Source organism: Lontra canadensis, unplaced genomic scaffold (genome assembly GCF_010015895.1).
Source record: "Lontra canadensis isolate GAN:19392208 unplaced genomic scaffold, GSC_riverotter_1.0 scaffold41, whole genome shotgun sequence".
Taxonomy (NCBI): Eukaryota; Metazoa; Chordata; class Mammalia; order Carnivora; family Mustelidae; genus Lontra; species Lontra canadensis.
This window is the reverse complement of record NW_022631035.1, coordinates 12,955,044-13,203,328: the sequence shown is the minus strand read 5'-3', so window position 1 is coordinate 13,203,328 and position 248,285 is coordinate 12,955,044. Positions and strand designations below refer to the sequence as shown.

Here is a 248,285-nt window from a genome sequence, read left to right as displayed (position 1 = left end):
TGAGTAGCACTGAAGCTTTCGTTTCAGGCTCTGCTTTCTGAGGAATCCAGGCTAAGACAGTTGGTATTTTCCACGTGATTATACCGACTTTAAATGAAGCCATCTGTAAATCTTTCTAGTGATCAGCGTTGGAATAGGATCCCGAGTTCTTGGGATTGTGCAAAACTGCTCTTTACTCCTCTGCGTATGAGGAGTGAGAGTATAGAGGAGTCCAAGAAAAGGCAGAGACTCTGACATAAACATTTACCACAGCTTTACTCACAGGTCTGCTTTCTCTCGTCAGCATACTGCAATGGGCTTTCGGCTCTCTTCTCTTCTGAAATGGCCCTTTCGAAGACACCAGTGCCCACCATCGTGTCACACAGCCAAAGGTCTGATATTCTGTTCGCATTGTACATGATCTCTCAGCAGCATTTGGCTCAGTTAACCACAGCCTTATTGAAACATTTTCTTGGGGCGCCTGGGTGGCTCAGTCGTTAATGGTCTGCTTTCGGCTCAGGTCATGATCCCAGGGTCATGGGATCGAGCCCAGCACTGGGCTCCCTGGCATTGGGCTCCCTGCTCAGTGGGAAGCCTGCTTTTCCCCTCCCACTCCCCCTGCTTGTGTTCCCTCTCTTATTGTGTCTCTCTCTGTCAAATAAATAAATAAAATCTTAAAAAAATAGAAAAGAAAAGACACATTTTCTTCTTTCAGCTGCCCTGATGGAGTTGCCACCGCACCCTACCTTGATGGCCGTTCCTCCTTCCGTGCCTCCAGACCCCTGGCCATCGAAGAGTGCCATGGTCTCTCCTCAGCCTTCTCTTTTCCAGCTGTGTTCTCTCCCCAGACAATCTCATCCAATCCCATGGCTTTCAATGTATCTCTAGGCTGATGACTTCCACGTTAGTATTTTCTACCCTTGTTCTCCTCTCGAACCTCAGACTCCAACTATCCACTTGGATCTACTTGGATATCTAAAAGGCTGAAATTTAACAGAGTCACAGCAGAACTCCTGGCTTTGCCATCGACCTGCTTCCCTCTGTTCTCCACATTTCAGGAATTGACACCATACAGTAGCTCAGGTAAAAAAAACTCAGATCACATCCCTTTGCTCTCTCCCCTCCTCTTACCCATAAGCAAGTCCTGAGTCTTCACAATTCATCCCCAGTCCAGCCGCTTGTCACCACCTCCACGGCTACCACGTGACCCAAGCCGATGTTGTATCAAGTCTGGACTACCGCCAAAGGCTACCAGACCGGTTTTTGTAAAACTTAAATCTGATTGTATCTCATTCCTGCTAAAAACAAAAACAAAAACAAAACTTCCAACAACATCTCTTGGGAGGATAAAGATCACCAGCCCCTACCTGATCTGTCCCTGGCTGACCTTTCTGATCGCATATCCGGATCCTCTTTTCCCTCTTCTTTTCTTTCTTTCTTTCTTTCTTTCTTTCTTTCTTTCTTTCTTTCTTTCTTTCTTTCTTTCTTTCTTCCTTCCTTTTTTAAAGATTGTATTTATTTATTTGATACAGAGAGAGAGATCTCAAGTAGGCAGAGAAGTAGGCAGGGGGTCAGTGGGGGAAGCAGGCTCCCCCCTGAGCAGAGAGCCCAATGCAGGGCTTGATCCCAGGACCCTGAGACCATGACCTGAGCCGAAGGCAGAGGCTTAACCCGTTGAGCCACCCAGGCTCCCCTTCCCTCTTCTTTTCTGACACACTAACATGTTGAGCTTTTCTTGGTTCCTCCTCTTTCCATGCTAATTTCCCGACACTCTTCTCTAGACCTTGACATGGTTGGCTCTTCTTGGGCTCTTTCTTATTACCTGGGTCTCAGCTCAAGTGTCATTTCTCCAAAAGGACTTTCCTGACATCTGGTTAAAGTCCAGTGGTTAAAGTGGGCCTGGTCCTCAGATCCTCCCTATTATCTAGGTTTATTTGACCAAGTTGCTTATCACTTCCTGAAATTACCTTGTCATTGATTGTCCTCCTTCCTTATCCCTTTGTGCAAGTACTGATGGTCTCTGTCTCCTAGACTCCTTCACCCAGGATGGTAGCTCTTGTCCGGTTCCCTGCTACATCCCAGGAATTTAGAATAGAACCTAGCCTAGAACCCAATAGGAACTCATACTTTTGGATATGAAATACGTATTTGTTGAATGAATGAATGGTGTGTGGTAGCATTCTTCTCGTCCTTTCCCTTCAGCAAGCTGTTTAAAAGACTTTGGATAAAAGAGGTCAGAGGGTGGTTTGCAATCTTTGGAACTAATTGGCTTTTTTTTTTTTTCTTTTCTTTTTTTTTTTTTTTTTTTCCCATTAAGAGATATAGTTCTCTGGCTTTTCTTTCATTACTTTTATAATTTTTTTTTTATTTATTTAAGCAATATCTCCACCCAACCTTAGGCTCAAATTCATGACCCCAAGATCAAGATTCACATGCTTTACCTACTGAGCCAGCCAGCACTCCTACAATTATTATTATTATTTTTTTTTGCTCAGAGGGTCAGGGTCACCGGAGAGCTTATAGGACTGTGAGAAGGAAGAAACATCCTGTGCCTCCCCTCCATATCTCGGGGGCTTGGAGTGTCAGAGCTTGGAGGAGGAACTTGAGACACAAAAGACCAAATATTTGGTGAGTTCAGCCTGCAGGAATTTTTCAAGAACCCTTGACCTTGGTGCTGGTCTGGCTCAGCATAGGGGTTAATATTCGATCCTCTTGCTGGAGCCCAAACACCAACCCAGACTCCAGACTTCCTTATTCAATAACTCTGTAACCCCTGTGTAGGTCACGTACCCTCTTGGTACTTTAGTCATCCTATTTGTATGGGTATGATGATGATAATGAGATTGAGATGATGGTGCTTCCGAGGGTTGTGTAAGGATTAAATAAATTTAACTATCCCCGGGAAAAATTTGGCACCATTACTAGGCTGGATTCTGAGCTAGTTTGCTAAAAGGAGCCAGGCTTGAGATGGCAAAGAGCAAATGGCCTCATGGTGCTTTTAAGGAAATATTAAACTTTGCCTCACATTTATTAAACAGGTAAAAAATTCCCTCAGTCCTTCCTGCACCCCTCCCACCTTGCTTCTTTCTCTCCTTTTCTGTCTCCTTCCTCTCCTTCTCAGAGATATAGGGGAAAAGAGGGAAATAAGTGCTCCTTCCAACATTTAATATATTTTTTTAAAGAACTCTTAATTCCAGTGCACTACTTCCTGGAAAAGCCTGCATGGCCCTTAGTTGCCACTAGGGGGAAGCTCTGTTCAGGGGTCCCGGCTGCTCTGGCGTGGGGGGTAAGGGGGTTGTAAATGGTGCAAGGAAGGTTTGAAACCCCTTCCACTCCCTTCCCACTCCTGTTCTCCGCCAAGGAAGGGCAGAGCATGTGCTGGGCACACTCTTGGGTCTCTCAAACGACAGCAGGAGACTGATGCTGTCTCCTTTTGGTGGCAGCCGATGGCCCCGATGATCAGGACGTGGCGTTGCCCAGGGCCTTGGTGTCCATCCATTCCCTGCAGCCCCAAGAATGCGTGGGGGCTTCCGGAGGCACAGGGGCTGAGCCCTTGGGGATTTTCCTTGGTGACAAGGAGGGACAGGTGTTCTCTCCCTCTTTCCCATCACCCACAAGGTGGGGTTTGCCCACAGGGTGGGATGGTTGTCCCTCTCTCTCCCTCTAAGCAGGGAATCAGAGGGGACCCAACTCATGTGGTTAACCTCCTTTCATGGGTCTTTTCTGAGCCCCTCCGCCTCCACCCACAAACCCCTACCCGGCCAGTCGAGGGGAGGGCAACACCGCCACAGCGGGCTGTCTGTGTGTGAATGGGGGCGTGTCTCCCCAAGACAGAGTCCCGAAACCACAAGTTCTGCCAAGGACCGTATTCTCTTGCTCAGACTTTGGTAACAAAATACCACGGACGGGGTGGGAGGCTGGAAATCCAAGATCTAGGTGTGGACAAGTTGGTTTCCTCTGAGGTCTCTGTCCTTGGCGTGTAGAGGGTGGCCCTCTCACTGCCTGTCCATACGGTCCTGATCTGGCACCAACCCTTAGAGACCCATCGTCTTCTTTCGAGGACACCAGGTGTATTACACCAGCCCGCCCTGCCCCCCAACAGCCCCATTTTAACCTCCTCACCTCTTTCAAGGCTCCTCTCCAAATCTGCTTCTTTACTGAGGGACTGGAGGTTAGGCCTTTGTTGTAGGGACACTGGGGACACAGCTTAGCCCACAGTACACTGTGACTCACTGGGCTCAGTTCTCTTCAGTGTCAAGGACAGCTAAAGAGACCACCAGAGATTGCATATTCTCCCCGCTGGGATGACAGAGGCGAGGAGGGGAGAGGGGAGGTAGGGGACTCCTTGAGGATCCGGGTGGGAAGGCCAGGGAGAACCACGAAGGTACTAATTGTGGGGGGGGGTGGCAGGTGGGCAGGCTGAGCTGTGCTGGGCTGCGGGAGGGTAGGGCTGGGGCTCTCACCCCGTTCTATCTCCCTACCCCTACCCTTGCACGGGGGTGGTAGGGGACAAGGGACGGCCCTGCAGATACACACACAGTCTCCAGCTGCAGTGACTGTCTGATGCCCGGGGTGGGGACAGGGATGCCTTTCTCAGCCTCACCCTCCTGAAGTGTAGCCCCTTCACGTGGTGGGGGAAGGATACCAAGAGTGGGAACCCTATTCAGAGTCCAGTTCGGTCCAAGGGAACTCACTGGAAAAGGGTCACTTGTACTGCCCAGGAAGCTAAATAAAGGGCCTTGACCTGAGAGGAGGGCAGGGGATCTAGGACCCATTTGAATATTGAAACCCGTCCCCCTCCTCCTGCTTTCCTTCATTCCTTCTCGGGGAGGCTATACTTCATAAGATCCTAGCAGGAGGGCAGCCCCCAGCACGGTGGTCTGAAGATGCCGTCTCTTCCCATCCGCTGTGATGTGTGTGTGTGTGTGTGTGTGTGTGTTACACCTGGAGCTAGCAACAGCTGCAGGGCTGGAAGAACTTTCTAGCTCTCCTCACCTCCTCACCAAACACTTCTCTCAAGCCAGGGGCCCTCTCCAGTGCTTGCCCAGCTTCAGACGTCCCCGTGTCTCCTCACGGTATTTTTAACTATTAGACCATCTCCCAAAGCAACTGGAACATTCTCCGGGCTGTATTCTAAGGCTCCATCCAGCCCACCTGACCACACCACGTGGACTCTGAGAAAGCAACTTGCCTGATTGTGCTATTCTGGGGAGGTCGTGATCTAGCTTCACTATGGTGTGGATGTGAAGAAAATCCATTCTTGGGGAAACGAGGGCCTCTGCAAAAATCTAATGACAGTCAGAAGAAGAAGAGGAAAGGGGGCCAAGCACTAGATTTCTGCAGAATCCAGAGATTACTGTACCATCCCCGGCTCTCTCCTTTTCCTTGGGATGAGCTAAGTTTTTCCTTCCAAGGAACAAGCCAAGTGTTTCCAAAGGACAAACTGTCTATGTCATTTTCCACAGCTGCGGCTGGTGTTAGCAACGTGGTCCCAACATGGCTGAGGAGGCAGGAGGGATGGTTTAGATCGAAGCCCAAGGAGCATGGGGCTGGGGAAACAAGCAGCCCCCGCCAGGCACTTAGGTCATATTCTCAAAAGTGTCAGAATGTGGATGTCTGAGGACCACGCAAAGGAGAACCCTTTGCGGAAAGTGTTTCTGGAATGTCAGGTGAGGGGGATGGGAGGAGTGGGGAGCAGAGGCCAGAAGCTAATTCTGCTCTGGGAGTTGGGTCTACCTTCCCCGGGGACAATCGTGTCTGCTATGGTGTGGCTTGGTCTGCAGGACTGGAGTAACTCCGAGAAACGCTATAAGGCAAAAAAGCCAGGGGTGTGCTCTACCTCTACCCTTCCAGACGTTTCCACTCTTCCCCCTGGGGAACAAGCTCTCTACCACTGCCAGATCTTTCCAAGAGTGTTCCCCACCCAATTTTCCACAGCCCACACCGCCCCCCATGCCCAGGGGCTGTTGGGTTGGTAGAGTTCAAAACGTGTTTATTGCCATTTAAATAACACACTCTAGTTGCAGAAAAATTTAAAACCACAGAAAAATGTAAATAAGAGATAAACAGGGCGCCTGGGTGGCTCAGTTGGTTAACGGTCTGCCTTCAGCTCAGTCCAGAGATCGAGTCCGCATCGGGCTCCTTGCTCAGAGGGAAATCTGCTTCTCCCTCTCCTGCTGCCCCTCCCCTGACTCATGATCTTTTTCTCTCTCCCATTCTCAAATAAATAAATAAATAAAAATCTTAAAAAAGAGAGATAAACAATTACTTGTTATCTCCAACCACCCAGAGAACATCACTGGTACAGTTGTAATGTATTTCCTCCTGTTTGCTTCTCTCTCTCTCTCTCTTTTTAATTAAAAAAATATATATATATTCCCCCCAACATGGGGCTTGAACTGATAACCCCAAGGTCAAGAGTTGTGTGCCCTTCCCACTGAGCCAGCCAAGCACCCCCCTGGTCTTGTTTTTCAATGACGCTTTAAACATTTCTTTAAACAAAGACGCAATGTCTACTTGGATTACGTTCATACATATGTTACATGTGCATCATCTTTTTATCTTGATTTTTTCATTTAATGTTATATCTAAGCATTTTTCCATGGGTGGCGTCCTTTTGCGAGAATTCCGCAGACATCAGGGCAAGCGACCCGGGGAGGAGCCTGCACGGACAGGCTGCCTCCCTCTTTCTCTCCCTGAGAAAGCACAGGGTGTCGGCCAGTGGGGGCCGAGCAAGGGGCCCTGGTTCTTCCCCCAGCCCGGTGCTCCCTTCCAGGGTCAGGCCGAGCTGCTGGCCCTCTCATGCCAAGCTTCCTCCCACGGGGCCCTTCTGAAGCTTTCCACAGCAGCGGCATCAACGACACTTTTGTCTGCTCCACTTGGGGGAGAGGGCTGGATAGTCTATTTTTTGTGTCCTTGATGGATCCAGCCCAAGTTCGATGGACCCGTGGACTTGCTCAGTTTCCCTGGATGGCCCGGCTCCAAGCACAGCTCTGAAGCCAAGGAAACCAAAATCCCTGCTTCCAAAGCCAAAACAGACAGGCGTTTCCTGATACTACGTGTGTGTGTGTGTGTGTGTGTGTGTGTGTGTGTGTGTGTGAGAGAGAGAGAGAGAGAGAGAGAGAGAAAGTCCCGACCTGTGATTTTATTTCTGCGATACTATGAAACAGCTTCTGTGCATAGCCCAGCGCTGTTTCTCGGTTGTTTTCATGCAGGAAAACACGATCTCGCCCTCCCCAGCTGACTCAGTGGGAAGGAAAAGTAAGTGGCTTTGAATGAAAATTTTCTTACAAAGCAATTGAACCTACAGCTGGACCAGAGCTTTGTGGCTGAAAATAATTAGTTTTGGGGGTTTTTAAAAAAACATTTATTTATTTATTTATTGGTTGGGGTGCAGAGAGAAAGAAGCAGACTCCCCACCAGGACTCAATCCCACAATCCTGGCTGAGCTCACGACCTGAGCGGGAACCAGGACTAGAGTTCTCAAAGGACTGAGCCACCCAGGTGCCCTGAAAATAATCAATGTTTTAGGAAAAGCACTGCTTCCTCAGGTGTGAATGTGTTGTAGGTGACTTATTCCATAGCATAGCTAAAGTACCAAGGTTTACAAATAACTGATTCTTGTATTATGATAAAATATACGTAACATAAAATTCATCATTTTTACCCTCTTTAAGTGTACAGTTCTGTGGAACTAAGCACACATGACTTTTTTTTTTTTTTTTTTAGATTTTATTATTTATTTGATGGACAGAGATCACAAGTAGGTAGAGAGGCAGGCAGAGAGAGAGGGAGAAGCAGGCTCCCCGCTGAGCAGAGAGTCCCATGCAGGGCTTGATCCCAGGACCCTGAGATTATGACCTGAGCCGAAGGCAGCTGCTTCACCAACTGAGCCACCCAGGCGTCCCTATAAAAATAAATCTTAAAAAAAAAAAAAAAAGTTTAAGAATGGCTTAGAGCTTAGAGCACCCTTTCTCAAAGATCTGGAGAACCCTGGGAAATTTCCAAGACCCTTTCAAGGTGTCCGTGGAATTAAAGAAGCATTTTCATGATAACACCAAGACCACCCTCATCGTTTCATGAGTGCAAAGTGGGAGAGTTCCAGTGCTTATGTGGTCTGTGATATCACAACAGATCGGGTACAGAAGCAGGTATTAGAATCCAGCTGTCTCTTGTTAATTCAGACATTAAAGAGATTTGTGGAAGGGTGGAACCGCCGCTCTTTTTACTGATTTTTTTCCTTGTGGAAAACATAATTTTTTAAATATATATTTTTTAAAGATTTATTTGTATTTTAGAGAGAAAGGGGGTGGTGTGCAGAAGGAATCTTAAGCAGACTCTGGCTGAGTGCAGAGCCCAGTCGGGGGCTGAATCCCACCGCCCTGAGTCCCATCATGAGATCATGACCCAAGCCAAAACCAAGAGCCGGACGCCTAACTGACTGCACCACCCAGGAGCCCTGAAAATATAGTTTTCTCGTGAAACCATGTTGTTTGTATTAACATGAAATGGGTTTATTATTGTTGTTTGACGATAAGCTAATACATAAATATTTAAACTTCTCTCTTTCGGTTTCCAATGCAGTAAATCTTGAAGCATTGCGCACATAAATGAAGCTCTTTGGGGTGGTCAATAATTTCTAAGAGCTCGAAGGGGTCCTGAGGCCAGAAGTTTGAGAACCCCTAGCTTAGCCAATTAGGATATTGTTATCTCACATAACAGGAGGTTCGAAGGCAAACTGGTGGGGTCTGGGGTAGAGACAGTATTTCAACCATGATGTTGAGGACCCAGGGTGCTTTCCAAATTTCCAACTTTCCATTTGGCCACGCTCAGCTTTTAGCAACATCCCTTCCTCGTGGTCAAAAGACAGATGGTCGAGGAGTTCCAGGCATTGCAGACATGCAGACATCAAGCCAAGAAAGGCATTTCCTCCCATGAATCTGCATAGGGGGAAACCTTGCCCAAAAGCTTTCTTACAGGTCCTGTTGGCCAGGATCAGGTCACATGTCCGTCGTCCAGCCCTAAGGAGGGTGAGAAGAAAGTCTTGGCATTTTTAGCTTCTATGGAAGAGGGAGTCCTGCAGCAGGGAAGACTGTGGGGGAGGTTGCTTGGGCTGGAGCACTGGGGCAGTTGGGCCTGTTGGAGAAGCAGCAAGCAAGCCCGCATGGGAGCATGGGAATGCCATTGTCTCCTCGCATGCAGGAAAGTGGGGGAAAAGGTTGGGATCCACTGCTTTAGCCTGGAATCCTTGTTATATCTAGGTCTCAGGTTGACTGTAGAAAAAGTTCAGTCCATTGCAAGAATGAGGCCCAACTGTTTTGCTGGGGGGAAATGTGATATGAATTTGGAATCCACTAGGCAGGTTTCCTTAATACCTAAGGTATAAACTCAGCAAATTAAACAATTGACTTGTTAAAAAGGAAATGGCAGGTCCCAAAATGGAGTCACCTATGCTCAACCCCACATCAGCAAACCAAGACTTAATACCTAACCTAATTGCAGCTTCAGCCCCCAAGGAATGTCCCCTTGTGTCACAGTCAACACAGAGTACCTGGTCAGCAGCCCAAAGCTAATCCACCTGAGAACCCCTCCCATTCCCCCAGGAAGGTAACCTTGCCTGAAAGAACAGTCTTTGCATTTCCTTTATCTGACCTCCCTTCCACCTCTAAAAACCTTTCCTCTTCAAAAAAAAAAAAAAAAAAAAAAAAAGAGGGGAGTGTGGCACCTGGGTGACTCAGTCGGTTAAGGATCCAACTCTTGATTTCAAACTCAGGTAAGTGATGATTTCAGGGCTGTGGAACAGAGCCCAGTGTTGGGCTCCACACTGGGTGTGGTGCCTAGTTAGGATTCTCTCTCTGCCTCTGCCCCTCCCCACACACTCTCTAAAAAAATATTAAAGTAAATAAAAATCCTTTCCTTTTCTGCAACTCAGGGGAGCTCCCTTCCAGGGCTAGATGGGATACTCCTGGATTCAGCAATTGTTGCATAAAGCCCGTTTGATCTTCAAAGATCCGAAGCGAAATTTTTGTTGTTTAACAGATTTAGTGTCATTGACTGGGAGCAAAGGAGACTTCCAAGGACTTGGGGAACAGTAAGAAACACAGACGAGGTACCCTGCAGGCACTTGGGAGCTCACTGCCTTTCTCATCCTTCTGAGGGCTGTGGGTGAGCTCCTGTCGGTCCTGAGTTCCGCTTTCTTTGCTCTGAGCTCCTAGTCTAATTGGCTTTCCAGTCCCCGGGCTTAGCATGTCAGCTTGAGCTGGCGAATGGTTCCATTCAGAACTCTTGGTTCAGTGCAAAATTCCTCTGTTGTTTGCAGTGTCTTTTACCAACTCCAATCTCCAGTTCTCACTTACTGGGATTTGGTGGTTTTGTCCTTTCCCCAGTTCCAGTCTGCGATACCTATTTACCGGAGTCTGCAGAATTTTTTTTTTTTTTTTTAAGATTTTATTTATTTATTTGACAGAGAGAGAGAGAGAGAGCACAAGCAGGCAGAGCAGCAGACAGGAGAGGGAGAAGCTGATTCCCCACCAAGCAGGGAGCCTGAAGTGGGGCTCCATCCCAGGACACTCCGAGATCATGACCAAGCTGAAGGTAGACGTTCAACAGACTGAGCCACCCAGATGCCCCCAGAGGTTTTTTGGTTTTTGTTTTAAGATTTTATATATTTATTTGACAGTCAGATATCACAAGTAGGCAGGGAGGCAGGCACAGAGAGAGGGGGAAGCAGGCTCCCTGCTGAGCAAAGAGCCTGACTCGGGGCTCGATCCCAGGACCCTGAGATCATGACCTGAGCTGAAGGCAGAGGCTTAACCCACTGAGCCACGCAGGCACCCCCCACCCAGAGTTTTTTTTAAAAGATATTATTTATTTATTTGAGAAAAAGAGAGCATGAGGCAGAGGGAGGAGGGGAGGGATGGAGGGAGAGGGAGAAGCAGGCTCCATACCTAGCAGGGGGCCCAGCGTGGGGCTTGATTCCATGACCTGAGCCGAGGGCAGACGCTTAGCAGACTGAGCCATCCGGGTGCCCCTGGAGTTTGCAGACGAAATCCACGCTACGGGAGCTGCTGGTAGGGCCCACAACCTTCTCTTGGCCTGTCCACAGTAATGCCTTTTGGTTGCCGCTGGTATCCAAAGGTGCACATGTTTGTCTGTCTTGTTTTGTGTAGATAAACGCTGTTGCTAATGGAGATCTCAGAGGCCAAAAAGCTGCAAAAATTGGTGGTCATGGGTCAAGCACTTAAAATCTATTAGACTGTTTGCCCATCACTCAAAGACTCCCAGGCTAGAGTAAGCTGCTAACCGGAGTGCGTTAGATTGACACTAGGTCACCCACCAACTTCAGAAACACTGTCACTCAATCCCCAAACCGGGAGCAGATCCCCCGTAGGTGTTATTCTGCCTCCATGAGACCCCAAGGCTTAGCTGAAAAAATATAGAAACGGGATTTTTCACATCTATAGAGTCAAACACGCCACCTTCTGGCACACCTTCTTATTTTATGGCCAAGAACTTTGGCCCCGGAAGCTCTAAGTATGCACAAAGATAACAACATCTTATTACCCTTGTTTTGCGTCCTGAGAGTGTGGCTTGGTCACCTGTAGGTGGCCGTGACTAGATACAGCTGGACAGAAAATGTGAACTAAATTTCTTCTGCCGCTGGGGTCCTGCCAAACTGCGGCTGTCCTCAGGGGAATTACAACCTAGAATTACAGCCTCCAGAATGAGGAATGGTCCTACTGGGTAAGATCAGTGAAGAAGCGCATTTAAAAGCAAGGTCTAGGGCGCCTTGGTGGCTCAGTAGGTTAAGCCTCTGCTTTTGGCTCAGGTTATGATATCAGGGTCCTGGGATCGAGCCCCACGTGGGGCTGCTTAGCGGGGGGCCTGGTTCCCCCTCTCTCTGTGCCTGCCTCTCTGCCTACTTGTGATCTCTGTCTGTTAAATAAATAAATAAACTCTTAAAAAAAAAAAGTGTCTGTCTTCTGCTCCAGTCTGAAGCCCAGGGTCCTCAGATGGAGTTCTGCATGGGGCTCCTTGCACAATGGGGAGCCTGCTGCTCCCTCTGTCTGCCGCTCCCCCAGCTCATGCTCTCTCTCTCTGCTCGCTCTCTCAAATAAATAAATAAAATCTTTAAAAAAATAATTAAAAAATAAATATTAAAGTTTTTTTTTTTTTTTTTTTATTCATTTCAGAGAGATACAGAGACAGAACACAAGCACGGGGAGAGGCAGAGAGAGAGGGAGAAGCAGACACCCCACTGAGCTGGGAGCGGGACGTGGGGCTCGATTCCATGACCTGGAGATCATGACCTGAGCCAAAGGCAGACGCTTAACCATCTGAGCCACCCAGACCAAAATAAATAAAGTAAGAGAGATTTGTTGCAAAAGACTAGTGAGAAATTAAAGACATAGTGGAACCTAAAAACCAAGAAGCAGTAAGTTTGAGGTAACTTTCCCTGCTCCCTTCTCTCCCCCTTTATCTGACTACTCATTCCATTAATCCTGTCTGAATTGCCTTTAGATGACTGTAAACAGAAGTCTGCCATTAATGACCTTCCCTAGAAGAAGGCCCCCACTTACGGGCCCCTCCCAAAGTTGCTGGGACTCTGAAGGATTTTCTGGTAAGCTTCTATGTTACTCTCTTAAACAAGCAAGGGAAAACTAAAATTAAAAATAGTGAAAACCCTTGCCAAACTCTGGTAAATACCAGAGCTACAGATGGGATCCTGGAAAGCTGGCAGAAGCTGGCCAAGGGTGAGAATTCTTGCCAGAGTCTCTCTTCCAGATCTTTGTGTGTAGCGGCTGGGAAGAAGGGCAAAATAAAATCCCTTCTGCACCTTCCTCGGGGACGCCTCTGGAGTCCGAGGGGTATTTGATGCCGTCAGGAATATTTACTGTTTTCCCAACTGAAAAGTACAGTGGCGTCCTGTGGTCAGGGATTGGCCGAATTACAGGAGCCTGACAAAATTCTTTTTAGGCACTCTTTCTTAAGTTAAAATAAAATTAGGAACCCAGAGGGAAAGAAAAGACTTCTGCAGCCATTGTAAAAGGATTTATGGGTGAATCAACTTACCATGTCATTTCAGTTGCAACCCTAGCCCTTCGAGGAATCTAGAACAACTGTCCTAACTTATATTTCTTTGCAAAACTAAAAATGCAGGTCTAGAGGCAGGTCAAATGTTATATATTCATTTTTCACCAATCCCCAAACTTCCCCTATTTATCTTCCTACAAGTCTTTTTTTTTTTTTTTTAAAGATTTTATGCATTTATTGGAGAGAGAGAGAAAGCACATGCAGGGGGAGGGGTAAGGGGTGGGGCAGGGCAAGGGGGATAAGGAGAAGCAGGTGCCTCACTGAACAAGAACCCTACGAGTGGGGGCGCCTGGGTGGCTCAGTGGGTTAAAGCCTCTGCTTTCTGCTCAGGTCATGATCCCAGGGTCCTGGGATGGAGCCCCGCATCGGGCTCTCTGCTCAGCGGGAAGCCTGCTTCCTCCTCTCTCTCTCTGCCTGCTTCTCTGCCTACTTGTGATCTCTGTCTGTCAAATAAATAAATAAAATCTTAAAAAACAAAACTAAACCCTATAAGGGGCTTGAACCCAGGTCTCTGGGATTAGGACCTGAGCCCACAGCAGAGGTTTAACTGACTGAGCCACCCAGGCACCCCTATCTTACTACAAGTCTTGCAACTTGCCTTCTTCCCTGTGCATTTGAGATGTAAATATTAAAGTAAAAACTTTAGGGAGGTCATTCTCAGCAGAAAAAAAAAAAAAAAAAAGGCAGGGATTGCAGTAGGTCACTTGGCCTAATGGGAAAGCTTAAGTGTACTGAAGCTGTGACATCTCTGTTTCCGACCGTCTGTATGATATATAAATATATATAGATTTATCTATATCTATATATGTATGTATGTATTTGCTCCCTCTGGATGGTATTATTAACGTTAATTTGTAAAAGAGGTATATTTAGGGGCGCCTGGGTGGCTCAGTGGTTTGAGCCTTGCTTTCTGCTCAGGTCATGGTCCCAGGGTCCTGGGATCGAGCCCTCCATAGGGCTCTCTGCTCAGCAGGGAGTCTGCTTCCCTTCCTTTCTCTCTGCCTGCCTCTCTGCCTACTTGTGATCTCTATCAAATAAATAAATAAAATCTTAAAAAAAAAAGAGGTATATTTAACTGGCTTAAACAAACAAGCACATATAAATTGAGTATTCACAAAAATTCTCAAAAATGTAATAAAAACTGACCCAAATGCTTTTCAGACTCACATGATCTGGGACAATATCCAATATTAAATCTAATTTAATTTGGGAGGCCAATTAACTATAGGCATTTTTTTAGAGTTATCAACATTGAATATAATGCATGTATATAATATAGAACATATGTAATATTATTATATAACAATATATAATAATGTAATGCAAGTTTTATCCTACCTGGGTTCATTAATCAAGTAAGTTCATGCTATCTCTGATACCAAATTTGGGAGTAAGAAAAATTAATTGGTTTGATAAAATTTTCAAAAAAGACATAAATATAATTGTTAAGAACAAGTAAATAAAATAGAAGTAAGATTAAAAGTGTATTTATTTATTTATTTATTTAGTATAGAGAGAGAGAACATTTAAGTAGCGGGGAGGGACAGAGGAAGAGGAAGAAGGAGAAGCAGACTCCCCACTGACCAGGGATTCCCATCCCAAGCACTTGGGGCTCAATTCTCAGGACCCTGAGATCATGACCTGAGCCGAAGGCAGATGCTTAACTGACTGACCCACCCAGGCGCCCCTTTTCCATTTTTTAATTTAATTTAATGTTTAAATTTTATTTATTTATTTATTTTGGGATATACATTTTTTAGGTGAACTTTTAAGGTAGTTTCCCAAATCTTTTTGGTAACCTGAAACCTTAAAGTTTTGTCAGTTTAAATGAAATGATGAGTCAAGTTAAATTCAGTAAATATCCAGATCATGTCCAAAAAAGATAAAATACTGAAACATTAATTGCTAGGTTTATCTATGTTTCAAATTTCCTTCTACTGAGAAACTGAGGATATTTAGGTCTATTAGTAAATGTGTTTTACGCACGCTGAGAAATTGTCTGTGAAAAATAATAAATTTCTAGAAATTACAAAAAATATTTTTATGGGTGCCAATCCATAGAATGCTAATGTAAAAGATAGTTCATAATTGTTTGCTTCTTAGATTTCACTAGAAACTAAAAGCTTCTCAGGGTTAAAAATTATAATGTTTTTAATTAAAATTACTAAAAATAGTAAAAGAAAGGAATTTTATGTGTGGTTACGATTGGAATGAATTTAATTAAGTAAATGAGTTGATTTTTTTTTTTAACTGAAGTGTATTTGATATAAAAGTAAACGAACTTTTGGGCTGCGGGGCTGGCTCAGTTGGTAGAGCATGTGACTTTTAAAAAAAAATTTAATTCATTTGTTTGATTGAGAGAGAGCACAAGCGAGAGGGGCAGAGGGAGAAGAAGACAGAATCTTAAGCAGATTCTCAGAGCCCCATATGGGGCTTAATCCCACAACTCCGAGATCACAACCGCAGCCGAAATCAAGTGTCAGACAGCAGCGGACTGAGCCACCCGGGTGCTCCCGAAATTCCGAAACTCTCTTTTTTTTTCCCTAAAAATTTTATTTATTTATTTGACAGAGAGAAAAACAAACAGCGAGAGAGGGAACACAAGTAGGGGAAGTGGGAGAAGGAGAAGCAGGCTTGCTGCTGAGCAAGGAGCCTGATGCCCGGCTCGATCCCAGGACACTGGGATCATGACCTGAGCCGAAGGCAGATGCTTAATGGCTGAGCTGCCCAGGCGCCCCCCAAATTCAGAAACTCTTAAATACATATTTTTAAAAATATTCTTTTGGGGTGCCTGGGTGGCTCAGTGGGTTAAACTTCTGCCTTCGGCTCAGGTCATGATCCCAGGGCCCTGGGATTGAGCCCCGCATGGGGCTCTCTACTCAGCAGGGAGCCTGCTTCCACCCCTCTCTCTGCCTGCTTGTGATCTCTCTCTCTCTATCAAATAAATAAATAAAATATTAAAAAATGAAATAAAACTATTCTTTTCATAACAATATAATTAATTATTCACATAAATTCAAAAAAGAATTTTCTCGTGACAAGACGGAAATGGAAATATTGTTTATATCACCGAAGTTTTGACTAAAATAAGTCATATTTTTTTTAAAGATTTTATTTATTTATTTGACAGACAGAGATCACAAGTAGGCAGAGAGGCAGGCAGAGAGAGGAAGCAAAGCAGGCTCCTTGCCGAGCAGAGAGCCGGATGCGGGGCTCGATCCCAGGACACTGGGATTATGACCTAAGCCGAAGGCAGAGGCCTAACCCACTGAGCCACCCAGGTGCCCCTAAAATAAGTCATATTTGAGAGAGATGTGTATAGACTCAGATAGGACCAGACAGTTTTAAGGAGCTAATGTTGACTCTTACAGGACCCGTGGAAAAATTGGCCTGTTATCTTGCTCACAAGGTTCCAGCAAAACAATCTATACCCCACGCCCCACCCCGAGCAAAGCAATGTTAAAAAGAGCTTATATGGGTGCACCTGGGTGGCTTAGTTGGTTGAGCAGCAGCCTTCGGCTCTGGTCATGATCCCAGGGTCCTGGGATCGAGTCCTGCACGGGGCTCCCTGCTCAGCCGAGAGCCTGCTTCTCCCTCTCCCTCTGCCTGCTGCTCTGCCTACTTGTGATCTCTTTTTCTCTCTGTCAAATAAATAAATAAAATCTTTAAAAAAGAAAAAGAGCTTATATGATTAATCATCACTTTTTTTTTTTTTTTTTGCCCTTATATAAATAAACAGGTCATGTCTAATGCAAGCAAAGTGGTTTTACTGTGACTACCTTCGGTCTTTATTTATTTATTTGTTTATTTTAAGACTCATTTTAAAAACGATTTATTTATTTATTTATTTTAGAGAGAGTGTGCAAGGGTGCACTGGAGCAGAGGGGAGGGTCTGAGGGAAAGGGAGAGGGAATCTTCAAGCAGACCCCCTCCTGAGCCGGTGGGCATGGAAGCCCGGTTTCAGGGTCCAGTCCTAGGACCCTGAGGTTGTAACCTGAGCCGAAATCAAGAGTTGGTTGCTGTGGCACCTGGGTGGCTCAGTCAGTTAAGCATCTGCCTTTGGCTCGGGTCATGAAGCCAGAGTCCTGGGATTGAGTCCCCCCTTGGGCTCCTTGCTCAGCAGGGAATCCCCGCCTTCTTCTCCCTCTGCCTGCTGCTCCCCACCACTGTGCATGCTCCCTCTTTCTGACAAATAAATAAATAAAATCGTTAATTAAAAAAAATAAGAGGTGGATGTACAACAGGCAGAGACTCCCTTGTCTGTCTTTAATAAAAAAGTTGAGAGTAGTTGAGAAAGGAAACTGACGTTTGCGCTTTTGTAGATGTTAGATTCTAATCCTAATTGCCTTTGTGATGTTGTTACGTACCTGTAACTTGAATTCTTTCAGTTTCCTCAAATATCTGGTTGTGACTCATCAAACTAACATTTCCAATTTTCTCCCACCCTCTGGTCTGGAGTCACTTAGAACAAAGACTGCCTTTGAATCTCCTTGGAAAGGACTATGCCAGGTCCTCCCCACTACTCAGATGGCAGCCAAAGTTCAGAGAGTTGAAGCTTGAGTATCTTTCTCACAGCTGAAGAAGGCTCTGCCTGATATGTGGTCCTGGACAAACACTGGAGACCTAGAAATCCAAATCTAAATCCAAATCCAATTGTCCTGGGAGAGAAGTGGCTAACACCGAGGTAGATGGCTTTTCCCCAAGACTTCATACGTAAACCACACATGAAACCCTTTCTTCTCCTGCTTTCCTTACCCTGGCACTGGCCTGGGAAGATAATACCATCATCTGGATCTCCCAGGCCCTTGCGAAGGCGGGGTAACCTCTGGAATTTAGAACAGTTTTTTTGTTTGTTTGTTTTTTGTTTTTAAGAATAGCTTTTTATTTTTTTAAATATTTTATTTATTTATTTGACACAGAGAGAGAGACAGTGAGAGAGGAAGCACAAGCAGGGGGAGTAGGAGAGGGAGAAGCAGGCTTCCCGCTGAGCAGGGAGTTGATCCCAGGACCCTGAGACTGTGACCTGAGCCGAAGGCAGACGCTTAATGACTGAGCCACTCAGGCGCCTCAAGAATAGCTTTTTTATTTCAAGCTGGGGGGAAACTGACCCTTGGCTTGAACAGGCAAATGCAGCAGTCTGTGCCAGTGGATCCATTATGGTGCCCCCTAAGTGAATGCGACTGGTATCCCACAGGGTTTATCTTGGTGGTGTTTGCCATTCTCCTTGTGCCTGTGAATGCCTAGGTAGCTGGTGCACAGCTGCCCTCAACTTTCCACAAATAAACTAAAACATCTCCCTGGTCCATGCCCCTGAATTTACATTGTTGAGTCAGAGAGGAATTACACCAGCAGGCATTCGTGACGCAAAATTCCCTTCCTTTGGCAGGGCCATCTTCTCTGATTAGGAATAAATGAGAATAGGGGCGCCTGGGTGGCTCAGTGGGTTAAAGCCTCTGCCTTTGGCTCAGGTCAAGATCCCAGGACCCTGGGAGCAGGGAGCCTGCTTCCTCCTCTCTCTCTGCCTACTTGTGATCTCTGTCAGTCAAATAAATAAATAAAATCTTAAAAAAAAAAAAAAAAGAAAGAAAAGAAACCTCTCCTTAACTCTTGGAGATGTTGCAAACTCTGTTGCTGAGATGATAGCAGCCCAGCCCAAACCCTTAGACGGAGTCATTCTCCATCGTAAGCTAGACCTTGAGCATCTTTGAGCTGTCCAACATAGCCGGCTGGACCTGAATGAACATTGCGGGGGGAATTAGAACTCAGTTACATAAGATCACGGGGCAAACCACTTGGCTTACTAGGGGACTTCTTAGGGCACCTGGCTGGCTTAGTCGGAAGGCATGTGACTCTTGATCTTGGGGTTGTGAGTTTGAGCCCCATGTTGGGGGTAGAGATTACTAAAAATAAAATCTTTTTTTTTTTTTTTTTTTTTTTTAGATGACTTCTTCAGCAGGGTCTTTCTTTGACTTGCTTAAAAATTTTTTTTAAGGGGCGCCTAGGTGGCTCAGCGGGTTAAAGCCTCTGCCTTCGGCTCAGGTCATGATCCCAAGGTCCTGGAATCGAGCCCCACATGGGGCTCTCTGCTCAGCGGGGAGTCTGCTTCTCCCTCTCTCTCTCTCTGCCTGCCTCTCTGCCTACATGTGATCTCTGTCTGTCAAATAAATAAATAACATTAAAAAAATTTTTTTTAAGATTTATTTATTGGTCAGAGAGAGAAAGAGAGCACAAGCAAGGGAAGGAGCAGGCAGAGGGAGAAGCAGGCTCCTCGCTGAGCAAGGAACCTGACGCAGGGCTTGATCCCAGGATACTGGAATCATGACCTGAGCCGAAGGCTGACATTTACCTGACTTATTTAATTTTGGTTGGTTTGGATCTTGGAGACCATGGCTGCGAAGTATACTTCAAATGTTGGAAATTATCCTGCTTATAATAATCATAATAACCTCTTGGGTGTGTTGTATAATCTTGAAACTTAAAATGCGTGTTCACAGCTGCTAACTGCCAAATGATCTTTCCAAGACTGGAGCTTTAGAAAGGCAATGAAAAGAATGGCCAACTTAAAAATTGTGAACCTGGGGTGCCTGGGTGGCTCAGTGGGTTAAGTGCTTGCCTTTGGCTCAGGTCATGATTCCAGGGTCTTGGGATGGAGACTAGCCTTGGACTCCCTGCTCAGCGGGGAGCCTGCTTCTCCCTCTGCCTGAGGCTCCCCCTGCTTGTACTGTTTCTCTATTTCTGACAAATGAGTGAATCAATCTTAATTTTTTTTTTTTTTACTCAGTTGTAGTTTTGTTGAACAGACTTCTTGTGATGTAGTTTAATTTCTTTGCCAGCCTTTTAGTTAAAAGGTTATGTGGTCGGTGGAGGGGAGCAATGACGGTTGGTGGGAAGTGTGGATAAGGCATTTTAAAATCAAGGCAGGTGTACCAAGCTTTTTTCCTGGAGAATCTGGGTTTCCAGGCTGTTCCTTACATCTTGGACTTTGGTTGTAGTTTCTGTAGGAAAAAGGGCAGAAGCAAGAGATCCCTTAAAGACAGTCTTTTTTTTTTTTTTTTTTAAGATTATTTATTTATTTATTTGACAGACAGAGATCACAAGTAGGCAGAGAGGCAGGCAGAGAGAGAAAGGGGGAAGGGAAGCAGGCTCCCCGCTGAGCAGACAGCCCAATGTGGGGCTTGATCCCAGGACCCTGGGATCATGACCTGAGGCAAAGGCAGAGGCTTTAACCCACTGAGCCACATTGGTGCCCCTAAAGACAGTCTTTTTATGTGTTGTTTGCACATTGGGTTTGGGATTGGATTCTGAAACAAAACAAAACAAAACAAAAACCCAAAGACCAAAAACCCCCAAATAAATCAGGCCATATGAATCACAGTTCTGATTGCCCTATAGATTACCATTTCCCTCCAATGAATTTTTTTTTTTAAATGATAAAGCCAATGTTTATTGGTGATTTTGTACATCCAAGGATAGGGTTGGGCACCAGCTAACTGGCACCTGACACAAAAATACAATTGATTGGGGTACCTGGCTGGCCCAGTCTGTAGAGAGGGTGGCTTTTGATCATGTGGTCCTAAGTTCGAGCCCCACGTTGGGTGTAGAGATTACGCGCATGAATAAATAAATAAATAAACGTCAGTACAATTACTCAAATGTGATAAGCTGAAAAAATCGCCAAATGGAAAGATTTCATGGCCTTGAAAATATTGGGTTTGTAGATACAGTTTCATATGATTTCTCTATTTAAAAATTTTTTAAATGTAATCTCTACACCTAAGGTGGGGCTGGGATTCACAACCCCAAAATAAAGAGTTGCATGCTCTCCCAGCTGAGCCAGCTAGGCACGCGGCATGTGATTTCTTTTAGTTAAAATGGCTTAGCAGCCTGCATGATTATCTATCTCTGTTAGGATATACTTCGCTTAATTTTACCAAAACCATCAAAAGGCCAGTCATGGGCTTTCATGATAGGGGTTCTGATTTCGGTTGAGGACCTGTGGGTGCCCGGGTGGCTCAGTCGTTAAGCATCTGCCTTCAGCGCAGGTCAGGATCCCAGGGTCCTGGTATTGAGCCCCGCATCAGGTTCCCTGCTTGTCGGAAAGCCTGCATCTCCCTCTTCCAGCCCCCCTGCTTGTGCTGCCTTTCTCACTCTCTCTGTCAAATAAATAAATAAAATCTAAAAAAAAAAAAAAAAAGAAGAAGAAGAAGAAAGTGAGGACTTGGGAGGGGCATCCGGCTGACTCAGTCAGTAGAGCCTAGACTCAAGGTTGTGAGTTCAAGTCCCACATTGGGTGTGGAGCTTACTTAAAAAATTTTTAAAAAGAAAGAGAACTGGAAATGGGAAGGAGAGGGTGTTTACAGTGTGTCTGTATCCCAAAGGCAACACAGGAACATTTGTGTAGTAAATTTGGTTATCTGGCTTAACCTAGGTAATCACATTATGTAGCCTGGAAATATAGATTCGTTGTTGTTTTATCAGTGTGGTTTTTTGTCGTTGGGGTTCTATTTATTAGAGATTTACTATTTAGGTCAGACATTTGCTGACTCAGTTTTCAAAGAATTTGCAAACAGTGGTTCTGCGCGGGCCCTCCCAGCCGGGTGGCTGGGGGTGGGGTGGGGGCGGTGGGTGGAGGGGGTGAGCAGCGGCCTGGATTACAATTGTAATTGTAATGAGGCCGGGCGATCTGAACTTCCATCTTGCCCACAGCCCCAAGGCGCTAGACCTGTGGTCAGGAGGGAGAAACTTCCTAGCAATTTGGGCCTGCCAGCAATCACTGTCTGCTGAGGTGGGATGCTTTGTCATGCAACTGTGGGCAAGCAGAATGTGCGTGCTCTCGAAGCTTGGGGCTTAACGGATTAGTTCACTGGAAACAGCCAAAGCTGTGTTAATAGAAGGAATACAAATTTCTTAGGTCGTCCAGACAGGAGAAGGTTTGGGGAGAAAATTAATCCTCATCAAGGCAAGAGGTGTTTGCTTTTGAATACAGAAGGAGAAATGGGCTGTAGCTCCAAGAGAAATCTGCCCCCATCTTTGAAACCAGAGCCCGCTCTTCCCGTCTCCCTGGGAAAGCCGGCAAGGACCGAGTTCCTGGAGCCCTCCTGCAGCTCTGCACAAGCGGGAGGGACTGGGTCAAGGAGGAGAGGCCATCAGCATCTTTTGACACCGGAGGCTGGTGAAATTTGCAAGACACAGAGAGAGAAGGAGTCCAGGGAGGCTTGAGCATTTCTGGGAGGAAGGGTGATGGATGGGGGAAGAGAGTGGGGGGAGGGCACTGAGAGGGGAGGAGGTTTAAGGGCAAGGGCTGCCTGAAGAGAGAAAAGGGGAAGATTTGCAAGAAAAGAATTCTCTACTCCATCACAGAATACTTCAGAGGCAATTTCTGAATTACCGAAAGAAAAAAAAAAAAAAAGAAACTGAATTATATTCAGGGTTCTAACTGCCTTTGTGTACTTTACATGTAGCAAATGGCTAGGTGTTCATGATTAGGGGCTGGAGGTGTAAGGAAGGAGGGATAATCTGCATGAATTCCAGGTATAATCTTGCACTGTCTAGCAAGCCTTGGTTCATCACAAACCCCAGAACTGCCCTAAGAGAAATAGTGAGGAGAACTTGGCAGGATGAGTACCTGATTTAGGCTTCTTCAATAAGGACTGGGTATAGACAGGAGTTGTTCTTAATTTCCTTTGCAAAGGCGAAAAAAACATGGTGGTGGTGGGAGAGCCCATCCTTACCTCTGAAAGAAGAGCACCTAGGAGACAGATGGTTGAGGTCAGTGGCTCAGGTCTCGGCAAAGGCAAAGGTGAGGACACTGGCCACCCTTCTCTTCCTGACAAATTGAGCTCTGGATTATGGCCCAGGCCAGGAGCTTGGGAGGCAGGGTTGGGGTGGGGGAGGGCGTCTTCGGTCAGCAGTTAGAGGGCAAAGGAACAAGAGTGAAGCTGGGTCCTGAGCAGGGGTGGGTCAGGCCCATTCTCTGGCTCCTGGTGCAAAGGGGAACGGGTGTTGGGTCTTGAGAAAGAATGAAGTAGGAAGCAAGTTTGGACTTAAAACTTAAAATCACACCCTAAGCCAGGATTTGAAGGGGGTGAGTTGGCCGTCCTGGTTGGCAAGAAGATGAGGCTGGGGAGAATGAGCTCAGGAAGATGTCAGAGAAAATCTACATAGGCGAGAAATTGGATGAAGGGGAAAGGACAGAAGTGGTAAGAATCAGCATGAGGATCGTGGACACTAGGACTTGCGGTGGCTCTTGGAAAACCTGAATGGCTGCCCAAAAGAATGAAGGATACTTCCCTGGGAGAAGAGGGAAGGGCAAAGTCTATTTGCATTCATGGACCCCAGCCCCCTCCAGGCTGTGCTTTGTTCTCTAGTGGTGACTCTAGCGGTTCTTTGTGGAGCTGGTGATTGGGCAGGTCTTCCTGGTTGTGTGCTCACCCTTGGGGGTGGGGTGCTCTTTGCTGCTAATGATCCCTGAAGATGGGGTTGCTGATAACTGGAGGGGATCTTGGACAAAGGAGCTACCCTTTGCCTGCTCTGGGTAACTTTGCTGGCCCTTCTGTAAACCAAATACATATTCAATGCTACTTAGTGTATGAGCACCTCTTTGGGAAGGGTTTAGGAACACACCCAAAGTCCCCTTGAGTGGGAAAGGGTGGGTAGTTGGGAACCATATCCTTCTCTGGCTTAGTTGTTATCAACTGGATCAGACCCAGTGCCTTCCTTTTAACCAAATCTTTTGTAATGCCTTCTGTTCTCCTGACATGAAATTCATACATAAAACAACATACTTACATACAGAACTCCCAGAACAGAACCCCACAATATAAAGCCCTAATATAAAGGAGAATTAAATGATAAGTCATTTACAATAAAATAATATCAATGGGGGCTCTTGGCTGGCTCTGTCAGTAGAGCATGCAACTCTTGATCTTGGGGTTGTAAGTTGGAGTCCATTGAAGACCAAATGCCCAAGGTGATGGTATTAGGAGAAGGAGAAGGAGAAGGAGAAGCTGACAGTCTGCAACCCGAGAGACAGCCTTCACCAGAACCCAACCACGCAGGCATCTTGATCTTGGACTTCCAGACTTCAAAACCGTGAGAAAGAAATTTCTGTTGTTTATAAACCATTCAGTTTATGGTAATTTTTTATTTTTAAATTTTATTTATTTATTTTAAAAAGATTTTATTTATTTACTTGACAGACAGAGATCACAAGTAGGCAGAGAGGCAGGCAGCGAGAGGTGGGGAAGTAGGCTCCCTGCTGAGCAGAGAGCCCCATGTGGGGCTCGATCCCAGGACCCTGAGATCATGACCTGAGCCCAAGGCAGAGGCTCAACCCACTGAGCCAGGCAGGAGCCCTATGGTAATTTTTAAAAGTAAACTCTGCGCCCAATGTGGGCCTTGAACTCACAACCCCGAGATCAAGAATCACATGCTCTACTGACCGAGCCAGCCAGGCACCCCTACGGTATTTTGTTATAGCAGCCCAAATGGACTAACACACTTATACAAGACGTAGCACCATTGTCCCTGAATTTATACGACAGCTGGATTCCCCAAAACCTTTATGTTTAATGAAAATAAGATAAGATACCCTGAGATTATAATGTAAAGCAGTCAGGTTCATAGGCTGAGATAGATAACTACATAATTAATACCTACATGATCATTTTTGCCTCTGTGAATATCCAGTGGGGTATTTGAAAATCCCGTGTTACCATGCATATTGCGGGATGTCTGCCATCCCTGGTTTCCAATCATTAAATGATTTTCCAACCATTCCCCACTGATAATGAAAATAAAAAATGTCCCTACAGATTTCAAAAGTCTCATGGGGAACAGTACCATCCTCTTAGAGAATCTCTTCTCTACCTACAAAGATCCTCAACGTGGAGTGTGGCCAGTTGCCTGGGTCTTTGGGACCCTCTGGAAAGTGATGTATTGATATGTCCTTGTTCTCGGTAAGAGGTTTTTTTTTTTTAAGATTTATTTATTTATTTGACAGTCAGAGATCACAAGTAGGCAGAGGCGGGCAGAGAGAAAGAAGGGGAAGCAGGGTCCCCGCTGAGCAGAGAGCCTGATGTGGGGCTCAATCCCAGGACCCTGGGATCATGACCTGAGCCGAAGGCAGAGGCTTAAAACACTGAGCTAGCCAGGCACCCCTAAACTCTTTTTTAAAAGCTTTTATTTATTTATTTGAGAGAGAGCGAGAGAGCACAAGAGGGGGAGGTCAAAGAGAGAAGCAGACTCCCTGCTGAGCAGGGAGCCTGATGTGGGACTTCATCATGACCTGAGCTGAAGCCAGTTGCTTAACCAACTAAGCCACCCAGGTGCCCTCAAATAAATAAAATCTTAAAAACAAACAAACAAACAAATAAGTAAACTCTACACCCAACATGGGGCTTGAACTCATGACCCTGAGATCAAGCGTCACATGCTCTGTTGAATGAGCCTGCCAGGTGCCCTCACCCCTGAAATAGTCTAAGCCAGTGGTCTTCTCAGCTTCCTGAGAGCAGAATCTGTCTTACCCTGTGACAGTAGCTTCTCCCTCCAAGTTTCCGTTGTTCGGTGTGAGGTAATGGCACTCGCCACACATGTGCCTTGTGTTAGCAGCTGTCTCCTGCACCAATTTTCAGCCCCACTGTGCCAGGAGCCCACCTTTCTGGAATGCAGAACCAAGCATCTCTCTGCCGTTTTCTAAAAGGCTGGTCAGCTGGAAAATCACCCAGTTTTCCTCTATATCCTACTACAAGATCACCGAGACTCCCAGTCACAATGTTATCCTTGGTTTCTGTCTCAAGTGTCTCTTTCTTACTATGCTCTTGTCTACACTCAGTGTCCCTGTTGTGCCCTGCCTTCCTGGATCCCGACATTTGGCTCCTGATAGATATCTTTGTTTCACTCCTGGGTTTGGCTTTGGCCCATCTATGCTCTTTTGGCCTCAAGTTCCAGCTCAAATTCCTGACCCTGGTGTATCCAGCTGGTTTCCTCCCGTTTGTATCCTAGGTCGTGACAGGTTGCATCACCAGGAAGAGTGCACGGGGCCCCCACTGCACACTGTACACATACACAAAGTACATAGGGAATCATTAAATAAGTGCCCAAATTTTAGCTGCTCTGAGCTCTCACTTTTTCAACCATGCTCTTTCAACCTGTTACAGTAGCCTCCCTGACTTTTGCAAAATTGCTTCAGGAAATGCTGGCGTGCTTATACACAAACCAGTGGTGGTCCCTGGTGGCCGTGGTGGCTCCCTGAGCTTGGACCTAATGGTTCCAGGTCCTGACGGTTATACACCGTGCTACTCTGTGGGTAATTCTTAGAGTCCATCACGATGATCACCGTCAAGGTGATGATGGAACTGGAAACCAACATGCACAATGCCAAGAAAAAATGGAATACCACTGGTGATCGAAAAAAAAAACCAGAAATCTTTGTGGCCGCCTTGGGAAGTGGAAAGCCGCTACCCTTCCCGCGGGATTACTGTCTGCGAGCTCTGCAGGACTGGTGTTCAAAAGCATCAGCAGTGACATCATTCCTGGAAACAACCACTTTGTCCTGATGTTCAGATCCTGCCATTAGATTTGGCTTTTAGGACCCCTGTAAGATTCAGATGCCTGGACAAGTCTTGGGGGAATGAATAGTCTTTTCAACAAATGTTGCCAGGACAACTGAATATCTACATGTACGAGAATTAAGTTGAACTCATATCTAGGACTCTACACAAACATTAACTCAAACTGGGGTGTAAGCCTAAATGTGAGAGGCAAAATGATAAAACTCTTAGAATAAAACATAGGAATAAATCTTCACGATCCTGCGGAGGCAATGACTTCTTAGCTATGACACCAAAAGTACAAACAATAAAAGGAAGAGTTCAGGGGTGCCTGGCTGGCTCAGTCAGTGGAGCAAGTGACTGGTGATCTTGAGGCTGTGAGTTTGAGCCCCACATTGGGTGTAGAGTGTACTCAAAAATAAAATATTTTGGGGGCGGCTGGGTGGCTCAGTGGGTTAAGCCTCTGCCTTCTGCTCAGGTCATGATCTCAGGGTCCTGGGATCGAGCCCCACATCGGACTTTCTGCTTAGCGGGGAGCGTGCTTCCTCCTGTCTCTCTCCACCTGCCTCTCTTGTGATCTCTGTCTTATGAGCTCTGTCAAATAAATAAATAAAATTTTTAAAAAATGGGCAAAGGATTTGAATAAATCTTTCTCAAAGAAGATACACAAATGACCAAAAGCATATGAAAAGATGTTCAACATCATTAGTCATTAGGGAGATGCAGATTAAAACCACAATGAACTACCACTTTCTATCCACGAGGATGGCTGGAATAAAATACAGAGCAAGTGTGGGTAAGGATGTAGAGAAAGCGGAACCCTCATTCACTGCTGGCAGGAATGGTGCAATCACTGTGGAAAACAGTTTGGCAGTTTCTCTAAATGTTCGCACATGACCCAGAAATTCCATTCCTAGACAAATAAAAATATATATGCACACAGAGACTTGCACAAAATGTTCACGGCAGCATTGCTCACAATAGGCAAAGGGTGGCAACAACCCAACTGCCCAGCAACTGGGGGAATGGGCAAAGAAAATGTGTTCTAGCCATCCTCTGTAATACTAATCAGTAATAAAAATGAATGAAATGGGGCACCTGGGTGGCTCAGTGATTAAACGTCTGCCTTTGGCTTAGGTCATGATCCCAGGGTCCTGGGATCGAGCCCTGCATCGGGTTCCTGCTGGGTGGGAAGCCTGCTTCTCCCTCTTCCACTCCCCCTGCTTGTGTTCCCTCTCTCGTTGTCTCTCTCTGTCAAATAAACAAATAAAATCTTAAAAAAAAAAAAAATGGATGAAATGCTGACACTTGCTACAATATGGATAAACCTCAAAAACATTAGGCTAAGTTGAAAGAAGCTAGTCACCAAGACCACGTATTATTATATGATTCCATTTATAGGAAATGTCCAGAAAAGGCAAATCTATAGAGACCAAAAATAGTTATGTGGTTGCCAGGGATTAGGGAAGGATGGGGAGGGACTTTCAGTGGGCACAAGGTTTCTTTCTGAAGTGATGAAATGTTCTAAAATTAGATAGTGCTGATGGTTGCACAACCCTATACATGTCCAAAAGATCATCGAATTGTACACTTTGAATGGGTAAATTTCATGGTATGTAAAGTAGATCTCAATAAGACTTTTTTTTTTTTTTTGAAGAAGTAAGTTTGATCTGTTCAAGGACATTTGTCTCTAAGATAAAGTAAGTAAGACTTCTTGTAGCTTAAAACATTCATCATCACCAGGGAGAGTGCACGGGTTAAAGAGGTCAGTGGGTTAAAGCCTCTGCCTTTGGCTCAGGTCGTGATCCCAGGGTCCTGGGATCGAGCCCCACATCGGGCTCTCTGCTCAGCGGGGAGCCTGCTTCCTCCTCTCTCTCTGCCTGCCTCTCTGCCTACTTATGATCTCTGTCTGTCAAATAAATAAATAAAATCTTTAAAAAAAAAATTCATTAGGTAGTTCAGGGGCCGACCCTCACTCCTATGAGCTGTGTAAGAGCCTACAAAAGGATTTGAGACCTAAAACGAATGGATTGGCTTTAAACTGTAAAAACTTACTGAAAATCTAATGCTGACAAAATATGCCAATGCCAACGAACCCATGAAAACCAACTCACGTAATGCTAATGTAAATATGTATCAATTGATGTAATTATGGGAAGTGGGTGTATTTCCCATTTGGCACAATGCCGAGGGAGACCTCCCCAGGTAGGTGCTGGGACCATGAAGGTCTTGGGATGGGGAGACTGACTCCTAGCCAGTTCTTTCTTTCATTTTTATTTTTATTTATTTGTTTGTTTTCAATTCTTTCTTTCCTTAAAGTGAGATCTTACTTAAGTCTTCTGTAGTTCTCTCCTGTAGTCTTGCCCCTGGGTAAGTTATTTTAATTTACAGTGTTCATGGAGACAGTCACTATTTGCCCGGATTTTTGCTTTCATGTTCTAAATTTCAATTCTTTCATTTTTTTAAAGATTTTACTTATTTAGGGGTGACTGGGTGGCTCAGTGGGTTAAAGCCTCTGCCTTCGACTCAGGTCAGGATCCCAGGATCCTGGGATCGAGCCCCACATCCGGCTCTCTCCTCAGCAGGGAGCCTGGTCTCTCTCTGCCTGCCTCTGGGCCTACTTGTGATCTCTGTCTGTTCAATAAATAAATAAAATATAACAAAAAAAAAAAAGAAAGAAAGAAAGAAAAATGTGGATTGTAAAACTATTTGAAAAAAAAGTTTTTATTTGTTTATTGGACAGACAGAGATCACAAGTAGGCAGAGAGGCAGGTAGAGAGATAGGAGGAAGCAGACTCCCCGCTGAGCAGAGAGCTGGAGGAAGGGCTCTATCCTAGGGCCCTGGGATCACAACCTGAGCCCAAGGCCCAGGTTTTAACTCACTGAACCACCCAGGCGCCCCTAAATTTCTTTTTTTTTTTAAGATTTTATTTATTTATTTGACAGAGAGAGATCACAAGTAGGCAGAGAAGCAGGCAGAGAGAGAGAGAGGGAAGCAGGCTCCCCGCTGAGCAGAGAGCCCGATGCGGGACTTGATTCCAGGACCCTGAGATCATGAGCTGAGCTGAAGGAAGCAGCTCAACCCACTGAGCCACCCAGGAGCCCCACAGGTGCCCCTAAATTTCAATTCTTGTATGTAAATCAAGTGGGTTCGAAAGCAAATAAATAAAAATTAAAAAAAAAATTTTTTTGATCGTCCTTGGAAAAGAAAAACTTATGAAATTACTATTGGGCAACCATCAGAGTAATAACTGATTCATACAAGAACCATCAGTGGTGTTAAAAAACAAAACAAAACAAAAAACAAAACAAAACAAAAAACCATCAGTGAATGCTAAACTTAGTGGGGAAAAGCTGGAGAATTAGCAGGATATTTAGTCTCAAGGTAACTTTCCACGAGATATTTATTAATTTTTCGAAGAGAAAATAATAACTTTGTGGTGGGGAAACCCAGTGGACACAAAAGTAACCAGTGGCCCATGTTCACATTATGGGTGACAGGACAATTGCTACCGTGTGACTCCTGATGTGATGTGCTGAGAATAATAGAACATTAGTTCTATGAACCTAATCATAGAAAAGCATTGGATGTTCTCAACCGGAGGGACATGTCACAAAATAACCAACTCCTCAAAAATGTCAAGGCTATGAAAGACAGGGTAGGACAGAATTTTTTCCAGATTAAAGCGGAATGGAAACCGCAACATGGGATTTGGGATTATCTTTTGTCATAAAAGCCTTTACCTGGGCAACTGGTAAAAACTGAGAAAAGTCTATTGGTTACGTAATAGTGTTGCACAAGTGTTAATGTTTTGATTTCGATAATCTTACTGTGGTTATGTTGTCACATAAGCCTTATTTTTAGGAGATACAACTTAAAGTATTTACTGGTAAAGGGACAGCGTGTCTGTAACTTACTCTCAGATATTTCAGGAAAAAAATTGACATCCAGAGAATGATAAAGTGAATGTAGTAAAATGTTAACTTCTTTTTTTTTTTTAATGTTAACATTTGAGGAATGTGAGTGAAGGTTGTATGATAGTTCCTTGTACTTGTTTGTTTGTTTATTTATTTATAATGTGGGGCTTAATCTCATGACCCCAGGGGCTACCTGGGTGGCTCAGTTGGTTAAGTTCCTTTGGCTCAGGTCATGATCCCAGGTCAGGTCGGGCTCCCTGTTCCTTGGGGATCCTGCTTCTCTCTCTCCCACTTCCCCTGCTTGTGCTCTCTCTCTCTGTCAAATAAATAAGTAAGATCTTTAAAAAAATAAATAAATAAACTCGTAACCTTGAACTCAAGAGTCGCTTGCTCCACTGACAGAGCCAGCCAGGGGCCCCTCCTTGTACTACTCTTGCAATTTGTTGCTATGCCTGCAATTATGCACCCCCAAACCCTGCTCCGAAAAGGTTATAGAACGTTAAAATACCTTCTGCTCTGGACATAAAGGCCATATTATTGCACTTCATTTGTGATACTGAGGGAATCTGATAAACCTATGAAAACTGGTGAAAAGAATTTTGAGTCATTAGAATTTCTTACCTTTATATTTGTTCTCCCCGCAAGGCCCATCCTTTTGCATGGGTCTACATAAATTTGATTTATATGCAACATGACTTTATAAATTCCATATGTTAGGGGTGCCTGGGTGGCCAGACATGAAGCGTCTGCCTTCGGCTCAGGTCATGATCCCGGGGTCCTGGAATGGAGCCCCACATTGGGCTCCCTGCTAAGCGGGAGGCCTGCTTCTCCTTCTCCTACTCCCCCTGCTTGTGTTCCTGCTCTCTCTGTCTCTCTCTCTTTCTCTGTCAAATAAAAGAATAAAATATATATATATATTTTTAAAATTTCATTTGACAAAGAGAGAGAGAGGGAGAGCACAAGTAGGCAGAGCGGCAGGCAGAGGGAGAGGTAGATCCTGGGATCATGACCTGAGCCGAAGGCAGACGTTTAACTGACTGAGCCACCCAGGTGCCCCGAAAAATAAAATCTTAAAAAAAAAAAAATTCCATATGTTGGAATGTACATTTGGCTACACATATCTTTGAAAAATAATAGTGACTTAAATATGATAGAAGTTTAGCTTCTCCCTCGGCCATCAGTCCACGGCTAGAAGGGAGGCTCCCCCAATCAACAGAGACCAAAGACCCCCCCAAACCTCCAGTCTTATTGGTCCAATCTATGGCTACTCAGGCTGCAAACAACGCATCCATATTCTAGTCAGTCGGAACCAGGAAGGAGCAAAGAAGGGTGCCCCATGCCACCCTTTGAGGATGTTTTCTAGACATTCCACACAGCCGTTCTGGTTCCTCCTCTTTGTTCAGGGCAGCACAGCCGCAAGAGAGGCTGTGAATCGGCCTCTGAGCCCGCATGTTCCATCCACATTTCAGGAGGAGGAGAATGGATGTTGGGGCGTGTGATAAGCCTGCATTCCAAAGCAAGGAGAACGTAATCCGTAAGGAATATCCGACAACCCAGACTCAAGGGGTCGTCTAGGGACTGCCTGGTGGCATAAAGGACACTAGATTTGGGGGCGGGTGGACTAGGACATGTAAAGGGAGACAGGAGATGTTTCGAAAGAGGAGAAGGAAAAGGGGGCAATCCTTAGGATGTTCTGGAAAGTAGGACGGAGGACAGTTCAGACCTCTGGTTAGGAGGGGTGGTACAAGTAAGACTCCAGCCGCACAGGGAGGAAGGGGGAGAAGGAAAGCAGGAAGAGTGAGAGGCAAGCAAGAAGGGATGACAGCTGCCAAGCAAGGGAGAGACGTCAGGAATGACAAGGGAGAAAGTTCAGCTGTTCTAGTTGGTCTGAGGCTGGCTCCTTGGTCTCTGGGGCTGTGGCCTCTGACGTTCCAACAGCTTTAACTGGTGCCGTGAACCACCATCAGGTGAGCAGACTTGACACAAGGATTGGGGGAAAAAAAAAAAAATTAGACCACACCGAAAAGAAATCTAACTGCGTGCAAGTAGGAATTTTAATAACGACTGAGAAATCAACCTGTGGCCCGGCTGCTCAACCCCAGGGCTGTGTATTATGGTAGGTCCCATGGTTGTGGCTCCTTGGAGGTTGGCTGAGTACCGTGAAAGCTGGTTATAGGATTTTGGGTCCAGAAGTTTGTTTTTGTTTTTGTTTTTTATATAGATTTTTATTTATTTATTTGACAGAGATCACAAGCAGGCAGTGAGGCAGGCAGAGAGAGAGGAAAGGAAGCAGGCTCCCTGCTGAGCAGAGAGCCCTATGCGGGGCTCGATCCCAGGACCCCGGGATCATGACCTGAGCCGAAGGCAGAGGCTTAACCCACTGAGCCACCCAGGTGCCCCTTGTTTTTGTTTTTTTAAGGTCCCTTAAACAAAAACAAAAACAAAAACTGCCTTCATCCAATATCGATGTAGCTCCTTTCTTGTGAGAAGAATCACAAGGGATATTACATCCAACCTATGGAGCAAAAAGAGGCATTGGGGTAAAATTAGGTTCTTGAAGTTTCTGAGGGAATGGGCAAGTGTGTTCACAGAACACTTCATTTATAGTAAGTGTTTACATTATAGCATCCTAGAGCTGAAAAGGACCCTTTTCTTTGGGTATAAATATTTCTACAAAAGGCTGCAGAGGGAAACAAAAAAGGGGGGGCTGCAGAGATCGGAGTTTGCTTTGTTTATAGAAATTTGCTTTACCCCACTCATGAGAATTTCACGATTGCAGACGCTTGCCTGTGCCAGTAATTTCAAAATCTAAAACTGGTGAATTCTTGCAAGTTTTGCAAAATATTTTGCAGGGCTGGATGCGAATTCCTTTGAAGAGTTTCGGTCATGGTCAAGGGCCTCAGGAATTCACTCTCCTGAGTCCCCCAGATGGTTCTTTAGAAAGGCAGAAGGAAACCAAGATACTAACCAAAGTAATGACAACACAGTGGGAAAGTTCTGGTGTCTCTGAGTCCAGACCCAAGCATTGTCATCAAATAAACTGCTTGGCCTATTAAAAACACACTGAAGGCAACACATTTTTGTTTCACAACATATGAGAGGGTAGATTGCCAAGTACTTGGTTATGAATGTGGAATCCATAAAAAAAAAAAAAAATCCCTGCACTTTGTCACTCTTCTCGTACTGGATTAACCCTATAGCATCAGAAATGGCAGAAGAAATTTACTCAAGATGTTTGAACAGGGAGCTTTCTTTCTTTGCAGTGACTTTATGTGAAAATGGGAAATCAGCTCCCAGCAAGCTTTCTCTTGATAACTGGCCTTAGATAAAAAGTTTGAGGAACATGGTACCTTTCTTCTGAAGAGTTACCTGCGGGAGAGAAAGATTACAATTAAGTAGAACAGAAAAAGCCTAAAGGTTGTTTTTTCCCTTGAAGCGAAGTTTGATTTATAATTAAAACACACTGTGTTTTTTGTTTTGTTTTGTTTTTTTAAAAGGACTTTAGGGGCTTTTTTTTTTTTTTTTTTTCAATCTGGTTTTTTAAAAAAAACTTTATTAATACCTTTCCTTTTTTTTTTTTTTTTTTTTTTTTTTTTGGTGGTGTAATTAGAGGAGTAGGATCCTTATTTTTTTTTTTTAAGATTTTATTTATTTACTTGACAGATAGAGATCACAAGTAGGCAGACAGGCAGCAGAGAGAGAGGAGGAAGCAGGCTCCCTGCTGAGCAGAGAGCCTGATGTAGGGCTCGATCCCAGGACCCTGGGATCATGACCTGAGCCAAAGGCAGAGGCTTAACCCACTGAGCCACACAGGCGCCCCCTTATTACAAAAAAAAAAATTTAAGTAAACTCCACACCACATGTGGGGCTTGAACTCACAATCCTGAGATCAAGAGTCACATGGTCCACCAACTGAAGGAGGCAGGCCCCCCTCCAACACCCCAGCTTGATAGGCAGGAAGGTCCAGGAAAATGATAATCAGTCCAAGGTCTCACGGCTTCTCCAGACCTAAGCTATCCATCTCTGAGTGGGCACTTTTCCCAGGACCTCCTTACACTTCTAAAGACCAGGCTTGCCCCATAAGGATTCATCCCTGAACTGTACATTTTTTCTTTATCTTTTTATTTTTATTTTTTTCTAAATTTTTTATTTTTTATTAACATATAATGTATTATTAGCCCCAGGGGTATTAGGTCTGTGACTCACCAGGTTTGCACACTTCAAAGCACATACCTTCCGCAATGTCCATAACCCCACCACCCTCTCCCTACCCACCCACCTCCCCCCGGCAACCCTCAGTTTCTTTTGTGAGAGTCAGAGTCTCTTAACGTTTGTCTCCCTCCCGATTCCATCTTGTTTCATTTATTCTTTTCCTACCCCTAAATCCCCTACAGTTATCTTTTTATTTTTAAATATTTTATGTATTTATTTGAGACAGAAAGTGTGTGAGCATGAGTAGGGGGCAGAGGGTGAGGGAGAAACAGGCTCCCCACTGAGCAGAAAGCCTACGTGGGGCTTGATCCCAGGACACTGGGATCATGACTGAGCCGAAGGCAGTTGCTTAATCCACTGAGGCCCCCCCCCAGATGCCCCTGAACTATACATTTCTTGCCATGTCAGCTGAAGGACAGACTCCACTCTGAACATCCAGCTACTAGAATATGGGACTTGGGCTTGTGACCCTCAATTCCAGTTGCAACAGGCTCGGATGAAAATGTCCTCAGACCTCACCGTATCCGGGTGCCCTTTCCCTATGGAAGGAATCTTGGTTCCATCGCAAATGCCAAAAGTAGGCCAACAGGGTTTTTCTGGTTTGCTTCGTTTGTTTGCTCATTTGATATTAATTATTAACTGGAACAGGAGAGAGGAAAGGCAGGAAGAAAATAAATGGGTATTTTCAAATTCCCTACTTTCAGAATGAAACCTTTGGGGGGCGCCTGGGGAGGCTTAGTTGGTTAAGCGTCTGTCTTCATCTCAGGCCATGATCCCAGCATCCTGGGATTGAGTCCCACATTGGGCTCCCTTCTCAGCGGGGAGCCTGCTTCTCCCTCTGCTCCTCCCCCTCATTGCGCTAACTCAGGCACAAGCTCTCAATCTCTCTCTCCCTCCCAAAAATAAATAAATAAACAAATCTTAAAAAAAAAAAAAAAAGAAAGAAAGAAAATGAAACCTTTAAAAGTAATAAGAGGTAACCCTGTTACAGACTTACTCTAATCAATCTTATGGATTGAGATGCCTATTATCCTCACGGCCATCAATGGGAAAGGCTACTTCATCATTCCCATTTTACAGATGGGGAAATTACAGCGGGGAGAGGCAAAGGGCTTGCCCAGGGTCATTTGATCATAGGAAATGGCACTGCTGGGGTCTTGCTCTGGAGTCTGTGCCTCTATCCACAGATGAGGGGACCCAAGCATAGCAAAGTTTACTCTTCTCTGCCTTATCCTGAGAGGTGTGGGTGGATTCTGCTTTCAAGTTGTCTTCTTAGTCTCCGACAGTTCTGTGGCCTTTATTTCCTTCCTGCTCTGCTTATTCAGGACCCCAGGAAGCCTCGCTTCCTGTCCTGATCAGTTTGTGGACTGTCTGCAGAAATGCAGATTCAGCAAAGCGGGGCTCACCGCAGGGAGAGCCTGCCAAAGGTCAGAGAACTCAGGCAAAGGTGGCCCCACAGAGGAGCCTGTGCGTACCCACACACTAACCCATGGAACGTACCTGACTGGCAGAGAGAAAGGAAGGTGCTGGAAGCAGGACTGAAAAGCAAAAACATGGGGGAACCTGGAGGACGTTACGGTAGGTGAAATAAGCCAGAAGCAGAAAGATCCTGTGTGAGCTCGCTCATACGTGGAATTTAAAAAAAAGTTAGACTCCTAGAACCAGAGTGGAATAGTGCTTGCCAGGGACTGTAGGCAGGGTGGGGGAAGTGGGGAGATATTTGTCAAAGGGCATAAACTTTTGTAAGTTTCTTAAGATGACTAAGCCCAGGGTGCCTGGGTGGCTCAGTGGGTTAAGCCGCTGCCTTCGGCTCAGGTCATGATCCCGGGGTCCTGGGATCGAGCCCCGCATCAGGCTCTCAGGGAGCCTGCTTATTCCTCTCTCTGCCTGCCTCTCTGCCTGCTTGTGATCTGTCAAATAAATAAACAAAATCTTTAAAAAAAAGAAATTTGCTAACAGAGTGTATCTAACCACCATTGCCCTTCCAAAAAAATGGTAACTATGTAAGGTGGTGGATGTATTAGTTAACTTGATTATGATATTCATGTAACAATGTATACACATATTAAATCAACACAATGCACACTTTAAAAAAATCACCTTATATAGCCTTTAAAAAAAAAGCAACTTGGTAGGTTTAGGGATGCCAGAAACTTTAATTTTATTGATTGATTGATTGATTATTTGTTTAAGATTTTATGTGTAAGTGATCTCTACCACCCAACGTGGGGCTGAAACTCATGACCCTGAGATCAAGCGTCGTGGCATGGTCTTCCTACTGAGCCAGCCAGGGTTGCCAGAAACTTGAAAAGTCTATTTATTTCCTTTTAGAAAGTTCTCTCTTTATTCCAAAGGAAAAATACGATCTTTTGCTTGTTTGTTAAGTATGTCCACTGAGTTTTACATTTTTATTTATTTAAAAATTATGATAAAATTGACATAAGATTAACCTTTTTAAAGTATTTGTTTTTTATTTGTAAGATTATATATTTTAGAGAGAGAGAGAGTGAGAACACAAGCAGGGGGACAGGCAGAGGGAGGGAGAGGATCTCAAGCAGACTCCCAGCTGAGAGCAGATCCTGACATGGGGTTTAATCCATGACCCAGAGATCAGGACCCAAGCCAAAACCAAGAGTTGGCCGTTTAACCCACTGAGCCTCCCAGGTGCCCCAAATATTTGGTTAAAATATTTTATTTTTTTCTAACTTAAAAAAAAAAAAAAAACCACCTGACTTTATTTATTTATTTTTAATTTTTCAAAGATTTACTGGGGTGCCTGGGTTGCTCAGTGGTTTAAAGTCTCTGCCTTCTGCTCAGGTCATGATCCCGGGGTCCTGGGATCAAGCTCCACATCGGGCTCTCTGCTCAGCGGGGAGCCTGCTTCCCCCTCTCTCTCTGCCTGCCTCTCTGCCTACTTGTGATCTCTGTCAAATAAATAAATAAATAAAATCTTTAAAAAAATAAAAAAAATTTTTTTCAAAGATTCATTTATTTGAGAGAGAGAGATAGCGAAAGAGCGAGCAGAAGCAGGGTTAGGGAAAGAGGGAGAGGGAGAAACAGACTCCCCGTGGAGCAGGGAGCCCAATGTGATGTGGCGCTCTATCCCAGGACTCTGGTACATGACCTGAGCTGAAGACAGATGCTTAACTGACTGAGCCAGCAGGCACCCCAAGATTCTATTTATTCATTCGAGAGAGAGAGAATGAGAGAAAGAGAGAGAGAGAGAGCACAAGCAGGGGGAGCAGCAGAAGGAGAGCTCACTGATGAGCAGGGAGCCTGACTAGGGGCTCAATCCCAAGACCCGGAGATCTCGACCTGAGCTGAAGGCAGACTCATAAAGTACTGAGCCACGCAGTAGCCCCTAAAGATTTTATTTTATATTTTTCAATTTTATTTATTTATTTGACAGAGCGAGAGAGCGAACACAAGCAGGGAAGTGGGAGAGGGAGAAGCAGGCTTCCCCTGGAGCAGGGAGCCAGATGTGAGGCTTGATCCCAGGATCTTGGTGGGATCATGACCTGAGCGGAAGGCAGACGCTTAACGACTGAGCCTCCCAGATGCCCCAAGATTTTATTTTTAAATAATCTCTACACCCACTGTGGGGCTTTAATTTACAACTCTGAAATCAAAAGTTGCGTCTTCTACTGACTGAGCCAGCTTACTGGTTTTGTCCAACTTTTGGCTATTACAAATAAGGCTGCTATGAACACTCTTGCGTATGTCTTTTGATACACATTAGGTCACTTCTTTCTTTTCTTTTCTTTTTTTTTTAAGATTTTATTTATTTATTTGAGAGAGAGACAGTGAGAGAGGGAACACAAGCAGAGGAAATGGGAGAGGGAGAAACAGGCTCCCCACGGAGCAGGGATCCTGATGTGGGGTACAATCCCAGAACGCTGGGATCGTGACCTGACCCCAAGGCAGATGCTTAACAACTAAGCCACCCAGACACCCCAGTTCTCTTATCTCTGCAGGGGGGTACTCCTGAAGTGAGATTGCTGGGTTATTGAGTTAGGTTCAACTCTAGCAGATACTGCCAATTTTTCGAAGTGGTCATACCAATTAAACTCCCACCCAATTGTGTCTGAGAATCTGTCCCACATTCTCACTGCTGTGTGCACTAACGATTTTTTAGATTTTAGCCATACGTCTGGGTGTGTGGTGATGTCTCATTACGATTTTCATTTGCATGTCCCTGACGAGAATGAGGTTGAACATTTTTTTTTTTTTTTAAGATTTTATTTATTTGAGATCGAGAACAAGCAGGGTGAAGAGCAGCGGGAGAGGGGAAAGCAGACTCTGCTGACTGTGGAGGTTCTCCAACATTTTTTTTTTAAGTTTATTTATTTATTTTTAGTAATTTCTACACCCATGGTGGGACTTGAACTCACGACTTCAGTATCAAGAGTCTCATGCTCTTTCCACTGAGCCTGCCAGGAACCCAGTGGCCAAACACTTTTAAGCATGTTTATTGGTCACTTGGATATCCTTTTTGGTGAACTGCCTGTTGAAGTCTTTTATTTACTTTTCTTTTGGGTTGTTTGTGTTTTTCTTATCAATGTATGGTTGGTTGTATATTCTGGAAATTAGCCCTTTCTTTTTTTTTTTTTTTTAAGATTTTATTCATTTATTTGACAGAGAGAGAGACAGCGAGAGAGGGAACACGAAAGAGGGGACACAAGCAGGGGAAGTGGGAGCAGGAGAAGCAGGCTTCCTGCTGAGCAGGGAGCTAGATGCAGCACTCGATCCCAGGACCCCAAGACGATGACCTGACCTGAAGGCAGAGGCTTAACCCTCTGAGCCACCCAGGCACCCCGCCTCTGTGCTTTTTTAATGACATCTTTAAATGTACATAAATTCTAGGGATGTCTGTGTGGCTCAGTCAGTTAAGCCTCTGCCTTTGGCTCAGGTCATCCTGGGATGGAGCCCCGCATGGGGTTCCCTGCTCAGCGGGGAGCCTGCTTTTCCCTCTGCCTCCCCCCTCCCACCCCGCCGCTATTCATGCTCTTTCTCTCAAATAAATAGATAAAATCTTTTTTTTTTTTTAATTTGACAGAGAGAGAGATCACAAGTAAGCAGAGAGGCAGGCAGAGAGAGAGGGGGAAGCAGGCTCCCTGCCAAGCAGAGAGCCCGATGCAGAGCTTGATCCCAGGACCCTGAGACCATTACCCGAGCTGAAGGCAGTGGCCCAACCCACTGAGCCACCCAGGCACCCCTCAAACAAATAAAATCTTAAAAAGTACACATCTTAGTGGGCACCTGGGTGGCTCAGTGGGTTAAAGCCTCCGCCTTCAGCTCGGGTTATGATCCCAAGGTGCTGGGATAGAGCCCCACATCGGGGGTCTCTGCTCAGCGGGGAGCCTGCTTCTCCACCGCCCCCCCCCGCCTGCCTCTCTGCCCACTTGTGATCTCTCTCTCTGTCAAATAAATAAATAAAATCTTTAAAAAAAAATTTAAAAAATACACATTTTAGGTGTGCCTAGGTGGCTCAGTGGGTTAAAGCCTCTGCCTTCGGCTCAGGTCATGATCCCAGGGTCATAGGATCAAGCCACACATCAGGCTCTCTGCTCAGTAAGGAGCCTGCTTCCTTCTCTCTCTCTGCCTGCCTCTCTGCCTAATTGTGATCTCTGTCTGTCAAAAAATAAATAAAATTTTTTAAAAAAATACACATTTAAAAAAGTGTACATAATTCTTAATTTTAATGTAGCTAAATTCAGTGTTTTCCTTTTGGTTAGTGTTTTTTTGTGTGTGTGTCCTGTTGAAGAAGTTCTTCTCATCCTTGGGTTGTAGAGAGAGTTTTGGGGGTTATCTTCTGGTTCTGAATTGTCTGATATGGTAGCCACTTGTGGCTATTGATATGAGACTTAATTAAAAATTTTTAAAAATGAAGAAAAAAAATCTGTCTCTTTGTTCTCTATCAATCTGCCCCATTGAACTTCTTGGTGGAGCTGGTGTCTTTCTGACCTGCCCATTCCTTAAGGCCTGGTAAACGGTGCATCTTGTGAGCCTTTCTGGTGAGTGTAGCTCTTCAGTGTTCCTACTACCCTCAACCTTTCAATTCACTTCACCTTCTATCTTGGCAGTTCTGGATCCTTACCAGAACATTCCATCCTGTGTCTCAGCAGAGGCACTCTCAAGTCAATAGACTCCTCTTCACCCAATTTTATATTTCTGGTCGCTTTGATCAAGCACTTCTTGAATGCAGCTCCTGGCTGCTGCCAGCGACTCCTGGTGAGGTCTTGCCACCCACTTGTGGGGTGTGGTCCCTTTGCGTGTCCCTGGCTGGCCTAGGCTGTGGTAAGCTAGTTACAGGCAACGTGGCTGAGGAAGTGTGGTTCTCAGAGGGGCCTCTACTGTGGTGTTCCAGCAAGCAGGAGTGCTAGCTCTTACTGGGGGATTGCTGGGCATGACTGGCCACTTTGGCAGGATCAGAAGGTTCACAGGAGTCTAGAGAGTCAAAATCTTCAGAGCCATTGTCTGGATGTCTTCATCTCCGCTAGTGTCTTGACATAACAGAATTGGCCTTTTTTGGGTGTTTAATGTTCTTTGGCTTGGTCCTTGGCTTTCTCTGCCTTGCCGCCTCAGATGAGAGTTTCGTTGTATGCAACCCAGGGGGCTGGTTTCCACACCGGGCTTTCCATTGCCTCTTACCTTCTGCTGGTCATCGTCTTCTTGTGGAACATTCATGATGCTTATCAATCGGCATCCAGATCTGTTTTCTCTCTAGCAATCATCTCCTCCGGAAGTCTCAGGTGCCTGAGACACCTCCTGCTAGTGCTTTCACTTCAACCTGGACACACTTCTCCTCAGGTATCAATATGAAGGCCTTGAGCCACTGAACCAGCAGCTCATGCCAAGGGCGGTCTTGAGACCCACCAACTTCACACCCGTGATGGGGACCTCCTCACTGGCCTGTTCCCAATCTGTCTTATCGCCTGCTCTTGAAAACCACAGGTGTCCACTGTCATGGGTCAGATTCTTGGGAAGCAGAGGCAGAGTCAGAGTGTGGGGTGCGAGATGTTTACAGGGATTGATACTTGTGGAAGGAAGGGGATGCAACAAAATCAGGCAGAGGAAGGGGTCTGATGAGTGATACCGACCCAACAAAGCTTCAGTCAGTAATGTGGCCGGGAGTTGCCTTCAGCCCCCAAGGACTTTGGAGTGTCCTGTGTGAGGTCTTAATGGCGCTTTTATGTTCCTGTCTCATTCAGTCACTGGATGTGTGCTGCTCTGGGACCCGTGTGTGCCCTCAGGCGAGGCAGCTGTGCCGCTGAGACAGATCCTGAAGGAGCTGGAAGCTGGAGGGTTTGTGTGGACCGCAACTGCACGGCTGAGCAGAAAGTTCCTTCCTGAGGGTGTCTGGGTGACTTTTCCATGTCTGCCACACATCGTGTACTCCAATTTATTTAGGCTTTCCTTTATTTCTTTCAATAATGGTTAGTTTTACATAGAGCTCTGGCATGTGTTTCATAGATCCGTTCCTAGGTACTTGGTATAATATGACACAGTGGTATCTTTTAATCTTATTTTTAAAGATTTTTTTATGGGGCGCCTGGGTGGCTCAGTCGTTAAATGTCTGCCTTCGGCTCAGGTTATGATCCCAGGGTCCTGGGATAGAGCCCTGCATCGGGCTCCCTGCTCAGCAGGAAGCCTGCTTCTCCCTCTCCCACTCCCCCTGCTTGCGTTCCCTCTCTTGCTGTGTCTCTCTCTGCCAAATAAATAAAGTCTTTTTTAAAAGTTCATTAAGAAATTTTTTAATTTGTTAATATATTTGAGAGAGAGAGCGTGTGCAAGAGGGAGTATGGGGTGGTAGGGGCAGAGGGAGAGGAGAAGCAGGCTCCCCACTGAGCAGGGATCCCGATGTGAGGCTGGATACCAGGACCCTGGGATCATGACCTGAGCTGAAGGCAGACCCTTAACTGACTGAGCCACCCAGGGCCCCCGTGATATCTTTTTAAGCTTTATATGCTTCCCCCGATTATTGCTTTAAGTGATATATACTATTATGTAGAAATGCATTTTAACGTTAATATAAGCCACCTTCCTAAACTCACTTAATAATTCCAATTATGTGTTTGCAAGTTTTTCTACATACATAATCAGGTTACCTGGTGAAAAAGGATAGTTCTTCCTTTTCAAATTTACAACTTTTACTTTTTTCTTGTACTACTCACTGCCCTGACTTTGTCCTTCATTATGATGCTGGACAGGAGTGGTCAAAACAGAGACACCTGGCTGGCTCAGTTGATGGAGCACACGCCCCTTGGTCTTGGGGTTTTGAGTTCAAGTTCCACATCGGGTGTAGAGCTTACTTAAAAAAAAAAAAAATAGAAGTGGTCAAAGCAGGCATCCTTGTTCCCAATTCAAAGGGAACTCTTACAACATTTCACTACTTGGTATAATGTTTATAGGTTTTGTACACTTACACTTGGAGGTTTTGTATAAGCTTAGATCAAGTTGATAAAACTCTTTTCTATTCCTATTTTGCTAGTACATATATTTTTAAAAAGTTATAATTGGTGTTGAATGTATTCATTACATCTATTAAGGTGATCATAGGATTCTTCCCTTTTATTTTATTTATTTATTTTTAAAAAGATTTTATTTATTTATTTGACAGACAGAGATCACAAGTACGCAGAGAGAGAGGAGGAAGCAGGCTCCACGCTGAGCAGAGAGCCAAATGCCGGGCTCCATCCCAGGACCCTGGGATCATGACCTGAGCCAAAGGCAGAGGCTTTAACCTACTGAGCCTCCCAGGCGCCCCAGCTTTTATGTTTCTTATTGTGCCAGTTTGGTAAACTGTATCTTTAAGTAATTTGTCTATTTTAATCAAATCTTTAGACTTATTGGCATAAAGCCTCTTATGGTATTGTCTCATTATGTTTTAATGATTGAAAAATCTGTAGAAATGTTCCCTTTTACATTTCTTGACATTATTTGTGCTTTTTAAAATTAGTCTCACCAGGGGTTTATTAATTTTATTAGTCTTTCCAAAGAATTAACTTTTGACTATGTTTCCATTTATTTGCACTTTCATTGTGCTTAAATAGCTGTTCTTTTTCCAATTTCTCATGACGAATACTGCTTATTCTTGTCTTATTTTCCATTACATGCATTTAAAAAAAATAACTTTCCACGTTAGCATGGCTTTCACTACATCTTAATTTGAGGATGTAGTAGTTCAAGAACATTTCAGTTTAAGATATTTTCTAATTCCCAGTGTGATTTAAAAAAAGAAAGATTTTATTTATTTATTTGACAGAGAGTGAGATCACAAGTAGGCAGAGAGGCAGGCAGAGAGAGGGCGGGAAGCAGGCTCCCCCCTGAGCAGCCCCGTGTGGGGCTCTATCCCAGGACCCTGAGACCATGACCTGAGCCAAAGGCAGAGGCTTAACCCACTGAGCCACCCAGGCGCCCCCCCCAATTGTGATTTAAAAAAAAAAAATCTACAAGTTATTCAGGAACATATAGTTTTCAACTCTGTAGGGTTTTTTCTTTTTTTACTTACCTTTTTTCTTCTCATTTTCTAGCTTAATTGCATCATTGTCTGAGAATGTACTTTGTATGATTTAGAGCATTTGAAATATGTTGAGACTTGCTATATTGCCTGGCATTTTCATAAACATTCCATGTTCACTTAAAAAGAATTTGTGATCTGCAGTTGTGAGTGCAGTATCCTCTATGTATCTGTTAGGTAAAGTTTGCTTATCCGGTTGTCCAAATCTATTTCTTACTACTTTTCATCTGTATGTTCTAATAGTTGCTTATACACATATCTTCTGCTAGAATTGAAGTATTTTCTCACAATTCTGTCTATGCTTTTGCTTTATATATTTTGATGATATGTGTATTAGGCTCACAGAAATTTACAATTGTTATATCTCCTTGGTGAATTAAACATGTTATCATTATGAGTTGTTCCTCATGAAGATTTCTAGTAATGCTTTTTGCCATAAAGCCTGCTTTCTTCTGGCAAGTTTTTGCATGGTTTGTCTTTTTAATTTTGTTATTTATTTATTTATTTATTTATTTATTTATTTATTTATTTTAAAAGCTTTTATTTGTTTATTTGAGAGAGAAAGAGAGAGAGAGAACACGCTAGGGGGAGAGGCAGGGGGAGAGGGAGAAGAAGACTCCCTCTCCCTGCGGAGCCCGATGCGGGACTTGATCGCACGACCCTTAAATTTGTTTTTATTTAAAAAATTGTGGTAAAATATACCTAACATACAATTTCCTGTCTTAGGGCACCTGGGTGGCTCCGTGAGTTGGTAGAGAAAGTGACACTTAATCTCAGGGTTGTGAGTTTGAGCCCCACATTGGGTGTAGAGATGACTTTTTTTTTTTTTAAGATTTCATTTATTTATTTGACAGAAAGAGATCACAAGTAGGCAGAGAGGCAGGTGGGGGCAGGGAGCAGTCTCCCCACTGATCAGAGAACCCAATATGGGGCTCGATCCCAGGACTCTGAGATCATGACCTGAGCCGAAGGCAGAGGCTTAACCCACTGAGCCACTCAGGTGCCCCTATCCATTCATATGTTGACAAACACTTGGGATGCTTCTCTGTTTTGGTTCTTGAGAATAATTCCTGTGTGAACATGGGTGTAGAAATACCTGTTTGAGGGGCGTTTGGGTGGTTCAGTCATTTAAGCATCTCAGTCTTGATCTCAGAGTTGTGAGTTCAAACCCAACACTGGGCTCCACGCTGGGTGTGGAGCCTACTTGCAAATGATAATAAGAGCAAAAAAGCTGTATTTGTTCTTGCTTTTTGCTTTGGGTATATACCTAGTAGTGGGATTGCTGGGTCATATGGTAATTGTTTAGTTCTTTGAGGAACTGCTATGGTGTTTTCCATTGAGGTGGCACCATTTTACATTCCCATTAGCAAAGCAAAGCACATGGTTCCTCATTTCTCTACATCTTCTCCTACACTTGTGATTTTTTTTTTTTTTTAAGTAATTTCTCTGCCCAATGTGGGGCTTGAACTCAAAACCCAGAGATGAAGAGTCACATGCTCGGGGCACCTGGGTGGTTCATCAGTTGTGTGTCCATGTTTTGATTTCAGCTCTGGTAGTGATCTTGGGGTTGTGAGATTGAGCCCAAATGGGGTTCTATGCTCTGCCCCTCCCCTGCTCTCTAAATAAATGAAATCTTAAGAAAAAAGTCATATGCTTCATTGACTGAGGCAGTCATGCAACCCTTCTATACTTGAGATATATGTATATATATATGTATATATTTTAATATATATTTTTAAGATTTTCTTTATTTATTTGGCAGAGAGAGAGAGAGAGAGCACAAGCAAGGGGGAAGCAGCAGGCAGAGAAGAAGAGGGAGAAGCAGGCTCCCTGCCAAGCAAGGAGGCTGACTCAGGGCTCCATCCCAGGATCCTGGGATCATGACCTGAGCTGAGGCAGATGCTCAACTGACTGGGCCACCCAGGGGCCCCAGTTTTTTTTGATAATAGCTATCCTAAGGGGTTTGAGGTGGTACCCTTGACTCAAAGAGTTGCCAAAAGGAAAGGGCTGTAGCATACAATGACTCCAAATTTCAGAATTACTTCCTTTTTCTGTCTACCCTGGTGTTTTCCACTTTTGTCCACCTTCCAGATGTGTTCAAGCAGATGTTTTGAAGTATATATTGTCCATTTTGTTTGGGTTGTCCTCAAGGGAGGGCAGAAGCAGATGGTAAGATTCCAAGAATTTACTATTTTTTTTTTTAAGATGTATATATTTATTTTAGAGAGAGAGCATGAGTGGGGCTGGTGGGGAGGAGAGGGACAGAGAAGACTTCTGCAGACTCTGCTGACTGTAGAGCCTGACACAGGGCTCAAACCCAGGACCCTGAGGTCATGACTTGAGCTGAAATCAAGTCAGTCGCTCAATCGAATGAGCCACCCAGGCACCTGGATTTACTATTCATTTTTTTACTCCATGTTACCTCCCACTTCTCTCTCTCCATATTTATTTATAAAGATTCATTTTATTTTGGGGGGGGAGGGGCAGAGGGAGGGGGAGCATCTTAAGCAGACTCTGCGGTGCCTGTGGAGCCCGACTTGGGGCTTGATCTCCCAACCCTGGGATCAGGACCCGATCGAGTTGGATGCTTTTTTTTTTTTTTTTTAAAGATTTTATTTATTTATTTGACAGAGATAGATCACAAGTAGGCAGAGAGGCAGGCAGAGAGAGAGAGAGGGAAGCAGGCTCCCTGCTGAGCAGAGAGCCCGATGCGGGGACTCGATCCCAGGAAACCTGAGATCAGGACCTGAGCCGAAGGCAGTGGCTTAACCCACTGAGCCACCCAGGCGCCCCTCGAGTTGGATGCTTAACAGACTGAACCATGCAGGCACCCCTCACACATGTATATTTTGAGTGACAGACATCCTAACCGAGTGCTCACTGGTCAAATCAAAAGGCAGTAAATTCTTTTTTTTTTTTTTGAATTAAGTTTTAAATTTTCATTTCAGTATAGTTAAACATACAATATTAAATACGTTTCAGGTGTACAATATAGTGATTTGGCAATTCTGTACATCACTCAGGGCTCAGAAGTGGACTCTTAATCCACATCACCTATTTCCCACATTCCCCACCCACTTCCCCTCTGGTAACCATCCGTGTGTTCTCTATAGTTGAGTCTGTTTCTTGGTTGGTCTATTTTTACTTTGTTTTGTTTCCTAAATTCCACAGATGACTGAATGCACAAGGTATTTGTCTTCGTCTAACTTATTTTGCTTAGCACCCTACTCTCTAGCTCTACCTGTGTGGTTGCAAATGGCAAGACTTCATTTTTTTTAATGGCTAATAATATTCCACTGCATATACATATCATCTCTTCTTTCTATATTTATCTATCGACGGACGCTTGGGCTGCTTCATAATTTGGCTATTGTAAATGATGCTGCAATAAACATATCCCTTTGAATCAGCTTTCATAATTTTTTTTTAAAGCTTTTATTTATTTACTTGTCAGAGAGAGAGAGAGAGAGAGAGAGATAGCACAAGCAGGGGGAGTGGCAGGCAGAGAGAGAAGCAGGCTCCCTGCTGAGCAGGGAGTCTGATATGGGGCTCGATCCCAGGACCCTGGGATCATGACCTGAGCCAATGTCAGACGCTTAACCGACTGAGCCACTCAGGTATCCCAGTTTTCATAATTTTTGGGTAAATACCCAGTAGTACTATTTTTGGGGGGAACCTCTATACTGTTCTCCAGAGTGGCTGTACCAGTTTGCATTCCCACTGACAGAGCACAAGGGTTCCTTTTTTCCCACATCCTCCCCAACACTTGTTTCTTGGGTTTTTTATTTTTATTTTTATTTTTTTAGTCATTCACAGGTGTGAAGTAATATCTTATTGAGGTTTCGATTTGCATTTTCCTGATGATGAATGATGCTGACCATCTTTTCACGTCTCTTAGCCATCTGTATGTCTTCTCTGGAGAAACTTCTCTTCCTATCTTCTGTCCATTTAAAATAATTAATTAATTAATTAATTTGACAGAGAGAGATCGATCACAAGTAGGCAGAGAGGCAGGCAGAGAGAGAGGGGGAAGCAGGCTCCCCGCTGAGCAGAGAGCCCGATGCGGGGCTCGATCCCAGGACCCTGAGATCATGACCTGAGCCAAAGGCAGAGGCTTAACCCACTGAGCCACCCAGGCGCCCTGCCCATTTATTTTTTAAGATTTATTTATGTGAGAGAGAGAGAGAGAGAGTGGGAGGAGGGGCAGAGGGAGACAGAGAGAACCTAAAGCAAACTCCCTGTACAGTTTGGAGCCCAAAGTGGGGCTTGATCCCATGATCCTGAGACCATGACCAAAATCAAGAATCCGATGCTTAACCGACCAAGTCACTGAAGCACCCCACTTGTGCCATTTTAAAATTGGATTATTTGAGTTTTTTTGGTATTGAGTTTTATCAGTTCTTTTTAAGTTTTAGATACTATGCCTTCACCTGCTATGTCATTTAAAGTATTATCTCCTGTTCAGTAAGTTGTCTTTTAGTTTTGTTGATTGTTTCCATTACTGCACAGAAGCTTTGTATTTTGATATAGTCCCAATAGTTTATTTTTGCTTCTATTTCCCTTGCATCAGAATTCACATCTAGGGGCGCCTGGGTGGCTCAGTGGGTTAAAGCCTCTGCCTTCGGCTCAGGTCATGATCCCAGGGTCCTGGGATCCGGCCCCACATCGGGCTCTCTGCTCAGCAGGGAGCCTGCTTCCCCCTCTCTCTTTGCCTGCCTTTCTGACTACTTGTGATCTTTGTCTGTCAAATAAATAAATAAAATCTTAAAAAAAAAAAAAGAATTCACATCTAGAAAAGTTTTGCTATGGCTGATGTCAAAGACATTACTGCCTTCTACGACTTTTAAGGTTTCGGAATAGGCAGGAAATTCTTGCCAGATTATGTGGGAAGAAATAGAAGACCATTCATGAAAGAGAAAGGAAGGGGGAGAATGAAGGAGGACTTGGACAGAGGAGAGTAGAGAGTAGAGATGGATGAGGGTGGAAAAGTAGGAGGAAGAAAAAAAGAAGAAAAAGGTGAAAACAGGGAACAAAATGAAAGGGAACTCTTCGTGGTTTTATCAACACCTTGTAGCCAAAGGTTCTCTCGCAACCCACAGTTTCTGTTTCTTTAGGCAAAAACAAGCTAAAATGTCTTTCCTATTGTCCTTTCTTTGTCAATCATCCACTAATTTTCATGATTGGTTGTGGAAAAAGGAATTCATTCACTCAACAAGTACTTATTAAATACTTACTGTATGCTAATTTTTGTTGTGGGCACTAGGGATAAACATACAAATGAATGAAACATATAAAAATGCTTTCCTTCATTGAACTTGCATGCTAGTGGGCTAGAGTGACCACAGTGTAGTCATTAACATGCTAGATGGTATGGCTCAGCTATGGATGCTAGAGGATTAATGGAATAAAGGTCTAGTGTCTGTTCGGCTTAGTGTCAGATGCATGTATTTATTGTTATTATTACTTTTAGAGAGAGAGTATGAGAGTTCGAGTGAGCAAGAGAGGGGTGGGGCAGAGGGAGAATCTTTTTATTTTATTTACTTAATTTTTTACAAACATTTTATTTATTTATTTGAGAGAGAGAGACAGAGAAAGAGAACAAGCAGGGGAGGGGCAGAGGGAGAGGGAGAAGCAGACTCCCTGCTGAGCAGAAATTCCTGATGTGATGTGGGGCTCCATCTCAGGACCCTGGGATCATGACCTGAGCAGAAGGCAGGCGGTTAATGACTGAGCCACCCAAGTGCCCCTTTTTATTTTATTAAAAAAAATATTTTATGTATGTGTGTATGTATTTATTTTTTAAAAGATTTTATTTATGACAGAGATAGCGAGAGAGGGAATGCAAGCATGGGGGAGCTGGAGAGGGAGCAGGCTCCCAGAAGCCGGATATGGGGCTCTATGCCAGGACACTGGGATCATGACCTGAGCTGAAGGCAGATGCTTAATGACTGAGACACCCAGGCACCCCTAAATATTTTATTTATTTATTTGACCAAGAGAGAAAGACAGCACACAGGCACAAGTAGGCAGAGCGGTAGGAAGAGAGAGAGAGAGAGAGAGAGAGAGAGAAGTAGGCTCCCTGCTGAGCAGAGAGCTTGATGGGGGGCTTGATCCCAAGATCCTGAGATCATGACCAGAGCTGAAACCAAGTGTCAGACGCTTAACTGACTGAGCCACCCAGGTGCCTCATGATGCATGTATTTTTGATCAGGTCGGTTTCCACAGTCATCCTTTTGCTCTGAGTCCATCTGCAAGATGGAGTCAGGAGGCCAGAGCCAGCTTCAAGGGCATGGCTGGGAAATGTGGTTCTCAGCAGGAAACCTATGTCTTTCGTGATCAGCAAGCTGACTCCTCACACGGAGAGAAATAGACAAGAAACCGAATAACTAAGCAAATTATCATATTAGGTGGTGATGAATGCCATGGAAGAAAAGCAGGGAAAGAAATAGAGAGTGTGTGTTTGAGGAATATTGGAATTTGAAGTAGGACAGTGAGAAGCGGATTCCCTGGGGTGAGCCAAGCCTTGAAGGAGGTGTGGGAATAAGCCAGGTGGATGTATCAGTGAAAGAGGGAACACTCAAAAAGGAGGCCATCCAGGCAAAGGCAGAGCAACAGTGAGAGAGGTGTGGGACTAGGTCAAAGAAAGGAGAGGAGGCCGATGGTGTGGGACTCTGGCTTTTCTTCTGAATGAGAGGCATGGAACTCAGAGGGTCCTGTGCACAGGAGAGAAAAGGTTTGATTTGCATTTAATCTGGACCAGGTGTGGTGGCTTCCCTGAGAATGCACTGGAAGGTGGGAAAAGGAAGATGACAGTGGCGTGGACCAGAGTGGCAGCGATGGTGATGATGAGAAAAGGCAGGATTCAGGATACGTTTTGAAGGCAAAGCAGGATTTGCAGATGGATTGATGGGTGAGTCTGAAAGACAGGAGGGACTGCGGCCTGAGCAGTTTCTAGGATGGAGCTGCCAAGAATGGAGCTGGGGAAGACCGTGGTGGAGCCTATTTGTGGGCTAAGATGTCTCTGAGAGATCTAAGTGGGGAGGCAGATGTCTGAAGTGGGTTTAAAGTCCTACTTCAGAGAAAAATGGTATTTAAAGCCTTATGACTGAGAGATGGGGGGGTCAAGGAAGTGTAGCTGAAGATAGCTCTAAAGATCGTCTCGGGGTTGAAAAGAAGGGTTGGCCAGTAAGAAGGATGCAGAGGAAGGGGTGGGGGAGTGGTTAGGGACTTAAGGTGGGGCAGTGTGTTTATCAGATCAGAATCACAATGGAGCGCCATTAATGTTGGCCAAAGAGCCTGTGTCCTCCCCATTCCATTCCAATTTGCCCATCTCTAGCTGTACGTGGTCAGAATGGCCTCAAAAGATGGAAGGCAGGGCCCTCAGCCCCTCATTCCATGCTCCAGCACTTTCACCACCACTGCCCTGCTCTGATAAATGTCTGCTCATTCAAGGGTACCTGGCTGGCTCAGCTAGAGTGTGACTCCTGATCTTGGGGCCATGAGTTTGAGCCCCATGATGGGGGCAGAGGTTACTTAAAACAAACAAACAAACAAAACTTTAAAAAAATGTGTTGTCATTCATTCAACATCTTATATATGTGCCAGGCCCTTGTCTGAGGGGACAAGCCAGATGAGGCCTGTGTCCTTGGGAAGCTTATCCTCTAATGGGGTTGGAGCCCACAACAGACAGACATGATCATTTCTAATGTGGGTAAGAGAACAGTGAGTGACCTCTTTTGGTTAAGAGGATCAGGAAAGTCCTCTTGGAGGAGGTGACCTTGAGCTGGGAGCTGGAAAGATGATGCTTGTGAGATGCAGGGCAACCAGGTTCTCACTGGAAGGAAGTTTGGGGTGCTGCAGGGGAAGACAAGGCCAGTGTGCTAGATCACGGCGAGGGAGGGAGGGAGGCCGGACCTCCCCCCTCCTTACACAAGAGTGTGTAGGCCACAGTGAGGGATTCGGATCTTCTTTCAGTTGTGAATGGGCCACCTCTGATGGGGTTAAGCAGAAGACTCCAGCATTAACATTTCAGACATATGCCACGGGGTTGGTCAGAGGGAGAATGGATTGCAGGGGGCAGAGCGGAAGCAGGGAGAAGAGCGAGGAGGGCACCTAGTTCAGGCAACGGGTCGTGTCTTGGACAAGGATGGACCAGAAGGCACCCTGGAGGAGACGAATGGGCCGGCAGTTACACAGTGTGAACTTCTCTGGGTCAAGACCTCTGCGAGGCAAGAGAACGTACGTACTAAAGAACCCTTGGGGAGGCCTAGTTCTTGGCCGCTTGAGCCTGCCCCTCATTCAGTGGGTAACTACAGACAACTGAGACCACACACCTAAAATGCCCTGTAAGGACAGAGCAACCATTACGTAAGTACATAAGGGTGTTGCCAGTGCACAAGGAGAACGGGGAAATGAACAACGAGGATGCCCTGTGAAAAGGACACTTTGGAACCTTCTTTAGATGGGAGGAGCAGCCCATGTTTCAGGGGGCAGGAACAGAGGGTCCTCTGAGTCCTCTCCCTCTAGTGCACAGGTCCTGCGTGGCTACATGTGCTGGAAGCTAAGAACCTGGCTCCAGGCTCCGGGTTTCCCAAGTTCAGAGAAGCGGGTGACTCAAGGGAGGTCCCTCCCCAGCACGCCTAGTTCTGTGCAGGCTAGGAGTGACTCATTACCTTGTTCCCTCCCTCAAAGCTAACCCCGGGCCAGTCCCTTAATGAGTCTACACCTCACTCTACTCCTCAGGTCCGCGGGGACCATTGCCTGGTGGATTTTTTTTTTTTTTTCCTGCTCCCTGGGGGCAGGGCTCTGGTCAACAACCATCCAGGTTCCTGGAGAGAAAGGCAGTGCAGAGGGACGAGTTGTCATAGGGTCTGGAGGGGAGCAGAACCTTAAGGATAGACCTAGGTCCCCGAAGAGGGGTGCTTTAATGCCCATGCATTCTTGTAATTTCAGAACCCTTAAACAACATTTAGTAGCGAACAGAGTTTCGCAAGCATTGATGTCCTGGAGGATTTTCCCTTGGACACCTCCTTGTAAAAGCTTGCTTGGAGGGGGGGGGGGGGAAGCAATCAGAGCAGGCTCCCAGTCTGCAAAGCAGAGTACCAGAGTTCCTGGGAAGGGAGAGACCTGGGGGACTGACTAAGCGGCTCCAGGGGTCATGGGACCACTGCTGAGGGTGCGGGCAAGTGCTGTGCTCGCCCGGTGCAACCGAAAAGCCCGCGGCGGGTATCGGGGACAGCTCTGCGCTTTGCAAAGGGCCTGCGGGAGGGAGCAGAGCGCCGGGCGGCGTGCGTGGACTGCGGGCTTGCTAGCCCCGCGTCTCTGCGCCCCCTACTTACAGGGTACCCCGTTGCAGACAGGCGACTACGGGCGTCCCCCGACAACTCCCAGGCGGGAGTGGCGTGGATAATCCTCCCCTTGCCCAGCCTCTAAGGCTCGCCTTCCCGCCGGGATCCGGCAGGTGGACCCAGGTGGGCGCACCCTCCTCCCAGCCCCGCACCCTCTCCTCTCTCAGACTCTCCCAGGGCCCCAGCGCGCCTTCCCGTTCGGGTCGGATGCAGCAGCCTGAGCCCCCGAATTACCTGACCCGGGAAGTCACAGTCCACATTCTGCCTGGAATGCGAACCGGTGGACTCGGCAGTGCCCAAAGCCACATTCCTAGGGAAGGGGTCTCCACCTAGAGGGTTGCGGATCCCGTTACCGGCGGAGGGGAGGAGCCAGCAGGAGCGCGATCAAATGGGTAAAAGTTGCATTTAGCTTGTTACTTCTTTCCCCAACCCCCAAACGCGCGTTGACGCCGGTTGACTCGGGGACAGTGTCCGCCCAGGTCCTGGAGCCCGACGGCCCCGGAACGCTTTGCCCGGGTAGAGCCACCTCTCCGCCAGCGGATGCGGGAGTCTGAGCGCCGACGGGTCTGCGGTGCTGCCCGGCTCGCGGGCCCTGCAGGCGACCCCCGGCTGCCCCGGGGCAGGGAGCTGGCCACAGAAGCCCGCCGCCGGGCACTGAGGATCTAGAGCAATAACAGACGCATAAATGCGCATAAATAAATCAATGAGCAGCTCTCTGCTGCCAGCAGCAGGGAAACCTCGGGCTGATTAAATGCAGACGTGGGGTGTCTGCCAGGGCAGGAGGGCGGCGGGGCAAAGGGAACTGGCGTGGAGGCGAGGGGTGGGGGGAAGGGAACCCAGAGGCAGGAGCCAAGAGGAAAACCCAAAGCCACATTTTAAAAATGGGGGTGAATTTTAAATGCAAACAGCGCGGAGGAGGGGAGGGGGCCGGGCTGCAGACGCCCGGGCCGGCCAGCCAGCCGGGGCAACTTTCCGGGCGGGAGGTGCGGCCGGAGGGGCGGCGCCGGCGGCGGGAGGCGGGAGTCGGGGGCCGAGTGGGGGAGTCACTTTAAAGGCTCTTTCTTACCCATAATGCTTTGTGGGGACGTTGACAAGTGGATCCAAGATGGCGTAGAAAGTAATGACAGGTAAGTCCTGACTTCCCCCTTCTCTGCTGCTGGGACCGCTCCGCGAGCTGCCGGAGCCCTCTGGGGAGGAGACCTGACTCCACTCAGGTCCCCGGGGCCCCGGGAGGGGCGGCCCTAGGACGGGCTGGGGACCCAGGCGGCCCGCGGCGGGGCCTGGGAAGCGGGGCTCTTCGAGGCGAGGCCCGGACGCTGGGGCTGTTTACAGCTTCTTCCCCTCCTCGGTCCCCTTCCCCTCCGCTGGGGGCCGCGGCGCCCGGGGCCCAGGCGGTGGAGGGGGCTTTGCAGACCCCGACCGCGGGCCTGCGGGAGGTTTCTCCAGCCGCGGGCACTCTGGAGCGGGGTTGGGGGGGGGGTGTCGAGCCGCCCTGCACGCTCCTCTTCTCCGGGTCGCGGCTGGGGGTGGGGAGGGTGCGGGCCTCCCACGCCCCGCTTGATCGCCCCCTCAGGGCTCGGACTTGCTGAGGTGGGGCGGGGGCCAAGGGTGGGCGTCAGCAAAAGTGGGTCAGGGGTGCGCCCCCTCTCTCCCCCGCCGGGGGCTGTTGCCAGAGCTTCACTTTTTCCCCCCTTTTCTCCGCCCCCTCCTCGGAAATTCTCATTGGCCTACAAGCGCATCAACAAAAATAAAAACAGACTATCTTTTTATGGGAGATCTTTTAAGACTCCCCTTCTCTAGGGCCAGGGGACTGCAGTTTTATTTAGGGAACTTTGGTTCTTCTACCCCCAGATTATATGAGCTTTCTGCAACCTCTTCTCTGAGGATCCTTCAGACAGGGTTGGAAGCCAGGGTCTTAGGGTTCTTCTTGGATTGAGATCCTCAGGTTTTGTTTGAAACTCAAAATTGTTATTGCTTCTCTCTCGCAGCTTAGACTTTTCAGGCAAATCGTTAATATAATGTGTATAACTCTAGGGACAGTGGATGCCGGGTGTGGGTGGGAGTGTGGGGTTGAGGCGGGGAGGAGTTGTCCTGGCTAGTTTGTTCTTAATTTTGCCCTCTCTAAAACTTACATTAATGAGGTTTCTTGTCCTTCATTTCTTTTCTTTTCTTCCTTTTTTTTTTTGGTCTTCTTTTTCGAAAGTAAGATCAGTCAGTGCTGAAAGAGATCGCTTTTTTAATGTTTTGGCTCTTAAGAGCATTTTATAGTCTGTTCTTCCATCACACAGAAAGGAAATGTTTTTATTCGAAAGCAAAACAGTTCATTTACAGAACTGTATACTGTACCATTTTGGTAACTTTTTCCATTTGAAATTTAGAAGCCCTCTCACTTGGGGCTGATGAAGTATTTGCTACTGATTGTTATTGGTGTTGTACAGACACATTTTACTTTTCTGTTTGCCTCAGGAATTGGATGAAGTAATTGATCACTAAAGAACTACAGTGCTGGTGAGATGTGTAAGGTGAGACTGCAGTTAAGAATGATTTCCCTTTTTCCTTTCTTTATTTTAATCAATGCATAAGGGTGAGGCTGGGACTAGGTAATTTGATGGGACCGTCTTTATTTTCCAAGTATCTCAATCAGTCAGATGGGTCTGTGGGTAGGGCTAGCTTTAGAAAGGAAAAATGTGTCAAGTGTCCCAAACTTTTAAGTTGTTGCAATGGTGCTCAACCTTAGTGGAGCTCATCCAGAGCCAAATGTTATTTGCTGCTATCCTTGATCAGTATCTTCACCACCGGTAATTATATGTAAATTTCCTTGTGTAACCTTAATTGGATGTCTTAATTTCATATGTGTATTGGTGTCTATCACATACTCAACATTGAATGTTAGTGATTGTTTATATGGATTTTCTATGTCCGAGTTACTGGGACTCTTGTTAAGAACACCCTTTCCATTGGAAAGATAGATTATAGGCATCAGTCTTTCCTTTTCTTTTCTGAAAAAATGGAATAGTATTTGTCTTTCCCATAGTTATTTTGAAATAAGAATGATAGTGTTGAATTTTGTTTAATTTATTAGGGATAAGATGGGTTTGTCATTATTTTCTGCTCATGTGTTGTGGGAATTGGAAGTGCTGCTTTAATCTAACTTCTAATGCTTTGGGTTTGAAGGACATTATTGATAAAGTGTTAGTGTACAGTTAGTATTCTATAATGGGGAGGAGGAGAGGTTTGCTGATTTTACATTTTTCACAAGCAATTTTCTCAGCTTTAAAAATATGATTTATTGAAAAAATGTAAAGTTATTAGGCATGCTGCAGGGGTGTGTGTGTGTGTGTGTGTGTGTGTGTGTGTGTGTGTTTTCCCGAACAGGTATGGGTAACCTTTGGATTTTGAAATCCTCTCACAAAATTTTCCTATCTATCGGAACATCTGATTAAGAAGAATAAGCTGTGCTTTATTTTTTTCCAGATTGAGGCATTCTATTGACATTTGCCTTACCAAAAACAAAAAACAAAAAACAAAACTTGGGAGAGGAAAGTGGACGTAAATCAAGATCCTTTTGTAAGTGCATATGCCACATTTGCTTGTCTTTGAAACTTCAGTGCTTGTGTGTATTATATATTTTTATTTTTATTCTTGGCAGAGCAAATGTGGATTTTAAAATTTATTTATTTATTTCAGTGGCATATTCATGCCTTAGACCTTCCAATCAGAACCTTTTCTTTTTATTTATTTATTTATTTATATTTACAGATTACTTTGTGGAAAGGAACCAGTGATCTGCTTCTTAGCCTATGGAGATGTTTATTTGTAGTCCAAAAATGAAATATTTAGAGGCATCTGCCTGGCTCAGTTGGAAGAGCATGAGATTCTTGATCTCTGGGTTGTGAGTTTGAGCTCCATGTTGGGTGTAGAGAATACTAAAAAAAATAAATAAAAACTTAAAAAAAATGAATATTTAGAAATTGGTAATCTCTTGTGGCTAGTGTTATTTGGGTTGAATTATGTCAAGATATTTTCCACAATTTTTATGCATGTAGACCATGTGAAGTATTAGTAGTCATTTGAAAATGAAGTTAGAGGTTGGTTATCAAACAAGTTTGTACAAAAGTATTCTAAAATAAGAAATACCATAGTATTAAAGGTTAGGGCTAGGTTGAAGACAGTGTCTTGTAGCCGAATAAAGACACAGCTTTTTTAGTCTATCCTTTTGGCTGAGAAGCTAGGACACTATTTTTAGGTAAGGCTGTAGTTTTGGGGCATCATTAAGTACCTCTCTGTCAGGTGGCAAACTTTGACTTTTGCCACTGTCAGGAAGATTTTTCATTTTCTAACATCAAAATTACTCAGTCCACATTGTAAAGTCAGTGTACATTTATGGACTGTCCAGTTTTTATTGAGGAGGGGTGTGATGCCGAAACAACAGGAGAGATCATTACTACTTGCAGAGGGCCTTGTGTAGTTTAAAAATACGTAGCATATTCATGAAAGGCTAAGAATATTGCAGAGGGATCTACAAATAAGTAGACCAGATCTTTTTTTTTTTTTAAGATTTTATTTATTTATCTGATATAAAGAGCAAGAGAGCACAAACAGGGGGAGCAACAGAGGGAGAGGGAAGCAGGCTCCCACTGAGCAGGGAGCCTGATGCGGGGCTGCATCCCAAGACCCTGGGATCATGACCTGAGCGGAAGGTACAGGCTTAACCAACTGAGCTACCCAGGTGCCCCAGTAGACCAGGTCTTATACATGCATTTTTATTCCCTGTTTATGAGGTAGTCTTGGTATTAATATTCAATAAAAGTTAGTTTATAATTGTCAGACTGCATTTAACATTCAGATACTGGCTCAGCACAAGAAGTACGGTTCTTTGCCTGTTACTTCAGAATGCATAGAGGATTTTGGGTCAAGTATATCAACTTGTTGATAAACAAGATAGGGTGAGGAGCTACTTAAAAATTATAAGCAAATTGTTATGGTTATTTTCATAAACTTAGATAAGTGTACATTCGAATATAATTTGATTTCTAAGTAATAATTCAAAATGTTTTCTGGGAAAGAACTATGTTATGTGTGGAGAATGTGGCCACACCAGCTTACAGTGCATTTAAATTGATGGGTGTAGTCAGGATTTATGTAGCATTGGCTAGAAGCTACGTAAAACATAGTGAACCACTTCAGGAGCGACTGAGATAATACTTTTGAGTAATCCTGAATTCAACAGAGTTAATATTCCTCTTTTAAAAATAATACTGTAGATGTAACATGAAGACTTTTATATATATTAAATATATAAGTATGTATAATATAATTTTTTAAAGCTATCAGTTGTCTAAAACAAATTGAAAGTTTTTCAACATACTGCCAGATAGTCATACCAACTTGTTTACTTGTCTAAATTATACTGGGTCATTTTCTCTAAGAGCAGGAAGTTGTCTGGTAAAACCAGAGTTTGTATATTCATCTTGCTTTTGAGCCAAAAACCCCCTGATTCATCATTAGATCTTCAGAGAATGCATGGCATATTTTTTGACTGAACCATTCTGAAGTGTGAATGTTTGTGATTTTTTGTTATTTATGTGCCATATTTTAGGTGTTCTCAGCACATCTGAATTTGCCTTTTTCCTTTCTTCTGTGGAAATTCTCCTTGCGGTAAAAATATTCCTGTAAGGCGAACTTCCTGTCACTAGGCAATATGTATAATTAATATAGTTTTAAACAATTTTTTTTATTTTTAAAGATTTTATTTACTTATTTGAGAGAGAGTGAGAGAGATCACAGAGGGAGAGACAGAAGGGGAAGCCAACTCCCCGCTGAGCAGGGAGCCCAACGCAGGGCTTGATCTCAGGATTCCAAGATCCTGACCTGACCTGAGCTGAAGATAGACACTCAACCGACTGAGCCACCCAGGAGCCCCTTAAACAGTTGTGTGTGTGTGTGTGTGTGTGTGTGTGTTTAAGATTTTATTTATTTGACAGAGAGAGATCACAAGTAGGCAGAGGCAGGCAGAGAGAGAGGGGAAAGCAGGCTCCCTGCTGAGCAGAGAGCTCTATGTGGGACTCGATCCCAGAACCCTGAAATCATGACCTAAGCCGAAGGCAAGAGGCTTAACCCACTGAGCCACCCAGGCACCCCTAAACAGTTGTTTTTAATACAAAAACTGATGTATGCTATGGTAAACAAAATTGAACAGTACTTAAGTACATAATGTTAAAAATATTTATTACTTTTAAAGATTTCATTTATTTATTTGAGAGAGAGTAAGAGAGGGGAGGAGAAAGAGAGCATAAGGAGGGGGAGTGGCAGGCAGAGGGACTGAGCAGAGAACCCAGTGCGGGACTGGATCCTGGGATCCTGACCTGAGCTGAAGGCAGTGCTTAACCGGCTAAGCCACCCAGGTGTCCAGTAAAAAAAGATTAAAAAAATAAGACTTTGTTCTCCTTTCCCCATCTTTAGTTGTGTTCCTCTGAGCTGACCATTAGAAAACAGTTGGTGTCATTTGGCTTCTGGAGGGCCTCTCTGTTGTGGTGTACACTAGTATTAGTGAAAGCAGAGGGAGAAGTCAGGGAAGGCCTGGGCAGTGAACTAGTTCAGATGTTACGCAGGGTCTATTCTGCTCCTATTTCCTATGATGTTAAGTAATATTGATAATCTTAAACTACCATCAGTTTAAGCTAACTGTAATTGAGGGACGCCTGGGTGGCTCAGTGGTTAAAGCCTTCGGCTCAGGTCATGATCTCAGGGTCCTGGGATTGAGCCCCGCATCCGGCTCTCTGCTCAGCTCCTGCTTCCCCCTCTCTTTCTGCCTTCCTATCTGCCTACTTGTGATCTCTGTCTGTCAAATAAATAAATAAAATCTTAAAAAAAAAAGATAACTAATTGAATTGTTAGTGAAACAGTTAATTCCATTGTCAGCTTGGTACAGGTTTGATTTGTTGATATTTTAATGAAATAAATATTTGAGAATTGAATTCGTATAATCTTAGGGCTGGGGTAACAGTGGTAATTACTGTCTGTAGAATTTTATGATAAACTGCACAGTATGTTTACTATAGGCTTTTTATAACTCATTATCTCTCCTTTAATTCTCATAACAACCCTAAGAGAGTTGTTATTTCCGTTTTGCAGAGGAGGAAATTTAGGCCAAATGTGAGCTAGCTAACAAATGTCATAAAACTGGTAAGTTGTGGTGCTAGTGTTCTGTCTTGGAGAGCCTGTGCTCTTTCCATTGTAATGTATTCTGCTACTTCTGTCTGGTCTGTTTTATTTTCCACATGAGGAAATTTAGGCCTCCAGAAGTCAAGTGACTTGCCCAAGGTCACACAGCTAAGTAATAGCAACAATAAACCAAACTTCTATCTCTGGTCTCTTATCTCAGGACTTTTGGTCCAGCTGGCTATGCTACATTTTACTGAAATACTATGGACCAAAAGACCATATGCCGTGAATACTGGATACAAGTGCTTCAGAACTGATACATCAGCAAAGGTGTTTTCTACTATGTATTTAAAAGCTTCCTTTTCTCTCTTTCAGAAATTATAAAGAGCTCTGATGGGCTATTTGGGTGATCCCCAGTGCAGTGAACTGCAGGTGAGTAAGGTTTAGGAGAGCTTTATTTAGAAAACAAGACCTTGGTAATGCCTGAGAAGGCAACAAGAGAGGCTTAATCTAGACGGTGATTCCGTCCAGAAAGAATAAGGTGGGGGTGGGGGCTACCGGTGATGCTGACAGTAGTGAGACAGAGAAAACCTGAGGATGCTGGTCCCGATGGATGGAATTGGCCACTCCTGGAACAGACGGGATGACGATGAACAGAAGAGACTGTTTGCTGCTTTGTCAGAGTTTGTTTGGAGAGAAGTGAGGGTGGGTTAATCTTCCACTCATGTTCTGAATGAGTAACTGCATAGGGGCTCATCCTATCTGCATATGATTGGATCTCGAGAGGCCCTTCAGTTTTTGTGTCAACATTCTGGAGTGGTAATCACCCTGTGCTCTGATGAACTTGGTTAAGTATGAATAGTTTGTTTACCCTGGTATCTGCTGCGTATGTATTGTCATGAATGATTGTATATATCTGCATTTTTGATACTGAGTCTAGATACTGAGAACACAGCAATAGAAACAAAAGGTTAAACTTTTTTCCTAATGGTTATATTTATTAGTCCTTCAAATTATTTATCTTTTGCTGAAATGCCCTTCTAAGAAAAGCAATTTAGTCTCTATTATTTCTGATTCACAGTAACTAATTTTTTTGGTCCATTATTGTATCTTGGTCTTTCATTATTAAACTTAGACAATGGTGATACTACAGAAAAAAACAATGAGAAGACTGCTTTAATATCATCCTTGTGGGACATCAGTGCTAAAAATTATGTTTTGATATGTTTTAATATTGAATAAAATGACTTGCCGTCCTGGCTTACGGACTCTGGCTGCATGAGACTCATGAGACACGGCCAGCTGCTTTTTACCCAACTGCTTTGTAGTTAAAGTAACTTTTCTTTTTTCTTTTTAACTGTACCTTGGTCTCCTGGCCCTTAGTTCTTTGATTTGTCTGTGATTCCATACTGCTTTCTAATTCTGGTGTAGTCCACTACTCAGCAAGTTGGCTTTGAGAATCCCAGAAACCTTAATGTGACAATACTATATACTTTCAGGGCTTATAATTGAATTTGGGCTTGGCTATTTGCTGATTGCTAAAGTAACACACAGTTGTAGGCATTCTTTGTTTTAGAGTTTATGTTTGTTTTGCATGATTTGGGAGTTCAAAACAGTTGAGGTGGTTTGTTGGCCTTGGAAAGCTGGGGTCTGAGGGTGTCATAAAGAGGTCATTGTGATAAGGAATGCATGAGATTTCTCAGTTAAGGCCAAAATGAGCTGTAAAAGGGAGGGGTGAACCTCTTCTTGAGGCTCTACCAGCTTGTATCATGGAACCCCTCTGTTTCCTCAATATGGTGGAACTTTCTTTTTCAAAAGTTCAGAAGAATAGGGCACCTGGGTGACTCAGTTGGTTGAGCGACTGCCTTCAGCTCAGGTCATGATCCTGGAGTCTGGGGATTGAGTCCCGCATTGGGACACCCCTGCTCAGCAAGGGGTCTGCTTCTCTCCCTCTGACCTTCCCCCCTCTCATGTTCACTCTCTCTCAAATAAATAAATAAATAAATAAAATCTTTAAAAAAATTTTCAGAAGAATACCTATTAAATAAGTTGTTAAAATATTTAGATTATTACCCTAAAATAGTTGATTTTTTTTGTTTTGGTTTCCATTAAAATACATAGTTTTATGTGTAAGCATATATATGTATGTATGTATATACACATGTATATTTTTTACTCATGTTTAATTATGGTACATGTAATTTGAATTTTTTCTACTTACTAGATCATGGAATGTGCCACAATTTTAATTTATATGCTTACTTTTTTTAAAAAAAGATTTATTTGTTTGAGAGACAGTGTGTGTACACATGTAGATACGGGGAAGGGCAGAGGAGGAGGGAGAGGAGCAGACTCCCATTCATGTGAAGCCTGACCTGGGGCTCGATCGCACAGCCCGGAGTCACGAGCCAAAATCAAGAGTCAGATGCTTAATCGACTGAGCCACCCAGGTGCCCCTATAGGAAAGGCTGCAAAATATTTCATCAAGTCATGCTCCCATAATTTACCTAGTTCTTTCAATGTTAGGTATTTATGTTGCTCCCTGGTTTTCACTTAATACTTTACGTTGTTGTGGATACTACTGGTTTTATTTTTTTGACTATTTATATTTCTGGGGTACATTTCTGAGTGTATTGTGTTAAATGGGATGAATGTTTTTATGGCTTTTTGTATATGTTGCTATACAACTTTTCAAGAATGTTGTACCAGTTTTTACTTCTAACAGATACATGGATATACCTGTTTTACCATAGCTGGACAGAAATACAGTTTTTCATAAAAAGTTTTTGCTCATTTAGTAGTGTAAAGTGGCATTGCATTTCTTTGTTCTGTAATGTTGAATTTTACTTTGAGTCTCTTTGTGGTGCATTGTTTGTGCATATCCTCTGTTATTTTATGCACTACGGTGTTGATGTGAACTCTGGATGGTAAGGCAAGTGTAGCCAGCTAATAAACCAGTGATTATTAAAAAGATAACCAGAACACATTCAGTGGAAACGTTCAAAGAGGTCTAGATGGTAAGTGATCTTGGAGATAGTGGTTGAAAGGGAACAGATGGGTTATTCTCACATTCAGTTCAGCAAATGTTTATTGGGCATCCACTGTGTACAGTGTGCTGTGTTGCGTCCTCTGAGTGTGTCCAAGTTATCATGCAGTGTGTACCTGGTTGAAGGAGGAAGCTACTTGAGAATGCTTGAGGGCCGGCCGAGATAGCTCAGGTTGGGAGAGGGTTAGACTGGAGAATGCTTGAGACTTGACTGGTAGGGACTCTACTCTGGCTGCTGAAGGCCCTTTGTGACTGCTTGGAGGGTTGATTACGGCCTGGAACATCTTTAACTCATTCATTGGAGGCCACTGTGCCTTTGCACAGTCTTTGAGAAGCTCTGTTCTGGGGAATACAAAGATGAATAAGAAGTATTTCCTACTGACAAGGAACGAATTATCTAGTAGGGAGATTAAAGGCACCAGAAAATGAAAGGACTAATAGGTGCTATAAAAGAGGTTCAGCCCCAGTGCTTAGTGGTTAAGTAGAGAGTGTTATACTGCCCCCTTGGGGAAATCAAGAAGCACTTCAACCGAAGAAGTGGTATTTAAATGGCATCACCTTGAAGATGAGAAGCAGAGGGAAGAAGAGGGCATTCTGGAGAGAAAGAGAGCTTGAGCAGAGGTGGGGGACTGGTGTCGGAAATGAGGTTGACCTCAGGAAACTGCATGTCCAAACCACTTGGACCCTGGGATGCATAAAGGAACATAGTAGATGTTGAGACTGCTAAGAGGTTGGGACTGAGTTTTGGAGGGTCTTAAGTGCCAGACTGAGGATGAGTAGGATGGATTGGCAGTGAGGAGAAATAGAGAGGGTTTTTTGTTTGTTTGTTTGTTTTTTAAAGATTTTACTTATTTGAGAGAGAGAGACAGAGACAGAGACAGAGCACGTGAGAGAGCACGAGAGAGGGGAGGGTCAGACTTAACAGCTGAGGGGGGGGCCTGATGTGGGGCCCAATCCTGGGACTCCTGGGACTCCGGGATCGTGACCCGAGGCAAAGGCAGACGCTTAACTGACTGAGCCATCCAGGCGCCCAAGAGAGGGACTTTAGTTCTATTCATGGTAATAGTCCAAGTGAGGGGTGATGAGGGCCTGAACTGAATCTGTGGCCTTGGGGATAAAAAGGAGTTAGTGCATTCAGGAGATATTTTGGAGGCTGAACAGAGAGGCGTGGTGACTGATTAAGTAGGAGGGGAAGGGAACAGTCAATTCCAAGTCTCAAGTCAGAGATGATGTTGAGGTTTTCATGCTCGGGCTGCTGGCAGAATTAGGCATCAGGAATAGGGAAGTCAGGAGGAAGAACAGGTCTTAGGGGTTTGGAATAGAGGAAAGATGAATTTGGTTTTGTTTGTTGAGTCCAGGGAGTAAGGAGAAAGCTGAAATCAGAATTTTAATCTTAGAAGGACCAGAGGAGGAAGTTTGGGGCCCAGAGGTACTAGAGGAACCAGTGAGGTCTCATACTTAGTAAAGCCAAGCACGAATGAAGCTTCCTGATTCCCAGTCCGGTGTTCTCTTCCCTGCCTCTCATTGCAAAGTGTTGAAGGTTCTCATGTGGGGTGTTTTCCTCACACTGGGATGCGCTCAGTAGAAAGCTGGAAGTGGCAGAGTTTATGTTGCAGAATGAGGACTTTATCTTTTAATTAGAAAAAATTTTTTAGAAAGATTTTATGTGTCTGAGAGAGAGCAAAAGGGAGGGGGAGGAGCAGAGGGAGTCGGGAAGCGGACTTCTGGCTAAGCGCAGAGCCCCACGTGGGGCCACCTGAGCCAAAGACAGACGTTTAACTGACTGAGCCACCCAGGCGCCCCTTAGTTAAAATTTTTTATTATGGAACCTTTCAAAGGTTCCACACGAAGTGGAAAAAGAGTATAATCAGTCCCGCTGTACCCATTGCCCGACTTCAACAGTTGTTCGTGTTATGTCATCTGTTTCTTCCCTCCCCATCAGTTACTTTAAAGTAAAAATGGGAAGATGAATCTTGTTGGTGACCTTGAACTTGGTGCATTTGCAGGTAGGGAGAATTTGAACAGTCTCGTAGGGTATGTTTTGAGCTACGTGGTCTAGAGGGAAAAGAAGTAGGATTAACTTCCAGAATTCTGTTCTGCCTCAGATTTTGTGTTTTTGGGCAAATCGCTTAAGTCTTTTGACTCTTGGTTTGTCTGTGATATGGAGATAAATGATATCAGCTTTGCAGAATCACTTGAGATAAGGTAGGTGTAAAAAAATTCCCAAAATGCTCTATGAACTCTAAACTTTGAAGCTAAACTGATGCAGGTTTTAGTTGTCAGTAATAACAAAAAGATAGTGCTGTTTAACTTTGGGATTCTGTGTTGCTGGCATAAAATTTATCTCATTCAACAAATTTTTATTTTTCAGCACATACTTATGTCAGGAACCTGGGGCTTCAATAGGATGAATATGGGAGCTCATATTCTAGATTTGTGAGCTAATGCTTTTTTTTTTTTTTTAAGATTTTATTTATTTATTTGACAGAGAGAGACACAGCGAGAGAGGGAGCACAAGCAGGGAGTGGGAGAGGGAGAAGCAGGCTCCCTGCTGTGCAGGGAGCCCTATTCGGGGCTCGATCCCAGAAGTCTGGGATCATGACCTGATCCGTAGGCAGATGCTCAGCGACTGAGCCATCCAGGTGTCCTGTGAGCTAATGCTTTTATTATAGTGGGCCAGGCACTGTTCTGAGTACTTTTTTTTTTTTTTTTAAAGATGTCACTTTTTTTCTTTAGGGAACAATTCTTTTTTTTTTTTTAAGATTCTTATTTATTTATTTGACAGAGAGAGATCACAAGTAGGCAGAGAGGCAGGCAGAGAGAGAGGAAGGCAGAGAGAGGAAGGGAAGCAGGCTCCCTGCTGAGCAGAGCGCCCGATGCGGGGCTCGATCTCAGGACCCCGGGATCATGACCTGAGCTGAAGGCAGAGGCTTAACCCACTGAGCCACCAAGGCGCCCCAAAGATATCACTTTAAAAAAAAAAAAGATTTTATTTATTTATTTGACAGACAGAGATCACAAGTAGGCAGAGAGGCAGGCAGAGAGAGAGAGGGAGAAGCAGGCTTCCTGCCAAGCAGAGAGCCCGATGTGGGGCTCAATCCCAGGACCCTGGGCTCATTACCTGAGCTGAAGGCAGATGCTTAATGGACTGAGCTACCCAGGCGCCCCTCCATTCATTTGTTAATTGACACTTGGGTTGCTTCCACCTTTTGGCGGATGTGAATAATGCTGCTATGAACATGGATATACAAGTATTTGTTTGAGTCCCTGCTTTTAGTTCTTTTGGGAATTAACCCAGAAGTGGAATTGCTGGGTCCTGTGGTAATTCTGTTTTTAATTTGTTGAGGAATCACCATACTGTTTTCCATAGCAGTAGCATCATTTTATGTGCCACTAGCAATGTGTTTCTCCACATCCTCACCAACACTTGTTATTTTCTGGGCTTTTTCTTTTTGAGAGAGAGTGCATGTGCAAGTGAGATGGGGGCAGGGGTGGGGGAAGAGGGGGAGAGGGAGAGAGAATCTCAATCAGGCTCCACACCCAGAGTCCACCTTGGAGTTGATCTCACACCCTGAGATCATTTCCTGAGCTGAAACCAAGAGTTGGATGCTTAACTGACCTAACCACCCAGGTGCCACCTGGATTAGTTTGGGTTTCAAATCACTTTTTTTAAGTTAAAGAAAACCATTAGTTTAATTTATTTTATGGAAATGTTTATGCATATAGGAAAGTTGAAAGACAAGTATAGTCAACACTCAGTTGTTAGCATTTGCCATAATTTACTTTCTCTCAATAGAGGGTTTTTTTTTTTTTTTTTTTTTTTTTTTCCAGAGCCATGTTGGATGGTACTTCATTTATATGGGTTTGAATTGTGCAGGTCCATTTATACATGGAATGTTTACAGTAGAGTAAACGTATTCTCTGTCCCTTCTTCTTCTTCCTTTTTTTCTTTTTCTTCTTTCTTCTTTCTTCTTCCTTCTTCTTCTTTTTTTTTTTAAAGACTTTATTTATTTATTTCACAGACAGAGATCACAAGTAGGCAGAGAGAGAGGAAGGCAGAGACGGGAAAGCAGGCTCCCCGCTGAGCAGAGAGCCCGATGATCATGACCTGAGCCGAAGGCAGAGGCTTTAACCCACTGAGCCACCCAGGCGCCCCCTTCTTCTTTTTTTTTAAAAGATTTATTTATTTAAGTAATCTCTACACCCAACATAGAGCTTGAGATCAAGACTTGCATGCTCTACTTGACTGAGCCAGCCAGTTGTCCCTCTTGTGATTCTTTTTTTTTTTTTTTTAAGATTTTATTTATTGGGGCACCTGGGTGGCTCAGTGGGTTAAGCCTCTGCCTTCGGCTCAGGTCGTGATCTCAGGGTCCTGGGGTCGAGCCCCACATGGGGCTCTCTGCTGGGCGGGGAGTCTGCTTCCCTCTCTCTCTCTGCCTGCCTCTCTGCCTACTTGTGATCTCTCTCTCTCTCTCTCTCTGTCAAATAAATAAATAAAATCTTAAAAAAAAAAAGATTTTATTTATTTATTTGACACAGAGAGAGACACACAGTGGGGGAGTGGGAGAGGGAGAAGCAGGCTTTCCCCCTGAGCAGGAAGCCTGATGCGGGGCTTCATCCCAGGACCCTGGGATCATGATCTGAGCCAAAGGCAGCTGCCTAATGGCTGAGCCACCCAGGCGCCCCTCTTGTGATTCTTTTATTTTTAAAAAGATTTTATTTATTTATTTATTTGGCAAAGAGAGAGAGAGAGAGTGTGTACACAAGCAGGCAGAGTGGCAGGCAGAGGCAGAGAGAGAAGCAGGCCCCCTGCCGAGCAAGGAGTCTGTTGTGGGACTTGATCCTAGGACCCTGGGATCATGACCTGAGCTGAAGGCAGTGGCTTAACTGACTGAGCCACCCAGGCGCCCCACTTGTGATTCTTTTAATAATATTCTCTTTTCTCTAGTTTACTTAATTCTAAGAGTACACTATATAACATACAAAGTATGCAATAATTGACTGTTAGCAGTAAGACTTCTGGTCAGCAGTAGGTTATTAGTAGTTAGGTTTTTGGGGAGTCAGAGTTATACACAGATTTTTGACTTCATGGGGGTCAGCAACCTGAGGGTCAACTGTATCTCTTAAGTATGAGGACATTTTTCTTCATAAACATAATATCATTATCACACCTAAGAATTCAGTAATACTAACAGTTATACTATCAGATATCAAGTTTATAGATGTTTCCCCATTTGTCCCCCAGATGTATTTTTTTTTTGATTTTTTTTTTTAAGATTTTATTTATTTGAAACAGAGAGAGAGATCACAAGTATGCAGAGAGGCAGGCATAGAGAGAGAGAGGAGAAAGCAGGCTCCCCGCTGAGCAGAGAGCCCGATGCAGGCCTCGATCCAGGACCCTGAGATCATGACCTGAGCCGAAGGCAGAGGCTTAACCCACTGAACCACCCAGGCGCCCCCCCCGCCAGATGTATTTTATTTCTTTAGGTTACTATGTCTCTTTAGTTTTTTTTTTTTAAATTTTATTTATTTATTGGAGAGAGCATGTGAGAGCTGGGGGAGGGGCAGAGAGAGAGAGAGAGAAACCCAAGCAGAGCTTGGAGCCTGTTGGAGGGGATGATCCCAGGACCCTGAGATCATGACCTGAGCTGAAACCAAGAGTGAGACACTTAACTGACCATGGCACCCAGGCACTCGTTTAGTTTTTTTAAAATCTAGAATAGTTACCCCTCCCCTTTTTGTTTTTCACGACAGTGAAGCATGGTACAGTGTTGGTGACATAGTGGTCAGCCTAGCTGCCTTCCATGACAGTGAAGCGTGTTGCTTGTTGAAAAATGCAGCTGAATAGAAAAATCCATAATCCACCAGAGATACCCACTTCATTAATTTTTTACTTTATTGTTATTATTATTTTAAGATTTTATTTATTGGGGCACCTGGGTGGCTCAGTGGGTTAAAGCCTCTGCCTTCTGCTCAGGTCATGATCTCAGGGTCCTGGGATAGAGCCTGCATCAGGCTCTCTGCTCGGTGGGGAGCCTGCTTCCCCCTCTCTGCCTACTTGTGATTTCTCTCTGTCAAATAAATAAAGTCTTTAAAAAAACCAAGATTTTATTTATTTAATTGACAGAGAGAGACACAGCGAGAGAGGAAACACAAGCAAGGGGAGTAGGAGAGGGAGAAGCAGGCTTCCTGCCAAGCAGAGAGCCCGATGTGGAGCTTGATCCCAGGGTCATGGGACCATGACCCGAACCGAAGGCAGATGCTTAACGACTGAGACCCAGGTGCCCTCACTTAACTAATTTTTAAAATAAACTTTAAAATTTGGAAAAATTTTAGATTGACAGCAAAGTTGTAAATGTAGGCCAGAGTTCTCATGTATTCTACCCAGTTTTTCCCATTGTTTTTTTTTTTATTGTTTTTTTAGTTTATACTTGAGTGGAGATTGCTGCTTATCTAAAATCAAGGTAAATATTCTAATTCACAGTCACTGTTCCTGTTGTTTCTCTTTTGCAAGTCAAAATTTTCCTAAGAGGTAGTTCTCCCATTGTTAATATCTTACATTTCTATGGTACATTTGTCAAATCTAAGAAGCCTTCATTGGAACATTAGTGTTAATTAATAACCAGATTTTATTTGGATTTTCCTAGAGTTTTTCCACTAAAACTCTTTTTCTGTTCAAAGATCTATCCAGGATCCATGTCGAACATAGTTTTCATGTTTCCTGGGCTATGACCGTTTTTCAGAGTTTGATTGTTGAAGAGTCCTGGTCTTTCCTTCTTTCTCCCCTCTCTCCCTTCCACCTTCCTCCCTTCCCCTTCCCTCCCTCCCTCCCTTCCTCCTTCCTTTCTTTCTTTCTTTCTTTTTTGAAGATTTATTTATTTGAGAGAGAGAGCACCAGGGGTGGGGGAGAGGGAGAGAAAGAAAAAGAATCCCCAGCCGGCTCCATGCTAGGCACAGAGCCCTTCCAGGGGCTCCATCTCACGACTCAGATCAGGACCTGAGCCAAAGCCAAGAGTCCAACACTTAACTGACTGAGCCACCCAGGCCTTGGTCGGGTATTTCATAGAGTGTTACAGAGTTTGGGTTTGTCTGATAGTTTTCCTCATGGCTAGACTGGAGTTAAGGGTTTTGGGAAAGAAGATAGTCACTTTTGATATATTGTTTCATATCTTGGCTTTTTTTTTCTTTTTAAAGATTTTATTTATTTGAGAGAGAGAGAGAATAAGAGCGAGCGAGCATGAGGTGGGGAGGTCAGAGGGAGAAGTGGCTCCCTGCTTGGCTGGATACCGGGACTGGATACCGGGACTCCAGGATCATGACCTGAGTGGAAGAAAGTCGCTCAAGCAACTGAGCCAACCAGGCGCCCCATATCTTGGCTTTTTATATAACATATTCAATACATGTTTTATAAAATGGGATTATATACTGTATTATTTTATAATCTACTTTTTTTTTTTTTTTTTACTTACCAAAACTTTTTTTCTTACATATGGGAGTAGGAAACTCTGTACTGAGTTTCAATCACCTACTTGAAAATGCAGTTTTAGAACATAGACTGTTGGTAAATTAGAGACAGCTTTTAAGAAGGATGATGGTGGTGGTGGTGGTGGTGGTACCATTTTGTTTTAATTATGCAGTTGGCTTTTTTTTAAATTGATTTATGTTTTGTTTAAAAAAGCTCAACTGTTTGGGATTATGATGTGTTTACAAGTCTCCACAGATAATCTAAAAGGGAAAATAAATACAAAGAATAGAAAATGTTTTTAGTAAAATTTTCTTGGTAAGCAGAGAACTTTTCTTGAAAGTCAGCCTTTTGATTTGATTGCTTCATAAATATGGGATTTAAAATATATGCATTTTTATTGATTAGTAAGCATGTTAGATGATTTGGGAGGAGGCTCAAACTTTTTAAGAAATAATTTAGAATTACTGAAAGAAGTCTGTCTCCAGTGCCCTGCGTGGTTCAGTTAGTTAAGCAACTGCCATTAGCTTAGGTCACAGTCCCGGAGTCCTGGGATCGAGCCCCGCATTGGGCTCTGTGGTCAGTGGGTAGCCTGCTTCTCCCTGCTCCTGTCCTCTCTTCTCTCTCACTATCTCTTTCTTGTTCTCTCCAATAAATAAATTAAATCTTTTTTTTTTTTTTTTTTTTTTTTTAGATTTTATTTATTTGTTTGACAGACAGAGATCACAAGTAGGCAGAGAGAGAGGCAGACAGAGAGGAGGAAGCAGGCTCCCTGCTGCGCAGAGAGCCTGATTCGGGGCTTGATCCCAGGATCCTGGGATCATGAGCCAAGCCGAAGGCAGAGGCTTTAACCCACTGAGCCACCCAGGTGCCCCAATAAATTAAATCTTAAAAAAAAAAAATATGAGTCAGGAAAAGTCAAACTAATAGATGGGGAAAACCCCCTCAATTTTAGCTGTTGATACAACTTTTTTAAAATTTAGTTTTTTGGCGGGCGCCTGGGTGGCTCAGTGGGTTAAAGCCTCTGCCTTCAGCTCGGGTCATGGTCCCGGTGTCCTGGGATCGGACCCCGCGTCCGGCCTTCTGCTCAGCGGGGAGCCTGCTTCCTCCTCTCTCTCTGCCTGCGTCTCTGCCTGCTTGTGATCTCTGTCAAATAAATAAATAAAATCTTAAAAAAAAATTTTATTTATTTATTTTTTTTGTTTTTATCATTTTAGTTACTAAGATGGTAGAAGGTCCATTAGGATGTTTCTTTTACGTATTTAAAACATTTTGCTTTGCTATATTGAATTCCATGCATTCTGGAATTTAGGAAAATTTACCTCTTCATGAAAGAGATTACTCAAAATGGAATACGATTGATGATCTTAGTTTCTAGTTTTCTTCTCGATAGGCTTAGTCTCTCTTCTAATGCTTCTTGCATGCTCAGAGATCTTATAAGAGTTTTAGAGAAAAATGCAAGTCTGGGTGAATATTAAATACAGTACAATGAATAAAACTTTCTTTACTTTGCAGAATATTTTGCTTATGTATTCCATAGAACCATGGCAGATTCCAGTTTTGGATAAAAACAGATAAATTTAAAGATAATACAACATTCCTCTTTATGACTTGGAATTCTAATGAGAACTGAATTTGGTACAGGACAGTTCAGTTCTTGGAATGCTTGGCATTCAGGTTATTTTAGGCCATCTCTTTGGGAAATTCAATTAAAGCATTTATTGAATGGCTTTAGTGAATTGAATGGTTGTCTTGGGGATATCAATGATATAAAATATGACCCTATTTATAAGATGGTTGTGTGGGCAGCCAAAGCATCTTATATATTTAATTCAAAATAATAGATGATTAAGAGGCGAAATCCTTCTATAGGAAGTAGTGCTGGTTTAGGAGGGAGAACATTTTAGAGAAGTTAAGTCTGGGAGCATTCATTAAAAGCCGAGTAGGAGTTAGCTTCAGAGAGAGAGGGAAAGGACATTCAGGCGGTGGGAAGGGGCACTGTCAGAGACTCAGAAGCTTGACTATCCTTCAGGCATGGTGAGAAAATTAGGCTCTAGCCAGGCCGTGGGTGGCCTGGAGGTCTAGTAGTGAGCCTGGACACTAATTTATCAGCATTTCAGAACCACCATGCCACCCCTGGAGTAATGGTTCCGAACTTTTTGTTCCCCGAGGAAGCATAACACACTTCTGCTGGCGTCACTGTCTCCCCACAGCTGGGCTGCTGGGTCTGGAGAAGGGGAGATGCTCTCATACGCTTTCCTCAATCCAAGGGGCTAGGTCATATGGGTTATTTTAATAATGTATCAATCTGGCTTTTCTGCTCTTGTCACAATACATTTACTTTCCAGTAGAGTCTTGTTTTCAGAGTAATAGAGTTTCTACTGGGAAAATAACAATGCATGAGGCAGATTAAAGGCAAATTATTGATTTTGTAAAAAAAAGTGAATCTCTAATTTTTTCCTAGCAGTTCTTCCTTTGTTTAAATTTTTGTTCTGTACAAAAAAAAAAAATTTTTGTTTTGTTAATCATGTAAAGAAACGTATTTTATTGTATGCATCTTTCAAGTTTTCCTATGGTTTTATTGCTTATATAACTTAATAAATTAAGGCCAACTTGGAGTCTAATCGAGACCTGATTGTATGGCTGTTTGTGATTTCTGTCAGAGTAGATAGTGGTGATGTTCATTCAGCACAGCTCATCAGTCTTCTCAGATCTCGACAGATCTCGACAAATGCAGTCCGATTCATTCTACCCAAGTTACCTATGAGGAAGATATTTTTGTTTGTTTGTTTCCCATTTGATGGGAACAAATGTATAAGACAGAGATACAGAAATCCTCTTCAGTTTAGATTGAAGAAATTTTATTTACTACTATTTCCTGCTGTTTGCTCACAGTTGATTTTTCTTCTTTGACGTCTGTTTGTAATCAAATACGCTTTAGCTCTTTTGAAGTAAAAGAGGAACATAACTACATTAACAAGAAAAGTTAATTTAAGGAAGATAACTGATTTTTTTTTTTCAGTAAACCACATTTCATGACTTGATTTCATGGTTGTCGGATGGTTATACTCATACAGTTACAGAACAAAGTCCACAGTGGGAAAAGAATGATGCTTTTAAAAATCACTTTCCTTTTTATCATCTGTTACTGAAAATGTCTTAGTCCAGGCCTGTCTCCCTACCACCTTTGTGGCGCACAGTTGATTTCATTTTTCTTCCATTATTTACTTTTGGTCCTGGACAAAGTACCTGGCGATAACGGAATTCTTCATAAGTATCCTATATTTGGTGTCAAGTGAGCTCAATGAGTGCTGTTTGGAGACTTTCTTTCTGAGCCTCCGTTCTTGCCTTTGAAACATACGTGGATGGAAAGGGAGATGTGTGTAGGTTTTCCATTTATTAACAACACTATCCTTCTGTATCTGTTTCTTTACAGTTTTTAAAAAACATGTTAATTGTGATATTGCGATTCATATTTTAAAATTTTACTTTTAAATCACCATACTGTAAAAGTGGCTTTTTTCTTTTGGTAAGAAAATTTTTTCAATTTAATACATGTCTAGTTTGTGCAGCTATCCCCACAGTCTGGATATACGCTATTATCATCCCAAAAAACTCCCTCATGCTCTCCTTGTGTAATTATCCATCCCCATCCCATAACCCCTGCAACCACTGACCTTTTTCCAGCCCTATAGTTTTGGCTTTTTGAAAATATAATACAAATGAAATCATACAGTATTAAACTTTTGAGACTGGGCTCTTTTACTCTGTCAAAGAATACAAACTTATTCTTTTTTTTATTGCTGAGTAGTTTTTTATCATCACTCATTAAGGGACATTTAGATTGTTTCCAGTTTTTAGCAGTTATGAAGGGAGCTACTATAAACATCTGTGTACAGATTTTTGTGTGAATATAACGTTTTCATTTCTCCAGGGTAGCTATCTGTGGGGAGAGGGGGATTGCTGGGTCATATAGTGAGTATATGTTTAACTTTTTAAGAAACTGCCAATCCTTTTTGTGGAGTGGCTGTACCATTTTATATTCCCACTAGCAGTGTATGAGAGTTCTGGTATTCCACATCACTGATTATATCAATATTTGGAATGTAGTCATTCTTATAGGTATCTAGTAGTAGTACCTAATCATGGTTTTAATTTGCATTTCTCTGATGACAAAAGCCATTGAACATCTTTTCATGTGCTAATTCGCCATCATCATATTTTTGTGCGAGCGTGTGTGGAAATTTTTTATCCAGCTTTTAATTTGGTTATTTTCCTATTATTGAGTTTTGAGAGTTCTATGTCTGGATACAAATCCTTTTCCAGATATGTGATTTGCAAAAAATTTTCTCAGTCTTTAGCTTTCTCTTCATTCCTTTAACGTGGGCTTTTAGAGGACAGAAATGTTTAATTTTAATTAGGTCTAATTTATCTTTTTTTTTTCCTTTTTTTTGGATTGTACTAAGATTGATAGATTTTTAAAACAAGTTTCTTTCCTATAAAGGTAGTGAAAACTAACTTAGTGTTAGGAATGGTCTCATAAAGTTGACTTTGTGGAAGGTGCAAATGTTATCATTTTACGGAAAGGTGGTGTTAATTAAAATACTCTGTAGTCTTAGGAACGTCCCTGACTTTTGCTTAACCAAAAGAGTTGATTGGCTTAGATTTGGGAAGATTTTCCTACTTTCTTTTCAATGGTAATGATACTTTTATGATGCAGAACTATGTAGGAAATCAGTCATGAAGACTGTGAAGATATTTTACATTCACATTTAATATTTTTGGAAGTGCCTGGGTTTGAGTTTCCACTCTTGGAAAGCATGGGAACCTCCATTGTGGGTTCAGAGTCAGTGTCATGGCTAAAAGCATGAACTGGGTCATACTGTCTGAATTTGAATCCTGCCTCTGTTGTTTATGGTACAACTGTGGGTAAGTAACTTTTCTGTGCTTCAGTTTCCTTCTCTGTAAATGAGATTGGAAAAATAATAATATCTACCTTGTAAGGTCATTATGGGGATTAAATTAGATTATGTAGCTCATTTTCAACAACATCCATCACACAGTAAGTGTTCAGTAAATGGTTCTTATTATTGCCGAAGTAGCTTTATGGTGAAGTCATTTAAACACGTTTTAGAATTATATTTTCAACAGGCAGAATAACCAAATATCACACTTTTTTTCCTCTTTACACTTACTGTTATTAGTAATCAATAACTGTGGCCAGTGCTATTAGCAATCATGTGTGTAGATACTGTTTTATGAGACAATTACCAGCTCCTTCTGTCTTTCACTTCCTGTAAAGTACTAATTAGATGTACATATACATCAGTTAGTTCCAACTGCCTGAAGCATCAACCTGAACTGTCTTAAACTAGAAAGAAATTTCTTGGCTCACCTAACTGCAAAGTTCAGGCGTAGCTAGAAGGAGTCAGGCTCAAGTCATGACATCAGGACCCAGTTTCTCCCCATTAGTCAACTCTGCCTTTTTCTGTATAAACTTCAGTTGTAGGCACTATATGGTAGAAAAATGGCTGCAGCGTATTCATCCCCTGGAGCCTCAGATTTTAGGTTCAGCAGGAAAGAACACCTGTCTCTTTCCCAGAAGCCTCAGCAAAAGTCTCCTGTCTCATTGGTTCTGATGGGGTCACATGTCTTACCCTGAGCCAATCTTGGTGTTTGGGGCTGTGAGGCTTGGATTGGCCAGTCATGGTCACATGACAGCCTTAGCTTCCTTGGTGCAGTCAGCTCTTCAGGAACTGCATGGATGACAGTAGGGGAGAGGTGACTTCTCAGAGGGAGAGGACGGGCTCCTATTACCAGGAAGAGGAATGGGTGCTGGTGGCCAAACAACTAATGATATTAGTCTCTTTTATAGGTCAGCAGCGGATTGCAGGAGTTCATGGATTTGGATTGGAACCTTGGTTTCTGATTCCTGCTTTCTTGCCTGTGAAGTTACATACTCTCAAGCCCATGTTCCCCACAGGGGTCAGAGTTTGTAGAAAATTACAGTGTTTTATGTTCTTTTTATGCAACTTGAATGTTTTTCTTTTTTAAGACTTTATTTATTTATTTGACAGGCAGAGATCACAAGTCGGCAGAGAGGGGAAGCAGGCTCCCTGCTGAGCAGAGAGCCTGATGTGGGGCCTGATCCCAGGACCCCGAGGTCACGACCAGGCAGAGGCTTAACCCACTGAGCTACCCAGGCGCCCCGCAACTTGAATGTTTTTAACAGGAAGAGAAGAATCAAGGCTGGTAGAGGGTAGCTTTCACAATAGGCAGATGTGGTACTTCTTCCTATATTGATGTGATTCATGGGACTCAGCTCCTTTCCCTGGACCTCCCTGTCCCCATGGGAGAGGTTCTCCTAGAGCCAGCTTGGTCAGTGTCTGCGCTTGGATCAGGCCGTTCTGGCCAGGCAGTGGATCGCGTGCTATTGATGAGGCTGCGTCTGTATCCCAGACAAGAGGGTCTGTCGCCCCACAGTGAGGTGTAGCTGGGTGCTGGCCTCTTCTAGGAGAAGTAGTTCCAAATCTCTTCATACCTATTTTCTACAGTCCATTTTAGCATGGCCTGTGACATTGTCTCACTCTGACTGGCAGTTTTTATTTTATGTTTGAGAAAGCACTTCATCTTTAGCAGCATGTGTAGCAAGGTCATGCTGTTTTCTGAAAAACCAGAGAAAACAGTTGAATAAGACCTGCTTCGTCCTGATCTACTCTATAGCCAAGTACCCCTAGGAGGTTCAGGTAGGACTTAGGCAGAAACTAATGATCAGGACCTGATTAATGAAGGTATTTGTGGTAGAAACTTTCACATCCTCTTCTGAGGTTGGCACTTGAACCTAATGAATCAGATGTTAACTCTTTAAGTGATGAAGCCACAAAACTTCTGCCTCTAATCTCTACTTACATGTTAATGTTACTGAGATTTCCCTGGCGAAAATGTTTGGTGACTAATGTTGGTAGGCGTCTTTGTGATCTCTCTTTGTAGTCCCTTTTAGGGGTTATCTCGTCTAAATCAGTGACATACAAACTTACTTACTTCTCCAAAGGCTGTTCTTCCATAATCATTATCAATTTATTGAGATGGATAAAAGGGATGAAAATAATACCTCTGTTAAGTAAGTAAAGTAGTTACGTAGAGTGCTGTTTTGTTTTCTATAAATACATTATTGTATGTTGAGATCAGTGCAGTGATTCTACTTTATTTAAATTGAAAACTTGGAATTTTATTTTTATTTATTTATTTAATAAAAAAAGATTATTTATTTATTTCACAGACAGGGATCACAAGTAGTCAGAGAGGCAAGCAGAGAGAGAGGAAGGGAAGCAGGCTCCCTGCTGAGCAGAGAGCCCGATGCGGGTCTAAATCCCAGGACTCTGGGATCATGACCTGAGCCGAAGGCAGAGGCTTTAACCCACTGAGCCACCCAGCTGCCCTGAAAACTTGGAATTTTAGGGAAATAACAATAGCTGACACTTAACTGAGCACATACTGTACCAGGCATTCTTATAAGTGTTCTATACATATTATTTTACCTCATCCTGCATTAACCATAGGAGGTAGGCATTAGTTGTTTTGCCATGTTAGAGGTAAGTTGAGATACAGGAGGTTAAGTCACTTGCCCCAGGCCATGCAGCTGGTGAGTGTCTGAGTGACAGAGTGACAGGACTGATGATGAGTGAGGGGGTTGGTTAGCGAGGGGGGCTGGTGGGTTTTGAATGCAAGTCCTCTGGCTCAGCCTGTGCTCTGGATCAGTGTGCTGCATTCTTTTCCTAAGAAAGATTTTAGCTTGTGGATTCTTAGTTTCTCTTTTCTTTTTACTTCTTTTTGTAGTATTTTCTAGATGTGGGCTGAGAGTTTTATAGGAAAGATTTGCTCATTCTGGGGCCTGTGCCCCAGAATGATATCTGTGGTTTATCTACTTATTGTTGCTCTTTTCTCGCAAGCAAACACTATATGCTTGTTTGTGTTGGTAGTTCTCAATCAGGAATGATTTTACTCCCCAGGGGACATTTGCTCCTGTCTGGAGACCCTTTTAGTTGTCATAGGGTGGAAGATACTACTGGCATCTAGTGGGTAGAGGCCAGAGATGCCGTTACACATCTTAACAAAGCACAAGGCTGTCTCCAGAAACAAAGAACTATTCGGGCCATAGTGTCAGTAGCATTAACTGAGGTCTGTATAGTAAGTTAGTGGTTATCTTGTCATGCCATTCTTATGCTTAAGGGGCAAAGTCACTGTAGTAATATAGAAATCATTATTTTTGATTTTTGTTTGGTAATTGATTTTATCCAAATTAATGCATGTTTGTATAAGGGGCATGAATACCAACTGTATCCTACATGTTTCAGCTCCCCTAAGTCGAACTGGGTCTTGTGGTCCATTGAAGGAGGGCTGAGGTAGTTGAAAGGGAGGCAGTGTAGAGACTGAGGACACAGTACTCTAAATATCTATTGGATTATTTATTTATTTAAAGATTTAATTATTTATTTTAGAGAGAGAGGAGGAGAGGGAGAGAGGGAATCCTCAAGCAGATTCCCTGCTGAGTATAGAGCCGGACTTGGGGCTTGATTTCATGATGCTGAGATCATGACCTGAGCTGAAATCAAGAGTTGGACACTCAACCGACCAAGCCACCCGGGCGACCTTATTTGTTGGATTATCTTGTGTAATTCACAACAAATACGGGTGTTTTTGTTTTTGTGGTTCTTGGTAAAAGTTAATTTTTGTGGTTCTTATTAAAAGTTAGTTTGTTAAATGTAAACATTTAAAATATCCTGTAATTTTTAAACTATGCTTTGGTATTTTTTTACTTAAAATTTCAAACGGAGGAAAGTAGAGAATATCGTATCCCATGTGCATACCAGCCATTTTAACATATGTTAACAAAGGCTGAAGTCCTTTTTGACTCTTTCTTGGTCCATTCCTCGGAAATTTCTACATTTTTTGACATACAGGTATCTCGAAGTTGAAGGGGCCCGGACCTCTGTGATGTCTGTCCTCCTGCCTCACTCGCTGCACCACTGTGTTTTGGGGGCCCATCCGCAGGTGTCTCCTCTCGGCTTTCGCTGCAGCGCAGAGGCAGCATGTGGCCGAGGAACAGCTGGGAGAGCGTGGGGCCAGGTGGTCATCAAAGCTGGAGAGGCCAGGCAGGAGCGTACACATGTGGGCTGGAGAGAGACAAGAGGGACAGAGAAGTCCCTGGGGCCAGTTGGTAAGGTGGAAGGTGGGGAGGAGCAGGAGCGAGTAAGGGGGGAGCGGGCAAGAACAGCAATCTCCATGCTTGACGGAGCTGGTGGCTAGAGGTCAGCAAGATTGACCCTTGGAAACAGTATCGTGATTGTCGGGTCACAGGATTTTAGGTCTTGTCTACTTGGCTTTTGTGCTCTTGCTGTGTGAGTGGTCCAGCCAGGGAGAGGTTGCACTTGAACCCTCAGTCTGTCTTCCTTGGACTGCCTCCTAGTGATCCCTTATTAATGGCAGTGCCTGCTGGTTCTTCACAGGACTTCTATATGAGAGAGTCCTTCCTTCCTTAATTATTTTTAAAGATTTATTTAGTTGAGGGGGTAGCCAGAGAGAGAGAGGGAGAAAGTGAGCCTTAAGCAGGTTCTGCACTCAGTGCGGAGCCTGACACGGGGCCTGATCTCACGACCCTGAAATTACAACCTGAGTTGAAACCAAGAGCTGGACACTTAACTGTGCCACCCAGGTGCCCCAGATTCTTTCCTTATTTAAAAATCTGTCATGCCCCATCGCCTGTGGAATAAAGCTCTCACTTCTTGTGGCACGTGAGGTCATTCATCTCTCCTCCTCCTCTTTCCCTGACGCAGCTGGAGTTTAAATCACATAGTTTGTCCTCTAGTCATTTCACTCAAACTCTTCTCTCTGAAAAGCCCACATACATTTTTCCTATCATCTCTGTGTGGTGAACTTCTGTTCACCTTTTGAGGCCAGCTCATGCCTTTCAGCAGATGGAATAAGTCTTTCTTGTAATTGTTCATTTGTGCTTTGCTGCTCTTGCTAGAATCGCAGTTTCTTGAAAGCGGTGATGCCATACTCCCATCCCTGACTTCAGTGCTCTGAGCACGGGGCTTGGCCTCAGGAAATCCTTGTTGAATTGAATTAATCAGCAGTTCAAACTTGGACTTTAGCCATTTTTTTATGTTGGTGGGGAAAATCCTGCTTGGTAGAGCTTTCGATGCTCTGCAGTCACAGTCACAGAATTACAAGACTGAAATCGGGAGGTTTGGATTATGAAACATTTCTGTGCCTTCTGGTTAAAAAAAAAAAAAAAAAAAGCCTTCATGGTTTGTTGCCCTCTGCAGTATTCAAAGTCATGTTTCATTTATACATTTGCCTCATGTATACATTTGATGCATTGTTTGTATGATACGGACTTATGGTTGACATTTTGCTTGGATCTTGGTAAAGACTTTGTAAAATATAAAAGAGAAGTACAGATTTTGTGGTATCAGTCACCACTGCTCAGCTGCAGCTTGATCAGAAGGCGGATTCAGAGTAACTACTTAGATAGATAATTAAACCAGCGGAGGTAGGAATGAGGTTACAATTTAGTAAGATTTTATTTCTTTTTAATTTTTATTTTTTTAAATAAAAAATTTTTTTTTAAGATTTTTATTTATTTGACAGAGAGAGAGAGAGAGCACACAAGCAGGGGGAGCTGCAGGCAGAGGAAGAGGGAGAAGCAGGCTCCCCGCCGAGCTGGGAGCCCGAAGTAGGGCTCGATCCCGGGACCACAACCCGAGCCAAAGGCAGACGGCCAACCGACTGAGCCACCCAGGCACCCCTTTTAGTAAGATTTTAAAACCTTCTCTGACTTGTTCTTTCTTCCTGTAGGATTTTTGTCCCTGAGTCATGGAAGACAGAAGAGCTGAGAAGTCATGTGAACAAGCGTGTGAATCACTTAAGAGGCAGGACTATGAAATGACCCTCAAGCACTGCACAGAGGCCCTCCTTTCTCTTGGCCAGTACTCCATGGCCGACTTCCCAGGGCCATGTCCACTGGAGATAGAAAGCATCAAAATTGAGAGTCTTCTTTACAGAATTGCCTCATTTTTGCAACTGGTGAGTAAACACTGTTGATAAGCCAGTTACGAACCATGTAAAAGGGACTTTTTCACAGAGTGGGGACAATTGTTGGTCGTACTCACCTAATTCTGGGCTGAGGAGATGAGTGACCTGGCTAGTGATTGCTGAATATGTTTAATTGCAGCAGCAGTTTTTAAGCCTTTAACATTGTACTACTGTGTAACATTTTGGATTATTCACTCATTCAGCAGATATTTATTGAGTGTATACTATGTGTTGGACACTGGTCTAGGTACTTAGTATACATTGATGAAAAAGAGAAAGATCTTCATGGTAATTTTTGTATTGGGGGACAGATAATAAACAACAGATATTATATGCAGGTAGAGACTTCAGATTATTAGAAGGTAGCACTCTGCTTGAACAAAAAGGATGGACAGGGCAAGGGTGATTGTGGATAGTAGAGTTAGGGACAGGTTGCAGTTTTAAATTGAGTGGTCAAGGTTGGTTTCACTGATGAGGTGACGTGAAGGAGGTAGGGGAGTGAGCCTTGTCAAAATCTGGGGGAAGAGCATTATAGGCAGAGGAAATAGTCTGTGTAAAGATCCTGAGGCAGAAGCCTGACTGGCATGTTTGAGAAATAGCTAGGAGGCCAGTGTGCTGGAGAAAAGTATGTAATGGGGAGAGGGTAACAGAGCTAGATCTTGTGGGGCCCTATAAGGACCTGTTTTTCTCCTACTTAAGACAGGGAGCTCTTGCGGTTTTTTAATTTTTTGTTTTTTTATTTTTAGATTTTATTTATTTGTCAGAGGGAGGAGCACTAGCATGGGGAGTGACAGCCCGAAGGAGAAGCAGGCCCCTCACTGAGCAAGGAGCCTGATGTAGGACTCTATTCCAGGGCCCTGGGATTGTGACCTGAGCCAAAAGCAGATGCTTAAGTGACTGAGCCACCCAGACGTCCCTCTTGTGAGGTTTTGATTAGAGGAGTGGTATGATCTGATTTGGCAGGAATTCTTTGGCTTTTGTTTTGAGAACAGGCTATAGAGGGGCAAGTGTAGAGGCAGGAGGACTAGTTTAGAGGCTGTGGGAATAATCCCAGCCAGAGATGATAGTGACTCAGACAAAATGGTGGCAGTGGATTGAGAAGTGCTTTGGTTCTGGTTCTGAGATGAAGATAGAGCTAGTAAGATTTCTTAATACATGAATGGAGGGAGTGAGAGAAAGGGAGAGGCACGGATTCCTTGCCTCAGTGTTGTTTTGTCTGAGCACTCGGAAAGTGGGTTTTCTTCAACGGCGATGACAAGGCTGAAGATGGGAGCTCAGTTTTGGACCTACTGCGGCGGAGGTGTCATTTAGATATGTAGCTGGAGATGTTGAGTAAGCACTCAAATACGCGGGTGTGGATTTGGCAGGGAGTCTGGGTCAAAGACATGGACTTAAGCGTTGGAGGCCAGTGGGTAATATGTACGTAAAGTCTTAAGCCTGGGTGAGATCACCAAGGGAACGAGTGTACACAGAGAAGAGGAGAGGACTGAGGACTTAGGTCCACAGTGTTAGGAGGCTGGGGAGAGGAGGGACCAGCAGAGCAGCCTGAAGGGTCACCCTTGGTGGAAGCGGAAGCTAAGGGAGGACGGTGTCCGGTAGCCATGTGAGGAAAGTGGATCCAAGTGAGGGAGTGTTGAGCAGTGTCAGTCGCTGTGGACCGAGTAGTGAGAGTTGAGAGTTGGCTGGGATGTGACAGTGTATCTGAATGGGAACATGGAAATGTCGTGTGTGTCTAACTGGGTATTGTTCAGGTCACTGGAGACCTCCATGACAGCAGCTTCCATGGAATGGGGGCGAACGTCTGACTAAAGAAAGTTTAAGACCGAGTCACGGGGAAGGACTCACAGTACATGAGTAAGACAGTTCTTGAGTTTTGTCCCAAAGGGGCACAAAAAGTGGGAGTGGTAGCTGGTGGGAGAAGTGAAGTCAAGAGAAGATTTTTTTTTTTTTAAAGATGGGTTGAAATAGCACTGTATTTGTTTCTAGGACTGAACCAGTAGAAAGCAAAAAAGCCAGTGATGTAGGAGAAATAGAGAGCTTGCCGGAGTGATGTTCCTTGAGTGGGCCATAGAGCAGGTACGCGCAAGTGGAATGATAGGCTCGCGAAAGGAGACCTGGATGGCTTGTCTGGTGACAGAGGGAAGGCAGAGTGTGCTGGGAAGCAGGAAGACCTGGTGTGACAGTTCATGGAAGTTCTCGTCTCATGGCTTTGGTTTTCTCAGTGAAGACTTTAGCTGAGGGTGATCATGAAGGTGGAGGTTCTGGTGATGTGGAGCTAGAGAAAGTGAGAAGTCAGAGTGAGTAAATGGACGGGGAAGTGCATTATAACGTTTATTTGTAGAGTGCTAATGTAAATCTTAGAGAGCATATGACTTGGTTTTGCTCTGTGAATGGTATGTTTGAAACATTAATAATTAAACTTTGAAACAAAGCTGAGCTTTTTTGGATAAAACCTGTGTTAAGCAGCCCTTGAACTACTTAATTTTATCTTGTATCTTTTATTTTGCAGAAAAACTATGGGCAAGCTGATGAAGATTGTAGGCATGGTATGTTTAAAATGGGACTGTTTTCTACTTTGAGAATTTTGAGTTACTTAAATTGAGCATTGTTTGAGATTTGATTTTTTATATGCTAATTTCAAGAGAGATTATAATATTTTAAACACTCCACCTTACTGTGGTGCCTACTAATTCTTGATGACAATATCCTTGCCTTGATGGGTATACACTCGAACATTGTTCCTAGTCATGAGTGGGAACATTGATAGTGTCCTTTTCAAGTTTGTGTATTTTCAGTCAATAAGAGCCAAATTTTAAAACTGTTAACACACATCAATTAAATGTTAAGCTTGAATAAATTGAAATGCTTGCCTGTCCTTCCTGAATGTGTTTTTCCCTTCAGTAGAAAATTTCCCTTAGAGAGGAGAGACTAAGTAGGGTGCTCTTTGGCTTTTTTCCTGTTTTCTTTGGGCAAGAAATTAATTAAAAAGATTCTTACTCTTGGGGTACTCATAGAATAGGAATCCTTTTCTTCGTAAGTGCTGCCTGTTCACTGGAGTGAATCGAGGAGTGAGTGGGAGAAGGGTCGAGCCTACGTGTTCACACACCCGTGGTGGGAATTTTGCGCAGCTCAGTGATTTGAGTAATGTAATGTTTCAGTTATCCAGAATTTGGGGGAGGGGTGCTGCGTTAAACGGGAGTTAAGCTTTTTATTATGCTTTTGTATCAGAACTTTTAAAAGTATTAACTGTTTTTGTTGTAAACTTGAAAGAACTATCTTACTCTTTTGGCATGTTGGATACAATTTAACCATTCATTTAAGAATGTGAACCTCCTTTAATAAAGTCTTTACTACCTGTGGACATTTAAAGTTACCAACAAGCCAGATAATAAGAAGTCAAATAACAGAGGACTATGAAGAAGGGAACCCTCTCTCCCCTTTTTATCCCATCTGAAGAGGTCATTGTTACTAGTTTGCTCTATCTTTAGTACTTTTCTCTATAGTGATAAACATAAATACTTAAATAATGTAGATAAGGGTTTTCCTTTAAAAATTAAAAAAGATGTATGTGATGAATACAGAGCATATTTCCTACATGTCTACAGATCATGGAACTTAGAAAGTTCCAGTTCCTGCTTAATATTCCATATGATAAATGTTTCATATTTACTCAAAAATTCTCCCATTGGTGGGCATTCAGCTGGTCCTAGTTTTCTAGTTTGTTCATTATAATTCATCCTGTAATGAACATATATTCTTTCTTACTGTTGTTTGTTTCTGTAGGATAGTCTTAAAAGTTGAATGTCTGGGCGAAGGAGGTTTTTTTTTTTTTTTTTAAAAGACGAATTTAGGGGTGCCTGGGTGGCTTAGTGGGTTAAGCATCTGCCTTTGGCTCAGGTCATGATCCCAGGGTCCTGGGATTGAGCCCCGTGTCCTGGGATCGAGCCCCAAGTCCTGGGATCGAGCCCCGCATCGGGCTCCCTGCTCACTGGGGAGTCTGCTTCTCCCTCTCTGTCTGCCTGCTGCTCCCCCCACTTGTGCTTGTCTCTCAGACAAATAAAAAAAAAAAACCCTCAAAAAAAAAGAGATACATTTATTTTTAGAGTGAGAGAGGGAGGGTGGGGGGTGGGTAGGGGCTGGGGTAGAGGGAGAGGGACAGAGAGTCTCAAACAGAGTTCCTGTTGAGCGTGGAGCCTGCCCTGAGATCGTGACCTGAGCCAAAATCAAGGGTTGGGCACTTAACTGACTTCGCCACCCAGGTGCCTCTGGGTGAAGGAGTTTTAAAAGTTGGATATCTGTGTTAAAATTACATGCTTATGGTTTTTAATTTTTTTTATTTTTTAAAGATTTTATTTACTTATTTGACAGCGACAGAGAGAGAGAGAGAGAAGAGGAGAGAGGAGAGAGAGAGAGCACAGGCAGGGGAGCAGTAGAAGCAGGCTCCCTGCTGAGCAGGGAGCCTGACACAGGGCTCGATCCCAGGACCCTGGGACCATGACCTGAGTGGAAGGCAGCTGCTTACCCCACTGAGCCACCCAGGTGTCCCAATATATGCTAAGAGTTTTAACAGACATTGTCAGATTTGTTTCTGATGCACACATGCTGCAGCAGTATCTGAGAATGCCTGTGCCCATGACCTCAGTAACACTGGAACCCATCAGTCTTGACATTCTGCTAGTCTCATGTGTTAAAAACAGAGCCTCTTTTCTTTAATTTTTACTCCCTTGAGTAGTGAGGTTGGTAAAGTCTTCTCATTTTGGAGGCATACAAAGTCCCAGAAGGTTAAATGACTTCTGAAAAATCACAGAAGAGTAATTGCTGTTAGTGAAGGAGCATATGGGAAATTTTTCTGTTGTTTTACTTAGCATTTTGAAGCTAGATACTATTTTACAACTACTGAATTTCTAAAATTAAATGTTTAGCCAGGAAACATGGATATGTTTATTACCTATGTCATGATGATAGTAACATGTGTAGACATATATGCTATTGCCAGATTTATACATTAACTATATGCAGTGTTTTGTATACCAATTACAATTACAATTACAATTATATGCAGTGTTTTGTATACCTCTATAATGTTGGGGGGAAAAAGTATAACCTATGTCTAGGATAAAGTTGTAATGAAATGAGTATACTCTTGTATTCGTGGAGTATGAGGGAGAATGCAGCTTGGTAATATGTTTATACCTTTGACCCACTAATCTCATTTCTGGGATGCTATCCCAAGTAAATAATCCAAAAGAAGGAAGAAATTGTGTGTGGATTGGTGTTCATTGCAGTGCTGTGTGTGAAAGTAAAAAATCAGTTGGCTTCCAGTAAGGGAGGACATCTTTAATTAAATTCTGTGCATTCCTTGTTACCATTTAGGTGATATGGAAGAACATGGAAAATGCTTACTTTCATGTAAAAGCAGTGTATATAAAGTTGTTTATTTGAAACAGATACTTGGGAATATTGGCCAAGTTTATATATATGTATTGCTAGTTGTAGAGTTCTGCTATTAGATGAATTTTTTTTTTCCTTTTCAACTTTTGGTAATCTTACTTAAGAGAAAATACCATGGTTAGGCAGTGAGTTAGTAATAAAAAGCAAGTTAAGAATCTCAGGCTGGGGCATCTGGGTGGCTCAGTTGGTTGAGCGGATGCCTTCAGCTTGGGTCATGATCCTGGAGTCCCGGGATCAAGTTCCGCATTGGATTCCCTGCTTGGCAGGGGGTGTGCTTCTCCCTCTGACCTTACCCCTCTCATGCTCGCTCTCTCTCATTCTCTCTCTCTCTCTCAAATAAGTAAATAAAATCTTAAAGAAAAGAAAAAGAATCCCAGTCTGTTAGGTATTACACGGCTTTGTAATGCTGGAGAACTCTGGCCTAGCTCCTGTCCTACTGGCTCCAACCCTATGTTTCCCTTTTCTATACCGTATTGTGTTGATATCTGTTCCCTTCCTGTCAGGCTGTCAGTTTGCATTCCTTGCAACTCTCAACATGCCTCTTTGTAACTACCTTTTCCCTCTTTTCTGTTTGCTGCTTTGACTTTCGGATTTCACTTTCTCAGGCAGGGTTAGGAAATCAGCCAGCCAGTCTTTGTTATAGAATTTAAAAATATTAAAAGTTTTTTGTTGTGAAGAAATTAAAATATTTTCCTATAGGAAAATAGATGTTTTAATGAACATTCATATTTTCAAAACTTAATTGTAAGATTTTACCATTTATTTTTTTTCTGAGATATTTGAAAATAATGACAGACATCACATTTACCCCTAAATATGTTAGTATCATCTCCAAAAGTAAGGCCATAACTGTATAATCACAATTTTATTATTAACCAAATAAAATTGGCAGTGATTCTCTAATATTACCTTAAGCCCAGTCTATAATCACATTTACTTGGGTTGTCCCTGAAATGTTTTTTATGGCTGATTTTTTCAAGCCAGAAATTAATTGGAATCATAAAATATAAAGTTGGAATTTTACTTCAAAAAGAGTAAATAGACTCTGAGTAAGGACATGAGGGTATCTTAAAAATTAACTACCTAGGCTTTGAATTCATGGACCTTAGTTCTGAGTTTGGTGTTGTGCTGCAGAGAGTGACAGTTGCCACCCTTGTGAGCACTGGCTAAATGAGGTAGGCAAGTCTGTTTTCCTTATCTGAACCTAAGTTGTATTTGGTGTAACAGGATGCCTGTGAAATATTGATTATATAGGAAACTTACAGTTTTTACATTAACAAAATAGAATAACACTGTATTTTAACTAACTGGAATTAAAATTAAGACTTAAAAAGAACCAAAATAGGGATGCCTGGGTGGCTCAGTTGGTTAAGCCGCTGCCTTCGGCTCAGGTCATGATCCCAGGGTCCTGGGATTGAGCCCCGCATTGGGCTCCTTGTCCAGCAGGGAGCCTGCTTCTGTCTCTGCCTCTGCCTGCCACTCTGCCTGCTTGTGCTCTCTCTCTGATAAATAAATAAATAAAATCTTAAAAAAAAATCTTAACAAAAAAATAAAAAGAACCAAAATAGAATGAGATAAATGGCAAAAGTGAAATCAAAAGAAAATATTATCAACCAAAATTATGCTACAAATTCAGTCATCATAAACATCAATGAATGTTTTTCATAAGGTTGCCGGATTTTTAAACCCTAGCTGAGAATGTTGTTATTGTTTTTTAAGTACTCTCTGTATTCAGTGTGGGGCTCAAACTGGCAACTGTGAGGTCAAGATTTGCCTGCTCTACTGACTGAGCCAGCCAGGTGCCTGGTTATTAACTTTTTTTTAATTGATGTGGAGTTGACACACAGTATTATGTTAGTTTCAGGTGTATATAGCATAGCGATTCAACAGATCTGTATTGTGCTGACCACAAGTGTAGCCCCCATCTGTCACCATACAATGCTATTAGAGTTCCATTGGCAATATTCCCTATGCTGTACCTTTATCCCCATGACTTATTCATTCCATAGCTGGAAAGCTGTAGTGTCGCTCCCATACCCCTTTACCTGTTTTGCCCATTGCCTCTCACCCCCCAACCCTCTGGCAACCATCAGTTTGTACTCTGTAATTATGGGTCTGTTTCTGCTTTTGTTTATTTGTTTTTATTTATTCATTTATTTATTTTTAAAGATTTTATTTATTTATTTGACAGAGAGAGACACAGTGAGAGAGGGAACACAAGCAGGGGGAGTGGGAGAGGGAGAAGCAGACTTCCCGCCGAGCAGAGAGCCCGATGGGGGCCTGGATCCCAGGACTCTGGGATCATGACCTGAACCGAAGGCAGCCGCTTAACGCGTGAGCCACCCAGGCGCCCCTTGTTTTGTTTTTTAGATTCCACATATAAGTGAAATCATATGGTGTTTGTCTTTCTATGATTCATTTCACTTAGCATAATGCCGTCTGGGTCCATCCATGTTGGCGCAAATGGCAAGCTCTCATTCTTTCTTATGGCCGAGTAATATTCCATTGTGTGTGTGTGTTTGCGTGAGTTTGTATGTGTGCTCACATGGCATCTTTTTTTTTTTTTTTAAACATTTTATTTATTTTAGAATGAGAGAGCACATGCGAATGAGAGAGGAGAGAGGGGCAGAAGGAGAGAAAGAGAGAAAGAATCTTGATGCGGGGCTCAATCTCATGACCCTGAAATCAGGACCTGAGCTAAAATCAAGAGTCAGACACTTAACTGACTGAGCTGCCTAGGTGCCCCTGTACTACATCATCATCACCACCATTGTCATCATCATCATCTTTTTTTTTTTTTTTTAAGATTTTATTTATTTGAGAGAGAGAACAAGTGAAGGAGAGAAAGGCAGAGGCAGAGGCAGAGGGAGACGCAGGCTCCCCACTGAGCAGGGAGTCCAGCACGGGGCCCGACCTGAGGATCCTGAGATCATGACTTGAGCCAAAGCCAGATGCCCAACCAGCTGAGCCACCCAGGCATCTCTGTATTGCACTGTCTTAATCTTTTTTTTTTTTTTTTCCAAGATTTTATGTATTTGATAGAAAAAGTGCAAGCAGGGGGAACGGCAGGCAGGGGAGAGGGAGAAGCAGGCTCCCTGATGATCAGGTATCCCAGTGCGGGGCTCAGTCTTAGGACCCTGAGATCATCACCTGAGCTGAAGGCAGTTGCTTAACCCACTGAGCCACCCAGGCGCCCCTGCATCTGCTTAATCTGTTGTTCCATCAGTGGACACTTGGGTTGCTTCCATATCTTGGCTATTGTGAAGAATGCTGCAGTAAACATAGGAGTGCATTTTTTCAAATGAGTGTTTTTGTTTTCTTTGGGTAAATAGTCAGTAGTGGAATTACTGGATTGTTTGGTATTTCTTAATTTTTAAAAAAATGATCTTATTTATTTGTCAGTCAGAGTACGCGTGCATATGTGCACAAGCAGAGGGAGCGGCACGTAGAAGGAGAAGCAGGCTCCACACCAAGCAGGGAGCCCAGTGCAGGACTCGATCCCAGGACCCAGGATCCTGACCTGAGCTGAAGGCAGTGGCTTAACCAACTGAGCCACCCCGGCGTCCCTAGTTCTTATTTTTTGAGAAACCTCCACACTGTTTCCTACAGTGGCTGCACTGGTCTGCATTTCTACCAACAGTGCACAAGGTTTCCTTTTCCTCCACATCCTCATCAACATTTACTATTTTTTGTCTTTTTGATTGTAGCTGTTCTCATAGGTATGAGGTGGTATTTCACTGCAGTTTTGATTTGCATTTCCGTGATGATTAGTGATGTTGAACATCTTTTCATGTGTCTGTTGCCCATCTTTATGTCTTCTTTGGAAAAATGTCTATTCAGGTCCTCTGCCCATTTTTTATTTTATTTATTTTATTTTTTATTTTTTTTTAAAGATTTTGTTTATTTTTTTGTCAGAGAAAGAGAGAGTGCACAACCAGGGGGAGAGTCAAGCAGAGGGACAAAGAGGCTCTCCACTGAGCAAGGAGCCTGATGCAGGACTCGATCCCAGAACCCTTGGATCATGACCTGAGCTGAAGGCGGATGCTTAACTGACTGAGCCACCCAGGCGTCCCCTCTGCCCATATTTTAATCAAATTGTTTATTTTCTTGGTGTTGAGTTACATAAGTTCTTTTTATATTTTGGGTATCAACCCCTTTTTGGGCATATTATTTGCAAATATCTTCTCCCATTGTAGTTTGCCTTTTTGTTTTGTTGATGGTTTCCCTTGCTGCAAAAGCTTTTTATCTTGGTGTAGTTCCAGTAGTTTATTTTTACTTCTGTTTCCCTTTCTTGAGGAGGCATATCTGGAAAATGTTGCTAAGGCCAGTGTCAAAGAGATTACTGCCTGTGTTTTCTTCCAAAAGTTTTGTGGTTTCAATTCTTGCATTTAGGTATTTAATCCGTTTTGAGTTTATTCTAGTGTCTGGTGCAAGAAAGTGGTCCACTTTCGTTCTTGTGCATGTAGCTGTCCGGTTTTCCCGACACCATTTATTGAAGAGACTGTGTTTTCCCCATTGTATATTCTTGTCTCCTTTGTTGTAGATTGAAAGTTTTGGGAAAATACTTAATTAGGCTTAGCTTTTTTTTCTTTTTTTAAGATTTATTTATTTATTTTATATATAGAGAGAGAGAGTACACGGGGAAGTAGGGGCAGAGGGAGAGAATCCTCAGTTAAACTCCTTGCTGAGCACAGAGCCTGACTCAGGATTCAATCCCAGGACCCTGAGATCATGACCTGAGCTGAAACCCAGAGTTGTACACCCTACTGACTGAGCCATCAAGTCGCCCCAGCTTAGCTTTTCAATGAAAGATTTTAGAGATAACCAAGGACTTGTTGAAAGAAATCTTCTACTATAGTGTTGTGACTGAAAAGATACAGTTAGACTCAACATTTATTGTATTTAAGCCTTATTTTAAATCACCTTTCTCATTGCAGGTAATTCTTTACAAGTAAAAGGAATTACATTTTAATGTTTGATTGTCTCCTTTTGACAGCCAGAGGCTGTTGGACTCTAAGAGAGGCTATTTTGTTGAAATAGTTGAATGAATCTTCCTTAAATATTACACATTTCAAGTAAGACGTATACAAGAACTGAAGAATGAGAAGGGATGGAGACCTGACTATATATAGTAACAGAGGTGAGGTGTTAGGTCTCCTCCTTAGTAACTCCCAGTAGGCAGGAAGGAGCTGTTCAGTTTGGGAATACTTGTGTGCTTACAGTAAAATCTCATAGAGTTGGTGGGAAAATAATTTTTCTGCAAGGCATTGTAACATATTTACAGTGCTTGAGATTAGATTCTATTTTTAGTGTCCTCTCTTTCAGCAAGTTCATTATTTGAGCTAAGGCAAGTTTAATAATACACAAGGCTATACTTTATTTTCTTTCAGGTTTTTTCAAGATATTACAGATAATGACCGATTAGATTGGCAATATCGCAGTTTAATTTTGTTACATGATGCAATAGCAGGAGAGCTTTTTATCTATAATTGTTGAGTATTTTTAGGTGATAATTCTTCATGTGGGATCCTGTAAGACAAACGGAATTGAATTTTAGGGCAACAGTTGGCAAAAAGTAAATCAGTACTGATTTTTGTCTAAAAAAGGGAAAGAGAGAAAAAGAAAAAACAATTTTGACAAATATTGAGGCCTTTAGACATCAGTATAATGCAGGAACTTTTGCAGAATGGAATTTGGCAAATACCTTGTACAAAACCAAAGATCTGCGAAAGGTGTTTGTAACTATGGTGTGATTTAGTACTCTTTAAACATGACACAATTTCCTGATTTTGAAATATTCTTAGATTTTTTTGTTTGTTTGTTTGTTTCCCTGAAACATTCTTTAATGCTTGAAAACTGGTTTCTTAATAGTGCAATTACTGAAAAGGAATTAGAGCATTTCCTTAGCAGTTCCCAGTACTGCTGTATGATTTTTAGAAGGGGAAGGTAACATGCAGGGAACTTCTGTGATAAGACTGTGTTAGATACTTTACATAAGTAATTAACACAATTAATCTTTACCACAACCTTCCTAGGTAGCTTCTGTCCCTTCCATTTTATAGGGGAGGAAGCAGTCTTAGCCTAAGTAAGTAGTCCAGCCCTTAGTAGGACTATTGTTTCTTCTTCAAAGCATTTTATTATTCGATCCTTAAAACAAATTTATGTGTGTTTCTGTTTTACAGATGACCGCACTGAGGGCCAGAGAGATAAAGTAATTTGCCAAAGGTCATATTTGAATAGTTTTAGGAATAGTAAGAGCCGAGGGAGATGTGGGCTTACTAGGGAATTTTATAAGATGTTCAAGACATTCTTAATGATACTGTGCTGGAGTTAATCACTTACTGGAATTATCTGGGGACATTGAGTAGATCCGTTATGTGGATGGAGTGAGACAACAGGTTGGCCCAAACTAAAAGTAATTGAATAAAACCGTCTTAAATACAGAGAGACTGCAACTTTCAATTCAGTAATCTGCTTCAATAGGGGATATATACATAAAGATGTTTATTGCATTGTTAGTTTCGATAGTTAAAAATTGGGATCATTCTGGAGCCATGGAGTAGTTAAGTAAATTGATGTACATACTTGATGGAACACCATATGGGCAATAAGATGAGAAACGTAAACACTCTGAGAACCATGGAAGATACTGAATGTGGTGAGGGGAAAATAAAGCAGAATACAAACTATTACATTTATATCAGTTACAATCATGTATAAATTACACAAATATTGATAAAAATTGGAAGCGAAAATGAATAAGTGAAGACGGTCTGTTTAGTTGAGTGATGAACTTATAGGGAATTTTTAGGTAGAATTTTATTAGTGTTCCTGTAATGTTATTTGTGTAATGGAAACATTGAACAACATAACGAAAGGATGTGTTCAGTACAACCAAAATAAATACATTATGAACAGACTCAGTGGACTTTAAATATGCAGTATATTATACTGATATTTAAACATTTCCTTGGAAATAATTAGAAAAAAATGGGGGGCGCTAGGTGGCTCAGTGGGTTAAAGCCTCTGCCTTCGGCTCAGGTTATGATCTCAGCATCCTGGATCTCTGCTAAGTGGGGAACCTGCTTCCTCCTCTCTCTCCCTGCCTGCCTCTCTGCCTACTTGTGATCACTGTCTGTCAAATAAATAAATAAAATGTTAAAAAAAAATTGGAATTTCCAAAATATTTTCTTTCAGCAAGTTACTTTCTTGCAAAGGAAGCTAAAGTGTGTTCAAACTAAAAATAGAATCTTGGACTTAGCAGTGAAGAGGAAGATACAGATTGTTTTACTAGTTGAGCCATTAGCAGTTGCTGTGAGAAATCATCTCAAATGACATGGCATAAAAATGAGGATATTCTGTATTGTTAGAAATGTGTGCTCCTGTGATTGTATTAAATCTGCAAACACATGCAGACAATTAGGTCAGCATTTTCTGTGGCCATGTGACAATTAGGTTCTTAGTTAATCTTGCTGGTTTTGATAAAAGCTAATTCTTAGCTTAGGAATACGACATGTGGAGATTTGCAGTTTCTATTCTTACGCATTTTAATGGCACTGGATCTCTCGTGTCACTGTTAAAAATGTGGAAACTTTATTCAGAAAATATTGGCGTTTTCATAGCCCTCACTTACCCAGGAATTACAGGCTGAATGGTGTTTTACACTGGAGAGAGAGGTTTTTTTTTAAAGATTTTATTTATTTATTTGACATACAGAGATCACAAGTAGGCAGAGAGGCAGGTGGGGGGCGGGGGGGGACAGGCTCCCTGCTGAGCAGAGACCCTGATGTGGGCTCGATCCCAGGACTCTGGGCTCATGACCCGAGCCGAAGGCAGAGGCTTAACCCACTGAGCCATCCGGGCGCCCCATGGAGAGAGAGGTTTAAGATGAACTCATGTTCCTGTGACTTTGATGTGCTCCTACCTGGCTATAGGCCGTGGTGGGTTAGATATGTGGATTGACCCATGTTTCTTCTTGTCTTCGTGCATATCTTGGACAGAACTGAAATGTCACAGCTTTCTACCAGTACTTGAAGTTCATTCTTTTAGCGCATAAGAATTTATCTTTGTGATAGTGTGCTAATGTTATAATCAAGACAAAAATGTGCATTGAACGTTACATGGTTGATGCTGGCTATTCTTTCCTAACAGTGCTGGGAGAAGGCCTGGCCAAGGGAGATGGGGCCTTTCAGGCAGTGCTCTGCTGTATGCAGCTGAAAGGAAAGCTTCAACTGGTATCCAGCATTCTTGCCAAGTCACTGACAGGAGAGTCCCTGGTACGTTGACGAGCTCTAATTCTGAATGTGTGAAAATGGATTCATTCACGTGACTCCTTAAGCATATTGTGGGGGAGAAGTAATTAAGTTTGCATTTTTTCTCTTGCTTCCTCCTATTAGAAATCAAAATTCATGAGTATCTTCAGATGCTCATTTCTCGTCAACAAACTGATGTTTAATCATTGGGTTCTTATGGTGTGTGATAATATATATATAAGAATAGCGCATACTTTTTAAAGCTTTGAAAGTATAGGATAACTAAATGACTTTCTTTAAAGATGTCATTTTATTAGAAGCTGGGAATATTTTGGGGTTTTAATTAATGATTTTTTTTGGTGAGTAAAGCAATAGAAGTTTATTAAGTGAAGATATAGAAAAAGCTCTCAAGAGTGAGAGGAGTCCTAGGATGGTCGCCCTATTTATTTATTTAAAAAAGATTTTATTTATTTATTTGACAGGGAGATAGAAAGCACAAGTAGGCAGAGAGGCAGGTAGTGGATGAGGGAGAGCAGGCTCTTCGATGAGCAGGGAGCCCAATGCAGGGCTTGATCCCAGGACCCTAGAGTAACGACCTGAGCCAAAGGTAGCCACTTAATGGACTGAGCCACCCACGTGCCTCTGATTGCTCTATTTAATTGATTTTATAAGCAAGCTCTAGACCCAGTGTGGTGCTTGAACTCAACAATCCTGAGATCAAGAGTTGTGTGCTCTACCAACTGAGCCAGCCAGGTGTAGTCCTTATTTTGGGTTTTACTTATTTATTTATTTATTTATTATTATTTAGTTGAGAAAGAGAGAGAGGGAGAGAATGGGAGAAAGTGGGGTGGGGGGAGTGGGGAGGAGTAGAAAGAGAAGCAGACTCCACGCTGAGCAGGGATCCTAACGTGGGGCTCGATCTCAGGACCCTGGGATCGTGACCTGAGCTGAAGGCAGACACTTAACTGACTGCGCCACCCAGGCGCACCTATAGTTTTGGGTTTTATTTATTTATGTAGTTTTTTTTTTTTAATTTTTAAAGATTTTATTTATTTATTTGACAGAGAGAGAAATCACAAGTAGACAGAGAGGCAGACAGAGAAAGAGAGGGGGAAGCGGGGTCCCTGCTGAGCAGAGAGCCCAATTCGGGGCTTGATCCCAGGACTCTGAGATCATGACCTGAGCTGAAGGCAGTGGCTTAACCTACTGAGCCACCCTGGTGCCCCTGTTTTGGGTTTAAAATTTTTTTTTTTTATTATTTATTTGACAGACAGAGATCACAAGTAGGCCGAGAAGCAGGCAGAGAGAGAGGAGGAAGCAGGCTCCCTGCTGAGCAGAGAGCCCGATGTAGGGCTCAATTCCAGGACCCTGGGATCATGACCTGAGCTGAAGGCAGAGGCTTTAACCCACTGAGCCACCCAGGTGCCCCTAGTTTTGGGTTTTAAAATGCTCCTGTGGACTGAGCATTTTAATCATACAATATGATTGTATAGGGTTCTTACAGTTGTAAGGGTTTCTTATAGTTGTGCTTACACTATACAATCAGCAGATTGTATAGTGTTCTTACAATTTCTTAAAATTTATTTTTCGCTTTGCATATCTGATCTTGCTCTTCAGTGACACCTTTTGTGAATATTTTATTGAATTGATTTTAAACTCTTATACAAGGTGAATAAAGTGTTTTAGGCCACACTGTATATTTTGTCCTGTTAGCTTTTTAAACTTTTCTTACAGATAGATTAGCTTTATTATCACCATTAATGATAGTGGGATGGGAGGTGAGGACAGCATTGTCTTTTTACAGATAAACCTTAGGAACAGTGGAGGAGTTGAGTTATGCCCCTTAGAACTAATACACTAACTGGTTTTTCCCTTTTCAGAATGGGATGGTAACAAAAGATTTGACAAGACTAAAAACACTTCTCACAGAAACAGAGGTAAGACTATTTCAGTGGATCTCTTTGGAAAGAGTTTAACTCAGTCTGGCTATAGTAAGTGTTCTGTATTAAAACTGGAAAATCTTTCTGCATCAGCCAAGAAAGCAAGGCTGTTACGGTGGGGTAGTGGAATTTCCTGGCCTTCTTTTCCATCGTGGTCTCATCCCAGGAACTTTGCTTCTTCTCATGTATCCCCTGCACCCCAGGTCTTCTGTTCCTAATTCTTTTTAGTGGTCTCTGGCCAACAAGTAGAAAGATGATTGGGAAATTTTAGTGTTTAACTACATCTGGCTGTTAGAAAATACTGTCATTAAAAATGAGATAACCCTCAAGCCTTCTTTTTAAAGCAACTAAAGAGGTCTGTGATCGAAGGACCATTTTTAGGGAATGGAGTTTAGGAGATGGAAATAATGTGTATCAGGGTAACTGGTGAACAGAAACGTGCTCTGGTGAAGCACTTGAAGGGCACGTAGAAGGCCAGGGGACAGCAGTGGCATGGAACAGGCCCAAAGCTTTGTAAGTTTCAAATTTCTATTCCTCATAGAGGCATTTAAAGTATTTTTATTTAGATGTTGCTTTTTATTTCATTTATTTATTTATTTATAAAAAGATTTTATTTATTTATTTGACACAGAGAGACACAGCGAGAGAGGGAACACAGGCAGGGTGAGTGAGAGAGGGAGAAGCAGGTTTCCCCCTAAGCAGGGAGCCCGACACAGGGCTTGATCCCAAGGACCCTGGGATTATAACCTGAGCCAAAGGCAGATGCTTAATGACAGAGCCCCCCCAGGCACCACTAGATGTCACTTTTTAAAAAACAGCCATTTCTGTCAGCTTTTATTATAAATGGAAGCCATGTAAAGTGATTGGTTTATTTATTTCTTTTTTTCTTTTTCTTTTTTTTTGAGAGAGTGCAGGAGGCGGTGGGAGGAAGGGCAGAGAGAGAGAGGGAGAGAGAGAATCTTTTTTTTTTTTTTTAAGATTTTGTTTATTTATTTGACAGACAGAGATCACAAGTAGGCAGAGAGGCAGGCGGGAGCAGGGGAAGCAGGCTCCCCGCCCAAGTAGAGAGCCCGATTCGGGGCTCAATCCCAGGACCCCGAGATCATGAACTGAGCCGAAGGCAGAGGCTTTAATCCACTGAGCTATCCAGGCGCCCTGAGAATCTTTTTCTTTTAAAGATTTATTTATTTATTTATTTGAGGGAGTTGGTGCACGCATGTGTATGCGGGGAAGGGCAGAAGGAGAGAATCTTCAAGTAGCCTCCCTGCTGAGTGCAGAGCTGGACTCGGGGCTTGATCTTACAGCTCTGAGATCATGACCTGAGCCAAAACCAAGAGCCAGATGCCAGGTGCCTCTGATTGGCTTACTTATTAAGGAAACTGGCACCACATAGGTCCTATGTGTGGTGCTGGGAATATAGCACTGACCAAGACACCCATAGTTTGGGAGGTTGAAGTCTTGGGGAGGAGAGAGATAACAAATAAATTGGACAACTACAGGTATAATTCACATTGAGTAAAGGTGGTATAAGGGGACAAAAATAAGCTTTCTGTGATGGAAACTATAACTGGATTGGGTGGTCAGAGGCTGAGATAGCTAAGCAAAGAACTGAGGGGTAAGAAGGTGCCAGTCCCATAGTGAGTGACGGAGGATGCTCCACATGGTGCAGAGAAAGAACAGAGGCCCAGGCGTAGACTGTGACCTCCTGTGGATTGCTTTCCCGTTCTAAATCTAGTAATATGTGTCACATACTGACAAACGTTAAGCAAAGAAGACAGTCATCATGAATTGCATGAGCTGGATGAAGATACTGTTTGTTTTGCTGCAATTATAGAGGCTTTAAACAAATGTTATTTTCTTTGTCTTACTATAAATTGAGTATCAGTAAGCTCTAATTAACTTCAGAGCCATTTCCTTTCTTGTATATAGGCAGTCTTTTTAATTTCTAAGGCTTAGAGGAGGACTGATAAATTTAGATTTTCAACATGGAATGTAAAATAAGATGACTTTTCATGGGGCGCCTGGGTGGCTCAGTCGGTTAGGCGACTGCCTTTAGCTCAGGTCATGATCCCGGAGTCCTGGGATCGAGTCCCGCATCGGGCTCCCAACTCCACGGGGAGTCTGCTTCTCCCTCTCACCTTCTCCTCGCTCATGCTCTCTCTCACTGTCTCTCTCTCAAATAAATAAAATCTTTAAAAAAAGAAAAAAAGATGACTTTCCATTTCATTAAAATTTTTGGCTGGCTTCTTTTTTATTGCCTTAATCAAATTATCAGCTTTACATCTGATAATCACACACAGATATATATTACGTATTTATATAAAAATTTTAATTTTTAATATTTATAATGCTCTCACATGTAAGGCCTCAAGTATCACTTGACTCCTATTTTATAACTGTACTTTTGGGAGAAGTGACTTAAGTTTTGTTTATAATTAACTTTTCTCTGTAACCAATGTAGTATTTTTTTGGCTAGTGAACTCATATTATTAAAAAAAAAATCCATCTAGAAAAAGCTAACAATCAATGAAACCCTTATTATTGCACATGACGTATTAAAAAATTTAGAAACAATTTGTTTTAAAGATTGAACTGAGCTGGCGTTTAAGTGCTAGGGGATAAGGATAAAGACATGAACTCAAGGCTAACTAATGGAAACAAAACCCGAATATAAAGATTTAAAATATCAAATTAATAGATCTGTTGGTAAATTTATAGACATTCTAGCAATATGAAATTTGGCCGCTTTTCGTGAAGGTGTCAGTACAAACTAAAGATCGATCATAAACTAATTGATATTGCCTTTCTGGCTTGGGGTCTGAACATATAAAAAGGTGTTTAAAAAAAATCCCAAACACAGTACTTTGGAACCTAAAAGCCATGGTGGCTAAATCCTAACCCCGGGCCAAGCTTCTCATTCTTACGAGCCCTTGTGGGGCGGATGCGCTGTTCTCCAAACCCCACCAGCCTGTGAGCTGTGGTGTCAGCACAGGCACGCCTGCTCGCTTGTACATCATTGCAGATGCTGACCCGTGAAGCATGCCATGTTGTCTTCCCTTCTCCTGTTCTCAATGCTTTTAGCTTTGTCCTAGGACCAAAATTTATTTTGATAAAATTTTAAGACTTTTTTAAAAGTTTATTTATTTATGTAATCTCTGCCCCTAACGTGGGGCTCAAACTCAAAACCCCAAGATTGAGAACCGCATACTCCCATCGACTGAGCCAGCCAGATGCCCCTGTTTTGATAAATATTTTAGAGGAGGTACTTTAAATTCACACGTGAAGTGAGCTTTTAGCTTTTATATTTATAAATCTGATGAAGATGAAATGTAATTTTTTAAAAAGATTTATTTATTAGAGAGAGCGAGGAGATGGGTAGAGGGAGAGGGAGAGAAAAACTTAAGAAGGAGACTCCATGCTGAGCAGGGAGCCTGATGTGGGGCTCAGTCTCATGATCCTGAGATCATGACCTGAGCTGAATGTAAGAGCTGAGCACTTAACTGACTGCCACCCAGGCTCCCCTGAGATCATATTTTAAAGGCTGGTGTGGGACCTATGGCACTTACACCTTGCTTGTAGAATTTAAAGAGATTTTTTTAAATGTATCTTTTTTGTGAGCATAGCACCCTGGTAATGTAAACAATTACTCTTGATTTAGCTTACGTATTCCTTTTTTTTTTTTTTTTAAGATTTTTATTTATTTATTTGACAGACAGAGATCACAAGCAGGCAGAGAGGCAGGCAGAGAGAGAGAGAGGAAGGGAAGCAGGCTCCCCACTGAGCAGAGAGCCCGATGCGGGGCTTGATCCCAGGACCCTGAGATCATGACCTGAGCTGAAGACAGAGGCTTTAACCCACTGAGCCACCCAGGCGCCCCTAGCTTATGTATTCTTATAGTCAGTCCTCATTTTCCAGAAAGAATGGGTTGTCTTTAAACATTTTTAGTAAGTAGTTGGAGAATCAGGAGGCATCTTCCTATAGAAACAGTATTAATGGTGATTTAGTTCCAGCTCAGCCTGAAAAGTCCAGTTAATTAATGATGTATGAATTATAGTGATATTATTGTTTCAGTTATACCCAATTAGCATTTAGACATTATCTCTACAGTATAGACATTCCAAATTTCATGTTGGGATACTGTATTCTCTGATTCAGTTCCATGTTTACTGAGCTCTTGTGCTGTTCAAGGTTCTCTGGGTTTTGGGAAGCTGAGATATCTGTGAAAAACAAATCTGGTGGGCCAGTTGGAGATGCACATAGCTACTGTACCCATGGGGCAGGCTGCCTGTGGTCAGTAAGTGTGGCAGTGGAAATATAAGCAGGGAGAAGAGAGATTAACAGCCTGTGGGGAGACCAGGAAGGCAGGAGATTAAAGGATGGGGGTGCTAGGTAAAGACCCAGAGGTGACTTGGTACAGGGTAGCATGGTAGTCACTTGGTTCAGGGACAGATGAGAGCCTTGGCCAGGATAGTGGCAGCGGGAGTAAAGAGTATGAGATAGGAGGGACATTCTAGACCTCGTTGGGCAAGATTTAGAGGATACTCAGGAGTAGGACAGAAGAGGGAGAGTTCAAGATGGCTTTCAGAATTTTAGTCTTGCTCTCTTTGGGAGTATTAACGCGAGATAAGGAGCATGAGAAGGATGATGAGATTTGGGATAAAGATGATGAATTTAATTTTGGACGTATTTGTTTGAAGTGCGTGGATGATCATCTCTCCATCTATCATCCCATCCTGGATGCATTTACTGGGCACCCATTATGTGCCTGGTCCTCTGTGAGCCGTGGGAATGTGGCAAGGGAGTCAGGCTGTTGGCAGTGGATCTGTGCGTGGCTGACAGTGATCCGGCGTATAAAATGCTGTTGGGTGTTAAGAAAAGTAAGAAAAAGTGCTGTGGCTGGCACTCAGGTGAAATGGGAGGTATAAAGTTTAGAGTAAAATTAGAGCCAAAGGAGTAGATTGGGCATTTATGTGCACCAAGGGGACTTGAGTCAAGAAAACCAGGGAGTCAGAGTGAGTGGGTCCTCAGCTCCATCATGGGAGAGGGGCTTATCCCAGAGCGAGGGGGACCTGGCAGGATGTGCTCCAGGCCCCACAGTGGTGGCGTTGCACTCGGTGTAGGAGAAAGGCACCTCTCTGGCTGGTCATCCTCTAGATGTTAGGAAGAGGAGAGTGAAATGAGTAAATGAATGGAGGCGTGACTCCGTGGACTTTATCGTTTACTACCAGGTAATTTTCGTATAGGGAATCTCTATCCGTTTCCTTCATGAAGGCCACATAAGTACCTGCTTTCTGTATTTAAACATACTTTAACATAGAGCAGAGATGGATGCAAAAAATACTGTTTAAAATATTAATGTGTATTAAAGTTTCGAAGTGTTCAAGCTCAGCCTTAAAAAAAAATGTTGAAAACATCCAAGTTTAATTCAACATCAACTGGTTATTTCTTATTATAAAAACATTTTCATTTGGAAAATTGCAGACAGCCACTAGTAACGTCCTGTCTGGATATCACGTGGAAGACTTGGAAGGGGGTAAGTACCACATTCTGTGTTACTTCTGCTAGCTGTAATTGCTGACGCCGCTTTGTTCTTGGTTATTGGGAGGACGTTTGCTGAGTTACAGTACATATAAGTGGAGGTTTGGAGAGAACGTACAAATTTAATTTCAAGAAGTAGGTGTAGATGAAAGCATTTTTTTCCACTGGCCCTTTCTCATAGCATAATGGAGTCAGGGAGGTAGGAAGTATCCTTTTCCTGCCTCCATGTAGCTCCGTGTAAGTAAACCTCATCGTTAGCAATGTCAAGTTGCTACATTCTCCATGTAGTGGGGAGTCTTTATCTTGTTCTGTCCCAGGCTAGTCCGATTACTACTTTTTGGAAGTCCTGATCTGTTAGCTAAGTTGTTCCTGCCACAGTTAAAATCCATGACCTCCTCTTCTCTTGCTAGAGGAAAGGAAAGAGGGACCAACATTCATTGAGTGCTTGCTGGATACTGTGTACCGTGGTAGCAGCTTTCACAAAAACATGTGTTGGCTTCTCCATCTTTTTGATAGGTGATGAAACTGATGTTTATTAAGGTTCAGTAGTTTTTCCAGTCACACAGCTGGAAAGGGATGAGACATGGCTTTAAACTCATCCTGGCTGAATATCTTTTTTTGGGGTGGGGGTGGGGGTGGTAGCACATGATTTGTGAGGAAATAGAGAATGGCTGTGAGGTCCTTGAAAACTTGGTGCTGCTCAACCTTTGTTGCTCTAGCCTTTTCTTTCTTAAGCCTTATTTTCTTTGTTTTTTTGGGAACTTTTACCTAAACGAATCAAAGCTCATTGTATTCAGAAGTAAACAAATGTTATTTTTTTTTAGCTCTTATGTCAGAATTCAGTGTTTTGAACTTTATGTCAATTGTAAAAAAGGATTGATTACTTGATACAATGACGTGTGCCAGACAAATCCTAAGGAACATGGGTAATAATGTGGAACTTTTCACTCAATATGCAGTATTGAATTTGTTCTACATAATTTCCTTCCAGGTTATGATAATTTCCTCATTCCTGAAATAATTCTAATAGAGACACATTTTATACTTAAAAATTGACGAGCATGCCAGCATTTCCCCCTTTAGTTGTTAGGGAAGAGACTGCATTGGAAATATATCCACCAGTTGCTAGGATAGAGTCAGGGTCATTGACCCGATTTAGTTGCTGGGTAACTACTTCAGTAATGTCTGAGTTTCCTGTGGTTAATTGAATTTAACTCATTTGATTGGTAGATTACTTTTTTGATAGAGGCAAGTATGTCATGTCCTTTTTACATCATCTAGGATGATGTGTGTGGAGGGTTTATAGTATTTCTTACACATTAAAATATCAGAATTATTAGCAAGCCTCAAATGATAAGACTATATCCTGATTACTCTCTAGGATCTTGTAATGGTTGGCATTTCCGCCCACCACCTAGGGGAATCACAAGCAGCGAGGAATATACTTTGTGTAAAAGGTAACGTGAATTTTTTTTTTAAACCAATGACATGTCTTTATTCAAAGGATAGATAATTTTCCTTCACTTTCTGAAGAGTAGTAATTCCAAGTTAAAGAAGATAATCTGTGAAGGAAGAAGTATAATGATTGAGTAAAATGGTTTACTTTCAACTTGAAACAGAAGCCATAATTAATGGTCATTATCATTAAATAAAAGTCAAGGCTATATCAGTGAGCCTTCTTTTAATTACAAACAACAGTGATCTAAATTGGGATTGTTAAGACTTTGTGTAGAAGTCTTTTATAATACCAGTTGAATTATTATGACTGAATTTAGTTCTGGTCTCTTATTTATGTGAAATGTACCTCTAACTTCTAGTGATTGAATTGAAATTATATAACTTGAAGTAGAGCATAAAATAGATGAAGAAATGTTAAATTATTTTAATAACTTTTCTAAAAAAAGAAAATCTATTTTCTTCATGTTGTCCTTATATATAATTTATGAGTAATTTCTCTTTGAAGGGCTAACCTTTCAAAAGTCAATTGTTGTTAAGCTGGAAAGAATTATTAAAGTCACATTCTGAAAGGTGCACTTCAGTTCTTTCTATAAGAAGTAGTAGTGAGGGATTTTAGATGTAAATTCTCATTACTGTAGGTTGTTTTTGATAATGAAGGAAATTGCATATATAGTTTTGGTGATTGAATAGTCAAGGTCAGATAGGATTTTATAGTAGAAATAAAGAAACTAGTAAATTTCAAAACTCCTGGTGGCATCATGTTGTAGTAGAGGTAGAACGGAGTCCTATGCAGAGGAAATGTGAGAACATTTATAGGCCAGTAAGAATATGAAACCTTTAGTATTTAAAGAAATAACTTAAAACAAAGCAATAGAAAAACAAAGAAATATTTGGCTCATTAAGACGTACTTAAGAGAAACAAATACGTGATTTTTTGAATGTGTCTTAGAAAGCATAAGAGAACTTAATAAGTAGTATAATTTAAGTTCCAGTACTTTGTATCATTAAGAAAAGCTTTAAATACAGTCATATTTTCAAATAGGATGAACCATTTGATAATTTACATTGTGCTGTGGTTCGTTTTATATTTCTTACTGTCCATATTTTTTCAGTTGAAAAAAATATATAAAATATAATAGTTCTCATCTCTATTTTGCTACTTATAGTTTAATTTTCATCTTTTTGTTCAGAAGATCTTTAATTTTTTGATGTTTCAGTTGTTTGAAAACTGGCTAAACCCATAATTTTGTAGGACACTTAAAACTTAAAAAAATGAACAAAGTTTTGCATTTTTATCTGTTTTGACCACTGAATTTTCAGTTGAATATTCTGAGTCATAAACACCGAGAAACCATTAACTCTGTCCCTTAATATGAACATTTAGGAATTTACCATTGAAGAATTTAATCTATTAAATTAATTATGATTCTAATATAGAACTTTTGTTCTTAATTTATTTAAAACTTCAAGCAAATGGATATAGTCCAGTATTTTCAATGAAATATAGGCGATAGTAATATAGAAAAGAGTAAAGGCATTACATTTGAAGGTGAAAAGTAGAAGCCTTAAGATGATAATTTAATGCTATAGTAACATTTTTTTTTTTTTTTCAGAAGGAAATTCTAGTGTGTAGAGAATTGTCTTTAGGTGATACCATTTTGAGAAGTAGGGCACACCTGTGTTTGATGCATTGTTCCACTTGATGTCAGTGTTGCTTTAGGAAAATTCTGCTCTAAGAAGAATTGTCCAAATAGAGTTGTTACATCATGAAGGAGGAAGCTACCTTTTCGATGCCGGTTTTGTGGGCGAGGGGTGGTTATGATTGATTATGCTTTGCTTTAGCATCCCCGTATTCCAAAAAAAGAAGTCGCTGAGTATGGAAAGTTGCTGTAGTGATTAACTGTTATAAATGTTCTTGAAACCTCTTCTTCCTCCTCTGTGCAAGTCAGGGTGATAAATATGGCCTTTCAGGAGATGAAGTTTTGTTTTTGTTATTGAAGAGTCGGAGGGCAAATGCTGGCAGTTTATCTTTTAAATGGTCCAACAAAGTATATGATAAAACAGTCTTTCCTATTCTACTTAGATTTTTAGAGCAAGGAATCTGTAGGTACGGTGCGCAGTGTACTTCAGCACATTCCCAGGAAGAACTAGCAGAATGGCAGAAAAGATATGCTTCACGCTTGATAAAATTGAAACAGCAAAATGAGAATAAACAGCTCTCAGGCAGTTACATGGAAACCTTGATAGAAAAGTGGATGAATTCATTATCTCCTGAGAAAGTGGTGAGGAAAATAAACTGCATTTTTTGTTTGTTTGTTTGTTTGTTTGTTTGTTTTAAACGATGACCTTGTTTGAGTCTTGACTTTATTTTGTGCTATTTTGGTTTATTTCCTTATCCTCTGTATGAAGAACTTGATTCTTGATAAAGTGCTTTTGTAGCAAAAGTAGACCCTTTTGCTAAAATAAAGAGCAGAACTAAGCCATTTGTTTGTGGAGATTTGCAGGTATTACGTTAATCTTCATTCAGGGAGTGTTTACTGTCGTTTTCTTGTTATTAATTTTCTTATGTCTTGTCTAAGCTTTGTTGTATTTTGTTCTTATAAAATTAATGTATAAAAAGCATCTTACTTTGTAAACAGTTCCATCAACATCTTTACCGTTGATAGTTAATTACCATGCCAAAAGTTTTTGTTTGTGCTTTGGGGACTAAAAATATAACATTAATTGCTCTCTATTTTCAGCTTAGTGAATGTATAGAAGGAGTAAAAGTAGAGCATAATCCTGATCTGTCGGTCACTGTCAACACCAAAAAGTCTCACCAGACATGGACCTTTGCTCTTACTTGTAAGGTATGAATTTTGTGCTAATTGGAGAATGTAATTTTTTTTTTCGATTTTCTTGAGGCTTTTTGTGACCTTTAAATCTCTGTGTTAGAGCACTGAAAATGTTTTAATCTAAGTACATCTTAAGTAGGTTCTGTATTGTGCTAAAGTGTATTTCCGTACTTTGGTCATTAAAGGTATAATATTTTTAGGTTTTGAGATAAAAATCTTTATAGATATTTAGATGTTTGCTAATTTACTAATTTGATAAAGTGGTCTTTGATATATTGTCTTCCAAAGTTGGAACATAGGATGGGGTTCATGGCTTATAATTAACTATTTACAAATTGAATTGTTTAATCTGGCAGTTCTAAGATATTTAAATAGTCACAGCTTGTTTTTATATTTGATGAAGTCACAGATTCTGTAATAATGTGGTCTTAATATGAGACATTTTCTGCAGTGCTTCCTGTCTTGAATATAATATTAAAAGTTTAAGAATGAAGCAGAGTCAAACTTTTCTGTGAATGTGTGCAGTGGAAAAGTTCTGCATACCTTTTGGTGGCATTTCTTCCACTGTGGCTTCTGCATCTTGGGATGAACAATCTGGGAACATTTAGCTTTGGCCTTGAACCCAATCCAGTGCCTTCAGAGGTAACTGCCCTCTTATGAAGACTTCCTACTTGAAGCGAGATAAAACTATTTTAGGCCAAAGGTATGGAAAGTTGGAGGTCAGTGATCTAACCGGGTGATAGAGCTTTTGCCACAAAGAAAGACGAGCATATCCTAGAAAAAGCAGGGAGACTAGAGATGTAGCATAAATATATCATTTTTAAAAATTTCAGCTTTACTGAGTTATAAATGACATCATAAATATATAATTTTAACAACTGATTTTTTTTTAACCATTCTCATTTTTTTCTTAAATGGCTTATAAACACAATTTGTATTTTTAACATAGTCTCTTAGAAGCATGGGAAAGTAAAAGTCCCTTATGGGAATATTTTCATTGAAGAGCCCAAATACAGCTGGATTTTTCACCCCCTTGTACTCAATGAATTATTTTAACTTCCTTGTAGCCTGCAAGAATGCTGTATCGTGTAGCATTGCTTTATGATGCTCATCGTCCTCATTTTAGTATCATTGCAATATCTGCCGGAGATAGTACTACCCAGGTATCACAAGAAGTCCCAGAAAACTGTCAAGAATGGATAGGAGGAAAGATGGCCCAAAATGGATTAGATCATTACGTGTATAAAGTCGGGATAGCATTTAACACAGAAATATTTGGAACTTTTCGCCAAACCATAGTTTTCGACTTTGGATTGGAACCAGTACTCATGCAAAGAGTAATGATTGATGCAGCTTCTACAGAAGGTAATATTTAGACTTTTTTCCCCTGATACGATGTATTAAAAGGCACTATAATGGCAGTATTAAAAGATATGTATTGGCCCCTAAATATTCCATGGATAGAGAGAGAATAATAAGGAAAAAGATCCCAAAGCAATCGACTCATTTACTGTGTAATGGGATTAGAATGGTTCACATTATGCCCTGTTCGCTCTACAGTCATCAGGCAAACTTGCTTTGAGCTTCCTTAAATTTGTATGAGTAGATGATCAGGTCTGTTTTGGTCTACTAGCTTTGTTTTTAAAGTAAGATGATTTTAGCACCATAAAACCTTTCAGTATTAATTTGGGTAGACCGTTATTTCAGTGGTAATCATGAGTGCACCTCCAATGTCTGTTTGCATGTCTGACTGAGTCTCCAGTTAACTTTGCTGACTTTAGTACGGTATCTTTGAATGAAAAGCCTTCAATAGAAGATTTCATAGGTTAGTTTTGTATATTCACTGGTAAAGGAGGCCACGGTGCCTTTAGTAGGATCTGCTTTGTGTTCTGGGAAGAGGTCCCTGCTTTCAACATGTAAACACCTACAGAAGATGATAATTACTTTGTACGTAGTTACATTACTGCCTATTCCTAAGTTTTATGCCAAGCTCCAACGCGACAAGGGAAAGGGCACATTTCCCTGCATTTCTTTGGCTTTTGGTTAGATTATAGGTGCTTTTTTTTTTTTTTTAATGAATACTAAATATTTATTTAACAAACACTTCATGTGATACTTCGTATTACGTTGACCATAACCGTACTGTGGAGGGTGTTTTTTGCTATGTACCACTATGTCCCATTTATGAGAACCTAGAAGTTTTGTTCATGAGCAAATGCTAGGATTTTATTTTTTGGACACAATGAGCAGGTGGAACAAGTTCTGTTTCCTTCTTTCCTTCAGCTGCTGGTAAGGTTAAAGCAACATTTGGGCCCAGATTGAACAATTAGGCATTACCTTCTAGTATGTGTGCTAATATTACCCAGACTTATTTCAACCTCACTCAAACCTTATTTCTTACTTATTTTGATCCCTTATACCTGTTTTCATTCTGTTGTATTGTGTTTTTTCATCCTCTCAGTACCCTTTGGAATCAGAGTATGTTAATTCCTGTAGCCAAACAGTTGACAAACTAAGAATATTTAACTTATGTTTGTTAGTATAGAAGCTCTTTGGCAATTTTTTTTCTGCAGAAAGTCAGATAGTCTTTTAGATGTTTCCAGGCAGATGGTGTCTGTTGCAACTACTCCGCTCTGCACCTGTAGATGATATGGAAGCAAATGGGCGTGACTGTGCTCCAATAAAACTTTATTTTCAAAAATGACAGCAGGCTGGAGTTACCTTGCGTGCTGTGGTTTGCCTACCCTGTGCTAGGGCATTGCTTTTAGAGACTAGAACTTGAGAACTATTAGAAAGCACCCTTTTAAAATCATGAAGAGAGACTAACACTCATTTCCCGCTTTCCAGTGTAACTCTCAGGACGTTCTTGGCTTCCATGTGCGTTGTATTAGAAAAGTTGGCTTTTAGATTGGTGTTTTGTAACTCATGACTCATTTTCCTATATAGAAAGAAGTTTGTGTTGTCAAGAGCCTGTATCTTGTTAATGAAAGCCTATGTAGTAAATAATATGTTACATGATTGCATTAAAAAGTAAGAGAAAATGATACTATTAAGGCAGATGAGGGAAGGGGGTGATGATGAGGATTTCAGGGCACCCTCATGGGCTCGAGAGATTCAGGGTACTTTGACTACTTTTGCCTCAGGTATGTGGTAGTTTTCTAGTTTGAGAAAAAGAGCAGTGAACAGACTTCAGAGTCAAATAGAATAGGATCTGAATCTTGATTTTTTCATTATTTTTGTGACCCTGGGCAGGGTGCTTGACATTCCTGAGCTTCATGTGGAAATCTCTATTAAGTGGGCCTAGAACATTCTATCTTAGAGGATCACCGTGAGACGGAAAATAAACCTTGTACAGTATCTGATACACAATAGGTATTCAGTAAATGGTAGCTGTTGATTTTATCATGAGCCATGATTAGGATAATTCCTGGCTTGTAAGTAGAATGAAAAAAGTAGGAAGAGAGAAGGAGAATTCTTTTAGCAAAGGGAGGCCTGGGGCTAGGGTGCATGCAGGGGCTAGGGCTGAGAAGCCTGAAGACCTGAGCCCTTTAAACCCTGGCACCTGTGGATCTTGGCAAGAGAATACAAGAGAAGTTTGTAGAAGAGAAGTTGTCCAAGATGACCCATGTTTTGAGTGTGGGGAGTTTCATTTCTTTGGTTTCTAATGTATCAGTTTGAAAATTTAATGAATTTGAGGCACTTGGGTGGTTCAGTGGGTTAAGTTTCTGACTTCAGCTTGGGTCATGATCTCGGTGACCCAGGATGGAGTCCTGCATCAGGCTCCTTGCTCAGCGGGGAGTTTACTCTGCCCCTCCCTCTGCCCCTCTTCCTACCTCCCTGCTTGTGCTCTCTGTTCTCTCTCTCTCAAATAAATAAGCAAAATATTTAAAAAAAGAAAACCTAATGATTTTATATTTTATACAGATATGGTAGAAGGAATTAATACAGTCAAGGATATCCTCCCATTTAGAACTAATATGATGCCTTACCCCCTTTTTGTGATAGTTCTTTATATCCTTTCAGTGACCACTTTGCAGTTTGTTATCTTTGCTTATTTCTTCAAGGTTTTGCTTCTAAGTAGTTACATCATAGAAAATAATTGAAAAAAATTAAACATTTTCTTGAACTAATTCGGAAACAAAATAGTTTCACATAGTGAAATTTGTACTTCAAGGCCAGGAAAAATAATTATTTCAAGAAGACAATTCTATAGAATGTACAAAATGTATTTTCTGATAGGAGATTTTGAACATTGTAGACAGAAAAACTTAAATTTAGGTTTAGGCAAGCTAGGCGACGTTTGGGCTGATGTTTCTGGTCATTACTGACATTAGCTGACCTGTTGTGGTAATTTTTAGTTTTTTGGTGTTTTCCCTAAATTTATTTTAGAGAGGGAGTGCGATCTAGAGCACAGGTTTGAGTGGGGGGGGGGGGCAGAGGGAAAGGGAGAGAGAATCTCAAGCAGACTCCCTGCTGAGCGTGGAGCCCAGTGGGGGCTCGATCTCACAACCTTGAGATCAGGACCTGAACCAAAACCCAACAGTTGGATGCTTAACTGACTGAGCCACCCAAGCGTCCCATTTTTTAAAGTATAATTTTCATGATTCCTATTTCTTTACTTTTATTTTATTTTTTATTTTAGGTAAGTTCCACACCTACTGTGGGGCTTGAACTCACAGTCCTGAGATTAAGAGTCATAGGCTCAACTGATGGAGCCAGCCAGGCACCCCTGTTTTCATAATATCTAAAGCATCCAAACCTTTTCTGTTAGTAGGCCATGTTTTAGTTGTAAATGACAATTCTGCGAACTGTTCAGGTAATAGGTATGACTTTAACTTTGCTTTTTTTCCAGTGCTTTTTCCAGTTTTTTCCAGTTTTTCCCAGTGCTTTTTCCTTGTTGGGGAAAGGTTCAGGTTAGGCTTAGGTTCAGCAAGAGAAACTGTATGCATTAAAGAATTATTGTGGATTAAAGACATGCCTCTCAGAAATACGTGACAGGAGACCATTTACAAAAGAAAGAAGTTAGTGAGTTGTCCCCTTGCTTAGAACTGCATTATACACTTTATCCTATGACTTTGAGTAATGGAAAATTTTTGCTTGGCAAAATTGATTTGGAATTCTGCTTTGAATATGTGGAAATTACATGTTGAAAATTAATTCATGTTTAAATTTGAAAACTTGGTAGTACACATTTCTCTCCTTTGAGTCTAGCAGTGTATGTTAACATTTACATTAAAATTTAGTATGACTTAAAAATTGTCTCCAAATGCCAAAGTTGGTGGTAAATTAAGGGCAGGTTATATATAGATGTATCTCTGTCAATATCGATATAGATGCTGATAGTATGAAAGTCATAGAAAAATAGATTTAAAAAAACTGTACTTGTCAATAGAAGATAAATATTGAGTAGAAGCATGTAAAAAGTAATGAGGTGTACTCCTGTGCTGTTATTTTGCTGTTTTAACTTTTTATTTGGCTTAAGAGATGGAAGATAGGGACAGACAATATGGGTAAGCTAAGAGATGCTAATCTTGTTTCTATGTAGCAATTTTTGGGAAAGGAATGTTACTGAAATGGATAGCTGAAACGTGGTTTGGGATTACTTTCAGATTTGTAATTTTTTTGTTACTTTGGGCAGTTAAGACTTGTAAAGGCATGACCAAAATGTTTCCTAAGGAAGAGTGCTTACTTCCGATTTCAGAATTGAGAATCATTTCATCTCATTCTCTTTAATTCCTAATTAAGTAGAGCTGTTCTGAATATATTCTGTATTTACATGCATTTATTTATCGCACGCTGCTTCTACGTCTACCCTTGTGCTAGGTGCGTAGGGCATTGGATTTTTTTTTTTTTTTTTTTTTTCTCCTGACTTTTTCTTGTCTACTCTCCAGGTTCTGTTAAGGATAGTTTTCAAGTCTGCTCTTTTATATTCTTCAAGAGAAAACGAAACCAACCCTTTGGATGCTTTGTTAGAATAGTAACTATGTGTCTGAACGAGGAGGGCACTGCTGTTCTCAGTCAGCAGGACCAGGGAAGTTGGGAAGCATGTCTTGTGTCCGCTTAGGCATTCCAAGCTTGAATTCTGTTTGTGGAAGTAGCAACTCTTCCCTTATGTTATCTTCAAAAAATTAGGTATATTCTAATTATCTTTAGCTTTTTCTTCTGAATTTCTCTTAAAGTATGTTTATAGCTTCTGCCTACCACATCTCAGGGTAACAGGTCCTACAGGTTTATAATTCTGCCAGATTTGCTTTGGGATTTATTACTGGAGGAGTTGGTTAGTAAGTCAGTGTTAAGCTCTCCGTACATGGTTTTCTGAGTATTGATCCTTAGCCTGTCCACTTGTCTTCTTGGCAGAGTGTTTTTCATGTTAGGCTCATCTGAGTTGAAGAAAAGTACTTTCTAGGGATGGACTGGCCCAGCGGCCCCTGGTAGCACACATGCGTGGTTCAGACGTTGGCAGTTGCTGCTGTGTGCTGGAGGTGTGGCTGCGGTGAGGCCTGGTTGTAATGTTACCCATGGGGAACCTCCTCTCCCTCCTCTACTTGCAAAGGGGCTTTTAAGGGGTGCCTGGGTGGCTCAGTCAGTTAAGCATCCAACTCTTGATTTCGGCTCAGATCATGATCTCTTGGGGTGGTGGGATCGAGCCCTGCATCAAGCTCTGTGCCCAGCGGGGAGTCTGCTTGAGATTCTCTCTCTCTCTCTCTCTCCCCCCCTTCCCCTGCTCTCTTTCTCTCCCTCTTCTCCCTTTCCCTTTCTTTCTGTCCCTTTTTTCCTCTCTAAAATAAATAAATCTTTAAGAAAAAAAGTCTTTGAGTAGGGACTCTTAAGACCTAACAACTTCTAAGGACTGGAAGTTAGGTGGGTGTTTGAAAAGGCCTAATAAATTGCTTCTTAAAAGTCAGAGGATTGGAGGCAGAAAAGCTTGTCTCCGTTCAGATGAAGTAGGGAAAGAGCAGTAGCTTTGGCAAAATATGTCCTTAGTAGTTGCTGGCCATAGTTCATTTTTGATGTCTGAGTTAATGACTGAGATCAGTAATTTGTGGACTTTTTGATGTTGGCACACATGGATGTTTTTCAGGGTTCTTCTTTCTGTTCTTTGAACCCTCCCCTCTCCTGTGGTATATTTAGAGTCACTTAAAAATAAATTTAACATTGTTTGGGAATTGTTTTGAAATTGTGCTACCTGCTGGAGACACGAATTTTAATAATTTCATAAAAACAGGGCGGAAATCATGGCACTGTCTAGGTAAGATGAGAAAAACAGTGTTTCTTATGCCACTTTTCCCTGAAAGACTGAGTACTTGTAGGCCAGAGTAGAATGACTGTCTGTGTAATTTGCTTTGCATACTAAATAGGTGACACAAAAATGTTTTTAAAAGGAAAGCTCAATTAATTTTGGTTTCTTATTATCCCAGTTCCTTAAAATTAAAAATCGGTTAGAAATAATTAGTGGCTTTTTAAAGAATATGAATGAACATAATGTTGATCAAGGCATAGTCTGATTCAATTTCTTATTTAAAATAAAATTATGAAATACAATTGCCCTATCTCCAAATAGTGGACGTCCTTTTATTACCTATTACAGTGATTTGTTGAGAGTATATGGAGTTTAGTTTTTATTTTTAAAGAGCTGGTTTTTTGGTTTGTCATACTGTACCATTGCTGTTTCTCTTGACTTTTGAATTAAGGAAAATAAATTTTTATGTACATCCTTGTTTTTTGACAATGATTATCATCTGATTTTTAGTAATAGTATAATCTCTTTTAGAAATATTGGCATTTGTGTAGCTTAAATATTTTTTGTACCTACGATTTAACGAACGAAAGGGCAGAGCCCACATTTTGGATGATTTAGGAAGAAAATATGATTAGTTTACTTTATGAAACTTCTACTTTTGAAGCTATTGCAAAAACACCATCCTCATCTCATCCAGTGTATTGTAAGAATGCAGGCCATCCTAAAACTTGATGATTATATTTGTATTTATTTTATCCTTTGAGAAATAATTAAAAGTGGAATCTAGAAATACCTTTTCAAGGAGCAAAGGCAAGAAATTAGGTCCTTTACATTTGAATCTTTACTAAGATATTAGGATAAACTGTTTTCTAGTATTGAGAAATGTCTTTTGGATGATTATGCTTAATATGTTTGTAGTTTATATATAACATTTTAATATAGGAAAATCTCTCACTAAGCTGTACATGGCAATTATGCCTTGTTCTCTCCTTGCAAAGGTAGTACAGGGTAACATTTTTGTGTTTTGAAGACCAGCTGATGTTTCTTTAAATTTCTTATTATATCTTCCCCAGTTTTAACCTCATTTGTGAAGCCATCTTTTCAATTATGTTACATTAAAACTGGATCTCAGCCTAATGAGTCAGTCAGGCAACTTTTTTTTTCCCCTTTTAGTTACGTTTCATATTTACAGGGATATGTATGTTCCACCAAGTAGAAAATGTCATACGCACTGCAGTCAGAGCGTGCCTGCCCAGTGCTCAGAATCTATGTTACGATAAATTTCATCCTCTGCTGGTACTGTGCTACGGTTTTTTCCCAGAGATGTCAGAACTTGAACAGTCCTTCATTTTGACATTGTGTCCTACTTAACGGTATAATGTAACTGAGGCTAAACTGAATTTTTCTGAAATGGCATTTGAATGGTACATCGTCTCATCTTTTAATGAGGAATTAGCAGTACTTTTACATGAATATTTCCTAAAAGATATTTGTTTGTCGTAAGTTGACTTTCAGAGAGTTTCACTGCGCTTTACTACGCAAGAGAAGACACAGTTTCTGATCTTGTCTTGCTGTCATGGGCAGGTATTGGTAGTAGGAAGGGAAAAGTGATTTGTCACCTGATAGATTTTATCTCAGGAGGAATTTATCCTGCATTTCAGATTACTGTTGACTGTCAGTGAATTTCTAAATGTTAATCTGTATTTTCAATATGTTAATGACTTTTTTGTTACATTCTATTGTAATGTTAAAGAAAAAAGGGTTTTTTCTTTTTTTTTTTTTTTTTTTTACATGGGTTCCTATTTATGTTATTTTGTTAAGCTAGACAAAAGATTTCTGATACGGGGAAGATTCTCTGTCAAATGAGTTTTTGTGTTGTTCTGTTTTTAAGAATTATGAGCTCTAGCATATAAAATGCTCCTACCAAAACGTGTAATGTATTATTTGGGAATTTTAATGTTGTGTTCCTTTATAAATGTGTTTTTTGTTTCCGTTTAGATCTTGAATACCTGATGCATGCAAAACAACAGCTAGTAACTACAGCTAAGCGTTGGGATTCTTCTTCTAAGACTATTATAGATTTCGAACCCAATGAAACTACTGATTTGGAGAAGAGCCTTCTTATCAGATACCAAATTCCTCTCTCTGCTGACCAGCTGTTTACCCAGTCCGTTTTAGACAAATCGTTGACCAAGACCAACTATCAGTCACGGCTGCATGACCTTCTTTATATTGAGGAGATAGCCCAGTATAAAGAAGTCAGCAAGTAAGTTACTTTAGAAGCACTTTGTTTCAAAAGAAACCCCTCCGCATTCGATGGTATTTTTTATTTTTAAAATGGAGATGTGCCTAAGTGAGGAGAGGTAGTAACGGTTGTTATTCAATAGCTGTTGTTTAGTGCTGTGTCCTGTTCGTCTTGGCCTCCCTGGTGCACAGTATATAGTTCATTTCTGCAAGACTGCCATGTGCTGGGATGCAAACATACGGTCCCTGCTGCACAGGAGCTTTCTGTTAATAGTAGTCAGAGTGTGTGCTCGGTAAATATTTGTTGAATAAATGTACAAAAACTGAAAGAGACTACATATTTTGGAATGTAATTTTACGAATGAAATGATTGGGGACACCTGGGCGGCTCAGTATGTTGGGCTTCTGCCTTGGGCTCGGGTAATAATCCCCGAGGTCTTGGGATCGAGTTCCGCATCAGGCTCCTTAGGAGCTCATCGGGGAATCTGCTTCTCTCTCTCTCTCTGCCCCTCTTCCTGCTTGTGTGCTAACTCTTACTCTCTTTCTCTCCCTCTCAAGTAAATAAATAAAAAAAAAAAAAAAAAAAAAAAAGAACGAAGGACGCCTGGGTGGCTCAGTCGGTTAGGCCGCTGCCTTCGGCTTGGGTCACGATCCCAGGATGTTGGGATCAAGTCCCGCGTCCGGCTCCTTGCTTGGCAGGGAGACTGCTTCTCTCTCCGCCTCTGCCTGCCACTCTGCGTGCCACTCTGCGTGCTTGTGTGCTCTCTCTTTCTCTGACAAATAAATAAATAAAATCTTTAAAAAAAAAAAAAAAGAACGAAATGAATTAAATCTTCAGGAAAACTATTTGTTAATAGTAAAATACCTTTTGAGACACTTATAAATGCTGTAACATACTTTACATTTTATCCATATGCCACAGGTGAAGACCAAGGGTAAATCCAAGAGCTTATCTGAGGGACACCTGGGTGGCTCAGTTGGTTAAGCGGCTGTCTTCGGCTTAGGTCATGATCCCGGAGTCCTGGGATTGAGCCCTATGTCAGGCTCTCCGCTCAGTGGGGAGCCTGCTTCTCCCTCTCTCTCTGGCTTGTGCACTCTTCCATGCTCACTTGCTCGCTCTCGCTCAAATGAATAAATAAAATCTTAGAACAACAAAAAACCCAAAAGCTTATTTGAGTCATTATAGGAAAAGTAATCTTAGCAATGAAATTTTGGGGCACCTGCGTGGCTCACTTGGTTAAGTATCTGACTCTTGATTTTGGCTCTCGGCATGGTCTTGGAGCTGTGAGAGCAAGCCTTGCATTGGGCTCTGCACTCAGTGTAGAGTTGGCTTGAGATGCTCTCCCTCTGCACTCCCCACCTCCTGCTCTTGGATGTGTGCTCTCTCTCTCATAAATAAATAAAATAAATTTTAAAAGATTAAAAAAATGAAAGTTTGAGTGAAGGAAGATATATTAATGAAGTGATTTGGTGGTAGCATTCCACTTTTTCAGTAAAATGGAAATAAGCCCTAAATACTGAACCATAGTTATGAGACATAAATATATATTTTTTAAAATTTATTTTTATTATTTGACAGAGATCACAAGTAGGCAGAGAGGCAGGCAGAGGGGGAGGAGGAAGCAAGCTCCCCACTGAGCAGAGAGCCCGATGCGGGGCTTGATCCCAGGACCCCGAGATCATGACAGAGCCGAAGGCAGAGGCTTAACCCATGGAGCCACCCAGGCACCCCAAGACATAAATGTATTTTTTATAAGTAGTTTTCTCTTTAGGTATAGCCTAACCAACCTATTTTTTTCCCAAGATGTCTTATTTTGGTACCTTATCATTAATATTATTAATAGATACTGAACACTCATTAAGGAATATATTCAGAAAAAGAAAAGTAAAAAAATACCTGTGTTACTCTATTTATAGATCTAGCTTTTGGAACATATCTAATTTGAAATTAAATACTTGTAAAATTTACAATGTTATATAGAATATATTTTTCATTACTCTTAAGACTTCAAATTACGGCCACTGATGGTCTCTTACAAAACTTTTATTAACAGTGTCCATGTACAGTTCTAATGAAATAGTCATACTAAATAATGAGGACCAGGCAACCTTCTCCGGTCCTCTCCCTCCTCAGGAGCTTTGTACTATCACTTTGCTATTGCTCAATAAACCTTGAAAAAAAAAATAACAAGGACAGTGGCTTATATCATGTATATTCACATTATTAATAGCATATATGTTATTTACATGGTCATAGGTTCCTTTTCCTCAGTAAAGAAAACATTGATTAACAAATTGTGAATATTGGGATGAAATGGAGTTTAAAAGCTTACCAGAATCTTAAGAGACTATTCTGGAGTACCATATTAGAAATTCAGAAAACATTATGTGTTAACTTACACTTGTTTAAATGTAACAAATAAATATTGTTTGTTCAGGTTTAAAAATTATTCCATATATGTTACCTCAGAACTTATAACTAAAGATCAATAAGCTTATGGATTATTACCTTAAAAATAATTTTTTTAAAATGGAAATTTGGGATATCTGGGTGGCTTAGTGGCTTAAGTGTAGGACTCTTGATTTCAGCTCAGGTCATGATTTCCGGTCATTAGTTTGAGCCCCCTGTTGGGCTTTATGCCGGGCATGGCGTCTGCTGGGGATTCTTTCTCTCCCTCTGCACCGCCCCCCGCACTTGCTCTTGTGCTCTCTCGGTCCCTCTCTTAAAAAAAAAAAAAAAAAAAAAGAAAAGGAAATTTGAACAGATATAAGAATGAACCCTACAAAATTGTGGACATCAGATTCTGATTAAGAAACTAAGTGGATGAAAGTTCACTCCAAGACTGCCTTGTAAGGGCTTTTTGGGGGCCCATATAAGGGACATCTAGGTGGCTCAGTCAGTTGAGCGTTTACTCTTGGTTTGGGCTGGTTGTGGTCTCAGGGTCGTTGGGTCGAGTCCTGTGTCAGGCTCTGTGCTGAGTGTGGAGACAGCTTGCATTCTCTCTCCCCCTCTTCCCGTCCCCCTGCTTGCTCGCTCTCTCAAATTAATAAGTCAAATCTTCAAAAAAAAAAAAAAAGCCCATATAAGAGGGGTTTGGAAATACCTGCATACATGCAACGTGAAATGAACACCTGTGGCAGACTCAAGTTGGTATATTTCTGGAGAATGTTTTTTGGGCAGTTTATATCAAAGGTCTTTAAAAGGTTTGAACCTTTTGGTGTAGTAATTCTACTTCCGAGGAATCATCCTGAAGAAAGAATCAGAGGTGAAGTTAAAGATGCCTGTACGTAATTGTCTTTCAAAGAGTAGTAAAAATAAGTAAATTATGATATCGCCATATAATCCCATGTTCTGTGACTACAGTTGTTGCCCCTCATCCATGGTTTCCCTTTCCATGGTTTCAGTTGCCTGCGATCAACTGTGGTCCAGAAGCATATGCTGCTTCTTGATATCTGTCATCAGAGGGTCAGTGACAGCTTAATGCTACGTCCCTAGGCTTTTGTCATTGACCTTACTTCATCTCATCACCCAGGCATGTCATCATCTAACATGATCACAGAAAGTGTGAGTACAGTACAGTAAGATATTTTGAGAGAGAGAGACAACCCACATTCACATGGCTTTTTTTTTTTTACAGTATATTGTTATACTTGTTTTATTATTATTGTTAACCTCTTTTTGTACCAATGTATTAAACTTTATCATAGGTATGTATGGTTAGGAAAAAACAAAGTATAAATAGGGTTTGGCACTATTCATGGCGGGTCTTGGATCATATCCCATGCAGGTATGGGGGGACTACTGTATTGATGCTGATGATACGATATAAAGGGAAAATATGCTAGTTATGAAAGCATCAACTAATTTTGTATGAGTGTATATATATGCATATACATGAACATATTTATATATAAAAATATTGGAAAGAGTTAAAGCATTTTGTGTTCTGGTTGATGAAATGAGTAATGTCTATGTTCTTTTTTGTTTTTTTTTTTGGTCTGTTTTTTAAAGATTTTGTTTATTTGTCAGAGAGACAAGCACGGGGGAGGGGCAGAGAGAGAGGGAGAAGCAGGCTGAGCAGGGACCCCAATTTGGGATCCGATCCCAGGATCCTAGGATCAAGATCTGTCCTGAAGGCAGATGCTTAACTGACTGAGCCACCCAAGGGTCCCTTTTTTATGTTCTTTTTTTTTTTTTTAAGATTTTATTTATTTATTTGACAGAGATCACAAGTAGGCAGAGAGGCAGGCTGAGAGAGAGGAGGAAGCAGGCTCCCCGCTGAGCAGAGAGCCCGATGAAGGGCTCCATCCCAGGACCCTGGGATCATGACCTGAGCCGAAGGCAGAGGCTTTAACCCACTGAGCCACCCAGGTGCCCCGAGTTAGAAGGATCTTAAAGATGGAAATGAGGGGACTCCTGGGTGGCTCAGTGGGTTAAGCCTCTGCCTTCGGCTCAGGTCATGGTCTCAGGGTCCTGGGATTGAGCCCCGCATTGGGCTCCCTGCTCAGCAGGGAGCCTGCTCCCCCCCCACCCCGCCTGCTGTTCTGCCTACTTGTGATCTCTCTCTCTCTGTCAAATAAATAAATAAAATCTTTATTAAAGATGGAAATGAGAATTTATTGCTACATGTCTAATGTGACAAATAGATAGTACTATGTTAGAGAATTTGAAACCACCATTTCCAGTGGTTCTCTCACCCAGAGAGGAGACCCCCTGGATGTGAAGACTGGTAAATTAAACTTCTGAATTTGACAGGCTTGTAAAATTTTGGGAAGTACAGCATAGAGTTTGTGCACATACCAAGAAGCAAATTGTCTTAGTTATTAGATGGAGTTCACAGAGGGTGTCTGTAAGCAGATGGATGAGGGACAAATAGCTGTAAACTGAAGGATTTTGAAGAATTGTTGATGAAGTTTTATATATACTTAAAAAAATTGTATTTCCTGTTTTTTCCTTCTTTCCCCTTTGAACTTAATATATTTTATATTGTTGCCTTGAATTTAATTCACATTTGATTGTTAATTCTTTAAGCACAAATAACGTGAAAGATGTATTTGAAAAATGAATTTGAGGGGCTCTCTATGCAGCTACTAAACTATTTCAGTAAACTTTTTCTGTAAAGGTCCAGCAAGTAAATATTAAAGGCTCTATGGACTTGGTATAGTCCTTCTTGCATAGCTTTTTTGTTTTGTCTTGTTTTATTTTTTGTTTTTGTAAAAACTGTTCTTAGTTAATGTCTATACAGAACAGGCTGAAGGTTGGGTTTGGTCCTTGGGCCATCTGATTGGATCATTTTACTTGTCTGTTTCGTCAATACCAGTCATCAAAGCAAACCCATGTCACCATTAGAATGGTGAAGAATGTTTTGCTGTGGATTGAGACTCAGTTTAAAGCCAGAAGACAGTGGCTTGGGTAAACGGAGTCATCCCTTTAAATGACTCGGATGTGTATTGACAGTAGTAATGTATTCTGTATGCAATGGAATATGCCTCTTTGAGATGTAGTGAGAGTTAGCCATGATTAATTAGGGCATTTCCTAAGATCAAGAGAATGTATTGGTCATTTGTGAACTTTGACAATTAAAAAAAAAGATTTTATTTATTTATTTGACACACACAGAGAGAGCATGAGCTGGGGTGGGGGAAGAGGGACAAAGGGAGAGGGAGAAACAGGCTCCCCGCTGAGCAGAGACCCCCCCCACCCCTCAATGCAAGGCCTGATCCCAGGATGCTGGGATCATGACCTGAGCCAAAGGCAGACACTTAAACTGACTGAGCCACCCAGCTGCCTCAGAACTTTGACAATTGAAGCAGAATATTGCTCATCATGAAAGTAATGTCAAGGTTTTTACATCTTAATTGTAAAGTTTGGATTATATTTTTACATGGTTACTCTTAGCATTCCTTCCTTGAAAATGGGATTGAATGAAGCCTCTCAAGATTAGACAGAATAGGGGCTCCTGGGTGGCTCAGTGGGTTAAAGCCTCTGCCTTCAGCTCAGGTCATGATCCCAGGGTACTGGGATCAAGCCCTGCATCGTGCTCTCTGCTTCGTGGGGAGCCTGCTTCCTCCTCTCTGCCTGCCTCTCTGCCTACTTGTGATCTCTGCCTGTCAAATAAATAAATAAAATCTTTAAAAAAAGAAGACAGAATATATTTTGGCTTGAGTTTGGATGTAGTAATCAAGTTTATGTTTTTATTTTTTTTACTTTAAAGAAAGGGATGATTTTTTTAAAGTGGTCTGGAAATTAAGATTTCTTTTTATGTTAAGTTCTAGTGTGAGATGTGTGGGGGTGGTAAGGACAATACTGAATTTCATTTAAGTTTTAGAAAATGCCCTTCAGTTCTTTCAAGATTAAGAAAAAAAAAGTATTTCTCTTGTCCTCAGCGACATGTTGATATGCATTCAATTATGATTCTACCTTGAAGTGAAAGCTATCTGATTCTTAGATGCACATTTTCAAAAGAAATTGACTCTTGGCTGAAGCTGTTGTGTCCATTAAACTGTATAGCGGTGTGCCTAATCAGGTTGCCGTGGCTTCTCGGTGCTGACAGCTGGCATGACAGGCCTGGTGTGTGGATGTATATTTCGTCATTAAGATGGGTGAGGCGAGGCCTCTGTTGGGTCTGCCTGAGTTCTGTTGCTCTGCCTCAGTAAATCCAGGTATTGGCTTATTACCTTGGTTGATTTTTGTTATCATTCATTTAGTCAGAAATTGTGTGAAGTGAAATTCTGTATATAGCTTTGAAAGTCTTTTAAAGTTATACTCGAGAGATATAACTGTTGCTAAGATTGATAGAGCCATATTTCTTTTAGCTGATATTAAATTGGTCCAAATTTGCTTGGCTGCTGTTCTGCTGTTTCCCAAAACGTTAGGAATTATATAAGCTTTAAGGTTGATTTCAAAATGTGTCAAGCAGTAATAGAAAGATGGTTTTTCTTTTTATTAAGAAATATCTTTGTTAATTGTACAATATATTTTGTATTCTAGGTATTTCTGAGTTATTAAATCTTAAAAATATATATGCTGTTTTAAATACTTAAGATATCTTACTAATATAATTTACTTTTAGGCTGTTAATCTTCTAGAAAATTAAATATTACTAGCTGTAACTTCTACCAGAAATTCCATTATTGTCTGTATCTTGAACATATGATGTATCTTCTGGGGGAAAGCTCTATTTCTTAGTACTTTTATTTTCTAGTGCCTCTACCTTAGGAGTTTTGTTGTAAGGTACAACTAAATGTCATAAGAGGATTCTGTTACTGCTTTAAGACTGAGGTGAATTTTTCATGCTTGCTAAATTGTGATCAGGTGTTTTGGGATGGCAGATCCTAAAACAGATGCAATAGAAAAATTTTAATATATTGCCTTAGTTGAGAAAATATTATACAATTTCTAGAATTTGTTGGGGAATAGTATAAAGTAGTCAAAATAGAAATATGTTGCCTGGAAAAAATCAGGTTATTATGAAAATGTAAAAGTAATTCAAAGAACAAATTTTTTTTTTTTTAAAGATTTTATTTATTTATTTGACAGACAGAGATCACAAGTAGGCGGAGAAGCAGGCAGAGAGATAGGAGGAAGCAGGCTCCCTGCTGAGCAGGGAGCCCGATGCGGGGCTTGATCCCAGGACTCTGGGATCATGACCCAAACCGAAGGCAGAGGCTTTAAACCCACTGAGCCACCCAGGCACCCCAATGAACAAATTTTTTTGAGTATTCAGTGTTAGGTTCTAGACTGGCCACTGCTGATTCTAAGGCAAACACACTATGTTTCTTTCTTCCTCAAAAGTTTGTAATTCATGAAACAAATATAACACTGTATGTTAACTAACTGGAATTAAAATAAACTTAGAATAAAGTTTGTTACCCAGTGAGGGAGACAGACCTATAAATATAGGGTTGTAATATAGTGTAATAAGCACTGCAATAGAGAAAAGCACAAAGGTCCCACAGGAGAGCATCTGCCCCACAGGTAGTGGGGAGAAGGAGGATAGTCAAGTTAAGGAGGGAATCAAGTCGGCTTTTGGGAATAAGATGGTGTTTAAGCTGAAATTTTTTTTTTTTAAAGATTTTATTTACTTTAGAGAGGAAGTGTGAGAGAGTGCTCTCCTGTGCGCATACTGGGGTATGGGTAGTGGGAGAGAATCTCAAGCAGCCTCCCTGCTAAGCAGGGAGCCCGATGTGGGGCTCTGTCTTATAACCCATGAGTTCATGACCTTAGCCGAAACCAAGAGTCTGACCCTCAACTGACTGAGCCACCTGGGTGCCCCTTTAGGCTGAATTTAAGACAAAATAAACAAAAATAAAACAAAAAAAACCCAGGTAAAATTGTCAGATGAAGAATACAAAGGTATGTTAAGGTTCTTACATCTTAATTGTTGGATGGAACAGGATGTGAGAATAAGAGGATAGAATTTTGGGGGAAATTGCAAGTTGGTCATCATCGCTGTAATGGAGGGCTCATGTTGGGTTGGGTGGGGTGGTGAGAGAAAGCTGTTTAAGCCTTACCCTTAGAGCCAGAGGAAGCTGCTTATCTTCAGACTTAAATTTTGCAAAGATCCTCTGGTGGTGGTATGAAGTATAGATTTGAAACAAGAAGTCATGTTAGGAGTTTGTTATGGTTATCCATGTTCAGAATGTTAAGATTCAGAGGAATTAGGAGGAAGAGGAACCAGCAGGGCTTGGTGAATGTATGATGGGGGATTGAAGGATGGTGACAGACACAAGGTCAAGGATAACATGGTTTTTGTCTTGAACACCTAGGTTGATGAGAGTGCTGTTGCCTAAGATATATAATACATGGAAAGACTAGTTTGGGGTGACAGAGGGGACGTCAGATCGTGACTGTTTTGCTTATACTGAGTTTGAAGAGCATATAAGCGAAGGTGTCTGTTTGATGGTTGGGTTTACAGCCCTGAGCTGAGAGATCTAGGAGGGTGACCTCACCTGATGAGAACCTACAGAGTAAGAAGAGGGCAGGGTGGACTTTTAGCAGGTGGCCAGTGCTTGGGTGGAGGATGGAGGAACTGCTAGAAAGGTAAGAATAAAACTAGAGAGTATGACTTTTGGGAAGTCAATAGAAGAGGGAGTTTCAAGAAGTGGAAAGTGGTTGCAAAGTTAAAAAAAAAATTAAAATTAAAAAATTGTATATCAACTTTAGCAGCAAAGAGACCTTTTCTTTTCTTTTCTTTTCTTCTTTTCTTTTCTTTTCTTTTTTTTAAGATTTTATTTATTTGACAGACAGAGATCTCAAGTAGGCAGAGAGACAGGCAGAGAGAGAGGGGGAAGCAGGCTCTCCACTGAGCAGAGAGCCCGATGTGGGGCTTGATCCCAGGACCCTGAGATCATGACCTGAGCTGAAGGCAGAGGCTTAACCCACTGAGCCACCCAGGCACCTCCAGATGTTTTCATTAAGAAAATTTACAGTGTTTTAAAAAAGTTTTTTTTTCTTAAGAATTTGTAAGATATTCTTAGCATCATGCATACAAAGGAAGATTTGAAAAGAAGACAGTTCAGTAGTACCATTTAAAAGTAGCCTTTTCCACAAATGGATATTTAAATTTTAAAAGAACTTAATTTTTTTCATTCACATAATTTGAAATCTTCTGAAGAAAAAGTAGAAAATGTTACCTTTCCTCTTTTAACTGCTTTGTCTTCTCTCTGCGGCACCGTTTCAGAATGGCAAAGGAGAGAGCTGTCCGTTAGTTTAAATCTTTCTTCTACCTCCCATTTCTTGACCAGGTAGCTCGATTCTCTGTACTTGTTTGTCACACACATTCTTTCTCACATGGGTACACACGGGAGTGCAACTGAGTGCACCGGCCGTTGCCTGACAAGCTAGCTCTTAACTTCGTTTTCTGTAATTCCGCAAGGGATCTGTCTCAGTGGAGTCATTAACAAAAGTTTATTCTGGATGTTATTCGTTAACAGCATTGAAAGAAAAATTTCACAGTTTGAATCTTTTGTGTACTTGAAAAGCCTCAGTTTAATGAAGGTCCGTTTTAGTTTCAATGCTATTTCCGTCTGGCTTTAGGGGATTTTGAAGTTTTATTGGTTCCAGGGAGTGTTCAAGCAGACTTCTGAATTAATTAACATGTGATAACATTTCATTTTATTAAAATATCATACTTAGCTTTATTTTAAATGTTTAAGTTTTATTTTATTTTTTTAAGATTTTTATTAGAGAGAGAGTGAACGAGAGAGCATGACTGGGGGGTGAGGCAAAGGGAGAAGCAGCCTCCTCACTAAACAGGGAGCCCCATGCAGGGCTCGATCCCAGGACCCTGGGATCATGACCCAGGCCGAAGGCAGATGCTTTAACCGACTGAGCCACCCAGGTGTCCCTTAAATGTTCAAGTTTTAAAAATGTTTGTTTTCTTCAGCTCAACTAAGTAAATGCCTTTATGTAACTTAGATGAAAGTTTATTGACTTAAAAAAAGTTTTGTTGTTTCCAGCTTGGATTAATGGCAGAAAGGTAATATATGGTTTGTAGCTCGATGGAATGGAATTGATGGAGTTTTAAGTTTTTGTACGTTTAAATTTGATTTATTTTGTTCTGCTTTTCTAGTTTTTTTGTTTTGATGTAAAACATTCAGACTCATTTTCTACTTTTGATTTAGGTTCAACCTTAAAGTGCAGTTGCAGATTCTAGCAAGTTTCATGCTCACTGGAGTTTCTGGAGGTGCAAAGTATGCTCAGAATGGACAACTTTTTGGTCGCTTTAAGCTTACTGAAACACTTTCTGAAGATACTTTGGCTGGACGGCTGGTGATGACCAAAGTCAATGCTGTTTATTTATTACCAGTCCCTAAAGAGAAGTTAGTACAGACCCAGGGAACCAAAGAGAAGGTTTATGAAGCTACTATTGAAGAAAAAACAAAAGAATATATATTTTTAAGGATATCCAGGGAATGCTGTGAAGAACTTAATCTTCGGCCTGATTATGACACACAGGTGTGTTCTGAAGTGAGGTAACTTAGTTATGGTTGTCTGTAATGTCCTTGTCAGCTGATAGAATTCTGGTTTGATTTTCCACCTTCTGTTCTAAGCAGAAATGCAGTTGATTTTGAAGTGTTAGAGAGGTGGGTGGAGAATTAGACCTCTGGTAACTTGGAGAAAACCAGTTTGGTAATTAAGTAACATCTACAATGTTTCAGTCTTACATGAGGCCAAACTTTCTGATGAGAATTTTAAATCAGCAATTGAAGAACAGATTAAAGGAAACTAAGCCACATTCAGGGACAGTTCTCATTGGAGGTTGTATCTGCTTATGTTCTCCTCTTTTTGTGGTTTCTTAGGTGAACTGTGTGTTCACTCTGCCATATTTAACTGGAAAGCCAGTCTTCTTTAAAATTTTATTTATTTTTCTTTTTTCTTTTTAAACATAAAATTTGGTGATTGTTATTTATTCATAGTAAATTGATACAGTATCCTGGGCCTGATTTTTTTTTAACCACTTAAGAGCTAATATCTCACAGATGTTCTATGGATTTCATCAAATATAGTATTCATAGGAATATGGTGGATCAAGATAACCTTTATTTAGATATTAAGTGGCTCATAAGTACTTCATTTTCGTTAGATGTTAAATAAGGTTAATAATGATATATAACATCACTTGTACTAGTAAATGGATAATTTATGTAAAGTGCATATTACAGTGCCTGACAGTAAGTAAACAAAGCAAATATTAGCCATAATAATTCTTATTAAAATAACATTGCACTTAAGAGAATCTCTAAACTTGGCTTCCCTAAAAGGTTATCTCCACAAAAATTTTTAGCAAGCTGCAAGCATTGATGTTTGCATTCATGCATTTAAAAAAAATGTTTATTTTGTGTTTCAGGTTGAACTTCAGTTTCAGTTAAATCGATTACCCCTCTGTGAAATGCATTATGCGCTAGACAGGATCAAGGACAACGGGGTTTTGTTTCCAGACACCACTATGACTCCAACCATACCTTGGAGTCCTAACAGGTACAGAAAAGGAGATGTGAAATTGAATTTCTGTATCAAATAATGCCAATATAGTTTTTAAAGCAAATTTGCCATAGTCTCCAGGAGCCGTGTATTAGTAGAGAAAGGGGAATGAAAAAGCCCTTGAAAGGAAACATTTGAGTTTCATCATGTACTTTCTTCACTTTTCCTCAGAGTCTAAATGAGTTCTGTTGCTTTTCTCAACAACCTTAATTTGATAGAATGCCAAGCGATTCAGGAATATTTCTGAGTATAAGTTGAATGGGAAAATTAGGATCTTTTAAAAGTGGTTCAAACAGTTCATTTAAAATGATTTTTATCATAGATAATATTTCAGAAACTGCTCTCAGGTTAAGGGTTGTATAAATATTTTCCTGCTTCAATTCACTTTGGCACATCTTCGCAAGCGTCTTTATAAGGGTACTTCTGATTTGTTTCCAGACTAACCCTGACAGCTGTATGACTGCATCTTTCTTCTCGTCCTTTTCCCTGAGTTTTTATCTTCTCGGCCCCTGCTGCTGCCCTGCTCATTCCACCTTTTATTCCTTTCTTTTTTAATCTCAGTGCCTCTCCACAATAGAAGGTTATTTATTTATCACTTGTGTCACTCCAGTCATGGTCGGGTGGCCCGGCTCCACCACTGATGGAGGCCCTGGTATCTTCAGTAAGTGGTTTCCATGGTTTCACCCCATGTGTTGACATCCAGCTGGCAGGCAGGGGAAGAATGACCACAGGGGATCACGTAGGAAAGTTTTATGGGCCAGGCCTAGAGGTGGCCTATAGCTCTTCCCCTCACATTCTGTTTCTTTCGGTTCTAAAAACAGAACAAAGCACAAGATGCCTTACAACAGAAAACCCAGATCATTTCTCCCTTGTTTCACTTATGCTTAACTATCTTTTTTGCATTCTTCATTTTATTGCCAAAATTCACGAGCAGGAGTAGTTTATGTATTTCCGCTGTTCTTTATACTCATCCTGTGATCTCCGTTTTCCATTTCCTTACTGTCCTGGAAGTAATCAGTGATCTATAATTGTAAACCTCCAGTCTAATCAGTTCCCATTTGGTTCGCTTTCTCTGTACCTTTTCCCCTCCTTCCGTTCTTAACAGCCAGTGTATAATTTAGAGCTGGACTACGTAAGGAACCTTATAGTTGGTCTCCTGTCCTGTAGTCTGTGTCTCCGTTCTCTGGTCCATCCCACATATTTCTGCCACAGTTAGTTTGCTAAAATAATCATTTCATTTCAGTGGTTACATATCTCTGAGGGTGTCTCCTTGATATGTGGAGAGTCCGAGCGGCCAAACACTGTCCTCTTGTTATGTGGTCCCATTGACAGGGCTTTCCAGCCGTAGCTTCAGATTTCTTCTACCTTTTTCTACTTGACACCCCCCTTTTCCCCTCTAAATCCCCATGCTCTAGCCATATTGAGTTATCTTGAAGTTTCTTTAATTGGCCCTACACTTAATTTCTTTTTTTTTTTTTTAAGATTTTATTTATTTGACAGAGACAGAGTGAGAGAGGGAACACAAGCAGGGGGAGTGGGAGAGGGAGAAGCAGGCTACCTGTAGAGCTGGGAGCCCAGTGCGGGGCCCGATCCCAGGACCCTGGGATCATGACCGGAGCCAAAGGCAGATGCTTAATGACTGAGCCACCCAGGCACCCCAGTTTCTTATAAATTTTTAAAAAATTGTGGTAAAATTTACATAATGCAAAACTGACCTTCTAAACCCCTTTTTAAGTATATAGTTGAATAGTGTTAAGTATATTCACATTGTCATGCAGTCATTCTCCAGAGCCTTCTCATCTAGCAAAACTGACACTGTTTACCCATCAAGCTCAGAGTTTCCCCCTCCGCCATTTTTATCTGTAAGTGATTTTCTTTCCCTGAAATAATCTTTGCCCAGTGTTATCTGTTGATCCACCTGTCCTTTAAGATTCAGTCCAGCTCAACTGCTCTCTCCTTCAAGGAGATGAGCCTGACCCTTCCATTTTCATTTTTCCAAGAAAAATATCTTGAGTACCTTCTGTGGGCTAGATTCAGTTAGTTTTGTGCTTTCAAGCACAATTATTCTCACATTAATTTTTGTCACTGGCGTACATTTTTCCGGTTTTTGTTACACTCTGAGGTCTTTGAAGGAAGAGACCGCATCTCACTTATCTGTCAGTCCTCAACAGGGCCTTCCACCTTATTAATGTATGACATATTCAGCTGACTTAGAGTTTCAAGTTTAAAGAAGGAAATTCAGATTTCAAATGTGAGAGCATACCGGTGAACTTTTCGGCACGTACTTGATATGTTTACTTCTGAAAATTATATTGCACACAACGGTATGTTCAAGTTCAACTGACTGCAAGGGTCAACTGCAGAAGTAACTAAGAAAATGTCAAGTATCGGAAAACCCCTGAGCAGGAAGAGATTCCATACCGCTGTAGTTTAAATAGTAACTAAAGGTGTCTGAGTGGGGGAATATGCTGAGAAACCCTGAGCCGTATAAAGTTTTTTCGGGGGATAAGGCGGAATACAGATGGATGAGTGAGCATGTGGCCTGTAAACCAATTATAAAAATGCATTAGACTAGGGGAAGAAAAGGACTCTGAATTAATGTGATCCAGGGTTTAAGTACTGTTTATTCAGAATGAGCTTGAAGAGACTATGTTATTTTCTTTTAAAGATTTTTATTTATTTATTTGAGAGCGAGCTAGTGAGCACTAGTGGGGGTGGGCAGAGGGAGAAGCACATTCCCCGCTGGGCATCAGGCCTGACGTGGGGTTTGATCCCGGGACCCCGGGACCATGACCTGAGCCGAAGACGACATTTCCCCGACTGAGCCACCCAGCCGCCCTGAGACTGTTATTTTAAACTGTGAAAATCGAGATGGGTCTGACTGGCACATGGATTCTAAGTCCTCTTCCCTCTGTTGAGCAGGTGGCACACTAAAGACAGCTTGTGCTCATTGGCCTTCCTCATTCATGACCAGAAACTGTAGAGGTGACCAGCATTGATGGTTTCTGATCTGCTCTAAGCATTTATTTATGCTGAAGCAGTTGATAAGTAGAGTGGGCTGTTTAAATAAAGAGATAATATATTTTAGAGCTATACCTATAAATTCGTCATGAATGTCTTAGATCGATACTTTTTTTTTTTAAAATTTCATTTATTTATTTGACAGAGAATACAAGAAGGCAGGGAGGCAGGCAGAGAGAGAGGAGGAAGCAGGCTCTCCACAGAGCAGAGAGCCCGATGTGGGGCTCGATCCCAGGACCCTGGGATCATGACCTGAGCCGAAGGCAGAGGCTTTAACCCACTGAGCCACCCAGGCACCCCGATCGATACTTTTATATATAACTTACTATTTGTCTCATTTATAAGTTCATTGAAGTCACCACATTTGAAGAATTAGAGCATGTTTTTAAAGCTTTTGTTTGTTTTTGAAAGTGTGTATTGGTCAAGTAATATGTCATTTTTCTGAAGTCCTCAGTGAACGCGGTAATAGAAACTAATGTTAATTGAGCACTGACTGCTCAATTATTTTTCTAAACAGCTTTTCTAAACAGTACCTCATTTGATCCTAGAAAGACCATCTGATACACAAGTCATTATCCCCATATATAGGTAAAAGAGCCACTGGGGTCAGGTATGGATGCAAGTAACAGTTTACTGATCTAACTGTGGCTTAAACAAGTAGAGATGGACGCCCAGAGGTAGGTAGGTGGTCCAGGACTTGCAGGGGCTCCGCAGTACCACCCAAGACTGAGGTCTCCCCTCCTCTCCACCTTAGAGCATACTGATTTTCTTCATGCTGGTTTTCTTCCTGACGTTTGATACCTCTTGATTATAAGAGGGCAGCTGCAGTTTTGTTTACTAGGATGTCTTTCCAGCCAGGTGAAGGAGGAATGCAGAGGAGCAAGAAGGGCTTCCTCCTAGTGAGGCTTTGTTTGTGTTTTATTGAGTCAGGGAAGAAGCCCTTCAGAGGGGCCTTTTCCTTTAAGCTCATTGACCAGAGTTGGAGCTCCAGCAGAGGAGGGAGGGCAATGGAGTATTTTAGCTGTCTAGGCTCAGTAGCAGAGGAATCGTTCCACGGTTTTCCACATATATTAGATCTGGATTTAGCGATTACCTAAAGTAATTTCCTCTTTTACAGAAAGTGGAACATTGTGAGGTTCTGGCAGAATTATGAATAAATAGGCTGTCTAATGATGAGAGATTCTTTGAAGTCAAAAGCTTGATCTTTAGTCAGTGGTTTCCAGGAAATCTAGTGCCATTGGTCAGAGTTCTTTTGTTTTTTACTTAAAAATTTTAAGTTTCGAAAAAATTAATGGCATGTTTATATAGTCAAAGTTTATTTTCTAAAGTTTTAACATTTCCTCAGAGACTTCCGTTTGTTTGAAATTATCTGTCCGAATATAGCATTAGTTACACTTTTTTAAAACTGAAAGTATTAAGATTTTCCAGGAATAACTGGTTTCTGATTACTGTAGAGTACAGCCTCGGAGAGAAGGAATTTTCCCATCCAAACTGCGTCTTGCAGGAGTATTTTGTAGGCACTTTGAATGTAAATTTTCTAAGCATCTCTTTACACACCCTTCCTATTTTGGTTTACATCCCTATCATTTTTGCCATAGTTGTTGCAATATTTAGTATTTTAATTGTAGCTGTGGAAAAGAATGCTGTTGATTCTCCACTTGGTTTGATCTCTTGTAGCATCTGCTATCCATTTAAATCCTCGAAACTTAGCCAAGTCATAGAAGGGACACTCATAAGATAGATCCCATTACAGCAACCATTTGTGCTACTGTGACAGGTGTTCTCTACCCTGAAAAATAGGACATAAGTACATTATGTGTATGGGGGAAATGATAGAAAACATTCCTTATTGTTTGACCTTTGATACCTTTTTTTTTTTTTAAAGATTTTATTTATTTATGTGACAGATCACAAGCAGGCAGAGAGGCAGGCAGAGAGAGGAGGAAGCAGGCTCCCTGCTGAGCAGAGAGCCCGATGCGGGGCTCGATCTCAGGACTCTGGGATCATGACCTGAGCCGAATGCAGCGGCTTAACCCACTGAGCCACCCAGGCGCCCCGTTACCTTTTTTTTTTAAAAAGATTTTATTTATTTATTTGAGAGGGAGAGAGAGAGAGAAACAGAGATAGTGAGAGAGCATGAGCAGGGAGGAGAGGGAGAAATGGGCTCCCTGATGAGCAGGGACGCTGCCTTGGGGTTAGATCCCAGGGCCCTGGGATCATGACCTGAGCTGAAGGCAGATGCTTACCCAACTGAGCCACGCAGGCGTTTGTCCCTCTTTGATACCTTTTTTATTTTAAACTGCCTTTTTCTGAATTAAGAGTTTGTAAACCTTTAATAATCTCTTAACTAGGGACATACAGGTTTTTTCTTTGCCTCTTGTTTTAAATTTCACTAAAGAGAGCTTTCAGTGGACTAGAATTTGAAATTTGGTTTGTCTCCCTTTTGCATTTTACTTGCTCTGCAAAGAAACGCATACTTCTTTATTACCAGAAAAAAAGTTTCCTGATCCTTTTATGTAACAGGGAAATTAAATTTTTGAGACATTGCCATTACTCTTCATAGACTTGGTAGCAGCTAGACTAGAAGTGTGTATGCTTTCTTTAGTTATCACAATCTTTTTGCACTTGGAATCGGACAAAGTAATTAAAGTGAGTTTTGATCAACATAGTGAAGCACCCCGTACCGACTCTGTCGGGTATATTTCTGAAAGGAAGTTTTAGAATAAACGTTTGTTTTTGTAGGTGCTTTGCTTCTTCAGTATTTTTAATGGTTCAATAAAATTTAGGCTTGTGTTTTATTTGTAAGATGCATGTGTTTACAATAAATTTTTATTTTCTGTAGACAATGGGATGAGCAGTTGGATCCTCGGCTAAATGCAAAACAGAAAGAGGCTGTCCTGGCCATTACAACTCCACTTTCAATACAGCTGCCTCCTGTTCTCATCATTGGACCCTATGGGACAGGCAAAACTTTCACTCTAGCTCAGGCCGTCAAGCACATACTCCAGCAGCAGGAGACGAGGTGAGGCGGTGGTATGTGTGCTCTGATTTCATCATTAGGCCACAACCTCTGTCCTTGTTGTGAGTACAAAGCTACGGCTAGCAAGACCATATTAATTCAGCTTGGAAAAATTAAAAAAAAAAAACCCCAAAAAACAAAAAAAAAAACAAAAAAAAAGGAAAAGAAAAAGACCCACACCAAAACCCCAAAGGACTAAAATTTGAATTCTTTTAAAACATACTGTTTTTAAAAATTGGCAACATAGAAAATGACAGCTTTTAAATAGCCATCTGAACTCCCAAGTCTGCTAAGGAATTGTGATATACGTTGGAGCCGAGAGACTCGGGTGCATAAAGTTCTGTGTGTTAGATTTAAAAGTAATTTGGGGAAACTTGTTTTCTTTACAGCTTAGAGAGTAATAGTTTCCCGAAAACATCATCGAATAATATGTTGGAGATTGATGAGTAGGTTGAGGGAAATGTTTGATATTAAGATGGCCACTGCTTTTGTTTTGTATTATACTGCTTGAGTAGTTTTGTGTTTTATCATTCTTTTTATTTGCACCATTTATTTCAGCAGGATCCTCATTTGCACCCATTCTAATAGTGCTGCTGACCTCTACATAAAGGATTATTTACATCCATATGTAGAAGCAGGCAATCCCCAGGCAAGACCTCTCAGGTATTTTTTAAGGCTTATTATGTATCTGTGTCATACTTTATTATTCTTAAGAAAAGGTGTCTTTAAAGATTTTAGTAACTTGGAGAACACAAAATCTTTAACTGTATATTGGCATTTGGAGGTGATGCCTTTTGAAGCAGTCATTTAAAATTAAGGAAAAATTTAAAAAATCTTTGACCATTCATTTCTTAAACATTAAGTAAAGAGAAAGACATCCTTTTTTAAGTTTTGTATGTAAAAATGTTGTTACAATCTGAGCAAATTTTGATGTGTACCTCTAAGAGCTACGATGATGAAATAATATAAAAATGATTTGCTTAAATCAAATCTAATTGAAATTCCAGCATATTTTGCATGGCAGAGTAGTCATGCAGTAGATATAAAATTTTGACTGTGATCATGCAGGTAATTTCATAGAAGTTACACTTTAGAGAAGCATGAAATATTGAAATGATTTCTGCAACAAAATGTAATTCACTGCTATTTACAACTTTTTGCTATCATATAAGAGACGAAGTGTCAAAGAAAAGTTTACGTTGATATAGAAAGGTCGTTTTAAGTGTATATGGATATGAAATGTACCTAAATACGGATTGTGGGGGAATAAAATCCTTTTCTTCAGAAAACAATAAAGAATCATTAAATGGTTGTTTATACACCATTTGCTTTCATTGTTATATGAATTAATGTTTGGTTTTGCCATTTTACAAACTAATATGTCATGCCCTGTGTTGTTTGAATACAATTATTGCTTACAAATTAATTTCTAACCACACTTTTGAATCATAATCCACTAACTTTTTATTTCTAGTTGAGTCCAGGCATGGAAAAGTGAGATTATACCATTTAATTCTTAATAACCACAACCAGAGCCATTTGAATGATTTTACAATTGCATTAAAAAGAACAATAAAGAAAAAGGTGGTGTGGTCTGCTAACACAGGTTTTTTATGCCATACTTTGTTTCCACTCTGGAAGATAATTCAGAGCAGAAATAATTGTTTCAAGTAGAATCCAGTTGTATTTAATAAGAAAATATCACATATATACAATCACTATAAATGAAAATGTGGTATTTATAACTAGATAAGTTCATCAGTGACTAGTGTGCTTCAGATTCTGATCTTTTTTAGTCCTAAGTAAAAACTCAACAACTAGTAGCAGTTTTGCTATGCGTGTTCTTACTTTGGTGGAGGTGTTTCGTTTGCTTTTATTGTGTGTGTTTCTGTCTGTGTATGTGTCTGTTATGTAGGAACTGTGACAACCTCAGTTACCGTGGTGTATGTGGGCTTGGAAGCAATGGAGTAGCCCCCTCGCATCTTGATTGACATAGGATATAGGTCATTTGATATTTGGGGCTGAAGAGCTGTTGTTTATTAACATCTGCCATGTGACTAGCATTATGTTTAACTTTCCCCACATAAAATTATGTTTCGATGGTTATAATCTATCTAGATGTGTAGAATAAGTTATGTCTCAGTAGGGTATATGTGTAGCTGTAGTGGCCCAGACACAGAAACTGGCTCTTTAGCAGAAAATCTCACCTCTCTGTAAGTCTCAAGGGTGATTCAGTCAAGAAGCTTGGAAAGTACTTAAATTTCTAGTTATTGCATTTAGTAAATGGAATAAAATAAGAAGAGGGTTGACTTTTTCTAAGTCTTTTCATTTTGTGGTCCTATATTTTCACATGGTTTTTCTCTTTGGGAATGGTGTTAACTTGTAAATGTATTTCCTAGGAGGATAGAGCATTGAATTCTTAAAATTTGTTAGTACCATCTGTTATTACATTAATTCATATTAATTTGTAATTATCCTGATGGACAACAAACATGAAAGATATGAGAGATGGGATAGAGGAAATTAGCATGGCTGAGCACTCTGTGGAGATTAGCTTTATCTGTCCTAGGATACAGGGGAAGGAACACAAGGGGGCACTAAGTGTCTGCGTGTGACTTTGAAGATTTGCTGTGTCTGTGGTGTAAGGTGGTTGAAGTTTGCCTTCTGCATCATGTAGTCTAGAGTGGGCCATGGTAGATGCCATAACATGTGAAAATCGTCATAAGTATTAAATAGTTTAATACAGTACATATGTTTAAATATACACGTTTACAGTTGAAATGTATAAAATTATATTACTTGCTGGGAGTTGAGCTTAAAATATTTGGGGATGGAGATTTTAGAAACCATTTTAGATTATATTTTATTTGACTTTTGCCTCTTATTTCATCAGAATTGGTAGACCTTAATTTGGACAAGAGAGGAAAACACGGTTTCTGTGTAGGGTTCTGAAGATCGGTATCTGGTTCTGACAGAATTATTACCTAGTAGATAGAGGTTATCCATGGAGAGAGTCTATAGTTATTGCTTTCTGGACAAATGGAAGGTATTTGTTGTTTTATACAGATCTTCAGAGTAATAGATTTTATTCTGGAATCAGGTGTTTCTGATTCTGTAGTATCTTGTATAGTAACATTTTAGAAGGGTTGTTTATTGTTTATGAATTCAATACATGAATAAAATTTCAGTGAATTAAAATTATGTATTACCAGACAATCTCCTACTTTAACAGTCATAATTCATGTGGGATCTGTGGATAGTTTGTTCCTAGAAATACATAAATTACTTAGTTGGTGTCACATTTAATACTATGAGCTTGAAGGTGTCACTTGTCACTGTTTTCCAGTTTTGAAAAATGTTAGTTGTGTTTCAATCTTATAGATAGTGTCTACCTTAAATGTTGCACAGAATGAAAGCACAAAGAAAGTATTTAAACTTTTTGAAGTCAGCACCAGAATATTTACTTTTAAGGAAATATATTCTTAACAGTCAAACTTTGTCTTCTTACTAGTTTCAGCTTGAGGTGGTTTTCCAAGGTAATTGTAAAAAAAAGTCAGTAGTGAGACTTAGAACTTCTATTTTTATTTTTTCTTAGAGTAGAAAGTGGTGCTTGGCATTAGAATTGATGAGTAATTTGGAAAACCATTTTTCCAGTTTTATAATGTGAAATGTTCATTTAGGAAAGTATGGAAAATACAGAAAGGAACAAGGAAGAAAATAAAATTATCTATAATCTAAGCACACAGAGATAAATACCACGAACATTTTAGAGTTTAGTTTCTAGTAATTTCTTGTTTTAAATGCACATACTTTGGTTAATATTTATGGAATCATAATTTATAAATGATTTTTTAAGATAATTTGTAAAATCAGATTTTTCATTTTTTTTTAAAGATTTTTTAAAAATTTCTTTATTTAACAGAGAGAGAGATCACAACTAGGCAGAGAGGCAGGCAGAGAGAGAGAGGGGATGCAGGCTCTCTGCTGAGCAGAGAGCCTGATGTGGGGCTCAATCCCAGGACCCCGAGATCATGACCTGAGCCAAAGGCAGAGGCTTAACCCACTGAGCCACCCAGGCGTCCCAAGATTTTTCTTTTATTTTAAAGTAAATTCCACTTTGCTGATCTGATTAAACATTTTTTATTAAAACCTAAAACTCTTCTATTATTTATGTTTTATTAAACTAATATTTTTTATTATTTATTTGTTTACTTAAAATATTTTATTTATTCGAGAAAAAGAGAGTGAGTATGAGCAGGGGGAGAGGTTGGGGGAGAAGGAGAAGCAGGCTTTCTGCTGAGCAAGGAGCCTGATGTGGCCCCTGGGATCATGACCCAGGCCAGAGGCAGATGCTTAACTGACTGAGCCACCCAGGTGCGCCCATTTTTGCATTTTTTAGAAGTGATATTGGTTACTTCTATCAAGTTTACAGTCCTTCCTATCAGAGTAATGTTTTAAAAAGATATTTCTTGACTTTTCTTATTTATATTTAGGTATATTTATTAAATACTTCTTTTATTGCTTTGCTGAAAAGTAATAATCAGTTTTAAGTGTTTCATGAGAGGTGAGAACACATTTTAGAAGATCATGAGATTCGGTTTTATGCATATTACATTTGAGCTGCCTTTGAAATATCCTGAAGGAGACAAATGTTAAATAAAAAGTTGATGTGCATTCTGAAGATGATGAGGTCTTGGCTGGAGAGAGAAAAAATGTGTGAGTCAAGAGTATTGGTGGTGATTGAAGCCATGGGCCTGGCTGAGATGGGGTGGGAGAGAACAGAGCCCGAGAAAAGGAGTGTGATGAGTCAGCCTCGGGAACTCTAACCTAGAGAGGAAGAACGAAGGCAAGGAGCACCTGAGTCATGGGAGCCGAGGGCAGAGAGTGTGGCTCGCAGGGAGCAACAGCCGAGCTGGGTGCTGCTAGTGGTCAAGCACTATGATGGGCCTAGAGAATAACCAAAAGATTTAGTAACACGGATGTCTGTATCCCTTGACTGGAGCCCATGCTCTCCTGAGTACTTTTTTACTTTGACTGCTTCTTGCCAGTTTCCTTTACTGTTTGCCTCTTCTTTTCCCTGCCTCTAGATGTTGGGGGTAACCATCAGTCATTCTCCCAACTGGTTTCTTTTTTATCTACACTTACTCTCCAGCTGAGCTCGTCTAGTCCCTAGGCTTAAATATTATCCCAGTTGTATGTTTCTTGTCCCAGACATTCTCCTGAACTTCAGACTTACATATCCCCCTGCTTATTGAATATCCCCACATGGACGTCTGCTACTGAATTTGTCCACAACTGAGTTCTGTTCTCACTTCAGATCTGTTCCTCACTTTCACCATCTTTGTAAACACCACTGTCATTCATCTAGTTTCAAAGGCACAGAATCATCCTTTCTCTTAAATTGCACATCTGGTTCACTAAATCCTGTCAGCATTACTCTCTAAATGTGGAGTGAATCCAACCATTTTCACATCTTTACTGTTACCACCCTGATCCAAACTGTCATTTTTTTCTTGTCCAGACCGTTGTAACAGCCTCCTAACTGTTCTCCCTGCTTTTCTCCCCTGCCCCTGTCCAAGTCAGTTGGGTGTTGCAGCCAGCTTGTAGTGGCTTGTGAGACCCAGTCATGTACATGTCTTCCCAAGTTCATGTTCGGTGACATCATGTTGGTAGCTTGAAATTGGCCATGGTAGTGGATTTTATACCACGGAACTCAGCGAACACTAGAGATCAGCACCACCCCTACCCTCCAAGCTGGTCGTTCAGCATTTGCCAGCACACCACTGTCCAGCCCTCCCTCATCCCCTCCCCAAACTATATATTCTGTCCAGAGAAACAAGTGGTCCTTTATCAACATAAGAGCATGTGACCGCCCTGTCAGAGCTCTCTGATGGCTTTCCATTAAAATCAGAGTAAATCAAAGCCTTTATGAAAGCTTGGAAACCATGTGATTTGTCTCTGTGCTGGAGCATAGCAGACACCCAGTCTATCTTTGTTGTACTGAGTGAGTGGGTGGATGGATGGATGCCTTGTTTCTGTACCATTTTAGTAGTCTGTCGCATGAGGCCTATTGGTATTTTTCTTTTGTAGTTAATGGAAAGATGCTCTTAAGATTTTTTGATTGTCCAAAGTTTAAGTTTATTTTTAAATCTCCCTTAGATAATATAGATAAACCTCCTTTAGATTTAAACATGGGTGTAAGAATATATTCTGAAGTGAAATGCAGATAACTTTTAAGTTTCTGTTGTAGGTGTGCAATTCACTATTTTTTACTAGCATAGGTAATTACAATATTAAGTGTATTTTTGAAAGAATATTCTGTAAAAAAACTAATTCCCAAATGGGAATGTTTTGAACTTAAAAAACTATAGTGTTTATGAAACTGTTGGTCTTTCTGTTGTAAGATTGATCTGAACACTTAAAAATAATTAGATATTTATTTTATGATAGTGCATATGCTCTCTGTTTGAATCGTTTTTGATAGGGCATAGTCACGTACATTTATATGTAATATACAGTTGTATGTTAAATTCTAACTCAGTAGAGTGTTAATGGTTACCAGATTTATTTGTTAATTTCCAGATATGGTAGTCTTAATACAATAATGTTAATTTTTTGATTATGCTGGTAAGATGTTAATAAATATAAATAGGAAATATTATCTTCTTTTATAGGGTATATTTCAGAAATCGCTGGGTAAAGACTGTCCACCCAGTTGTGCATCAGTACTGTTTGATCTCAAGCGCACATTCCACCTTTCAGATGCCACAGAAAGAAGATATTCTTAAACACCGAGTGGTTGTTGTTACATTGAATACTTCCCAGTACCTCTGTCAGTTGGACCTTGAACCTGGTATGCTGACTCAAGACACAGATAGGGTGTCTCTGAATGCATAGGGCTTCTGCATTCAGTTTAGACCAGGGGTTGGCAAACTATATAGTCTGTGGGCCAAATCTGGCCTGTTGTCTGTTTTTATAAATAAAGTTTTATTGGATGGAACACAGCCATGCCCATTTATTTACCTATTTTTTTATGTATGGGTGCCTTTGTGCCACAGTAGCTGAGTTGAGTAGATGCAGCAGAGATTGTATGGCCAACAAAACCTAAAATATATAGTTTGGCCTTTTACCAAAAAAAAAAAACCAAAAAAAAAAACAACCCAACAAAGTCAACCCCTAGTTTAGACGTTTGAGTGACCACTATTGTGTTTGTTCTTTTATCAGATGGTATTTACTTACTATTGGCCATGTGAAAAATTCAAATTTGGATAGTATGTGTTGTTTTTTTTTTAACAATTTTTTCAAGTTTTTGTTTTAAAATGCTGTGTGTTATACAGTGTAGAGACAGCAATCATGATAGGTTTTTCAGACATGCTATGAAGATTATTTAAGTACAGTATCTATAAAATCAAACTAATATTATATGAAGTACAGATATAAGATGACAGGTAATTCTGATAAGTGTGGCAGAACTTAACCATCAAAAAGTGGTACCACTTTAAGGTATTTGCTTTGGAAGAATATTCATTTATTACTGCCATATTATAATGGTTGACATTGCTCAACACTTTTTTGCTCTCTCCTTTTGGAATTGCTTTCAGAGCCAGTGACAGATTCTTTTGAACTTTCCAGTCCCTGGAAGGTAGATACTGTTCTTTTCACCTTGAATTCCTGGCATCTGTCCCAGGGTATAGACACCTGGAGGCCCTTGATAAACCTCTCTTTATCTTAAATGAATGAATGGTGGCCAGACTTTTTTGAGGGTAGATTTAATTTTAGAAGAGCTTCAAAATCTTTCTGAGCCATGTCTGGTAAATAAGGTAGGTGATCAAACTGAGCAGTGCCATTAGGGGTAAAAAAAAAAAAAAAAGAGAGAGAGACATGCCTCTCATGTAATGAGACTTATTTTCTTGTGCATACAGCTCATAGCTGGCTGGTGAGGGCAGTTACAAAAGCAGAGTTTCAAAAATGTTTTGAACAGTGACTGCATCATTGGAGTGAGTTCTATTTCCTCCCAACTGACTTCTTTGAATGGAACAACACTTATTTGAAATGTAAATTTTGGTATGTTTATTTAACAATCAGTCTCATTACTTCATGGTTGTACTCTGCCTTTTTGCCGCTTAGATGAAATTCCTAAACCTCCTAAACAATATACTTTTGTGGGAAAGTGAAGAATGGCTTTGAAGAGCCAGAATATGGAAGAATACTTAGAAGTTGCCCATGTGCTTGCTTCTGGGCTTACTTATATTTGATTTCATTTAATTCTCGTATCAGGCCTGTGGAGGGAGGGTTCTTTGGCAGAAGAGAAAACCAAGGCTCAGGCTAAATCAGTTTGATTAATTCAAGTTCCCTGTGCTAGCTTAAGTGATAGCTGTAACAGTTTCATGATATATCCAGCTTCATGATTCAAGCCTAGCTCTATTTAATTAAAATGTCATCTAATGGAAACAGTAGTTTTCAGGTAATTAGTTTTGTAGAGCAAAAAGTACAAAGTCCCCTTAACAGGGAGAAAAAATGCACAATGTTTGGGCCACTGTCAGGAAATAAACAAGTTGTTGATATACACTATCAACCATAACCATAACCATTTGTCTGAATGGATGATGATGGTGGTCATTACTGCCGGTCAGTAAGACTTAGAAGGTTCCCAACCTAAAAACAAGCCGCCTAAAAAATGGTTTGGATCTTGCTGATATTCGTAGAAACAGGGATAGAAATGGAGGTTTGGTTCTTGAGCCCTCCTCACAGGAGATGCATCAATCCAGAGAGTTTTACAACTGTCATTCTGTTGAGAAACTACTTCGTTCTTTTGCTATGCTAGTAAAAAGAAGGCCTCTTTCTTCCTCACTCTGTGTATTGGCAGCAGGGGAGAACTTTTTCCTTCTCCATATTGAGACCGTGGGATTTTTGCCTCTTTCCCCCACTTAGGGCAAAAGGACTCCCTCCTCCCTCTGTACACAGAATCCTGTGCCCCAGTGCGAGTGGCCGTAGCACTCAGGATGTGGGGCGCTTCTTACTCTAGATGGTTGGCTTCTGTCTGTGCCTTTTTGCACGCCGGTGATTTTGTTTTTCAGCCAGGGTAGGCTCTTAGACAACTAATTTTATAGACACACCAGACACACACAAAACCCCCTAACTAATCAGATGAGAGAATCTGCTCATCGACAGTCCCTTTGTTTTAGTCAAGGTTGGATTATAACTTTCTCCCTTATATTAGATTCCAGGTATGATTTTCATTAACATTTAATATGCACAATAAAGCTCAAGTTACTTATAAACTGCCATTGTTCTATTTTCGATATTTCACCACACAAATAATGAAAGGACTATCAGTGTTTAGTCGCTGGCCCTTCTTTTTGCTGCAAAGCTGCTATCTTGTACTTGAAACATCTTTTTTATGTGTACTCAGTCCGCTCTTCGTCCGGGGACCCTTAGCACCAGGTGCCATTTCATATCTACTAGTGGGTAGAATAGTTATTTCTTTCCATCTCTGTTCTTTACGTAATGATTTAAGTTAATGATTTTCTAAATGGGGGATGGGCATTAAAAGTACTCCTAACTCTGAAATCAGCACACTGAACTCTTTCCTTAGCAGAAAAGGAAAGAAGTACTGCTGCCTTTATTGCCGCTGTGAGATGCTTTACTGTGTTTATACTGTACTTTGTAGGGTTTTTTACACACATTCTATTAGATGAAGCTGCCCAGGCCATGGAGTGTGAAACCATTATGCCTCTAGCATTAGCAACTAAAAACACTCGGATTGTCTTGGCTGGTGACCACATGCAGGTATGCGCCCTCTGAGTCATCGTATCGAAGGAGCTACTAATTATGTTTTAATGTTTAATATTCTGTTTTCTAAAACGTCGTACGAAATTGTGCCATGTATTACAGTATAAGTACTTTAAATATTTCTTTGCTAATAATGAAAAATACTGCCTTTTCTGAAGGAAAATTACTATCCCACTGTTTTTTTCCTTCTTTGGATAGAGAGTGGAATGAGTGAGTCTGTCAGTGTTATATGTCATGTTTTAAATTTGAAGACCAGCCTTCTAAGTGTGAATATTTGATTTTTACTTTTCTTTAGAAAATAAATTTAAGTTGACCTCCCTACAGTTACCCAGTTCTTGTCCCTAACGTTTGTTTTCATGAAGGGTTGATTTTTTTTTGCCATCATGGGAAACAGTGTACTTAATTCAAAATAATATCCCACATCTCAAAGAATGTGTCTGAATTTATGGATTTCAGTACCCACGTAAGGAAAGAGAAATAGAATTTTTCTGTTAATCTTTGTTTTACAGAGTTGCAGTTTGAAGTTCTTTCTCTTCTGCTCTAATCGAGGTTGAACCTATGTAGTATTGTAGCTCTGACGACATCAGGAAAGAGTTGAATGTAGAGGAGGAAATTCTGTTTATGTTTCTTTGCCAAGAGCAGTTTAATTTTGTTCTTTAGTCATCAAAAGTATGATCAAGAATGGCTCCTTATACTTTATGAGATAAAAAGCATTATTTTACTGATTATTCCATTAAATTTTTGAATCATAGGCTGTATATCCTTCCAGCTCACCCTTTTAGATAGTTGATCAGTTTTAGTGAGATAAGTGCCTCATTGCCTCAGTGGTGCAGTAGGGTTGCATCTCTGAAAGTCACTGAAGTAATAGCTATTTATTATGTTGGGGGAGCCCTTCATTAACCTATGTGTGGAAACTCTGTGCTGTGTCGATATACTGAAATGAAGAGTTAGAAATTTTAGCCCAGTTCTTTATGGTAGTAAAATTGTTCAGAGAAAGTATTTTCGATTCTGCTCATTCCAGCTTTCGGCATGTTGAGATTTAGTACATCAGAGGTTTGAGCATAGTGGATTTTTTTAATAAGTAGGTTAAAAAAGTGTTACTTGCATATTTAGTTAAATTTTCTCTGTATGTTTGTCTGTTACAGCTCAGTCCTTTTGTTTACAGCGAGTTTGCCAGGGAGAGAAACCTTCATGTTTCATTACTTGATCGACTCTATGAGCATTACCCTGCTGAGTTTCCGTGTAGGATCCTCCTCTGTGAGAACTACCGCTCCCATGAAGCTATCATCAAGTAGGTGTGCCCCTCGTGTATCACACTTCCTGCAGTCTGGGGGGAGGGAGCTCACTGTGGCACTGGAAATGAGGGATAGGATATTCCCAGCACAGTTACACGGTGTCCCTGACATTGCAAGTTCCATGAAATTTTACTTCTGAAAAAGAGTGCCTCAGAGGTCAGCTGTCATGTTCCACAAAGTAGGGCAATCCTGGAAACTAAAATTTTAGGTTCTACCAGTTAGGATGTTTTTCTGTGACTAAATATGTAAGAGTATGTAAAACTATATGATGTAATAAACAAATGTATTGACAGAACACATAGTAGTTTCTTTTATGTCTGGCCGTGTTATACAGGGCCTTTGTTTTAAAAGTAAGAAGGGAGGAAGCAAGCAAGGAAGGAAAACCTGTGAAACTTAGTTACGAAGTTTTTAAAAAAATAAAAATATCATAAGTGATAGCTCAATGAGCAGTCACGAATTGAACAAAGCTTTGTAACCCAACCTCCAGATTAAGAAACAGAACATTAGCAGCACTCTAGAAAGCCCCTTTTGCTCCTTTCCGGTCACTGCCTCACCAAAACCTTAAGAGTTTTTTAAAGGTTTTTTTTTTTTTTTTTTTAAGATTTTATTTATTTATTTGACAGAGAGAGATCACAAGTAAGCAGAGGGGCAGGCAGAAAGAGGAGGAAACAGGCTCCCCGCTGAGCAGAAAGCCCGATCTAGGGCTCGATCCCAGGACCCTGGGATCATGACCTGAGCCGAAGGCAGAGGCTCTAACCCACTGAGCCACCCAGGCATCCGAGTTTTTTAAAGTTTAATATAATTTAATAATATTGATGATGTTAGTGAAAATTGTTTTTAGGTTTCTCTGAAAACAATAGGGTAGGTATAAAAATAAATTTAGATTTAACTATGACTTTTATCAGTCTCTCAAAATGTGAGTCTCTTGTTGCTGGTCGTTGGCTGTAGTCAGTAATGAATCAAGTACTTAGTATTTTCATCTGTAGAAAGTATTCTTTTTGCAGCTGAAGACTTCAATATCTTTGGGTGTGTGTATTTCAGTGTCTATGTATCTTTGCGTTTGCATGTATAAGTAAATGTTCCATATAAATAAAATTATGTGTTAACCAAGAAAATAGCTAGTAATTTCCACATAGAGCAAGATCTCATCTCATTGAACTACTGTCATTTCTTCCTTTCCTTTCTATATTCTGGCTTCATACCTGACCAGATTCATTTAGCAGGGGTATACCAGGAGCCTACCCTGTTGTTATTGCTGTGGTTAATTTTGGGGACAAGTCTTGCCCTCAAAGGTGTTAGATGTTTGAATTAAAATCAATCAAGGACATAAAGCAGCATTATTAGAGTTGACTGATAATTTTTTTTTCTTATGGGTGAAGTTAATTTTGATGATAAATCACTGTCTGTTTACTTATTTATTTTGGTCTTTTTTGGCAGTTACACCTCTGAGCTCTTCTATGAGGGCAAATTGATGGCCAGTGGAAAGCAACCAGCACACAAGGATTTCTACCCACTAACTTTCTTTACAGCACGAGGGGAAGATGTACAAGAAAAAAACAGCACAGCTTTTTATAATAATGCAGAGGTACCTTAGTTTTTTGCAGATTGTTGACATTTTCACATTTACATGGTCTGTTCTTGTTGAGTGTTTATTTATAATTTTGGGTTGTCATTCTGTTGTATGTCATTTACATGAAAATAGTATGTAAAGTTTATTCTTTTTGTATTACAGTTATTTGTTAAGATAAATCTTCTGTGGAAACAAAAACTGATTTACATTTTGATTACATTTGATTTACATGTCTTTCTTTTTTAAGATTTTATTATTATTTTTTATTTATTTGACAGAGAGAGAGAGAGAGTGTGTGTGTGTGTGTACACAAGCAGGCAGAGGGAGAAGCAGGCTCCCCACCGAGCAGAGAGCTCGATGTGGGGCTCTATCCCAGGACCCTGGGATCATGGCCTTAGCTGAAGGCAGATGCTTAGCTGACTGAGCCACCCAGGCACCCCTTGGTTTGCATTTCTTATGACAAAATACAAAATACATGACTTCGTTTAGAAGAAAAGCCAATATTATTTTCATAGATTATTATTGTTAGCTAACTAAAGTAGACTGTATTTCATAGTACATACTCAAATGAATTATCATTTTAAATGAGACTTGAATTGCAGAATCCTGTGCTCAAGATAGATTATACAGGCCCAGTTGACTATTCCTAAGCCATTATGTGCTGTAACTTGTATGGTTCTCTTACAGTTTCTGACTTTTTAAGTTTAGAGAGAATGTGGGTAATATGGTCAGATCAGGCAGCAGACAAAAACCTGTGAAGTCTTTAAGGGTTAGCAGGCCAGAGTCTCTGGGTTAGGTTCTGGCTGTCACAGGGAGTGGAGTTCTGGACTTCAGGAAACCCAGAGGAGGGGGTATGGTAGGTTCATCATTAGAGGAATGGGTCTTGATCTGGATCTCCATTTCCCTTTCTTCTCTTGAGTCCCATGCTTTGCTCATCTTATTTACAAAGAAATGCATCTTATTATGTAACCGTAATTCATCTTTCCTTTTAAAAAGTGATCAGAGGTCTATAGTTAGAAGGCAGTACAAGAAAATCAACTGCTATTAACTGTTCAATACAGGTCTACTGTGGCTTGGAGCTGTGGAAAACAGGATCTGATGCTCACCAGCTGCTCAAACCACCTGGAGTAACTGTTTCAGCCCAGGGAGCTAGGGGAGGTCAGAAGTGCCTCTCAGCTACTGAGACAGCCTTTTTGTAGGAGCTGTGCGGGGATGGGTGCATCTAGAGTTGGAATGCCCTGGCCTCCCTCTTCTGACTTTCTGTATACTTTGTTGAATAAATGGTTCTCAATTTCTTGTAAAGTCTTTGATCAGTCTCCAGAGACTGATGCTGATTTTGCCCAGCTTAATAGATGTCTGTCTGGGAGAGAAGTTTTCCCAAGCTCCTACGTCACCATTCCAAGTCTGTGTATTTTGACTTCAAATGTATTTTGACTTCAAATGTTTTAGGCATCCCTTCACAGAGGGATGAGGTAGAGAAGTGGTTCTGTATTGCTTAGTGGTAGGAACTCTGTGTGTGTGTTTGGGTGGGGTGAGCAGTAGAGGTGTCTCCCCAACTTTCATCCACCCCCATACTTAACCAAGTGGGTGAAAATAGTTTTTTCTTATTCTTTATTGCAGTAGACTCTGGCCCACCTTTCTTGTTCTTTATCTTGACAGCGCCATGCCTTCAGTCCAGCTTACTCTTCAGAACCCTTGGACAGTCTGTATGTCTGAAGCACTTCCTGTTAAATCATCATAACAGTGGGGAGACCCTTGTCTGTACCGCTGTCATTCATTGAGTTTATATCTGGCAGTGAGAACTGAATCCTAGCTAATAATCCTCAAGTTCTTAAAAGGAATAAAAATACTGTCAAATTTTTATTAAGTATATTTAACACTGTAAATATAAGTACATATTTTTAACAAATACTAAATAATGTTATTTAAAACAAATTTAAAAGACTATTCTCAGGGCACCTCAGTGGCTCAGTCGGTTGAGCGTCTGACTTTTGGTTTCAACTCAGGGCTTGATCTCAGGTTGTGAGATTTAGCCCCACATTGGGCCCTAAGCATAGTCTACATGAAATTCTTTCCCTCTTCTCCCCTTCCCCTCTGCTTCTCCCTCTGCTTGCCTGTGCACACTCTCTCTCAAATAAATTAATAAATAAAATCTTAAAAATGAAACAAAACAACTTTCTTCTCTATGCCCCTAGAGTTTGCCTAACCCTCTGTTGAGCTTGCTGTTTCCACACACACACACACACACACACACACACACACACGGAATATATATGGAATCTGTTTTCTAAATATACAGCAATCTCTCAGCAGGCAAGGAACATGTTTTATTAATCTTTGTGTCCCCCACTGTGCCAAGCATTGAAACTTTGATCAGTTCATTGTATTAAAATAGATCGAATAAATTCAGTTGGTAAAATATGGTGTTACTTTATTATAAGGTTAATGAAATGGCTTGAGCAAACTTGTATTTGTGAATTGTGGAAGTGTCTCTCCAGTCCAGATTTATCTTAGTCCCAGCTGTGGTTTGGTGTTAGCTCTTGGCTGCTTTGCTTAGTTGATCAACGGGGGAGGGCGACCGTTCTAGATCTTGTACTGCTGAGACTTCATGGTGGCACTGATTCTTGGAATCTTTTAGCTGGCTGTTCATTTCACTGGCCTGGTACGGACTGAATGGACTGAGAAATCGTGGGAATGTGGGGAATGGCTTCCCTGACTCCCTAGATGGGGCTGCCAGTTTCATGGCCCTGTCCCAGTCCTCCTCTCTACCTAGGAAATTGAAACTGCCCCCATTTAAGAATGGAGGCTGACTGAAGGGTGAGGGCCAATAGCCCATTACATTGTTTCTGATATTCATGTTTTCACTGGGTGCATTTTACTTGGGTAGAATTTTACTCTTTGAAATGTACATGAAATTTTTCTCCTCGTGTTCATTCCAGCAAAGCATTACTTCTATTTAGAGGATATTTTTGAATGACATTTGCTAAAATGGCATCCTTCCTACATCTGTTTCAGTTACCATATCTTTAATATGCATATGTGTGTTTGTTTAAAGGTATTCGAAGTGGTGGAACGTGTGGAAGAGTTGAGAAGGAAGTGGCCAGTAGCGTGGGGGAAGTTGGATGATGGCAGTATTGGTGTGGTCACTCCATATGCTGATCAAGTGTTCAGGATACGTGCTGAACTTCGAAAAAAGAGATTATCTGATGTTAATGTAGAAAGGGTGCTAAATGTTCAAGGTATGTATTAATTGAAATGAATTAACATATTCAGATGCTTAAATCTTAAAGTGTGTACACATTTGATTTTTAATTCTCCAGATCTTTTTTTGGACAAGCAGTTGTGTATTCATTTCATACCGAGTTCTTTAATGCCAAATTTGGCAATTAAAGGTCAAGCTCATTTACATGTTTATTAAGTTTTTATATCCAGATGAAAGAAATAGGAACAAGTGGATTTTTTTTTTTAAGATTTTATTTATTTGACAGACAAAGATCACAAGTAGGCAGAGCAGCAGGCAGAGAGAGAGGAAGGGAAGCAGGCTCCCTGCCGAGCAGAGAGCTTGATGCGGGGCTCGATCCCAGGACCCTGAGATCATGATCTGAGCCGAAGACAGAAGCTTAACCCATTGAGCCACCCAGCACCCTGGAACAAATGGATTTTTTCAGTGATCATAATGGTGTGAATGCTACACACTACATCTGTGTGCAGTAATTATAATCATAGTAGTGTATAACACCTACTGTCAGCATACTCTATCTGAAGAGTAATTTGTTCATAAAGGTTTTTAAAAACTTGTACCTATCAAGCATATTCTGTTTAAATGCATTTTTAAAGACAAAGTTTGTTTTTTAACCTATAGACGTTCCTAAATGAATAGTTACCAGCAGCTCATTTAAATTGCCTTCATGTAATTAGTTGCTATAGAGTTTGTGCTTTTATTTTTTGTAATTTTTTAAAAAAGATTTTATTTATTAACAGGGGTGGGCAGGGGTGGAGGGAGAGGGAGAGGGACAAGCAGACTCCCTAATGAGTGTGGAGACCGATGTGGGTCTCAGTTCCAGGACCTGAGATCATGACCTGAGCTGAGGTCAGACGCTTAACTGACTGAGTCACCCCGGCACCCCGAGTTTGTGCTTTTAAATATATGAAGCAACATAATCACATGAGTGCTGGAAAAGTTCAGTACAATCACAGTTTTAGGTTTCTCAGGAATGTGCAGTAGTAAGAGCAATGCAGTTTTAGATTATGGGGACAAAATAGTTCCACTGTACCATGTATTATTCAGATCCCTCAGACTTTGGGCATTTGTTTCATTATTTATTTACATTTTAGTTAACATATAATGTAATACCGGTTTCAGGAGTCAAATTCAGTGATTCATCACTTACATGCAACACCCACTGCTTATGACAACAAGTGCCCTCCTTCATACCCATCACCTGTCTAGCCCATCCCCCACCCATCTCCCTCCATCAGCCCTCAGTTTGTTCTCTGTCATTAAGAGTCTCTTATGGTTTGTTTCCCCTTCCCCCACCTTCCCATATGTTTACCTGTTTTGTTTCTTAGATTCCACATGGCATTTGTCTTTCTGTGATAGACATATTTCCCTTAGCGTGATACATTCTGGTTCCATCCACGTCATTGCAAATTGCAAGATTTCATTCTTTTGGATGGCTGAGTAATGTTCTGGGGTGTGTGTGTGTGTGTGTGTGTGTGTGTGTACACGTGTGTGCATGTGTGGACATCCATTGTGTGTGTACACCACATCTTTATCCGTTCATCAGTTGATGGGCATTTGGGCTCTCTCTAGTTCGTCTGTTGTTGATAATGCCAAGGTAAACACGGGGTGCATATACCCCTTGGAATCTGTATTTTTGTATTCTTTGGGTAAATACCTACTAGTGCAATTGCAGATTGTAAGTTAATTCAATTTTATTTTTTTGAGGATCCGCTGACTGCTCTCCAGAGGGGCTGCATCAGTTTGCATTCCCACCAATGTTCAAGAGGGTTCCCCTTTCTCCACATTCTCGGGAATACCTGTTGTTTCTTGTGTTGTTAATTTTAGTCATTCTGACAGGTGTGAGATACATGGTTTTGATTTTTTTTTTTTTTTAAGATTTTGTTTATCTATTTTAGAGAGAGAGCGTGCACACATGAGTGGGGAAGAGGGACAGAGCGGGAAGGAGAGGGAAAGGAAGAGAATCTCGAGCCCAGTGGGCAGCTCAGTTCCAAGACCCTGAGATCATGACCTGCGCTGAAACCAAGAGTTTGGTTTCTCGCTTACGACCGAGCCACCCTGGTTGCCCATCATGGAGGTTTTGATTTGTATTTCTCTGATGATGAGTGATGTTGAGCATCTTTTCATGTGTCTGTTTGTTGAAGAAACTGTCTTTTTTCCATTGGATATTCTGTCCTGCCTTGTCGAAGACTAGTGGACCATATAGTTTTGGGTTCATTTCTGGGTTTTCTGTTCTGTTGCATTGATCTGTGCGTCTGTTTTGTGCCAGGACCATACTGTCTTAATGACTACAGCTTTGTGATACAGCTTGAAATCCAGAATAGTGATGCCTCCAGTTTTGTTTTTCTTTTTCAGAATTGCTTTGGCTATTTGGGGTCTTTCGTGGTTCCATGCAAATTTTAGGATTATTTGTTCTAGGTCTGTGAAAAATGCTGGTAGCATTTTGATAGGGATTGTATTAAATATGTAGATTATTTTGGGGGTAGTATAGACATTTTAACAATGTTAGTTCTTCCAGTCCATGAGCATGGAATGCTTTTCCATTTCTTTGTGGCTTCTTCAATTTCTTTCATAAGAATTCTGTAGTTTTTAGAGTACAGATCTTTTACCTCTTTAGTTAGGTTTTTATTCCCAGATATCTTAGTTTTTGCTGCAATTGCAAATGGGATCGATTTTTTATTTCTTTTTCTGCTGCTTCATTTTTGGTATATAGAAATGCAATAGATTTCTGCACTTGGATTTTATATCCTGCGACTTTGCTGAATTCATTTATTAGTTCTAGCAATTTTTTGGTGATATCTTTCAGGTTTTCTGCATTGAGTATCATGTCTGCAAATAGTGAAAGTTTGACTTTGTCTATCCAATTTGGATGCCTTCTTTTTTTTTTTTTTTTTTTGTCTGATTAAGGCCAAGACTTCTAGTATTATGTTAAATAGTAATGGTAAGAGTGGACATTTGGGCATTTATTTATTTATTTATTTATTAAAAGATTTTATTTATTTATTTGACAGAGAGAGATCACAGCTAGGCAGAGAGGCAGGCTGAGACAGAGGAAGGGAAGCAGGCTCCCTGTCGAGCAGAAAGCCCGATGTGGGGCTTGATCCCAGGACCCCGAGATCATGACCTGAGCCGAAGGCAGAGGCTTTAACCCACTGAGCCACCCAGGCACCCCTGGGCATGCATTTAGAATGAATATTACCAGTAAGGTAGGAAGCACCCAGAGGAGACCTGGGATAGGTAATGCATGATCTAAAAACTGCTACATGGGACGAGTCAGAAATGATTGAAAGAACCTGGGTTGTTTGGCTAGAGAAGACTGAAGATTGATACTAAAACTGTATTCAGAAATATATAGATTTGTCACAGAATGAGGGAATGGATTTGTTACTATAAGAAAGACCATAAGCAAAAATGTTGTGCAAACTAGATTCTCAGTAAGCCTTCCTTATGGAATCAGCTGTGTTTGCCTTGGTTAGCAAGAAGGCTGGATGACCCTGGTTCAAGGAAGGGGCCTTGTATGGAGTGGGACCTTAGATGAGATAATCATTAAGTCTGGTTCCAGAAATAATATTTTTAAAAGTTTAATAAGATTTATCATTCTAATCATTTTTATGTGTTCATTCTGAAAGTAGCTCTCCAGTTCAAAAATACATAAAATGCCACCATTCATTGGCATTAAGGATATTAACCTCATTGTGTAGCCATCACCACCCTCTGTCTCCAGAACTCCTTTCATTTTGTGAAACTGAAACTCTGTACCCATTATACGATAACTCCCTGTCCCACTTCCCTCCACCCCCTAGCCTCTTGCAACCACCATTCTGCTTTCTCTCTATGAATTTGACTACTCTAGGTACTTTATAGAAGTGTTGTCCTGTGGTATTTGTTCTTTTGTGACTGGCTTATTTTATTTAGTGTAATGTCTTCAGGGTTCATCCATGCTGTAGTGTGTCAGAATGTCCTTCCTTTTTAAGGCTGAATGATATTCCATGGTATGTATACACCATATTTTGTTTATCCACTTATCTGTCAATGGACACTTGGGTTGTTTCTACCTTTTGCCCCCGTGACTGATGCTATTACGAACATGGATATATAAATATGTTTGAGATCCTGCTTTCAGTTCTTTTGGGTAAATGCCCAGAAGTGGAATTGCTGGATCCTGCGTTAATTCTATGCTTCATTTTAATTCTGTGTTTTAGTTTTATGTTAATTGTTTTAGGAGCCGCCACACTACTTTCTGGAGTCTTTGGCATACCATTTGCCATTCCCACCTGCAGGACACAGGAGTTTCAGTTTTTCCACATCCTCACTGACACTTGTTACTTAGCAATAACATTTAAAAACTGAAATGCTTTTATTATATCAGTGGTTCAAAGTAATCTTAAGTCTTTCATTCATTTATTTTTTTATAGGAAAACAGTTCAGAGTTTTGTTTCTTAGTACAGTGCGTACAAGGCATACTTGTAAACATAAACAGACACCGATTAAGAAGAAAGAGCAGCTGCTGGAAGATTCCACAGAGGATTTAGATTATGGTTTTCTCTCTAACTACAAACTTCTCAATACCGCCATCACAAGAGCACAATCCCTGGTTGCTGTGGTGGGCGATCCCATTGCTCTGTGCTCTATTGGAAGATGCAGGTAATTCTGTGTTACTGACTAAGATATTAAAGGGGAAATGTACAGTAATTTGCATCCCTGTGTATATGCTTATTTATATGACCTCTTGGCTAATTAAAATCGGGTTCAGTCGCCTGATATCCAGTGGGAACACAAAAATATATTGTTTTGGGTCCATTCATTATGTTCGTAATTATGCATTCTTTCATTCAGTAATCATGCAGCAGGTATTTCCCGAGTGCCTACTATGTTCTAAGTGCCTTTCTAGCCACTAAGAATGTATCAGTGACAGAAATGAATAAAAATATCTGCCTTTGTGGGCTTTATGTTTTATTGGGGAGAAGAGGAAGACTGAGAATAAACAGAATAAGAATACTGTAGTCTTGTACGTGGTAAGTTCAGTGAAAGAGAAATAGAACATAAAGGAGAATTAGGAGTGATGGGGGTGCAGCGAGCTGCTTTGTGATTTATGGAGTGTGGTCAGAGCGTCCCTCACTGAGAAGCTGGCTTTGAAGTGAAGGAGTGAGCTATGCTGATATCTGGGTAAAAGTGTTCCAGGAAGAGGGAACAGCTTGTGCAAGGGTCCTGAGGTGGTTTTGTGTATATGTATATCTTTGATGGAGATTGAATTTTATATTGATATTATTTCATTTTTTTCCCCTTCATTATTGTGTGAGCTTGTTTTTGGTGAATTTCCTTCTCTACTTACTTTCTCTCAGGGCTTCTCAGTGTAAATGATTCTTGGTGTTTGGTTAATCCATGGGTCTTAAAATTAAGGAGGTTAGGAGTGGTTATTACTTGTGTTTGGATAGTGTTGCTAGTATTCCTATATTTTCTACTAAAATGTAGTTAAAATATCAAAATAAAAAATTACTCTTTATACACTTACTTTATCTATTTTATTTATTTACACCAGGTAATAGGAATTGGTCTTTATAGTGTTGAAACTTATGTTACCATTAACAAAAAACAGTTGAACAGAAATTTATAGCCTATATTATTTATGGAAAAGAAATACAGTAGGGATTACTTAAAGTTGTGGAAGTATTCTGGACCTGTTAAAGTGAATTCAGATAGTAGAAAGCGATGGAGACAGTCCCGAATATGCCTTGGGTCATTATTTCTTTTTGATAGTTAGAATTAAAGTAGACAGAGCTGTTAAGAAGTGGCCTAAACCACCTTTTCTATTGCAATATAGATGTGGCAGTGTTTTATTGTCTGTTTTCCTGTTGCAGCAGGAAGAAGAATTCTATGGGGAAAGGAAATAACTGGGACCTTTAATAATAATCTGCATGTATTAGAGTTTAAGACTCCAGAAGAAGTTAATATACTTTATAGGGGAAAGCCATTAACAAAGGAATCAAGTAGTTTTAATTTATGGTTAGGTTATAAAAGATAACCTTTTATTTAAAAAAAATCCACGGGACTCCTGGGTGGCTCAGTTGGTTAAGCGACTGCCTTCATGGTCATGGTCTCAGGATACTGGGATCAAGTCCCACATGGGGCTCCCTGCTCAGTGGGGAACCTGCTTCTTCCTCTGTCTCTGCCCCTCCTTCCCGCTTATGCTCTCTCTCTCTCTCTGACAAATAAATAAATAAAATATTTTAAAAAATAATTTAAAAAAATCCACAAAACTTGAGTGGTCCATGACTTATTTATGCATAGCTAAACAGTCCTGTTGTAAAATTTCTCTCTCTCTCTCTTTTTTTTTTTTTAAAGATTTTATCATTTATTTGAGAGAGAGAGAAAGAGAGGCAGAGGGAAAAGCAGACTCCCCACTGAGCAGGGAGCCCGATGCAGGGTTCGATTTCAGGACACCAACATCATGATCAGACGCTTTATCAACTGAGCCACTCAGGCACCCCCAAAATATCTTTAATTTCATACTTAAAAGATTTCTGTTCATTTTTAGCCACTAATGATGAAAAGTTGGGGAAGGGACTGTATTAATTCCAAGTTACAAATGAATAAAACTAGGTGTAATAATTTAGCTTTTCTCCTAAGAATTTTAGGAGTAACTTTAGTTACTTTATAATACATTGAAAGCATATTTGGTTAGAATATTGCTGTGATATTTACCATTTTGTTTATCATTAGAAAAATGTGAGAAAACATATACTTTAGAATTTAATAGATTAGAATTTGGTTAGAATTTAATAGATTAAAACACATATAAAATAGGACAACTTACTAGAAAAAACTAGCAAAAAAAAAAAAAACAAATTAGAAACTATTGGGGGAATAAATAGATATAACAATAGCCTTGAGCCAGATTTGTTTTAGACTCCTTTTATAAATAATGTCAAACATTTGTCAATATGAATATTATTTTTTCAAAAATGATTATCCCTTTTGTAGAGTTGTATTATTCTCTGAATTCCATGAGATCAGCATTTTTCACCCCTTCTCTGACATAAATTGTTATTTTATCAGAGCAATTAGGTGAATAATTCTGAGGCCATGCTGTCAGAATTATCTAGGGCTAATTTTTAACTTGTAGCCAGGCCTATTGGTTGCTTATTTCTTACTATACAGCGGAGTGTAAGAGGTTAACTGTATTATGTAGGGAGAAAAAAATCACGTGGCGTATAGCTAATTTGGAATGCTGGTTATCTGTGTTATTTGGACAGTTTAATCACGGCTTTAACCCAAGAGCTGATAGTTGAAGTGTATGGGTATTTGTGCTTTAATCTTTTAAATTTCATTAGAAATTAATTTAATCTCATAATACAAGTAAACTTGGGGAACATACATGATTTTTTTTTTTTCCCAAAGCTTTCAGCTTTTCACCATTAAGTATGTTGTCAGCTGTGGACTTGTTGTATATGGCCTTTATTTATTTATTTTTTTAAAGATTTTATTTATTTGAGAGAAAGAGTGAAGGAGAGCACGAGAGCGGGGTGAGGGGCAGAGAGAGAAGCCGATCCCCCGCTGAGCAGGTTGCCCAATGCGGATTTGCAGGGCTTGGTTCTAGGACTCTGGGGTCGTGACCTGTGCCGAAGGCCCAACTGACTGAGCCACCCAGGTGTCCCTCCATGTATGATTCTTAGGCACTATAGTAACAGAGGAATGAATTCTTTGTAGTTTGAGTTAATCAGCCACGGCCCCTGTGTCCCATTCAGTATTTGTGAAAAACTAATATATTTCCAAATATTGATTAAATTTTCAAGGAATAATTATGGTATATATAGTATACCGGTGTAGACGGCAACCGTTAGGGGTGCCTGGGTGGCTCAGTGGGTTAAGCCTCTGCCTTCGGCTCAGGTCATGATCCCAGGGTGCTGGGATCAAGTCCCGCATCGGGCTGTCTGCTCAGCGGGGAGCCTGCCCCTGCCCCCGCCCCGCCTTCTCTCTCTGCCTGCCTCTCTATTTACTTGTGATCTCTGTCTGTCAAATAAATAAATAAATAATCTTTAGAAGGCAACCATTACATAATCTTTTTGTTGTATTTTTTTCTTTAAGATTTTATTTATTTATTTGACAGAGAGATAGCACAAGCAAGCAGAGTGGCAGGCAGAGGGAGAGGGAGAAGCAGGCTCTCTGCTGAGCAGGGAGCCTGATGTGGGACTTGATCCCAGGACCCTGGGATCATGACCCGAGCTGAAGGCAGCCAGTTAACCGACTGAGCCACCCAGGCACCCCTTTTTGTTGTATTTTTAAATAGAATTTATCTATTAACCTAAAGTGAATGTAGTGACCTTCCTCTTCCCCAGCTCGCCAAGTCAACGAATAGTAGCTGCTGTTTATTGACAGCTTTCTCTTGCCAGGTGCTTGGTTAAGTGCTCTGCACACTTAGCCTTATTCAGTCATCCCAACAACCCTGCAATGTGTGAATTTTATTTGCATTTTAAATGGGCTGCCTAATTCAAAGAGTTTAAATTACCGCCCAAGGTCATTTACCTATTAAATGGTTCACTCAAACAGATGTCACACTGACTTCAGAACCCAAACTCTTCTCTCTGGCTTACCCTGCCTTTCCCAGGAACCGAAGAAAATGCTTGTATAAATATACAGCGAGTGGGGTGGGCCAGGAGGAGTCATACATTTCTCCAAACCAGTGTGTTTGGAGGAGGTCTTCCTGTGAACTGGATTTCTTCATTAGCAAATTCCATTTACTGAGTGAGATAAAATCGTATTTCAGATGTATGTATATGTATATGTATACATATGCACTCTCTATAACTTAAGGATGCCCAGTGATTTTTCACTGTTTTATCGGAGATCTTAGAAGCAAGGTTAGCATAAAAACAAAACCAAACTTTGTTCATGTGGTAATTTAAATTAAGGTTACCTTCTTTGAAATACTTGTAATTATATTACGATGTAGAAACATACTTGGGTTCTCTAGTTCAAATTGTTGTCATAATAATATGTGAGAATTTTAGGGATGGGCCTCAGAATTAGTGCACCCTATAAATAACCATAGTGGTGAAGTCTTCTCATTCTGAATATAGTTGAAGTTCTCAAGGGATCTGTGTGTTCAGAATTGCCTCATAATGCCATACATAGTATTTAATAAAGTATTGTGGAGTTCAAGGGCTGTGAGCCTACATGAAGAGGGAAAAGAAAAAAAATTAATTTTTTAAAGATTTTTTTTTATTTATCTGACAGAGAAAGAGAGGGAGAGAGGGAACACAAGCAAGGGGAGTGGGAGAGGGAGGAAGAGGCTTCCTGCTGGGCAAGAAGGGAGCCCGAGGTGGGGCTTGCTGGATCCCACGACCCTGGGATCACCACCTGAGCCAAAGGCAGATGCCCGATGACCCAGGAGCCCCAAGAAAAGGAAAATTTTCAACTTTAAGAATTTTTGAAGGAAGGGCGCCTGGGTGGCTCAGTGGGTTAAAGCCTCTGCCTTTAGCTCAGGTCATGATCCCAGGGTCCTGGGATCGAGACCCGCATGGGGCTCTCTGCTCAACGTCGGGTGGGGGGAGCCTGCTTTCCTCACACTCTGTCTCTGCCTGCCTCTCTGCCTACTTGTGATCTCTGTCAAATAGATAAATAAAATCTTTAAAAAAAAATTTTTTTTTGGAGGTAAAAATACATTTCTCTGAAAATTTACAAGTGAGAAAGTGTAATAATAATACTGTTGGTGCCTTATTTTACACATGTGGAAGTTGAGCTACAGAGAGAAATTAAGTTACTGAATTACCTGAAGTTACACAGCTGAATGACAGAGCCATGACCAAAACCCCAGAGCGGAGTTCTGGAATCCATGTGCTTGACCACTTCCCCCTACCAGTGGGTCATTCAAAGGATAAGTGAGATTTAAAATAGAGATTTCAGGTTACTTTCAGAACTTGTTTAACTTGATTAACTTACTGTGTTTATTGTTCTGAAATGGTGTCCATTAGCTCTAAGCCTGTGTCTTTGAGATCCCTGACATCTTGTAGACAAAGACTGTCACTGAGCTACTAGCTTCTCTTGAACTGTGGGGTTGTTTGAAGGTTCTGCTTAATTAACTCCGTGTAACTTGAGCTCTTGTTCAAGTGCAGCTGATGTCAGTGAGGCCAGTATAGGAGCAGGGTATGGAATTTTAAAAGGAGCTTGAACATAGAACAACTTCTATGCTGGAAATGAAAATCCATTATAAAAAATTGGTATTAAAAACTTAGAGTAAAAATTGCTCTGTCTTAAATTTCAACCCAAATATGAAATGCCATTTTATGAAATTGATACTTTATCAATTAGACCAAAGAAACTTCTTCTGAATGTAGCATGTAGAATCATGTTGATAAATATTCACACAGTTGAATATTGTGGCTTTATTTAAATCAAAAGGGCAAAAAACTTTATGGATTTTAGCTCCTGAGTGCTATATTAAAGGTAATCCAGGGTACCTAGGTGGCTCAGTTGGTTAAGTGTCTGCCTTTGGCTTAGGTCATGATTTCAAGGTCCTGGAATTGAGCCCTGCTTCTCCCTCTCCTTCTGCAGCTCCCCCTGTTTGTGCTCTCTTTCACACACTCTATCTCTTTCAAATAAATAAATAAAAAATAAAAAGATAGTTCTTCCTTAGCTTATCAGACTGTGAGAAAAAACCCTTGATTCCTTCAGAAGGGTTCTTTTTTCCCCCTAAGGTCATATACATTTATGTATGTATGTATGTATGTATGTATGTATGTATGTATGTATTGGGGAGGGAGAGAGAGAGAGCAGGGAGGAGCAGAGTGGGAGGGAGGGGGCAGGCAATCTCTGCAGTGAGCCTGGAGCTTGTCGTGGGGCTCCATCTCATGATCCCAAGATCATGACCCTGAGATCTTGACCTGAGCTGAAACCAAGATTCAGCTTAACCAACTCAGCCACCCAGGCACCCCCAGAAGGGTTCTTAATAAAAATAGAGGTTACTAGTGTGCATTTCTTAGCAACACATACTTCCTGTAGCTGAATGACTATCTTGTTAGCCTTTATGTCTTATTGTCAGAAATGCCTATTTGACATTTTGTAATACTTGTTGTTGACATATAGACCTGAAATTTCTTCTGGATCCATTTCTTAAACTCATCTTTAAAAAAGTATAAAAGACTATGTAAGAGAAACATAGTTCAAAATTAAACCCTGCAAAGTTTTATGAATATATGAATAACCCAATTCCCACTCATATACTAACTTTTATAATATAAACCTTTTCATTTATGCTTCTTTTTTTTTAAAAAGATTTTATTTATTTGACAGAAATGACAAGTAGGCAGAGAGGCAGGCAGAGAGAGAGGAGGAAGCAGGCTCCCTGCTGAGCAGAGAGCCCGATGCGGGGCTCGATCCCAGGACCCTGAGATTATGACCTGAGCTGAAGGCAGAGGCTTTAACCCACTGAGCCACCCAGGCGCCCTCATTTATGCTTCTTGAAGCCATCTTGATTACTTCTTGTCCACTTGGACACAAGGATACCAACTTGAGAAGAAACCATATCATATATCTTTTATAGTGTAATAAAACATTATTTGAACCTCATGTTAAAGATAGGTATGCATATTTATAATAGTCATTTAAAATTTTTAAAAATTTATGTTGTCTTTTGTAATATGTATTTAATTTTTTTGATATTTAGAGATCAGTTTCCAAACCTGTAGGAAAACAGCTATCCAACTGTAACAAGATTTTGAATTTTTTTTCCCTTTACTATTTATTAATTTGATTAGGAAATGAATAATCAGCATTAAAATTCACATCCATCTTCCTGCATTTTTCATAATTACTTTAACTCTCTTAGTCAATTAATGTTCTATGTTCTGCTTGTGACAAGGCATCTGTTTAAGTAAGAGAAAAATACAGGAATAGCTAGTTATTTCTTAAGTATCTTCCATGAGGATTATCTACTTTGTGGTTCAGATTTATGTCATGAGTTGGCTTTTCTTAGTCATCTAGCACCAGGTTCCTTTGGCCCCATAATTCAAATTAGTCTGATTTATGTATGTGTCTATATTTGTGTGTGTCTATAACGTATATGTGAGTATGTCGTAAGTACAAATCATCTGTAAAATGAGGTAGCCTCAGTTTTGAAATCCTTACTTATTATGTAGATATCAAAACTGTCATTTTAGATTAGTGTGGATAATTGAGCATTGACCACATTACTTGCATTGGTCAGGCAAAATTAATTGAGAGCATAATTTGTATTTTCCACAATATTCGACTTGACTGTAGTTTCAGAATTGAATTTCTGGAGCCTTGTGATCTGGTAGAAAGATTACACCTGAATCATTGTCAGGTGAATGTTGATCTGAGGATTTGGGGTGGGAAGAGGGAATTTGAAACTATCTTTAGTTGCTTATGTTCGTTTCTGTGATTTTATCCACTGAAATTTTAAACTGATCTTCTAAATCTTTTCTGTAGGAAATTTTGGGAACGGTTTATTGCCCTGTGTCATGAAAATAATAGCCTACACGGAATCACTTTTGAACAGATCAAAGCTCAGCTAGAGGCTTTAGAACTCAAGAAGACGTATGTGTTGAATCCACTGGCGCCTGAATTTATCCCCCGGGCTCTACGACTGCAGCATTCAGGAAATACCAGCAAACTGCAGCAGTCACCCCCCAAGGTAAAGCCTGTTATCGGAGTCGAAGAGGGTAGAGGGAGAGAACAGCAGAGAACGGCCCAAGGTTCACTGGGCTGCAAGTTTCTTCAAGTATTGGAAATGAAGGTTACATTGGGTGGCAAGCAGTCTCTTCAAGGAGCTTGTCTAGTTTGGATACGCACATGAGAATACAGTGTGGTGTGTAGCCATGCTCAATGTCATAATCATCCTCAAAAAAGTTTCCAAGTACCTGATTGCTTTTGTGTCCTTTGTATAATACCTTCCCGTCCTCTCTGCTGATTGGCGTTTATTTAGCATGATGTGAATACAACAAAGCAGTTTAAAAGACTGTTAACACTTACTAAAAGGAGCCCTCAGAGCGTATTATTACAAGAAATAATATTATGTAATAGTGTTTGTTGAAAACAGTTCTAACCTGTGTTGATCAATTCATTTCAAGTAATATTTGACCCAGTGAGAAAATTTGGTTGACTTCTTGAAGATTAATTGACTTGACCTATATTTGTTGTGTAGGAAGTAGTCCAATCAGGAGTGGAGGTGGGTCAGTCAGGGCCATGTCTACTTTTGAACCAGTTATTTTGGGCAGGGACAGCTGCTGTATTTGCTACAGTGCCTGAAAAATACAGGCTTGCACTTACCATCTAGAAAAGAAAGTTATGAGAATGGCATGTTTAGTATCTGCTCTGGTTTTTTTGGTGTGTTTGTAGTCATCAGTATGGTATGAAATTTATTGACAGGAATGAAGTAAAAGAACGTGTCAGTTTGGGGCTTCATTTTAAAAATGTGAAACCTGATGTATGAATGATAATTAATGGTTTAATATCTTGAAAATCTTTGAGCTAAATAGGTATTAAGCTGAGAAGAGAACTACTTCTGTGTTAATGTACCATTGTATGTTATTAGATAAAAATGGTCCGAATGTGCAGCCATGTTTTACTGATTTGGGATTTCTAGGGGATTAAACATCTTGTATAAACGAATCTTCTAGATTTCTAAACCTTTAAAATATTAATTAATAATCAGCTTATTTATCAGATAGTTACGTTGCTTCTCTGTGCCAGCTGCTGGGGTAGGTGTTAGAGAAGCATAGGGGAGCACATGAGGACCCCTGAGTCCTTCGTGGCAGATGTTGGAGGGTGATGGTCAGAGGAGGCAGGTGCACTCAAGGCAGTTTCCACCACAGAGTTCTTGTTCAGCAGTCCACTGAATAGAGGGGGATAGTGCTAGACTGAGGAGACATTTCAGAAACTAGGATATAAAAGCTCCATCAGGGCAGAGATCTTTGCCTGTATTACTGCGCTTGCCTCTGTGCCTAGAACAACACTTGGCTCATCACAGGTGCTTCAAAGTATTTTTTTAGATGAATGAATGAAGCCTAAGAAAGAGCTTGTACAAAAGGTCAGAGGTGTGAGAGAGCGGGCTCTGCAGGGACCAGCGAGGACTTTAGGGTGTATGGGGAGTGGGGAATCCAGGTAGAAATTTTTATATTTTACTGTTTTTTTTTAATTAAAATATTGTAAAATAATTATATCCTTTGCACATCCTTAACTACAATAGAGTAAACTCTTCTTACGGACTTGGGAATGGAAGCATCAGTTTACGTACGATAGGTCAGCCAGATTCAAGCCAGGGTACAGACGTGGACTGATTGCAAGCAAGATCCTGCAGTTTGCTCTGTGTTTTCCTTGTAAAGGTGAAGTAAATATAATATGTTCAATCCACTTGCTTTTCTAAAACCATAAACTTCCTGAAGGCAGAAATCCAGTTCTGTATACTTTTTATGGCCCCTAATGCCTTGCCCCACACTTTGCATGTAGTGGCTGCTCAGTAAATATTTGATAAGTGAGTAATGGTTATGATGCATCCAGGAAAGTGTAGTGTGGCTCCCCCCCACTTTTTGTGGCTTTTCTCTTTTAATAAGAGGATTGTGTAATTAAAGGCCAAAGCAGCTATTGCCCTGATTTTTATTTTTTTTTACTTTTTAGAAAATACTCTTCAGTGATGCCACAGATACTGTCTGTTGTTTCTGTCACTAACACAGTGGTTCACCAAATTATTTATACACCTGGCTATTTAAAAATATTGATTATTTATAGCATGTCTGAGAATAATCAGTAATTTTAAATAACTGAGGTGTAGTGAGCAAGAGGTTGTTTTTGTTACTTTATCTCCTTCTCTCCCCAGGATTTTATTTTACTTCCATTAAATTGTTTTGAGGTTTGCATTTGTACCAGAGTCTTGTTTTATTTCACTTTCTGCTGTAGGAAGTTTCAAACATAATCGTAAGTAGAATAGTATAATGAATCCTCTCTCCTTTAGGGTTTTTTTTTTAAGATTTTATTATTTGAGAGAGAGTAAGTGCACATGAGCGTGACCATTAATGGGGGGAGGAGCAGAGGGACAAGCAGACTCCCCGCTAAGCACGGAGCCCAACTCGGGGCTCAGGCCCAGGACCCTGAGGTTATGACCTGAGCCAAAACCAAGAGTCAGATGCTCAACCTTCTGAGCCACCCGGGTGGCCCTCTGTCATCTAGGTTTGCTAATTACCAACTTAAACTTATCTCATCCCCCCACCAGATCTACACACTGGAAAATTTTGAAACAGATTCCAGATATTTTATTTCATGTGCTAGAGTCTTTTGATGAATGGAGATACACTTCATTGTTAGAAAAGGGTGCTATTTGTGAAAATGTGATACTAAATCATGCCATTTCCTCTTAAGTTTTCCTTAATGTATAGCTTTTAACACAGTTCTGTGCATAAGACATAGTAAAAAATTAGTATTGTTGGTGTTAGACTACGATTTAAGTCCCAGTTGGATTTCCTGGAGATGCAGTTGTCAGAAACCTGGCCGATAGTTGAAAGTTCTCCAGGATGTGCTTGCTCTGGGTTGTGTTTGGTGACAAAACATGGCCCGAGCTGTTTAGCAGTCACATAACTTTATGCTAAGAGGTGCGTTCTGTGACGGTGTTAGCAAAGGTCCAGAATGTTGGGGCTCCAGGAGCCGCTCGTCCGAGCTCACCCTTTCTTGCCTTCCTCTCTGCAGGCATCATTTATTGCCAGGAGCCTGCAGAATGAGCACAGAGAAAAGCAATTTGCCTGTTTTCATCCCACTTACTCTGAGGGCATTTGCTGGGAGCAGCGTTTGGAAGCTTTGCTAAAATGGAACAGGTTCATTTGCACACGCTCTGAAAACCAGTCGGAGCGTAGATAACACTCAGAAACGGATTCTCTGAAAAGACCATAGCATTATTTTATAGATTCTAGTTGGGAGTTGTTTTCATCATCCGTCCCTAGCTGCTCACTGTCCAGACATCAGAAAACATGTCAGTCTGTGTACGTCAGTAGCCTCAGTGCCCAGCCAGGGGTGGACGTGTGGTGGGCCTCATTAACATTCATTGAATGCGTACATGGAAAACGATGTGTAAAAAAAGAAACATTTGACTTAACAGTGGTGGAGTAAAAAGTCCGTATGAACTATGTTGACACGAGCTGTATTTGCTTATAAAAATCCTGACATTCTACTAAAGGTACACAGACTTTATTATTGGAATTATCACTGTGGAATGACTTTCATACATAGTTAGTGCTAACCCTCCTGCTACGTTATTATTTGTTTAGAAGCTACCAAACACCATGTGATTTTTCTGTGGACCAAGTATACTTACTGCCCTACAGCTGCATGCTGAGTCAAAGAGTCCGAGGAAAGTTTCTCCTGCACCGAACCATACAGAGTGCTGAATTATACTTGTAGAGGTGCATATCTTTTTACATGATAGGCCTAAGTTGCTTTTTAAGGTAGCTTATCCCCCAACCCTGAGTGCTGATGCATATTGTCTGGCCTGCTTCCAGCTTCACAGTGCAGGATTAACCTAGACTGTGGTTATTCTTTGTGTTGGTTTCTTCTTGTGGCTGCAACAAATTAGCACAAACTTAGTGACTTAAAACAACACAAATGTATTATCTCACATTTCTTTGGGCCACACGTCCATGCTGCCTTGGTTGGTTTCTTGATGTTGGGTCTCGAAAGGCCAGGATCAAGCAAGGTGTGGGCTGACTGGCCCCTTATCTGGAGGCTCTGGGAAGATTCTGCTTCAGAGTTCACGAAGAATCCAGTTTCTTGTGGTTGCAGGACCAACGTCCTTATTTCCTTGCCTCTGGAGCATTCTGAGCTTCTGGAGCCTTCTCTCCCATTCTTGGATTTGGCCCTTGTGTTGTCTCAGAGTCACCAACGATGTATTAAATCCTTCTTTGCCTTGGAATCTCTGACTTCCTCTTTCTGCCACATCTGTCTGATTCCAGCTGGGGAAACTTTTCTGCTTTTAGGGCTCATGTGATTAGAGTGGGTCCACCCAGATAATCTAGGATAATCTCTTTATTTCAAGTACACCACTTAATTATATCTGCCGCATAACATGGCACAGTCATGGATTCCAGGGATCAGGGTGTGGATGTCTCTGGGGTGCTGCTCGTACCACACTCTGACTGCATCACTGTTTTCTCTGCATGCTGCACAACCACCCCTGCTTGATGGTTCATTAGAGGCTAAGAAATCTAAATGGTGTGCTACCCTTTTGGAACAGTCTTATCTCCTTTCTTCTGTCCGTGTATGTGCCCCAACTGCTCTTGATGTCACTTCTGATTGCTTCTGCTTCTGATCTTCCCACTTACCCCTGCCGTCTCTGCTGCCTGCCATGCTCACCTTTTCGTGGTTTCTTCTTTCTTCTGCCCTGCTTTTCTTACTGCTCCTTTATTCCTCAGAAGTTTGTTTTTTCTAGCTAGTGCCGATCACTGGGAACATTCTCCGGATTAATGGACCGACTGTGATTCTTAATGGACTGACTGTGATTCTTTTTTGAGTGTTTCTTTCTGACTCTCTCAGAGTTGGAGCTTCGTTGCCCTTGTCCCCTCATAACGAGCTTACCTGACCACATGCCTTTAATGTTTAGTGCTGACCTGAATAATTAACACTGCCGACAGATTGGGAGATAAATGAAGTGTCGCTGTACTTTTTGCTTTGGTCAGGAAGAAATTTCTTTTCCGGTTGTAGATGTTATCCACCCCCCAGATGTTAGGTACAGATAACAGATTTGTATCTGTCTAAGGGTAAGTTGTATAACATGCTACTTGTGTTGTATCATGGCTTTGTGTGTTAATGTAGCCAATAGAATGAGAAATTTTTTTAAATCCAGAAATTCAGAACCATTGTCTCTTCAAATACTGTTTCTGCCCTAAAGTCATCCCATTTAATGGTACATGAGTCTAGCATTGCTTATTTAATAAATCTTCGGATGTGGACATTTAGGTTGTTACATTTAACACACACATATAAACAATGCTGTGGTGAACATCTGTGCCCAAATCCAGTATTACTTCATCTGGATAAATTCCTGAAAGTGCAATTATTGGGTTAAAGCATGTGTACATTTTTGATGCTTCTGGTAATGTTGACAAATTGCTTTCTAGAACATTTGTACGCTCTCTTAAGCAAATTGTGCCAGTGTCTTTTCCTGTTCCTTCAGTAAATTTTACACTTGAAGTTGCCATGAATCCTGCTCGAAATACCTTAAGTCCCAAACCCATGTTTATGTTCACATGGTTGTTTCAAAGGTTTTCATCCTCAGGAATTGAAGACTGATTTTTTTCCCTTGAAAAGCAATTTTTCTTTTTTAAAAAGATTATTTATTTATTTGACCAAGAGAGACACAGCGGGAGAGGGAACACAGGCAGGGGGAGTGGGAGAGGGAGAAGCAGGCTTCCTGCCCAGCAGGGAGCCCAATGCGGGGCTTGATCCCAGGACACTGGGAAGGTGACCTGAGCTAAAGGCAGACACCCAACTACGGAGCCACCTAGGCGCCATTAATAGCAACTTTTCATTTCATAATTTAATTAATAGAAAATTTGTAGAGAAGCTGTAAAGGAGTAGAATTTAGTTTCTGTCACGTTGATTGCTTATTTCTTTTTATTTAAAAAATAAACATTATTTATTTATTCATTATTATTCACTTAAAGAATTTTAGATACCCTTAATTTGAAAGCTGAGAAAATTAGAGGCCTAGCACCATGACTTAATATTTATTTGTTCACTTTTAAAAATATTTTATTTATTTATTTGAGAGAGTATAAGTGGGAAGGGGGGCAGAGGGAGGCGGAGAAGCAGACTCCCCACTGAGTAGGAAGCCTTCATGGAGGTCAATCCCAGGATCCTGAGAGTATGACCTGAGCCAAAGGCAGACACTTAACTGACTAAACCATGCCAGGCACCCCCCTGACTTAATAGTTAAAAAGAAAGTTGGCTCAAAGCAGTCTAGTGGTTATTAATTACAGACTCGTAATCTTTGAGTTTTAATTGTTGCTGTATATATTTAATTTGCATAGGATTAGGAAAGTGGTTACTGTTCTCTTAATATTAAATGTGTTTAAATTATTATAATTATTATAATTCTGTTTGGTTTTTTTTTTCTGTAAAGGGGAAAAGCCTCCATCATACCCAGAATGATCATTTCCAGAACGATGGAATTGGTAAGTGGAAAATTAGCCCTGTGATAACTTGCTTTTATTGTATAAGAGATTTACCCCCAAACTTCATCACTAGAAAGAATAGGATGGGGAGAGAGACACACACACACACACACACACACTTTGGAACTCACTGAACTCTTTTATTCAACACAATAAATTCAACACAATGTAAATTCTTTGTTATGCCATTCCTGAAAACATGTGATTTGTACCTAGAAGTTTGAGGAAAAACATTTAAGCCTATGCAACAAAAGTTTCTGGAACATAGTTATATTCTCTAAATGTTGGGTCATTGAAATTTCAAGATGAAGTTTATTTAAACAATTTAAAATATTACGGAAGTATGCTTTTAAAATAATAATTGCTTAACCTTCATTTTGTTTGTGGCTGTATTACAGTTGTAAGCTAAAACTTGTTGTGAAGGGTTGCATATATTTTTCTAGTCTTAGAAGAATGTTTCCCTGAGTGTGTATGGTTTTCTCAAAAGACATAACTCTAGCTTCTTGGAAGACATTTACAATTACACTAGTTTACAAAAGGAATACTTTGTATATCTCAAGCTCATTTTAGGGAACCTTGTAAAATGGTAATTTTTTTAATATGCTTTATTCTTCCACATTGGTATTTCCTCGATTATCAGATATCTTATGGCAAACCTGGGAAATGTATTTTGCCATTGGTGATTTAAATTATTCTTGTCTAGAGAAATGTGTACAACTACTGATTGCATTCTCTCTCTGTTTATATTTCAGTTCAGCCCAATCCTTCTGTACTTATTGGCAATCCTATTAGAGCATATACTCCTCCACCCCCTCTTGGACCTCACCCAAATTTGGGGAAATCTCCAAGCCCTGTTCAAAGAATAGATCCTCACACTGGGACAAGTATTCTTTACGTACCTGCTGTCTATGGAGGGAATGTAGTTATGTCGGTGCCTTTACCTGTAAGTGGACATTTGAGATACTTTCTTTTTTCTTTTTTATTTTTTTAAAAGATTTTATTTATTTATTTGACAGAGAGAGATCACAAGTAGACAGAGAGGCAGGCAGAGAGAGAGGGAGGGAAGCAGGCTCCCTGCCGAGCAGAGAGCCCGACACGGGACTCGATCCCAGGACCCTGAGATCATGACCCGAGCCGAAGGCAGCAGCTTAACCCGCTGAGCCACTCAGGCGCCCTGAGATACTTTCTATTGAATAAAATAAAATAGGCTTCACTAAATTAGTGACTATCCCGAATCTTGTTCTACCTTTTTTAAAAAAATTTTTTCAATGCCTGTAGGCTTTTAAAGCAGCTCATTCTTTAACCATCAGAGTTTGAAATGACCAAAGAAATATGAATTGTTGCTTACAGTTTGTTACTAGATTGCCGGTGGCTATGAAGAAATCTGTTAATTGGCTATTTTGATTGAAAAGCCTTTGTATTCTTTTAAAATATTTTTACTAGGAAAATTGAGCTGGAAGTTAACAGAGCTAGTAAATTGGTCTCTTGTTTTATAAAGTGATGCTTTATTTTATCTTTTACTTTTTTATTCTTACATAATTCACTAATCCTTCCTAAGAAATAATAGTCTTTTGGAGGAGGCAAAGAAGCTTGGGTTAGTCTAGCTCTCTGGATCTGAATTTATCTGAGAAATTTCCCTCCTTATGAAATCTTACTGGTACTTAAAACCATTATTAAATCCTTTCTAAGACAACAGGTATGTAGAGGGCTTCCAGCTTATGAATGGGTAATGGAAACCCATTTTTATTCCTTTAAGATTCTTTAATATTTTGGTAATTTTATTAGTTTGCTAATATAATAACATTTCTAAGTTCAGGAATTTTAGCCTAGAAAACATATCTTTCGTTTAAGGCAAGTGTTGTAATTTCAGGCAGAGGTGATTATTGCCAAAGATTTTTGGCACTCCCTCCCCACCAAAATGGAAAAATGCCATGATGTAAACCTTTCTCAGCCATATTGATCAGAATAGTTTACAATTACAGCAGCCAGTGGGAGTAACTGTCAGTAAGAAATACGTAATTCATGCCCACTCCCCATAGATCTTCAATTTTAGCTGACTTATTTCTTTCCAGCCAGCCTGGCAACATTATATCATTTGCTTTAAATAGTAAGTCCCTTCGGATTTATATTTCATTTTACTAGGTCAGGAGGCTTTTATTATAGAAGATTTTTTAAAGAGTCTGCATGTAACAGTTATATTACTGTAAGATGGGGCAGTAGCTTAGATGTCATTGTTTCTCCTTTTGCATTAGCGTGCAGAGATTATATGTTTAGATACACCTAAAGAAATGTTCTATTTCTGTGGTTTAAGGGAAGAGGAATTAATCAAAAGCATTAATTAAACTAACAGACTGTTGGAATTTTGCCTATAACAAATGAACATGAAATGATTGGGTTATTCCTGTAAAAAAAACATATGTATGTTATGTATTATGTGTATTCTGTATTTTGTGTCAAGACACCTTAGACTAAATTCTGAATTCTTTCTGAAGTTTTCCCTTGTTCTTTCATTTAGTCTATTAAATTATGTAACTATGTGGTTATAATTTAAAAAAAGGTGATTTTCTTGGTAATCTGTCGCATGTATACATTCATATTGAGGAGAAATGATTCAGGATAATAAAATGATTTAACGTGTCAAGGAATAATTATTAATTTTAAGTCTTCAGTTTCTTCCAAACGTGAAAGATGATCCATTTTCCCTACACCCTAAAGGATCAGGGAGCCATATATTTTTTTTTTTTTTTTTTAAGAAGCCATTTTTTGACCAGTTAAGATGTGGTAGTGATTCTGCCAGTTGCTACAATTAGCATTGACTTTGTAGTTCTTCATTTTGATAAAATTGACATCTGTGTGTGTGTGTGTGTGTGTTTGCTTTTCCCTAATCAACAGCACTGTGGCAGCTGGCCTTTCAGAATGTACTTAATGCGGTTGTTTTATTTCTTGTAATAACCTAGGTACCATGGACAGGGTACCAGGGCAGGTTTGCAGTCGATCCTCGGCTCCTTACCCACCAGGCAGCGATGGCCTACAATATGAACCTCTTACAGACTCATGGACGGGGGTCTCCCGTACCCTATGGCCTTGGGCACCATCCACCTGTCAGCATAGCGCAGCCGCAAAACCAGCATCAGGAGAAGGAGCAACATGAGCCAAGTCGAAATGGTGAGCTGCTTCGCTCTTCTCATGGTCCCAAATTGATCCTATGTCTGCTTGTATCAACGTACAAAGTTCTTTTAACAGTATAATTTAAAAAAAAATATATATATATATATGTATATATATATATATTTATTTATTTATTTAGAGAAAGCATGGGGAGGGTCAGAGAGAGAGGGAGAGAATCTCAAGCAGACTTCCTGCTGAGCATGGCGCCCAACACAGGGCTCATTCTCACGACCCTGAGACGGTGACCTGGGCCGAAACCAAGAGTCAGTTGCTCAGCTGGACGGAGCCACCCAGGTGCCCAATATCTCGAGTGTTTTAAATGATAGTTATTTACAACTGAGATGGAAAATCCTCTCCTGTTAAACATTTTTATTGACTCCGTTACTTTTGTGCTGTCCTAGACACGAATGCTACTCTTGATTTAAAGTAGTCCTTATGTAAAGCACAGTCCCATGTCTATTTGAATTATAAATAAGGAAAAATTACCCAGTCTGTTTTTTAAAGTCAGGTTTATTGAGGTATAATTTATATACAGTAAAATCCAGTTTTAAAACGTACAGTTGATGTGTTTTGACAAGTACAGAGAGTTGTTCACCACCACCAGAATCCAGATACAGGATATTTACGTAACAGAATGTTCCCTCATATCCCTTTGTTGTCTGCCTCCTTCTCCAAGCCCCAGCCCTGGGCAGCCACTAATTGTAGTTTTGTCTTTAGTATGTCATGTAAATGGAATCATAGAGTATATAGTTTTCTGAGTCCAGCTTCATTCACTTAATGCTTTTGAGATTCATTCGTGTTGTCTGTGTCAGTAGTTTGTTCCTTTCACGGTTGGTTAGTATTCTGTTATGTGGATGCACCACAGTGCTTTTATCTACCCATCCACTGATGGGCAATTAGTTATTTCTAATTTTTGGCTCTTATGGATAAAGCTGCTATGAACACATGTGTGCACATACGGTTTTCATTTCTCTTGGGTGTATACCCAGGAATAAGATTGCTAATATGTATTGTAAATACATAGGTGACCTTGTAAGACACTGCCATGCTGTTTTCCAAAGTGGCTAGTCCATTTTTCATCTCAGCTAGTAATGTATGAGATTTCCAGCTGTTCCACATTCTCATCAGCACTTGGTGGTGTCAGTCTTTTTAATTTTACCCTCGCTAGTGGGTATCTGATAGTATCTGATCATAGTATCAGTTTGCATGTTCCTAATGACTAATAATGTTTGCATGTTTCTAATGACTAATAATGTTGAATATCTTTTCACTGGGCTTATTTGCCCTCTGTGTATCTCTCGTGAAGGGTCTCATGAAGTAGATCTCTCATTCGTATTTTTGCCCACCTTTTTTATTAGTTTGTTTTATGAAGTTTTAAGAGTTCTTTATACCTTCTGGACACAAATCTTTAATTAGGTACATGTTTTGAAAATACTTTCTCCCAGGATATGGCTTGCCTTTTCATTAACAGTATCTTTCAAAGAGTATAAGTATAACTGATAAAATTCAGTTGATCCATTTTTTTTTTTCTTCTTCGAGTCATGTTTTTGGTGTGGTGTCTAAATTTCTTTGATCTATGTTTTGTTTTGTTTTCCCTAAAAGTTTCATAGTTTTAGCTCTGTTCTCATTTAGGTCCATTTTGAGTTAAGTTTTATATGGTGTGAGGTAAGAATTGAGGCTTTTGTTTTGGTTTTTGTTTCTGTAAGTGTGGTATGTATGTATATATAGCACCATTTGTTGAAAACACTGTCCTTCCTCCGCTAAACGCGGTGGCTTTGTTGAAAATCATCTGACCACATATATTAAGTCTCTCTTCTGTTCTGTTGATACGCGTGTTTATGTGTATGCCAGATGTGCTGTCTTGATTCCTGTAGCTTTATGAAAGCCTTGACAGCAGGTACTGTGAGTTTTCTAGCCCTGTCCCTTTCCAAAACTCTCTTCCAGCCGCTTTGCATTTCCACATACATTTTAGAATCAGTTTCTCAGTTTCTACAAATAACCCTCCTGGAATTTTGATTGGGACTGTGTTGACCTGTAGATCAGTTTAGGGAGGATTGACACCTTAACGGTATTGAGCCTTTTTTTTTTTTTTCTTCAAGTTTTCGGTATAAGACTCTTGCACATACTTTGTTAGAGTAAAAGCTTAAATTAATATAGGTATTTAGTGTTACAGTTTTCCTCCTTAGTAGTGTATCCCACAAAATCTGATCTATTTTCATCAGTTGCGTACACTTTCTAATTTCACTTGAAATTAGGTCCATGGGATATTTAGAAAGGGGAGTTTTAGTTTCCAGTTACTAAGGATCGTCTAAGAATTTTTATGTTATTGATTTCTACATTAATTCCATTGTGATAAGAAAACATATTTTGTATGACTCAAACTCTTATTTAGTGAGATTTGTTTTATGGCCCATAATTTGGTGTATCTTTGCAAATGTTCCATGTTTACTTGAGAAGAATGGAGTGCTCTGTAAATGTTACTTAGGTCAAGTTGATTGATAGAATTGTGTAGATCTACTATATTCTTGCTGATTTTCTGTCTGCTTTTTTAAAAAATACATATGAGAGGAGAATATTGAAATCTCCAAGGACAGTTGGCATTTGTCTCTTTTTCCTTTAAGTCTTGCTTGATTAATTTTGCAGTTCTCTTATTAGGAGCATCAACATTTAGGATTATATGCTCTTGATTAATTAACTCTTGTGATTTTGGAATGACTTCCTTTATCCCTGGTAATAGTCTTTGCTCTGTGATCTACTTTGCTTAATATCTAATGTAATCACTTTAGCTTTCTTTTGACTAGTGATGGCATGGTATATCTTTTTTGACCTTTTTCTCTTTTCTTTCTTTTTTTTACCTATTACTTTTAATCTCTTTGTGTCTTTATATTTAAAGTGCATTTCTTGGGGCACCTGGGTGGCTTAGTTGATTAAACTTCTGACTCTTGCTTTTGGCTCAGGTCATGATCTCAGGGTCATGGGATTGGGCCCGGCTTCAGGCTCTGCACTCAGTTCAGAGTCTGCTTGAGATTAGGATTTTTTCCCTCTCCTTGTCTCTTCTCTCATGCATGCTCAGTCTCTCTCAAATATATAAAATCATTAAAATGCATTTATTTAATTTAATTTTTTTTTAAAGATTTACTTATTTGAGAGAGAGAGAGAGAGAGAGAGAGAGGTGGGGTGGGGCGAGGAGAGAGAGAGAGAGAATCCTAAGCAGACTCCCATCTGAGCGTGGAGCCCTATGTGGGGCTCGGTCCCACGATCCTGAGATTCTGAGATAATGACCTGAGCCAAAACCAAGAGTTGAGTGCTCAGCCCACAGAGCCGCCCAGGTGTCCCCTACAGTGCGTTTATTTTAGATGGCATATGGTTGGCTGTTAGTCCAATGTAACGATCTCTGTCTTTTAATTGGGGTGTTTAGACCATTTGTACTGTATGTGATTACATAGTTAGCCTTGATTTTATCATCTTGCTATCTATTTTTAATTTGTCCAATCTGTTTCTTATTTCTCCTTGACTTTTTTCCTTCCTTCTTTTGGATTAGTTGAATATTTTTTTTATTCCACTTTATCTCCTTTTTTGGATTATTAGCTATAACCCTTTATTATTTTAGTATTTGCTTTAGAGTTCATAGTATACATCTTTAACTTCTCACAGTGTAATTTATATTCTTTCTGATGTATATTTTACCACTTCCTGTATAGTAAAAGAACCTTATAATATTTCTGTTTTTCCTCTCCTGGCTTCTATGATATTATTGTCATGCCTTTTACTTTTACGTATGTTATAAGCCCAACATTGTTATTATTTTTATTTAAATGGCCAGGTATCTTTTTAAAGAGATTTAAAGAACAGTAATTTTTTATATCTATCCATGTAGGTAGCATTTCTGGTAATCTTTATTTTTTTCTTGTATATTCATGTTTTCATTTGATAGAATTTTCCTTATGCCTGAAGGGTTTTTCTTAACATTCCTTTTTCTTCATGCCTCTTGAGTTTGGGGTTTTGTAGAACTTCTTAGATCTGTGGATTTGTAGTTTTCATCAAGTTTGGAAAATTTTGACCTTTATTTCTTAGATACTTTGTGTCTCACCTCCTCCTGGCTTCTTCAGGAATTCCAACTACCCAAATATTAGGCTGATTAAAGTTTCACCACTGTTCGTGGATGCACTTTCCTTTTTTTCTCTTTCTTTTTCTTTTTTCTTTCTGTGTGGTTTCTGTTGCATATGCCTCAAGATCACTAAGTTTTTATTCTACAGTGTCTAATCTGCTAGTTCCATCCAGTGTATATCTCAGACATTGTAGTTTTCATTTCTTGAAGTTTAGTAGTAAGCATATTCTGGCATGAAAATTCCATTTTATAAATTTCTAGTGGCTTTTCTAAAAGAGTGATGTATGTATGTATGTATATATTTATAAGTAGACTCCATGCCCAGTGTGGAGTCCCATGCAGGGCTTGAATTCATGACCCTGAGATCAAGACCTGAACTGATAACAAGAGTTGGATAGTTAACCGACTGAGCCACCCAGGTGTCCCATAAAAGTTTTTTTTTTTTTTAAGATTTTATTTATTTATTTGACAGAGGGAGACACAGTGAGAGAGGGAACACAAGCAAGGGGAGTGGAAGAGGGAGAAGCAGGCTTCCCACTGGGCAGGGAGCCCGACACAGGCTTGATCCCAGGACCCCGGGATCATGAGCCGAAGGCAGATGCCCAACGACTGAGCCCCACCCAGGCGCTCTTGCCCATAAAAGTGTTTTTAACCAAGAACTCAAATCAGGGAGTTTTTTCCAAGGAATTTAAAATATCCAGCAGTTAATTCTTACAGATTAAAATCCTTTTACATATGTGGGGTGCCTGGGTGGCTGTCGGTTAAGCATCGACTTGATTACGGCTCAGGTCATGATCTCAGGATCATGGGATTGAACCTTGTATCAGGCTCCGTGCTCAGCTCAGAGTCTACTTCAGTTCCTCTCCCTGTGCCCCTTCCCTTGCTCGCTCGCTCTCTCTGTCTCTCTCAAGTAAATAAATAAAATCTTAAAAAAAGAAAAATAAGATCCTTTCACATTATGAAATAGCATTATTTAATTCTATTATAATTGTGATTCTTAAAAAAATCTTCAGAGAAAGACCATTATCATATGATCTCCCTGATATGAGGAATTTGAGAGGCAAAGTGGGGGTTTTGGGGGGTAGGGAAGGAAAAAAAACAAGATGGGATTGGGAGGGAGACAAACTATACTCTTAATCTCACTCTTAATTAAGAGACTCTTAATCTCACAAAATAAACTGAGGGTTGCCAGGGGGAGGTGAGTAGGGAGAGGGTGATTGGTTGGGTTATGGACATTGTGGAGGGTATGTGCTCTGGTGAGTGCTGTGAAGTGTGTAAACCTGTGATTCATTTAAACCAATTTAAAATTGGGGCAAATAATACATTATATGTTAATAAAAAAAATAGAAAAAAAATCTTAATTTCCTTCCTTTACTATTTATCATCCACTTGTATTTAATTTGCTCTCTATTACTTTTAAGCAGTATAACAACATTCCTTTGAGAATATCTGTTCATTTAGATTCCCTTGTTCAATTGGGTTGGCATATTATTTGGATTTTGCTTAATTGCATTTGTGAATGGCCAAAGCATTGAGCCTATATTCAACAGGCAAGAAGCCAGTGCCTTTTGTGCATCTAGTTTAAAAAAACAAGGCTCCAAATTCCTGGAGAATGGACAATTATCTTTGAAGTTATTTCATGTTATAAGGTTATTCCTTTATTTGCGCTTTTGTTTTGACAATGAGGTTTGCTTTAATTGTAAATTTTCTTTCTTGCAGGGAAACTGCAACTCTGAAACTTTAGAAAAAGCAAATCCCAAGCAGTAGTATAAATCGAAGTAATGGGTGAAAAATGTTCAAAATATTCTGCTTCTGTCTAATAATTGTTAGTCATTGGAAATGTAACATCCATTGGAAACAATTTATAAGAATTTTAAAATCTTTTCTTAGGTAAAAGTGATACAAATAATCCTGGACCTGAAATTAATAAGATTCGAACACCAGAGAAAAAGCCTACAGAATCAAAACAGGTATGCTGCTTACGTTTGGTGAATGCATTGTCCTAATGGATTTAGTCTGATTGATCACCTTGGAATCTTAATGTTTTAAAGAAAATTGTCTATCTTTTTCTGTGTGTCTTTTATGTTTACTGTTTCATGAGGAGCTGGTGGGTTGTGTCATGCCTCTCTCCCTTCACCGTTTCTTTGTGACTACGTTATCTAATTTATTTATACCTTTTATTTATTTATTTATTTATTTATTAATTTATTTATACCTAATTTATACCTTCCTCAAATTGTGTTATTCAGTGATAGACTTGAATTTAGAGCCTTTCCGTGTCAAAGTACTAAGTGAAGACACAGCTTGCAGATGTGTCATTGAAAATAATCTCCGCATGCAAAGAGCTGTTACAGTGAAGAAGGAAGACTTCACTTCCTTAAGTAGCTTTAGCTTATCTTGTCCTCTCAGTACATCTGCTGTGTAACTCCTTAACTTTTATAATTGAAGTATAGTTGACACACAGTGTTACATTCATTTCAGGTGTACAACGTAGCGATTCACTGAGTCTGTATGTTCTGCTTACTCTTCACAGTGTAATTACCATCTGTCACTGTACAACGCTATTACAATACCACTGATTATATTCCCTATGCTGTATCTTTTATCCCCGTGACTTATTCATGTCATCACTGATCCTAAACTCTTTACCCACCCATTCTTCTACTCTCCTTGCTTCTGTGCTTGTGAATGAATTAGGGACAATCAAATCATTGGTTGAATTAGTGCCACTGGAAATCTCTAAGATTTTATTTATTTATTTGAGAGAGAGAAAGAGAGAGAGAGAGAGAGCGCGCAAGTGGACTGAGGGGAAGAGAAAGGCAGACTCCCAGCTGAACAGGGAGCCTGATGTGGGCCTCAGTCCTGGGACTGTGGGATCATGACCTGAGCTGAAGCAGATGCTCAACCGACTGAGCCATCCAGGATCCCCTCGGGTGACCAACTCTTAGGAACCCACTTAAGCTGTAGTCTTACTTGTCTTTTCTGCGGTATTACTATTTCCTGCTTCTTTCTTCTTGACCATCTTGTTTCTTTTGGTTTCTTTGACATGCATTTCTACTTTTCACAACTCTAACATGACTTGTCTCTTTTCTAAGTTCCTGCCCACCCCCTTCCCATCTGTCCCTAGTCCTTATGTTGGGGTTTCCCAGGGTTCTGTCACTGTCCTACACCTCTCTGCACTCTATGATTCCTCACTATAAACTAGGTCGGTTCCATGGTTTTAAATCTCTGCTGCATGATAATGACTTCCAAATCTGTATTTCCAACTTCAGCTGGCTTTAAGCTACGGTTCTCTATGTTCAGTGACTTATGTCCCAACAGCAGCTCTGACTCACGGTTTCTACAACTGAGAAGACTTAGTGCCTGCCGGAGGAGTACAAATAAGGCAGCCAGTGGCACTTCCTGCAGGGTCTGAGGGGAGCTGTCGTGCAAGTGGAGGTTCTGTGTGTGTGGAAAGGGACACAGGGAGAGAACAGGCGGCAGGGAGGATGCTGGGGCAGCCCTTGTGGTCGGAGGTAGCGCAGGACGCAGTCTCCCACAGGAGCCTTGGGTGCCATGAGAGCAACCGAAGCCCAGGTAGCCAAGTGTCTCTTGTGTCCTTGTTTTAAAATTTCTCATATGATCTTTCCCTGTTCAGGAACTAGGCAACCTGATAGACGTGTTTGATTTTCTTTCCATGCTGATGCTTTGTCAGAGGGCCTCGGGGCAAGCCACTTCCTAGCTCTCCTTGACTCAGTGCCTCAGTATTGAGAGGGAAGTGATGGAGGATAATGTAATTCTGGTAGTAATCTAATTCTCAGGCTCCTTCAGCCAGTATAGTCCTCTATGCTGCTTAGCCCACTGTAGTAGCGTAGAGCAGCACAGTGTGTTTATTTATTTATTATTATTATTTTTAAAGATTTTGTTCATTAGAGAGAGAGGCAGAGAGCACACAGGGGGAAGAGCAAAGGAAGAGGGACAAGCAGACTCTGCTGAGCGCAGAGCCTAACGTGGGGCTGGGTCCCATGACCCTGAGATTACGACCTAAGCCAAAACCAAGTCAGATGCCCAACTGGTTGAGCGACTCAGGCACCCCGAGTATCATAGTCTTTTTATTTTCTTTTTAAAGATTTATTTACTTATTTTAGAGGGGGGGAGGGACAGAAGGAGAGGGACAAGCAGGCTCCCGGCTGAGTGGGGAGCCCAAGTAGGGGCTGGCTCCCGGGAACCTGAGATCGTGACCTGAACTGAAATTAGGAGTTGGCGGCTTAACCGACTGAGCCACTCAGGCACCCCACCGAGTAGCACAGTCTTGATTTAAGCTTCTGTGACCGGCCTAGCTTCTGGTCCATGTCAGAATCAGAAGTGAAGGAGGCAGCTTATCCACAAACAACCTTGACATCTAATCACGATCTCCCCCATGTGATCTGAGTAAGCTTTTCAACAGTATCTTATAGAAAGATGCATATCCCAGCTAAATGTAGCATCAGTCATCAAAAAGAGGAAGATTTATGGGGGACAACGTTTGTTTGTAAAGAACCTTAAGTAGGTTCTGAAACTTTTTTTTTTTCTTATTTTGCAGATAAAGGTTAATGATTTAATATATGAAGCTCAAATCTTGGCTCATTGTAGATGGTTAATGACAACTCATTATTGAAGACCTACATATTTATAATGTCACTGTGGGTAACAGGCTCTGAGACATTCAGAGAGCAGGCACTGCAGCTGCTCGGGAAGACTGGGATGGAATTGTCATTCTTCTCATTTCATTTTCTAGACAATTTCTATACACCCAGTCATCTTAAGGACCTTATAGGCCAAATTCAGTGGCAGTCCATGGGAGCTAGTGATGAGAGATGAAAAGGCACTGGAGGCATGATGGGCTCATCTCAGCCATTGGTGTGATCGATTGGTTGCCAGGGGCACCTCAGGGGCAATTCAGGAACAAGCTGCTTGTTCTGGGTTCTTGACAGTGGTCAGTTCCGTGTTTAGTTTGAGAGCCTTTGGTGAGGCAAGTCCTCTGCAATCCCCAGTGACGATCTTCTACACTGAAACTTAGAAGGAGATTGATATACCAAAGCAGCTCATTGAGTGTTTGGACAGAGATGGGAAAGAAAAATTGCTTCTTTCCACCTTATATTTCAGTTTTCACATTGTCACCACTTACGATCAAACTTGGATTTTGGAAGGATGACAGCACTCCCTAGCTTACAGATTTTTGGTAGCTTACCACAGTTTACATACAGGATTAAAAATGTTTATTCTCAGCACTGAATCATTCAGGGTCTTGTGTAATTGGGCTCTAGCAGTTTTATCTGATGTCAGGAAGGGGAAAACTCACATCTTAACAACTGAAGTTGTAGCTCTGTGTGTACACAAAGCTTCTCGTGCTCCTTAAATCCGCCATATTTTTCTCCTTCCCCCTCTCCTTGGTTAAGCTGTTACCTTTAACTAGAATGTCCTTCCTTCATGGGTAAATTCCTGCTCTTTGTGCAAGACTCAATTCAAACGCCATAGCCTTTGTGACGCCACCTCTCATTGTCTCAGGCACTAGGATCTCCGATCACATCCTTTTGTGAACACCTCTAATTTTGTGTTTACTTGTGGGTATCCTCTACTGGACTCCAAGCCTGGGCTTTGCAAACTTTTCCTGTAAAAGGCCAGATAGTACATCTTCAGGCTTTGTGGCCGTATGGTTTTTGTGGCAGTCTCAGCTCTGCCACTGCGGAGAGAAAGCGGCCATAGACTGTACGTCAGCGAATGGGGGTGGCTGTGTTCCAGTAAAACTTTCACTGCAGAAATCTGGTGGGTCAGAAATGGCCTGGGGACCATCATTTGCCAGCCTTTGCTATAAGCTCTTGTGGGTACAAACTAAGTCCTCTTACTGCCTTCTTAATCTCCAGCACAAGGTTGAGTGCCCTGGGTAGGCTCTCAGTAAATGTTTGTTGAAAGGATAAATGTCAATACCAAATGGCAAGAATTGACAATCAAACTGGTTATACAAAGGTGATGATAAAGTACTTATTTATTTGTTCACTTCACAGTTGTTTAAATTGAGACAAGTATTTTTTAAAATTAATATAGATATATTTGAAGAGAGAGATGTATAAAAACAATAAAATGGGAAGGAAAGGACACATTTGAATGATTTATATCAGCAGGAGATAAATGATTATCTTTCAAGGAAGAAAGTGTGAAATTAAAAATAATGTTTTTAAAAGAATGGAAGTGGATATGTTAATAAGATGGCAATATCTCTTCTTATGACTCAAGTATAATATGCTTTTTTTTTTCCTGTTTCATCTTATCTAATGTAAAAAATATTTATTCCCTCACTTGATTGTCAGAAGGTGATTGGGCCCCTGCTCTGAGCTGTGACTGGTAACAATCTATCCTACCCTGTAGATGTGCTAGGGGTGGAAAGGTGGAGAGCCCCAGGACCCAGATCTTCCATAGTTAAGAAAGACTTCTTATTCTTTTCTAGATCGATTTGGAATCAAATCCACAGAACAGAAGTCCTGAGTCGCGTCCTGGTGTTGTTTATCCCAATACCAAATTTCATCGCAAAGATAATCTCAACCCGAGACACATAAATCTTCCTCTCCCGGCTCCCCACGCACAGTATGCCATCCCCAGTCGTCATTTTCATCCCCTTCCCCAGCTACCCAGACCACCGTTTCCGATTCCTCAGCAGCACGCCCTGTTAAATCAGCAGCAGAGTAATTTGCCTGAACAACCAAATCAGATGCCACCCCAGCCGAATCAGGTAGTCCCGCCACCGAATCCACTGAACCAGCTGACTCCGCAGCCGCCTCCTCAGCTTTCTCCTGCCTATCAGGCAGGACCCAACAGCGCTTTCTTTAATAGCGCCGTGTCTCACCGCCCGCAGTCCCCACCCGCAGAGGCTGTGATCCCCGAGCAGCAGCCGCCTCCCATGCTGCAGGAAGGCCATGGTCCTCTGCGAGCCATCGCACAGCCCGGCCCCCTCCTTCCGTCACATCTGAGTAACTTCACTGATGAGAACCCCCCAGGATTGCCTGTAGGGGAGGCTTTAGGTAAGTTCTCCTGTCACGGCGGGACGTGACAAAGTCAGAGATTATTTCCTTAAATTTACATGTACTGTGCAATATTAATTTGGGTCAGGAGTGATTCAGTTCTTCAAACAGTGGCAGCAAAAATCAGTCGCTTAGTGTAACAGGCAGAACCTTGTTCCAAACGCTGTTTGCTATCGAGCTTCGAGGTGATGCCAGTCTCCGTGATCAGGTAGGTAAGGAAGAACCATCGCCACCATTACCGTGACCTTAGTTATGGGCAAATTTAGGAAATACTGCTTTCTCCAGAACCAAAAATGATGGGCATTTCTTTGTCACTGTGAAGAAAATCTGGTTGTAAAAACACTTGAGTAGCTTGAAACCCCAAATGAACCCGAAACCCCAAAGGCATGAAAATTTAAACTCTTCCCAAATATCTTGCAGATCGTATGCACGGGAGTGTAGCTCTAGAAACACTAAGGCAGCAGCAAGTGCGGTTCCAGCAGTGGAACGAGCATCACGCATATCTCAGTCAGGGCAGTATTCCGTACCCGCACCATCACCGCCCGCATCCTCACCTCCAGCACCTTCCTCAGACCCCCATCGGATTGCATCAGCCCCCAGTGAGAGCAGAGTGGAAGCTCCCCAGCAGTGCCGAAGATGAAGCAGAAACCACAGACTCCAGGTACTTCCGCAGAGTAAACATAGCCTCGGAAGCATGGCCCACGCCCCCTCCCCCCACACACCGTGTTCTTCCTTGAGTGTCGTCCTTTTAGCCTCAAGGTGGGATATTGTCCCAAAGATGCTGGATGCTGGTCTTCTAGGCACATGGTACACAGTTCTAATGATTGACTCTAAAAGATAGAGAATCGTTTAGAAGTAACTGGGGCAATGCTGGGTATGGACAGTTTGTCGTGGATTGAAAATAATATGGCGCCTTGCTTTGTGGCTCTCCTGAGAAAACTATACCATTGCTGTATGTTTTTCCTGCTCAGTAGTCACACAAGAAATGAATGGATACAGAAGTAAGTTAGTGATTGAAAGTTAAAAATGAGAAGTTTGTCATCAGTTTTTTTCCCCTGCCTGCACAGAATTCTGTCCTCTTTTAACTGTAAACATTTATGAGTGTTCAGTCCTTATCCCAAACTTGTTTTTATGGCCAGTGTCATGTGACTGCAGTGAAGTGTTTCCTGATCCCTCTGAACAAGGCCCACCACGATGGTGACTTTTCGTAACCCCCAGTTATCAAAGACATGTAGACACAAGGACAGTTTTTTTTTTTTTTTTTTTAAGATTTTATTTATTTATTTGAAAGAGAATGAGAGGGAGAGCGAACAAGAGGTGGGGAGTGGCAGAGGGAGAAGCAGACTTTCTGCTGAGCGGGGAGCCTGATGCAGGACTCAATCCCAGGACCCCAGGATCATGACCTGAGCCGAAGGTGGTTGCTTAATCGACTGAGCCACCCAGGTGCCTGAGAACAAGGACAGTTTTTAATGCCAAGGGAAAAGAAAGAAATCAGGTACTTGGACATATTTAGTGCCTCCCACTCAGCATCTGTTGCCCTTTAATGATTACTTTTTTTTTTTTTTTGAAGACTTTATTTATTTGAAAAAGAGAGAGAGCCCACATGTGCAAGCGAGGGGAGAAGCAGAGGGAGAGGGACAAGCAGACTCCACAATGAGCATGGAGCCCAACATGGGGCTTGATCCTGAGATCCTGAGCCAAAACCAGGAAAGAGTCCGACCAAATGAGCCACCCAGCTGCCCCCTGATGCTCACTTTTGAGATTTATTAATGTTAATTCTAATTAAGTATTCTGATTTTGTCTGTAAAAATTAACTCGTGTAGTTGACTAAAGCTCTCCTTGATGTGACAGAGCTTTTTTTTCTTTTCCTCATATTTCATCGTCTTTATGTAGGTTTCAAGACTTAATCAGAGAACTGTCTAATCGTGATCAAAGTGAAACACGGGAACTAGCTGAAATGCCACCACCTCAATCAAGACTTTTGCAATATAGACAAATTCAGACTAGGAGCCCACCAGCAGTCCCATCTCCCCCATCCAGCACAGACCACAGTAGCCACTTTTCTAACTTTAATGACAACAGCAGAGACATTGAAGTAGCCAACAACCCAGCATTTCCACAGCGCCTACCGCCCCAGATATTCAGCTCGCCTTTCTCGTTGCCATCTGAACACCTTGCCCCTCCTCCCTTGAAATACCTGGCACCTGACGGAGCATGGACTTTTGCTAACTTACAACAGAATCACCTAATGGGGCCGGGTTTTCCCTATGGCCTACCTCCATTGCCGCACAGGCCACCGCAAAACCCTTTTGTACAAATACAGAATCATCAACATGCTATTGGTCAAGAGCCATTTCACCCATTGTCATCTCGAACAGTATCTTCTTCTTCGCTCCCTAGCTTAGAAGAGGTAAATGTCTTTCTTTTCCTTTTTTTCCTTTTAGGATTAAATTTTTGTGAAAAGTAATCGTATATATTGATTTGATGAGAATGGTGAACAGGTCTTACTGAATTTAATAGTCTTTTCAAGATAACCTTTTCTTGGAATTTATTTTAATTTCTCCTCTTATTGTGGTATTTCAGGCTTTGTAGAATCGTCATTATTGTTGAAACATGCCCCTTAGATTCTTTTGTTGCTGTTTTAGAACATTCAACATCTGATTGACCTGAGGAGGCAGCTTTTTGTTCGGTCTAATCTGGGCAAATGGTTTCTGGTGATTCGTCTTTTTACTTAAGTTACATTTGTCAGTTATAAATGGGTTAATTAAGCCTTAAGTAGACGCTGGCTTTTTCAGCCAGGGGTGAATTCTTAGTGCGGTGCTTCTCCTGGCACTCACTCTGGTGTTTCTCACTTAGCCTGGGGCAGTTGAGACGTGTTAGTACTGATTCCTGAGTGTCCGAATGGGCGGTGTATTTAACGTGGAATCCACTCTGCTCAATTAGGCATTTTAAGATAAACTGGATTTTTATCTTAAAATAGGTAGGTATTTCTAGGGAACATCTATATGGACCTTCACTGATATGAAAATCCTCGTAATCCCAGGTATAAAACTTCCAAAATGGTACCACTGATGTAGACTATAAACACGTTGTCTAGCTGGTCCCCTTAAGTTTGCAGTGATTAAAGAGGAGAATGTAGAAAGCTGGTTGTGGTCCTTATCAATCGCAGATGTCTTCTTATTAAAATAGGGTAAACATTTACAACTTTGATACGTGAAAGATACCTTTTTGGCATCAGCTTCATTTTGGCTGTTCTTCGTTGATTTCTAAAGGCTTTAAAAATAATTCTTGTGTTTTGCAGATTTTTCTGCTGTACCTGCTGATTAAAAAGTCAGGTTTTGATAGGGATGGTTCTGTATCTTATTTGTGGAGTTTTGGAGGTAATTTGTTCAAGTAGTTCCAGTAGGCATTGTTTGGCTCATCTGGTTTAATAACTGTCATGCAAACAACTTACCTGCCATCTTAGGCTCCTAATATAAATTGTAAGCATAAAATGAATTGCTATCTGTATATATGTATTGTGGGGATCTAGAAATTTGGAACCATACTTTTAAAGATTTAACACATATCTGACATTTCAAGTTATAACAGAGGGACTTAACAGCTAAGTGGTAATGTAATTTTCATTTAGATGGTGTTTTCTCTATTTCCCTGTGTAGTTATTTCTGATAAAATTCATATAACAAAAACTTCACCATTTTGACCATTTTAAGGTACTATTTAGTGGGTTTTAATGTATATACAATGTTGTGTAGCCGCACTCCGATTTCAGAGCATTGTTGTCACCCAGAGAGAAACCTGTAACTGTTAAGTAGTTGCTCCCTAGTCCTCCCTGCCTCCCATCCCTAGCAACTAATAATCTACTGTCTGTCTGTATGGAGACATTTTATATAACTGGAATCATCCAAAATGTGGCCTCCTGAGTCTGGCTTTTTTCTTTAGCATGTTTTTGAAGCTCGTGCCCATTGTAGCACATGTCAGTACTTCATTCCTTTTCATGCTTGAGTTCTATTCCACTGATGGATTTACCACCATTTGTTTATCTCTTCATCGATTGATGGATATTTGATTTGTTTCTGTTATTTTGCTATTATGAGTAGTGCTACCGAACAAGTTTTTGTGTGAAAGCATATTTTTTTGTTCTCTTATTTATGTACCTGGAATTCCTGGGTTGTCTGGTAACTCTGTGTTTGAGGAGCTGTCAGGCTGTTTTCCACAGGGCCTTGTACCATTTTTTACATTCCCAGTAGTGATGTATGAGGGTTCCAGTATCTCCTTTAAAAAAAAAAAAAATGATAGCCATTTAGTGGGTGTATAGTGGTATCTCTGTGGCTCTGATAGGCATTTCTCTAAGGACTAATGATGCTGAGCATCATCGTATGTGTATCTTCTTTGCAGAAATGTCCATTCAGATCCTTTTCCCGTTTAAAAAAAAAATGGTTGGTTGCCTTTTTGTTACAGAGCTTTCTTTGTAAGAGGTTCTAAATACATTCTGGGTACTTGATTCTTATCACACATAAGATTTCCCATATTTTCTCCTTTGGTAGCTTGTCTTTTCACCTTCTTAATAGTATCCTTTGATGCACAAAAGTTTTTAATTTGGGAAAAGTCTAATTTATCTGTTCTTTGTCATTGTTGCTGTTCTTGTTACTGTGGTTTTGATGTCAGACCTGAGAAACTGTTGCCTAATCCAAAGTCATGGAGATGTATGTCTGCCTTCCTCAGTTTCATAGTTTTAGTTTTTACATTGAGTTCTTTGACCCTTTTTGAGTTAGTTCTTGTGTGTTACATAAGGTGATGACAAATCCATTATTTTGCATGTTGGTTATCCAGTTTTCTCAGCACCAGTTATCAAAAAACCTTTTGTCCATTGAATGGTCATGGCAACCTTGTCAAAAATCAGTTAACCATAAATGTATGGGATTACTTGTAGGCTTTCAGTTTGTTCATTATTGTCGATGTCCTTATTCTCTACTGCACTATCTTGTATACTGTATCTTTGTAGTGAGTTTTGTATTTGGAAGTATGGTTTTGTACTTTGCTCTTTTTCAAGATTGTTTTGACTGTTTTGGGTCTCTTGAATTTCTATATGAAATTTAGGATCAGTTTGTGAATTTCTGCCAAAAAAAACCCCAAAAACCAGCTGGAATTTTAAGAGAGATTGCTTTAAATCTGTAGATTAAGTTGAAGACTGTTGTCATCTTAACAACATTAAGCCTTCTGGTACCTGAACATGGGATATCTTTACATTTATTTAGGTCCTTTAAAATTTTTTTAACAGCATTTTGTAATTGTCCAAGTATAAGTCTCACACTTCTATTCTGAAGTAGTTTACTCTTTTAACTGCAATTGTAAACAGAATTGTTCTCTTAATTTCATTTTTGGATTGTTCATTACTAGTGTACAGAAATACAATTATATATTTATTATATATCTGCAAATTTGCTGAACTGTTAATTAGCTCTAATAGATTTTTTGTGGATACTTTGGGTTTTTTTTTTTTTTTTTCGTATAGAAGAAAATGTTGTCTGCAAATATATCTTTGTTCTTCCTTTCTAATCTGGTTGTGTTTTCTTTTTCTTGTCTAATTGCCCTGGCCAGAACTCTAGTAATAATGTTTAAGGCACTTATTTGGTAAATTAGAGAAAAGCAAGTATATTCTCCAACCACAATGGAATGAAATCAGAAATAAAAAATATAAGGAAATTTGAAAAATTTTCAAACTTCCTTGTGTTTTTGATTTCTGATTTCATTGTGGTTGGAGAATATAGTTTCTGTAATTTTAATCTATTAAAATTTATTGAGATTTGTTTTGTGGTCCAACATACTGTCTTTCCTGGAGAATGTTTCAGGTGCATTGGAAGAGCATGAATATTTTGTTCTTGTTGGTTGGAATGTTCTATAGTTGTGTTAGGTCTGTTTGGTTTATATTTTTCAAATTTTCCGTTTGCTTTGGATCTCTCTCTGTCTAGGTTTTATATCTACTACTGAAGGTAGGGTTTTGAAATCTCTCAACTACTAATGTTGAATCTTCTGTTTCTCCCTTTCAGTTCTGTCAGTTTATGCTTCATGTATATTGAGGCTCTGTGGTTAGGTTTATACATGTTTATAATTGTTAGGTCTTCTTGATGGATTGGCGTTTTTATCGTTACATGATTTCCTTTCTTGCAACAGTTTTTGTCTTGAGTATGTTTTTTTCAGATGTTTGTGTAGCCCCCACAGCTCTTTTTGTTTCAGTTTGCATGTGATCTCTTTTCTCATTCTTTTGCTTTTGGATTTTGTTGTCATTTGTTTAGTGACTTTTCTGATCTAATATAAAAAATAATTGTAAATTAATTAAAAATTCTGAACCAATTATATATTTTTTATTTTTTATTATTTTTTTAAAGATTTTATTTATTGGGGTGCCTGAGTGGCTCAGTGGGTTAAAGCCTCTGCCTTTGTCTCAGGTCATGATCCTCAGGTCCTCGGATCGAGGCCCACATCACGCTCTCTGCAGAGAGCCTGTTTCCTCCTCTCTCTGCCTACCTGCCTTTCTGCCTACTTGTGATCTCTATCTGTCAAGTAAATAAAAAAAATCTTTTTTTAAAAATCTTTTTTTAAAAAGATTTTATTTATTTACTTGACAGATAGAGATCACAAGTAGGCAGAGAGGCAGGCGGCGGTAGGTGGGGGGGTGGATGCAGGCTCCCTGCTGAGCAGAGAGCCCGATGCGGGGCTCGATCCCAGGACCCTGGGATCATGACCCGAGCCAAAGGCAGAGGCTTTAACCCACTGAGCCACCCAGGCGCCCCCTGAACTAATTTTTTAAAGTTTGTGGTTGTCATGTGTCACCTCTGAAGTCTTTATGCTGTTAGCTTCATGGTCAACTAATCACGCAGAGATGCCCTTAAATGCCCAGGACTAAAAACACGGCCCAGTTTTTGCAGAAGCGTCTGAGTGTGCATTTGGGCGCAGCCTCCACACTCAGCCAGGCAGTTTACATCTTTGCCTTAGTCCTAGCTTCCTGCCTCTGCAGAGCCTCCAGATCAGCCAGAGGTAGGAACTTTTCAGGTCTTTTCTGAGCAGGTACACAGCATGTGTGTGGCCTTTTAGATTCCCAGGAATGTGTCAGAGCTCCTGAAAGCCCTTTCTTCCTGAGCATCTCATTCCTTGCCTTTCCTCCGAGAAAGGTGGTTAGTCTGCTGTTCGGTCCAGCTGTTAGTCCTTTGTGCCAGGCAGCTGTGGCTAACACCTTTGCCTATGAATGTTTTTGATACGGCCCTCTTAGCGCTGGTGGAGTTCTCAGACAAGACAGGGCAAGGGTTTTTGAGCCAGTCTTCCAGGTCACAGGTCACAACAAATAATTACACGTCTTTGAGGAATGAATTCTGCACCCTCTGGTCCTGGTGCTGGAAATGCCAGGTCTTACTTATATTCAAGGCCACCATTGAGCTGGAGGGAAGGGTTTGGGACCAGAGTAAGTTAAAATACCAGAGAGCTCACTATACTTACTGAATTTTCCATTTTTCTTGATGAACTGCTCTCTTGGTTGCTGTAAGCTTTAATTTATTGAATTTAAGAAAGTTGATGGTGACAGTTTTGCCAATTTTTTCATTGCTTTATGGAGCGATGGGCTTTGGAATTACTTACCTCCACCATTTGTACCAATACCTCTTGTGATTTTTAAAAAAAAAAGATTTTTATTTATTTGTGAGAGAAAGAGCATGTACACACAAGCACTGGGGAGGGGCAGAGGGAAAAGGAGAAGCAGACTCCCTGCTGAGCAGGGAGCCCCATGTGGGGCTTGGTTGCAGGACCCTGAGATCATAACCTGAGCTGAAGGCAGTCACTTAACTGGCTGAGTTAAGTGCCCCCTGCCTGAGCCACCCAGGGGCCCGTCTTGTGATGATATTTATTTAACTTGCCAAATGAGTTCATCATATGTGGAGGAAACAATGTGCCAAAGGCTTTATAGGGTTCTATAAAGATTTGTACTTTACCGTATAATACTCAATACTGAATAATGTACTTTAATCTTTGATGTATTTAAGTATTACTTAGTTTTGGAATTTAAGTTCTTTTTACCTTCAGGCTCTTAACATTTGATACTACTGTTTAGCTGTGTGTGAGTAAGTACCTTCAATTGTCACTGGGTCCTTAGAGTGAAATTACTTTTGCAGAACTATTTGGTCACCTTTATTTTGATGCCTAAGATTCTCTTAATGATGACTAACTTGGAACACTGAAAAAGAATACCTTGACAAGGAAAATATTATTTCTACCATATTACAGATTTTGACGTTTTTCAAGTGTGTTGCGATAACTTTTGTGTGTTATGTGGTACAAAATGATTTTGCATGAATCATCTCGCAGAATGAATAGTTTATATGTTTGGTGTTTATTTCTGGCCTTTTAAAATAATTTCTTATATTAACAATGTAGAAAAATGTCTTATTTCCTTCTGTACTATGAATTCTTTTATTGCTAGAAACCTTGATTGATTAATCTTATGTGAGATGAAAACATCTAGATGTTAGCTTAACAGTTAACTTGAACAGAGGTGGTTTTTCACATTCTGTTTCATTAGTATTTTCTTTTTTATAATAATTTCCATTTTCTTTTGACAAAGTACATGATCAGCATGGAAAATGTAGCAACTAGAGATATTATATCTAATTTACTATTCAAAGATAGCTACTGTAACATTGGGCTTTTCATAGCATTCATAGAGATGAACATGCGATTTCATAGCATTCATAAAAATGAACATTAGGTGATTATTTGTTGAAACATTGTTGAAACAATTTTTTCCCTTAATTTCTGTGCTCAGTTTTATTACCCCATCAAGCCTTTCTTTCAGGCCAGGGTGCTTACATGGGATCTTGATCCTGTTCTGTAATATTTTTTGGTACTTAAAATTTTTAGAGTATTCTCATCTAGGTGTTTAAGGCTTCTGTCTTAAATGCAGTAGATTTTCTTCCCTAGCTTGAATGCAGCCAAAGCCCTGGCCCTCAGCCAGGCTGGGGCACTGTGGTCTGGCAGTGGTGCCAGCACCCTCTCCCACTTCTAGTTCTTTCTGATGATGGGATAAAGAAGGGAGCAGAGGGCAGAGGTGCCACCCTTACCCGGGGCCAGGTAGCAGACATTCCTGATTGGAAATAAGTGATCAGTTGCTCCAGTTTGATTTCAAATTTCAGTATTAATTGGGATTATGATTTAATGTTTCTCTAAATATTTAGCCAGTTGTCTTCATACTCGTTAAATTACTGCATTGTCACTAAAGAGAATAGTAGCTTTCTTATCCAATACTAATTCTTTTATAATAGCACAGTATCATGCTTGCATTTCAGCTAACCGCTGTGGGGGTGGGGAGAGACGGAATGTAAAGAGAATACAATAGAAGATAATTCTTGGCTTCTGAGCTTGCAGGGGTTTAGTTTCTCATAATTTTGGCATGATTCACAATTTCTATATGAGATCTCCTACTTTGTATGACAACTTTATAACTTAACTTCTGAGTAGGACACTCTTCTTCAGTATACACTCAGATCTGTTTCCAGACTTTCAATTTTTCTCCTCATCTAGCTATATTTATTTTTCTGTACCAGAATTAAACTCTTTTAATTTTTGAGGCTTTGTAGTATTCTAATTTGATAGTGTAAAGTCTCTCTTACTGCATTGTTTTTTCCCCCCTTCCGGGGTGGGCAGAAGAATGGAGTTATTTGTTGGTTTTTCTACCATAACTCTTTGTGAACTCTTCCTCCCCCCACACATTTACCCCCCACACCCAAAGAAAAACCTCTCTTGGGTTGTTCTTTTTTGTTTGTTTGTTTTTAATTACATCAAGCGTGTAGCTTTAAATTAGGGGATATTTTGTCTTTACAGATTTCTTAAACCTCTCATTTAGGAATTGGTACAATCTTCAGTATTTTAATTTCCCCCCCTACCTCTTTCCCTCCCTTCCTTTTTTATTTTCTGAGTGTTCCACTGTAAAATTCAGTAGCAGCTTCATTCCTGGGTAAATTTACATTGATTGTTCCTTGTTTTTTATTATGAGTGGAATCTTTTTTTTTCCCATTATACTTTCCAGTTACTTTATCTTGAGAGACAAATCCTCATTCTTCTTAAGTGGGAGTAGTTTTACCACATTAAAAACTTTCATTTAACATAGAACCAGCAATACTGATCCTGGTACAGAACAAATGTTGCCAGGTAGGATGTGCCTCACCGTGAAATAGTGTGGTTAAAAGTGCTTATGAGGGGCGCCTGGGTGGCTCAGTGGGTTAAGCCTCTGCCTTCGGCTCAGGTCATGATCTCGGGGTCCTGGGATCGAATCCCACACCGGGCTCTCCGCTCAGCGGGGAGCCTGCTTCTCCTCATCTCTCTCTGTCTTGTCTCTCTGCCTACTGTGATATCTGTCTGTCAAATAAATAAATAAAATCTTAAAAAAAAAAAAGTGCTTATGAGGAACGTGTGAAAAATTCTCTTTTAAAAGCTTCGCTAGAAAACTCTCAGAATTTGAAACCGCATGCTTTTGTGTTGCAGCGGTGGTATTGTTGTGATGGCCTTCCGATGAGAATGGATGCTTGTAAGTCGCTCCCCTTGACCAGCGTTCAGTCAGTTGCATTTACCGATGCCTCTGAGACATGACATGTGTGCCTCTGTGATGAATCTGCTTTGAAACATCTCTTCTGTGTTGGTTTTTGAACAAAGACACCTTTGACTCATCTATTAGTTTTCATTTTTTCCTTCAAAGAGCTCTGGTTTTGAAGTTAGTTGGTAATTTTGATTTTGGTGTTGTCTGATTACCCCACACCTCCACGTTCCCTTCTCTGGCGCAAAGTCTTATACAAATGTGGCTTAAAGAGTATATTCTTGGCTGATGAACATTCTGCCTGTTCTGACTTTAGAAGTGGGTAAGGACAGCTTGTGACTTACGTTGTGTAACCAGGTGGTAATAGTGCCATCTTCTTAGAGGGATCATTAATGTATGGTATCTAATAAGCCATCTGATGCACATAACAGAGACAGTTAATCAACAGATTAATAAATTAGACCTCTATTCACGCTTAAATTATCAAAGCTAATCATTTAAATGAGAAGTTCTATTTTAATGAACGTTCCTGGCACCATAGTTAATGACACTTGGAATTTTCACTAGAGCATTTAGTTCTTCCTTAGTGATTAGCTTTGATAGTATAATTCTAAATAGAGCACTAATTAACTTAGTTGTGACCTTTCCCCCAGTTATCTATTTATACATATACTTTTGAGATTTTAGCATTATATTTTGATATTTAGAAAGATCTATATTAGCGCCAGCCTTATTAGAAAATGACGATCATTTGTTTAGCAACATAACGGTTTCACAGCTTAGCGTCAAGAATATAAACACAAATGCACATGGAGTTGATACTGAACCGAGAAGTGAGGGTCTCTGACAGAATAAAACGAGCCTTTAAGCAATAAGTAATGAAATTATTTAGACCCAAGAACTCTAAAATGAAACTAGAGTGTTGGACATTGGTTGGGCTGCTGTCTAAAAGTAAAGGAATAATCTGATTGGCAGGAGACAGACGTAGAAGGAAGAGTGTCTTCATGAAAGAAACTGAGAACCGTGCAGAACAACAGGAAACAAAATGTGGTCAAGAAATAAGGACGAAGGGAGGGAAAGTATGGTTTATATCTTTAATTAGCCCACAGGGCTGAAGTGTAGGTGGAAATCCAAATGACATTTTCTGTTGGAATTTTTTTCTTTTTCCCCGGACAAGGAAGCTTTCTCTGAAATTTATAGCTGTGGGTCCTTGTCTTTCAATGTAAATTTCATAGAAATTTCCCTCGGTGAGGGAAAAAAATTGAAATTTTAAACTCATTGCCCAGAATGCATTTTATTGTAGTCAGCATGCTGTATAGTTTTTGGATTTAAATAACTTAAATACGCTTGTGTGTCGTATCACATTTGAATTACTTTAGCAGATAGAGCATATTTTTGATGGTTGTTAAAGTTGTTGATGGATTATGTTTGGACTTTTTTTTTTTAAGATTTTATTTATTTGACAGAGAGTATTTATTTCACAGTATTATTTCACAAGTAGGGAAAGAGAGGCAGAGAGAGAGGAAGGGAAGCAGGCTCCCTGCCTAGCAGAGAACCCCATGTGGGGCTCGATCCCAGGACCCTGGGATCATGACCTGAGCCGAAGGCAGAGGCTTTTTTTTTTTTTTTTTAAAGATTTTTATTTATTTATTTGACAGACAGAGATCACAAGTAGGCAGAGAGGCAGGCAGAGAGAGAGAGGAGGTGAAGCAGGCTCCCCGCTGAGCAGAGAGCCCAACGTGGGGCTCGATCCCAAGGCCCTGGGATCATGACCCGAGCTGAAGGCAGAGGCCTTAACCCACTGAGCCACCCAGGCGCCCCTGGACATTTTTTTTTTTAAAGATTGTATTTATTTATGACAGAGAAAGGTAGTGAGAGAAGGGACACAAGCAAGGGAGGGAGCTGGAGAGGGAGAATTGGGCTCCACTCTGAGCAGGGAGCCCAATATGGGGCTTGATCGCAGGATCCTAGAATCACGACCCGAGCGGAAGGCAGACGCTTAACCCACTAAGCCACCCAGGCGCCCCTATGTTTGGACATTTTAATAAAAAGGAGTTAAGGAGCACCTGGGTGACTTAGTCATTTGGGCGTCCAACTCTTGATCTCAGCTTGGGTCTTGATCTCAGGGTTTTAAGTTCAAGCCCCACATTGGGCTTCACTCTGGGCATGGAGCCTACTTTAAAAAAGAGTTACAATATATTCTCATTGAGAAGGACTCTGATTTATTGAAGACTCTTTTCAAAAACAGAACTTTGAAAGTAGTTGAGGCCTTGAAGAGCATTTATTCTCACTCCTCCTTTTTAAAGGAGACCGAGGCACCAAGATATCGAGGGACTTGCAGCTTAAGCAGTTTTACTAATTAGAGCAGATCTGAGACTCCAGGCTCCCAGGCCTCCTCTGTTTCACACTGTTCTTTAGCTTTTTATGCCATGAGTTAGGTGTCTTCCTGGAAAACAATAAGTGATTGCAATTACATGAGGTAGATATGTGGGTGGGGCGGGGAGTACCACATTATGTTCCTGGGGACCAAAAAATGAAATCTTCGGCTCTATGAGGTTTTCCTTTTCGGTGGGGAGGATGGGAGGAGGGATGGTTCATTTTAGAATTCTTGATTTTTTTCCCCCCCAAATTCTTGATTCTTAAAAGCTGCCTGGTTCCAGCTGCTAAATGTTTGATTGTTTAAATGATTTATTCAGAAATCTCAAATACCGGAAAATTAACTATGAGAAATGTACTATGCTTCTCAATCTTCTTCTTCTTCTTTTTTTTTTTAAAGAAAGGGAGTGGTGGTAGGGGGAGGGGCAGAGGGAGACAGAGAATTTTTTTTTTTTTTAATATTTCATTTATTTGAGAGAGCGAGCGAGCGAGCGATGGGAGAAGGGAGAGGGACAGGCGGACTCTGAGTTGAGTGCAGAGCCTGACACAGGGCTGGATCCCATGACCTGGATCATGACCTGTGCTGAAATCCAGAGTTGGATGCTTAACTGACTGAGCCACCCAGGCGCCCCCATTTCTCAGTGTTCTTTAAATGTCAAACAAAAATTCTCTGGCATTAACTTGTTTTTTAAGGCTAGGAAATTTGCTTAATTATGATAATTATGGTTCTTCAGAGAAAATACAAATAGTCATGAGTTAAAGGTAAACTTCTGTGGATATTTATTTCCTACCTAAGCTGACACTTCTCACTGTAGGAGGTGTTGCAGTCTGTAATGGATAACTTGACTGTTTCATATTCAAGAAGAGTAAACAAGAGCCAGATAGATTCAAGGTAGCTCAAAATGTCACAGCAGCAAATCTGACATTTCTCTCTCAGATGCAATATTGCATTCATTCTAGCATCTCCTCTATTACCTTGTGTTTGGATGTAGGAAAATAATATCGCTTGGTGGGAAGATACTGTTTGCAAATTGTAAGTGCCTTCGCCTGTGAGCTGCTTCTGATGGTATTTTTCTTTATTTAAAACTAAATTGATGTTAATGCACTTTGCTACAAAGTCACATTCATTTCAGTATACCTTTCTTTTAAGAAAAACAGTAACAAAACCCAGAGATAAATGTACCACGGTTTGAAAAATTAAGATAAATTTTGCTTCTATTGTTATGATTGAATTTTATAAACCTAATGTTGACATTAAAGTTGTTTTTAAAGTTATGCTTAGATAATGCATTTTATTTTAAAAATCATTCCTTTAAAATGACATGAAAGGAATAATGAAGGGTGTCAGTTGTCTGGACAAGGGAATGATGGTGGCTTGGATTATGATGTAGCCGCGGAAATGTGAGATGTAAATTAAGTCAAGATCTATTTGTAGTTAAAACCTACAGGAATGGGGCACCTGGGTGTCTCAGTCGTTAAGCATCTGCCTTTGGCTCGGGTCATGATCCCAGGGTCCTGGGTTTGAGCCTGGCATTGGGCTCTCTGCTCAGTGGGGAGCCTGCTTCTCCCCCTCCCTCTGCTGCTCTGCCTGCTTGTGCTCTCTCTCGCTTTCTCTGTCAAATAAATAAATAAAATCTTACAAAAAAAAAAACCACAAAAAAACCTACAGGAATTGCAGATGGGCTAGATATTATTTAAGATGAAATGAAATAAAATAATCTGTTTCTTATTTCTACTAGCCACATTTCAATTGCTCAGTAGCCACAGGTGGCTAGAGGTCAGCTTATTGAACAGTGAGGGTACAGAACATCTCCATCGTCACAGAAAGGTGTTACAGACAGCAGTGCTCTAGAGAAAGACTCATATCCTTCAGCTCTTTGAAATTGTCTTACATTATATTTTTGTTAATGTTCTATCATCTCTTTTCTCTGTGTCTCTTTCTAAAGCATTTGTTAGACCTCCTGGACTCTCCATATCTTTTTTGGTCCTGTCATATTTTGGTATCTTTGTATTTTTTCTTACTTTCTGAAAGATTTTTTAAAATTTAATTTTATCTACAAACCCTCCTATTGCATTTTGTATTTGAGCCCACAAATGTTTTAATTTCCAGGAGTTCTTTATTCTCAAGCTTTTCCTTTTTCATAATGTCTTAGTTTTGTTTTTATAAATGTAATGCCTTTTTCAACAGAACCAGTTGAGGGTTTGTTGTTCTTGTCTTATTTTAGAATTTTAGTAAGAACTAAAATAATATTTCAAAAATATTTTTAAAACATCATTGTTACTTTTTTTCCTCTGGGCCTCCCTTTTCTTCTGTTTGTTTACCTATGACCATCTTTTGTGCTGGAAACTCTCCTTAAATGTCTAGTAACCTTCAATTGTCTATGTCACTAACGAGCAACTTGGGAGTTTGTTTGTTTCTCAGGACTTACTGCCTGGCAGGCTTTTCCCTGGGGATCTTTTAATGCTTGAATTCCTCTGGTGGTTGGGGGAATGCAGAGTGAGAAGCTGTTCAGCTGCACAGACTTTCATTTAACATTCCCCTGCCCCCAGTTTTATCCCTTCACTTTTCATGGTAGCTGGTGTTTCTGAGGCTTGAGACTCTGTGGAATTCTGCAGGGTGAATTGGTTCTCATCTTTTTTTTTGGAGTTTGTGGCTCTAACTCCATGCTTCTTTCACAGATACTGTTCCTCCACTGAGTCTCCATATAGCCCAGAAATTGTGTCCTTTATTAATGCTGGTCATTTGGTCCTGATTGTTGTGGGTCTTTTATATTAATTCATTATTATTTTAGTGGAGTCTTGGGCCAGTCCCCCCCCCCAACTGGGAATCATGCCTTTTTAAAAAAATACTGTTTTATAATTTATCAAGTCCTTTTTTTTTAAAAGATTTTAAGATATTACCCCCCCAAAAACCCCCACAAAGCCACATACATTTAATATAATATCTGTGATGTATAAAAGCTCTTAGCAAGCTAGAAATAGAAATTCCTCAACCTGTTAAAGAGCACCTGTAAAAATCCTACAGCTACCATTATATTTAGTGGCAGAGATTGAATACTTTCTCTCTAAGACTAGGAGCAAGATAAAATTTCCACTCTCAACACTCCTATTCAACATCATACTGGAAATCTTAGCCAAAGCAGTACGGCAAGAAAAAGAAATCGAAGGCATGGGGATTGGAAAGGAAGACATAAAACTCTCCCTATTCAAAGATGACAGGATTATCAATGTAGGAAAGCCCAAGGAATCTATCCAGAAAACAAACCAACAAGAATCCTCTACTAATATGAATATAACAAGGTTTCAGGATATAAGATCAACACACACAAATCAATCTCATTTCTATATACTAGCAATGTATAATTGGAAACTAAAATGTACAAGTCAATACCATTTACAATAGCTTAAAGAAAAATGAAATACTTAGATATAAATCTAACAAAAACTGTACAAATCTGATGCTGAAAACTACAGAACTGCTAAAATGTAGTTTATTTGGTATATGAACCAATTTTTTCACTTGTCATCAAGATTTCTCTGCCTTTACTCAGATTCCTTTGAGGACAGATTTGAAAATAGCAAATCATATTTTCATGCATTACCTTCATCTATGTGTACCAGCAGACTTTTTAAAAACAATTTCAAGTTTTGGTTCCTTTTCTGACAGAAAGGATCAATCATATTTATGATGTGATTTGAAATTGAATTTCATATTTCATCTGCACATTCATCTTTGTCAGCTGCTTAGGAACTCTTATAATAAGTATGTTACACAGTACTTCCACAGTTCCTGCTGTGCATGTCAACTGTGTGATTTTTTTGGGATTTCAGTTGAATGATACAAATGATACACATTTTCTGAAAAGCTTAATTGAGTATTGTCTACTTTCATTTCAGCTTTCCCTCGCTTTCTGATTTTTAGTTTTCCTCATTTAAGCTTTGCGGTTTATGTGTATCTGTTCATCGTAAAAAGATATTTTGTTTCTACTACCAGCATACATACGCTTAGTATTTTAATGCAAAAAGGCTTAAAAAGCTAATGCCTGAAATTTATATAAGTTTATTTAGTGTTCAGTATCACCAGGGTATTTGATTATCATAACCTGTTCTTTCTGAGGCCTTAACAGATGTTAGTTTTGTATTTTCATATTCACATGTAAAGACTTTAGAATGTGATTCCTGGCAGATTGTGACTGGGCTTATTACTAAATACTCAGGGCATAGTGATACAAAGAAACACTTTATTTTGATTCTAGGAGCTGATGATCTTGGTAACAACCCTTGATAAAGAAGACATATTGCACAGGCTATTGTTATTAGTCACTCAGGGATTACCTAGCCCTAGAGAAAGTGAAGCAGTTTAGGAGGGTTGGTTATTCTACTGAACATCATAATTTAATCATAATTTAATCATCAAATATGCTGATTAAATTCACAGGTGGCAGTTATATTCTAGAAAACTGGAATCACATTCAGAGTGATCTTGATCACTGAAAACATTCTTTTAAAGCAGAGCAAAATTAAAGGTGAATTTCGATATTATACTTAAGGACAGAAGAGCAATAAAGATATACGAAAAAAAGAACTAGCCAGATGGAAGGATAACTCTTGCCTTCGTCATCCAGTAACTAAAGTTTAGAAATGAAGAAACAGTCTGGAAACTCATCATTTAATAGTGAGAAAATTGCTCTCCTCCTGTCCTTTCCTGCCTTCTGAACAAGGGCAGGCAGTCTAAGCCCATTCCCTCTCCTGCCTTATATCCTAGTGATTCATCTGGGATGACTTTACCCTCACAGTGCTTATATCCAGTGTCTTCCGTTTAGTTGGCTTGAGAATATCAGTTTGCTGCTGTTTTATATTCCCAGCAAACATCCTGTGATCGCTGCTAATTCATCTCTCTCTCTCTCCTTTGTAATCTAATCTCCTGTTCCTGATTTCCAATTACTGCTAACAACAGTGGCAAAAGACAGATTCCTCAGAACCATAGTGATCACAAACTGAATAATAAATGTTACAATTGGGGAGGCGGGAGAGGAGTGCAATAGTCCGTCAGTCTCATTCCATCATTTAAGATCTACATGGGATCTTATCTTTATATGTTTATTAAAACACTTGTATGACAACAAACCCTTCCTATGTGCCAGGAACAGTGTTTAATGCTGTGCATGCTGAACTCATTTAGTTCTTACCACAGTCCTAAGAGGTAGGTCCGATGGGTGACGAAGCTCCGTTTACAGGCGAAGTTCCCAAGAGGTCGGGCCACTTGCCCAGGTGACAGTGCTGGCTGGTAAAATGCATCCTGAAGTCTAACAGTCTGGCTCCAGACTGAGGCTGCATACCTCACCGCCCCTCATGCTGCCTTGTCACCAAGACAGAGGCGGAGTGTTGGTCACAGCAGTGAGGCAGGAGGGAATTGGAGAGTCCGTGGGCAATGGTAAAAAAATCTTGAAATGGCTGGCTGATGGCTCTTGTTGAGAGCATTAAAGGGATCTGGGCTGTGCAGTTTAGCGAGGAGAAAATACAAGGAGTTAGTTGGGTTTCAAATGTATAAAGGATTTTTTTTTTTTTTTTGAGAGAGAGAGAGAGAGAGGCCAAGAGCACAAGTGGGGGAAAAGGGAAAGAGATTGTCTCCTCCAATGCGGGGCTTGATCTCATGACCCAAGATCATGACCTGAGCTGAAACCAAGAGTCAGATGCTTAACTGACTGAGCTAGGTGCCCTAAAGGAATTTTGAAAGAAAGATTATATTTATTTACTGGAGAGAGAGAGAGAGAGATTGCGCATACGCACACACATGAGCAGAAGGGAGGGGCAGAGGGAGAGGGAGAAGTGTGACATAAGACGGGGCTGGATCCTAGGATCCTGAGATCATGACCTGAGCTGAAGGCAGACGCTTAACCAACTGAGCCACCTAGGTGTGCCTCTTAAGGAATTTTTTGAAGAAAATAATGTTCTGTGTCAGTCGAAGACTATATGTGAAAGGATGTGCAGAGAGTGAGCCCAATCAGGAGCGCTTCATGTGCGGTTGGGGGAGTCATGTCTTGCCATCAAATCTAAGGAATAATAAATCGGGAGGCTGTGAAGGTTTGGCGCAGGAGAAAAGTCGAGAATGGGTTACTGTTCAGGGCGGCTGTGGTTCAGTTGACTGTGATATAGTTTAATTTGAGCCAATACCTTTCTTCGTTCTTAATCTAATGTTACCTAAGATGGCAATAGAGTTTTAGAACCAAAGACAGGTAGTTGAGCTCTGTATCTTACAGATAAGAAAACAGAAAGTAGACGTGCGTTGTCATAGGACTGCCTGCTAAGGGCCAGAACTGAGTTTTGAACCCAGGTCTCCTGAACACTGTGTCCAGAGCTCAGGCTGCTTTCCCGGGCCGGGTGGTAGGGAGGAGATCATCGTCACAGAGGACAGTATTTTGAGCATTGCTGTTTAATACAGTGCGATTGCTGTGTACCAAAGGGGGGAGGGGGTGTAGGTTCCACTGATTTACGAAATGCCCTTTTTCTTTGTGTAGTATGAACCCAGAGGACCTGGTCGGCCCTTGTACCAAAGAAGAATCTCATCTAGCTCAGTCCAGCCTTGTTCTGAAGAAGTAAGCACTCCTCAAGACAGTCTTGCTCAGTGTAAAGAGCTTCAGGACCATAATAACCAATCTTCTTTCAACTTTTCATCCCCGGAGTCCTGGGTAAACACCACCTCATCTACCCCCTATCAGAACATTCCGTGTAATGGATCCAGCAGGACAGCTCAGCCCAGAGAGTTGATCGGTAAGATGGAGTTGGTGGGTTCTTCAAACCGCAGTTGTAACTGTCCGCTCCCGGATACTGGAGTCCTTCTTCCGCTCCTCCGGCCCCTGTTGACATTATTGTCTTGGGATAATATCGGATGCTCATAGCCCATGGGTGTGTCTCAGGCATACAGTGTTAATTTAATTCAGCACTACGTTGAGTCCATGTTTATGCTCTGGAAGGAGAGTAGATCTATCTCTGGGAGCTCATCACTTTGATCATTTTGACCTGTGGATGAATGAAAGAAGTCATGGAATTTAAACTGTATTTCTAAATAGAGTCACCTTTGCTTGGGAGAAGTTTGTTTTTTGGCTTTTGATCAACTCCCCCCACCCCCGCCCCCGCCCCAGCCTCTCCCCAGGATTAGGGGTGGGAGGAGTTTGTTGGGTCAGCATCAGTTTTTAAGGATTTATTGTCAATAAAGTCGTTGACAGTTTGCTACAGAGTAGAGTTTGGCCAGGAGAGAAACTAATAAAGTCCAACATTTTGAGATCTAGAAATCTTGTGTTTGTTCCTTGTATTCTAATGGACTGAGAAATCCGAGACTAAAGAGGGGAAAAAAAAGAAAGACATAGAAAGGCATTGGAATGGCCCTATACTGTATAGTTCAGTGAAGTCTGAAGTCTTTAGCCTTGAATGCAAGTAAATGCACTTTTATCTTCCCTCTTTTTTTTTTTTTAATATAAAATGTGAGGAAACAAATGGTATTATTTAAGTTCTCCAACCTGTAGCCTTCTCTTTGTAGGCTGTGGACACTGATTTTTGCGAATAAGTCTGTGATCTCTGTTTTATGATTTTCTGCCCTGGTGGCATCAACCTTTGTATTTGAATTTAATTTTGTTCATCTTTAGAATGTGAATCTATTGTTTCTGTAACTGGCCCATTTTTGAGTATGTGCCATGTAAGCATATTTTTAGAACAATAGACATAGTAGGACAAAAGCATTAGAAAAATTTTGGTTTTGTTTCCTGGCAAAAGACATTGTTGTCATTTTAATTTTTTAAACGTTCATGAATACCTACAGTGTATAAGCAGCTGCATTTTTGCCAAGGTTCCTTTGTCATTTTAAAGGTGTAACATACATACGCTCATATTATCATACCTGAATTTCTTGAGAAACATCTCAATTACAAATCAGTGATAAGAACTTGTTAATTTTTAGTTGTTTTGTTTATTATCATTTATTTTTAACTATAATTTAGTTTTTATTTTTAAATTTATTTTTATTTTTAAAAATTTTAAATTTAAATTCAATTTATTCAACATGTACTGTATTATTAGTTTCAAGGGTAGAGTTCAATGATTCAACACTGGCACAGAACACCCAGTGTTCATTACATGTCGTGCCCTCTTTAATACCCGTCACCTGGTTACCCCATCCCCCACCCCTCTAGCAACCCTCAGTTTATTTCCTACAGTTAAGAGCCTCATGTGGTGTGCTTCCCTCTCTGTTCTTCTCTTATTTTATTTCTCCTTCCCTTCCCCTGTGTTCATCTGTTCTGTTTCTTAAATCCCACGTATGAGTGAAATCACATGGTTTGTGTCTTCCTCTGACTGACTTATTTCAGTTAGGATAATACATTCTAGTTCTGTCCGTGTCATTGCAAACAGCAAGATCTCATTCTTTTTGATGGGTGAGTAATTATTATAATTTATTTTAAAGATAACATCCTTTCTCTCTCTCTTTTTTTTTTTCTTTCCACCTTAAATTGTAGGGTAAGTTTTGGCCCAAACCAGTAAAAACCTGACATGAACTGATAAGGAAGAAAGTTTTTAAATAACTGTCCAAAGCACATGTCATTTTTTGGGGTCCTTTCCACAAATATACAGTTATTATTTTGTCATAACTAGCAGACAAATTGTAGTATTCTTTAGCTGAAAGTAACAGTTAAGTGTTAAAAAAAATGAACTCAAGACCACGAGTTTCCTGAAGCACAACTTCCTGTCCATTAGTATTTATTTATTTATTTATTCCTTTTTATTCCCAGCCTTAGCCAGGGGGAAATCAGAGGGAAAATAGTCCCCGTGCGGGCAACTTCTTTCTGAAGTTTGAGACTTCTTCAGTTAAAGAAAACTGTTCATATCGAATTGGTTTGGTATTTAAAAGTGGTCATTGTGTCTGATGTGGTCACATTTTCTCCACACTTGAAAACCTGAGAGCAGAGAATTGTATCTTTGACTTTTCTGAACTTTGGATTTCCTGTTTTGTCACTGATCACACGTCCCGCTCTTGGAGAATGTCTGCTGAGGAAGAAGATAAGCAGATAGGTTTTGTGTGCTTGAGGAGCTGGGGTCGTGGGCAGGCGGTCACACTGCTCAGCTTTTACACCCAGTGGTGTCCCCCCACCCCCGCCCCAGGGACGATGCATACTTCATCAGACATTCTCTAGTGATGTTTAGGTGAAAATGTAAGATTATCTAGAGATATGCACTTTGAAAAAGATCATTGGGTGTCAGATTAGTGATGCTGTTAAAGCATAGTTTCTCTTCTTTGGAGAATATGTGATAAGTCACATTAATAGAGATCTCAGATTTGTGGTTCATTAAGTGTATAGGCATTAGGTGAAACTGCCTCTGGGCTTATTTTATAAGTATTGATTATTTAGTTGAAAATATTTTATACTCTAATTATACTGTCACAAAAATGAGAGCATGGTTAAATAAATCTTAGTGAAAAAGAACAGTAAGTTTTTGAACAACCAATAAAATATGTTATAGTAGCTAGTACAGGCCACTGTTGTAGTGAAATGTTTGGCTTTTTTTTTTTTTTATGTTTCAGGTTTTTATTTAAATTTTAGTTAGTTAACATACAGTGTAATACTTGGCTTAGGAGTAGAATTTAGTGATTCATCATGAAATGTTTGTTAAACTAATGTTCTTAAAAGTAATTGTTTTACAAAATCAGTGACATCATCAATGGACAAGTGAGAAATGTTCTAAAAATATGTTAGGTGGCTTAAGCTAATTTTTAAAAAAGATTTTATTTATTTATTTGACAGAGAGACACAGCGAGAGAGGGAACACAAGCAGAGGGAATGGGAGAGGGAGAAGCAAACTTCCTGCTGAGCAGGGAACCCAATGCGGGGCTCAATCCCAGGACTCTGCGGTCATGATCTGAGCCAAAGGCAGACGCTTAACAACTAAGCCACCCAGGCACCCCTTAAACTAATTTTTTAAAAAAGATTTTATCAATCTATTTGACAAAGAGAGCACAAGTAGGCAGAAAGGCAGGCAGAAGGAAAAGGGGAAAGCAGGCTCCCTACCAAGCAGAGAGCCTGATGTGGGACTTGATTCCAGGACCCTGAGACCATGACCTGAGCCGAAGGCAGAGGTTCAACCCACTGAGCCACCCAGGCGCCCCTTAAACTAATTTTTAAAAAGATGTTATTTATTGGGGTGGGGGTAGGGTGAGAGAGAGCATGAGCAGTGGAGGGAGAAGGTGAAGCCGACTTCCTTACTGAACGGGGAGCCTGATGTGGGACTTGATCCTAGAACCCTGAGATCATGACCTGGGCCAAAGGCAGACTCTTAACCAACCACCTGAGCCACCCAGGTGTCCCTAAACTAATTTTGGACAATGTTATGAGTTTTTAAAAAACATTCTATTTATTTATTTGTTTTTAAAGAGAGAGAACACAACCTTGCAAGCAAGGGGAGGGTAGAGGGAAGGGGAGAGAATCTCAAAACTCGAGCTGAGCATGGAGCCCAATGTGGGGCTCTATCCCGTGACTCTGAAATCATGACCTGAGCCAAAATCAAGAATCAGATGCTTAACGAATTGAGCCACATAGGTGCCCCTAAACGAATTCACTAATTTCCTAAGTTTTAGGTAGTACTATGAAATTAGCATGTTGATTCAATGAAATGCTAAAACTAAAAAATGAAGTATTTTCACTTTACCATCTCAGTGCATAAATAGATAATAAACATAGGGAAAAGAATCCATAAATATCTGTAATCAAAAGACATGCAAATTAGAGCTACAACAAGATATTTATTTATAAAATAGGCTAAGACTGAAAACAAAAAACCAAAAACCACCAGTGTTGTGACGGGGTAGGGAATGGGCAAGCATTGTTGGCAGAGTGTATGTAGGCAGTATCTGTCTGGGGTAACGTTTGGCTGTAGTTAACGAAAGCTCTAATTATGTATATACCTTAGGACTCAGGCATTATACTTCTAGGGGTTTATCGTAAGGAAATAGTCATGAATATTTAGAAATATTTGTCTATAATATCACAGTATTATCACAGTATTTAAAGGTGTGAAAAGTTGAATATAATCCAAATTTCTAAAAGCCAAAGGTTACCTAAATAACTTATGAAATATCTGTGTTATATGATGTCTTAACACCAGGTTAAGGCTTATCTCTGGTAGAGGAGAAGGTGAATGATTTATTTTCCTCTTTGACTTTTTCTGTAGTTTCCAAATTATCCTAGTAAATATGTATAATCCAATACAGTGTTAGTGAAGGGGGGCAGCATTTGCCACCCTCAAGTAGGGCTTTTTGGTGTTAACGATTATTTTAGGCTGATTATTTTTAAGAAACTATAGACACAGAAGCTCTGAAAACGGGGTGAGAGTTACCATTTTGTAAGAGAGATGTACATTTACAAGGGAAATCTCTATTTGTAAGAGTATCTCCCTTTCTGTACCAGGAAGAGGAGGAGGATTCTAAATTTCTGGAAAGTATACCTGGAGAAAACAACAGCTGACCCTTTAACTTAACCCTGCATAACAACTTTTCCCCTTGTTCACTGGGCCTTTCCTGGTAACCTTGCATAACTGCCCTCTACCCCCAACATCTTTTGCCTTTAGCTGGAGATGTTATTTTAGTTGCTGGTTTGGGCCATTTCCGGGAGTTATTCAAGTTTCCTGGATCTCCCTCAGTATATAGAAGGCATACATGTTTATTAAACTTTTGTTTGTTTTTCTCCTGTTAATCTGTCTTAATATAGGGGGTGTCTCAGCTAAGAACCTACAAGAGTAGAGGGAAAATTATTTTCCTCCCCCCACTTTAGTTAAACCTTTAAAATATTGAAAAAAGCAGTGTTTAAAAAACAGTTCTTGGTTTAGTGGACAGTAAAATTAGGGAAGAGTGGAGTCGAATCTTAAAGAATGTTAAGAATCAGGCAAATTACATACAGGAAATGTGAAGAAAAATTTATAGCCATTTTTCCTCCACCATATTCTGTGTTTACTTATACATTATAAGAAAAGAGGACATTCTTAAGAAATGGAATCCAGGGACGCCTGGATGGTTTAGTCGGTTAAGCCTCTGCCTTCAGCTCAGGTCATGATCCCAGAGTCCTGGGATGGAGTCCCGAATTGGGCTTCTTGTTTGGCGGGGAGCCTGCTTCTCTCTCCACCTCTGCCTGCCACTCTGCCTGCTTGTGTGCTCTCTCTCTCTTTCTCTCTGACTGATAAATAAATAAATAAATAAATAAATAAAATCTTTACGAAATGAAATCCAGTGTTACTGTTACTTGTTAATCATAAGAGCTGTTTGATCAGAAGTCCACATATATAAATCCTTTCTGTTTAAGAAAGAACATGTATGTTCTCATTTTCAAAGTTGAGCAGTTACTATAATAAATATCACAGTGTACACATGTAAAACAGATTTTTGAAGTAAACCTTTGGCTTTGATCTCTAGTTTTTGTATGTTAGCTATTCTCGTTGACGTAGTTAATTCTTTTGCAAGTGTTATTAATGATTTGATTAGATGTGTTGTGATTTCAACATTCTGTGGCAGAAGTGGTCCGTCCTCGTGGCTGTACTGTCACTGAGTTCCTGGAGATGAGAACCAGTTGTGACACCGTGAGCCGACGAGATGCACGGATGTTGCTGGGCATGCCCTCAAATCCTCATTACTGTTCTCTGCTTTTAGTTCCACCCAAGACCGTCAAAGCCCCTGAGGATCAGCTGAAGTCTGAGAACCTCGAGGTGTCCAGTTCCTTCAACTATAATGTGCTGCAGCATCTCGGCCAGTTTCCCCCTCTCATGCCCAACAAGCAGATCGTGGAGTCGGCCAACAGCAGTAGCCAGCAGAGCTCTGGGGGCAGCAAGCCCGCTATGTCTTACGCCAGTGCTTTGCGGGCCCCTCCCAAGCCCAGGCCCCAGCCTGAGCAGGCCAAGAAGAGTAGCGACCCTCTGTCTCTGTTCCAGGAACTTAGCCTGGGGAGCTCATCAGGCAGCAATGGCTTTTACTCCTATTTTAAATAATCACCTTTTTTCCCCTCAAGGGAGAATGTTTTAATTTCTGTTTGTATCAGTAGAATTAAGATAGTTGGACTTCATCTATAGATGCACAGTTCCCTTTGTTTTAATATTAAACATGTTCTCACTTACTTGCTTTGCTGCTAGACTTGCGACTAATTTTTTAAAAGTATATTCCATTATTTTGCATTTTTGACGTGAGTCTTTTGACAGCTTTTATGTAGAATAAAAAATATTTTTAAATTTGTGTATCGTTACGTATGTTTGCATCAAGCTAGCAGCTAAGAGGTTAATTGTGCAACTATAAAAAAAAAAGAAAAAAAACTTTGTCTAAAATGTATTTAAAAAGAAAAAAAATTGTAAGTAGCATTTACATTTATTCAATAATATTACCATATGCTGGGTTTCTGTACCAGAAATGGCCAGTTGATGTACAAATGTATGTTATTTTTGCTTAAATTCATTTAAAATTTTTTAAAATAAAGGGGCAGCATCTTCTAAATACTTTAAGTTTTATCAGCTTTTTTTTTTTTTTTTTGGTGACAAGATGCTGCATTCTAAAACTTTTATAGTTTTAGACTATGTATGATGTGCTGTTGTAATCTCCATCCACTGTAGGATAGAGTTAAAGGCATTCTTTGCAGGTGTATTTTGTATGCCACTGTTTTTTGTAACATGAAAAAACATTGGCATATTTAGTTATTTTTTGGACAAGCTATACTTCAAGCTTGTTTTTAACGTTAATTTGATAGTGTGTGTGTGTGTTTTTTTTTTAAACAAATCATGAAGCTGAAAAATTTTTAGGATTGTTGGTGCTTAGTAGACTTGATAACTATTTTAAAAATGCGTGAATTTAGTAAAATCCTTTTTTTCTCACTATGCATGTGTAAATGTTTGTAATCTGGCTTCCCCCCCTCTCCAGTGGTATAAAGAATTGTACCGCTTTAAGGTTGGTTTTTTTTTTCCCTCCAGTAAAAATTTTGGTACCTTATTTGATGTTTACATTAAAATGTGACATTATATATGGCAATTCCAATATTTTGCTAACTGTTTTGTTTGAGGACATCATTAAAAAGAAATATAATGTTTGTCCAAAATGTATCAAAATTCATCAAAATCTGGGGCAAAAAACTACCCTTGTTTTTCATGTCTTTTGATTCTCATAAAATAACCCCACTGAACTTGTATAAAAACATAAAATTTAAATAGCTATCTTAATTATCCTACAGTCTAAAAATTGTTTTGAATGAACTTTGGTAAAATCCAAAGGAAAACATTTACCCTCTTGAAACTTGTGGTCTTGTAACACATTTGAAACAATGCATGTCCTTATTGTTTTCCTGATTTGGTAGTACTACTTTTCTACTTCAGAGATATCTTGAAACTACAATATAACTTTTTTTAAAAAAATAAGATAAGGTTGGAAAACATTGCTAATGAACCAATGGATCCCGATGATCCTTTCCAAAATAGTTTTTTGGAGGACTACTTTGAATAGGGCATCCTGTATTCACAGAACATTTTTAAAATGGGGTTGAAAAGGACCAGGAGTACAGAAAACTCCTTACATCTCTTCTGGGTCTGGAGTTTAGTTGCTGGTGGCCAGCTACAACGCCCCCCCATCATCCTCAGACAGTTTAGGAGAAGAGAATGCCTTGAGTTCAAGGTTAGCGAGCCTGCAGGACAAACAAAGAGCACCTCCGTTCTTCCGATCTGTCCTTCTGCTCAGAGTGGGTGCCCGTCATTTGCCTGTGGCTTTCCGTTAGGGGCCACGAGTCCTTGTGTGAGGCAGCAGATGGAGACGTGTCGACTGCAGACGTGTTAATGGTTAGTATAAATCACAGTTGGAAAACAGAGTCGGCAAGTTCCAGCACCACGTTTTCTCTGGCTGATGTCAGACCACCGCATTGAACTAGGTCAGATTTTGCTCGAGATAACTTTAGTCATAAGAAAAGAAGAAAATGTCTCGCCACATAGCTATGTATTTCCGATTCTCTGACGAAACTCAAGACGTAGCCCAAACGAAGATTAGATCTCCCTGATGTGAGGATGTCTGTGAGAAATCGTTTTTTCCAATCGTGATGATTTTCTCCCCCCACCCCCCAGCAGAAATGTTCGGGAGCGTTTGAGAATAGGAAGACAGAACTGGCACGTCAGGGCTTTCAGATAATCCTTTGCTGTGGAGTGATTGCCTAATTTTCGGTTTTCCGTTCTTGAACCTTTAAAAAGCATCAATTTGAAATTATTTGTATTTATAGTTAACGAGGTCAAGGGCATACCCCACCGCTTTACATAAATACACCGACACTGGAAGCTTTGGATAAGGAAGCTGCGAAGTCGTTGTGGCAGCCTTGTTTCAGCAGTTATTTCCAAAAACACTAGAAATAATAGCTGCTTATCCGTCCCCTGTCTGCTGTGTCCAAGTGGCCCTCATTTCCTTACTGTTCCTGCAGCCAGTCAAGGATTCGGATATCATTTTCATCTACTACCTTTTTAGATTCTGCCTCGAGTGCGTGTTCTAGCACACCTGCCCTTCCTCAGCATCACTTAATGCCATCTTCCCAACCATAAATAATGGTTCTGAGCAAGTCTTACTGCAGGAATCACTAAATTTCTCTTGCAATGAGGTGTGACTTCTGAGGGCCGTTCATGCAGTCTGGGTATTACTTAGGTAGTATTAGCCAGTACCCACAAAGCAGACTTAGAAACAACTTATGTGCTGGGTTCAACCTTAGAGTTGAGATGGAACTTTTTTTTTTTCTTTTTTTAAAGAAAGCTTGATGTTAACTCTTGGATGATACCAACTATTACCAGCTTCCTTTTCTTCCAGAACAGATTTCTTTTCAGTGAAGTTAATTGTTCACACGATGTCTTTCTACTTCTTTGTTCTTTGTATCACTCTGAGGTTTTTCCTTTTTCTTGCCAGAATCTTTTTTTTTTTCATCTCACTTTTTAATTTCAGTGCTACTTGAGATTTTCTTTTTTTTTTTAACCTTAAAGAAATTCTTTTGGGTGATAGCACTTGTAGAGTATCTATGTTCAAGGTTTTTCTCCTGATCTAAAAATGAATTTTTGTTAAGGTTCGAAGAAAGAAACTCATTCAGTGTAACGTGGGTGTTTTCTGGTGTGTTTTTAAAAGGGGTTTTGGCTGCCAATTTGGCACACACTTTGCCAAATTGTTTTAGCAGAGCTTTGTTTTTGATTAATCAGTAGTTAATTATTGACCATTTAAACTAACATGACCTTAATTTTCCTTTCCTCAGACAGATAGGCTTTCTATGCAGGTCATTTTGCGTATATGAAATAACAAACTGCTTTGTGTGATTTTTTTTTGTGAGAGATTCTAGAATAAGTTCAGGTTCAGTGTAAACATCAGTTGGTCTTTTCAGTTCAAAGAATTGCAGAATAAGTAAAATAAGCAGAATTCCCACTGAATAAGCATTACCTAATTAAACATAGCAATCTCCAAGACCTATTTGTGAAAATAGTTTCTTTGTTTATGGAGGCATTGAAATTGCTGAGAAAGCTAACTGAATTTCCTCACTTTGAGATAATTAATATATGGTATTATCTTGCTCTAGTGTAGTTACCTGACATGTTTAATATTTTTCATGTATATATATCTTAAGAGCAAAACTGTAAACATAGAAGAATGTATCTCTAGCCACCTTGGCTAGAGAGAGCCACCCTTGCCTAAGAGCCAGGGGTGTGAAAAAACAATTTCAAGTTAAATTTTAGATATCAGCTATTGTTCTTAAGAAAATTAGATTTACTGAAATAGTCATTTAAAAAGACACACCGGTTAGATAGCATTGTTTCATATCAGAGTTGTCTCTGAAAAGGGAGTCCCAGAAAATATAAAAATACAAGATTAAAACTTTAAATATATTGAGACATACAGATTGCTGCCTTAAAATGTAATTTAGGCTACCATCCATTGTTGTTTTTTTTTTTTCCTTCTAGCTCCACAAAGGTAGTAATTTGTCCTTTATGATTAACCAGACATCATTTCTTATGAGCCATCCCCCCCCGGCGCCCCACCAACAATACAAAAACCCTTAATTTCTACCACCACCCTCCATGTCTTCCTAAATCTCGGAATTAAATGTGTTAACCTGATTTTGCTTTCCCCTCTTTGCCATCTGATCCACAAACTACCCAGCAGTTGGGAATAATGGATAATGTTCTATGATTTCTTGTTCAAAATATCACGTAGCGATGTCCATCATATTATAAAGATACGGTCATGAAAGAGTACGTGGCATGCTCGTCTTCAGAGTTCTCATATATTAGGCGTCTTGCCTTTCCCTTCTACTTGAAGTTGGATATTTATTTGCTGAGATTTTACTGTAAAGCTGCTAAATTCACACTTAACTACTTTCATACATCTGTTCAATTAGCAATCACAAGACCATTGTTAAAAGGAGTGAATCTTACTAACGTTTAACATTCTTATAAGACACATTCAGAAAATGTATTGTTAACTACTTTAAACTAGAATATCAAACATTAAAAATAAGACATTTTTAATGTAACATTTGAAATTTTTGAAATGATGGAAAATATCTAATTTGGAATAAACTTCAAGGAAACAGTCACAGGAGTTTCTAAATTTTTTTGAAGGGAGAGATCTGATAGAAGAATCTAGACTTAGTAATGTAAGCTGCGGTTAAACCCCAAACCCAGTTATACAGTTGTCTGAAGCTTCTAAAACTGGAGCGTGAAGGAAACCCAGAGACATTCATACACGTATAGTTTCAGCAATCAGTATTAGACCAGACTTTATTTGCAATTTGTTCAACAGAGAGATTTTATTTTGATACAAATATTAAGCATAAAGCATAGTAAGTTTTATATAATTCTATGAGTTCATTAAACGATATTATGGAACTTTATGTTCTTGGGGTGTCTTTTTAGCTATTTCTGCACCTCATATAGGAGGCCTCTTCTGTATTCCGTTTTGCATACTAGCATGTGACTGCCTGCCTTAGAACTATGTCTAGGAGGGGAAATCAATATTACTTTAAAAAATACTTGGTTTTTGCAAATACATTTTTTCATTAATACCTTTCTTTGATATTTGAGAAGTGTAGGGGATGGAAGGGGTAGCCAATGACATAGCTTCAACACAGAAGTCCACCAGTAGTATCTGTTTAAAGATCTGTCTTATTTTAAGATTTTAGAAGCTCGAGCAGGGAGGAGCAGTGGTTCTCAAACTTCAGCTAGCATCGGAGTTACCTGGGATCTTGTTGAAACACAGACAGATGGCTGGGCCCTGCCCTGGAGTTTCTGATCCCACGCTGAAGCCTCATCATTTGCACTTGCAACAAGTTCTCAGGTGACACTGATGCTGCTGGTCCAGGACCCACACTTTGAGAACTGCTGGTCTAGAGAAAATCCGATGGTCTTTCTAACCATGCATGTCTTTGCTCAGTGTAAACAACTTACCATGTGAGAAGGTTTTAGCAGTTATGATGTCATGAGTGGATCATTCATGGAGAAAGATCCCTGTGGAGTGACGAGAGCCTCTGGGTTGGCCGCCGCCATCCCTCCCCCGCATCGCCCACCCCCAATACAGTCTGTGCTACTCTCCCGTGTTAGGGTGCAGGAGCTCGTTCGTTTCTAGGCCGAGATTGGTTTTGTGTACCCTGCAGCCTGGGCTTTGTTCTGGAAGCTGTGCATCTGTTTGGTGGGCGTAGCGTTGGTCTTGGTCCCTACACATGGAGATGAGAATTGTGAAAGGGAGCCATCCGAGTGTCACGGTACAGGAGGCCCGGTCCTACGATGGCAGTGATGTGGAGCATTAAAAACAATAAGTAATCCCCAAATAATGTGTTTGTGGTTTTTACAGCTTTTGGGGGGGGGTGTGGGCTGTGGGGCTTCGAAGGCAAAGGATTTGCTTTTCAAATGATGCGTTTCTCAGGTTAACAAAGTTACGCTGGATTCTCTGCCAGCAAGCATTAGGGGAGCCTGAAGTGTTGTAGATGGCAGAAAATTGGTAATTGTCTCTGATTCCTTTTCTACTTAAAACAAATCTACATATGTTTGCAACAACAGTCTGGGGGGATCCACACCGACGAAGCATGAGTTATTCATAAACCATAGGTACGCATGTATGAGCAAGGTATTTTTGAGAAAGAAATTGAGAAAGTGTTTGGATATTTAAAAAATACATATATTATTGTCGTTGTTGGTAATGTTCCCCCCAGACTGCAGCTTGAGGGGTATTGGGCTCTGACTCTGGCTTTTAGTTTGGCTTTGAATTTACTGAGATACTAGAAGGAGAAAAAAAAGTACTTCAAAAGCAATAGAGTTCTAGAATGACTTAGGTGTAGAAGTGCCCATGATAAGCATCAGAGAATGCACAGCTTTGGAATTCTTCAACCACAGCACTTCCTCCTTGAAAGGCTTGATTACCCTTCCGCGGGAATTGTGTCCACCTTCAGCACAGTTTCCTTTGTCCGTGTCCAGCCCACAGGAAGCTCTGGCTGATTCACATTTGGCTTTGCATGATGCCGTGTATTCAAAGACCTCTCTCTTCCCAGGTTGAAGACCCAACCTGTGGGTTCCACCTGAGAACGTTTCTCAGTCCTCCCCTCCCGTCCAGAGGAAGGGTCTTGGATTTTCATAGATCCAGACCCTGCCTGCTTCCTGTCAGTCCGTGTATAGGACACCGTACTGTAGCCGCTTTTTCTGTGCCCGTCATCTGACCTGATTCTTTGGAACCCATGAAGGTACTGGTTACATGTAGTAGTTGTATCCTAGGTAAATATGGTGATGAAAATACCTCTCCTCTAAATTATAAAGGTAATGGGTTTTGCATTTTGGAATGGGTCCTGTTATTAGTGACAGGTTTGTGTGTGTGTGTTTAATGCTTCAAAATATACAGTTCTTATCTGAACTTTGTTTAGCTAATGTCATACAATCAGTTACTTAGCAAATCCATACGGGGTCTTACTTTGGCAAGTCTTCCAGAGGGAGGCTTCATAAAACTGAGGTGGTCTGTCTAAGGCTCCCCCCAGGCCTGTTTGTGCAGCCATCTAATAATCTTAATTTCTGGCAAAATTATGATTATTTTTTTCTTCACAGTGAACGATACCTCATCTGAGAGGTTCTAATACTTAAAGAGTTTATCCTTTAAAGTGAAAATGACTTTGTACCATAAAATAGCCCCAAAGGCACTCTCCAGGGTCTTTATTTTCTTCCTTTTTTGGGGGGGAGGGTCATTTTCTTTTTTTTTTTTAACCTGGTTTCGGAATTACTTTATCCACTTTGGTTCCTTCGAACAACTTTTCCATTTTGGGGTGGGGGGGTGCGGGGTCTACACTTCTTACATTGTGATCATTGTCTCAGTGAAGTTCTTTTGTCTTAAAAGATTCATGGTAACACAAAATGTATTTTACTGCTACAACTAAAATGTATTTATAATAAAATGCCTTTTTAATAATTTGGAGACTGGTTTATTGCATGCGAACCACAATTCCCTGCTTTCTTTTACTTTCAGGATCCAAGGTCTGCCAGAAGTTAGGCACAGCACCTTGACCTCATTCATGATACTAGCCATGAAACTAGCCGCAGTAACAGCTCAGTGTTCATTTGTAAAATTCGAACCAGTTTCTGGAAATCTGTGACTTGACTTAAATCTCTTGAACCTCAGCGGTAGCAAAGGCCTGTCATATTTATGAGGGCCTAAGGTGTGACCTGCCAGTGGGCAATGACAAAATGTACCAGTCTCAGAGAAGTTGCCATTCAACGCAGATCTGAGGAACCAGGAAGAGTCACCAAGTTCGCTTGTTAATGGTGGGTTTGTGCAGCCCAGAGTTAACTACAGTTAACTGTTCGCGTCAATATATGATATGGGTGTGATACTAATACATGACAGAGTGGTGCGACAAGCATTAATCCAACTATCCCCCGAGCCCCCAAATGCTGGCTGTGCAGAAAATCACCCTGAGTCAGGGTCTTCTTTTTCGCTGGGGGGATTAACTCTTTGCATCGGCCGTGATGCGATGTTGAGAAGCATTAGCAGGTCACAGAATGTTGTGGGCCCTGGCTGTTTTATTTTTAACATCCTATTAGTGTGGCACCATAAATCTAAGTGGACTACCCTGTGCTTGGAGTTTGTAAATGTAAGTGGAGAGGACCCTCAGGCTCTCCGAAGGACAATGTATAATCCTTACTCATTGCAGCAAATCAGTTTTTAAGCTGGGTATCTTGCTTTCTTTGAGTTGCACTGATACGACATGACATAAATCATCTCTGGATTTTGGAAAGAGAAACACTTCTTTACATATAAATCAAATGGATTTGGAGGACTCCCCGAGCGGCTGTCTGCTCTCGTTGAGGTAAGCCGGGCCCCGTCTTCAATGGGAAAACGCAAATAAGACCCCCAGGTGTTAATCCCTGTGTCACTTCCGGTGCTCTTCGGATATTGGCCCGAGAATGAGATTAGTGTGAAAGTTCGCCGGAAAATAGTTTCATGAACGCTGCATGGTGGGAACATGGCATAGGGAGAGCAGGTCAAGCATGGAGACGAGAAGGAAGTTGGCTTAGCGGAGGGTCCGTGCTGGGTGCAGGGTTGTGTGTTTGCACTTGGCTTGAACTGCAGCGTCCAAACACCCACGTGGGTGGTTCTAAGCGGCTCCAGGTCCCTTGGTCTGAAATGGACTTTGCTGCTTGGCCCACAGAGCATCCTCCAAACGAAACAACCCCCTGGTGGACGGAAGTCCTTTTCTTCCGGTTTGAAGAACCCCGTCCTGCCCCAGTGCGTCCTGCCCACCGCAGCCAGACTCACTTCTCTGAAGCAGACCCATTCGTGGTGCTCTTTTTCTTACAAGCCCTCGGTGGTCTGCCGTGATATCCTGAATTTCTTAATTGGACTTTGGAGGCACCTCCCCACCCCGACCTCGTCCTCCAGGCACCGCATACGGCAGACCAAATCAGACCACTTGCCATTCCCCCCACCCCCACCCCCCGGGAGGAGCCCCTGGCATCCTTGCCTCTGTACTTTGGAGCATGCCTTCGGCACTCCTGCCTCCAACCCCAGGTCCCCTTTGGGGCGCTCTGCTTGCTCAAGACTCTGCAAACTCCAGCAGTTGGAATTAGACCCCATTTCTCGCTGCATGCGATCGAGCCTTCCACTTCTGCTATCCCAGTGTGTGCTTCACAGGCAGGGGGTTGTGAGTTTGTGGGTGACAGAGACCATGTCCTGTGACCTCTCCACCTTCAGGCCCTATACCTTTGACATAGCAGGCCCTCGAGCACTCGCAGAACTGGCCGGCTCACGGGCTTTGATCCGAGAGGAACTTCAAGACACTCTCCCCTCTGCACTGCTGTCCTCTGCCAATGCAGCGCGGCCCGATGACAGCTGGGCCGGAGTGATGGCCCGGGGTGCCGGAGGAATGAGCTGTCCTGCGCGGTGACATCTCCACCCGCCCCACACAGCTCCCAGAGCAGTGACAAAGCAGCAGCATTCACCAGTATTTGGTGTCTTAGCAGGTATGACTGTCGGAACCCTTCCTTTGACTTCACCACGGTCGTGTCAGTTTTAATGGATGCTGACTGCTTTAGCTTGTCCCAGTCCGTCGGTGCACACCTGCCCTGCAGAGCTGGGGAAAGTGATGAAATGCCCTTTTGTCCGAAGCCAGCTGTGGTTGGTTGTAAATCCACAGAGGGAGGTAATTAAACTGAACAGAAGCTACAGTTTGCAAAAGCCATGGCATTATCCCACTCTTAACTCATTAAAACCGCTGCCCTGCAAATTGACTTGAGCCACTGTTTCGGGAAACCGTGATGCCAATCCCCGGCAAGAACGTGGCTTGGGTCAGGTGCTAGGAGGAGCCAACAAAGGATTCTGGAAGGTGGGCGTGGCTGGCGGGCTCTGGGCTCCTCGGCAAAGCAACGGGGAGGAGAAGGTGGCGTGTCTGCCCTTTGGTCGCGATCTTGAGGCATCTGGCTATGAGTGGAGCGCCCGGCAATTTGGAGACCTCGCAAGGGGAGCTCGGACATGTTCTAATTAGTCCTTAGGGTCTTGTCCCCTTTGTGTATGAAAGACCCGAGAGGGAGCCGGGAGGGAAGGGGCCAAAGTCAGGGAGTGGGTGGCTTTGTGCCGCTCCCCCAAACCCACCTGCTGCTCAGGCTTTCATCCATCTGGAATCCAGGCGTGTCCATGTTTTTACAAAGCTGAACGGGAGTGGGTGCTCTCGGCGGAGGCGCTTCTAAGGAAGGTTTTGAGGGTTCAAATCCTTTTAGCTTCCTGACCGGGCTGAAAGCCGGTTACATAACCTGAGACAAAAGTAACGAGGAATGGCTGGAAGGTGGGTAAGCCGACGGGCTTTCTCTGATGACTCAGACCTCCTCCTCGGGGTGACCCTCGGGGCCTGTGAGGGCCCACATCATCCCCCTGGGCCGCTGCTGCTAACAGGGCAGAAGAGAAAACTATTCTGGGCGGGGGGGGATATGTGTGATCCAGTGTAATTACAAGTAGTTTTGAGCCTTTCAGTCAAGCGCTTCTGGAAACCGGTCTGTTCTCCGGGCTGCCGGCTGCAGTGCTCTGGCCCCAACATCCCCCTCCACCCGGAGCCCCACGGCCTGGGCCGAGCGCGGGGACCAGCCGCTCCGGCTGCGGGCACCCGAGGCCAGGGGACCAGAGCTCTGCCAGGCCCTCTCTCACCTCGAGAGGCTCCCTGAGGCCTCCCTGCCTGTCTTCCTCCGAGGCCTCCCCGCTCTTGTCTCGCTCACCAGCGAAGCCCGGGGAGGCACCGAGCACGGTCTACGGGGCACTATGCGGAGGGTTTGGAGGGAGGACGGCTGTGGGGAAGGTTCTAGCAGCTGGCATCATTCCGAAGAAAGTAGAGCCCTGCCCTTCAAAGAGTTTCTAACCTGCCAAGGCATGCAGACACAGCAAATTGCTCAGAATGGGGTAAGTCGTGGGACCGTGAGTGAGCACAGGGTCAAGGGCACAAGAAGGAGGGAAGCATGAATTTTGCATGAGGGGCTGGAGAACATGCCACCTTGTGATGTCTGAGCGGGGCCCTGCGGAATAAGTAGGCCTTTAGCAGGTTCAGGAAAGGGGCAGGCCCTGTGCCTTCCGGCCCCAACCCCCCGCTCTTCAGTTTTAAATCCTCCACCGTGAACCATCAGCTCCGGAAGGACGGGACCAGGCAGGATCCCTCCTTCCCGCCGGCACGCAACGGTGATGTCGGGGGCGCAGACGGAATCGTGGTCCCCCAAAGATGTCCGCATCCGAATCCTCACGCCCAGAGACCCCCTGCCCTCCTCCTAACCCCTGGGACCTGGAACTTTTTGTGAAAGAAAGGGACTTGGCCAATGTAATTTAAGTTAAGGATCTCGAGATGGGGAGATTATTTTGGATTATCTGGACGGGCCCAGGGCGAGCACAAAGGTCCTAATTAGAGGCAGGCAGCGGGGGCCAAAGTCAGAGAAGCAGACGTGATGGCAGAAGTAGGGGTCGGAATGACACACACACCAGGGAAGGGAGGCGGCCTCTAGGAGCTGGACGTCCCCACCCGGACTGCCCGAAGGAGCCGGCCCTGCCAGCACCTTGGTTTGGGCCATGTAAGAGTCATTTCTGACTTCTGCCCCCAGATCTGTAAGAGAATAAATGTGTTATTTTTAGCCATTGAGTTTGTGTGGTTTGTTACAGCATCAGAAGGAAATGGAGACAGTCTGGAAGCGCATACTTGGTTAAGCAAAGGACATCGCTTATGTGAGAGATGGGGACGGCCGGGTGTGTCTGGAAAAGTCTCCCTTGGTGGCCAGTGCTAAGGACCTAGGGTGGCAGAGCCTGGCCTCAGGCGGCCCGAGCGGCGGCCAGGGAGCAAGACAAGGGTGTGGGCTTGGGAGTTGTTTCAGGAGGAGGGTCTGTGAAGCGGGCTTGGTGAGCAAGCCGGGGGGTCTGTCCGGTGAGCAAGCCGGGAGTCTGTCCGAGGAACGACAGCAGTTCACGGCTTAGGCGGACGGGTAGGCAAGACGCCACCCAACGGAAGCAACAAAAAATGGAGGGGAGGTTTGGGTAAGAAGTGAGAGGTTGGGTCTGGACATCTGTGTCTGGGGTGCTCTGGAGGGTCTGGGGTACAGAAGGAGGCACAGGCCGGGATGGGCTCCCAGGGCCGGGGAAAGAGTGACATTTCTCAGCCACTGTCCTGTGGGATGAGGAGGCTGAAGATGGGAGACTTGGAAACCCGCAAGTGTAAGGGGTGGGTGGGAAGAGCAGGAACCCTGTAAAGAAAAAGAGGGCAAAGAGAAAAATACGGGGAATTTCTAGAAGGAGCAGAGGCTCAAAGTACAAAATGCTACTGCAGGAGCCATGCCTTGTGTGGGGATGAATTTATGGCCTTAGTGGCTGCAAACGGGTGACACCATGAAATGTGGGCAAGAGGGGGCTGTAGGCAGCTGCATCCCTACCTGAACAGCAGCCATCAGTGTAATGATACGTTCCACGTCACGGGTTTCTTAGTCCTTGCCTCTGCTTCAGATCTTTTCTGAAAGTGGGCAGAGTATAAATTAGAAATGAATTTGTAAATAAAATATTTGATCCAAATGGGACAGGCCACACTGGCAGGGGAAATATTGCTGCAGTATGATGTGGTTAAAATCCAACTTTATTGGGGCAGTCAGGAAAAATAGAGGGACACCCAGGTCCTTGAAAGTTTTAGTCTCAAGGAGGGATTAGTAAAGCCAGACTGTTTGGTCAGGACCTTCTATGAGTTAGCCAAAGAGAGGGTGAGATGTTTCCCCTCCCCTGCCCCGGTTACTGGACAGAGGTCAGGTGAGGACTGACTGGTAAAGGGTCCTGCTTAGACATTGGCAAAGCAGCAGCCTCGAATCAGTTTTCTCTTGTGTACGTGGGGACAGTTGTGGCTACTTTTCCCCTGTGATGCCACGCCCCACAAGCATGACAGTAGGACAAAGCAATAATTTGGATCCTGTCTTCACGTAAAGCCTCGGTATTATATTCATCATGGATATTTTCCAATAGTTTTTTTATTCCTTTCCTTTTTTTTTTAAATTAACATAATGTGTTATTTGCTTCAGGGCTACAGATCTGTGAATCATCAGGGTTACACAATTCACAGCACTGCAATAGTTTTGATTTAGGAAATGTCACACTTGGTAGATATCCAGAAGAATTGCAAACAGAGTCATGAAGACACACTTGAACGCCCATGTTCACAGCAGCATTATTCACAAGAGCCAGAAGATGGCAGCCCCCAAGTGTCCATTAGCGGATGAATGGATCAGCAAAACGTGGTAGAATCAGCCATACGATGGAATACTACTCAGCCTTGAAGAGGAAAGAGATTCTGATACAGACTCCACGTGGATGAACCTGGAGGATGCTAAGTGAGATAAACCAGACAGAAAAGGACAAATACTGTATGATTTCACTGGAGCAGCCAACTTCATAGAGACAGAAAGGAGAATGGTGGTTACCCCAGGCTTGGAGACGGGGAGCGGGGAATTGGTTAGTGGGGGCAGAGTTTCAGTTCGGGACGATGGAGAGTTCTGGAGACGGGTCGCATGACAATGTAAATGTGCTTAACGTTACTGACCTGCACACTTAGAGGTGGTTAAGATGGTGGGGGAGCACCTGTCGGTCGAGCGTCCGACTCTTGGTTTTAGCTCAGGTCGTGATCTCAGGGTTGTGAGATGGAGCCCCGTGTCGGGCTCCCCGCCCAGTGCAGAGTCTTCCTTTACCCCTCCTCACCACTCTTTCTATCTCAAGCAAATGAGTCTTAAAAAAAAAAAAAAACTGTTAAGATGGTACATGTTATGCTTTGTGTATTTTACCACAGTTAAAAAAAGAAATCTCACACGCAAATGTTTCTCTGATAACTGAATGGCTAGTCCTGGGTCCTCAGGGAATCCAGTGAATTCTAAAGAGCCAAGAGAGTGAAGGTGTGTGAGACCTCGATCCGGTGGCCGTGACATGCACACAACCCAAGCGAGGGGGCGGAAGCCCTGTGTGATAGCTTAGCTTGGGGGTCCTCAGAGCGTGGTCTGACTGCACACCAGGGGATGCCCGGCATCCCGAGCCGGACCCAAGCGGAGGAAGATGGACCGACTGCCCCTTGTGGACCAACCCCCTTCCTGGCAAGCGTAGGTCAGTAGGCCGGGGAGAGAAGCCCGTTTTCCTTCCTTGGTTTGGTGGATCCTGCTTCACTTTTGGCATCGGGCTCTGTTTTGCCTTATTGTGGCATATTTCTCCCCACGGCAGAAGCTGGAGCAGATGCGATCACGCGTGAGTCTCTGCCAGCTTCCCTCGGATGCTTTTGTGCGCAAAGCAGTTTCGGGCGCACCTAGCAAACTCTCGAAGGAGTTCAAGTCCTGGGAAACCAAACGTAATCTGTTCGGCTGGTATTCCACTCAGAGGGGTCTGTGGTGCCGAAAACACGGGCGCCCACATAAGGGTGTAAAATGCACACCGACGATAACACTGACTTCCAAAATGGAGTTTGTGGGATGAGGTCATCTGTCTTCCTTCCTACTCCTAAACTGTGGCCCCAACTCCCTGGCTGGCCCAGACTTGCGTTTTCCCGTTCTCTTACCTGCAGCATGTTTGCTCTCGGGTTCTGTCTCTGCCTCTTTGGGACAGTGACCCGCCGGCGGCTGTAGGGCCATGTGGGGCCGTTCAGTGTCCTCCAGGACTCACCTGCCCCACCCTCCTTCTCTGCAGGTCCCGGCTTTAGCTTCCTGACATTTTGTCACCCTGCTCTCTTTGATCCTTTTGCTTTCACAATCATGTGCCAGCCATTTGCACCGCCCATGGCTGCAGAGAAGGCTGGGCTGTGCTTTCTGTCCCCCAGGCTCCTGGGCCAGCCCCGCAAGCCCACCCCGAAGCCCTGAGACAACAGGGAGGCAGGCATCTGGACAAGCCCTACCACGAGACCCGCCAGATGTCCCCAGACTCATGCTTCTTCCTTTATTTATTTTTTAAAAGATTTTATTTATTTATTTGACAGAGAGATCACAAGTAGGCAGAGAGGCAGGCAGAGAGAGAGGAGGAAGCAGTCTCCCCGCTGAGCAGAGAGCCCGATGCAGGGCTCGATCCCAGGATCCTGGGATCATGACCCGAGACAAACCAAGCTAGACGCTCAACCAACAGAGCCTCCCAGGCATCCTTGAGCAATTTTTTCCTTGACAGTTCCAATAAAACTTTATTATACAGCCAATGAAATGGAAGTACTTTCCAAATATCATAAAATATTCTTCTTTTGATTTTTTAAAAAGATTTTATTTACTTGACAGAGAGAGACCACAAGTAGGCAGAGAGGCAGGCAGAGAGGGGGAAACAAGCTCCCCGCAGAGCAGAGAGCCCAATGTGGGACTGGATTCCAGGACCCTGAGATCATGACCTCAGCCGAAGGCAGAGGCTTAACACACTGAGCCACCCAGGCGCCCCTCTTCTTTTGATTTTTAAAAACCATTTAAAATTGTAAAAACCATTCTTAGTTTGCCGACTATATCACAGCTGGCGGCAGGCCAGGTGTGGCCCTGCCGGCCAAGTTTGCCACCCCTGCTGTAGAGGAATGAGGGCTCCCCAGGACTGCTGGTGCGTGTTCAAGGCAAGGAACACGGGGATCCCCTCTGCCATCTGTGTCTGACTTACCATTTCTGAGGGTTGGGTGAATAGGATGGGGTTTGGAAGGTAGAAAGTGTAAATTATGACACTCCGGGGGACCCTAGGTGTCTAACTGCTAAGCCCTGCTTCCTGATGTTCATTGCAACAAAAATCCAGCATCTGAAATCAGACCCGGGTAGTGCCGCCGCTGGAGTGCTGTGTTAGCACTTGGAGTCTGGCATGCTGGGGCTCTGGAAATAACCCCTCCTTATTTTTAACACCCTTGCCTAGTCAGATGGTCTCTGGTTTCTCCCAAAGAAAATCCCAGGGCCCAGCGATCCAAGCTGGAATTCAGAACCTCTAAGTCTTATTGGTAAACAAGACTCCGTTATCCCGTCATCCCCCCTCCCCATCATCCACGTGCTTCCCTACAAAAGTAGGGAACAACGCCAGGGGGACATGCTTTTCTTCCCACTTCAGGGTCATGGGGCCCCTGGGCCATCTAAGGTCAGGAATCCAACCAAGCAATTTGTATGCAAGGTGCAAGGAAAAAGTAAGTTTTCAAACCGCTTTTATTTCAAACATAGTCAGACTCTACCCAGTTAAAAAATGCTCCTCAGGTGTCTTGGAAACCAAGGAGGGAACGTTCAGTTCACTGGAAAGGGTGTCTCGTCCCAGCGACGGAGGGAGGGGCTGGCTATTTACACAGGCAACACGGGGACTGGCAAATGAGCACAGGGCGTCCCTATAGGGCTCAGGGAGGACACCTGGACCCTGCTTATCAAAGACAGCTGGCTCAGCGAGGCCCACGGGCAGCTCCAGGGGAAGGTGCGTCCTCACCAGACACCTGCGCACCTGCCAGCCCCGCAGTCTCCCTCCCACCCTGGGCAGGTGTGGATCATGTCCACTTGCTGGATTCCCAGGGGAGCCTGTCACAGCCCAGAGAAGGGCTCAGAGACAGAAGCAGCAGTGGACGTCGTGGGGTGGGTGGGACCGGGGACAGAGAAAGCTCCCGCCTCCTCTCTAGAACGTTCTGGGCCAGGCTCTGGCTTCCCGAGGGGAAAGCACCAAGGCGGGGCTGGGGCTCCGGGAGGGCTAGTGCTCGGGCTCGGCGTCCATGCACGACTCCCAGGGGTTCTGGGGCATTCGAGGCAAGGAGAGGAGCAGGAGGGCCAGGCCGCCGAGGAAGAGGAGGACGAAGGCGGAGCAGGCGCAGGCGAAGGACCAGGAGTAGTAGTACTCGATCCACACGGTGTGCTCGCTGTCGATCATGCGCTTCACCGACTGCCGCGTCACCTCCACCGACACGAAGATGCACAGGCCTGGGGCGGAGCGGGACCTTCAGGGCCGGTGCTGAGAGCGCCCGGGCCGAGCTCGGGGCCGGAGCCTGCGCAGCCGCCCGGGTCCCCGCCCGCCGCCCAGCCCGCGCGCGAGCCGCGTCTCGATCCTTCCCGTCGGTGCTGGCGACCAGCCTGGCTCTCCGCGCCCCTCCCCCACCCTCCGATTCCCGCGCGGAGCGCACAGGCGGCCCGATCGGCGACCCCGGGGGCGGGGTGTGCTGCGGCCCGGCCCCGGCTGGCTCCCCACCCCCAGGTGGCCGCAGAGCCGGCGGCCGCGCTCCCTCGCCCGGGCCGGGGCCCCCGCGCTACCTGCGAAGGCGTAGAACATGGACGCGGGCCTCAGCAGGTAATCCCGCTTCTTCCGGAAGGACAGCAGCGCGCACGTGGTCCCCATGATGACGAAGCCCAGGCTGAAGACGGCGATGGCGGCGGCCGAGATGCTGTACTCTGCGGGACAGGGGGCGGGCGCGGCACCGCGGCTCAGCGGCGGCCTCTCGGCGGCCGGACGGCTGGTGCCGCGCGTCCTTGTGCGCATGGCTCTGGGGAGCACACTGAGGGTCCGCGACGAAACCCCTCACTCAGAGTCACACAGCGGGGGCAACAGGACCCCCTTTCCACTCCTGGGGTCGGGGTGGTGGCGAAGCTACATGTTCCCCCTCGGTGGGGGACAGGGGCCTGGCAGCAGGCGGCGGGAGGGGTGGGGGCACGTGGCCGCAGACCTTTCTGGAACACAAAGCTTCCTGGGAGCCAGGGAGCCTCGGAGGGAGGGTGGTCTGCGCTGGGACCCCTAGCAGCCGCGGCAGGTGTGGCTTGTTGCAGGGCCCTGCGTGTGATCGTGTGTGTGTGTGTGCGCGCGCGTGCTGCATGTGTAGAGACTGCCCAAGCGGGCGTGCTCGTGTGTGCACGGGCACGCGAGGCTCTCTCTGGGCCGGCGTGTGCGCGCTGCGTGCCCACACTGTGTGCAGGGCCCGCACCCCTGCGGAGAAGGCCCCCGCGGTACACGCGCTCCGAGACCCCTGGGCCGCTCCCCGGACTCCCCCCGCCCCCCATGGGGCGGGGGCCAGGCAGGCGATGGAGGGAATCAGCTCCCCGCGGGCTCTGATCCGCCCTGAAGACCAGCACCGGGCGCTGGAGTCCTGTTCCATTTCCCGGTCACTCCGGCCTCCCCCGGGCCCCGGCAAGAAGACGACTGCGGGGCCTTCCAGGAAACGTCTCCTTCCAGGGTCTCTCCGGATGGCGGGCCACCCGGGTTGTGCTCTCAGAGCGCAGAGCGTCAGGCTCAGCCGCTTTTCCTCGCAAGCTGCGAAGACCGGGCTTTTGGGCCAAATGACTTTGTGGCTCAGCAGTCCGGCCCGGGGGTTCTCTTCCTGACCCTCCCTGCTTTCGCCCACCCACTCACCTTTCTGAGTAGTGACTTCGAAGATCTCCGAGGTCTCGCCTGGGCTAAAATGCCTGAAGTAGGAACAGTTTTTCTCTGCAAAGGAGGGAGACAGCCTGTGAGTTGAGCCCAAGGGTCTGCAGACCTGCCAGAAGCTCCACTAAGAGAGGGTGAGTGTGTTATCACGCCCCGCCCAGGGGCCCTCCTCACCCTAAACCCGGAATCTGAGCCAAAACAAGCATCTTTCTCCACCCTTACACCAAAATTTCAGTAGGATAAGGGGGTTTCGTAAGAGGCTAGGAGATCTTCAGGAAGTAAAGGCTGACCCAGTCGAGAGGGCACAGAGTACTGTGGGTAGTGAGCCCATTAGGCAGATGGGGTAACTGGGGCTCAGGAACACGTTTTTTGGGGAGTACCAGCAACAAAGAGCCAAATGGTGCTTCTCACCTGGGCCTTGTTGGGCAAGGTCTGGAGACCCATTTGGAGTCACAACTGGCAGGGGTAACGTGGCATGTAGAGGATAGAAGCCAGGAATACGCTAATCACCCCGCAGCTTCAGGACAGCCCCTCACAGCATAGAATTAACTGGCCTCAGTCTATCAGTAGGGCTGAGGTTGAGAAAGCCTGATCACACCAACATCTAGGGCTGTCTTTCCTAAGGATATCCGGGCCCATCCTGATGCACTGGGTGTGACCGTGAAGCAAGTGATGTTTTTCAAAAGCTTTTCAGAAGATTCTGATGCTCACCCAGTTTGGAAAGCCCTGCTCCAGGTCTCTTAAAATGCTCCACAGAGAGCTTTTCTGAGTGGACCAATGGATGGATTTGGGTGGAGGGTAGGGAACTTCCATTCAATTCCATTCCATTGCCAAATGTGAGCGACCATTATGTCATTTCATCAGACTCTTGACACCTGTGGCCAGACACAACCTCCCCTGGCAGGTGCTTGTTCTAGCTGATTAGTGTCAAAAAAGCTATAGAAGATCTGTGAACAACAGTACCAAAAATCTGGATTTGATGGGGCCCAGAGGAAGGACTCAGAACAAAGAGATTCGTGCTGGTTTTAAACACAATTTCAGGCATAATTTCTCTTCCATTTTTCTCACTTAATTTCTCTTGTAACTTGACATCAAAGGATATTCATACTGCTTATTGAGTACAGTTTAATATCCTTGACTCTGTTTTTAGGAAGTAGGTGAATGATTATCTTAAAAATATATATTATTTTATGTTTCTTTTAAAAAAATTTAAATTGGGTTGCTTTTTATTTGTGTGAGCCCCTCCATTGATTTCTTCTTCCTGTGGGTCCATGATGCTCAGTAGAAAACACCTCCACTCCTCGTTTAGATGGCCTCTAGGTTGTGCATTCATTTCTTCACTTTCAGGCTATATTTAAATTATCCTGAGATGATTATTGATGCTGGGTGTCCTTTGGAAAGTTACCAGAGGTGTTGCCAAATCATAGCTTTCATTGGTCTGCAGGCTTCCTTCTATGTGACCTAAGTCATCTTATTGCCACTTAAGCCTATGGCCTCCCAGTCCTCCCTTCCCCCAATGTCAGGGTTGCTGCTCCTCTCATGATGGAGAGAGAAATGACCCTTGGAGATGAGCCGGGTTTAGCAGCAGTAAATATTCTGCGAGGTAAACAGCCATCTCTCTGAGCTTCTATATTTAAATCACTTTCCTTTTGAGCAGAGTTACCTGGGGTGTCTGAATGCCGGCGGTGATGTCAGATTAATGCTGTTCTTTTCTCTCTCACAGCTTCCGGTGCTATTTTAAAACATAATGCAACTCTCTTCTATTCGTTAGATTATTAGCTCTAGATTCTTTTAAATCACTGCTTCAGAATGGCTCGTGCTCTGTCGTAAGTCGCCATGTGTGTCTCCCTCTGGACAAAGGACCATTTCTGTTTCATTCTTTAAGGGCCAATTTCAGTTGTCACTGAAAACCCTCTGAAAAGAATTGACTGGATTCAAGTGTATTTCACGGTCAGCTGCCTCCCTGACTACTCGCAATCCGGGAGTTAAAAGCTTTTGGAGCCGAGGGCCGTGAGATGAAGGCCCCTCAGAGCCCGACCAAAGCATGAAGCTATTGGGCAGCTCTGGGCTGCTGGGTCACTGTCACCGAGGGAGTGTTTGTGTTGTCAGCCTCCCCCCAACCCCAGATTGGTGGCAGGCTCCAGCCCGACAGACCACCATGTGCATGAAAACAGTCTTAGCTCGGGTCATAGTGGGATGCTGCATGTCTGAGGAAGCCTGCCTGTGGATTTTCTGGGGGAGATTTCCCCCTTCATTGACCCAGGGACACTCCTACGCCCTCTCCTCCCCTATTACGTGACATCACGTCGTGTGGAATAGGAGACACCCAATGGCAGGGATTCCCACACCAGTCATCTGGAAGGCTCCGCTGCTCTCTGATGGGGCTGAGCTTAGGGCATGAGAATGGTTGGGCCAACCCTGTCCCCTCTCTTGAACTTAGCACGTGAGCTAGGCCAGTGTCTTCTACCCTGAACCTGGGGGTAACATCAGCTCGAGGGCCCCATGGCTGCCCATGGAAGACCACAAGCCCCTTCATGGTCCCTGATGACCCCAGCAGGGGTTGGGGGACACGTTAGATGCACGTGCCATTCCAGACACTTCCAGCAACAACAAGATGCTCATTCAGGAAAAATCAAGCAGGGCATCTGCCTGTGTCACTGAAGGTGGGCAGACCTTGCTTCTGCCCCTTTGTCTGCAGGGTTCTGGGTACACTCGGCATCGAGAGCAGCTTGACAAGGAAGGACACCAGAGACGGGCCCGGTGTGGGCCATTTAGTCACAGGTGAGGGGCTTGGAGGAGAAAGGGCAGTGGCGGCTCTCTGACAACTGCGTAGGTCCTGAGTCTTCCTGCTTCTGCCTTTCTGATGTCCTTCCGGGCCTTTCCTGAGCTTCCGTCAGAGCTGCACAAAGCTCAGGGCTTCGAGCTTAGTCTTCATGGATGATAGCCCCTTCGCTGGGGACTTGCTGAGGAAGCAAGTGCTTTGGATCAAGTCAGCGAAGATACCAATGTCAGGGTGATGATCTCGGCTAATAATCAGGAAGCTGGAAGTTCCTCTGGCCTCCTTTGTCTCTGCAAACGGCCGATGGCGACTCTAATGTTTATATTTCTATTTTTCGGTATTCCAGAAATGTCTGTCATACGCCGTCATAAGACTCAGTGGTCTAAAAATTTAAGTGGGTTATTCCTTAAAAAATATGGTGAACTCAGGGCACGTGGGTGGCTCAGTTGAGTGTCCAGCTCTTGGTTTCAGTGCAGGTCGTGATCTTGGGGTCATGAGACTGAACACCATGTCCGGCTCTGCACTGGGCTTGGAGTCTGCTTAAGGCTTTCGCTCTCCCTCTACCCCTCCCCTCTGCTCTCTCTCTAATCAACAAAAATAAATCTTTAAAAATAATATGGTGAATTCAGCTATTAAGCTTGACTGTGGTTGGAGAGTTCTGGCTAAGCAAGCATTCTGGTTAAGGGAATGATTACACGCAACTATATCTAACTGCCCATTTGAAACAACAACAGAAGGCATGTTTGACTCTAACCTGAACTTGAGTTAATGCAGATTTCCTCTGATAGTTGGGATAACTTCTGTGATTAAGGGGTACTGCTGGGTTATCACTGAGAATGTATCAGTGTACCCAGTGCTGGTTGATGCAGACTTTAATATCTTAAAAAAAAAATACTTTGTTGGTTGACACAAAACTAAGGGAACTAGTGACTTAAGCATTGGGAAAAAAATAGTTCACTTACTTGTTACTCGCATCAATGCCAGGACTGTCTTCACCCTTTTTTGTAAAAGTAGTTCTTGATGCTCCCGACAGTGGTTTCTCTGTGCTCTGTCTCCCCTTACCACTCGGATTGAGAAATTTTGTCCAGTGGGTTGAAGAAATCCCCAAGACCCAAGCCCAGAAGGTCAGAGCATTGCTGTTCTACTCGGCAGGGGGGGGGGGGGGGGAACGTCTGGTTATGGCCTGGGTCTCTAGCATGGGCTCATGTGGATGGGAAAGGGAGTCCCTGAAATTCTTGATGCTCTTTGCTATGGCTCCAGTTCCTGCACCAGGTACTGGAGGAGAGGACAGGCCATATGGGAATTGGGGTACTGGGGCAGTCTGCTATCTTAGCCTGGAGAGACAGAGCCTGAGAGAAACAGCATTCTGCCCAACCCAAAGGCAGGGGATGTCCCCTCTGGTGAGATTCACTTGGGCTTTCAGACAGACAGCCTCTCCTGACAATGGGGGAAGGCCCTCCTCTTACTCTGAAGGTGTTAGAATTAACCTCAGATGTCGATCTTTGCATGACAGTTCTTCTAAAGCTCTTTGGGTCACTGGGAAAAACCAAATCAGACAATTTATGTCCTCAGAGCCTCCAGCGTTCTGTGGCCCAGTGGGTCCTTGGAAAGTCTCCTCTATGGAACCAGCTCCTAGTTGAGCTTCTTTCAAACCATGTCATGTCAAAAGTTGGCCTCCTAAGTGTTTGCCTGGATTGGTAGCTTTTAGGAGTTTTGTTCGTACGTACCGTGGGGCGTATTGCATGGCAGTGGGCTGGAGAGACAAGGGGCTCTGGATTTGAGACCTGGGTGTTGAACTTGTGACAAGGTTAGCTTTGGGAAGGCCACTCTGAGCCTCAGCTTTCACACATGTAGAATGAAAACCACCTGAAGAATGTGAGCCTCCTTACTGGGCTGTTGTGAAGTAGTCTAATGTAGTGACCAAGAAGGAGAATTTTAGGGGCATGAACTCTAGCTGCTCTGCCATGGTAATTGTGTGACCCCGGTAAAGTGACTCAACCTCTCTGTGCTTCATTTTGTTTATCTATGAGGTGGGATGATGATAATAGTATAGTAGGGATTTTGTGAAGATTAGTTGAGTGCATCTTTATTTCTCTTTGTCATCCCACTGCCTTCTGGCTTCCATGGTTTCTGGAAAAACATCAGCTGTAAATCCTACCTTAATAAGATCCCTCGTATGTGAGGAGTCATTTCTTGCTGCTTCCAAGATTCTGGGTCTTTATCTTTTAACAGTTTTGATCATGATGCCTCTAGGTGTGGATTTATCCTACTAGAATGCATTAAGCGCCATGGATTTATAGATCAATATTTTGCATCAAATTTAGAAACTTTTCAGCCATTATTGTTCTGCTTTTCTGCTTCCTGCTGCTTTCTCTCGCCCTCCCTTCTGGGACCACCATTATGCATATGTTGCTCATTTGATACTATCCCACAGGTCTCTGAGGCTCTGTTCATTTTTCTTCCTTTTTTCTGGTCTATTCCTCACACTAGCTAATCACAATTGATCGATCTTCAAGTTCACTTATTCTTTTTTGCACCTACTCAGATCTGTGTTCGAAAACTTCTAGTGGATTTTCCATTTCAATTATTATAGTTCTCAATTCCAGAATTTCTATTAGGTACTTTTATTTTCTTGTGTGTGTGTGTTTGTTCTTTTTAAAAGATTTATTTATTTATTAGAGAGAGAGCACACAATTAGGAGGGACAGAAGGAGCAGGAGAGTGAATCTCAAGCAGACTCTGTGTTGAGTGTGGAGCCCAATGTGGGGCTTGATCTCATGACCCTGAGAACATGACCTGAGCTGAAACCAAGAGTTGGACACTTAACCAACCACCCAGGCACCCCAAAGTATTTTTTTTAAGTGACTCCATGCCCAGGCAGAGTGCAACATGGGGCTTGAACTCATGCTATTATATCCTTTTACAGTAATTTCTATCTCTTTATTGATAATTTCTATTATGAGACATCATTCTCATCTTTTGTTGTTTAGACTTTTTCTTAGTTCTTTGAATGTATTCTGATTTAAAATCTGTAGGTCCAATATCTGGGCTTTCTTAAGGATCTGTTGATTGGTTTTATCCCCCTTATGTATGGGCCATACTGTCTTACTTCTTTGCATGTCTTGTGATTTTTTTAACTTAAAACTTAAATTTAAAGCTGGAATATTTAAACAATATGATGAGCCACTCTGGAAATCAGAGTCCCACCTTTCCCTAGGGCTTGTTCTTGTTGGAGTTTGCTACTGTTTGTTGAGCGACTTAATTAATTTCATAAAGTCTATTTCCTTTGTCATGCTGGACCACTGAAATCTCTGCTCAGGTGGTTTGGGAACCAGATCACATTTTGTAAAATGCTTGGAATGAATCCATCTCCCAGTCTTTACTGGTGGGCTCTATGCTAAGCAGAGAGGTAAGTGCTCCACTCAGCAGCGTATATTTCTGCCTTAGCTTGCACTATCTGCTTGCCCACAGCCTCAAGATCAGCCCAAGGTGAGAGCTTAGGACCTTCTCAGACCTATCCTTGTACACCATACAGCACTCTTACGCACAAGGCCTTCTAAACTCTCTGGAACATGTTGGAGCTTCTCAAAGCCACCTATGGACATCTCATTTTCTAGCTTTTTTGGTTAGCCTCCTCTTTGCCCTAACTATTGTATAATGCCTCAGGAAGCAATGTTAAACAGCTATTAAACATTTGTTTAATTAACAATATTAAACAATTGTTTCTAATTGTTTTTGACAAATGCCCCCTGAGAAAAAGACTGTTTCCACTGAGTGAGCTCAGCATCAGGTCAAATAAAGACAGCCTTGCAAGGGGGAGACTTCCAGGGAACCCCCAGACAGATCAGATAATGACAGTTCTCCAGGAATGAGGCTTTGAAAGGGCTCCAGCTCCATTTGTCCCCTTTGGGGACTGCCAGGCCACTAAATTTTCAGCGTTTGCAGGCTGTTGGTTTTCAAGCCTATGCCAGAGTTGGGGAGTGGGGAGCAGGAATAGAGCAAGCTTAAGTATTACAGAACTCCCCGTTCTTACTGAAATTCACCTATTTTTCTCAAAGAAGCACTCGCTGGATTACTGCAAGACTGGTTAATTTCCAGCGTTCTGAAAGAGTATATTCTGACCAATTTTGCCAGAGTTCTTGTTTTTATGGAGAAGAGGGTTTTTGGAGATTCTTACTCTGCCATTTCTTCTGATGTCATTCAAAGTTAAAACACGGAAGGCACTGAAAACAGTATTTGGCAGATGGTGCTAGATTGGTGTTTGTGGTTATTACTGCCGTGAGTAATAATCGAGAGAACATGTATGAACCCTCTTCCTCCCTCCAGCAGAGAGTAATCTCACAGAGCACAGGGAAAGTGGGTGGGGAGGGAAAAAGGTGTCCATCTGCAGAGAAAGGAGAGGGGAGAAGGGAGGAACATACTTCAGAAGCTTGTCTCGGGGAGGGGGCAGGTAGGGCAGGGCTCACAAGTGTGGGAGGGAGGATTCACTCTGGACCAAGGCAAGAAGGCATAGGGAGGGACTCTGGTCAGGCTCAAGGCCAAACCATGCCTGCTGGTCCTCTGTAGCTAACCTCTTGCTTGTTAGTCTCTTCCTTGTACGGGCTTGCCTCGGCTCCCTGCTCATCTGCTCTATAAACTCGCCAGATTTTAAAAGGCAGGTGCTTCTGAGGACAGGTGGACTGGACCAGAGCAGCGCCTCCCCATGCATGGGCCGGCAAGACCCTGCCTCGCCCTGCCCTGCCCTGCCCTACCCATGGGAATTGGCTGAGTGATGCGTCTGTTTACGAGTGTGCTCGGCCTCGGCTGAAAGCGTGGGCATGGGAGCTATGCGGATACCCTTCAAGCACATGTCCATGTCCGTTAAAGCTCTCAGTGCCGGGACTCAGTGTTTCTAAGACAGCTGGGTATTTATGAGGCTTCCGTGTATCTTAGGGGGAAATGAGCAAGGCTGGAGTTTTCTAGAGCCAGCAGGAGGGAAAGGAGGAGGAAAAAGACAAGTGGAGGAATGGGGTTTGGGCTCCTTTGTCCCACACACATACTGCGAGATCTCCGGGGACTTAGCTCTGACTTCCTCGGAAGGCAGACTTCAAGGAACACCCAGTCTGATCGCAGGGGGAATGATTCTGAAAATCAGGTGGGTCCCGGTACTCAGGCTGGTCCACTGCCGCCTTACAGTGACATCCGGGAGCCCTGGAAGGGACTTGATGTTGCTGAGTCAAGCCCTGTGTTTTATAGGAGGCAGCAGAGGCCGCAATGGGCTTTGTTGACCCCGGAGTCACTGGGGGGCCGTGGGCAATGCGTGACGGAGCCCAGACCTCCGATTCTCCACGCAGGGCTCTTTCCACAGCACAGGCTCTGTATGCTATGAACGTGGGGGGCTTCTCCATTTGCAGAATTGTCTGGTCACCCTCACACCAGGTGTTCCTGACAAGGAGCCCACCTTTGACGTGTCGTTCAGTCCCATGGGGGGTGGGGTCAGGAATTGAGGAACACACTTAAAATTGAGCAGCAGCTATGCTTCCCAGCCCCGAAGGGGTCTGAGCTCAGAGAATGCACTGGAATGATGGTTCAGACAAAAAGCAGGTCTAGGAGCAGGTCCTGCTTCACAGAGGTGTGGCCTCTGCAGTCAGGCGAGAGCCCCCACCCGGCTGCAGCCTTCACCGTGGCCATCCTGAAACTCTCAAGAACAATCCTGGGGAGCCCCGTGTTTCCACTGTGCGCCCCACCGTATGCACTTTGTGGCTGATCCAGCCTGGGGGCTGCGGAACGCACGTGCCCGCCCCAGGGTCCCTCCGGCCACTTAGCCTGTCCGTGCAGGGTGAGAGCGGACGAGAGGCCCCCACGGGGGCCAGAAGCTTCTCGTCTGGCAGAGCCACGGAGTCTTTCCTGAGCCTCTGGTCCCACCTGCAACAGCCCTGTGCTCGGGGCGGAAAGCCGGAGGCCTCCACGGTACAGAAAGAGCTCGAGGCCAACGGCCTCAGTTTACAGACCGGCTCTGGCCTCCAGTACAACACACACAGTTCCGATCCTCCTCCCCGGGCACAGAGGGCTGGGCGGTGTTGATGTCCCAAGGCAGGGGGACCTGCCCTCTCTCCCACGGGCAGCTTTCCCGGGGTGGGGGTAGTGAGGAAGGGCCGGGCGGGGACGGGATCAGAGAGTGGGTACGTTACCCCCAGGCAGGGTGATGGGTCCGCAGGTCTTGTCGGTGCTGTCAGTCATGACAATACGCTTGGTGCAAATCCGCCAGAGGCCGAAGTGGGCCGCCTCGCAGGTGGCATTGTGGTGTTTCACCTCGGGGCTCAGCACGGCCCAGTGGTCGGTCACCACGGCCACCACGGCCAGCACGATGCCCACCAGGATGCAGAAGAGGGTGGCGCGGACCTTCAGCGCTTTGGTCTGGGACATCGCAGTGGTGGAGGGGTGGGTGTCCTGGGCACGGTCTGGTGGCAGTGTCTCCTGGGCAGGTGGCGGCCGGGCTGGGGAGGTGGCAGCGAAGACCGAGTCGGGTAGAAGCTAAGTTTAGTGCATCTAGCTGAGCCAGAGGGGGCTGGTCTCGGGGCTGAGGGACACCAGACGGGGCCGAGCAGCTGCCCAGACGTGTCAGGGGCCTGAGCGAGGCTTCTATTAATGAGCACCTCAGGCATGTCACCAAGGATAGCTTGTCCTCAGGTTTCAGGGCTTTCTTTCCCTCTTGGGACCTGAAATACCTTAAGGAGGGGCCAGGAGAGAGGGCTCTAGATGGTGACTTGAGACCTCCACAGTCGGCAGCTCAGGACATCTGAGTTGGAGGCAGTGAGGGGTAGGCCACAGGGACACTAGGTGTGTGGGGATCTGCTTGCTTTGGGCTCCAGGAGGAGGTGGCCCTGCTGGGTGGGGGCAGGGGACCCTGGGGTTCACCGGTGTCACAGTCTGGTGGGCGATCACACTGGACAGGCCAGTCACCAGTGGGGGCGGGTATGAGTGGGCCTTTGTCCTGGAAGCTTGGGGGACTCAGGATCCTGCCGAGGGACATCTTGGGGATCCCCTACCAGAATGTCTGGAGCCCTAGTAGGTCCCCAGACTGCAGGAAGATTTCTGGTGGTTCCTGGGCCTGGCATTACCCAGCACCGTGCCCGGCGTGGGAATGCTCTTTCCTTTTCTTTCTTGCCTGCTTTTTTTTTTTTTTTTAAGATTTTATTTACTTTTTTGTGAGAGAGAGAAAAAGAGTGCACAGTGGGGCAGGCTGGGGCAAAGGGAGAGGAAGAAGCAGGCTCCCCACTGAGCCGGGAGCCCAACACAAGGGACTGGATCCCAGGACCCTGAGATCATGACCCAAGCCGAAGGCAGATGCTTAACCCACTGAGCCACCCAGGCACCCCTGCTTTTTCCTTCTCAGTTCTCCTCCCATACCTCCAACTGGGTCCGGAAGGAAAACAGGCGGGTGGGGGGCAGTCACCGCTCACCCTTCATGGTGCAGACCAGCCTCCCCATCCAGGTGCTAAATCTGCCAGAGCTCCTCCCTCAGCCTTCTGTATCCCTGCCCTCCCTCTCTCCCTGCCCCCTGCCTCTGTCCCCCCCCCACCCCCGCCCCAACCTCCTGGCCTCAGTGAGGGGCAGGCTTGTGCAGCATGGGGAGTCCTGAGTCCTACAACCCAGGGAGCAGAGCATTAAAGATGGATGGCCCCTTCCTCTTGACGTGGCCTTTGTGTGTAAACCTGCCCCATGTGGGCAGCTCCAGGGGTTGCAGGCGAGTAGAGTCGTCCTCCCTACTCCCCAGCCCCGTTTCCTAAAACTCCTCCAAACAGACCGCGTCTGCTCATTGAGGCTGCTGCCAGGCCGCCTGTGCTGCTCTCCAGAACCTTGCTGGGCTGGTGGTTGCTGGCGTTCGCTGGGAGGCGGGGCTGGGGGACGACTGCACCTGCTGCAGGGGCCCTCCCCTTCCCAGGGCATGGAGGGAGGACAGCGTTCTGGAGAACCAGCCTGCAGGGGAGGGGGGTTGGGGGGAGGCGTGGGGTGGAGAGGCCAGCCATGGATCAGAGCCTGCTCTGCCTCGCTGGGCTCTTCAGCCTCCCTAAGCTGCCTTCCTGCATCTTAAATGAGGGCAGTGACGGCTGACTGGGGAGCTGGCGAGCATCGGGGATAATGCTCTTTACCAGCTTGGCCTGTGCTAGGTGCTGTGGGCAGAATCATGTCCCCCCTCAATTCAGATGTTGAAGCCCATACCCCGAGGTGAGGCTATTTGGAGGTGGGGCCCCTTGGGAGGTGGTTAGATGAGATGAAGGCCTGGGAATGGGGCCCCATGATGGGATTAGTGTCCTTAAAGGAAAAGATACCAGACAGCTTGTTCTGTCTTTCTCTCTGCCATGGGAGGACTCAGGGCGGCGAAACCCAGGAGGAGGGCTCTCACCAGAACCCAAGCGGGCTGCCACCCGGATCTAAGACTTCCAGCCTTCCAGAGTCAGGAGAAGGTACATTTCTGTTGTTTAAGTCATTCTATGGTATTTTGTTATCTGAGCTAACAGAGTAGGCTGTCGTGGGTGGCTGGTGATCTTACTATTACTTACAGCCCACAGATGGATTAGCTTTCTCCGATGGGCGATAAGCTTCTGGAGGGTAGAGACAATGAGGCTGTATCACATTCTCATTCTGGGTGCCCTCAGAGAACACCCCCAGATTTGAGCCCAGGGTGGAAATTCATGTACGTTTGTTGAATGACTGATGGATGGCTGGGTGGACAGATGAACTGAAAGAAGGGGACAGAAACTCAAATAATTTATCCCACCAGACAATCCAGAGGACAGTTCAATGTTGTTTGAGGCCATAGAGACCTTAACAGTGGCACCTGGGGCAGACCCAGACAGCTTGGACCAATGGCTAATTTGCCTCAAGATGCAGAGGGACACCCTGGGAGGGCATCGTCATTACCCCTGCGGTCAAGTTCAAAAGGAAGCAGCCTCGTGAGATCCAACATTTTCTACAATCTTTAGATACGCCACACTCAGCAAAATGGGGGTTGTCTATATTTTACTCATCCAGATGAACCAGTTCTCATTTGTCCCAAATGACGTCTCTTTTCCCAAGAAGGACCAGACATAACTAGGGGAAGGAAGGAAAGATCTCCCAGAGGTGGACCTCATTTGGAGTTGGGGCCAGGGCACACCTGGGAGGGGGCCGAATAAGTTCCCCAGCAACGTGCTGATCTAATTTTTAGCTCAGCTTTAATTAGGCTGCGCCATGGCCTTGGGCATTTGGTCTTAAGATACTGTAAAAAAGCACAGCGCCACCCGATCGGTCCAACCTCTTTACACCACTTCATCTGCCTCCCTGCACTGTTCAGACCCTCTGTTGCATCAGGCTTGCTGCCCCCAATTCCATGCTATGATCCCAGGGCACCAGGAGTTCTTCCATCTTTGAGGCCCAGGATGGTGCCATGCTGACCTCTGCTTCTGTCATCATGTCTCCTTTGAGATGCTAACTCCCTCTTGCCCTTAGATGGATCCTTGTGATGACACTGGGCCCACCCAGCTAATCCAGGAACAGCTCCCCATCTCAAGACCCTTACTTTAATCACGTCTGCCACGTAAAGTGACACATTCGCAGGTTCCAGGAATTAGGACTTGGACATCCTTGGAGGCCTTGGAGGTCGCTCTCTCCGTACACGCGTGTTGGTTTACAATTTGCTTCACTTTTTCTGGAATCACCTTGCAGCTCGGATGCAGGAGAAGATGGGAGGTGAGATTAGGAGGCTTGGGGTTTTCAAGGGGGAAAAGCTAGAGGGAAAAGGGACCAAGGGAATGGAGGGCATTGGCAAGGATGACTTTGAATGGTAACTCTTGATGGCCCTGCCACCAGGAAGGCTGATGTATTGGGAGACTATGGAGCGAGCGGTCAAGGCCCTTGGAGGCTTGGAGAACAGGTAGAGTGGTGGTGAGGGAGGGAAGGCGTGGAGCACTGGCGGCTGTGGTCAGAGAGGAGGATGCTGTCCCAGGAGATTACACGGGGTGGGGGGGGGGCAGTCATGGGTGCTGCCAAGATCCAGGTTAGAGACAAAGGTCTTCGGAGGCACGAAGGAAGGAGAACTGTGAGACCAGGGAGTTGAGGTGGCTGGCCCACGGATGTTGATGGTGACCAGTGTTGATGGTGATGCAGTGAAGATGTGACGCTTCTGGAGAATGTGAAAGAGTGGCCAGGAAGGTGTTTGAGAGATGACAGTGAGGAGTAGGGACTCGGGGGCCCACCCCAGGCCCTCAGAGAAGGCTTTTCCCCAGGAAGGTGGAGGAATAATGGTCTGGAGGCATCAGCATCCCCCACACTCCCCTCTCTTGCTGTTGCAAGTCCAAGGACATGAGTTCATAACCTTCTCTGACCACAGACTTCTGTTCCTGCGGTTGTACCAGCGGTTTTGTTAGAAGCTGCAAGTTTAAAAATATCTGTGTCAGGTGTGTGGGCCCCATCTCCCTCTGGACCCTAAGGTCCCTTAGATTCCCTTTCTCTCTTTGCATCCCCGCCTCTCTCGGGACTGAGTATGGGGCTGAGCAGCCAAGAAAGTCATGTTGGGAACCTGGGCAGGGAATCCCAGCAGGAGAAGGGACAGCTTTCACCAGGAGGATGGGGTGGGGGGCAGAGGGGAGTTTGGGGGAGGGGGAAGGCATGTGCTTAGGAGAGAGGATCATTTCATGTGTCCCAGGAGGTGGAGCTGTGGGGAGTTCCAGAGGGCATGGTGGAGACAGAGGATGGAAAGAAGCCTGGAACCAAGCAGGGTACCCAAGAGATGGGGGTGAGGGGAGGGGAGATTTCATTTTCTGAAAAAATGGCCATGGAAGTATTTTTGTGCCCACGTGTTCTTTAGCACCTTGTCAAAAGCGTAGACTTTCTTCTCTCCTTCAGCTCAAGTGGGCTTTTTACTGTCTTCACCCTTAAAGGGCAGTGGAAGTGACTTCTGAGACTTCCAGCTTTCTCTCTTGCTCTGGGGACACTGGCCCTCGGACCCAGCCACTGTGCTGTGAGGGACCTCAAGCCACACAGAGAAGCCACATGCAGACATTCAGGCTGAAAACTGCAGCTAAAGTCTTTGCCAATAGCCAGTATCAAGTGCCAGACATGTGAGCAAATAAGCTTCCAGATGATTCCAGCCCCGGGTCATCGAGTCTTCCAGAAAAGGCCCCAGACACAGTGGAGCAGAGATGAACCATTGCGATCCTCTCTGTCAAGCAGAGATAAGAATCCATGACCATATTTCATGGTTGTTTAACCGCCCCTCAGTTCTGGTGTAATTTGTTACACGGCCCTGCTAACTGATCTGCTCCAAGAGAGAGGAAGGAATTGCATTCAGCCTGGCTGAGGATGGCTTAATGCGAGGTCTGGTGGAATGAAGCAGCCCCAGCCTTTCAAGAGGAACTTAGCATAAAGCTGGAGAGGGGAGGCTGTTATCCCCCCAGCCCAGACATCCAGGTGTGCGTAGAGACGAGATCCTGAGTGTCTTTCGGGGTGCACAAGGAGTCTGACCTTTTCCTCTTCATCTAGGGCAAAGCTGAGGCAGATGTTTATAGTGAAAAGTCACCAGATCGTAGCCAAATGCACCGTGAGGATCCCAGCACTTTGGCCCCATTCAGACGCCCTCTAAGGTCTAGGGAGCAAATAAGCCGTGTCCAGCAGTAGGACACGAGTCAGATAAATGACATCTCTGTTTGATGCAGCCGTTAGAGATTGAGGTTTCGAGGAATATTTAAAGACATGGGGAGGGACACCTGGGTAGCTCAGTGGGTTAAGCATCTGACTCTTGGTTTTGATGCAAGTCATGATCTCAGGGTTGTGGGATGGATAGAACCCTGCGTGGAGCCTCGGTTGGATTCTGTGCCCAGTGGGGCATCTGCTTGAGATTTTCTCCCTCCCTCTGCCCCTCCCCTCACTTGCACCCATGCGCCCTCTCTCTCTTTCCAAAATAAACAAACAAATCTTAAAAAAAAAAAAAAAAGACCTGGGAAGATTCCCATGATGCAAAACAGTGAATAGAGACAGCGTATTAAGCCTCACCCCGACATGCCTTGGGGTGCACTGTATTTTTCAGATTTTTAAAGGTAAAAAGGAATGCTCTTAGGATTTGGAAAGCATAGTTATTTGTTTTAAAAAGGACCTAGCTCTTTGCAGTTTGATTTTTGGTTCCTGGAGATCCCACAGGGGTTCGTGTGTCTCTGAGACAACTTATCAGGGGACAAAAGTCAGGAAGGCTGTCCTTTCAAGGTCCCCGTCCTGCATTGTAAGCACAGGGAGAAGCACTTTTAACCCTCTGCCACGGCAGACTTCTGTTCCTGAGGTGGTACTGGTGATTTTGTTGGAAGCCGCAATTTTAAAAATATCCGTATCAGGTGTTATTGGGCTCCATCTCCCCCTTTGGATTCTATGTCCCCGAGCGCCTCTCCTACCCTCAGTCCCTCACCCCACCCCTCATGTCCAGGGCCGGGCAGCCGGGGTGCTATATTAGGAACCAGTGCAGGGAGCTGAAGTCATGTGCTGGCTCTGAGCTCCCTGCGGGAAGCTCCCCTCCCCCAGCTTTACCCTCCCCCTCCCGTGCCCCAGGCCTCACCTCTGTGCCAGCCTCACGCTAGGACCCCAGACCTTCTCGTGCAGCCCGGGGGCACCCAAAAGTGGTCAGGCCTGGACTCTTGCAGCCGACATGGCCTGTGAGGAACTGGGAAGGCCCCGGTAAGTGTTGGGGGCCTGCAGAAGCTGCAAAGAGGGCAGGGGCCCTGTGGCAGCCGTGCCAGTGGTGGTCTGGAGATCACCGAAGGCGGGAAATGAATGGGCTTCCGCCGGAGAAGCAGCTGCGGCAAGAACCCTCTCTCTGGGGGCTGGATTGGGTGGATGGCAGGTGTCTCCCAAACCAAGGTGCAGTGGGCACGGCACCCTATGGGCCTGGCTCCCAGAGAACCACCTCCAAGGGCTGTTCTAGAACAGTCCACCTGGAGAAACTCCTTTTGTGTTGTCAGTCAACAAACAGTCCTGAAAGCTCACTCTGAATGCTCCTTGCTGAGCTGGGGTATTTATGAATGTTTCCCCATTGGCTGAAGTTTTATTCATTCTCCCAATAACCCTGGGAGGGAAGGGCTCCCTCCTCATCTCACCCAGGAGGAGGGAATGGGGGCTCCGAGATGTTGGGGGCCTTGCCCAGGGCTGCCTGCTGGTGAGTCGGTCTTTCTGGCTCCGGGCCCGGTCCCTGCAGTTGCCGGGTGGACGCAGGCCGGGAAAAGTTCTGCAGCTGTTCCCTCCCAGCCTCAAGCTAGGCTAGGCTTGTGCTCTGGTGGCCTGTTTGGTTGGATTCCATCAGCCTTTTCTGCCTGAAACCCAAGCACCCCCACCCCATCCCGGACAGGTGGCCGTTTTCCCATTTCCTTTTGCCACAACCTGACTGTTCCCCGAAACTGCTGGCTCAGAAGCGAAGAGGGAAAAGGCAAAACTCAGAAAGTGTCGCAGGGAACGGAACCCTAGAAATAAATGAATGAGTTTTCCTAATATGTCCACGGCGTTGAGGCATGAGTGTGACTCAGCCCCAGGGACCTCGCCGCCCGTCTCCCTCACTGTGGAACCAGGCCCGTGCACGGTTTTGGGCATCGACACTTTGGACCGGGTCATTCCTGGTGGGTGGGATGAAGGTGTGGTATGTTGAATGCCATCCCTAGCCTCCACGCACTGGATGCCAGGACCACCGCCCTCTTCCAAGTTGTGACAGCCCAAGAACGTTTCTAGACACTGACAAGTGTCCCTTGGAGACCAAAATCACCCCTGCTTGAGAACCACTGGGCTCGTGACCTCTCCCTTTCATGAGTGTTGTGAACATCTTCAAAAACGGTTTTTCCTTCCTCTTTTTCTTCCTTGAGTCCCTCCTTCCCTCTTCGGGCTTATTTCCTCTCCTAGGATGAAGACATCAAATGAGAGGGTTCCTACAGTACCCATCCCTCCTGCTGGGCACGATGTCCAGGATTCTGTGGTTCTTCTCTGGGTCAAGGTGCAAACTCAGGCCTATTCCTCCAAACTCCGGGAGAAGGGAGCCTGGGCCCATTTTACAGATGGGGCCTCTGGGGCAGGGAAGAGGCCAGGTGTCCCACTGGTGTTGAAGGAGGGCTCAGGCCACACAGATGCAGTCCCAAAGTCAGTGTCAAGGGGGCATTCCCCCAAAGACTGGTGGTGGGGGAGGCAAAAGAGGGAGGAACTGAAGGACATAGACCAGGGAGCTGGGACTGGCCAGCTGCTCCCCTCACCAGTTTCCTCTCTCCCCCGGGCTGGACTACATTTCCCATGTTCCCTTGCTCTTAGAGTTGTGACTGTGTTATTGAATTCTGGCCAATGGCACATGAGCAGAAGGGAAAGTCACAGCTTCCTGGTCCATTAAGCGTCCCCACAAGTCTCCCCTATTCCCAAGATCGCCTGCCCTCTGTCTTCTCCTTCAGGCTGCTGGATGTTGATGTCAGGGTGATGTTGGAAGCCTAGGGTGAAGAATGAATGAACCTCCACAGGATGGACTTTACCTCTGAAGGCCCCACCCCGCCCCGTGGGTGGGACTGGCCATGAGTGAGAAGGAAACTTCTGTTGCATTAAGCCATTCTACGATGGGGGCCGGGGGAGTTCTGGTTATGCTGGTGGTCTGCTCTCCGTGATGCAAGTGGAGGGAAGAATGGGGGGCCGTTGTTGGGTTGGTTCTTGAATGCTGCAAATTAGGGGGGCCGAGTTTTGAGTTGGCAGAAGGCTGTGACCACGTGAGCCCCATGTTGGAGGCATCGCATCCAGAGACCGCCGTGGGATTCCACCAGAATGGCTGCAAAGCTCGTGCTGAGCCAGTTTCCTGAGGGCTAAGAATAAATTGGAGGCAGGGACATTTTGGCTCGTGGGGCTCGTGCTGGGCAGCACTGGCCCAGCCTGGCAGAGCCATCGGCCTGAAGCTTGGCAGGGGCCCAGTCGGTGGGGGTGGGAGGTCGAATGTCCCTGGCCCCGGGACCTGGTGGCTTGTCCGGGACCTCCATCTCCCCACGTACCTATGTCAGGCAGGAGGATGGAGGGTCAGAAAGCCAGGGTTGAAAGATTGGACCTGCTGGGTGTGGTTTCTGTAGCCATCGGAGTGGGGACAGGGCACCCTTGCCCTCCCTTTGCTGGGACCAGGGTGAGAAAGGTCTTCTTGAGGCTCAGAGTTTAGTGCTTCTGGGTTCCAGGAGGAGCAGCAAAGCCTGGGACTCTAGGAGGAAAACCCGCAGTCTGGGTCCTGGAAGACAGGAGAAGATGTACTTGGATGTTGAAAGCCCCGTGGGCTGCCGCTCGGGTAGAACTGGGTTGGGGACCCCAATCCTCCCCTCGTCATGGCTCCCGAGAGGGAAGGGCTGACAACCCGCCAGTGCTGGTCTGCGAGGGTGAAGGTGCCGGGTTACAGCGGGTGTCTTCTGTGACCAGACGGAAACTGTGACAGTATGTCATCGTTGCTCTGATCAGAGGGGTCACACCGTCCCTCTCTCTGACCCTGACCTCACTCCTCCTCAGTGGCTGGGGGTAGTGGTGGCTAGCTGCTGGGCCTGAGATTAGGTGGCCTGGTCCCATGTGGCCTCCTGTCTGGCTTCACCAGTCATTTTGGTACTAGGCCCTCCTTTATTTATTAAATCATTTCAGAATGTGGAGGGCAAAGGAGGCTGGATGCCTTAGAAACGCAGTCGGGCAGCATAGGGCCCCTGAGGTTATGGTTCCATCTGTCTGGCCGCCGCCTTGCAGAGTCCTAAAGACAGATCAGGCTTGCTCGGCTGCCTGGATGCCCCCACTGCTGCCCCAGGGAGGCCCGTCCACCTTCCAGCCCAGCCGTGAAAAGGCGCCTGGACGGCACCGCCCAGCAGTCTGAAACCAGGTTAAAGCCGGAGAAACCCACCTTGACCAGCACAGAATCTGCCTTCCCTCCCCCTTTTCCGGGAGGCCCCACCGTGTCCCCCATACTCAGGGAGACACTGTTTGCTCTAAGTGCCCACCAAGACTTGAGGGGAGCTCTATCTACCCTTCCCCCCACCCCCTCAGCAAGAAGAGAACATTTTAAAAATGTTTTTATTTAATTAAAAAAAAGACAGAACTAACAACCCAAAACCAGTAGTAGGTACAGGATTCACAGGTGCTTAACTGGCGAAACACACAGGGGCTGGTTGGAGAGGGCCGTGGGGTGGGAGGGGGCGGGCATGGGCCACCGCGTCCGGCCCTGGATACAAGGTCTCAGACCGACAGGTGGCAGGGAGCCGGCTCCGCACACGTCCCCGGGCAACCTCGGCTGAGAGGCGGTGAGCAGGAGGGGTGACCAGGGCCGAGGGGCCGGGAGCCCTGGGGGCATGGTGGGGAGCAAACCAACGAAGACCAGGGGCACTGAGGTGGTCCTGCTCCCTGCTCTTCTGTCCTCCTTTGTTGCCTCTTTTCTACACTTTCCTGGTCCCTAGAGCGGGCCCCACGGTCTCTGCCTGGGACTG

General features: G+C 42.3%; 2 protein-coding genes across 7 annotated transcripts; one reads left to right on the top strand and one right to left on the bottom strand.

Moving 5' to 3' along the window:
* The first annotated feature begins 54,671 nt into the window (after window positions 1-54,671).
* On the top strand, window positions 54,672-211,743 carry HELZ (helicase with zinc finger). 6 transcript variants are annotated; one of them, XM_032870804.1, is made up of 34 exons: window positions 54,672-54,745; window positions 56,085-56,140; window positions 57,093-57,185; window positions 61,158-61,214; window positions 82,151-82,378; window positions 84,897-84,933; window positions 95,990-96,114; window positions 97,971-98,027; window positions 103,512-103,563; window positions 104,950-105,025; window positions 107,110-107,308; window positions 107,768-107,875; window positions 108,928-109,225; window positions 117,099-117,366; window positions 127,971-128,304; window positions 129,197-129,327; window positions 135,194-135,373; window positions 135,932-136,033; window positions 142,045-142,223; window positions 145,041-145,159; window positions 146,308-146,453; window positions 147,895-148,042; window positions 151,083-151,266; window positions 155,684-155,912; window positions 163,716-163,920; window positions 170,389-170,440; window positions 171,193-171,383; window positions 173,398-173,605; window positions 179,607-179,686; window positions 184,180-184,750; window positions 185,171-185,411; window positions 186,644-187,160; window positions 204,221-204,473; window positions 210,385-211,743. In XM_032870804.1, the coding sequence occupies exons 5-34, from the start codon at window positions 82,169-82,171 to the stop codon at window positions 210,717-210,719; spliced, it is 5,835 nt and encodes a 1,944-aa protein (XP_032726695.1). In that variant the 5' UTR covers window positions 54,672-54,745; window positions 56,085-56,140; window positions 57,093-57,185; window positions 61,158-61,214; window positions 82,151-82,168; the 3' UTR covers window positions 210,720-211,743. The 6 variants fall into 6 exon arrangements, with proteins under 6 accessions (XP_032726695.1, XP_032726690.1, XP_032726692.1 ...); XM_032870799.1 differs by having other exon boundaries at window positions 135,929-136,033; XM_032870801.1 differs by lacking the exon at window positions 57,093-57,185 and having other exon boundaries at window positions 135,929-136,033.
* A 15,107-nt stretch (window positions 211,744-226,850) lies between these two features.
* On the bottom strand, window positions 226,851-238,279 carry CACNG1 (calcium voltage-gated channel auxiliary subunit gamma 1). The gene is made up of 4 exons (XM_032870798.1): window positions 237,999-238,279; window positions 229,036-229,110; window positions 227,946-228,083; window positions 226,851-227,618 (listed from the first exon to the last, which is right to left on the bottom strand). Exons 1-4 carry the CDS (start codon window positions 238,231-238,233, stop codon window positions 227,392-227,394), a joined length of 675 nt encoding a protein of 224 aa, XP_032726689.1. The 5' UTR covers window positions 238,234-238,279; the 3' UTR covers window positions 226,851-227,391.
* Window positions 238,280-248,285: the final 10,006 nt, after the last annotated feature.

What these genes read in the sequence shown, in the direction of transcription:
- CACNG1 (XM_032870798.1), bottom strand. Translation starts at nt 238,233, where the DNA reads ATGTCCCAGACCAAAGCGCTGAAGGTCCGCGCCACCCTCTTCTGCATC. An exon ending in ACCCATCACCCTGCCTGGGG is followed by an intron (nt 229,111 to 237,998) that starts GTAACGTACCCA and finishes CCTCCTTTGCAG; the next exon opens with AGAAAAACTGTTCCTACTTC. An exon ending in CGAAGTCACTACTCAGAAAG is followed by an intron (nt 228,084 to 229,035) that starts GTGAGTGGGTGG and finishes CCTGTCCCGCAG; the next exon opens with AGTACAGCATCTCGGCCGCC.
- HELZ (XM_032870803.1), top strand. Translation starts at nt 82,169, where the DNA reads ATGGAAGACAGAAGAGCTGAGAAGTCATGTGAACAAGCGTGTGAATCA. An exon ending in CTTTTTATAATAATGCAGAG is followed by an intron (nt 148,043 to 151,082) that starts GTACCTTAGTTT and finishes GTTTGTTTAAAG; the next exon opens with GTATTCGAAGTGGTGGAACG. An exon ending in AGCCTACAGAATCAAAACAG is followed by an intron (nt 179,687 to 184,179) that starts GTATGCTGCTTA and finishes ATTCTTTTCTAG; the next exon opens with ATCGATTTGGAATCAAATCC.